Here is a 215,347-nt window from a genome sequence, read left to right as displayed (position 1 = left end):
AGAGGATCTAGGCAAGGAGATATCACAAGGAGCCGTCCACACCAAGAGCCGGATACAGACCGTGGCCACAGGGCGACAAGACAGAGCCCCCAGCACAGCAAAATTACAAAAGCCATTCACCAGCACTGAAGGCTATGAGACAGCACCACTGCAGCCACAGTCCATCACAGCCCCTAGTGCAGAGGGCTCCCCTCAGGAAACACTGGGATAGTAATCCTAAAAGATAAACTTAAAACTATAAAAACAACATAAAAAACAATCCAAAAAACAACATAAAAAAACAATCCCAAAAACTATAAAAACAACATAAAAGATTAAAAACAACAGAAAAGATAACAATTCTAAAATGAATAAACAATTAGTGAAAAGCTCATTTAAAAAGGTGGGTCTTGAGCCTGTTCTTGAAAATATGAACTTTCTCCACAGCCCCTGAATTGCTCCTGCAGACTGTTCAACAGACGGGGACGTAAAACTGGAACCTTGTATGCGTGTTCTGACTGTAGGGATTAATAAAAGGCCAGCCCCGGAGGACCTCAGGGCCCGGGGAGGCTCATATGGTAAAAGCAGTTCTGAGAGATAAGAAGGCCCAAGACCATTAAAGTTGGGGCACTTGAATTATTTTCTTAATTAAAAAGAATATTCTTATTAGCATCATATAGTATATTGTAAAAGTAATCATTTCTGAAAAAATTGTATGTCTGCGTGCTGTCTGTGCCTTATAATTAAGTGTTTTAGATAATAAAACCACAAAAGACAAAATATTGACAGTCACCCACTCCAGCTCCAATCACAGAATTTAGAGAAAGGAGGGGTGAGCAGAGCCCACGAAGGAGCCTCCTCATTGGCTGCTGTGATACATAGTGAAGTTTGTGCACAGTGCAAACTTGTTTTCAGTCTTGGACTAACTTTGGACGTGCAAGTGGCTGTTTTCCTTTTAGACAGGTGATCTAATGTTCCATTTTCTTATATTTTGTGTGCATCCTTTTGCGTGGCGACGTGTTTTACCGATTTTGTGCACTTAGAGAGGAGGAGACTGGGAGGGATGATCAGAGTGGGGGGCGGTATTTACAGTTCGAATTCAGCCATGCCCCTCTGTCATGGTTCAAGATTCAGGTAGTGTTGCTTTAAGACACTTAAAAACCAATAAGAGAACTTTAAAATCGATCCTGAAACACACGGTGGAGCCAATGCAGCGATTTTAAAATTGGTGTAATGTGTTCCCGCCTCCTGGTCTTCGCCAGGACACGTGCTGCTGAATTCTGTAAAAATTGTAAAAATGAAATTGTCTTTGGGAAGACCAGAAAGCAGGGCAATACAGTAGTCAATTTGACTAGTGATAAAAGCATGCATTAGCGTCTCAATGTTGGCCTGAGAGAGAATGAAGCAGCCTCTGGCAATGTTCTTCAAATGATAAACACCTGATTTTGTTATATTTTTAATGTGAGACATAAAAGTGAGCTCAGATTCCAAAATTACACCCAGGTTTTTAACTTGTGTAGAGGAAGTCAAAGATGCAGTTTGAAGTTTTGGTAAAAGTTTCTCTCTCTGGGCCTAAGGACCTCAGGACCTAAAACTTCAGTTTTGTCCAGATTGAGCTGGAGAAAGTTTTCTGCAATCCAGGATTTGATATCTAAAATACAGTTAAAAAGAGCATCCATTGGACTGGTGTCCTCAGGATATATACAGCTGTGTATCGTCAGCATAAGTGTGGAAGTCCGTGCCTCCTGATAACATCACCAATAGGGAGCATATACAGATGAAATAAAACAGGGCCTAAAATTGATCCCTGAGGCACACCACATGTTATTTTATGAATCTTTGAGGAGAACATATCCAAACTTACCATAAAAGTTCTGTCTGTGAGATAGGATATAAAAACATTTGTGAACAGCACCAGATAGGCCAACCAAGTGTATAAAAGTGTCTGTTTAAAAGAATGGTGTGGTCTACGGTATCAAAAGCGGCGCGAAGGTCCAGTAGTACCAACACTGTTTGTCTTTTTGTGTCCAGGTTATACCTAATGTTATTTAAACTGGTACTTTTCAAAGATAATAAAATCAGCTAAAAAAAAAAGTCATTCAGTTGAATAAAAACAAGTTTTTCTAAAATGTTGCTTCAAAATGGTAAGTCATCAAATCATTAAAATCTAAATTGCTCTTCTTCAGACTGGGCCTCACCACTGCTGCTTTAAAGGCTGCAGGGAAGGTTCCCGTCTGAAGAGAGCAATTCATGTTTAAAAGTTCATCCCTGAAAGATCCATAAAATGTTTTAAAAAATGAAGTCGGGATTGGATCTAATAGACATGTGGTGGGTTTTATGTGGTGAAAACTTTATTAAGCATCTCAGCATCAACTGTGCAGTGTTTCCTCAGGTAAAGATAGACACTGAGGACTGTTAAAAACCATGGTGTGATTAGATCAAATATTACATCTGATAGTGTCGATCTTTGCTCTGTAAACTGCTGACAAAAAGACTCAGAGGGCGTGATCTGTGAACTATTAAAATCAGGGTTAAAGATTAAGATTAAAGATTAAATCGGGGCTTTCGCCTTTAATTGGCCATGTAATGTTAGTACATTAATGGAATTTGTCCTCTGCATTTAACCCATCCCTGAGGAGCAGTGGGCAGCCATTTTGCGGCGCCTGGGGAGCAGTTCGGGGTTAAGGGACTTGCTCAACATCCCACAGTGATGGCCCAGGTGAGGCTTGAACTGGCAACCCTCCAATTACAAGCCCAGCGTCCTTAACCACTAGGCCACCACTCCCCTAAAAAATGGACTTGGACTTGATTTTTTATATAGCGCTTTATCACCACACTGAAGCAGTCTCAAAGCGCTTTACATATCAGCTCATTCACCCAATCACTCTCACATTCACACATTCACACACCAGTGGGACAGGACTGCCATGCAAGGCGCTAGTCGACCACTGGGAGCAACTTAGGGTTCAGTGTCTTGCCCAAGGACACTTCGACACATAGTCAGGTACTGGGATCGAACCCCCAACCTCGCGATCAGAAGACAACCCACTACCACCTGAGCCACGGTCGCCCATCTGATCAATGGTGGAAAATGAAACTTTGGTGTTATTGTTGTGATTTGTTGTTATTTTAGTGAAGTAAGAATTGTTTGTGTTTCTTACAGCTTTGTTATATGATTTTAACTGTTCACAGAGGATTTGTTGGTTACTATTGTTTGTGTTTTTTCACCACCTTCGTTCTGCCATCATGCATCTTCTTTTCAGCCTGTTCAGTTCATTTCTCCATTGTGCTTTATGTTTTTTATGAATCTTTTTTGTTACAGTTGGGGCTGCAGAGTCGAGACAGGACTGAAGTCTACTGTTAAAATCATCCACAATAAAATCACAGGGGGCAGATAAAGTGGATATTTGTTTAAAACCTCCTTAAAGTTTGCAGCCACTTCAGGTGTGATGTAGCGCCTCCTCACTGTTCTCGCTGAGGTCTCCCCCTGGATAACACCGGTAATATTAAAAAACAAACAGTAATGTTCAGAGACAGCCAAGTCAACAACAGAGGACACACACGTGGAGAGGCCATGGGTGATGACCAGGTCCAGAGTGTGTCCCCTGTTGTGAGTCGGCTGCATGACGTGCTGGGTAAAATCAATAAAACTAAAAATAATAATCTAAAAGGTTATATACATGAAGATTAAAATCACTTATTAAAAGAATCCTATCAAATTTGTTGTAAATAATTGATGAAAACTCAGAAAATAAATCAATAAAAACAGTGCATGGTTTTGGGGTTCTACAAACAGTGATACATAAAATTGGAGGACTGTTCAAAATAAAAGTGTAAAATTCAAAAGAAGAATTAAAAATCAAATAAAACAGGTTTGGTGGCAAGGTTGTTTGTGGTAATGGATGCCATCTCAGAAAGGTTGGTGACGTGACCCCTGCGATATATTAAGCTTGAAACCCTTCAGCAATATATAAAAAATGTAGGTAATTTGTAGCCTCCAAGAGGAACACAATATATTCATGTGCTAATTGTTTGTGAATTCCCCCTGATAAGGTCGTGCTCGACCTGTGGATTCTGCCACCCACTGAATAAAACTAGAAAATAGTCTATTTGGCGACAAAATGCTCATAAAAATGTAATTATCAGCTGCTTGAAAACTGTGGGCCACTTTAATATTTGGAAAGCATCAGGGGACAAATTGTATTTCACTGACAAAAGGTTTTGTAAAGTACCTGCAGTGGTAATGATAGCCACTAGGTGGCAGTAGAAAGGCACTCTTCCCTGCTGCAGCTCAGTGAATGACTCATCCATTGCCTTCTCTTATCAGACAGTGGAAAACAGAGCAAAGCCTACTGCATTGACTGACCCAAAACTTTAGGCAACAATCTCATCCCCTAACCTTCTAGACTGCAAAAACATTTTGTTGATGCACAACCATCCGGATTGCCTTGAAACAGGCCAACAAAGAGGATCATAAGCCAAAAATAAAGTCCAACATGAATCTAAAACAAGCCACAGCTCAAAGGTGTCAAACTATTTTTAGTTCAGGGGCCAAATATGGTCCAGTTTGATCTCAAGTGAGCCGCAGATTTTAGGTGTGTAGGTATCCCATGTTGGATATTCATGTAAAAAAAAAAAAATTGTAATCAATTAGTGTGTAATTTAGAGGAATGTTGTGGAATTGTGTGAGAGAAATTCCAAGATTTGTGGAAAAATTCAGTGTTATTTCCACAATTTGCATAAAAATGGCTCCATTCATGTGATACTGTAGAAACAAAGGACAACTGCAAGCCCCTAAAAATATTGTAGAATCTCATTAAATTGGTCAATTTGAGATGTTTACAACTGGAGTATTTGTCAATGTACACAATAGTTAATGTTTTCTCTGTCATTTTTACTCTTTCCCGTGGGCCAAATTGGATGCTCTGAAGGATTGGATTTGGCCCCCGGGCCTTGTGTTTGACACATGTGGTATCGATACTTTTAGGGTGGCTCTTTCTTCAATCCATGCTTTCAAGCAATCAATAAGCTGATCCTGACTGACTGTTAAGAGGTGCATTGGTTGAGCAAAGCCACTCTTTTGTCAATTGTGAATGCAGGAAAATCTCCGGCTCTTTCTAAACAGACTAACTTGATGTGAGGTGCTGGTGAGGGATCTTTTATGTATGATCGCTTTGACATTTTCAAAAATGAGGCAGATATTTGTCACCAAGAAAAAATTGAGCATCGTCATGTTGGTGATCCTATAAACAAAACAGATTCCTTGCAGTATTCTGTTGTTGTGTTTATGTAGTAAAGACAAATTGGACAAACACACCAGGAAGGACTATGGCATTCTTTGAAAGTCTTACAAGTCTTGTTTACAACACTTGCAAGAGCCTATTCTGGAAAAATGTTTCTACTTGCTGCTAGGGCCATTTTATATTGACATTTGTCAGCATATACCAATTACCTTTTATGTACTTGGCTCATGGTGTTTTCTGTGGATGTGCCAGCACTGGATACACACGTGTGTTGGTAGGATGTGTGGTTGTGTGGGAGGCACTCCCCGGGGGTATAGGACAGGCAGGTGAAACGAGTGTGAGCTGTCCAAACCCTACGGGAGAGAGTTAATCCTGATCCCTGATGTTAATCTGGATATTGAGTATCTGAATGGAGAAGGGGGAGGAGGGGGGGGGGGCATGCTGACACCTGATGGTGTGGAGGTCAAAGCTGTGTGTGTGTGTGTGTGTGTGTGTGAATGATGCTCCTCTTGCCCTTTCCAAAATGTCACAGAAGGGCCAACTCCTGAGGCGCGGTTCCATAATGTGTGCACACCCGCTTCATGTGTTTGCGCGTGTGCATGCGCGTCATAATAATCGCCACTATTAATCCCTTCAAAAGTTTAATTTCCTCTGATGTTGGTGCACGTCTGCAAGCAGGAAAACCATGAGTGAGTGCATGCCATATTTTTGTTTTTATGTTGCTCTTTTTCGGTTCTTAGTTCCACCCTGGCGCACCAACAACACTGGAAATACACAAAACTTTGGTTAGGAATAGATCCTTGCACTAAAATAGCAACATTAAACCTTACTCATGCTAAACTATTTAGTAATTGACAATATTTTACTACTGAAAAGTGCTTTTACCTCATTTCTTAACAACAAGCCAAAGTGATGCTGCTTTGCTAGATGTACTGTGAAATGCATTCACAACATAAAAGTCCTGCAAAGCTCAACTAATTTCATTTAATGTCTTCGCTCAGATTAATTCCTTTCCAATGTGACTGCTGGTAAGAAATAAAAAATAAGAGCTCTGTGTTGCCAGATCTAGGCGAGCATTGTCTGCCTACAGTCTGTCACCAGTCTGTCCTTGTCTGCTCCATACGACAATAACATAAATAGACAAAAACAATTAGTGCAGCCACAGCTTTTGTGTGAGCAATGTCAACCGTCATTGCCAATGAGAAAGAAAAAACATATGTGTCAAACATTGCTTGGAGCACACGTTTACTTGTAGACTTCCTTTTTTTTTTTTTTTTCAGCAGCACATCCATTTTGCCAGCTGAGAGTGTGAAAAACACACTGACAATGAACAACTGTAAACACGTGACGCTGCTCTATTCAAAACCAGCTTTTTGGGTTTTTTGTTGATGTGTAAACAGTTGTGAATTACACGTTTAATCCAAGATTGATTAACCAATTCTTGCCACTATATTTTAAAAGATTTAAGAAACACTTATTTACATATTTAATATATTTGCAGTCTTTTATCTGATTGAAGAATGTGTCTCTAACCGGGAGGATTCTATGTTATATTTCCCAAAAAATATAAATATATTATTTCAATTATATACAACTATCTCCACAAAATCTTTAAACAACATCAAATGTTATTTTCATGTCATAACAATAGACATTTACAGCTGAGCTTTGAGATGAACTGGAAGTGGTGGAATTACAAGTGGGAGGTCGAGAAAATAAAAGGAAATTGAAGATAACAGAGCTGTTTCTATGAAACACCAAGTCCAACATGTTCCCAGAGTTTAGATTTAACCTGAGTTAAAGATCTTTGAAAGCTAGCAATATATATATATATGTGCAAGCTACCATTGCCACCACAGAGTAACTGCCACATTAGTTGGATGCTGCATGTAACAGTTATTGCCTTTCAAAGACTGGTGGCATAATCAATTTAAATTAGATGACTAGTAAGTGCATATGATGACAGTCTTAAGTATATCATAATTCAAAATAATCCAAATGGTAGCTCAGCAATATACTTTAGGGTTGGTTGGAAATATGACAACGTCTAACAATAGAAGTGATTATTTATGACTATTTCTGTATAAAAATAAGAAACCGTGAAGAAGTTTGCTTTTAGTCTTCTTAAACAGTCAAGCTGAGCTCCTGCATTTCGACAGTCTTTTCCTATAAACTGGAAATTCAACGGAGCATTTGGGTCACTAACACACATTGCTGTCGTACTAGTTACCAGTAATCAAAGATTATGCAAATTCTTGGCATAATTAGCTGTTGGTAAAACACACTTTACAAATCCAGATACATCATTTACTCAAGACCATTTGGAAAATGATTGCTATTAATATTTTCTGTTATTGAATAAATTACTGCAATGTTTTTGTGGAGTGCTTTACTGTTGTAGGGCGGATATTTATGGCTTTTCTCTACCAACTGGGATCCGCTGTAAAAGTAATCGTGGGAACACTATAGGTGAAGTTTGTGCACGCCTGCCTGTGTGTGTGTGTGTGTGTGTGTGTGTGCGCGCGCGCACATTTAATATATTCAGGAATTCCCCCAACATCAGATATCACACACTACTTTCATAGCCTCTCACTTGTTGTGTGTTCCTTCAACAAAAATTGGACACCCAGTGAAAAATGTATGACTTCACATATTATCCATCTAATCATCACAGAAACCTTTAGTTAAGCATACGTGCTATAACAAGTGTCCTTTAGAACATATACATATATATATATATATATATATACATGTACCCCTGGTTGGAAACCACTGCTTGAGAAAACTGCTAATAAAGAAAAACAGGCAGACTTTGACAACATTTAGAAATGCAATTAAAATTGACACAAATTAATGAATACATATTAACGGTTCTGCTCGTAATATATTTGCACTTCAAATTTGTATTTCAAAGCACACTATGGGGAAAAAAGCATTTTTGGGATCATGTGAGATAATGGATCATGTCAGAGAATTGCCAATATTCAGAAATGAGACAGGAGCAATGACAAACATTAAATAAACAAACAAACAAACAAACCCTCAGGTTGGGGCACGAAGTAGATCTCGATTTAGTTAAGCTATAAATTGTAGCCATAGCTGCTCCTCTGGAGGAGTGTTTACAGTCTGCCTGTTTCAGACAGCCGGTTAGCATCCCGTTCCAGCCACTCCCGAGAATAATAAAAACAGGTGTGATTAGTCACAAGCAATACACCTGCATTTAATCAACACAGAGTCCCTCCCTGAATCACCTCCAGCAATCCTCTCTGCAAGCTAACAAGTGCACCCATCACAAGCTGGGTTTCCATTAAATATTTTTGTAAAATAAAAGCAATGTTTCTAAAAGTCAACAAAGTGTAATTGCCCTTTGAACGTGTTTCCATTCAACGCTGTAGCCTTCAAGCCTGGTAACTCCCGTGAAATCTCGTCCCGCGAGACTTCGCTGCAGGATAACGAACGCTCAGAACCTCCTTCTACCACTTCGTATTCCTTTGTTGTTTAACGTTTAATGTAGCAGTAATTATTAAGCATAATGCTAAGAAATGTCCCGGTCTCCTCTTCTGTTTACGCGGAACTAACGCGCCATGTTTACTTGGAGAGAAGTGGTCAAGTGACCAGTTTATCACGTTTTGTCACATGCATTTGCAGAAAAGTGTTTCCATAGAGCTTTTGCGACACATTTTAATCTTCAAACATCTGAAACTCCTCCTTGTGAAAGCGTGAAAACCTTTTTGCGATATTTGAGTATTTTTTTAAAAATGCAAGTGTTTCCATTACTAGTTTTTCTTACGCTATTTAGATCTTGTGCATTTCCAAGGGTTATTGAAACGCAGCTACAGTTTAGAAATTGTTTCCACAATTTTTAAACATCCCTCCTTCATGTTTATTTTGCCAATGTTGTAGTAGTATATCAGTATATCCTCTCAAAGAACTTGCACAACAGTTTATCTCTAAATTAAACTAGAGTCTTTCCTTGTCTTACTAAAAAGTAAAAACACAATACACCACTTCAACTATCTGTTAAAGAAAATGAAAAATGGAAGATCTGATTTGACTTTGAATGCAAAGTGGTATCTTACAATAAGCCCCACACTTTACCCATGATAGTACAATATGGAGAACGCCATCACTACAAGGTACAGAGCTGTGTTTTCCACTAGTCGAAGGGGCAAAGCTGGATCTGGATCTGGCCCTATACCTTGAAGCAATGAAAGTCTAAGCTTTCCAATGTGATATTTGCGTCCAATGACATCAAAAGAGGGATTGACATTTGTCACCATGGGTGAAACACTTTTTAGAAATGGGCAATTTCATTCACACCAATAAAGAACACAAAATAACAGTCTCAAGCGGAATCTTGAAATGGTTATGTGTTGTAAAACATTTTCTAAAGCCGATAAAATGGGTTTCCTTGATAGGCAGTAATAATTTGGTAGCAGGGACAATAGAGCGTGGGTGTGTGTGTGTGTGTGTGTGTGTGTGTGCGTGTGTGTGTGTGTGTGTGCTGTCACATAATGAAGACAGTCATCATGAGATTATGACTCTGGCCTTGAAGACAGAATGTGAACGATAAAGCTCTCTTCTATTTTGGGATAGCTTTAGCAGGCATAGTGATGAGATGGCAGCCTCGGCCCAGCCCTCCTTCCTCCTCCGACACTCCTCCTCTTCTTCACAGAAGCTGCTGCTGCACCGAAAAAAAAACATGCAGCTGCAGATTTTTCAGAAGACGCAGCAATAAATATTTATGTATTTGATAGGTCTGTGTCCAAACATGTGACATAAAATGTGACAGCTTTGTTTCGAAAAGACTTCATTACACAAATTAGACACAAACATGGTTGCAATTCTCAGCCTCAGCCACTTTAACATATATGAGAGATAACACATTTATTTTCAGTTGTAGGCAACTTCAAAACTGAAGAAAACCCAGGTCGTGGGTACACCACCAGTATGTAAAAAGTTTTTTTTTTTTTGCTTTACTATTGCTGTCATATTCCTTTTCTGAGTTTGCCAAGTCTTCTACAAGAAACTGCTATAACTCTCTCTTTCTCTCTTGTGTCTTTTCACAAATATGGAAAAAGTGAATTGACACCTTTTATTACAGAACAATTAAAGTTGCCCTTAATGCCCGTCTGTGTAGATTATTATTTGCCATGACGGTTGGACTGGTTTTGTAATGATTTTGTCATTTTACTGTCATTGTGTGGTAGTAGAGTTAAAAACATAGTTTTGCAGTGCAATATAAAAAAAAATCAATGTGTATTGCCAAACTATGCTTCTACACTTTTTTTTTTTTTTTTTGCTTTTTGCTTTTAACTACCATTGCAGTATATCAGCAGGTATTGAAGACAGATGAATCTTCAAGAGCACAATTTTATGGTGGACATTAGAGAGAGGGATAGTGATGATGACACAACAGCTTTATATTTCATTTTAGCTTACAACTTATCTTGTTCATGCACTTATTGATCTACCATTAAAAGGAAATAATTTCAGACAAGCAGAGCCAACTAACATGTCATATATTTTACAATGGGTTCTTGTCCTTTGAATGCAGCAGTCAAATCATAAATAGAGGGCAGACGCCTTGTAACAAAATAATGTGACCCAACAAGACTCAATGATTTCATCAATAAATGAACTTTGGAAAAAAAAATAAAGCACATGTAATGAAACATTATAGCAGACAGCAAACACAAACACACAGTTAAATAAATAGATTTAATCAATTACTTTTTTTTATATATACTATTCTGTAATTACTATGTTAAAAATATATTTTTTAAACTCTGTAATTATCAAAGTGACACAATTAAACTACCCTCAAGCAGCATTCAGCAGGTCTGTGTAGTTTTTTTACCCTCCAGACACAGGAAAGCAGATTATCTCTCCACAAACATATGAAAACAACATCACAAATATTAATATTTTTACATTTGATTGATTTGTATATAGACTCTAGTATTGTGATGTATACACAGTTATCAGTGTGAGGAGAATAACGATTCAACAGAAGCTGCAATTAATGAATGAATAGAATCCATTTTCCCATTGACATGATCTGAACCCAGCTTAGCTTTGTTGTGTACACGTTGAAACTTCTGCATCCAAATCATTAATCACTTTTTTTCTTTTTAACTGATGCGTTTCAATATCACTTTCACTTTTAGTATCTTTGCACATCTTTTAACGCCAACACCTCTCACTCACTCTCACACGCACGCTCTCAGTCTCATTTCCTCACAAAAGCGGCAATCTTTTCAAAATCACTTCCTTGATTCACATCTTTGCCCTCCCCATTTATGAGCACTTTATTGGGAAGCAGAGAGGTGGTAGAAAAACAGACATAATTGCCTAGGGTGGTAAGTTATTGGAAAATGGATGAATTGCTTTCTTCAGAAAAGAATGTCTGTGAATGTCTAGAATAGAAAAATTTAGAAGAAAAAAAAAACCGCTCCTTAATAACACTGAAGGTCAGGTTCAAGGGAGTCATGGCTATCGAGAATGCATGCACACACTTCCACACATACAAACACACAAACACATTTACTGGTTCTCTACCTGCATATGCAGTTTGTTCATGTGTGTTTTCAAAGCAATGCGTGTTCGTGTTTGATATTGGTTTTTAAGATTAAAACAGCCAGTGAAGTTATTCTTTGTCTTCTTCTTTCATATGAGGAGGGTCAAGATCGTTGCTACGGTTACGATTCAATTCAACTATTGACTAGAGTCCAAAACAAGTGATTTTTGAGTGAATGTAAGTCATATGTTTATGTGTATGGGATTTCACTGTTTTCTAAAGGATTTACAGGAACAAGTACAGTAGTTTGCCAAAAAAGAGCATAAATAAACCAATGCGGGACTTCTTGTATCATGATCATCAAACAACATTGAACATTAAATTCCCAGTTCTCACACTGTTCTGAAGGACTGGCATCATTAAAATAACAGGCTGACAATCTTTTAATGGAGAAGAACACCCATAACATGATCCACTTCTCAGGGCAATGGAACTGAGCAGAAAAGAGCTGGTAACAAATCTGTTGAGTTAGTGTCTGTGGAATGTAATATGTGTTGGTTGGACACATTTCCATTGTTTTATTTCCAACCAAAATCTATTTAGTTTTGCAGTTTGGGGAGACGTGCCTCTAAAGGTAAAATGTGAAGCAGCTTGACTCAAAAGTGGTCTTTTTTTGTTTTGTTTGCAAGGTTTTTATCAAACCATTTTTCATCTATGAGGTTTGGTCAAAATATATTCCAGTTTATAAAAGCTGTAATAAAGACCTTTGATAATTCATCATCATCTATTTTCACTTTCCACTGCTTCAGCGGGTTGGGTGCCAAGGGTTGGCTCCACCAGAGGCAGGAATGGGTATACGGTTTATTATTAGAGCGGAATACAATTTGTTTTTGCAGGGCTGAGTTAGGAAGTGTAGTTATATGAGCAATGTACTTAAGGTGTTGGACAAGACAGAAGTTACAGATTGGTGTAGAGTGGGTGAGATGGAGTATGTTGAGATAGCGCCAGTCCACGTTGTCTTCTTCTAACGATGGTGTTTGATCTCTTTGTCTTGGTGGTGCATTGACACGTTCAAACCCATTTCGGACAAGTTTTCTAAGAAAATTAATCTATGTGGGGTCCAGTTTCGCCAGGTTAAGATGACAGGCTTGAGTATTGTACGTAAGACGGCTGCGCACACACGCCGTGAAAACATACAAGATACAGAAAGTAGGATGTGACACAACTAATGTTGCATATACGCTAAAGCTAAATGTAATACACAACACCTACAACAGGATACAAAACATGAAACATTAAAGTCTCATGGTGAATTCACACCGGTTTAGTCCCGAACTCGGTTTGAATGGGCGGAAGACAGGTGGTCATTTTATCACAACTTCTGATCGACTCCGAACAGCCTCTGGTGCAGTTGAGGGGGCCGCTCCTGGAGTAGAGACTTTTTGCGGCAGAAACACCAAAACCAGGAGAAGAGGCTCTCAACAATGGGTCAAAGCGAGTGCTTAAGAGTGCACAGAAACTTCTGCATTCAACAAGAACAGCAACAAGTTGCCGTGCTTTTGGTGCTTTTAAAGCCCTGTTTTGAACCGGCTCTACTGACCACCCGCAATACTGTGGGCTATATAGTATTTCATCGCTGATACTTCCTATGTTTAATCCGCTCTGAGAGTGGTTGTGTTCACGCTGCTCCAGAATTTGGTGTTGATTGGTAATGCTCCGAGACCGACAGAAACAATCACCCTAGAATTTGCCTATTTGATCTAGGATCCATCGGTGTCAATGCACCCTTGGATATTAAAAACAAAACTGCCTACGTGACGGGGTGGGCCTCTGGGTGGAGGGTTGGTGCAGCGACGGAATGCGTTGGGTCCTCGGCTCCTGGGGCTTGCTTGTGTGTGTGCGGGGGGGAGGTGCTACTACTTGGCCTGGGTTCTCTGAAGTGTCTGGAGGGGTGGCCCAGTCCTGAGGGGGTGGCTTGGGCCTCCTTGGCCCCCTTTGGTTGCTGCAGACCCGGCTGGTCTTGCGGGTCCGTGGCGGCGCCTGGGATCATAATAGCGACCTTTGCACGCACATCGGTTCTGGAAACACTGGTATGCCTTAAGCTTTGGGATAAGCTTGTATTGTGGCCTTACTTTAGACACAATGATCTCAACTATCAGTTATAAGTGTAAGCACTCGACCTTTCTCTGTTCACGGACACCAAAGTTATACTTAAGCCGGGTGTTGTTTCACCCTCTTTAATCTCTCCAAATGTGTCACAACACAATATGAACAATTGTAGCATCACATTACACTTTCAGTAGAACCAAAATAGCTTAGTGTCCAACCCTTACTCCCTCTTCCTTGTTTTTTTTCCCCTCACCAGGGTGTGGGACTGCCCTCTCTTTTCAAGTTTTTCCCTCTAATTACCCTTCCTTAGGGAGGGCTGGTGATGGTCACAGATAAGCAATTAAATACAGAATATGTATTTGTTTTATTGCAAGAATAAAACATGCATTGCTGTTGCAAAAAGATTGCACTACATGTAGTGTTGACTTTTGATTGCACATGCGGACAAGGTAGAAAAAACAAACAAAAAACCCAAAACAAAACTGTTATGCTGCTTTTAATTTTCTGAAGTGGCAAAACATTATTTTTCTCATAACATTTTGAGAAAAATACTTTCATTTTTTGAGTTTTCTTGAGAGTTAGAAAAGCTGTAATCATGGGCCTGGTAATGGACATGCAGCAATTAAAGTCACGATAATCACACTGGGCCCACTCTGAGAACCGAGGTTTTGGTAAAGTGGTTTCGTACAAACTTAACTACAATTCAGACAATGGACATCTTGCTGAATGACTCATGAAATTCCAGTTTGTGTCAAAAACACTTCCTCTTCATATATATATTTTTTATAAATGGTTTTCGAGGTATAAGGCAGAGTTTATATACTGCATACATCCTTCTGTCAGTCAGTTATATTTGAAATCATTGATGTGTGTTTAATACTGTATTTCCATGGTATATGCCTAATTTCCTTGTTATTTATTTCCACTAGCATTGCCTTCGTTTTGAATAAACTGGTGACAACATATCTAACTAGTTGATGTTGCCAGATGGGTGCTTCATCATTATAAAGATATAAAAGCATTTCCTCCATATGTAAAGCCTATCTTACAGTCCAGAGAAAGTAAGTTCAATTATTCTCTGTTGTGGGTGGAAGAGTTGGGAAATCTTTGTCTGAAGGAAGAGACCACTATTAATAATCATAATCAGTCAGTATATAAACAGTGTTGTCCTAAAGCTATGGCTAACTGCCTAACATTGTGTATATTTAATTTTGCCATGAAACAGCCTGAGGCATGGTCCTATGAATCTGCTATGAAGACCTTAGCAACAGATCCTCTCAAAGCTGTCCAGTAAATTCACCTAAAAACCCACTCAGATGAAGACTAAGCTCATCCTTCTTATGCATTATTATTACATTATCTGTTTGTGTTCCTTTGTGACATGTGTGACTGTCTGCTGTCATCATTAAAACCAGCCTAATTTCTTTATCAGCAACCATAGTTTGTCTGCTGGATCTTGTGGGCCAGGCTTTGCCTATGAGAGCTACAGTATTCAAGATACTTTGACATTTTGACTTTGCAGTGCTGTCATCACGTCCTGATCCCTGGCAAACATTTACCTCCCCTTTGTTTTGTACGTTAAAGGGGAAAAAAAGTTAGCCTGCTGCCTAATTTAATCAATATGATCCCAATAAATATTTATTTTCCATGCAGCTCTTATGTCTTTGCCAACAGCCAAGCAGTAGCCTGTTTAATGATTAGCATACCCATCATCCAATTGAAGCTCTACTCAATTGTGACATTTATTTTCCCTGCACAGATTGAAATGATGACTACAACCTCTGTTTATCCTAACAGACCAAACAATAAGTAAGACAAAGTGTCATTTCCTTGACAGCCATTTGACACGAGTGTCTCTATTGGAATTATCCTCTGCAGGAATTAAAAGAGTAATTTAGCCTTTCACTGCTGTGCCTGCATTACAAAAGTGTGAAAGCGATTACTGTAGTATCCAACACTGGTTGTATGTGTTGTCATGGCATTTCTGTCCAAATGAAGAGTGAAACAGACAAGTGTTGAGAATATGACACCACAACAACAAGAGGCGCTGTGTGAATAAGATAAAGAGATGGTGTGCCAGAAGGTGGGATTTGAATAGACTGAAGCCAGACATAATTAGTCTTACAGCCAGACTGCCCGGAAATCTTGGTTGCCATGTGGTGTGTCTGTTGGGTGACTCTGAAAAGCTTCTTTGATGAAAAGGAATTAGACAGACAATGCCTTCGGAATTGTATGATTGATATTTTGTCAGCATTACTATTTTATAGCATAGCTTGATACACTTACAATTCATTTACATGTTAAAAGTGTTTTTTATCGGGTTTTTTTGGGGGATTTAATTTTTTAACAAGAATTTCAACCTGTTTCAGATGAAATTGGAAAAACAGCTATGAAACAATTGCATTTATTAAAGGTTAATTTCGGGCCTAAAAATTGTTCTGTTCATCAGCCCAAATATTATTTTTTTTTCACTTGGTTTTAATATAGTCGGCCAGAATTAGTTCGTATCTTCTTGTGGGCAAGGGTAGTTGGTTCTATCTTTGTCTTTATGAGTAGTTTACACACTTTCCCAAAGTTCCCAAGTTTTAAATTGTATTCACTAATTTTTAAAGACCCCCATAATATTTTGTACTATGTCAATCTGAGAAGATTCTGAAAGATTAGACTCTAGTTTCATCAGAAAAAAATTATTCTGTTTCTGGCTTGTTTAGTTCTTCCATAATCAGTAGTTGAATAGAGGCAAGTTTCACACAAATGGCCAGTTTGTGACAAAAAGCGTATTTTTCGGAAAAAAACCTATTTGTGACTTTGAAGCAATTTATTTTTTTTTTTGCTTTAGTGACACCTCATCATTAGTTTCCCACTATAAAACTACAAAAACACTGAAACCGGGCTTTTGATGGCGAAATTATTATTATTTTGCTATCTATGTCTGAGTTGAATGGATTCCTTACTGTATTTTGGCCGTCCTCTAAGTCTCTCCCCCCGTCATTCTCCCCCCACGCAACTTCCTCCTCATCCCGGACATGCCGAGTGTCACCGCTTGCCGTGTTTTTTGATCGTTTTATCTCACCATCGCCACACTCTCAATAGTCCACTAGTTCCACACATGCTCTGGTCGAGTGTGGGCTGCTGTGAGCTGGTGGGAACTTCAGCTCTCGTCGTGCAACTCTCGTAGCGCCATTTTCTGTCTTGCAAAACTCCTTTCCTCTTCCTTTGAGCTCTCATCCAAAGGTGCGCTGCTGCCACCTACATGGCACCAGTTGGTCACTACACCATGGTACAAGCTCGATATTCACAGGAGAGCTTCGTTACACTGTCTCCTAGCAACCACAGCCAAAAAACACAATTAAAGTCCTGCCAAAAAATGTCTTTAGACATTTTTGGCAGGCAATGAGTTAAGGTATTGCATGACTTTTGGTTCGTCTTGTTCTGTCATATATTAAAAATAAATTTTTGCAAACAAACAAACAAAAAAGTGAGCGCTGAGCAACAATCCAAGTGCTCCCCTGAGGACCAGACCAGAAAAAGGTATGTGCACCCCTCCCTCATTATAAAAGTTTAAACATATTCTAAAGGTTTGTGAGATGAAATGATAAAAAGGTGAAAGGATGAGAGTGAAACAGGAAACCAAAAATGTAAACTCAAGATTTTCGGTGTCATTCTTTTAACCCTTTGTATTGCATTCCTCAAACGCTGCTGTCATGGGAGTGAAGTTGTGAGTATCAGCAAGTGTGTGGGAGGTGTAAACTACAAGCAGGTGTGTGTGTGTGTGTATGCACACGTGCTTGTGTGTATGTACTTTGCAGTAAGTGATTTGTCCAGGAAAAAGTGTGTGATGTAAATTCAATGCATTTCGGAAATAAAAGCAGTTTTGCTTTAGGGGTGCGCCCATTGCAATTTTCTGGCTGATCACCAACCAACAGTCTTTTTTAAAAGCCTGACCTGCCGATACCAACTTTGGCCGATCCCGTTTTTTTTTCTTTTCTTTTTTTTCTGACATCATACACTTTGAATGTTCCAATCTTATTTTATTGTAAAACATTGAACAATACCTGTGAAACAATACAAACATGTTGTTTTAACTGCGCATGAAGTAGTATCTCAAATATGAATTAAAAGTTTAGAACATTGCTGGCCAAAATACTAAATTATATCAGTTCCTTTTGGTCTTTTATTTTTCACATTTTAAAAACAAAACAAACGTCTCAAAAGGGTTACACTGCAGACCTGTTTGAAGGTCTTTGCCAAAAATGAAGTGCAGAGCGGTATTTTGGTTTTTACAAATGAAGAATAATGATATAATATTAATAATCTACAGGACAAATTAACAAAACATCTTAGACTACCCATAAAGTGTCCTGAGTTTTAAGTTTCCTTGTAGAGCAAAAAAACTTACAGGATAAAAACTCCAAAAAGTCAAACATTCTACAGTAATAATAAAATGCATCATTTGTAAAAATTTCACAAATCAACGCGAATGAGGTAGTGTTTTGTTTGCAGCTCCACCAGGACTTATTTCCGCATTACAGGAATTACAAAGTGCGATCCTTTGCTCTCTCTTTTTTGTATAATACTGCCGACATGCTAAGCTAACCGTGCTCCTGGTGACTTTTGTTGTTATCTTGTGTAGCAGAGGCATGTGCAGCACGCACATGCACACATGACCTGGTGGCGGGTCTGTCAGTCATCTCACAGCAGAAGAGGACAGCGGCGGACTTTAAGACTGACTTTTAAGACCTTTGCGGAGGTAGAAAAGATTGGCCTAAGAGATCGGTTTCATATGCAAGGATCGGCCGATCCCCCAAAATAAGAGAATCGGTCGGCCGATCAATCGGTGCATCCTTATTTTGCTTCAATTCATGTGTTCAAAAACTCCCGCAGACATGCATACACAATGCATTTCAAACACATACTGTAGATACAAGTACATTTACACAAACACATGCAAAAAGGAGAATCTGAGCACATTATGTTGATTTTTGCAAATTCCAGAAGGCTCTCAGTGATGCAAATATGTCTCTGATTGTTCCTTTTGGGGGTGACGAGTTGACTTTACACGTTTATATAAACACATCTCCTCAATGCGCTACAGGACTAAATTACATAATGTTGTAACAAGCTGAGTGTTCATACATTTTGCAGGAAACATCTTTGTTTTTACAGTATGCAAATCCTATCCAAATATCACAACCAGAACAGAGGCGTGTCAACAATATCATTTTCTGTGTTCTTGTCAAAAGCAAGCCCTGCAAGACTCCCAGTACAAATATCACAGGATACAGCTTCATTTACATAAAAAGCCGCTTTCAGCCAAATATCTGCTTGTCATACATTAGGCAAACAAATATTTCATTTATTTTGAGTATTTGTAATTTACTATATTTCATTATTTTCTACTGTAATATATTGTATTGTATTACATCACATTGTAAGGGCACATGATAATCTAATGTCACTTGGTGAACGCGGTCATTATCCAGTGACTCTAAACATATAACAAATTTAATTTAAAGAACCAAAAGCAATAAACATGAATTTACTTAATGTAAATTAATGAACGACCAAATAACCTAAGCAATGCTAAAACTTTCCCTAAACTCTACAGCATATGGTCATCATTTTGTTCTGTCTTGTGGGATCATTTACGTTCACATTAAATTCAGATTTGTTCCCCCCCTCTGTCTGACAGCATATGTCATCCTCCACACATTAAGCCATCCACCTTGATCTGGTTTCTCTTGTTCTTTCTGGCACTGGTGAGGGGCCCACTGTGTCCATCTGGTGAGGCCTTCCACCGGGGACAGATGAGGGTTTTCCTCCTATGGGCTCCTGGCCTGGAGAAGTGACCACGTCATACAGGACAATTAACTCTAGACGGACTGACAATGGTATACAGGAACTATATGGACTGTGATTAAAACTATACAAATAAACACTGTGAAAGCTAATCTGATGGGTCATGGATTTAAATGTTAGTTTAAACATAATGGAATGATTGAAAGGATGCTACTGCTATACGTTCATTGGACCTAATTTTTTGAACGCAAATTACATAAAACTCTAAGACCAAGACTATTAAGAAATATGAAAACAAAAAATCGGTAGTAGGTAGCTTGAGACTTTTGTTGTCAAAGGCAAAATGTAGAAAGTGATGTTCTGTGTGTGGAAAAATTACAATTTTTTGTATAATGTAATGAATAGTTTACTGTTCTGTTTATTATCTTTAATATCTTGGGTTGGGTTAGATAAAAAAAAAACTGACTAGACCTAATAAACCAGATTTTTGGTTTGTTTTTATTTGTATCTATTTCATATATTCCGGTAAGCCTAATAGTTAAGGAAGCAGGCTTGTAATCTCAGGGTCACCGGTTCGAATCCAACCTGGGTCATCACTGTGGGATGTTGAGCAAGTCTCTTTACCCTAACTGCTCCCCGGGCGCTACACCTCAGGGATGGGTTGCAGTAAGGAACACATTTCTTGTATGTACATTAGATAAACTAATCAGCTCACAATTCCAATGACCCTTTTATCACATTGAGCACTTCTGTATAGCCCAGAATGTGATGGATAGATGGATGGAAGAGTCTAAGTATTAAGTTGTGTGTGTAACAATCAAAGTCGGCGTACATCATGAATTTTTTTTGAAACTTACTTGACTAAAAATTTTGGAGAGAAATTGAGAGAAAAAGAGGAAAACGCCATTGTCTGTGTAAGGTTCCTGTTTGACAGATGGCTGTGGGTGACAGTATCGCAGGCTATGCTGAGTATGCATGTGCTTTAGGTGCTGAGCCTTTCTTACGTGTTTTATCCTTCTTTCCCTTTCTCTGTCTCTCGCTCTGTGTCTTCCTCTCACTGTGATATAATGGTGAGAATTTATGGGTTCTGGTACAGATCACGCTCAATGGAAGGCTGATACTTTTTAAGTGCCTGGAAAGCAAAAGATAAAGCAAGAGAAATGCAAAAGGTGGGAGTCAGGAGAGAAAGCCTGGCAGGAGAGGATGGATAGACTCACAACACGATTAAAATTTAGATGTGTATGAACTCCTTTTTATAGCAGTCTTTGTTTTTGATTAAAGACTTAATGATGACATTTAAAGCATGATGAGTGTCATAAAACAGAGTTTGTATCTTGCATGATTTTAATGGGCCCAGTAAACCGTCACCAGGCTAAGTGGGACATATCTGTATTCTACTGTTTACACATAATGAAGTGTCATAGAAACAGGTCATGATGTGCTCTAATTTGTGTTCATGTTCTCATTTATTTATTGGGTTTGTGTAAACGATGCACATTTTGTGTCTTCTTGCAGAGTGACCACACCCCCTCTCCAAAATTTGTCATTTTCTGTCTTGACTGAGATTCTCATTTCCAATCAGTCGTTGCCCTGTTTTTAGTCTGACTGAGTTGTTTGTTGCTGTGGATTGTTTAGAAGGCTGCTCACTTAGAATCATTGCTGCAGCACAATACAAGGTCTGGTGATTTGGAGGCTCTTCTGTCATCACCTTTCTTTTACAACCTCTGCCTAGGAGGTCATGGTTTCACCAGCATTTATTCATTTGTTTGTCTGTGAGCAGGATTACGTCAAAAGTAGTTTATGGATTTTGACAACATTTTTAACCAACGATAACCCTAATGGCATGAATAATACATTACACTTTGGAGGGGATCTGGATCAATAGAACCGTTTCTGGATCAGCTACACCGTTCACCGTTGGTGAAATTTGATTTTTGTTCAAATCTCGGTTCATAGTTGACAGATCTTTATGAAATTTGACTCAGTTATGTCGGGTTAGTTTCTCAATGACCCCAGAGAATTTAATCTGGATCAGATCAGGACTCATTGCAATTTTTCAAATAAATTGGGTAGCTCATACATTGTATTATTATTAATGGGAATAGGCATTTCTTCCAAGCCTTTAAAGTGTGAGTGTTCATACCATAATCCGGATCTTTAATGCCGATCACTGCCAATATCTGGCAAAGAGGATATTTGGCATTTGTCGGAGGTTTGTGTTCCTGTGTGCTCTTGTTTTTGCTTGTTCTTCCTGTGCATGTATGACTTTCATCAGGGCACCTTGTATTCATATACTTTAGGTTCAATGAAATATTTTGATTGACCACTGAAGTGATTGTGTGCATACCTGTAATTTTCTGTCAGAAAGAGAAGTTGTAGTCAGTCATCTCCCACCCTTAGTGGGAACATGATAAGTTGATATGGATGGATAGGTTAATATCTTAGCTATAAAGGAAATCCTGCCCTCAGTTTGTTCTGCAAATTACATCATAATCATTTCAGTCCACTTTGACCAAGATCTCCACCTAAAATAAAGGTGGTATTTTTTTCTAGAGTGAATACATTCCACACCAATATAATGTTTATCAAACACTGTGTTAGCATCCTAGTTTGATATGGGAGATCATCCGTTGTGTTGTGTAAACTGTAAGACTTTCACTTATTCAGTCCAAAGGCTTGTTATCGCAATCAATGCTGCAATTATATTGTCAATGAACAGTGTCAGGGTCTTTAATATTTATTGTTAGAGTAATCAAACACTCTTTCATATTAATAGGTGGAATCACAAGGCTGCAAAGTGGTAGGTTGTAAATACTTTGATTGACTGGCTTTTGTGATGGGATAAAATGCATTGTGGCTTACAAAGGTGTCAAAACCACTGCTATAATAAACAGAGCAAAGACTGAGCTGAACGGTGTATGTGGTGACTTTGATTTCTGTTGTGTGTGTGTGTGTGTGTGTGTGTGTGTGTGTGTGTGTGTGTTTTCCACGTAAAATAAAAAGTTAACGCTCAGCTTTTGACTTTTTGACGGCAACATCCGGCAGGTTGCATTCAAGCTTAGTTTCCTTTTAGGATAAATGTGGTTTTCTTAAAATACACACAAGCCGGCTGGGATCTCTGCCATCCGTAGGTGGGACTCCTTCAGGCCTGAAGTGTTGTTTGGTGTATTTTACAAATTTAAGTGTGACATTAAATGACTATGTGGGCTGACAAAAGCGTCTGTTGTTGGCAATTATCGGTATTTAAAAAACATTTTTTTTTTTGGCCACCTGGAATGTTAGCCACATGATTGGCAGAAATCTAACAATGGGCTTAAGTTTTGCTTTAATTACAGTGTCATACACCTTGCTGCTATTGTTCACATATTTATCTTTGAATGTAACCACCCAAACATTAAAGGGTGAGTAATGAAAGAAGTTGGTGTCAACTGGAACTATTAAAATCATTATTTCACCCTTTGTGTTAAATGGGTTCAGTATCTTGCCCAAGGACAGATTGGGATTGAACACCTCTACCACCTGAGCCAAGGTCCCCCTTAAAAAAAAATAAAGTTTAACATAAGTATTTTGTTATACCTGTAGTATAAAGAATCCTTGTCCAAAGTCATGAAGTTTGATTTAATATAAAAGGTACATTAAGTTCCACTGAAGTGGATGCAAGGCTGAGAGATTTACAAAGATAACTCAGTGCAGGTAAGAAAAGTAACAGATTTTGAATTTACAGGTGGTGCTGTTGATCAGTTTTTTAAGATAAAAACAGACTCAGCCAGCTGGGCCAGATGGACACGGAACACTCAAAGCTCAAAGTGGCTTTAAGCTGCTGCCAAAATCTGTGTGCTTTCCAAATGGTGATTTGATTTCCACTAATTACTTTTAAAACAAGTTATATTAACGTTAAAACCATGATAAACTCTGATTAATTAATCTACAAATAACATACACTATAGCGCTTATATTCATAAGGAATTGCCATCAGTAACTAGTGTCACCTTGTTTTTATTGTATGTTGGTTTCCAATTGTGCAGGTTAGAAAACAGATGAGATTCTCTACCAAGATAGTGGCCAAAATTTAAATGCATGTTGACAGGTTCTCATTCTGCCCTAAAAGGCTGGTTATTGCTGATTTCTTTATCAATTCATTTTTAAAACCATTTTACAAAGGAAACACTTCCAGCCTGTCCATGCGTATGTTCATTTTTATTAAAAAAACACTAACATTTCTTTTCTTTTCTTTTTTCTTCTTCTCATAAAAGACCTGCTTGAATGAATACTCCAAGAAGTCTTTTTAATATTCATAGTTATTAAAGCAAATCCCTAGCTTCTTATTTTCATTTTGTGAGGTCACCTGCACTCTATAATTCCTTCGGCAGGCTTCATTTTTTAATACCATGTCCCAATCTTTTTTACTTCATGGTTTCATTTAATCTACAATAGTCACTGTACATTCCTCCCTACAGAAGCACAAGAGGTAAAAAGATAATGCAAAAAAGGGCAGGGATGGATGAATCCATGATGAGAAGATGGTAAGATTACAGAACAGAGGGAAAGGAGGATGGCATGAAAAACCACAAGAGGAGGTGTATGGTGTGAGAGGGAAGAAGATGAGAGGAACGAGCTGTAGATGGAGGCAGCTTCTCTTCATCCCCCTACCAGCAGTGAGCAGATGTTGAACCCACAGGCCTCCCTCTGCATGGACCCTCTGACGCTGGCACATATCAAAACATCCACATGCTGAGGTCTGTAGTACATGCACACTTTCCTTTAAAGTATCCACAAATACAGGTCAGAGAACTTACCCATGTTAATAGGAGGGTTCAAGAGTTTTACTCATACTTCTGACAGAGAGAGGTGACTCATCTGATATTTTCATTACGAGGGTTTTGTAGCTATAAAATCGGGTGGATGAGCGATCAGTAATTAAAAAAAAAGGGAGCCGCTAAGTACTAATTCATTTTTCATGTAGGTCCAGACAAAATCATTACTTAGAAAAAGAATTGTAAAAAGCCTGAGTTTGTGGGATGAACAGCAAAATTCTGTTACCATGGACAGATTTTTCTTTTTCTTTATTTTACCTTCATTCAACTAATAATTCCTACTGAAAGTAGAAATCTAATTTTTCAAAAGAAGAACTTCACAGATAACTACTGTCCAATAGAAAAGGTCAACTGCTGGATGAGTGAAAACTTCCTTCAACTAAATTATGACATGAGGTGATTAACTTTGGTAACAGGGAAAAGAGGACTGCTGTTAGGATTACTTTGATTCTCTTTCTCTGAAAGATAAAAACCAAGTCAAAAAACTTTGGTACGCTGATTGATTGAAATCTGACATTCAGTATTCAGATTAGATCAATCATCAAAAGAACATTCTACCACCTTATGAACAGTTCCAAAGTGAAAGTTTTCTCATCTGAGAAAGACCAAGAGAAACTGGCCTATGCTTTTATCTAAATGAGACTGGACTATTGAAATTGTCTTCTGAATTCCCCAAAAAGAGCATCAGACAGCTGGTTCAGAACGTTGCAGCGCAAGTATTAACCAGAACAAAGAGGTCAGAGCACATTACTCTAGTTTTAAAGTCTTTACACTGGCTCCCAGTCAGCCTCAGAATAGACTTTAAAGTTCTAAGAATGGGTTTGGTCCAGAATACACCAGTGAGATGTTAGTCAGGTATGAACCCAGCAGGTCTCTCAGATCTATGGACTCGTCTTGCTCGTCTTAAAGGGCCCATGTTATGCTAAATCAACTTTTCTGTGCTTTAAACATCATAAAAGTGCTATTAGGGCTTTATACACATGCCCAAAGTGTTATTTTCATTGATTCCCTCAATCATTAGTTAGAGGGTGATTTGCTCCTTTCTTACTGCAGGGTGAGCCCAAACACCTCGCTCCAATTTGGTGACGCGTTTCCACTTTGATGACAAATTTGACGCTGCACTGAGCTGGAGAAGCCGCGCCTCCAAGAAGCTCTCTGCCGGGATTGACATGTAAACAGAGACACCCACGAAGATGAGCATTTAGGCGTCCTTCGCGCAGTGCTATGTATGTATTTTCTACAGTCTATGTATGTACCGGCAAACGTCCCGCCCCCACGCTCTTTCTCGCGTTTATAAAGCAGCATGAGCTCGACTACGGAGTGGGTGGGAGGAGGGCGGGCCGTCCTCTGGCCCTACATCACCGTGCGGGGAGGAAGAAGTCAGTGTCCTGTCTATAGACACGCCCACTCATGAATATGCATAAGTAGCCCGCAAATCAGCCTGTTTGTGTAGAGTTGCTCGGAAAGTGACTTTTCAGAGGCTAAAACTCTGGAAAACAGGCGAGTTTGGGAAAATAAACCTCAAATATTATGTTTTTGGGCTTCTTAGAACAAATGGAGATGGATGAAATATAGCATGACATGGGACTATTAATGCTTTGAAATCTTGTATTGTGTGCTACAAAAATAAATGAACAATGCCTGTTAGCAAAGTTAATCAATTTACACTTCCGTACATTTCTTGTCAACACAGAATACACGTCATGTATACAGGAAATAGAAGGTGTTTACTAACTGCGGATTAGCCTACCAGTGGTTATTGGAGACACTGAACTCTGCTGGCCTCATCAGTGCATTCACCAAACACTTGGTAATTGGAAAAATTAAATATTATTCCTTCAAAACATAGGTATATATTTTATTCAGACACATGTAAACCTGGGTTTAAAATGCTTTTACTATTATTTTGTATTACTATTCAAAAATAAAATGTAACAATATTATCATAATTTATCGTTTTATAAACCAGTGTAACATTTTTACTGTGCATGTTTGTTTCTTTTGACCCCTGCCGTTGACTCAACGAACCAAGGTTTAGAACCACTGGACCAAATTGTACTGTATTGTAAGATTCTGAGGAATGAGCAGTAGAAGTAGAGAATTCAGCAGACAAGGAGAGCGTCTATCCACAAATCAGAGTCCGCACACCGAGCAGCCCACTTGGACAAAGAACATCATGTCTGTTAACAAACACACTGCCACTCATTTGTGAGGCTGAGAATCCTGAATGCAGCTTTAGGGACCAATCTCAGTATAGGTGAGAAACGCAGTGGAGAGATAAAGCAAAGGCTCCCCTAGTGCAGCTGAGGTATAGGCTTTATAGCTCTGCCCATTTACAGTGCTGTGGTAATCTGGAGGGATCAGGTGGATAGTTTATTAGATACATGTATTCAATTATTCTGCCAATAACTGACCAAAACCTGTGGGACTAAGGTCACCTCATCCTATCCACTGTACACAAAAGACAGACCAGAATGGAGATGACTGACTGCTCCTGAAAAAGTGCTGTCGAAATTATTTTCATGTAATATTTATTTAATTTTCACTTTTATTGTTTTTTTTTTTTTTTTTAATCTGTCATTTAAAATGATACAATAAATATACATATGTGTACAACTAAAAATACTACACATTTATTGTCTTTATAGTGTTGTTGTTTTTGCCATGTGGAAAACATTTTTTGGCAATTTGAACGCGTAAGGCTGTGAACCAATGAGATATTTTTACCAGCCATTAAAGCAGAAGAAGATAAGACAAGATACAGAGATCAAGTACACACACACGCACACACACACACACACGCACACGCACAGCAGGTCGATGAACATGTGGCAGTAGTTGAGAGACCACAAGGGTGAGTGATAAATATTTGAAGCTTAGCGCTGCAGATCTGTGGGCCATCAGTCAGTCTGTAAGTCCTGTGATGATGCCACGTGCTTGTGGGGTTCTGCAGGAGCTTGTGTTGTGAGTACACTCGGGTGAATGAAAGCTTGGAGAAATTAATTGTTTAGTGCTCTTGTTGTGTGCCTCTTTGTGCAGAAATGTTGGAATTAAATGTTATAAAATGGCATCCTTTTGAGGGAGGATACTCTGCTTTCACTTGAAATAGGCAGCAGCTGACCTTGTTGAGAAGCTGGTACCAAAAATGAGACAAGGTCTTTTTTTGGTGACTGTAAGATTGAGGATCCAAGAGACTGACATTTATTTTTAATGTATTCTGTGTGGAAAAGAGAAGGTAGTAGGTGGAGGATGGTGGGGGTCTGGGTGATCTCTGTCAGGACATTTTGATTATTTTACAAGATATTTGGTACAAGGACTCTAGACATCCTGTATGTGGCCATGAGAGGAACCATTTAACCATTTTTTTTTGTTTGTTATTTAGCTGTAATGGACATACTAAATAAACTCAAGAACTGCAAAATTTCATTTAAACTTATCTCATTTCTGTTTGAGAACTACAGAAAGTTAAACGCTCATAACACAAGTCTGAATAGCCATTGAGAAGTCTGTTGGTTTCATTGTAATCACTTGCAATTGCTGTATCAACAACATACAGTATCATTAGTAAGGTAAATGTTGGTTCAAGCCAGCTCATGTTTTCTATAAGTGGGTGAACAATGCAACACTTGTTGAATTCATGCTGATAGGTAGAGTTGGCATCAAATAAACTTCTCTAAAGTTGTTGTTTTTTTTGCATGCTTGCTTTGTGATGCTTTCAATAAAATTATTTTAGAAATCTACCATAAATGCTTTCACAACTTAAATCTCTCTGTAGTTAAATACATATAGACATACCAAATGTCAGTACCAATGGCAGTAAAGTTTAAATTGAAAACTAAACTCACAAAACCATGATGGTGTTCTGTTTACAACATTGAAATGTATTGTATGAATTTTCCGAGTTGTTCCTGAAACAAGCACCGTCCCCAACAAGCCTTTATCGTTCATGCTAGAATAGACGCGTAGCATTATTTTGAAGCTTGGATAGCGCGACCAAGGAAATGGGAAGCCTGGATGGCGTTACCGCAGTATTAACGCTGATGCCAAAGGGTGTGAGTTTATCGTAGGAGTCAATGTGCCAAATGTAATTTGTTCCTAGAGCACTGTAATGCCTTGTTCTGAGACTCCCAGCTCTTCTCTGTATACCCTAAAAGGGATTGCACTGCATACACAAAGTTTCTAGTGACCAGCAATCCTGCTGATCTGCATCTCTCAGTCACCATCCGGTATCCATGGAGACGCCTGGGACTTCGTAACTAGTCAGCTTTGTAGTTAATGACAACATCAATTGCACTTAGATTGCGCCGCCGATAAAGCTGAAGCCTTGCTAATCGTTCGTTTTTTTACATTACGCACACTAATGTGCACATTATATGTAATAGCAGGCATAATGCTATTTCTGTGTCAGGCCTTGATTGAAAAGATATCCTCACGTTGTGATCTTTATGCTCCTGCTTCTCTGACATTGTTACACTGAATGACGTTTCCTGCAAGTATTTATTATACTACACCATTATCCTGTTATCTCTGGGAAAACAAATTAAATTTACTCGTTATCACGGGAAAACAAAGTCTCGTTATCTCGAGAAAATCAAGTCGTTCTCATGGGAAAACGGAGGAAATAAAATGTATGAATGCCTGGCCCTTTAGCGCTTCTGTAATTCCTCATACCAGCAAAGAGACTATAATGTTTTGGTTAGCTTAGCATATAGCAACACTGGATGTGCAGTGTTGAAGGTCAATGGTGTCATTTAAGATTTTGAAGTTTACTTATGGTTTCAAATGATCGAATTGATCAGTTAAAATAATGATGTATTTATCTTGATCTTGTTTATCTTATCTCCAATAATAATATTCTAATAAAAAAATAAAAAGTCTATATCAGATAAACTTCCTGCAAACAGGGGTCCAAAGTTGAGTTTGTTTACATTGACTACATCCTGTTTAGCTCCCTTTTCTTTTAGGAAAATGTGCATATCCACCTGGCCTCTGTGGCAGCAAAAGTATTACACTTGATACAAGTACCATTACCAGTAGAGTAGGCCCTTGGATAAATGAAATATGAAGCACATTAAACAGCAGAGAGCATGAGAGCAGAGGGAGAGAAGGAAACCATTCATGCTCCTCTAGCCTAGCTAAAGGCTATTAGTTACAGAATAAGTGTAAAACTTAACAATTAGTGCAGCTTTGAACAAGTGCTTGAGAAATGCAAGATACAATGTTCACAGAATCTGACTGTTTTGAACATTTATGTATCTGATATTAAAGTAAATAGATGAATAAATAGTAAATAATTTGGAATGTGCTTGTAAGTGATATTCTAAATGTTATGTATATATCGCAATAGTTGCTTGTTGTGTTTTTTTTCAGTTAGGTATTACCATCGCATATTAGAAAATAAAGACCGTTGTCATCTTTTACCTGCTTTGATTAGGAATTTAATAGGAATATTTGGTAACCGAATATATTCAGCCAAATATTGCAAAAAAAAGCCACATTCGGCCTTTGGTGGAGTGAGTTAAAAACAAGGCCAAATAGTAGCGTGTGACACAATGATGTAATCAAACAACGTGCAGTGACGCACAGATTTCTTAAGCATTTTTTTTGGGGCTTGACATACAGGCACATCCGCTTTAATGTAATCACGGACGGAATCACGGAATTGACCAATGAAAATGGTTAAATGTGGAAATGGACAGAATCGGCATGAAAAGCTGTCACCGTGGGGCAAAGAACGTTTTTTTATGGGGAAATGTTTCCGGGGATCACTTATTAGGTGCACCGCCCTGTCCGGGCTGCATTAAACAACACAAATCATCACTGACTCATAGATACAGAGCCACCAGTGTCCGTTGAACTTTGCTGTACCTCCGTCCGTTTTTTGTGTAGCGCAGCGGCGCTCCGTGAAGACGTGATCAGCTTTAATTATCCACACCTGCTCAGTATTCGAAATGTTGTGCCTGGCTAACTAAGATGAACTCAGTCCGTGTTGTCCTTTAGTTCTTTTTATTCCAGCCTTTTGTCCATACCTCATAGTTACACATTCACTGTCAGCAAGCTACCTCAAGTACAACCGTTTCAGTGGGAACTTCCGGTTTACAAAACTAAAAGTCAATTAGAGCAAAGTTATTAGAATGTTACATACATCTTTAGATGACATATAAATAATTAAAAAGGAGCAGTCAGAATAATCCATATCACTACAATTTATATCTACTTTTTAATGGTATCTTACTTTAGTCTTGACATACATTTTTGTTTAATTGTTTTTTTTAATTTATTAGTATTTATTTTGTTTCCTCAACTAACATTTTCTTTGAAAAAAAAAAAGAAAAGTGGAAAACACGGAATTTGGGAAAAAATAAAACGGAAATTGGAAAAAAATAAAACTGATTTTATAGTGCCCTAGGTTTACATTATTAGCCTATCTACTGTGGCTAAGCAGACTTGTGCCAAAAGGACAATAATTCATTTGTTGTGGGTTTATCCACTTTAATGTAATTTAGTTTTTTTTTTTTAAATGCATGTTTTGTTTTATTTGAAGGCCTAATATAAATGAAAACTTTGCTGTGCTTGTTTTGAAAAGCAAAGGCTACTGGACTATTTAAAAAAAATGTCAGAATATTCACTTTATTTAAAAAAAAAAAAACATGTCTAAAAATGTATTCTAGGCTATTTATGTACAATTAAAAAAAATAGTGAAAAACTCAACCACCGCATTCGATATTCTGTATTTAGCCAAGCGTTTATATTATATTCTGCTTCAGCTTTGGCCACAAATTTTCATTTCGTTGCATCCCTAGAATTTAACATATGTAAATATAAAAGGCACATTCAGTGAACAATAGCAGTCAGGTAATAATAAGGAAGCTTAAAGAAAGGTAAGAAAAAAAGACAGATGAAAATCGTTTTCATGAATTATTTCAGTATTCTTCAAACAAACTCAAATTCACACTCCCGCTGTTCCTCCCTCACACAATCCTTTCGTCTGCAAGTAACAGACTGATTAAACGAGCAATGCGCTATGTGGGTCAAATCTCTGCTGGAGTGCTCTGATCGGTTAGTGCTGCCTGGCTGTGTTATCTTCCTGCTCTCTCGGTTCCCCACCTTCAAGGGAAGGCATTCAGTATGTCATACAAGGTGTCTGAAGACTTAAGATTAAATAAAAAAGAGCCAGGATATGTAGGGATACAGTTTTAAAAAATAAATGTGTTGATCTGCATTTTTCTACATGATTAATTATTGAGTAGAGAAATTCTAAATATGGGAGTGGCACAAACACATGGACCACAAACAGCTAATCAGGAAGTCAAAAGTTTCAAAATCTTTCCTGGAAAGCAATTTAAATCCCAAAATAGTACAAATACCCGTAGTTGAATAGAAGTTCATTCGTAGGAGTTTAGATATTGAAGTTTTTGGGATGGGAAAACCAGCATGTGATAGACAGAAAGTGACTGGAAGTTGTAGAGAGACATGGATCAGATCCTGATTAAAGATATTGGTATGTTGTTCAAAAATAAATAAATAAATAAAAAATAGGCAAATGGGCTATAGCAGCAGAAATCCAGTCATGTAAAAACAAGAACTGGACACTGAGGTCACATTTTGTAATTAAAGTTTGTAAAAAGTATGAAAACAACTTCCAAGTATTAATCTACAATGCCCTCTAACAAAAAAAAATCAAGCTGTTGTTGTGTTGTAAAAATGTTGTAGGGAATAACGATAATAATCTTTGGTGCAGTTTGCCCCACTACTATTAATTGAACATCATAACAGGCAGGGTGTTACTAAATAAAACCAACTCTTTACTATTTCATTTAATGATTTCATCATCTCAATAAGGATTCAATGGTTTTTATGTAGCAGAGTTCCCTGATTAATCCCTTATATAAATCTATAAACATATATACAAGCAAGTAAAGACAAGACTATTAAATTAATTATTGTTATGAATTATTTTTTGATTATTTGATTGAATTTGATACGTATAGAAATATGACTATTAAAACATTTGAAAGGAAAAATGCCATTTTAAGGTGTTAGTTCAAGTCAATAAAGACCAAAAACCCCTCAAATGATTGATTATGGGTGAATTTTTAAATATTTTTTGTCTTTGATCAAGAATATAATGTATGGTAAAGTTAAAGAAAATAAATCTAAATAATAGTACCAGTTTTGCAAAGATTAAAAAAAAAAAAAAAAGAAAGAAAGATCATTGCTCTGAGTTTGGCTTTCGATCTGGATCAAATGTTCATTTTGTCTTCAAAATAGGTTCATTATTAAAATACAACAGTGTGTATTATTGCCTATAGAAGTGTATTCCCATCAGAGTTATGGGGCAACCAGTTCCCAGCTCACTTACAGTATGTCCGAAGGATGCTTACAGTATATAATACCCTGAAGTGGTTGTCTGTCCATCACAGTGCAAACACATAACTCTAGGTCATAGGAAGACCTCACTGATGCTCAACTATATAAAAGACAAGCAGTAACCAGAAAACCAATACACACATGGAGGACTTAGTAACTTCTCTCAGAAAGTTGCATGAATGCACTAATATCTCAAGCAGATCAGGGCATATACATCATATACTGTACTCTAAGTATATTAAATGTGCTAACAGCTCAGTGTTCTCCTTTCCACCAGTGATAAAATCACTTCTGAATGAGGTAACCATGTAAGTCAGGTGTTGGCAGGGCATGGAAAAGAATGGCACAGTGACAATCGCCCTTCACCGCGTAGCGGCTCTTACATTGTTGTGTCTGTTAATTAAGGAAACCATGACATTTAAAGCTGAGACGGAATTTGATTAAATGTGGAAATTCAGCCCCTCCATATACAGTATGACATTTTGGTATTTCCAACCCATTTCTCTTCTATGCACCGTTAAGCTCTATGAAGCACAAGAGGAACAATTCCTTGTCATTCTGGAATGTGCTTTTAGGCGAGGACTGAACCGAATACATAACACATTTTTATTCTAAGTTTTCTGAGACATTATTTTAATTGTGATCCTCTGAGATTTCATCTGGCATTGTCTGGCCATTATCTAGCTTGGCCTGACCCCTGGAAACACATCCAAATACTCTGCAGTCCAGCGAGTAGCCAATGGTATTCAATGCATCAGCTTTTATTGCCAAGCCTGTCAGTAGCAGCCGGAGAGGCAGCCTACTCTTGATTATTCAACCCCGTCCTTGATTATTTATTAAACTGGGCTTACTTGGAACAAAAAACATATTGCATGTATAATGTACCACTTTCATCAACAAAAGGTGAAAAAAGCAAAATATGGCAGTGAGTGGTGGAGAACGACCATCCAGGCCACACACATATACGCATATATCATTTGCTTTGGGGTGGAACAGTATTATTGCTTCCTCTGCTGTGAGTCACACTGTCTGTGTCTTTTTTTTCCTCTTTTTTATAGAGGTTCAACATTGGAGATACTATTTTAGGAACACATTAGGAGCCTCGAACACACTGACATTAGACTATATCTGGGAAAAGAAGAAAAGCCCATGACCACCATGTGTGACACATAGATAATGGTTGCCAGTCACTGTGCTTTTGTGGAGGTTAAGGTACAGTCAGCCAGATCAATATCAGAATACTTAAACAACCATTCATTGACCTGTTTTAAAACTACAGCCTCTTTATCTTCAATTAACTGACTGAACTTTCATGCTTTCAACTGTTGTCGCTTCACAATAGGAAAGTTTTCCATTTTAAAAAGCTTCCAATTAATATTTCACCTTTGGTCAACCCAGGGGAAATGCAGTACAAATGAAAAGATGTACTATCAACTCTCACTAATAATGTAGAAATAAAAGGCGCGGTTTGCATTTTAAACATGACTTCATGCTTCCCTAACAAAAAAAAAAATCAGCCAACACTATGAAAAGAATGTGGTATAGAGTTGCTTAATAAAATGAATATTCATTCAAACATCTGTTGAAATATTTGCACAAGTTTTCTCACGAGTACTGGTTAGCAGTAAATCCCTTTAGCCTTGCTAACCAAGCAGACAACAATCATTTCTAACACACACACTGTGTTCATGATACACAAAAGACAAAAATAAACAAAAAAATGCAGTTGGAAAAGTAACTTACATACTTGTAAAAAAATACAAACAAACTATATCAATCTGGTGTTGACTACATCATGGATTCAATTTTACATTTCTATCACTTAGTCTTAGTACAAATTAGCACAGATATCCCAAGCTTTGTGAAATGCATTTGGTGATTGTTGTACTGGAGGATGGAATGGATCACTGCACCACCAAAATCCAGCTTCAAATTCGGGGTGCAGCACTGCCCATGTGCTTTGTGGGTTTTTATAGGCCTGGAGAAATGTTCTTTGCTACTTTAATGCCATTATTAAGGGTTCCACTTGAAGAATGTTTTTTTGGGACTTCACAATGCCATCAAAGTCTGGGCTTCAGAAATCGGTTTTCTCTCTGCTTCCTTCCACTGCTCTTTGTCATAATGTGGGTCTCTGAGCAGTAAATATTTAACGCCGTTTCATATTTCAATGTAGCTTTCAAGTGGCACTCTAACAAACTTGCATCTTTTTAAAACATGGAAACGAGTGCCATCAGTAGAGGACTTTTATGAACGCAGCTGCGTCACAAGTAACAATACATTTATCTGGCAAAGCCCAACATACTGTATGCCATTGGGAATAATGTCACATCTCACAAATTTTGTAAAAGTTTGAATCACATTGTTTTACATACTATACATGAATTCATAAACACTAAAATGTTTCAAATGCACTCATTTTCACATTTTTTCTTATTTCACAAGGTGAGGTTATTGCTCCTTTGACCCACACCAGCAGATAACTACAAGGACATACCTGTAACCACGGACATTTTTCAGAATGATAAGTATGTCGACAGAAAAGGCAACTGACTTCCACGACATAAACGTCTCACCCACGCATTGCTTTGTGGGTTCGTCTCAAAGGTCACAGAAACCAAAATGTGTGCAATGGCAGACTTGAGCGAAATAAAAAACTATTGGTGATTTCAAGCACTTGAAAGTGTAGCAATTAAAACAAAATCTAAAACGAGGGTGGACAGTTTCTGGAAAGCAAAAGGATGGACTTCAAGAAATGTCTTGTGCAGCCTCAGACCAAAAGTGTCTGACCGTTCGTTCAAAGCAGATGTCAGCTGCTAAACATGAATACAACAATCTTGCTGCTTAAAGAAAGCCTGAAACTGCCAGATCCCCTTTGGGATCTTCTCTGCATGCATGCTGAGGGAAAAAGACGGAGTCTGCGTGTGTTCCGTGCGTATGTAACGTCTAAGAGCATTTACCTTAAAGGAATGCACAAATACAGAAACCATGGGGAGGTTTGTTTAAAGGTCCCATATCATGCTATATTTCACCCATCTCCATTTGTTCTAAGAACCCCAAAAACATAATATTTGAAGTTTATTTTCCCAAACTCACCTGTTTCCCAGAGTTTTAGCCTCTGAAAAGTGACTTTCTGAGCAACTCTACACAAACAGGCTGATTTGCATCCCACATATTAATATTCATGAGTAGGCGTGTCTATAGATGGGACAATGACTTCCTCCTCCCACCCACTCCACTTAGCTTTTTTAGGTAAGTTGAACGTAAAATATTGCTGTGCTGGAAAACTGACATAGCAGGAGCTGACAGTTCCTGATCTGTGGTTCAAGGCTCAACTAGTCTGGGACACTCTGATCTGTTCTATCTCTCTATCCTGTTCTGTTCTCCTTTTTCTGTTCTGTTGTTTCTTCCCACTGTCGCTGATGCTTGTTCACGTGGATTTGTTGGGTTTTTTCTTTTTTCTTACAAATTTTATATTTTGATAACGCTTTGAGATGACTATTGTTGTAATTTGCGCTAAATAAATTTTAATTGAATTGAATTGAATTGAATTAAACAGTTCTCAAGAGGGAGTTATCTTTAATAACATATCCATCTGTACTAAGACTGCTGACCAGGTAAGGGTTTGAAACACAGACAAGCTGCTTTCTTGCTCTTTATTTCACAGTATTTATACATAGATCTGTTAGCTTGACTCAGGTTAGCTCACTGCTCCTCTGCCAGATCGTGGTAACTCCTCCTTTTCTGGCAGCTTTCCAGGAATATAATCAATTACGCAGAGTCTTTCCCTGAATCACTTTCCTCCGTATCCTCTCTGCTAACACATACACACACATACACACACTATCATACATTTAACTATCATTTCCGTCCACTTTTGATGTTTTTCAGGATCTGGTTTCTTGCTGTGGAACATATACTATTACATGCACAATATTCAGAGGTGAAAGTCATGGATTACAAGTACTCACATTAGTCCAACTGAATTGCTTTTATGGGCACTTGCACTTTTGAGTATATTTCTAAATCAGTCATTTTAATTGTACTGAAGTACATTTTAAAAGAAGTGAAGTAATTTGTTACATTTCTACACCCAATCGTTTCTGAGTAAGTTATTATTTTTTGCTTTAAAATGATCAACGGACATTGTGAAACTACAACAAATGAAATGACCAGACAACAATCAAGTGTATCACATCATAGCCAACCAACATCAATTTTAGAGTTTATAAATTTAGCTATACTTAGAGCCTGAGAATTTTTATTTTGAATTGAAATAATTTTATATATGAGAAAAAAAAAACATTTTGACAAACTTTAACAAAAAAAAAAAAAAAATTATACGGATTCCTTTGTGGAAAATATACTGTATTGTGTTCCAATTGTGCAAGATTTGGCCTTTTTAAGTTTATACATGATACATTTACTGTTATGCAAGGGAACCGTGGCGAGATTTATTACCAAAAATAAACGTGAAGATAAAAGTAACTAGAAACATTTACTTTGAGTACTATATATTGGGCTACTTTTTACTTGTACTCGAGTATTGTATGTATGACTTACTTGTACTTGAGTGCAACTTTAGTGAAGTAATGGTATTTCTTACTTGAGTAGGATATATCAGTACTCTTCACACCTCTGACAAATAATTGCAACAAATCCAGCAGCAAGAGGTATGTTTAATTACCGTCACCGGAAATTCTCGTGCATGTGTAGGAGAAATGTCTATTCGGTCTATTTGGAGAAACAAAGCAACCAGGCAACCGAATAGTGAAGAAAGCAAATTGTGAGCGATGTTCAAACAAAACCAACATAAGCCAAACAGATGAAAGACGGAGCAGGGTGTTATATCTCCAATGATGCTGCTGTCAAATCTGCTGTTTACCAGGAGACTTGTCACACTTTTTTTTTTATCTGATTGTTGATGAGGCTCACCTGCCATATAGTGAGCCAAGCAGGCACAGCTTTGATTGTAGCTGTCAAGTGAGCAAATTGTGGCAAAGACATAATTAATTATTAACTATAATTAAGTGCAAGAATTGGGTATTTTTGGTATTGAAGAGACACCAATCTTGATATTATAATCCACAGTAGTTTCCTCAGCTCTGCTTAAAGTGGTTTACAAGCAGCTCTGGCCTGCTTATTATGTTGCCCTGTGCAGATATTGTGTTGTTTTTTTGCTCCCATAATGCTGGGAATCAGGTTTTGCTTTCGGGATTATACTTTTAGAGCAAAAATAGAATTTAACACTGCTGGAGCATTAATCAAAGCCAATGCAATAAGCCTTTTCACACTGTCGCTCTGGTTCAGTTTTTCCGCATTAGGTCAAAGGTCAAGAGGTATAAACTCGCCATAACTGACGGTGTAGGAAGCGAGTCTGACAGAGATTTTTTATTATTTTTGCCATTGGAGCGTTGATTCCTTAAAGGTCCTATATCATGCAAATCTATTTTTTTGAGTTTTTAACCTTGTTTCAGTGTTAATTCCTTATCAAAAACTCCCCTAAAGTATTATTGGCATTCCATCTTGCATCTCTGAGAAATCCTCAATAGTCCTGCTCTCTGAGCTGCATCTCTGCCCTCTTCTGAAAAACGAGTGGTTCAAATTCTAGTGACGTCAAGAGAATTCTGAACCGTCCCCTCCAGGAGGTGCCTGCTGCTGGTGCCGCGCCTCCACAGTGAACATACACGCCCATTCTCGCTGGTGCTAGAGGCATGCGAGCTGCCGAAGAACATCTGTTTGGATGTCATTGTCCTTTTTTATCCAGTCTGCACAGGGAAAAGAAACAGACTTTGTTTTTGTACCAAAAGATAAAGTCTGGTAACCGAAAATGCGTGTTCGACTGCGAAAGTCCTCGGAATTTGTTCAAACTTCCGAAAGTCTGTTTATTTATAATGTATAATATTGAACAATATAATTTATATTCATCCATTTTATGCCCACATTCAGCTAACCATAGGTTATGCCAGGCACATTATTTTTTGCGACTCCTCGTTCATTAACAAAAATACAATACACATTCATTGATTATACCTACCAAATTTCAGCCCGATTCGTTCACAAATAACAGAGGAGTAGAGATTTTAACTAGTGTACACAACAACAACAAGAACAATGTGAGAGGTGTTTTGAGTTCGGTAGCCCGTCCTAATAGAGGCGCAAATATTCAGTGAAACGTGTTAGTTGAAAGCCAATATAAGTGAGTGACTGCAGTCTGAGTGTTGCACTTACAATATATTGGAATGTCAGATAGATTAGGCCTACCTTTATCACACAAAAAGTCCAGTGAAAATCTCAGCGCATCGCACAAACAGCGTAGTGTTTACATTTTTATACCTCTTGACCTATGAACCCTGCAGGTCGCGCATGCGCACTACCAGAGTGTGAAAAGACTTATTATAATAGTAAACTAAATTTACATGTATTCTGCATTGAAAAGTAGTGTAAAGTAATGTAATGGATATTTTCTTCTTTTTTCTGATTCTGGATTTGATACCTGATATTGTCTTTGACTCGAAACAAAGTCATTATGTCTTTTTCCTGAATTCTGTGTTTTGATTTACTGTGGTGGTGTTTATTTGCTCTACTGACAAAGCTGCCTGCCTTACTTTAGTCTGCCCTGGTGCCATGGGGAAAGTTATTTGAGCTTGCAATCATGCAGTTGGCAGGGCTGAAGTCAACAGAGCAGAACTCATGGAAGGAAACAGAAAACAATGACCAAAAGTCATGTGATTAAAAAGAAGCTAGCAGAGTGTAACTTTGTTTGTTTGTTTGTTTGTTTGTTTGTTTGTTTGTTAGTTTGTTAGTTTGTTTGTCCCCTCCCCTCATCCTCCTCCTCCTCACAGCTGCCAGCTTAACTATCTGGGGGTGGTAGTTTACTTCAGTATATTTGGATTCCCAGGCTGCTGTTGTTTGGATATGAATCATGGATCTTTTTCTCATTCCTTTCATAAGATGCTGGGCACCAGTTGCTATGGCTACAATAGATTGTGGCTCAGATAGACACTGAAAATATGGATTATTATTCATGGTTTCTTTTTTAACATACTATAATTAAATGTCTAATAGCTCTTATTTACCCGTAATAAAATATATTCAGATCAACTTTCTCAGAGCCTATTTTTTATTTTTTTATTTTTTTAAACAAATGGTTTTAGAACATCTTATTCAACTTATTCTAAATCTAACAATAACACAAGCAAGTACGTAAGGAAAGAGACAAATCAGATATAAATAACTAGGACACTCAGATTAACACTAAAAAAGGACAGTTTGAACAAAATGCACAAAATCTAAATCATTAACACATAAGAATAATTCTATTTTAAATATTAAACTTAATGCACAGTAAGCAATTCATATACATATACCTAATAAATCAAATAAACAGACATATCAGACCCCTAAATGATAAATAATAATAGTGAATAAATCAGTAATCTTGAACATAGTTTGTATTGCTTTATATCAGCAGTAAATGTCATCTTTAACTATATAATAACTGATTGTTTGATTTGCAAATGTAAAACATCTTCTAATTGAAAGAATACTGTTGGATTTAAACTGCGCTTTTACCTATTTAATTTGTGTATGTCTTTATTTTTGATGAACTCATGTTTGACCCTCACAATCACAAATATCACTTATGTATGATAACAAAAGAAAACACATGTGCAGCCATGTGCCAGATGATAATAACATGGAATAAAAATGCTGAGAAAGCTATGTTCGAGGCCCAGGAATGAGCTGACCCTGAGGCCCACAGCGGTGCATTAGATCAGTGCCTGTTCTCCTATTGACTGATATTGTTGTTGACTCATTTTCTGTTCATCTGTAATAAATTGATTGATTGATTCAGCAAAACAAAACCTCTGACCATGTCTCTCTGTATACAATCTCCGGTACTGAATACGAGAGTTTCTCAAAACTCTAACAACACCTTGTGAGTTAAATTTGACCAAGGAGAGTTTTGTATATTTCTCCATTTTTGTTTTAAAAAAAAAAAAAACCTATGCCTCTACAATATTTTTGTCATGATGCGTCAGTAAGGTCAATGAAAGATCAGATGTGCTATTATAAATAATTATTTACTGAAGGTCATCTTAAAAATGTGTATCCTAGCAATGAACACAACTGTGTCTGTCATAAGAGATTATATAAATCTTGATAATTAAATAAAAGAAGCATACCAAAAGTTGTTTTAAAAAATAAAAACAAAAAATACTTACCAGTATTTTGCCTCTGCAGCACTTTCAAAAGATTAATGCTAGCACACAAAAATGACCAGTAGAATACAAACAAGTTCCGATAAAAAAAAAGCTCATGAAAACAATGTACTTGGTTTGGTATTTTACAGGCTGATCTATAGTATATGCAAGGGTTTGTATAATGTGTGCAAACATTTTGAGGCATACCCCATCTTGAAGCCACCGACCTTGACTGCACAGAATATATTTGCATTGAGTCAATGAATGAGATGCGTTGGTAGAATAAACTGTTGACGATAATCAATAGATTTTCAGTGGGAGAATAGGGTGCGTAGATGAGAGTTTACATAAGAAATTGCAGAAGCATCATCAAACATTTGGTTTGATTACATTTTGACTAGCATGCTTATCTACTTTAATGGATGTGCAGGAGTGAATGATGGTTAATTAGTTTTCTCTAAGGCTGGGAGGAAACTTACGACACACAAAAGAGAAGCATGCAAATTTTCACACATGGGAAGCATTACACATTTTTTAATTCCTCTAAAATTGTGTTGGATTATAAAAACGCAACATTTGAGTGGTGTAAAAAAAAAAAAAAATTGAGGAAAAGGAGATACATTGCAATTGGAAGCTTGTTTTGTCTCTGCAGAGGCTGAATGCCCGTGCACTCGAGTGGCGTGCAGGACAACACATTTGTCAGATAACTGAAAGCTCATCTAAATTTAAAATGTAATTTAAGATCTATTCAGATGTATAAGCCGCAATGCACCTCACAATATTAACAATTTACCAACAAGCTCCCAGCGTGGCTGCCAGTCAGCAGGGAGTATTTGCTTGTGTGCGACTATGTGTGAGTGCAGGGAATGGGGTTTGTGTGCATCTCTACTTTTTTTATTTGTGTGTTTTAATTAACTTTTTGAACTTCTACAACATCCCCCCCCCCCCTCCACCCACCCCGGAGTACCAAATATAAGCTGTTCAACACAACAGTGTTTGTAGATCTTTAACCAGGAATAAATGGGATTAAATAGCATGTGTTTGCTGCAGCATTAAAGCCCTTGACATCATGTGTTTGCTTCCTTTTTCCTCACAAATCACTTATGCGAACACTGCACTCTCATATGACAGGAAGGGTGTGTGATGAAGGAGGGGTTGGGGAAAATAAATGTGTGTCATGTGGAGGAATGGAGGTCCTTCTGTATTCAAACAAAGGTTTCCGTGGCAACCACATGCACCATTAGTTCTCTTATCAAAACTCGGAGATGAAATGCTTCAATTACCTCTCATTTACACACACACGCATACACGCATACTTTTTGCCCTCAGATTGAGTATCTGAAACCTTGATTGAGGCTTACAAATGGCAGCGATGTATGTCAAGGGACAATAAGAAAAGCTTGATCTTTTGACTGTCTGACTGAGTGGAAAAGCCCCTTAGAGAACTGTAATTATGACTAAGATAAAAGAGATAATTTTCCATGAATAATGTGCAAAACTGTCTTATCAATTATGCCAATTGAAATTTTAATTGAATAAAAGAAGAGTTTTTATTTTATATAATGTTAAATTGAGTTATCAAGTGAAAAGGCTGATTTTTTAAGATAAATTACTGTTTCTGCTTGTTGGTAGCATGCTATTAGACCTCACTGAAACCATGTTTTGGGGATTTTTAGGGCCGATAGCAACATTGGGGATTTTAAATAGCCGATATCCAATGTGTCCTCTTTTACAGCATGGTGTGCTGTGGGTGAAGCACATCCAAGAAGGACAAACAGACTAAAGCACTCCTTTGTCCCTCAGGCCATCAAACTGTACAACTCCTCACTTGGGGGGAGGAGGGGTAACAGAAAAACGAGGGTGAAGAGGATGAGCAGTAATTGTAGTCAGTGGCCACCAACCCGCAATACACCAAGCACCTTGTTTATTTATTGCTGTATATTCTATGTATTCTCTATATTCTGTATTTAGATTTTTATCTTGGCCCTGTTTGCTGCTTTATAATGCTGCTGGAACCCTATTTTCTCTAAGGGATCCTCCCCAAGTTCTATCTATCTGTCTGCTAACTTAGATGCCAGTAATGTAGTTACTGTACTTAGTAACACGTTACTCTAATAACCACTTTTTTCAGTAATCAGTAATCTAATGCATTACAATTTCCAAACCAAACCAGATTAAATCACTGTGAGTTACCATTTTTGTTGTTTTCCTCCAGTATGTGACAATTATTAAATAATTCGTCAGGAGATCCATTGTTGACATTTCTGTTAAAAATCAAAACCAGCCTGGGAATTTCAATTAGGATTGAACAATTCGACTTTTTCTGCACAGTTACTATAAATAAATGTTCATTTGTCCAATACAATCCAACTTATAGCAGTTGGGGCAGTGGTGGCACCAGTGACAACTCTATATCCTTCATTCATATCTGTCTCTTTTCTCCACCATATTCGAGGTCCTTGCAAGTGGGAAATCTGTCCATTTCTTCATGTTGTCTTCTGAACATTTCTTTTGTCCACCTCGTCTCCTTCCACCTGGTGCAGAGCTTCCCACAATGTGAGCACATTTTGGCAATTGAAAGGATTCTGTCATGTGGTCCAACGATTGCTCTGACTCAGCTCCTTACTTCTTCATGTGTGATATAGTTTGTGTAATGGATGTTGAAGGTTTTCTGATAGCATTGCATTTCAAAGGCTTGTGTTTTCTTTTCCAGTCCAGTCATGTGTCTATGGAGAGGTATTCTCTGCTTTGTCCCTGTCTGTGTTGCAGGTGAGCTGTGACGATGTCACTCAGGCTAATGCAGCACACCTGAGGTGAAGATAAAGGTGGCGACTAATCAGAGCTAAGGCTCTTCAGCACCTGTTTGAGAACAGCCTTATTAGTTGGTTGAATGAACTACTGTCTAGTCATTACCAGAGGTGAATGTAATGGATTCAGTACTCATGTTACGGTATTTGAGTTGCTTTTATGGTTTGAGTCTATTTTTAAATCAGTAATTTTACTTGTACTTAAGTACAGTATGTTTTAAAAGAAGTAATGCGTTACATTTCTACACCAAAACGTTACTGAGTAAATTATTATTTTTTTTGTTTTAAAACGATCAACGGACATTGTGAAACTACAAAAGATGAAATAACCAGACAACAATCAAATGCACCACATCATAAGCCGACCAATCAGATTAAATGTAATGCACGGCGCCAAAACAGCATTGAATGGAGGTTATTTTCTCAGTTTTAGAGTTCATAAATGTAGTTGTACTGAGAATTTAATTATTTTGAATTGAATGCATTGGGACCTGCGATGGACTGGCACCCTGTCCAGCGTACCCCCCCCCCCACCGGCCAATGAATGCCGGAGATTGGCACCGGCAGACCCCCGCGACCCTGTAAAACAGGAGTAAGTGGGTTTGAAAATGGATGGATGGATGGATGAATTCATTGGTGTTGTTTTATTTAAAAAAATAATTGTACATTTTGACAAACTTTTTTATTTCATACAGATGCATTTGTGGAAAATAAATTAAGTTCTAATTGTGCAAGATTTGGTCTTTTCCTTTCTTTTTAAGTTTATACATGAGATGTTTACTGTATGCAAGGGAACTGTGGCAAGATTACCAATAATAAATGTGGGGGGTGAAAGTAACTAGTAACTTTTACTTTGAGTACTATTTAATTGGAGCTTCTTTTTACTTGTACTTGAGTATTTTAATTAATTTCAATCAAGTAACAGTACTTCTACTTGAGTAAAATATATCAGTACTCTTTACACCTGTGGTCGTTACACACCTCGTCTTTGTGATAGCTGCTGTTACCTGTGCTATTCTTTCTATGACTGACTCTTTCAACCCTGGTCAGTCACTGTGGCCACCTACATATTTCAATTTGTGACTGCTTCAACATTTGATAGTGTTAGTGATGCCATCATTTCTATCGGAGCTAATCTTAGTACTTATGTGCACATTAATAAACATTTTTATACTGTTGTACTGAAGATTTGCCAAAGAGCAGATAAAGACTCATTCTTGAAAATCCCTAAACATTGCACAGAAAGATCTAACATTTTGTGAGGCTATCGTTTGTTTTCCGTTTGTGAAATGGAACAGTGACTCAAGAACATGGTATGTGTCGCCACAAGGGTAAGTGAAAAAGATATCTATACATACTATACATGGTCCTTATACAAGTTCCAACAAAACAAAAAAAGAAGTGACATATTTCCATGAAGACAGAAAAAAGGCACAGCTAAAAAGCAATAAATGATAAAGCTAAATAAATAAACAGCTTAAATGCAAATGTTAAATTCTAAAAGCATTTTAATAGAGATGGGTGATATTATTGGCTGATATTTGCCATAAAATGTAATATCGGTCGACATCGGTGTCAGTTTTTCCTGATTTGAGACAAAAAGATATGTACTTTTGTTTGAGACAACATAACAAAAAAAGGCATTTTTTTCCATTACTAAACTTGAATTTCACAGATGTTTATTTATGAAATACATCCAGTGGGGCATTGCATTAAAACCTAGCCTTAATCTGAAGAATTGTCATTTCCATGGAGATATATAATGTAACTTAAAAGTAGGTGTGACGGGGAAAAGGTTTATGTATATATCGGTATTGGTTAATATTGGAAATGAGAAATTTAGTGTTGGTAATATTGGCAAAAAGCGAATATCGAACATCCAGACTTTTGACATAGCAGGAGTAACTCACAGCCCACCTGCATGTACATTGCCTGCAATTCTAAAATCAGTTATAGCCTATGAATGAACAGGTAAAATACTAAAACATCTACATCTGCCAACATCTGTATTTATAAAAGAAGGTAATATTGAAGGTGAGGTGCACTGCCATTTTGTGTTTTGTGTGGATTCTTACACATTTTTCTTTTACTTTGTTAAATTACGTTAATTATCAGTAAGATGACAAAAATGGGTTTTATATAATGCATGCATGTACGAGACACTTAATATCCTTTCAAAAAGACATCTGTTTTTTTGCTCCCACACACCGTGCTTTAAGAATGAGGTCAAGAATGAAGTGTTTAAAGAAAATAAAAAGATTTCTTCCTCCACCCAAACTGAAATGCATGTCATATATAGTAAGAATACGATGTAGTCTGAAATCTGTCCTGAAACATGAACCGACGGTGCACACATCTCAGTGCATGCGTTGACGAAACGGAAGAGACTCAAAACCACCAAACTATGTCAGTAATTTATTTGTTGGCAAACAACTTTCACTGTTACAACAAATATTAGTTATGAGATCATTCAACTTTTAACCCATACAAAAAGAATAAATAATTAGCAGTAATATTGTAATAATAATCATAATAATTTAAAAAAGAAACAAAAAAAAAAACCCAGTGCCACTTTATTTACTCCCTCTCAAAGCCAGATTTTCTTCTTCGAGGCTTGTGTTTCTGTCTTTAAACCAATAGACGGATAAATAAATAATTTCACTCTTGGGCATTTGGAGGGGGTTTGTGGGTTATATGTGCAAGCTACACTTCATACACTTATAAAATGTTGCTAAATAAGTTAACATTGGCGTTCCACACAGGACAGTGCTGTAGAGTGCAGAGTTTTCACATCATTACTACACATAAATGGTGTAATCTTGGCATTTTTTAGGTGAAACCCACCCTTTAATTTGTAGTGGACATATTTATTTTGTTTTCTATTTAGAGTATTATTATTATTCAATAATTATCAGCCTTACTTTTAGCAGATGGGGGTAATGCCAGTTAGTTCAGAGTATTTGGCAATTCAGAAAAAAATGACTCATTAACCATTTTTGTATTGACCTGCTTCTAAACAACAGTAAAGTGTAGCACCTTTATGGTTGTTTTCCTTTCTACATCATGGTAAAGTATACAGTAGCATTTGATTTTTAAAAAAAAAGTAAGAAAGTGACAATGTTGTTCCTCTAAAAGGACCAGAATGAAGTGTGTGCAGGGTAGTTGGGTAAAGGAGGAGTGCATAACTGTCACTGTAACTGAGAAAGTGACATTAGAGATTGTTCCTTGCTTGTTCTGTTGTCTACATGTGACCAGAACTTATCGTAAAATTTCAGAACAAAATCAACAGACAAAAGGTTTTGCAGATGAAAATTCAAAAATAAAAGACTTGGTCATATGCAACATTTGTATCTGTATCTGTATTCTGTACATTACATAGAAACAGTTTGTGATTTCTTCATTTAATTCTTTGAAAACTGAAAACTTTTACAGAAGAAAGAATAAACATAACTCATTTTTTAAAGTCTTTTTTTTTTTCTTTTCTCTGTGATATGATCTTTCTTCATAGTTTTCAGTGAAATACACAGCAGCCGCAGTCACTACAACTTGCAGGAATGTTACACGAGCCCAGACACAACTCCAGTTTAGCAGATATAAACAGGAAAAGGAACTCAGAATGTCTCCGTGTTATAGCCGTAGTTCATTTGCCCGGACAACATTGTTTCTGGATGATTGGCGGGTGAGGGTTTTTTTCCTCTCATACATCCTTCACTTGATTGGCAGGAGGTCCGTTTATGTTGCACACATAAAAGTTTATTCTCCCACTCTACCATTTGGCGTGGTGAAAACATCCCAGAAATTGTCTTGGTAATTAGACAGAGACAAACAGACAGGCATCTCCCTGGACAGAGAAAAAGGGCCAAACGCAGATAAAGTCCGTAGAGAGACCTAGATGCTATGATCTGCCAGAGGTCCATATTGAGGAACTTGTAGGGCTACAGTCAGACCATTATTCCAAATGAAAGAAACAGTTACAGTAAAATTACAGCGTCCCTCCCCTTTCATTTTTATTACAGGAAAATTGTTTTGTTCCTGTTTGATGTTCACAAAAAAAGATTCTTTGAGCTGCACACTCAGTCTCCATCCTTCCCGACAATACATTCAGCCCCTGCTTTTAACCGACACGTGACATATCAGCCATGTTGTCATGAACCCCAGTGAATGTCAGTGCAAGGGCGGGCCAGCTCATTCTGTCAGACAAAAACACAAAAAGGTCTTTATTGGAAGGTTAAAAGTGTGAAAGAGAGCAGGGGGGCAGGGGGGCAGAGGTCTTGATTGGCTCATAGACTCGTGACTAAATGAGCAGGGTCTACTGGCGGCTCTTCAGGCGAAGAATCTGATTCGTCCTTGTTTCCAGACACCATGTATCCATCACTGCCACCACGGCCCATGTGGTAGTAGCTCTGCAGCTCGTGAAGGTGGTTCCTGGAGCCCAAATTTGGCATGCTCTTATAATAGACGTCATCCAGCTCTGGAGCAGTAGCGCTCTTACAGGGCTGCAGCTCCCCAGAGCTGTCTTCCTCTCCATCTGTTAAACCGTTCATCTGCCCATCTGGGAGGTCCGTCAGCACTGGCATGCTGGTATAGAGTGAGTCTCTGTGGTTCGGTGAATGCGTGTGTTCATCGTTGTGCTCGTTGGTCAGCAGGGGAAAGAAGCTCTCGCTGGTCTCCTGAGGGATGCGCCGTGGCCTGGAGAAGCTGTGGGGAGGAGGTGGTGGAGGGGGGTGGCTGTCTGGAGGAGGGGGCCGTGGTGGCAGGAGGGGTGCGTTGGATTCCTCTCTGATAATCTCCAAACCCAGATTCTCCTCGTGGGGAAACGCTGCAGGGTTGTCCAGCACCATGGGACTGTTGTCCTCTTTACCGTTGCCCACACATCCGCTGACTCCACTGCTGCTGCTGCTGCTGCTGCTGCTGCTTCCCCCTGCCAGGCTCCCTGGAACCAACAGGGATTTAATAAATAATAGGAATAGGAACATTTCATTAAGTCACAGGAACCGTGTACCATTAAGCAAAAAAACATGATTTTGTGGCTCAATGCAGAAAAAAAACATGTCCTAATATCTCTCCTTTCTAGGTTTTCTAACGGGCAAAATCAGATAATCAAGAGCCAAATCTATCAACAGCTAAAAAAACCACAAAAAAAAAAAAAAACTGCCCCTGGAAATAGAAGATTTCTCATGAATACAAAATTTACCATTAAATTACATCTCACCTACTTATAACCAGGGCCCAGAGCAGTGTGCTGTTTTGTACTAGTTCTATGTACAAAATCAGGACGTACATAGAAGTCATAGGTACTTAATTAGACCATTTAATTAATAAATATGTTAGTTGAGGTTGTTTTTTCGAGGTTGACTGCTGGGTGTTAAAATATGATAATGGGGTGATTCTTTCCTGCATGTATTAGACATATTCCTGCTACTGCACACCAAAATCAGGTAAATGTGTCATATTCCAGCACCGCAGAAGTTTGGATAAGAACCCACTGTTTTAATTAGTGTGCTGGAGTTATAAAACACCTCAAACATCCACGAAATCACTTCTCCCTACTCCTCTTTCTTCTCAACGTGGGATTGGGGCTCTTGTTGGCCTGAGGTGCCGGTGTCACGGACTGAGTTTACCTCGTACTGAGATGGGTTATGAGCATGCGCACTACGGGAAAATGAGTTTTTGCTAGTTCCGCTGTGATTTTTGCTACTTCCGCCGTGCTGAGTAAGTGACTATCTCAGTAAAGTAATAGTGTCTAATGCAGCAATCTCAATATGAATAGGAATAGTTTATTCTTCAAAAAAAACTTGATTATAGTAAAACTCATTACGAAAAGGAATAATTTATTATCCAAAAAAAAAATAATACGATTATAATATACATTGCAATAAATTACAGTTAACCTAATGTAACGTTACAATAATAAGTTGTTGTATTCATATAAATTAGCAATCTGATCATGACAATCATAGTTTTTTTTATCATTGGTCGATTTTTTATCAACGGTTGACTGATGTGATTTTTAAGCATTTTTAAAATCAGTACAATAATCTCTGTATGACATTGCGCATGGCAATTCCAGCACGGGTACTTCTCAGGACGTAGCAGTCACGTTCTGATAATCTCAGTACGGAGGTAAACTCAGTCCGTGACACCGACAGGGGTGGGGGGATGTGGCCCTCCCCATTGGGGTTCCTAGTGCCGTGCTGGGTGGGTTGGCTAGAGGGTGTGACACTAAGGGAGACCTGGGTCAGGAGTGGTGAGTTGCCAGGGCTAGGGTTAGGGTTAGTGCCTGCTGCTGGGGGGTGGCTCCTGTGTTCTGCTGGGGTTGCTATGGGCCAGGATTGGGGTCAATTATAATTGTAATAATCTAATTGATATAATTACAATTATGGCGTAATTATAATTGTAATTTAAAAAAAATCTGTTGCTGCCATAATCATAATTAAATTGAAATTGAGTTCAAATAATTGACATGAAAATTCTATAAAAATTGTCAATTACAATTTAATGCAAAACTGGGGAACCATATTACAGTTCTATGTACAGTTCTACACATATGTAGTTAACAATTATTAAAATGTGTTTCATATCAAGCTTTCCCACATTTTAACATTTAAAGAAAATTTAAATCTTGGGGTATACTGACACAAAAATAGCTCAGATGCCCACACAAAAAATAATAATACATATATTTTCATTAATGAGGAAGCCTACCAAGGTAACCAATGGATACGAAACACATTTTTAGTGTATTTTACAGATAATTTAGGACCCGTTATCATAAAAGATGCTAACAGTAAGATAACACAAGAGGAAGGTTAACTTTTATTATGGTATTTATTAAAGGCTCAGTAAGTTTGATTAATATTAATTGAACTTTAGTATTTGAGAACGTAATTATAATTGACTTTCTGAGGATGAAAAATAATTGTCATTTAATTTGTAATTGGAAAAAAGCCTGGTCACTGTAATCATAATTGAATTGCATTTGAACATGGGTAATTGAAATCTAATTGTAACTGAAAAATGTAATTGACCCCAACCCTGCTGTGGGCTATTGCACTGTCCCCTTAGAGTGCTGTGCCCGGGGTACTGGGGTGGGGTTCAGACTTCCAGGTTCAGAACCCAGGAAGTTTATACCCTCAGTGACCGTCTGCCTGACGGGTCTCGTGGGTCCAGGGCCAGTGTTGGGAACGTTACTTTAAAAAAGTAATTAGTTATAATTACTCACTACTTGATCCAAAAATTAACTGCGTTAGTAATTGAATTACTCTATAATAAAAGTAACTCATTATCAAGTAAAGTTTGCATTACTGTCAAAAAAAAAAGTTGCTATATGTCAAAGAATTCAGATTTTTTAGATGCGTGTGTCGTCGTGAGGTGCTTCATTAAATTTGAGTTGCTTACAACGGATGTCGACTAAGTCTTCACTCCTGGATATAATGAACACTTCACATACACGTTCTTGTTTTTGACCACAATTCATTTAAAGTAGTGTTTGCATCTCCACCTAAAAAAAATGCCAACTTTTCATCGGACTGCTCCACGCTCGCCATCTCTGCTGCTTCATCTAATCTGTAGTGGTGGTGTGTGTGTGCTGGCACATGAGTAAAAACGCTGGCTCTGATTGGCTACCATGACACATGACGCCGCCTTAGCCAATCATAATCGCTCACCTTGTTTTTAACCCACCTCCTCACTACAGCTGCGTATGAAGCCAGGGGTGCTTTCAGATAACAGTCTATTCAATCAATACATGTAACGCACCGCATTTAACGTTCAGTAAAAAGTCATTAGATTACCCCGTTACTGAAAAAAAAAACCTCACGCCATTATTTTAAACGCCATTATTCCAAACACTGCCCAGGGCAGCATGGAAGCATTCAATAGTGGCTCTAACGTACACATCTGTGGATGCACGGGCATGTCTGGGGCTTCGGGATAGCTCTCGTTGTGACAAAATTTTGAAATGTTGGCTTCACACAAATAGCTCTGTCACACTTGGAATCACACATCTACTCCCTCTGTTCTTTCCTAGCTGCATAGTAGCTGAGCACTGGGATAATATCCCTCTCATCTTATCTCTACATATATCAATACATTGGCACAGCAGTTAGTAGCAACATATTATATGAACAGAACAACCAAAATGGCCTCGCTCTCAACCTTCTGTTTAGTGTCCACCTCAACCCTCTTCGCCCTTGTATTTCTCCCCTCACTCAGGTGTAACACTGCCCTCTCTTTTTATATCTTTCCACCTCATAAAGTCTAACCTACTCTTCCACACAGAGCGCTGCTGACGGTCACAGTTATGCAATGTAATGACATTATTATTTTATTTCATGAAAGAAAAAAAAAACAACAAAAAAAAAAAACAGCACAGATGTCACAAAAAGTTTGCAAATCTCGTAGTGTCCACCCATGTAAACAACATGGAGTTGACAACATGGTTGCTTGTATAGGCTTGCTCTATTTCAGTGTTTCTCAAATGGGGGTAAGTGTACCTCAAGGGGTACGCGATGACATTACAGGGGGTACTTGAAAAAAAGAGAGAGGATAATTAACATTTAAAATCTTTGTCGCACCCCAGGCATGAGATGACCGGAAATGATAAAAACCATAGAAATTAATCTATTCAGGAGCCACTAAACCTTGGGGTCGCTTGGAGTTTAAATAGGGTAAACTTTTCTTTTTTTTTTCCATTAAAACAAAACAATCTTAAACAACTGTATTTCTATACTTTCACTTTGAGAAATACATTATAAATCTAGTTAAACTAAAATTCAGCAAAAAAAAAATATCTGAGCTCAAACATGATCAAAAACTAATTCTAGAAAAAAAAAAAAAATGTCTTTGGAGTCGCCAGAAATTCTTGATATCAAAATAAGGGTCACGATCCAAAAAAAGTTGGGAACCACTGCACTAAATACTGTTTCTTTCCACTTATTTACATAATGAGATTCTTTAAAATGTGTGTTATCAATTGTTTATTCCATCAATCTCTATAGTTGTTTTTAAATAGTAAAGAGTTTTCTAAGCAAAACATTATAGTCAACAATGGATTCAGAAATAAGAGAATGGGGATACTTGGGCCCAAAAAGTTTGAAAAACACTGCTCTGACACAAGCTCTGCTTTAACAGAGTTTTCTAGAAGTAACTTATAAGGATTTGAAGTTAGTGACTTTGTGAGGTAGTTTCCAAACTGTAAAAAATCCAGCAGAATATAAAGTACAATTAGTGTCAATGTCACTAAACGATCCAGGAACCAGTGTTCAAACTTAAAAGTGCTAGAATGAAATCATAATTACCACCATTAGCCATGCTGCTGTTGACCAGCTTGTTCATGAGATTGTGATTGCGCTCAGTGGTGGCTCTCTCGTGGTTGTTGAGGTAAGATGGGATGTAGTTGGAAGTCAACTCTTTGAGGATTTTCTTCTCCAAAGTCGTTTCCTTGTGGTTGCTGTGGGTGCCGTAGCCACCGCTACGATCCAGAATCTGGACGCAGTCGCTCAAGTACTCACTGCTGGCCATGCTGTAGTTGTTGGCATGGTTACCATTCAAAGGGAGAGTATCCATAACGCTTGCGTCTCTTGCATTGTTCAGAATTCCCTCTGAGGAACAATCAAATTAATAAAAATGCTTATTAGGCAACACTTGGTTTATTAGAGAGAATAAAAAACATAAAATGGTTTTCCTAAAATAAATTATAAATTGAGGAGAAGCATTTAGGGTCTACTTGTTTTTAGAATTTCTAGACACTGTTTTCCATTGAAGCTCTATATTAACAGCCACAATAACAGCGATGCAAGAAACTACACAAACAAATGTTTAAGGAACTAGAACTGAAGATTCGTATTACATTTACATAAAATATTTTCTTTAAAAGGTTTACCTTATTGATAAATGATTTAATCTCAATTCAATGTTTTAGTGTTTTGTGTCAAATCAGTCATCTTAAATGGCATGTAGAGAAATATGCATGTAAGAAGCACATGAAGAAAGTACGTTGTTAAAAAGGATCATCATACTTGTGTCTCGGTATGGTGCTAATAGGCAGCAGGATGAGAGAAAGAGAAAAGAGAAATAATTTATTCATTGAATGGAAGGTATTTTTATCAACTGCATCCATAATGGCACAATAAAGAACAAAAATTGGACAAAAAGTTCATCGAAAGAAACCTTTACAAAATGTACTGTTTGTATCTCACCTGTTTGATATGTTATATGCACATACAAATCATGCACTAAACAAAAAAAAATCAACAACATTCACAGCTAGCATGCAGTAGCGTACATGCAACTCTTACAAGATAACAATGGAAATGAAAAGTGCACCAGCAAGCCACAGAAACTACATTTATAACACCAACAAGTCAATTCATGGTGCATTAATAATTTGCTGTATTTATGTGTATTATTGTGTTTCACCAGTATGTCTTACTACAACATGTACTAGTACCTAGAAGTTGTTAAATTAAAATAAACTATTTCATGGCAAAAATTATTATTAATAATAATAAAAATAATAACAATAATAATAATAATAATAATAATAATAATAATAATAATAATAAAAGGTTATTGCTGTTATTCTTGCATTTTAGTTTACACTAAAGTGTAAAGCTGCTTACATTATTGCTATTAAATTCAACTTGAAATTCCTTATTCCTGTTTTAAAAAGTCAAGAGCTCAATGGAAATTCAGGGTCTGCATTAAATCACTTAATGCTGCTGAGTGGTCTTTGAGACAAAATAGGAGAAGACATCTTGTGGTCAAGTATACGATTTTGAGTAAATAGCCAAAACTGGTTCTTAAAATAATGTGCCAAGGAAAAAGCAGGAAATGAAAGGTACGTAAATGAAGCCGATTTCAGACACTACAAAATGTACCTCAGAAAGGAAAGCCACTGCTGACATTCAGACCTAGATGAATGCATCTATTCTGAGAAAGTCTTCAGAAAGGAGCAGTCACAGATCTTTGTCACTACTAAGCTTTAAAGGGGAGGATAGATGCCATGAAACACTCCTTTGATGACAGTAAGAGGCTAATACGAACAGATGAGTCCTAGTTTGTCTCCATGTTTATGTACACACAAGAGCTGGAGAACATTTTGATGCGTAGCTCTCATGGTAAAATATAATGTAAATTATGGAGTCCAGTTTTGAGAAAAGTGTGCAAATTGGTGAATATTGACAATATTGCGAACAACATTGTCTGGGCTTTGGGTTTGGGCTCAAAGACCAAGTAAAAAGCATTTGGTGAAACATCTAAGCTTGAATTTGAAACTTAATCACCAAACGTAGGATTTAGTATTTGATATGTGGTTACAGAATCTCTCCTGGTCAGTTCTGGTCAAACTGTCCTAAGCAGGCCAGATACTATCGTACTGATAACATTTACCAAGGTCTTTTCTCAGACACTCTGTCATTGTTATGGTTAGCACTATCAGCAGCATATAAAACCCTGAGAGCACAGAACAGCTACAGATTCATGGGACACACACACTGAAACCTCTGAATCCCAGGCCGGTCTGCCCCAAAACCCAAACTGATCACAAAGACGTTTCATGTGAAACACGCCTGTGCGAACAACTAGAAACTATATGAACTGTGACTGTGAAAAAGAATAGAAATCAATGAAAGCAAAAAACAACAACTTGTCATTATAGCCAAACAAGGACATAGAAAAACATTTTATTTTTAATTTATTTAATCTTTTATTTTTTATGTATATATATTTGGAAACTGTTAAGCCAATATCTTTATCCTCCTTATTGACCGAAAAAAAAAAAAGCTCAAAGGCAACCAAGCTTTTACAGTTGCAGCTTTTTACTTTAGCATATAGTTTTTAAATTGCATTGATTTTATGTACACTGTTATTTTATATTTTGTTTATTTATATTGTTTATCTTATAGTGTATGCACTTCATCTATCTGTTGTCACTTTGTACCCCTCTTCCTGGGTGGTTTTTAAAGTGCTTTATACATATAGTTGGATTGGATTGGACCAAATGGATGCCAAAAATCTCTGATACCTTTATAATATCAATCAATCAATCAATCAATGAATCAATAACTTTATTTGTCCTAAATTGAGGCTATTCAGTGTGCAAAAATATGGTAAGCATAAAAAAAACATACAAGCCACAATAACAACAGTGCAAATTGACACACATTAAAAACACATTGTAATCCCACTGATATCTTAATCTCCTAAACTGAACTACTACTTTTTGTTTGCTTGCAAATTTTCTCAAACATTTGTTGATCATTTTATAATAATTCATACAGCATATGTATTGCAGTGTGATTGATGAACTTATTTAGGAAACATAATAGGGCCGCATCTACAAATCGCAAACATTTTTAAAAATGCAATAGCCATGCAGACTCAACATGCAGACGACCACACCGTCAGTTAATTTCAACAAAGCTGTATGGTAATAAAAAGGAACACAAGTCAAACCTTGAGTGTTGTACATGCCCACGGCTGGGTTGTTATAGACTGCTGAATCCCCCAGGAGAGTGTTATAAGGGTTGTTAGTACCATGGGGACGAAGGAGAGCATTAGTTATAAGATGATTAGCCATGGCTCCTGGTTCAGGCAAATAGAGAAAGAGGGAGGAAGGGCAACAGCCAAGAGGAAAAAGAGAGATAAAAAGCAACAGCCAAGAGTGAAAGGGAAGATGCACTCAAGAGAAAACAAAAAAAAGCAGGGTAAAGATAAAGTATATAAAAAAAAAAGCATGTAAGCATTGCAAAGTGGAAGTACACAAGTAGAGAAAAGAACAAAGGAGAGTGAGACAGAAAGAAAGGAGTGTGTGGAAGAAGGAAAGAGAGAGGACAAGTAAATCAAATGAGCAAACGTAGGTTAGGGAGAAAGTAGAGGAAAAGCTTGACAACTCATTCTTGCAGCTAGTGCATAGAGGCTGAGAGAGGGAGGGACAGACAGAAGGACAGACATGGAGGCAGAGCTTGAAGCAAACTGAGCTGCAGAGAAGCATTACTGCAGGAGCGTCAATGGTCAAATCTGTTAAATTACCTCTGAGATTTTAACTCTACCCACAATACAGAGCCTGATTTAAAAAAAACAACAGCCTTTGTTTAAACCATAAATGTTTCCATAGTAACTAGTACTGAAAGGGAAGGTATACAATGCAGTTCTTACTTGCCTTTTTGTTCCTACAGTTTGATGAATACAGAGCTTTCATTTCACTGCTGTCACATTAAATAGAGTTTCTCGTGTTATTTAATCTATTTTCATCCTTTTAACTTCTATACCTGCTAAATCCAGGCAAGGTATACAGCAAATATCAAAGGGTAGAAAGCAGGATGCATAACAGAAAGGAAATGTTTATGGTTTACTGAAGAACTCCCATGTTAACATATTAGTGTCATAGAGGTGAGATGTTGGAAAAAACAGTCCATGACTTTAAAAGAAGTCAAAGAAGTTGTACAGAGAAGCTTTCTCTGATAATTGTAATCACGTAATTGATAATCAATTACTATTATGGCATAATTATAATTGTAATTTAAAAAATCTCTTGCTGTCATAATCATAATTAAATTGTAATTATTTATTAAATGCTCAGTAATTGTGATTAATTGTAATTGAACTTTAGTAATTTAGAACGTTACTTTCTGAGGAAAACAAATAATTGTAATTCAATTGTAATTGGAAAAAATGCTGGTCACTGTAATGGTAATGAAGTTGTAATTGAACATGGATAATAAGACGTAGATGTAGCTGAAAAATGTAATAACTGACCCCAACCCTGGCTTTCTTGGATCAGAGTTTATTTGAAATATATATAATATACAATATATAAATATATATGATCATGAAGGTGGTTTAAAGGCAAGGTTCCCACACATAATGCCATGTAAAGTGCTTTGAGTGACCAAAATAAGGCACTATAATAATCCAATGCATTATCATTATCATATTTTTTCCAATGATTGCTTTGAATTAAAAAACAGCCTATGGTTGTTACCATGGTGATATACAGCTGAGTTTTATTCACATAAAGAATCTATGTGACTACAAAGTATTCCTGTTTTTTTGTCTTTTTACATTTAAATCAATTTAACAGTTCATCAAAAATAAATGTGTTTTAAGCAAAATTAAACTGAAGTCTTATGTCGGTGTTTAGCTCATACCAAGTCAACAAAATGACGATGCCAGGAAATCAGTTTATAGTGCATGTTGGTGTCTTTGGAAGGAGGAAAATCTGTCAAACTGTCGAGAATTACTGCTGTCATGGATAATGAGCTTAAAACGACAACGTAAAAGTGTCAGAGAAAACACTTTCAACTGCTTTCCCAACAGGACAGAGTGACAGTCTGCGAGAACAAACAAATGAAATTATGGATAAGTAGTGTTTGGACCACTGAATTCAATGGAGATTCAAGGAAGTTTCCAACATATAAAGTTAAGAACACAATTCAGTTCTGAATTTTGTTAAATAGAAATTTCTATAAGCAAATAAAATGAGTGTGCTCTTTCATAACATTCGTTTCAGTGTCTCACTATGGAATATATGCCTCAGTGTCATATCTCCGAAGCCCTGATTGGCTGGTGAAATGTATTCATCCGCCACAGGTAGTCCTGCCTACTATAAGTAGAAGGAGAGTAGAATACAGTGCTATTCAAAAACCTCTTCTCACTCAGCAGCTTAACTGTCCACAGGTGAACCCTTTTCTGGATTCCGTCACAGGATGCTGCTGTTGATGTTTCTTCTCTGCTCTCGACCACACCAGATCGACCAGTGTTTTCTCTGCTTCCATGCTCGGTACAACACTGCACGGCTGTTGAGGGCCAACCTCCGACACACCTGTTTTCGACTCGGCTCACCGCTTCAATCGACGGCGCACCACAGCTTACGAGCACAGGACGCAACACACCAGTTAGTGGCTCGGTTAGGACACCGACCTCGCCACTCCGCGCGGTCGCCGGTCCATGGCTAGCCAACCACTTCTTCTTGCCTGAGCACCAGCACAGAGAAGAAGATGGAGAACAATGCCCCGCACACCAGGGGGTCTGGAGGCTCGGAGGCTCATCTCTGCAGGTGCGGGAACTGGATATCGGGCCGAAACACACACCAGGTCTGCTCAGGGTGCCTCGGTGCTGCTCTGTGCCTTCCCCCCATTGGCCTTGCTGCCCCCCACCCTCTCCAGGGTGAGGGAGCATGGTCACACTCTGGCTCCGCATTGGCCTACTATGCACTGGCTGACAGAGATATAACGGCTGCTGTGTGCCCGCCCCTGGCAACTCCCGTTGAGCGGGGACCTGCTCTCACAGGCGGAGGGCTTGGTCTTCCAACCTCACCCAGAGTGCTTGGTGCTATGGGTTTGGCCCCTGAGTGGCGCAATCTGTCAGCCGTGGGAATCTCACAGCATGTGATTTCCACCAGACAGAGCGCTCGGGCTTCCTCCACTAGGTGTCTGTACGACTGTAAATGGAGGATGTTTGAGGGCTGGTGTTTGAGGGCTGGTGTCACTGGGCAGGACACGCCCCCTTTTAGTGGGAGTGATTTTGTCATTTCTGCAGAAGCTGGTTGACAAACAGAGAGCCTTCTCCACGGTGAAAGTGTATCTGGCAGCTATGGCTGCCTGTCACTTGGGCTTTGGGGATAAAACTGAGTCAGCATCGGCTGATCGTTCATTTTATAAAATGAGCACGCAGATTCCTCCCTGTGGGATTTGGCTGTGGTTCTGGAGGGACTTAAACTTCTTCCTTTAGAACCAATGAGACATGCAAAGTGTTGGTACTGGCTTTGGCGTCAGCTAAACGTGTCAGTGACATCCATGAACTCATCATGCGCTCACTTCTTCCGGCAATGTGAGGATGGTGCTGAAAGTCAACCCGGCATTTGTGCCTAAGGTGCTGGGCTCGAGTTCTCCTATTGACCTCACGGCCTTCTCTGCCTCACAGGGGGAGCAGTGGCCCTACTTGCTGTGTCTGGTGCGCACTTACGTAGATATGACGAGGAGCTTCAGGAGGAGCAATCAGCTCTTTGTCTTCTGAGCTCTGTCCCATAAAGGGAAGCCGGTTACTAAACTAAGTTTCGTCTGTCACACTGGGTGGTGGAAGCGATTGCTTTGGCTTATACGAGTCAGAGTCTGCAGCCGCCTGTTGGCTTGCTTGCGTGCATATTTGACTCGGGGTTTAGCCACATCCTGGGCCCTGTTCAGGGGAGTGTCTGTGCAGGATATTTGTGCTGCGGCGAGTTGATCCTCGCCCCACACTTTTGTCCAGTTTTACCGTCTGGATGTCTCCGCACCGGGTGGTTCTCCTGTCCTGATCAGGAACAGTGCTTGCCCTGCGGGCTGGTGTAGTGCGTGATAAGCTTGTCTGCAATACGGGAGTTACCATAACCCATAGTGAGACATCAAAATGAATGTTATGAAAGAGAAGCATAGGTTATTTACATAACCTTGGTTCTCTGAGTAATATGAGTGAGATGTCTCACCAGACAGCCCTTTTTGCTAGATGAGTGAGAAGAGGATTGCTTATTTGAAAGGCGCTGTAATCTCCACCCCCTCTACTTATAGTAGGCAGGACTACCTGCGGAGGATGAATACATTTCACCAGCCAATCAGGATTGGCGTAATGAGATAGGGCTTCTGTGATATGACACAGAGGCGTATATCCCATAGTGAAACATCTCACTTATAACACTCAAAGAACCGGAGTTATGTAAATAACCTATTGTTTCTGTTTTGTTTAAATATTATTAAACAGTTTCAATCATCCAAGATTCCACTAGACTAGACAGTATGACTTGCTCTCCTTGGTCTTGTCCTGTCATCATCACCTTCTGAAACCATTACTCGGGCGTTTCACTGGCAAAACACTCACAAAGACTGTCTCAAAGGAAACAATGTCAGTTTACATTACTGCCACCACTGTGGCTTTTTAGTGGAAGCCGTTTTTCTTTTTCTTTTTTTTTTACAACTGGTGCCGTGACAATCAGGGAAACATGTCTTTCATCACAATATAAACCCTTTTCATATTCAGTAAATACAAATAAATGTATCTAATTATTCTCTATCAAGGCCAGTAACAAGAGGCACAGAAAAAACAACGTAGTGGTGTTTGAGTGCCTTATTATAGTGCGCTTTGATCAGTTATGCCAAATATCGGTCTCACTTCATTAAGGGAACACTTTAAGCAATCAAATATCATAGGATGTCCAATTGTTAAGGCAGGTTGATTAAGTGTTATAATATTAAAGGCAATGCGCTGAACCAATGTAGCTAGTAAAAACAGCAGTGGTATAATATATTATGTGTAAAAATATGTTATATAGCTGTATGGATACAACCATGAACGTATAAGTAATGAAGATATGATTACTTGTTTTTCCACTTGTTTTTTTACATATGAAAGGCAAGCAGGAGTTCATCAGAAACTTCAGCAGTCCAAAAACATAAATGTATCCGTCAACAGTTAATCAATTGAATAAAACTGTAGTTGTCAATGCTTGTCTCTGTGTAACTGGCAACCTGTCATGGTGTCCCAGGCCTTTCACCTGATCCTCGATTGATAGGTGTTAAAGTTATTCTCTGAAAGCTAAATATTTTGATCAGACCAACGGTACAATACTCAGGGGTGGATTCACTAAGATCTGAAATAAAGGGTGAGTCCCTACATCCTTTGGTGGCGCTGTTTCCTCACCTGCTGTGGGGAATTTACTAACATTGTGGCACTAATAGCTGCGTGTATATACGTGGTTGTGACAACCCTATTTAAATGAACATTTTGCTCGTTAAACATGGAGAGGTGAGTGCACGGAAGCACAAAATTACATTTGAAGAACTACAGTTTGGAAGTGGATGGACTACATTTAATAATGTAGAAAACAAAATAAACAGAAACTGAAACTTATTTTTTTTAAACAACAACTTTAAAACCTAATGATATTTTTTCCCCCTAATTTCAGGTTCTGTAACTTTGCTCTCATCAGTCCACAGGCAGATTTGGACAGAAACCATCCTATTGATCTGCCATTGATCTGAGTTAATGCAGCAACACAGTCTGTCAATCAGTCGATCAGCACCGTTTGAAGATGATCTACTGAGCATCATCCAGCAGGTCTGAGCTCCCAAGCAGTGCTCAGCTGATTCTGGCCTGACGCTACTGACATCAATGTGACACGTGAATTTTACGATCAAAACATGGAGAGAAAGACACAGGAGCTCATTGGAGCGGTGCGTCCGGAGTGGCATCCATGCTTATCTTTACTCTGCATTGTCTTATTCAGTGGCTGTTAATATTGTCAATTATTTTATTTAAATTATTTTCTTATACTAGAAAGGTTAACTGGAGTGTTTTTTTCCATCTCCACTGTGTTTTTGTGTCAACATTTATTGCAGCTGATCTCTGCGTGTGTGTTTGCACCTGCTTGTCAGTCGTACTATTTTCTGGTGCTAAAACAATCACAGCACATAGTTCCAGGTTTAATGAATTGCTTTGTGCTTACTGCATTAATTTATTTCCTTCTCTCATTTTTTGCACCCCTTATGAGATCTGCCTACTTTACACATTCATCACAGGGAAACCTGCACAATGGATTGTGGGCGCATTGTGACGCGCAGAAGACGCACAGTCCTGATTCCCTGGGGTTCGTACCCCTTATTAGCGCGTGGAATGACGTTTGCACACGTTTTAATACCCCTAAACCTTTAGTGAATCTGCACCTCAGAGTATAATGGCTTTGAGCAGGGGTGGACTGGCCATCTGGAATACCGGGCATTGTACCGGTGGGGCGTCAACCCAAAGTGGCTACATTTTTTTGTTTTTTTGATGAGCGAGTGGAGGCAGACATGGTAACAGGTGGCCAACAATGGTCCAAAAGTGGCTAAAATGTGTCAAGAAAAGAGTGAAAAGTGAATAAAATGGGCCAAAAGCAGTAGAGAGTGGCCAAAAAATGGGCAAATAGAGAGGAACCAGGTGGTATTTAGATTGGCAAAATGTGGCAAACAATAGTAAAAAAGGGCAAAAATGTGAAACAAAAGAGGCAAAATGTAGGGAAAAGGGAAACAAGTGGTATTTATTGGGCAAAAGATAGCTTATTGGGATGAAAGGTGGCCAAAAAAATTTAAGAAAGGGCAAAAATTGGATAAAAGTGTCAAAAAAAAAACTTGTAAAAATGGACAAAAATATGAAAAAAGGATATTTATTGGTAAACGGTAGCTAAAGTCTGAATTTTTTTTTTTAAAAAAGGGTCAAAATGGGACAAAGTAAGTTGCAAAGGAAACAGGTAAAAAGGTTTTCTGGGGGAATAAAAATTTAAATTAAGCCACATGTTGAGAATCACTGATAATGTAGTTGGCTGGTCTGGCCATAAAATTGCCAATTTCTGTCCCAGTCCACCCCTGGCTTTGGGTATTTATGAGTTTACACGGGGCACTTGAGGCAACATGTCCAGTTCGTGTTTCCTGCCTAGTGCTCTCAGTAAAGCTGGGTTAGGTTACATGTCTATGCCCATGATCTGAAAAGGCTCGAATACAAAGAAGATGGATGGATGGATGGGTTTCAAAGATTATGTCTCTTGATCAAAACATACACAATGGACTAACATCAACTGTTACTGTGTGACGTTATTTCACTTTTTGTTTTTGTCTTTCCACAATGTATGCCCCATGTCTGATTGCAAAATTCCTATTATCTCCGAAGGCACCATCTGTGGTCCTTTGACTACAAAGCTATGTAGAGCACGGTTTATGCATAAAGAAGGAAAAAAGTAAGGGTGTTAACTGAAGTGCTCCGTCCACTGGGCATGTTCCAATATCCTGTAATCATGCTTGTGTGTGTGAAACAGCACAGACATTTAGGTGTCTTTGTCCTCATTAGACAGCCATACTGTTGGATATAGTTCGTGCAGGTCATTACTTTGCAGAGTCTGACTAACAGACAGTTCAGAAATACAATGAACCAAGCATGGTTCTCATTTAGTAGACTTGTAACTACAGCACATTTGACATAATAGGACAGCCAAGGCTGCATGTACGGTAGCTCATTTAGAATATTACAGCAGTGCAAAAATGTTACAAGCAGTTCCATTCCTGTTCACCCAAACTCATATTTTAATTTATAATATATAATATTTTCACCAGGGTTTATTTATTTGTTTGTTTGTCTTTTAGCAGGATTACGTCAAAAGTGCCCCACAGATTTTGACAAATTTTAACCAAAGATAGACCGTACACCATGGAAGATTGAATTAAATGTGTATGTGATCCAGATTAATACATTGATTATGGGTCAGCTTGAAAAATTAAAAAAATCCCTATCGAACATCATTGGCGGGAATTCAAAAATGTATATCTCGATTTGTATGAAATTTGACCGAGTTATGTCAGGTTGGTTCCTCTATTACCTCATTAAGTTTCATCTGGATCAGATCTGGATTGCGCATTGCACCGTAATTTTCCTCCAAAAAGTGTTAGCAATTTCGGTAACACTTTACTTGAAGTTTTATACAAGGCTGACATTACGCTGTCATTATCTGGTGTCATGAAGGCTGTCATTAAGTGTCATTCGCTAAATTAAATTATGACACCTTTGGAGCTATGTTGGCATTTTTTGGGTTAGGTGGAGGGATCTAGTGGGGTTAGGGGTTAGGGTAACAACACTTAATGTCTTTATGACACCTTATTCATGCTGACAGGTGTCGTCATAATAATGACAGCGTAATATCCGCCTTTATGTATAAAACTACAGTGTTACCAAACTTTCTTCCAAGCCTTTAAAGTGTGAATGAAGAAGGTTTGTACTCTCTGAGTGCTCTTGTTCTTATATGTTTCCCATATTGCTAAAATGACTTTTTTGGTTTTTAAAACAAAGCACATAGTGTACACCCCGCTAAGCACAGTGAGCCCTGCTCTCAGTGGGTACTGAATGTATCCACAAACTGGGTAATGTTTCAGTTTTGACAAGATACTTCCTGTGAAGGCGTTCTTTAAAGGGAACTTTAAAAAAAAAAAAAGAACTATCAAGGGATATTACATTTTACAAACCCTTTATTCTTTACCAACACAAAGCTGTGAGAAGAACCTCTAGCTAAAAGACAGCTCATCCTGCCTAAGCCTCCTGCTTATTATAAAGTGAAAGTGGTGACATTGATAAGGATGCAAATGATAGGTATCCCATAGTTACCTCTGTTTAGTGTGGCAGAGCTGTTGATGTCTCCGGTGATGAAGGAGGACTCCTGTTTTCTCACTGTGTCATTCCACATCCGCCTGATTCGACTCTGCACACGGCAGGAAAGAAGCAAAAAAGAGGGGTAGAAAAGGTATAGGTAAAGACATAAATAATAATAACAATGAAAAGGAAGAGGAATGCATTAATGCAACAGGAAGATGTCATGGGAGAAAATGGATGACAACCAAAGGAAAATTAATGAGGCGTGATGGTTAAAAAAAAGAAGCAAATTAGTGCAGGTGAGGCCATTAAGGAACATAAGTGAAGCGGGAAACAGGTTGGAAAAAATATTCACACATCAGTGTCACAAGTACTGCACAAACCTGAAATAAGGCAGCTTTATCTGTGTCAAGTCAGGGTTTGGGATATTTCACTTTTAACCATAACTTATTCATCTAGAAGATGTTATTAACAAAAGAATATGTGAGTTAAAAAGTGAATCGCTGATATCCCAAAGCCCTCTTGGCGTGATCTGGCCTCACCTGAGAGTCTGCTGTGCTGTAGCGTCCTGGTGTACAGGCCGGTAAGCTCACCTGTGAGCCTGTAGAGTAGCGGCCGGGGGTCCGAGAGGTGGTCGTTTTATTGGAGGAGGAGATGGAGGTTTCCACACTCTTGCCACTGCAGCAATGAGTACGCAGACATTTGCCGTACTCCTTACGCACCTGAGTAAGGGGAAAAGAAAGTACTGAGGCTTCGCTTTAACTTTGGTCATTGTAGCCAGAGATGATATATACTACTCAAGTACAAGTACTGTTACTTGATTGAAATTATACTCAAGTACAAGTACAAGTAAGTCATACATAAGATACTCAAGTACAAATATAAAATAGCTTAATTAAATTGTACTCAAAGTAAAAGTCACTAGTTACATTCATTCACAATCTTGCCACGGTTCCTTTGCATACAGTAAACATCTCATGTATAAACTTAAAAAGGAAGAAACCAAATCTTGCATGATTGGAACTTAATTCATTTTTTTAAATAAAATAACACCAATGCATTCAATTCAAAATAAATAAATGATCAGGCTCTAAGTATAGCTACATTTATGAACTCTACAACTGAGAAAAAAACTTCCATTCAATCCTGTTTTTGCGCTGTGCTTTATGTTTAATCTGGTTGGTCGGCTATGATGTGATCATTGCTGTCTGGTCATTTTAAACCAAAAAATTAAAATTTACCCAGTAACGGTTGAGTGTAGAAATGTAACTTTTAAAACGTACTTAAGTACAAGTAAAATTAGTGATATAGAAATATCCTCAAAAAAAAGTACAAATACCCATAAAGGCAACTAAATTACAGTAACGTTAGTACTTGTAATTAATAATACACTATTTCACTTCATTCTCAAAGCTGCTACCCATAAAACTTTTCATTAGATATAATCAGACATACAAACATCATTTACTCCAAAAAACAAAAGGAAAAAGGTTAAAATCGCTGCTTGATAGTTTGTTGTATTCTCCAACATAAACACTCCGTTTGTTGACAAATAAGTTTGGGCATTGTGGGATGTGGAGTCCTTTAAAAGAATGCATAAAACTGTTTTTAATTCATTCTTACAGTCATTTCATTCTTTTTTTTTCTTCTGCCAGACAAGGACGACAGTGATTTGCCTGACATCATTTTTTTGGTGTTGCAGTATTTCCGGTATTCCCCATGATATCAGAATAAGGTCAAAACACCCGTTTCCGTGTTTCGGGAGTAAATTATGTTTACATGTTTATTTTATCCATTAAAAGAAATGATCGTGGATAGCAGCTTTAAACAATTGAACAAGAACTATAAAGATTTAGACATTTGAAGATTAACTTAATAAACTTTCCCCTCTCATCATATTCATCAGAAAGTGAGAACACACCACGGAGAGACATGTGATGCACTTGTGCACACAGAACATCTGCATTTAGATCCCAATCAAGTTAGAACAAATAAGACTGTAATTGCCTTTTAACAAGCTTGTTGGACTGGCATCGTGTGTTGCCACATACTCTGTTTGAACAGCTGTGTGTTTGAGTTGCTCCATGCATCTTAGGAGGAAACCATTTTGGGACGCAGCCAAAGAAAACCTCGGCGCTGTTCTGAGGACAGCTCTCTGGATACCTGATCCAATGGCCTGACACATACCTAAGTACAGTGTACACACAGACACGCTAGTTTCCTGGTCATGCACTTAAAACTAAAATCTCTCCTCAGAGCTGCAGCCAGATTGAGGGTATAAGGTATTTGATACATCCATTTCCCCTCTACTCACCTACACTGTTAGGCACTGACACTGTGTGGGAGACTTTGTAAAAATAGCTCAGAATGTGTAGGCTTCTCCTGGAAGAGACACATAACTAAAGTATAAAAAGTCATATGTACGTATACAGAAAAACTAAAATAAAATAAAAAATATATGTATATAAAGATAGTCTCTAAAATTGAAGCTACTGGATGCTACTGATGTTGGCAGGGTTAATGTTTGGAATTTATTAAAACCCTCCGTGGGCGTTTCTTCGTAAGCGTTTGAACTGAGAAGGTTCTTTTTAAAAATGTTAAATTCTTATCTGGCTAATTTAGGCAAGATGCTCCTCAATGTTGAAGAAAAACTTTCCCATTGACAGAAACATTTTCCAGAAAACTCTTTAGTTTGACACCTGCTGCCATTAAGTAAAGAAAAATTGTGCTGTAATTCGAACAGCCACTGTCGGGATCAATCCTGTGACACCTCCGCAGATACACACTTTTAGTGTTTGTGTTGATGGAAAAGGGTTATGCATGTGCGTTTGTGTGTGCACGACAGTGAACAGAGAGCGATACAGGAGGGAAATAAATGAGTTAATCAGGGAGTGCGCAGTGGAGGTGAGGTAAAGTGTGTAATCTGAGCCATCTAAACGTTTCCTACCAAACGGGCTCCACAAACAACCCGCACAGACACATGAGAACAGCCCATCTATCAGTGACGGTAACTGAACCTTTTGTATTTTATCATTTCTTATTGAAGCACTCTGTTTGATCTTTATTTTTACACAAAAAAAAACCCCTCATGAATGATAAACACTTGATATATTTTTAAACCCTTTTTATGTATAACTGTTGTGAGTGCATAAAAGCTCTTGTTTATTTTTTTTCAGTATCTGTACATTTACTTTTCAGTCATTTCATTGGAAAGCTTCGTATTCGGTGAGGCTTTAAAGCTGTTTCTATTCAATGTCAGTTGAAACGAAATTAAAATGTCACGTTATCTACGCATCCCTCTGTTCTTTTACCCTTGAGAGGTGGTTACAGGAAACAAGTAAGCGCCAAGCAATGACCCGAGGTGCTCCCCTGAGAACCGGACCGACAAAGTTATGTGCGCTCTGGTGTAGGCGTTATCTCACGCACCTTTTTCTGCAATATGCAGTGAAAGATGAAGATGAACATGCCCTGTAGAGAGTTGAAGATGGTGAACAGGTAGGCCATGATCACGGTGCTTTCGTTGATGTACATCAGTCCGAAAGCCCAGGTTAGACCCAGCAAACACAGCAGGGCTATGGCCCCAATCACCCAAGACCTGAAGAAAAAGAAAAAAACAAGAAATGTTTGACAAATAGTAGCATTTCCTTACAACCCCGCCTAGCAATCTTTGTCAATGACTCAGAAAAAATATCATCCAAAGCTGATGCAAGTGAGGCCAGGAGGCAGGAGAAAAAGGTTGGATGAGGGTCAACCAAAGCTCTAACACTGTGGGAATGGGGTGGGGGGAAATAGTTGATGTTGGGCCAGAAAGACACGCTCATTTTTACTTAAGGGGGTGAGAGAAGAGAGTGAAAGTGGATTTTCTCATTTAGATAGCATCTCCAGAGAGGAAGGAGAAGTTACAAGCTCTCTTACGTCAGTGACTAAAACCCAAAACAGACAGCATGGTAAAACAGTTATCTCCCTCTTCCATCGTAACACAATTATTCACAGCACATGACCACGGAGACACTTTCAGGTTTATTTTCAAACTCGTCCAAACAAGTCCTAAAGTTTTCTAAAACACTGCAAGTGAATTAGTGGTTTTGGACAGTATTATCACAATAACTCTGATCAAATGTTTTCAAGGCTTTGGAGCTTCATTATCTCGGCTATGAAAAAGTAAGACAAATGCCAAATGTCTATAAAAAATAATTAAAAAAAACATGGTCATGGAGGAGCATTTGTATGCATTGAAAGGTCTTGGTTGAGTGTGAGTGGATTCACTGGGCAGTAAGTACTAGTAAAGGGACATTACAGCCATAATAAATGACATTTCACTATTAAGGTCACACTTTTTGGTCCGCCACAACTGAAATGATGGCTGTTAATTCGATTGGCTGATTGGGCAGCGAGCGGCTTTAACGCGAGGAATAGAGACAAAGCCAATGAGCGAGGAAAGGGGAAATATTAGTAGCGTCACGAGGAAGGGAGAGAGACAGGAGGGAAAGCGAGGGAGTCTAAGGTGATTGATTTGATGTTGCCCTCAGTGGCACCATTCAGGCGAGACAGAATCTCCACTAAAGCTCATCTGATGACCCTTTCCAATAAAATGTACACTCATCACTTCCATTCCAATGTTTCACCTCTCCCTCAGAGTCTCTCTTAACTCCCTAGAGTTATTTCTCTCAGGGCTGTTTCCTTGAAATCACATATTATTATTAGAATATCTCCATAACACATTAGGTATTTGGGTCAAAGGACCATGTTAATCAAGAAAATCAATTTGACAAGGCAGGGTAATAGTTAATTCAAGCTTGTACTTCAACTGCAGGCAGGTTCTATGTATAAGACAAAAGGCCAAGCTAACAAATTGTTTCAGGCAAAAGAGTTTCTGGTTGATCAGTAAACATGGATAAAGTGGAAAGTGTTAAAGTATTCAAACTAGGTTGAACCGAGACAAAAGAAAAACAACAAAGGTCAGATAGCTCATTATTGCTTTAGCATGCATGTGTATTGTGGTCAAGGGTAGTAAAGTGATGCTACCAATGTTAAGATAACGTTTAAATGTGCTACATGGAACAAAAAAAGCCGATTTGAAAAATGCGCATTCTTGTTTTTGAGATACTTATGAATAACAAACTTGTGAATAACTGTTTTTTTCATTGCAAAAAAAAAAATGTCACCTTCGATAAACATTGTGCCAATGAGTGCATGTGTCATTGGCACGTTGCTTGGCGATAATTGTGCTTTAAAGTGCTGGAAAGCATTTTTTTTTTACGAACCTTGGTTCAGAGCCAGGCTTGTTTCTCATCCTTCCTCTAGTCTTTATAATCAACATCCTCTGTATTTACTGTAACCAAGGAATCAGTTTTCTCTCCATGGCACAACAAATTAGGCATCAATTTGTTTTTCCTAAATGCTGAGAATTCCTTAGATACCATAATAACCACGCTTGATTTCAGATTCAGTCTGCACTACTTACTTAATGTTGTCCAAACATCCAGAGTCTGGCTTGAGAATAGCTGTGTGGTGGAACATCTTATAAAGAGCGATACCCAGAAAGATCACATTCAACTGAAACACACAGACACACACATATTACCTTGATTACACATGAGTTAATCATTCACAGAAATGAGTCTAATCAAAGACACAATGTCACTGCACCGATTCAGGGTATATCATTTCATTTGCTACTGCAGACGTAATTAGCTGGGAGAAAACAGTGTCAGCCCACAATCAACAAGCTTTTATGGGCTCAAAACACAGCAGCATGGGCTAAAGGGAAATGCAGCAGTCATGTAATCCAAATCCCACAAACGCTGTCATTTTTTAATAGCCAAAGTGCAGATATCCTGGTATAACAATGAGTGTCCGGACTGCTGCTCTGAGAGCTCGCAGGCTTTCTGTCTTGCTGAGGGGTGTAGAGGCATAACAGGGCAGCATCACCTGCAGATCTCCCCCTTGCAGAGCTAGTAAGATCGTTAATAGCCTGGCTGGCATTTCTAAAATGAGAAGCAAGCGTCATTGTACAGGGAGCCGGGAACACATCCCACTGGTTTGAAACTTTTCTGTATTAAACACAGCTTTTTTTCCCCCCAGTATGTCTGCATGGCCGTCTAACTCTATTCTATTTCCGTCTCTGTTTACTTACTAATGATAGGATGCCTGTTCATTCTCCTCAGAACGCTTTGCAGACACACATAGGTCTATACAGGAACTATGCAGTAACTTTGTGGCAGTTTACGTTGCTCCTGCTCGGCCCTAAATTTGGTTGCAGTGTTTTGAAACAAAAACAGCACTTTGACACGCTATGTTGCTTTTCAGTCCGTGCACCCTTCGTTCTTTGGTTATTCCGTTTTAAAACAAAATCAAAAAAACAAATAAACAGCATGGTTATGTTGTTTTTTTTGTTTCTGTTTTAAACTCACCACACAAATGGGACTTTTACTCTGCTGCGTTTGATAAAATGATCTTTTAGCATGTTGTCCACCTCACACGGATGGCAAAGAGGCGTAATATGAATGTCGATGACGTTTCGTTAAAGAGTTATTGATGCCGGAAGTCCGAATCTGTGAATATCGTGCCAACTTTACCGAACAGTGTTACGGTCCAAATAGTATCCAAATAAACTGGTGACTGATTATCAACTGTGAGGCTGGTGTGAGGAATAGATGTTAGAACTTCTACGATTTGAAAAGCTAAAGCAAAAACATTCACAGCTTTTTTGAGGGCAGTAAAAAATATTTTTTTTGCGCGTTATAATACCACTAGACGGAAGTTGATCACAAGAAACAAGGAGCACCAGTAGATTCATTACAACACCTCTGGCTCCTTTAATCACATATTATGTGCATGTTTTTCATAACATCCATTTTATGTATTGATGACGTTTCAATTCACCAGTTAATCAGTAACGTGACTTATGCGTTGCTTCTTTTTTTTCCGGGAGTAAAAGTCCGCCCCCGTCTATGGGTCCCCTCTGTGTCGTGAGATTAAAACATGAAGCTCTCGTCCTAGTTTCCCTTAAATATCCAAACAGAATACAAAATCACTGCTTATCTGGTTTTTGATTTTTCATTATTTTGGTTTTAAGTCAATGAAACAAAATAAACACACAGTTTATTTGTTATTTTGATTTGACTTTAAAACGAAATAACCAAAGAACGAAGGGGACACAGATTCTTTTCAGTTTCTATTTAACACTCCTAAGTGCTCACCATTATTGCACACAACGGTTTGTGCTCTATAGCTCCTTCAATGATTTTCCATCCCATAGGAATGTTTGCCCACTTGGGAGTTCAGTGGATGACACATAATGTACTGTTTTTGTACTTAAAACATTTGAGGAAAATGTGACAAAACAATGCAGGAGAATAATGAACATCTTAGAATACACCAGTTCTGAACAAAGACAGCCAGTGTTATGTTAGCGTGTGTATTATTTATGTCAATGAATGAATCAGGCTCTCACCATGATGATGAGTGTAGCAGGGCCTATGAAGCTCCAGATAAAGTACGTATCCAACCGCAGCCAGCATCTAGAGAGAAGGAGGGACAGAAAGAGTGATTGGGAGGGAGAGGCAGTGTCAGAGTTCTCATGCTCAGAAGAGAAAGACACATGGGAAGTAAAAGCATGCACCGACCATTGATGGAAGTAGAAAAGCAAGGATGATCCATCAGAGGACATCAACAGAAGGGGGGAGAGAAAGGCAACAGTGGTGGATGAAAAAGGGAAAGCAGTGAGGAAGGGTGGTGGAGAATAGACTCTAGACTGTGCGCACACCTCAAACATACATCACACACAGAAGTGGAGACAGCGAGGGATGAGAACCTGTGATAAATAAACCTTTACTTCCCCCTTAGGGCAGAGATATATGATCCAGCCACATCCTGTAGTGACATGACTGGGTTCATTTGAATGCTGAGTTGTGAACGCAGACATCATCCTAGCTATTTATGGAGTCTGGGAATGGCTATGGTGAGGTTATAGGAGTGAAGAGGGACACATATACGCAGAAGCACACATAAAGGATATGACTAAAGACCGAGCATGTGACTGGAAACCTACACTTTCAGTGACAGAAAGAAAATAAGCATTTTATATACCTACACATAAACGACCTGGCAGGAAAAAGTTGACCACGTTGTTAGCTTTGTTGGTAAAAGATTTACTGGCAGATGTTAATTTACTAGACCCTAAAACATCTTCACTGGTACTTTCCACGGATGGATGGAAAAAGAGCATCACCATGTGCCATCTACAGGGGTCAGAGCCAAATGATTGAAGATAAGGTGCAAAAGAAGAACTGCTGAAGCAAAATGCCCAAATGATTCATGACTAACTGCTTTTGAATTATTAATCTTTCAATTTTCACCACATTAGAGAGCCCTCCATTATGGGTCCCTGAGTATGTCACTGTATCTTCCATTAGGGCTCGTTTGCCAAGTCATAGCCTGCATTATTACATGAATGGGTGCCACTGGCTGAAACAAAGACTTTTAGGGCATGTTACGTGACAGGGTGACACAGCAGGGATGGCAGATGATATTTTCAAAGGTTTTGTCTCAATGTGTTCTGTCAGAACTGATGGGCAGTGTCCTTTTCAGGGTGGGACTGACAAATGCTACCCAAGTACCAGAAAACGAAAATCGTCAATTTGCTGATTAAGATCAATGGGAGCAAGAGAGTGTAACAATTCGTAAAATCGGAAAGGATCATTGCTTCAGTGCATTATTGTGAAAAATTTAAAAAGTCATTGTTAATTGATGTTACTCTTTTGACATTGAATTTTTGCAGCAGACTGAAGTCGAAAAAGTTTTTTTTTGTTAGTTTTTTTTTTTTTAACAAAACTCACGGTATGCTGTCTGATTCCTCACCCAAAACTTGACATGTTTAAATGATCATCCCACAATGAAATATTGATATATTTTTCTCTGTGTGTGTGTGTATACGTAGTGGTGTGACTGGATGTTAAAACCAGTGACGTGCAGTCAGGGTAGGCAGTGCCTACCTAAGGGTGAATTGATGTTTTGATTATTTGTTTTAATTATAATATAATTATAATTTATTTTTCAATTTCCGATAGCCTACAATACCTAAAAGTTTATGTGTCAGCATTTTGTGCTTTTCATAGGCCAAATGACTAAACATCGTTATTTCCTGGTACGACAGAGATGCTGCACAAGTCTCACCCCGCTGTAAGGCAGGAGGAGGCCACACCCTTTCCCAAAAGATCGCTACGCTGCCTTTGGATGTAGTCGTGCTATGCTAAATGCTATACCTACATTTGCAATGCATTAGTGAATTGATAAAGCGTGGCCGCTGCTACATTTTCTAGCTAGTGGGTAGGATAACACTACAGGCAGGATGACAGCGCTAGAGACAATAAAGAAACTTTCTTTTGAGGAAAAAAATGCTTTCAAAAGATGGGAGACCAACACCTGAGCTACCAGACCTTCAGCAATGGTGAGGTCAGAAAATTGTTGGTACTTTCCACAGTGAATGGTACAAAAGGAAGGATTGAGTGTGAATGCTCCTCACTGAGGCTGTTCTGAGTTGTTGTTGTTGTTGTTGTCATTTTCTCCGTGATTCTGTGTTTCCAACACAAACAACGGATGCTCTGCCACGTCATGACATACTGTATATATTGTTGGGAGAGTATGGAGGCTGCAATTGAATAAGTGTTTGGGGTTCTTTAATGGTGTTTTATGCTGTTGATTTTGCAAACGCCCCGCCAACTGAACTCTAGTGCTCACGGCACGTCACTGATTAAAACAAAGCTAAATTCAGCTTTCCTTGTGTTCCAACCTGTGACTGGTAGAAAGATGCTCTATATGAATGACAAAAGTTTGCAAAAACTGACACAAATGTGAACGTTCGAGCATATGAACAATCTAACAATCCTATAGATTATACTGGAGCAGTGCAGATTTAGCTTTGTAGAGATTTTCCAATGCAGTCCAGTTGTAGTTCACTTCACGGAAGAAGCTGTTTTCAATCACAGGCAGTGTTTGTCGCATAATCATGTTTTTATGAATCTGCGTTTTAACCAGACTGAGGGCTGGTAGCAGCAGTACGCACAACGCGATGCAATAATTCCACCTGTGGCTCAGCGGCAGATGTCGCGTCAGCCTAGAGTTTACGAGCAAAGCATCAATTATCAGCTGATGTTCACGGATTACATTTTCTTGCATCGATATCTCATGATCAAAAGTTGGAATAAGCACAATTTATATCTCTCTGCAAACTACAGTGTTTAAAAATGTTTGACAGCTATGCAGGTCATACCACAACACCTATCCTAGATATGCCGTAAATGCTTTTGGGGAATGTTAATAAATATTTATTTATAAATAACCATTACTATTGTAATTCAGTCAATTTTTTTTTTTTAATCCCTCGAGTTCCCAGAAAACCACAGTAAGTGTTTATAAAGTCTCTCTCTCACCACAACGTTATAGATATTTAGAAAAATATGTATAATTAAAGCTGCAAGCAGCAACGAACGGGCCCTTGCAACCACACGCATGTCAGGAAATGCCGCACATTGAGGTGTGTTGCATGTCGGTGGGTTTAAAGTGTTGAGACGTAGCTCACCATTTTCAAGGATTATATCACAAACTTTACTGCCATGTTCTGTGCAAAAATAATGCCTTTTACCAATAGGTGGCGCTATGGCTATAAATGACATGGGTTAAACCAACGGGGGCGCTACTGAGTCATTTTGCCATTCACATGTGCAATATCAAATTTTTCGCCAGTCCTAATAATTGAACCTGTTTAGGCCCTCAAATGCGATCATTTTGCCGTAAATAAAATAATAATAAAAATGAGGTGCATTACAATAGGGTCCTATGCACCGATGTGCTCGGGCCCTAAATATGCACATATAATAATATATAATATAATAGTAAATAATATTAACAATATAATAAAAAATGTTATAATATAAATCTGTTTACATATGTTTATATACTTTTTATTTATTATTATTATTTTAAATATTTTTAACTTATACATAAGCATTTAGCATTCTCATGGCCATTGTTGCACCTGTCATTCATTTGCACAATCATTCAGTTTACCTTACAACCTCTTGGTGTAGTCTTGCTTCTTGATTTCTGCATGTTTGTATTATTATTATTATTATTATTATTATTAATAATAATATTATTATTATCGTTTTTTTTTAATATGCCGCTCTTTGCCTTGCCTTTCTAATTACCCCTCTGGGATTAATGAACTTTTTTCTGATTCAGATATAGGCCCTGATGTCAAAATGTCAATCTTTTTTTTACCGTTAGAGCAGGAATTTTCAGATGAATATTCATGGCCTTAAAATAAATAAGAGCTAGGTGACTCATGGGCAGATCCAGATTTTGTTCATTCCCCAAAAGATCGCATACCCACCAAATGTCAACAAATCATCACATATCTGCGTAGATTACTTGAGCACTTCATTTTCACACTTGAACCTCCTCTGCCCTATTTCGCTCCATATACACCCCTTGTCTAGCTTGGCTGCTAAATCCTTCCGTATTCACACATTGTCACTGCTTTGCTTCAGCAACCTCTGTGTGGCTCATCCTTCCCCGCATGTCCCTATTCCCCTCTGTGTATTAACTCCTGTTAAGTGCCACAGCTTGTGTAGTCCAGTGTGGCAGCCAAAATGACAGCAGGCACTCCAGTCTCCCTCCGTTTCCACCACTCGCCCTGTCATGTATCCTCCATTCACACAGTGCCTTCTTTGCCACCCTCCTTACACTCGGTCGGTGCCGTAGCTCCTGTAGTCCACTGCAGCAGAAACCGCCACTATGACAGCGGGCACTCCGTATCCGGCCAGGTAAAAGTACTTAGTCCTGGAGTGTTCGCTCTCAAAGACCTCAACCAGCATGATGTAAAGCTGCACCCCTTCCAGGAACATCCATGTGAAGGCTGCCAAGAAGAAGAAATGGAGCAGGGCAGCAAACACTGCACAGACAATCTGTTGAGGAAGAGAAGAAGAAAAAGAGTGTAACTATACAGCAGAGATGGGAAACTATTTGTCATTTTCTGAATTTTTGTTGTAGATTAGTGCATTTTGGGGCCACTTTTTGTGTTTTTGTTTTCTGTATTTTCCTGTCATTTTGCAATTTTGTTAACAGTTTGTGTGTATTTGGAGCTTGTCTGTAATGTGTTGTTGTTTTTAGGGATGCACCGAAATGAAAATTTGAGGCCGAAGCCGAATAAAATATAATCAAATACCGAATATCGAATACGTTTTTCACAATTTTTTTTAATAGTGCATAAATGCCCTAGAATACATTTTTAGACGTGTTTTTTAAAGAAAGTAAATGTTTATTGAATATTATGAAATTTTTAAAATACCCCAGTAGCCTTGGTTTTTCAAAAAGGACAACAAAGTTTTTCATTTATATTTGCCCTTCAAATAAAACAAACATTCCAAAAAAACTTAAAGTGCATTAAAGGGGAAGTATGATGAAAAAAAATCACTTTATAATGGTTTTGATACAGTGATATACATCCCTTTAGCCTCATTCAGAGGGCCAAAGTTGAAAAAGTTGTTTCCTCCCTCCCTTGTAATTCCACATTTTGTAAAAAGTCTGTTGTGGAATTGGACGGTTTCCAACTTTTACGCTGTGACAGACAACGGAGAGCGGTAAGGAGAGAGTCTGGCTGTTTGTGTGCGGAAAGGAGGAGCTGCTGTGCTTCTGCAGCAACGCGCACACACTTTTCCGACTCTAAATCACTGCACGTTGCGTCATTGCGTCACATGCTACTATTCGGCCTTGCTTTTAACTCGCTAAACCGAGGGCCGAATATGGCTTTTTTTGCAATATTCGGCCGAATATATTCGGTGGCCAAATATTCGGTGGCCAAATATTCGGTGTATCCCTGGTTGTTTTGTGTGTTTTTGTAGTCATTTTGTTTGTTTAAATGGTTGTTATTTTGTTGTTTTTTATGTACTTTTTTTGCTGCCGATTTGTGTGTTTTGAGAGTTATTTTGTGTATTATTGTGGGCTTCACATTCCATCCAACTTCTTGAATTACAATTTTGGGGGATTTGCTTTGGGGGCTGCAAAAAACTAGACTGAATGAGGGCCACAAGTGGCCCCCGGGCTACTAGTTGCCCATGTCTTCTATACAGTAACAACCCATTATAACTTTTTAATCTAGTGAACTCAGCACTCGGAGGTTAAGTAGATATGCTAAAATCAAGTTAAAATACATCATATGCTTATTAGAAAGAGAACAAGATTGATTGAAAATTGTACTGTCGGCAAAAGACAGAAAAAGATGACAGAGAAGAAACTGTGAAAGTGCTGATGCCTGTTCACCTACAACATGCTTCTATTTGGAAACTAGACTCACTTCCTGCTGCCTTACATAGAAAGGAAAACTTGACAAAATCCTTGAAAAACTGACACAAACGAGACAATATGTACTCACAATGCTGACATCTATTACCCAGATGAGCCTTTCTGCCCTCAGAAACATATAGACCCAAGGAAACGCATCATTTAGCAACAGAAAGACCAAAAATCCCTCGGAGATAGCAATATTTGCTGAGCCTCTCACACACTTTACTCAGTGACTACAATCTACAATTCACCTCAGAAGATATGAAACATAAGATGGTACATTGAGCACATTTCAAAAAGGAGCTGCAAGGGATTCTTCTAAGGAGGATGAAAAAGGGAGTGAGGTTTCTTTTGTGAGAAGGGCAAATTACTTGGCAACACTTTTGAAAATACGATACAATTTTTGTCACTGCTAAGACTGAGTAAAATAAATGGGACTGCTGCAAAAAGAACTCTATAGCTACGGCATGGAGGAGACAAAGCTCACAGATTGCAGATTGGAAAGAGGACAAAGTTTAAAGGATTGAAAATAGTTTATGAAAATGATTTTTGTAACATTGTCCTGAAAAGCGTTTGTTATTAAGTTGCTGGCATCTTAAAATTGATTAGTTTGAGGGTTTTTGATTGTTATTAGATCATTTTTAAAATGAAAACACAGAATTTAAAATCAAAAGTAACAAACCCAATGGTTGTTTGAGTTACATTGTAAAAAGGGTAATAAAAATAGCAGCGTGATGGAGACCTGGAACATTTATGTGTGCAGTTTGCACGTTCTCCTGGCTTGCATGGGGTTTCTCAAGGTCATCTTGCTTCTGCATTATGAAAATACTTATTTAATATAATTTTTGAGTCTATAAAATACTTATTGGAGTAGCAGTTAGCACATCACAGCAAGATCAAGCCCTGGGGTTTTCTGTCTTACACCAGATAAGAGCTGGGATGGGTACCAGCAGTGACACATGACTATGTAGAAGATTGAATATGTATCAGTGAAGGATGAAAAAAAAAACATGTTGATTAACAGCAGTAAACCAATCAGAAATGTAGATGTGATGTTTTTAAAAAAACAAGACACTCTAAATATATAAAAGCCTTTTGGATCAGAAATGTAACATTCTCAAGCAAAACTTTAAGCAAGCCCAGTTTTCTTGACTCAGTCACAATTAAATTGTTAATGAGAAGAGTTGTGAAAGATAGCTTTAAACCTTGACTTCACACTATCAATAGAGTAAAAACAGGGAAGAAAAGAGTGCTTAGGAGATGACGGTGAACAAAAAAAAAAAACACCTAAGCAACTGGTTCAGTTTTTGGCAATGTTCTAATCAATGGAGGTTCTGCAAAGTCAATGAACCTTGGAGTTAGCAGACAGACTTTAATAATAAAGGTGTTTGCAGTAAGAGGAAAAACTTCATGTGAGAGAAACACTTAGTTCAATGGGAGGGAGTCAGTTAGTTCAGTTTCATATGATTTCAAAGTATTTCTTAGCTCCCTCAACGACACAATGTATTTTCAAATCTTCACAACATAGCACCTCATAGTGAAGTTTCATTTCCTTGGTTACCTTATAGCTAAAACCATGGAAAGCACACAGGGATGCAAGTGAGTTTCATGGAGAAAAATAGCCCAGGAAAGTAGGGCACTTGTTTACTCTTTTGTGTAAAATAACTAAAATAACTAAATAAATAATAAATAACTCTAGAGGGTTTTTACGACGCGTCATCAACCCGGAAGTCGCCATTTTGGAGTTAAGCAGCCGGTTTACAGACAGCACACAAATGGGCAAATCCCAAATTTTGAGAGGAAATGGTCAACTATTGCAGTGTGTTTTTTGGCTGTCCTACTAGTTCAGCCCGTGAAAAACATGTGGAGTTTTATAGACTGCCAAATGTTCTAACAGATCAGGGAAGAACAGTGTCTGTATTTTATAGTCAGTAGTTCTACATCAGGAGAGCAGTGACATGAGACTAGCTCACCGTTTATGCAAACACCGCCGCCCTCATCTCCCATCTTGCATTTAAATCCAGCTTCAGGTCGTCCAGTTTGTTCTCCAGGGAGCGGACATTAGAACGCAGGATGGAAGGAAGCGGCGTTCGCTAAAGTTTAGCTTTTAGCTTGGTTGCTAGCCCCTCTCGGCATCCCCGCTCCTGCTCCCAGTCACACCGTTCACGTCTCCTCCGCTGGGGAACACCGCTGGTACGAGGCTCCGCTACATCGTAGGCCGCTGCAGTAGCGGAGCCTTGTTCCGGCCGGTAGTTTTAATATTGCAACAACACATCATCGGTAGGGTTTGCATAAACATCGATAACAACTGGTGCAACAATGGTGAGCTAGTCTCATGTCACTGCTCTCCAGATGTAGAATTACTGACTATAAAATACAGATATTGTTCTTCCCTGATCTGTTGTAACTTTTGGCAGTCTATAAAACTCCACGTGTTTTTCACAGTCTGATTGATTAGTACAGCCAAAAACCCGGCAATATTTGACCATTTCCTCTCAAAATTTGGGATTTGCTCATTTGTGTTCCGTTTGTAAACCGGCTGCTTGACTTCAAAATGGCGACTTCCGGGTTGACAACGTGCTGTGAAAACCCTCTATAGAGCATAATGATGGAATGAATGAGTGATAACACATTTTAAAGAATCTCATTTTGCAAAAAAAAAAAAAAAGTTAATAGATTTATTTCTATCGTTTTTATCATTTACGGTCACTGACTCTTGTATTTTCAGTTCATGTTCTAATCAAGATCATTTCTATTATCATTTTGTGTGTTTTTTTGTGTCAATTTGTGTATTTTGTTGCTGTTTCTCTGTTCTTTTTATTATTCAGTATATTTTTCTCTTATTTTGTGTTTTTTGTTGTTGTCGTTTTTGTGTGTTGTTGGTCTTATTTAAATAATTTTTTACTACGTGCTCACGTAAAAGTTACACGTGAGCATGTGATACTAGTATTACGTAAGCGAGCACATAAAGGTAATTGTTAACCCTAACCCGAAGGCTGAAATAAAGCTTCACTAGATCCTCTAACATGAATAACTCCTTACGAGCAGAGCATGCAGCCTGATGACTGACGTTTATAAGCGTGCACGTAAAACATTTTACGTGCGCGCTTAAAACTATTACGTGCTCCCTTAGAACGCTCACGTAAGGTTTACGTGAGCGCGCAATAAAAAAACCAATAATATCCGGGTCCCTTTAAGGGGTTAGTAGTTTTTGGTGTAATTTTGTTTTATTTTGTTGTTGCTCCTCTGTTCTTTTTATTATTCAGTACATTTTTTGTGTGTTATTGTTGTCATTTTGTTAGTTGTTGGTAATATTCAGTGTGACTATCATTTTTACCTGAAAATAAACAATATGAAACTCCATATTTTTCACGCTTTCATTTGTTCATTTTCCTCTCTCTCAAGTACCCCCTGTAGTGCCATTGCGTATCCCCATTTGAGAAACACTGGTTTAGATTGTATAAAAAATTATTTTATGATGCATTATGCAATTTAAACAAAAGTGATGATGATGATGATGATGCACACCACATACATAACTACACTTGTGGCTTTACAGGTGGCTGACTCATTGCCATATTGATGTGCAATACGTAACATTTCAAACAACTGGTACAAATATAGAGAAAAGAAGAAGACCGCTTATGTAAAGTTAGTTGATCTCCCTGCTGGAACTGCTAACCCAAATTAAGTGAAAGCTAAGTGATTCTAAGGATGGTAATGGAGGTCAAAAAGCGTTGCAAGTAATTAATGGCTGAACAATATACTCAAGCAAAACAGCATGCTTGTGTAAAAAAAAACCCAAATATACCTGCACCCACACACAAACAGACAGTGACAAACACAAGACACATCAACAGAGAACACGTTCTAGCAAATTAGTTTTGTCTCTTCATTAACAATGTGAGCATTTCTCACTGAATGCTCAGTGGGAATAGTATGGAGGAGATGAAGGATGCAGCTTTAAAAGGCCCATGTTGAGCTGTATGGACTTTTCTGTGCTTTAAATATCATAAAAGTGCTATTAGGGCTTCATACACATGCACAAAGTGTTTATTTCATTAATTCCCTCAATCGTTAGTTTCTTTCTTACTGCAGGGCGAGCCCAAACACCTCGCTCTAGTTTGATGACATGTTCCGACTTTGATGATGAATTTGACGCGGCACTGAGCTGGAATAGCCACGCCTCCAGGACGCTCTCTGCCGTGATTGACATGTAAACAGACACGCCCACAAAGGTGAGCGTTTCAGCATCCTTCACGCAGTGCTATGTATGTATTTTCTACAGTCCATGTATGTAACGCCCCGCCCCCACGCTTTGTCTCATGTTTATAAAGCAGCATGAGCTCAGCTACGGAGTGGGTGAGAGGAGGGCGGGCCTTCCTCTGGCTCGACTTCATCGTGCGGGGAGGAGGAAGTCAGTGCCCCGTCTATAGACACGCCCACTCATGAATATGCATAAGTAGACTGCAAATCAGCCTGTTTGTGTAGAGTTGGTCAGAAAGTGACTTTTCAGAAGCTAAAACTCTGGAAAACAGGCGAGTTTGGGAAAAAAAACCTCAAATACTATGTTTTTGGGGTTCTTCGAACAAATGGAGATGGGTGAAAAATAGCATGACATGGGACTTTTAAGCACCTCCCCACACACATCCTGTATACATACACCCAAATATACACCCACATTCAAACTCTTTGGAGAGTTCACAAGGGTTCTAAGCAATAGGATCCAATAAAGGTCTGACATTATACTGTGTCTATACATCCTGAGGTACAAAACCATTTTATGCATATGATTTCATGAATCCAAACCTGTATAAAGATATTACAACAAATATTACATCTTAAAAGGATGAAACCTTTGAAATGTTCTCCTGAGTAAATTACTGTGCATTTAGAAACCAACAGCAATGCTTTGAACAAAAGGAGTCAAACAATGGTTAAAATTAAAACAACTGTGCTCACATGGATAGTTTTAACTTGTTGTTTGCCTGACCGTTGCCTGTACTTTGTAACTAATATATGAAAACTGCTTGTCGTTTACTCTTGTAATGTCATTGCATTTTCCACCTTTTCTTTCTTATTATTTCTATTAATTGTATCACTTTAAAAACCTCCTTTACAAGTTACAAATGAGTAAATCTGCTAAAACACTCCAACAATATACCAGGGTTGTCTAATGTAATTGTTACATCCACATCAAATAAACAAATACTGAACTTCTCATTTATGGTCCATTGATTTTTTTTTTAATTTGTTTACTGTCCTGTAATGTCTTTTCATTTTGTTTTTTACCTGCCTAGGGACTGCAGATGCAAATTAGCCTTTTTTTCTATAATCCAGCATATTTAAATGTATTGTTGCTAAAATAGATGTTCATTCATGTGGACTGTTCCTATCAAATAAATAAATAAATAATAAAAATGATTGGTGCAGTGAATGCAGAGAGATCAGGGAAGCACAAAACATGCAACATAATTCACCTGTTAAAAACCATCTATACCCTATGCAAACCACTTTTAATTTAAAAGTTCACATCTCGCTCCTAAAACAATTGTGTGCACATGAGAGACAAATTTAAAAGCAATTGACTTAATGGAAAAATGTACCAGTTAGAACTGTGAGTACCTAATCCAGAAAGTAGGACAAGTCTGCTGCTTGCAGAGCGCAGTAACGAAGTGGAAAGAACTTGTGCATCACTAATACATCACTGAAAAAACCGCCTCACATAAACAGTGAGGCAAGATATTCATAGCAGTCCTAACATTAATGCACAGTTGACTCAGTACCAAAACAGTCACTGTTAAATTTAAATGACTGGTGGAAGCCCGACCTCCATTATCTGACATAGCTTGGCCTAATTTTAACATGGAGGGAGCTAAAAGTTATTAAAAAAAAATGTTTCACTTCACTGTGTTGAACACTTTTTAGTTTGCTGCAGTTGTTGCTTCTCTTATCTTGCTTTTTCTACCAAAACACAGACATACTTGGCAACGACTGACAGTGCAACGTAACAATGAGGCAGGAAATATATCAACCACTTAAACTGCCTTTTTGAAATCATTACACTTTGCAAAAACCCTAATTAGGTTTCCCATTCTGTAAAGCACAAATTTAGCATTTTACCTTGTGTTTACACAAGGTAAATCCACGGTTTAATGTGCAGACTGAAACTGTGTGCAATTAAAGTCCGACAGGTTTATGATTTGAATAGTCAAAAACGGATTGTGCTCATCCACTGAATGTTTATGAAGTATTCTCCTCACAGCTAATGGGATTATCTCACATAGAAGAAAGGCTGCAGCTGCTACTGTCTACGGAGGGGAAATGAAAACTGCAACAAATGACAGAATCCTACAGTCATAACCTGAAAGTTTATACTAAACTATTGCATGTGTAAAATCCATATTATGTGCAGGTGTGAATGCAATTTGCATTGTACACATTTAAGCGCAACTTATTAAGAAGTCCATAAAAGAACATTTTGTTGTGTTTTCAAAACAAAAATGAATACATGAGAATAACAGTGTTTTTACTGCTTGGTGGTTCGGTAAAGCACAACTGCTGAATTTTGATTTGGACATTGAGCCATTACGACATGAAAAAAAACTTGCTTTTATAATAATTGTGGTCTAATGATGTGTCGTTAATCCAGAAACACTACTGTTTCCCTGACGTGGTAGATTTCTTCAACTACAAATGGTTCTAATTGCCCTGTGAGTTTGCTTCATTCATTCAGCAGGAGGATGAGTTTTTTTTTTAATGTAAATGTGTTCATGCCCATTACCTGGCCTGGTTAAATGTGAAAAAAAGAAAGGAAGGTAATTTGAGGCTGTTTACAAAAGCGTGTAATCTACACTTTCATAATTTATAAAAAAAAAAAGTCCAAAATGACCTTGGATGAAGCTTTAATCTGCCTTTGTTTTGCTCTGCTTCATAGATTGCAGCCTAATGTAGGACTAAATTAAACAGAGCGGACTTAGACATAGACAAAACTAAATATACACAGGGTTGCAGTGACCATTTCTTCAGTGGTAAGTACTGCAGTATAATGGTCAAAAAAATTGACCTTTGCAAAATACTAAGCCTTTGTTCTGATTATCATTTGCTAGGGACACCTGCTACATTGTATGGTGAATGCTCGCCAGACTGGGCTCCAACTGAAAACCTTGGCCATGACAGAGTAAAGGAAAACTCAAAGTCGCTTGATCGAAGTTATGGGCATGTCGAGAGAGAGAATAAAAGACATGCATGTGTAAAAAACCCAGTATGACAAAAAGAAACAGTATAACCAGTAAAACCATTTAGTAGGCCAGTATACACAGTAGTGTTTTGACTGTGGTAATGATTCATAGCATTGGTGTTAAGCAAATGCAAGTAAAATTCACAATAAGAAACAGTTGCATAATGCAGCTTTGTTTCAGTAAAAAGATTGTTTGCTTAAAGGCATTCAGAACAAAATTGTTAATGAAACTTATTCAACTCTACTTGAGCCATAATATATTTTCTTTTCTTTATGTGTGTATCCTTAATGAGCTTAGCCACCAACGAAATGAGTGTAAACATTTACAACCACAACCAATGCACAGTGATCAGAGGAAATGTTCAATTCTATTCTGCTGTACAACATAAGGAGCAACCTACCGGCTGGTCGGCCTTGTTGATCCCGACCAAGAACAAGGACTCGGCAATGAAGAGACTGATGCAGAGATTTTTATGAATGGTGTTGCGATCACTCTGTAGCCCACGGAAGAAGCAGAAGGTAAAGATGCAGATGAGCAGGCAAACTAGGGACAGAAGGATCCCGACCCATGTGATGACGTCCAGGAGCACATCGTGCATGCTGTCTGCTTTCTGCAAGAACAGCATATGAAGATAATTAAACTAAATAGATAATGGAAAAAGTTATAAACATCAACTGATGTTATATCTCTTCCTAGTGGGCTAAAAAATACACGTGTCATGTTGTGTTGAGATAAGGAAAAAACGATAGAAAAGAAGTATAGCAAAGCCACGCCACCCTGACTGATGTGAGCCAGGCCGTGTGTCGCTGAACGTTCAGGGCCACGGCGTTATGCTGTGTTGCACAGGTGTGCTGGCTCTATCCATCAGTGTCCTACAACCTAGCAACCAGAGCAATGTTCAACAAAGCACTGCTGTGATGGATCTACCGCTCAAACCCTCACACTGTGTTAACACAGGGCTGCCAAGATAGCTCTGACCATGACCTCTTCTGAAGAAACATACACCCTCCAGCCCAGTGGGACAAAACGTGTGTCACACAGCATCGGGACGTGCAAAAACCAATTAGGTGAAAAAATCAAGGATTTTAATGCAACAAAGCAGGGAAGACAATGATTATTTATCCTACGCATTTCCACCTCTCACCGTGGTTCGTTAAGAGCTGCTGTTGCTTTGTGATGCATCAAATATCACACAATTTAAAAACAACCAAACCCCAGAGCATACGCAGTTTTCATTACAGTTTTCTGAAATTCAGACAAAAATATTCGTCATATAATGTACATAATACACAAATATTTTAAGTGCCATAAAACACAGTGACTTTACAAAATATATATAAATTCATCTGTTGTTCTTTTCAAAATACTAGTATAAGTTTTCAGTGTAATGGTCCCAAACACCAAGCACCATGCGCGAACACCGTAGGACCGCTGGAGAATTGACAAGCCGTACTGCCCACGTCTGTCCAGACAGTTCCTGGTCCATTACATCGCCGCCTTTTCTTTTTTAAATTAATTTTGCTGAGATTCGCCAGTGTTCTCTACTTCCGGGTTCTTCTTCTTCTTCTTCAATTTTCATGGCGACGCTTCAGAGTTCTTTTTCTTTTTTTTCCTGATTTGTACATTGCATTTCCGGAAACAAGACCCCAACATGTCGCGTATGAACGTACAGTGTGAGCAGTCTGGTCACGTCAAAGTCTCGGTCCGTATAGTGTGAGAACATGAATTGTGAGCTGCACATTGAGTCGCACAATTTGAGCTGGAGCTGAGTACAATTGAAAAAATATGTGTCTGTCCGCCTTTAGGTTGGTTCTTCTTCTGTTTCGCGATCCTTCTTCACAATGTAAATGGTGAAGTGACACTGCCCCCAGCAGTTCATGTATGGTACTGCAGCAACCGGCCTGATTTTATCACAAATTTACAACATTAAACAACACGTCGGCACAAATTTTTGGAGTCAACATTATTAATTATTTTACTAATAATTTTTGGATTATTGTATATGTTACACACATTGTGGTTGGCGCAAATCTTGAGACGGTCTATATATTTTTTCTCCCCCCCCCCCCGGCAAGAATCTCAAACTCCCCCTATGCCCCAGAGATGCCAGGGTTACGAATGCCTGAAGTTCATATTTTTCGTCCGTTTATGAAATAAAGCTTTCAAAATGCCAAGTACAGATGTTTTTTTTTCCAGTTGTTGTGGTCCCCCTCTCGTACTTTCTTTGTTTTTACAACCAAGGCCTAAATATTCTTATCAAATCAAGAAATGCATCAAAATCGAGAACATACTTTGAAAATGTAAGAAAACAAAGATTAAAAAAGAGTCTACCTTGACCTCCATGTGTGCCATCAGCACTGCAAAGCTGGTTAGGTGGGTGCAGGAGCAGCTGGTGTGCGTACGATTGGTAGCCAGCAGCCGACAGTCCTGCGTGGACCAGAATCCTGTCATGGTGCGCTTGGAGTAGCTCCAAAATGAACAATTCGGATTGAAATTCTTCTCTGAATGCTGGAGAAAGACAAAGAGAGATGCTGACATGATGTTGCTTGTGAGAAACAAAGACAGACAAACATGGCAGGGGAAAAAAAACACTGTAAGACCCCCCAAAAAAATCATGAAGAGGCAGCACAGATGAAGTAGAAACTGTCATGGAGGAGGTAGGAGGTAGAATCATGGAGAGCCGGAAAATGTGAGAAAATGGTGGGAGGAACTGGTGTGACGGGATGGGAGAGAAAAAAACAACACACACACACACACAACAATGACACAACAAACAGAAGGGACGGCATGCAAGAAAGTAGCAACAAATAAACATAGAGCCATTGAAACAAAACCGTTTGATTCTTGTGATGAAATCTCATGTGTTGAGTAAACTGGTGAAATTCTGTGTTTTACTTAACTGTAGTTAAACTGAAATAAATCCTAACTTTTTCCAAACAATCTGTAAGTACAGTATAATGGTACCAACACCCAATGTACCTCCAACATGATTCTGCTGCCTTTAACTCAACAGGGAAATCTGAAGACGAAACTGACAAATAATAATGTATTTATTATAAATTTCCTTTCTGTATTGACTCATCACCACAGATGATAAAGCTTAGCAACTATCTCACAATACATCATGGTTGTAACCAGACTTGTTACACCTATATCTGCCCTTTTACATGTGAAATCATACTAGACATACTGTATGCCTGGCACTGCTGTTCCATCAGCCACATTCTACTGGCTTGCTTGACGGTACAGTATGTTGTTCTATTTGAACAACATTCCGTTGTTTACTTACTAACATGTTGCTAATAACAATTTATTGTAATGCTAGGTAATACTCCCAGACCAGCCTTATTGTCAGGGTAATTGAAAGCTTTTAAATTAGATCAGATTGCATTAGATTATACTTTAATTATCTCACAATGGGGAAATTCACTTGTTACAGCAACAAAAAAATAGAGTAAAATATACCCTATATACCCTATGCAGAAAGGAAAACCATTTAACAATATACAATAAACCTATGATAATAATATTACACATGATAACAGTCCAGATGTATATAAATACATATGTGATGAGTGAAGGTTTTGAAGGAAATATTGGATAATATTGCAAATTTTATATCGTGCACCTTCACAGCAATGTTTGGTGGTTTGTATTCCTGCTTCATAGAAAGATACCTAAGGTAGTGCTGAGGGACCTTTTTGTATGACTATTTCTATGTTACTCTGGTACGTCACTGATAATCCCGTTTTTTTTTGTACAATGACAATAATTTGTGTTTTGCATTTTTTTTTTCAATGATTTATTTTGTTTTTTAATCAATAGCCTTGAATGTATGATTTTTAGGAAAGCTATGTTACAGAAGGTCATCCTAATTTTAAGTCTTACAATGTTGTGATGGCTCAACATACTCTATGCTCTATCCAAGTCATTGTTGTTGTGCCCTTGGGCAAGGCACTTTACCCCCGTTGCCTCGTATGAATGGGTATAAATTGTGCATGAATGTTGGTGGTAGGCGCACAATGGCAGCCACGCTTCTGTCAAAACTACTTTCCACCTATTCATTTGATAACAGGAATACAATGATCTAATTTTCCTTACAAGCAAATGTATCTGTTCTCAGTTTACCAACCTGCAGGTGTTTGACAGTGAAGACCACAGGCTCAGACAGGTACACCTTGTTGCTTTCCTTGTTAATGGACGCGGTGATGACCGGAGAGTTGACGATAACGGAGTAATTAGGATAGACAGTCTCGCTGTTCAGTCTAACGCTGGCATTCTCTGTGGACAGGTAGGAGCCCAGGTTCCTGTATAGGACAAACGCCATTCTGATCTCACCTGTGGTCAGACACAGAGGGACAGAGACAGGCCTAAATCAGAGTGACCACAAAAACAAATAAAAAAAACACTTCTGCTGTGAGGAGAGAAAGTACACGAGAGAGAAGGAGGTGAGAATAATGGAATTCAACAGGACAGAGAGAGAGAGTGTGAGAAAGAGAGAGAGAGAGGGAGTACTAATACCATTTCTTCCGTGCTGTTTGAGAGTGCTGGCTGACAGCTGGATGGAGTTTCCATGTTGCTCCATTTGAGGAAATGTCAGGTCTGCAAGGTTCCCATCCGTGCTCAGCCTGGCTACTTCCAGCTCTTAAAAACACACCAGTGCACACACACACGCACACGTTAATTCAACACACAACACGTTACTCGGTTTGGTTGGTGTACCCTCGTAATGTTTTCTCACTAAATGCTTTGCAAGTGAAACGCAACAATGAATCAAGTGTAAAGAGAAGCAAATTCTGATTCTAAAAAAAGGTAACTATGTCTCCAGGCAACTGCTCTATCAGAAATGGAGGGATATTTTCCACCGCTCTCATGTTATGGGATTCTGATTTCACCTTGAAGCTTCATTAACACATTACTGATCAGGGGCTGTGAGTGTAATGTAGTAGATATAGTTTCTCATTAAGGACAAATCATTCTTTTGATATGTTGCTATCTTCTGCTTCTGAGTGATTTAAACTACTTAACTCGTAACTCGTAACTCGCAAAAGCACAAGAACAATTGAGTCTGAATGAGAGCTGGGGAAAGTAGGGCCAGGGGTCAAAGAGCAAAAAGTTAAAGAGGTCAAAGACGCATTCGGGAAGGTTTTTAGGGAGCAAAATCTCACACCGATTAAAAGATCAGGTGGGGAAAATGAATGGGATTAATGGGAAAAAAGTGATGTTCCTCCATGAAAAAGCACAGATAAGACAAGGAAATGCTAAGGTGATAAAAAAGGAGACAGAGTGAGGCGGGTTAACATAAACAGACACACTCATCTGAAAATAAAAGCCAAATGAAATACAGATGCTGCTTCGGTGCTTTTTACACACATATAAGCCAAACTACACACAGAGGCTGTGCAAACACAGGCATCAACAACTACACGTGTCCACATGCACTCAACACAGCAGGGTAAAAAAACACGCTGCGTCTAATCTAATTAAAGCATCCTTGTCATGACAACCCTATTCCTAAGAAACACAATTGTTCATTAGCTTTATCACAAACACACACAGGCTACAACTACCGCTGTGTAATCCCGTCAAAATCACTGGGTTCTAATAATACTATTTATTCAAGTACCTTAACCCTTGCATTACTGTCGCACATAATGTAACACAGTAATCTCACTTTACAGTCGGAGGAAGGCATCGACTAATATATGCTTGTCTCTCACTCTCATCTGAAAGAGGTAGAAGAAAAAAAAAGACTAGAGAGATAGATGTGAGGATGGCAGAACAGGGAGCCTATGAATAAAAGACAGAGATAATCACAGTAGATCTGCCCACTGGATTAGCTGGAAGGAAAGATTACCAGTACAAAAACAAATTCCTTCGTTTTGAGTTATTCAGAGACGTGATTGCCTACATTTTCACCACTGTTTATGGAACCACAATTAGAGGAGATGCATGAATGAAATGCTAATATACATGGAATAGTGTATAGGATGCCAGCTGATGAAAATTAAAGTAGGAGCTTGAGATTCATCCAAGTGATGGCAGTCATGTAAAGCAGGACTTAAACAAAGCTCTCGGTCCTGGATTTCAAAAGACGCTGTATGGTATCGCATAGGCCTGTGTGACTTCCATAGCTCTAATTTGATTGCTCACTGGCGTGAGAGAAAGAGCAAAAATGCCCTTTAGAGCATCATGTGACATTCCCCCACCATTTCCAGCTCCACTCTTCTCATCTTCCTCTTTACTTATCATCTTTCCTTTCCTCTCCAGCTCCTCCTCCACAGCTTTTCATCTATGATTGAGTAACACAGCAGCCCAAGTGAAGCCCAGTTAAGGGGGTTGATGTTAAGGATGATTTAAAATATCAAATCAAAGGAAGAAAACAGGAGCATAACTGAGGGAAACAAACCTGAGTGCCACTCACTGCTCATGGGCACAGATGAAATAAATGACTATTCCTGAATATGTCATCATGTAATGGCATGAAAGCTTTTGCTCTTCAGTAAAATGCCCTCATTCCATGGCTCAGTGATGAGAAAAAGCAGAAAGATGAGAAGGATGATTTAAACCGATAAAAGAGAAAGGAGGAAGATATAGCTATGGAATGTGGACTGAATCTAATGGGAAATGGTCAAAGTGAAATACAGAAACAATTGACCCACCTGTTCAAACTGGCTTTTCCATAAACCCATTTTTCTTTTGTTTTTTTTGGTTTTGTAAAGTGTCTGTGTCCAAAAAAGCGCTACGCAAATTCGATGTATTATTATTATTATTATTATTATTATTATTATTATTATTATTATTATTTCTGTAATCTAAAGCACAGCTTTGCGCTGCGCTTTGATTTCAGCGCATGTTATTTCTAATTAGCATTTTGCTCCGTGCACTTTTACAGGCGTTACACTAAAACCAGGCATAAGGGATGAGGAAACTTTTTTTTTAATTTTGTTGTTGATATCCAACTGTTTAAGGTTTTTATGAATATAGAGCATTGTACGGTACATGCAATGTCACAATCAGCCAAACCAAAGGCTAGTTTTTATTTGTAATCTCAAAAATGGAAAAACTAAAATATGCGGTCAAAATCAGATGTTGTTAGTTTTCATCATATCCTACAGATGCGTCACTGGAATAAGACCTTTTTTTTCTCCCGTTTCTGCTGCCTCAGCAGAACCATTACCTACAGCCTGTCACAGCCAATGCTGAATTGCCTTTAAGGCCTTCATCATGTGCCATTATACTCCATGTGTCAAGTTATGAAGATGTCGTTTATTCCATGTTTTTAAAGCTGCTGGGGACGATTACTAACTTTTTTATAACACAGATAAAGACAAAGTGAAGGCCTCATAGATAAATATATCCAATGTTTTTCTTGCAAAAAAAGGGAGAATTTACTAAAAAACAATTGTCAAAGGTTGAAATTGCCGCTCGCAAGATTTCAAGATTCACAAACAATGGGTTTGTTGACAAATGGTCAAGTGAGTTGAATTTATAGCATTGTGGGATTGGGAATCCTGAAGTGAAAAAATGTCATTAAGAAGTGCTTTTTTCTTTATTCTTAACATGATTTCCTGTGTTTCGAAGACAGGAATTGGTTTGGTTGTCTGGTTTGTTTATGGTGTGCCCTAAATTTCACTCGTATTCGGGTGTTTCTGTGGAAAAGCAACAATTTCAACATTCGCTGTTGTATTTGCCACATTTTTCAATTCATGAAAATACCAGAAATGTGACTTTGGCAGTGCCTGCCTTTGGACGTCAGTAGTGGATGAGAACAACGTTGGGGTGAAATATGAGAACAACGTTGGGATGAAATAAAGCTAGAGGTTAAAAAATGCTAGATGCATCATGAGCAGCTTTATGTACTTTCTCCTGCAGCTTTGATGCTCTTATATTAAGTGCTGGCATTTCATAGGATTGGACACAGATAGAAGTAAAAGAACCAGTATTAAATAAGTCATCTATTGGATCAGACCACAAAGAAAGACTCTGCTCCTTGCTTGCATGAGTAAGCCTTGGTTGCCCGTGACCCTGTCGTCAGTTCATTGTTTATCCTTTATTGAAAAAGTAGATAGTGGTCACTGTAGAGCCTGAAAACTCCATAAGTGCTGCAGTGTAGGAGACACTCTCAAACATATGTCTAGCCATCATAATTGGACCTTGTCCGACTTATCTATAAACCACTTTTATGGTTTCTAACTCATCAACTTTGAGGACAACAAGTGACATGAAAAAGAAATCAACACTATTGAGCTCACAATGTTGTTGTTAATCCACAATGAAAATAATTTAATAGAAATTTGGTGTGAGAGGGTTTTATTGGTTTTAAAATCTTAATTAATTAGATGTAATGTCTTTCCTAATTTATAAAATAGCTATATGTTTTGGTTCTAAATGTCCTCCCTTCCCCAAATAAAACATATGTTCCATGCATTATGGGTTCTTGATGGTTAGGTTTTTTTTTTTTTCCTTCATATTACGAGTAATCAGAGATTATCATTTTTCTTTATTGCATCAAAAAACATTCTGAATTCCTATCTGAATACAAATTATAGGACCAGAGATATTGCTAAAATTGCATTTCCTTTTTCAATTGCATTTTGCTTTGTTGTATGTAAGAAGTGTAGCAGTTACATCCACACAAGTTTCTGTTCATTTTGGACACTGAAAATAGAATGTATCTTGTTTGAGAACAATTGTGTGTTTTACAATATATATTTGAGACAGTGGATTCAATAATGTCTGCTGTCAGTGTGGCCTCCTTCTGTGATATTGCATCATACTCTTAGATCCTCAGCAGCCTGAGTTGATTTAAAGTGATGACATCTGTAAGTGTCAAGAAAAGAAGAAAACTCACATCATTTCTACCAAAAAAAAGCGGAGCACTCAAGAAATTTGTCTCCCAAGTAGACAAAAGAAATGTTATAGATGCGTTTAAACACTTTCCAATAGCAACTAAAGCCTTTAACTCAGGCCTTGCTCCAGGCGTTATTTTTGTATTTAGGACAACGTTGAAACTCAACGGCAACAGACAAATATACTCACGGATGTACTCCGTGGTCTCCTGCACGGTGTCCGTCTTAAGGAGGTTGTCAGCTAACATGAAAGCCCCCGTTTCCACCGTGTCGAGGAGCAGAGTAGCCGAATGTAGCTGCTCGCTGGTGGGCAGCTCTCTCCATGCAGTCTGGGCTCGAGGATGCAGCAAATTATTCACCGTTTCCACCATCGCCTGAGGCAGCAGCACACACGAAGAGGTCACATCCAAGGAGTTCATGTTACACTTTCATTACTTTTAGCCTCTGATGCTAATGGGAAGAATGATACAATTTCATTTGCGATAAAAAAAAATAAAAAAATAAAGCCGTTTCCAAAGTTCTAACGACAACAGTCGGTAAGATGCTATAGTGAGAGAAATGTAGTCGTCATGTTGATGAGCAATGACAATCTAGACAAAAATGTTAGCAAGGCAACATATCATTCCCATGCAGAAATGAAAAATACAGTAGTACAAACACCAAGTTTAAAAAGAATATTTCACACGCTCCGCGATTAGCATTAAAAGAAGAATGTTTATCACCATTTTTGAATAAAATCTCTTCATACAACAATGTAGTGATTGAAAATCAATAACGGGCTAAGCTAATTAGCTGATTGCAATCACTTTTCGACGACAGCTCTAAAACCTGTATGACTTTTTTTCCCTCTTACAGGCAAAGTCATATATTTGATTTGTAAAAAAAAAAAGTGCTTAAAGGTCTGAGAGGAAATTATAGTTTTACTGTATCAGATAATGTCTGCTGGGTCATATCCAGTCATGCAGCACAGTTGTGAAAAAGAAGAAATGCCAAATTAGAAGAAAAGACTTGGCTTGAAGAGATGAAATGTAAAAACAATACTTATTTTGTCTCCGGCTCACATTCTTTTATGCTTGTCTAAAACTTAAGTATTCACCTCCTCGTTTTTTAGATGTGGAAACCCACGCTGGGTGAGAAAGGTAAAGTGTATGGAGGAGAGAGAGTGAGAGAGAGAGAGCTTGTGCAGAGGACAGGAAGAACCATGGAGAACAATAAAACAGCCAAGTGAGTCCATGGTGACAGGCGTCCACTGGGAAACAGGGGAGGCGGAAAAGGGAATAGAGGTGCTATCAAACACACATCTCACACTCCCTTCTGCCTCTTTATTTTTCTTTCTTTTGCACTATAAACCCACCCTTTGTAAAAACCCACTCCCATCTCTCAATCACCTCTCACCGTCTCAATGCTTCCGAACCTCTTGAGGAGAGATGGGAGACAAGTGGAGAAATACAAGTGCCATTATACAAGCACGGGGGTTTCCTGTTCGGATTAGTGAGGGCAGAGAGAGACAGTTAGCTTATTGGCGTTCACACATTCACTATTTCACTGTACTTTGTGCCTTTCATAGAGGGCTGTGTTCACACTAGAAATGGAGAAGGTGTGAAGATATACTGAAGACAAAAAAAATATTTTCATACAAAACATGCTCGAGATGTCCTTGGAATAAAACTATTTCAAGGGTTTAGATACAATTTAAGTAACATGTGAAACTGGTGCTTAGCCAACGAGGTAATGTGATATTATTATGTCCTCTTTAAGCTGGAGCAGCTAATTACCTAGGATGCATATTCAATGAGTTTGGAGAGCTACATGTAAACAAAAACTAATTAATCCACTGATTCAGTAAACAAGCTGAAATGCGCACGCACACACACACGCACGCACGCACGCACACACACACACACACACACACACCATCCAACTGTAAGGTTGTCTCTAGATTGCCCGTTAGGAGTGAATGGGTGTGTGAGTGGTTGTTTGTCTGTGTGTATGTTGCTGTCCAGGGTGTACCCCTGCTGATCACTCGATAAAAGCCCCTGCAACCCAAAAACTTGGAAAATGGATCGATGATGTATTGGTTGTAAAATATTGATGGGCATGAATTTGTATGCATTTTTAGTGTAAGCTATATGAATAAACAGTGACACATCAAGGATGGATAAACACAACTTAATGTGAAGGTAATAAGAATTTCTAGATTCTCAATAATTATCATTTTTACCAGTTGGCATGACATCCTCACTGTCATGGTGTCAGCCCTCAGCAATGTGGTGTAGTCTTATTTCCTCTGCCTTCTGCTGCAGAGTGTGCGTTTGAAGGCAGTTGTGCAAATGTGGATGGATGTAGGATAGATGGATGCTATGTTGGTTTAGGGTAGGGGTTACCAACACGGTGCTCACGGGCACCAGGGGACCCACATGGACTATGTGAGGAGCCCTCAGGAGCTCTAGTCACCAATGAGCTCCATCTAAAATCTGATTTACTCTCCATGTTTCAAACTCACAAATATAAATACAGATAAGACATGTGGTTAGTACTTACAAAAGTTAAATACTATTGAAGTGTTGGTATTTAATTAAATCTTTAAATGTTTATTGTCCCTGAAACAATGTGACAAATGTTTTTAAGTGGTGCAAACCTGTAGTATGGTCAGTGGTTATACTGCATATAATATGATAAACAATTGCATAAATTTGGAGAAATAAAGTTTTTCACGTTGAGACCTCCACATTTCCTACCTTGTTATGCTACTGCTAGCTTTCCTTATTATTTTAGTGTCTAATTAAGGTTGGTGACTTTTGGTTTAGGGTGATATGATGTACAGTGTGACAGAGTTGAGGGTTCGATCACTGAAGTATGAGAGTTGGTCATCCAAGGTTTCATAATGATAGCTATAATAATATATGTTGAATAATTACATAAGTATACTACATATGCATACTAATGCTTCAAGAAAACAGTTCAGTTGCGTTTTGCTGGGTATCTATAATGCAAGGAACGTCTGTGTGAATGTGGAGCGCATATCTGATTGATCGAAACCTTTGTCAACGGCTTACGCGTACTCTGAGTGTGTCTATCCGTACTTTTGGAGTAATTTGGTCATTCCAAAACCAATTTAAAACCAATTTAAAACCAATTTGAAATTACCAAACTCCTGTCAAACATTGTCGGAGGTATGTATTCATATTGACATTAACAGGAGTTCCACAGTGTGGATGGGAAAATGAATGGGTTTTATATATATATATATATATATATATATATAAAAATATATTATTTTGGGAGCCATAATTTAATCAGCTGTTCCTTGACCCATTATCAGCATTTCCTGAAAATTTCATCAAAATCTGATCAAGACTTTTCAAGGTATCGTGTACAGACAGACAGCACTGCGTTCGCTTAGCATTAGCATTAGCATAGAATAGAACACTGTTGATGACATCATCAGTTTGAACATTCTTAGAACACTGATGAAATCACTGTTGATGACATCAGTGTTCTAAAACAATGTTTGACAGATTGGATTTAAAACCAATTTAAAACCAATTTGAAATGACCAAATTACTCCAAAACTACGGATGCACACACTCGGGGTATGTGCAATCCGTTTTTATGCGCTCCACAACCCACACACACAGACGTTCCTTGCTTTTATAGATAGATACCTCCGACGGGCACTGTACAAGTTGTTAAAAATAAAGCAAAGATTATATTGTCGACTATGCAGTTCTCTCACCAAACATTCACTCTGATTATTTCCATTTTTGTCTGGAAGCTATTCGTGGCAACTGGAGGTATTGAGTGTGGGAAATTAGCTTTTACGCAATAACACACCTGCTATACATACATAGCGTGGGCGCGTGTGAAAATGTGTATGTGATACAAGGGAAATTCCATTTGTGTATCTGTATAAGTGTGTATATGTGTGCATTTTTGTGTGTGTGTGTGTGTGTGGCTCTGTGTATGCAGTGGGGGGGCATACACAAGGGGCTGGAGGAAGCATTGTAGTGCATCATTCTGCTCCACTTGCTGTACAGTAGCAGCCCAGGCAGTTCAGAGGGACAGAGGAAAGGCTGTTCTGTAGGGAAGGCAGATATGAGCTGCTTTGGAGCTGCTCTCACTGTTCACTTTGATGTCTTACTGATAAGCACCCGTTTTCTGCTCTTATTAAACTTTTTTTTTTTAAACTTTTGATTATCTTGCATTTTCAATTTCATGATTTCTTTTTCATTAGAATTGATTCTGTCGGCAATACGATTGCATCTGTGTGGAGGAGAGAGATAGGTGCGGAGAAGAACTGGTGTGATTTCCTTGAGGTCCAGACATCTCCATATCAGAAAGACAGGAGTATATGTTTGTGCAGGTCCCTGTGGGTGTGAGAGTGTGGGTGTGTCTGCAAGCTCTGGTGCCGCTGGTGACATTTCTATCAACACAAGTATGAGGACTTGAGGGCTATATAAGCAGGGTAGTTTTCAGGCGCTTCAAAGCAAGGAGAGACTCTGCAGAGACAGATAAGGGTGTGTAGTTTGGTGTGTGTCTGGGGGAGTTTGTGCGCGTGTGTTTTAGTGAGACTAAGTATTGGACAGACATGGACAGTTGGTGTGCTACCCAGCTCACACGTGCATAAACACGCACACACGCACACGCACAGTGGTAAATGGGGCAGAAGTGAAATGATTTGAAGCGCTGGGGTAATCCAGCGTAAAGAGCAGCAGCAAGACAGACTAGAGCCTGGTCGGTCTGCTACTCCCTGTTACACAATGGGAGCACGTGCACACACACAAGTGTTTCTTTGCGTAGTATGTGCGCGTATGCACACAGGAAAATGTAAAGAGAAAAAGAGCTGGGATGTTAGGAATATGACACAGGGTGGGAATGGATAGAAAGATTGGATTTTCTTTCTCTACTTGCTTGGCTGAGCGCTGAGAAAGTGGCTTTTTCTTTTTTTTTTTTTTTTCAAAATGTTTTCATCAGAGAAGCAGGCTTATCTGCCAGTTGTTGTTGGGAGTTTGTCTTCGCTGACAGGACGAGTTTGCAGCCAAATCAGGCTTTAAATTCACAGCATGCCATGTTCTGACCCACCATCCATAAATAGAGGGCAAATTAGACACTGCCGTTGAACATCATTGTCTCCTCACTGCCCACTTTATTATTCTTTTCTCTTTTTTTTTTTCTTATTTCATTTCAAGTGTAGTGCATTTTTTCTGTTCCTGCAAATTTTGGTCCCTCCTACTTTGTCCTTTCCTCCCCACCCTGTCTACCTTGTAGACTCTACCTCCCTCCATCAATTCACCATGTAGCATCAAAGCCTCTTCACAACACCGACTTCATCATGAATAAATTGCCAATTTACTATACATGAAACGAGTCCCCAGTTCCCCAAACGAAGCGAGAGAGGCGGAGAGATGAAGTGTGAGAGAGAAGTAGTGAGAAGATGTAGAAGAGAGAAAGAGAGCGAGAATTCAATTATTTTTTTGTCCCTATTAGGAACCCAAACCTCCTGCCCACTCTCCTCACTTGGCAATTAGTGCAGGAGATAATTAACGAGAAGGGGGCAGCACCGCACCGCATCTCTAATCACGCACATTTCTATCAGCCAGAGAGAGAGAAAGAGAGTGTTGCTATAATTTTGCTTCACATTACAAAGGCTAATTATATCATCGATCACCCTCCGCAGTATTCAAGGTGTGCGGCGGAATGAGTTGATGTTAACCTGCGACTAGCTGTCTGAACGCTGCCACTCTCATGAAAACGTCGCATTTACCGGATTAGGCAGACACGTCCAAACTCTTCGCCGTTCTGATGTGACAGCACAAGATCACCGCTGAAAATATATTTATATATTTGTAGCGAGTGTGTGTGTGTGTGTCTGCGTATTAGTGTGGGTGCGTCAACTTGCATATAGTCGTAAGCCATGTTCTATGATGTGACATTGCTGACTGGTGCTGACGTTAAGACTTTTCAGAGGAGAGAGCGAGAAAAGCCTGCATCAGGAGAAAAAAAAAAGAGCCACCCCACCCCCCCCCACCCCATCAACCGTGCGCGTGCATCTGTGTGTGTGTTGGAGAAAATGAATCTCACTCTTCAATATATGAACGATAAAAGGTGGGATCTTTTGTTATGCAGCGCAACAGCAATTTTAGCTGACCCCCGAAAAATGCCTAAATGATGTTAGGTTTTGTGTTAACGGCACAAAAACATGGCATCAACCAGTGTTGGGGTCAATTATAATTGTAATTGCATAATTGATCATTACAATTATGCCATAATTCTGATTGTAATTTTAAAAATATGTTGCTATTGTAATCGTAAATAAATTGAAAGTGAGTTTAGCTGATTGCATTTGTAATTGTAATTGCCATGAACATTTTATAAAAAAATTTAATTTGAATTATAATTTTACGCAAAACTGGGGAACCATGTTACAGTTTTATGTACAGCTACACATTTGTCGTAAACAATTATTAAAATATGTTTAATGTCAAGCTTTCCTCATTTTACCATTAAAAATACTGACACAAAAAAAGGTCAGATGTCTACACCAAAATATTAATACTCATATTTTCATTGATTAGGAAGCCTTAACATGGTAACCAAAAGATAGGAAAGAAATTAGATTATAGATATTTGTTTTTAGTGTATTACAGATTATTTAGGACTCGTTATCATAAGAGATGCTAACAGAGCTAACACAAGAGGAATGTTAACTTTTATGAAGTTACTTATTTCAGGCTCAGTGATTGTGATGAATTGTAATTGAACTTTAGTAATTAAGAACGTAATTGTATTGACTTTCTGAAGATAAAACAAAAAATTATTTAATTGTAATTAGAAAAAATTACAATTGAATAATTGTAATTATTTAATTACCATGTTCAATTACTGAATTGTAATTAGAAAAAAACACAATTGAATAATTGTAATTATTTAATCACCATGTTCAATTACTGAATTGTAATTGAACATGAATAACTGAGGATGTAACTGTAACTGAAAAACGTAACTGACCTCAACCCTGGCATCAACACACATTATTTTCAACAAGCAGACCAACAAAAAGGACAAATGAAATAATAATTCATCACAAACACAAACTGGCACATTTTAGAAAACGCAGAGGCCGTGATCAAGCAAAAAAAAAAAAAAAAAAGCCAAAAAAACAGAATATCCATCATTCCCTCTGATACAGCAGCAGAGAGAGGCTTTCATCGAATAGAGATGGATAGAAAGCTATTTGTTTCCCAGCAGCCCTGTTTACAACAAGGCTGTGAAATAGATGAGCTATTATAGGGATTGATCACGACCCCTTATTATTAAAATTGATTTAAAATAATAAAAAAAAAGTGAAAAAACAAGAAAGCGAGCAAAGCCTTTGAGGAGACTAAAACTTTTTTGTCAGAAGACAAAGTACAGGTTGTTTGGAGTGCTGCTGATGCGCTCACTGCAGATTGGGATCAAAACAGATGACTTAAACAGCCGCCCTCCTCAAAGGCTTGGGTTGCAAATCATGAGGCAACTGCAGCAGAATTCAAATCGCACACAGAGCTTTGCAGGGTGGGATCAAACAAATACACACGCTTGTTTGGCAGACTGCATGCTGAGTGTAAAAAAATAAATAAATACATATAACAAATAAATAGTCCAGACTATGGCATGGTAAAGTTAAAATCAACCATATCTGTAAGTGAAAATACCTGGGTGAAAAACCTGCAGGACCGCTCTCTCTTCTGAAGCTGCAAATTCAAACAGTTCAGATGTTAGCGATGTAACACCTCATACTGACAAACACACAAATGCAGTAACACTTGCTTCATTAGCATTGTGCAAAAAGACCTTGCTAGCCAGAATGTATTGTGATTCTCGTCACTTACTTTCCCTCACAAGTCCTGAGAGTTTTACTTGTTCAACCCTTCTTACTTTTATTCTCCTGAAAAGTTTTATTGTGTTCTTCTGTTACACTTTTTAAACTCATATTCTGCATCATCAAGTCAAATGAGGAGATGAATTGCAATGCCACTTGTACATGATTGGTCATTTTTGATTTTCTAAAATAATTTACATAGAAGAATAACACATTACTCAACTAGATATATAAAATTAGTGTCATTATTCAAATGAAAAGAAGCCTTTTTTTTTGATCCTGTGTATGATTTATTTCTAATAATATTCGATTTTACCAAGCGGTCAACGGCAAAATGCAGATTAATTTAATTGAATCACACACATGCTCTAATGTTTTCACACTTGAATTGCTAATAGAGAATAAATTGGACGTCAAGCATGTGGTAAGGTAAAATTAAAAAGTAGATTGGATCAGTGAAAATAAAGCACTGCGGGGATAATTTGACTATCACACCTTCACTGGTAACAGAAGAAGAGACCATCAAGCAACAAACAAGCTGGAGAGCCAAACCACCCAATCAAAAGTAACTAACCCTTTGAATTTGACAAGTCATTAAGGGCAGAACCACAGTAGCCCTCTTTAGCTCGCCTTACCCATGCATGGGTTGTTTGGCCAGGTGTGAACAAGCACTCTGACATGGCTATAAGAAGTAGCCTCTGAATTCTCCAAATACAGAGTGGAGTCTTGGCGCTTGTTACAAATTAACTCTCGTTCCATTCCTACCTGATGATGTAGTGCTTTAGCTGCAGCCATTTTTAGTAAAAACCAAATGTATGTTAAAAAATTACCTTAAAAAGCTATAAAACAACTTATATGTAGACGTGGAGTAGTGAGGAGTGGCACACATTTGTAGAAGCTTGTAGAAAATCAAGGTTTTTAATATGTTTAGTTGGGGAATGAAAGTGCAAAAACAAAAAAACTGAGAAAAGAACATAAAGATCTATGACTCACTGATAAACTCTTGTTTACTGTTCTTGCTGAGAACAAATTATTAACAATGTACGAACATTATGAACTTTTCTCTGACCGGGCTCTCCTGGTCTGACAGCAGCTTTAAGTACAGCATAGTACAGCTTTAAGGGGTTTAGGAACACAGACAAAGACTAAATGAAGATATCTATTCCCCATAATGTTAGGGTAAACACAAAAGAGAATAGATTTATGTAACAAAAGGCAACTCTTTATCATCTGGAAATCTGCAGTGGTGATAAAAAGTCCTTCATCAAACTCTGCAAACAGGAATACTAATCACCAACACTATTCATCTTAGTCCTAATATGAGTCCTTTCATCTGCACTCTAACTTCTCTTTTCATCTTTCCTAATATTGCATTCTAGCTTTCACAATCTCCATTCATCAATTGGTTAGTTTAAAACAAAAACATTTTGTGAGGCGGTACCTTAGTGAGGCTACGCGCGGCACTGTCCTTGCCACCGGGAGTGAGGTTCCTGAGCTGAACATCCAGCAGCTCGACTAGCTGTGCCATAGCTCGCACTGTGGATGGGACATCACCTGGACGAAGTAGTCCTTTGGTCTGCTCAGCTAGTTCCCTCGCCACAATGGCTGCCGTCTCACCTGACCGAAGCTGTGGTCGGTTTCAAGGATGAAGCAAAGACCACATCAATGTTTGTTAGACCAAATGTATTCAGAATTAAAAATTATAATATCTGTGGCCATGTTTACATAAGAGCTGTATTTCCCTTTTAAGGTGCAGTCTGCAACTCTTATAAAAGTGACTTTTTTGTCACTGTCACTATGTAAGGACAGCTTTACATCAAACTAGTAGTTTGTGTGAAAAAAAACAGATTCATTGAGTCCCCCCTGCTGCGGCCCTGCAGCCTTTGGCAGATTGCCAGAATGCACCGCGACCGAGCAAAAAGAACCGATCAGAGCCCAGGGGCTGGAGCGCCGTCTTTATTACAGTGTATGGTCTGGAGGAGTAGAAGATGGAATTAGCAACTTTTCTGCTTGAAAGCTAATCACTGCTGCTTGAGTTACATTATGTTTGATTTGTAATTGTTATACTAGAACTCTGTGGTGCATGTGTTGTTCATGTGCATGCAGCAGCCTCCGTGTGTGCTGCTGTAAGTGACAGTGTGTTGTTGCTGCTGCTGCTAAGTAGTGTACACTTCTGAATTACTATTTCCATGTAAACATGAAGCAGAACATTTAAATTCCAAATAATTTAATTTGTAATAACTAATTCTGAATTAAAAAACATGTAACCATGGCCATTGTCATGGGGAAAATATGTTTTTTTTCATTGTTGTACTAAAATACTAAGGTATGGCGCGCCTTTGACCTGTAAGGAATATCTCATGTTCAGTTCTGTATTGCCAGCAACTTGATATAATCATATTCAGAATACCTTGATTGAACCAGTTTGAGACATTTACATGGTACAACTTCAATTCGATCTTCATTGAAACTGGTTGGTTACCATTGGTCTGTATAACCACAGCTGTTGATGTAAATGTACAACATTTTGTCATTGCTTTCTAACATAAAACCTTAGTTTTAAACAACAAAGTTGAAACAAATGTTTCACTAAATTACTTTGAACCGTATTTTTTGTTAAGCTATTATAACAAAACAACACTCTTTCCAATTGCCTAAAGCGCAGTAATGTCTTACAAGATCACCGACTGGAAGAAAGGATAACAAATGACAATGGATACATGGCCTACATCTTTCCCCATGGCCAGTGCTCTTTCATGCATGAGAAAAATTGCTGGAGGACTGTATCCATAACACAAACCCGTAAACTAGGGCTCAGCGGGAACCAAGGGGCAAATAGCTGCGTTCAGACTTACTTTCTGCATGATGTGGTTCACCCAGGGCGACGTGCAGTTGCTGAGGTCGGGGCCTTGGGGATCCCAGTAGCCCAAATGCGCCATACACACATATGTAGCAACGCCTGCAAGACATGGAGCGCAAACAAAGTAAGACAGTGCTGACATTCACCAGGAGACAGCAAGACTGGAGATCCTAAGGGGTCACAAAGCACTTTACTATTTGCCTGCATGGATGTGGATGATAGCTTGAATATTGAAGTATCATCTTTGTCATGGGAGCTCGATTATTACCATGGTGGGGTTGTCCTGACGGGGTGTTTGTAACTGTTGTTTGTATGAGTCTCAATGCAATTATATTTATTCTAAAATACACTTATACAGCTTTTTCTCCTCATCTCAATTAGGTAGAAATGAATTCTGTTTTAATAGTTCTACTTAGGTCAAACAGATTTGAATAATGATAAGAAAGAAAGGAACTTTGCAGCTCATGAAATAAACTGTATTGCTTTGTCAACAATAAGACACATTGTGGTCCAACTTTAGTTTCACATCGTCTGTCTGTGATGGACTGGCGCCCTGTCCAGGGTGTACCTCCGCCTAGCGCCTGAAGAAAGCTGGAGATAGGTACCAGCAGACCCCTGCTACCCTGTACAGGATAAGCAGGTATAAACTACAAGACAAGACAATATATTTACACAGCTTTTACAGCGTTTTCAATTGTGGAAATATTCGGTATATGCAAAAGTAACTTAAGGAAATAAAAAAGGGGTTTTACCATTCAATACTTAAGGGCTCTTGAAAACAGTGAAAACGACTGTAATATTAGTACTGGTATTGCTTTTTGGATGGGCTTTCATGACACAGAAATTCATATCTACTCGTTGACATGGTAAACTAGTGCAGCAACGGCGAAAACCTTGCGTGCCTTATAATATTTGAACTTAGTGCTTTTAAAGAGTCAACAATTTATTTTATGCATTGAAGATTAGCATGAGTGCACTGAAGATTAGTATGTTAACATGAGTCATCACCATGTCAATTGGTGGCAGTTGGTAGCACATTATTGCTGTAATTTATTGTGAACTATTTGAAGAGATTAAGAGAGATGCAAAAGTTAAAGATGCCACAAATGCACTTTATCGAGTCACTAAATGTGACACTATGAATCAGAAAAAGATGATTACACAAATGCTAATTATCTCTAAGAACTATCCACAGGACGGCTTCCTCACCGAGTGTCCCTACAGGACATGGTTGCTTGGCGGTCTGTCCTTGTTGGGTCCGTGGCCACGATATGTCAGCAGTTACCCTCGGAATGCAGAAGTCTTGGGGAGGGCGGGCAGGGGGCTGTGGGGGTGGAGGAGGAACCTGGACTGGTGGGGATCGCCCCCTAACTTTCTGATTGGTGTCGGGTATCTGATTGGTGTTGGATGATGAACCTCCAGCAGGGGCCGGGATTGGCTGACGGACAGTGCTGGTGGTCCTGAACCGCTGGCCAGGTGAGGTGGTGAGGAGGGGCCTTTGGGTGGTGTAGTAGGGAGGAGAACGCGTCGTGGTCACTCGGCTGGTAGATGAAGAAGAGGAACCCCCGCCACCAATGGGAGCCCCTCCTCCTCCTCCTCCTCCTCGGTTTGGGGGCATCATGGGAGGTGGACGGTAGTCTAAGTCAACAAAAGGAAAAAAAAGAGGTTATTTCAGTGCGAAACCACTACCATAGCTTCTTAAAGAGTAACTAAACCTCTGCTTTCTCCTGACCTGCCACTAGGAGGGAAATTCAAAAAATTCCTTGATTATGGGCGGGGCTCCTGGAACAGTTAAGACACACCCAGTCTATGCTATAAAATCTCCAATGAGCAATCTATGCTATGCTAACTAGCTACTCATTACTCAATATACCGCTCTATTCAGTGTTCTCTCAATCCAGTCTATTCACCACAGATTGTAAAGCCCACAGGTGCTAGTTTTTATAAAAGGGGTGGGGCTAATAGTGCTTGTTTGTGACACAAGATGGTCCCAAAACGTCACATGATCTTGTTCTCAGCCAATAGCAAAAATCTATTGTAATAGCCTGGTTTCAACCCATAGAGGGCAGTCACTCTGACATTTTACAACTAAATATGCCAAATTGAAATAGTTTGAATAAAATGTTGAGAGTTGAATGAGAATCAGTTAACAGCACTACTTCATACACAAATACATTTGTAACCAGCAGCAAAAACGTTATTTTGGGGTTTAGTTACTCTTTAAATAAGAAGCTTAAATTAAATGACAATGTAATTATGAGCCCTGGATGTCAGGACAAGTGCTGACATTTATTTCAAGTATTATTAGGAAAAAAAGACTTGAACTTGAAGTGATGTGACCACAACACAACGAGCATCAATAACATTGCACCACAACGCAAACACGTTTGCTGAAATTCATTTACACACCGCTAAATAGCTCTGACAAGTAGTGGCTCATGTTTCTGATGACTTTCCAGTGTTGGTGATTCATCTCCACTCAGTGTATTCCTATGACCTTTTATTTGTTGCTTTAATTGTAGTCACTCAATAATCTCATTTTCAGAATATCTCTGAACAATGAGGTCAGTTATAAATGTACATGATTCACAAGTGTTTTTAACCTCCTTAAAATTTCATGTTTACTATAAACACAAGTGAGTGAAAGCCTTGAGGAAGTCCAATAGCTTCCATTGGGTATCTCTTCAATCCTCATAGGTTGTTCCTATGGGAGCTGCAAACTGCATTGGTTCAATCTGTCTAACCTGGCAGAAAAAAACATTATTTCAGCATCATGCATTAATCATAGTAGCATTACATCACAGGGGGGAAAGAAGACCACTTAAATGCATATGGCGCATTATTCCATTGTCAATATTTCATTGTAAAAATGCTCAATTATTCACTTTGAACCTGTGTAAGAGGACTGAAATGAAGACTGAGTAGACTGAGGAGATGAATGATGGAGAGGAATGGAGAACATGTTTAATATGATGCTCTCCTCTCATTATACTGTAGTATCCCTATGGTTTTGGAAATACATGATTAAACCTAGGGATGTAACGGTTTACTCAACTCCCGATACGATTCGATTCACGATACTGGGTTCACGATACAATTCTCTCACGATTTATTTTACAAAATGGGACTGTACACAAATGACTGAAAAATATTTCTTTATTTTTTTTGGGAAAATACTGTACTATTTTCCTTTCATTTTTCATTGTCAAAAGAATGCAATTTAACTAAAAATAAATCTTGAATGAAATAAATAAAGGAATAATACAAAGGATGAAGAAGCCTATTAATTTAAATTCTGGTTCTATAGTAAACAATGCAAAACGGCATAATAGTTCTTTTTCTTTTTAAAAGTGCAACTGAAAATGTATTTTGTGCCTGAACAATTTGACTTAAAAAACAAAACAAAAAAAAACAGTAATTTCACTGTATTTACATCAGATATTTGTTTGGACCAGCAGAGGGCGCTGGTAACCCAGTGGTCGGTTGGAATGCAGAAATTCTTGCAGTGAAGAAGAGATGCTATGCTAGCAGGCTAATAGAAAAACGTGACTCTTACAGATATTCACGTAATATCAGATATTCTTTCGGCGCTAAAGGGGTAAGGAATCATTTATGAACATGTTTAAGAGTAAAAGACGGCCAAAAAGAAAGTAGTAGCAGATTCCGCCCGCCGCCAACACTTCAGGACAAGAGAAGGAATAATATATGCTGTTTAAAAAAAGTACTGCGATTCAATTTTCACAATATCGATGTAAACCGTGATACCTATGAATCGATTTTTAACTGTCTTACGATTAATCGTTACATCCCTAATTAAAGCAGGAGGGAAATTTAGGTAAAAGGGAAGCAGATGTATTTTTTTTGGAGCCATTATGCTATAGATGCAGGTGGGAGCTTGGGGTTTACTCTTTATCTTCAATACTTCAGCAGGGAGGAAGCTGTTAGTGTCACATTAAAATCATAGAACAGAGTGTATTTGAATAAATGTAACATCAAACATCTTTAGATAACTGCGACTGCAAACATCTGTCCTTTTAATTCAAACCAAGAGTGAACACGTACATTAAGCCAACAAGTGCAGCTCCGTTCCCTAATATCTCTTTTAGGATTAATCTATCATCTACTGTAGCTGCACAACACATTTTAACTACATCTAGCAGACTTGTATAATTGGCAGCAGAGTGTTGAGTGTTTTGTTTGTTTTGCTATATTGGTCGATTGACCTGAAAATTGAGGTCTGATTGACGCTAACATTAACTTTAAAGTTTATGCAATGATTGTTTTTAAAGCACTTTTCCCCTCTTGCTTCTTAAGCCAACCCAATGAACAGCTCAGAGATGATTGAACTAAGCAGCACTAAAAATGATTTTCTCCACCACTTTCAGCCTCACCCACTACGATGACCTTTGAGTGGTTGGATTTATTGGACTAATATTAGACTCAATTTGATTCTGTTTTTGTTGAACTCTTAAAAACTTGGTCATCATTTGATGCAATTTGGTATGATTCAAAATGGTCTCTGTTGTATGTTTGCTCCTCTTGTTTCATTAAAAATGATAACATTAATAAGCATCAGGTAATATATTCTATGTGGGGGTTACTAACAGTTAGGGTTTACACTAATGCTACTGTTCTTTATCCTTTAGAGCAGTGGTTCTCACACTTTTTTGGCCAAGGTACCCCCTTTCTCTGATTTCTGAATCCAAGTACCCCCTTTGTCGAACTACATTTTGCTCAGAATTCTATGAAAAAACTACTATAGCGCATAATAATGGAATAAACGAGTGATGACACGTTTTAAAGAATATCATTGTAAATAAGTGGAATGAAATAGGGTTGTCCCGATCCGATATCGATATCGGTCTAATATTAGCCTAAAAACGAATATCGGATATCTGATTCCAATTTTCCAATTTTTTTTTATTTATTTATTTTTTTCCAAATAAATTTTTTATTTACTTCATTTAATTGCAGAATACTGTAGATATTATGTTGGATGTTAATAATAATGTAACCAATTGGATAATAATAAATCTGTCAGTTTTTCTCATACCTACTGTTGCTGACTATCTGTTTGAGTAGCATCACTTGATCAAGCGTTCCACACTACAAAATAATTAATTATAATTTTTTTATTAAAGAAAGGAAAAAAAAAAGAGTATGTATGATTCATGCTGAATTTCGATATCGGCCGATACGCAAGGCTGCAATATCGGTGTTATATCAAAAATGAAAAAGTTGTATCGGGACATCCCTAGAATGAAAGAGTATTTAGTGCCTCCTGAATAGAATTATTTATTCAGTTATGATCATTTCTGGTCATCTCCTACATTGTGTGGGACCAAGACTGACTCATCTTCTAATTAAAATAATCCCCATCATAATTATTATGATCAGCATTTTAACTAAAAAAATAAACATTAGCAAACCCCATATTTGTAATGCTTTTTTTCACTTGCTCTCTTTCAAGTACCCCCTGTGGTGCCATCATGTACCCCTAGGGGTACACGTACCCTCATTTGAGAAAGACTACATTAGAGGAGTGATAGCATGGATTCAGTCAGTCGTTTTATGTTTCTTCTTTTATGTTTAGCTATAATTAATTCATACAGTCCACATGGATTGTATTTTGCTTTGTTGGGATAAAAATCAAAACTGCAAAGAGGGTTTTATGATTTTGGATTTGGAATGTTCGTAAAATCAGACATCTCTCTAGACTGCTTGGCTACTTGTGTGTTGTCACTTTCTATGTGTGTTTTCCTGTGATCGAGTTGAAGTGCGTTAGGAAAGCAGGGAATGAAATGTGAGAATATGCTGGCTAGAAATAATCATAGAATTGTTTATATTATTTACAGTGAACTGGAGTTGTAACTTCCCGAGGAATTAAACTTGCATAGTTTTCTCCATCATGGCTTCAGTCGGCCTTTCTGTCTGTTTGTCTGTCTGTTTGACTGACAGCCACGCAACAACCCGCTCCTCCTGTACGTTCTGTTCTCCTCTCCCTCTATTCAATAAAATGTTTCCTACCTAAACCGCTCTGCTCCTCCTTCCTGAATTACCGCGGCCATGCCTCATGCATTCTCCACGGAACATTGCCATCAATCATGCATGGCAGCAGTGGCCTAGGGACGAGCTGTCAATCTGCTTGTGTTTGTATGAGAGAGTGTGTGTGTGTGTGTGTGTGGGGGGGAGTTCTTATGAAGCAGAGTGAGTATGTGTGTGAGCCTGTCTGGACCCCGTTTGGGGTTCTGCCATAACAATAGAAGAGTAATGGTGTGTGTATGTGTGTGTTTGATCTTGATATCCCATGTCATCTGAGAAAACATCATGGCTGGCAGCTTCTGAATGCATTTACATTAAGGTTTGCAAGTAAACCACGGCAAATGATTTTCCTCCTTCTCTTGTCCTAAACGCTTTAGCTCATTTTACAGTTCAGTGGATTTCTAGATTGTCCCACAAAATGTGTGTCTCATTATTTGTGTAAATTGTTTTTCATGTATGTCCCCTAAAGTCTTTAGTCTGCAGCTGCTTGTTCTTGTGACTAAGATATAATTCAAAGACTCCTGCGATGTGATAAATTCCCCACTCTTGTCACCCATAATGCTGTGCAAAAGGCTGTAAGGAACTGCAGGAACATGACATAACAGGTTCATGAAACATTAATAGAGAAAAAAAAAAAAAGGTTAGAGGTTGTACTTGTGGGGAACAACATATTTTACTGCCTTTACGCTACGAAATCTTGACTAAATGTGTTATGACAACTTCATGCTGTCTGGTAGCCTTCCCATAGTGCTTTGTGCCTCAATTTCTGCAAACCAGAATAAGCAAAAACATCATGAGGAATTCAAGTACAAGCTCCTCACAAAAGGGTTACGCACATTATCCCTGCAGCAGATGCTCGTGGGTGGCATATTTCAACTGGTGACTTTAAAGGGAGTCATCTCTGATTGTATTGGTTCCATATGCTGCTCAAACAACTTTTTTTTTTTACAAAAATATTTTTCAAATCTGCAACATTAAAATACTGCTTGTAAGATAAATAGAGACATACCGGTAATCAGGGTTGGGGTCATTTATAATTGAAATTGATAATTAATTACAATTATGGCAAAATCATAATTGTAATTTAAAAAATATTTTGCAGTTGTAATCATAATTAAATTGTAATTGAGTTCAGATAATTGACTTTATAATTGTAAATAGGGGTGTCCCGATCCGATATTGATATCTGACCGATATCAGCCAGAAAACGAATATTGGATTTTATTGGACTGCATCTAAAATCTAAGATATTATGTTTATTTAATTGTAGAATACTGTAGATATTATGTTGAAGGTTAACATTCATGTAAACAATTGGTTAATAACAAATGGGTCAGTTTTTCTCATACCTACTGTTGCTGATTATTGTTCTCTGTTTGATCACTTGATCAAGCCTTTTCTAACATTACACACTACAAATTAAGTAATAAAAGTATGTATGATTCGTGCTGACATCGTATCGGATCGATATCGGTATTGAGAAATACTCAAGGCCACAATATCGGTGTCATATCATAAGTGAAAAAGTTGCATCTGGACATCCCTAATTGGAATTGCCATGAAAATTCTATAAAAATTGTCAATTATAGTTTAACACTAAACTGAACAACCATGTCACAGTTCTACACATATGTAGTTAGCAATTATTCAAATATGTTTCATATCAAGCATTCAAAAAAATATATAAATCTAGGGGTATACTGACAAAAAAAGGCTCAGATGTCCACACCAAAAATATTAAAACCTATATTTTTATTGATTAGGAAGCTTAACAATGGAACGAATAAATAGGAAAGAAATTAGATATAGAGATAATTAGATAATGATAGATATTTGTTTATCGATTAATCATAAGGCAGTTAAAAATCGATTCATAGGGGTCACGGTTGATATCGATTTTCTGACAATTGAATCGCAGTACTTTTTTTACTATCCGGAAGTGTTGGCGGCGGGCGGAGTCTGCTAATACTTTCTTTCTGGCCGCCTTCTACTCTTAAATATGTTAATAAATGATTCATTACCCCTTTAGCACCGAAAGAAAATCTGTAATATTACTTGAATATCTGTAAAAGTCACGTTTTTCTATTAGCTCTGTCTGCTAGCATAGCTTCTCTTCTTCACTGCAAGATATCTGCATGCCAACCGACCACTGGGTTACCAGCGCCCTCTGCTGGTCCAAACAAATATGACGTAAATCAGTGTTAATCACGTTTTTTTTTTTTTTTTTTTTTAAAGTCCAATTGTTAAGGCACAAAATACATTTTCAGTTGCACTTTTAAAAGAAAAAGAACTATTATGCAGTTTTGCATAGTTTATTATAGAACCAGAATTTAAATTAATAGGCTTCATTTTCATTTGTATTATTCCTTTATTTATTTAATTCAAGATTTATTTTTAGTTAAATTGCATTGTTTTGAATAGTTTATCAAGGAATTCTTTTGACAATGAAAAATAAAAGGAAAATAATACAGTATTTTCTAGTTTTTTTCCCAAAAAAAAAAATTGTCTACAGTCCCATTTTGTAAATGAAAAAATCGTGAGAGAATCGTATCGTGAACCCAGTATCGTGAATCGAATCGTATCGGGAGTTGAGTGAATTGTTACATCCCTAGTTTATAGTGTATTTCACAGTGGATTTAGGACCTGTAATCATAAGAGAAGCTAACAAAAAGCTAACACAAGAGGAAGGTTAACTTTTATGAGGTTATTTATTTCAGGCTCAGTAATTGTGAATAATTCATTTAACTGAACTTTAGTAATTGAGAACATAACTGTAATTGAAAAAAAACCCAATGTAAATGGAAAAAAATACTGGTCATTGTAATTGTAATTGAATTGTAATTGAACATTGGGGAATTGAAAACGTAATTGTAACTGAAAAATTTAATTTTTTTTTTAATATGCGTTCAATATTATGAAGAAATATTTGAGAATGTGAAAATGTGTGTTACATCACATATACATGTATGATTTCTAATAATCTATTCCTTTTATGCTGCTTATAAAACATGCAGCAAAGAAAAATTATTCAGCCCCAATTTAATTTTATTCCACTGAGAAATATTATCTCCTTTTTAATTTAAGCATTAATGATATGATTGAAAGGAAGAAATGTAATTGTAATGGACCCTGTGGTTAGACAGTTTAGCTAGTGGGAGTTTTCAAGGTCGAACTGAAATTATACCATCTTTTAAAGAGGAAAAAAAAGTTTAAAATTATGATTTTTTTTCATGCTGAAGGGGTTTAAAAAACTGGCTGTAATGTGCAAATAGATTATCTGATGGAGAATATTTTATATGACTTTTCTATTCTATTCTAGTCCCACAGAATAGAAACAAATTTGATTTATTTTCCCTATTTTATTCTCCTGCCCTGCAGCAAACCCTGGGGGAAGCAAAACAATGGTAGGCATGGCACTAAACTTGTTGCTGAAGTTGTCATCTGTCACCACACTGGAGGGGCCACAGAGTTCCTGTCACTCAGCCAAGGAAGCTAGCTCATGATCATCTGACACGCACGCACAGACATTGTGAGTGTACTCGTGTGTGGCAATATTTTTCTCTGTGGGTAAAGACAGCCTGTGTCTGCCTGTGCTCAGCTGCTGAGATTGCTCATATTGACTCTCACAGGGTAAACAGTGGGATCAGAAATCTACAAACACAAAAGGTAGAAGGCATGGAGGAGAAGGAACATGAACTTCCTCTGGTGTGTTTTCTAGCGCATTAGAAAGAGGAAAACAAGTGAGACAGTTTGCTACAAAAAAAATTATAGAAGCGCGCTTTGAGACGAGACAGAAGTTTTACAAAAATGGCAAAAATGACCATAATTATGCACAAAACTTCTCAAGGATCTTTTTGAAAATGTACACACTCGTACTGTCTTGAAGTCATAAACTGATGTCTTCAACGCTGTAAAAGCTGATATAACTCATGAAACATACACTGTGATGGCTAGATATTTATTTTGATAAGCACATTGAGATTACGTTGTGGTAAATTGGACTATACAAATAAAATTGAATTGAATTGAATTGAATTGAATAGATAAGGCAGAGGTAGGCAACTGCTATCACAGCAGGGGCCACAAAAAATTGATTTTTTGATCTAAGGGTCACATTATGAACATTCATGCCAGCATTTAGAATAATGACAAATCTGAGCTTTAACACAGGAAAGAACAAATAGTTTTTATAGTAATTGTGTGTGTTTTTCTCTCATTTTGTCTGTCTATTGTTGTCTTGCTCATTATGAGGCATTTTATGCATTTCTGTTGTCCTTTTGTGTATTTTTCCTGTAAAATCTATGTTTTTGGAGTCATATTATCTATTTCTATTTTCTTTTTGCATTATTTTGGAGTAATTCTTATGCATTTCTGTTGTCGTTTTGCTTGTTTGTGAGTTCTGTGGGTTTGCAGAGTCATTTTTTGTGTTTCTCTTGGCTTTTTGTGTACTTTTTTTAGTCATTTTGTGTTTTTTTGTAGTTGTTTTGTGTGATTTGGCGTAATTTTGTGTATTACTGTTGTTTTGTTCCTTTTTTGTAGTATACTTTTGTGTGTTTGTGTGGAGTATTTTCTATGTTTTTCTTGTCTTTTACTTTATTTTCTTGTAATGTTGACTTGCAATTCTTTTTTTAATGTATTCTTGCTTTTATTTTGTGTTTTTTTTTCTGTCATTCCGGGCTGCCAGTTTCCCATGTCTGGGATAAGGGATACTCCAAAGCAGCAGCTTTTCTGGGGTTTTAATATTACGGACACTTCAAAATTGTACTAAGGAAAAAAAGAAGAGAGGGGGTGAACTGCTGACAGGATCACGGTCATCCAAAACTCATTAATCTTATCTTTAGATCTAATAGATGAACGGAAATGGCTGAAAAGGTGTTAAGGCAGGAACAGTAAGATCATTAACATTGTACATTAATGTATTCTTTGAGTTGCTGTTCCCTTGTTATACTGCACAGTGCCCTTTATATTTTATTTATAACAAGGAATTGAGGGAGCATTGATAATTTTACTAATATTCTCAAAATTTCGTCTTATTCTTTTTAGACTGAACAATTACGATAATTGTTCAGGTTTAAAAAAAGAACTGCTTCCCAATTTCTCCGATTTCGAGCCAATGTCATGGAGAAAAAATTGCTGGTTTTGCCATTATGTCAGATACCACAGCACTCTATCTGAAGTCTCGCAGAGTGGATTAAACCATGACAGGTCGAAGCTGATTTGGAAGCAAAATCACCACATTTTTCAGACTTTTTGCTGAGAAATGTAAAGTCACATGATGCAGTCTCTCGAGTTGCTGATAAGACAAAAGCACTTGAAAGAATCTGCCTCAAAATGGCTGCCAGGCTACACTCAGCTAACTATAGACATACAAAAACATTGCAGCTGAGCTCTGTTTGCTTTCCAGTTGCACATTTCTCTGCTGCACTGTTTATAGGGGAGAGGCACCACATTTACATGCTACTTATTAAATCTGACAAAGATCCCTTACTTAAAGGGCCCATGTTAAGCTAAATAGACTTTTCTGTGCTTTAAACATTATAAAAGTGCTATATGGGCTTCATACATGTGTTTTTTTATTGATTCCCTCAAGCGTTAGTTCGAGGGTGATTTGCTCCTTTCTTCCTGCAGGGTGAGCCCAAACACCTCGCTCCAACTTAATGACGCGTTCCCACTTTGATGTGGTACTGAGCTGGAGAAGCCGCGCCTCCAGGAAGCTCTCTGCGGTGACAAGTAAACAGACACACCCACAAAGGTGAGCATTTCAGCGTCCTTCACGCAGTGCTATGTATGTATTTTCTACAGTCTATGTATGTACCGAAGAACGCCCCGCCCCCACGCTCTGTCGCGTGTTTATAAAGCTACGGCTACGGAGTGGGTGGGAGGAGGGCGGGCCATCCTCTGGCCCTACGTCACCGTGCGGGGAGGAGGAAGTCAGTGTCCCGTCTATAGACACGCCCACTCATGAATATGTATAAGTAGGACCCAAATCAGATTGTTTGTGTAGAGTTGGTCAGAAAGTGACTTTTCAGAGGCTAAAACTCTGGAAAACAGGCGAGTTTGGGAAAATAAACCTCAAATACTATGTTTTGATGGTCCCATGATATGGGACCTTTAAAGCAAAAAGCTAATAAAGATGGAGATTAATTTAATCTCATAACTGGTTTGATTTTTTTTTTCCCAGTTCAAGCATGTAAGCAACTATCAGCGTTATTTTTTTAAGGGATGGACTGTATTTGAAATTATCTCAGGTATGCAACAAATCTCCATCCCTACTTTTAGATGTGTCCAACAAAATCCTTGTAATGTCTTACATTGACGTCACAAGAACTGCTTAAGACTCTAAATGGGAGCCTTTAGCAATGCATCCTGTGGTGGTTGCTTTCCAGTTCAGAGCCAACCATGCAGAATTTAAAAAGTGTCCCTTCTTCTTTTGCCTTCATTTTAAAAGAGGAAACCAAAACCTAAAAGCAATATTGTGTTTAGGCTTTTAGTAAATGAACCACTCAAATATAAGAAGCAGCAGCATCAAGAACCACTATTCTAAACTAATCTAGACTAAATATTGAATAAGAATACAGGGTAAATATTCAAATAAAAATATCACAAATCTGCAGAAAAGGTCCAAAATGTGTTTCTTTACTTGTTTTGCTGAATATGATACAAACAACAGCCCTATCCTCTGTCAAAATTGCGTTTTATGTTAAACGTGTATTGTGAACAAATTACTCATTAATAACACTAATTAGGGGTGTAATGACTGCAATCAGTGAAGTGGTCTTTCCAGGTATTTTAAATTATGCAGTTCGAGCCGTGGGCATTTCCACATTGGCTCTAACATCATAGCCAGAAGTTGGATAAAAGCTGATATTTAGTCTGAACCACCTGAAAAACAAGTCCCAGTTTGTTATGTAATATATTGAAAGTTTTTCAGTTGAATGACATTTGGCTCTTGATGGTTTAACGTTGATTTTTTTCATGGACTTTTGCAATTACAGGGCTGCCCTCGCTATTTTTTTAGTAGCTGCTTCCATTTGCTTTTTTTTTTTTTTTTTTTTTTTTTTACTTCTTCTTAGGCTGAAAGCCCACCCCAACCCAAATGTCCAAGCTAGGCTTTCCTAATTTGGCATCTGCTGTTTGGACAGATAGAATTGGTACCCAGGCCAAATGCACACAGAGTGCCTGTTCGGGACAATCCAATCGATAAGGAAGCAGTGCATGCAAGGAACAGGTGCAGCAGACTCTCTGAAGCTGAGTTCAATCACTGCCTAGACGGCTGTTTTGTAATCTGTTTGGGAATGAGGGAGATGGGAAGTGAGGCAGAAGAGAGAAAAGCAGGTGATGGATGCAAGTGGAGAGGGAAAAGATGACAGCAGGCGATAAAGGGAGTGTGACCGCTGACAAAATTGTCTTGGTGGGGTTGTTTGTTAGTTTTTGTTGAAGTTTTAGTTGTTCTCTTTGTCTGTGGGCTTGGTTTTGGTGCTTTTATGATTGTTTGAACGTGATGTCCTTTTGTTTCCATCCTCTAATGGATTTGCACAGGTGGCCCTGTTCACTGGGAGTGCTGGTTTCTCTGTGTTTTCCCCTTATTCAGTATGCCTTATTTTACCAAACTTGGTTACTCAATTATTCTTATTGGTAGCTTTTATACAAGTTTTTATTTGTGATTGGTTTATACTAGAGTTGTCACAATACCAAAATGAGTAATCACGATACTATACCAGACAAAGTATCACGGTTCCGGATAATATCGCGATACTGAAGCCTTTTTTTTTTTTTTGAGGTGTCCTGATACGATATTGATATTGGTCCGATATCAGCCAGAAAACAAACATTGGATTTTATCAGACTGCATCTAAAATCCCCGATATATGTGGGGCTCCAAGGCTCCAATATCGGTATCATATCGGAAGTGAAAAGTTGTATCGGGACATCCCGACTTTTTTGTTATTATTATTTTTATGAACAACAATGTATTTGTACAAGTTAGAAATCCTTATTAATTACTTATAGTGTTGTTTGGTGCATGATAAGAGTACATGAACAAAAGCATATAAGCAATGAAAAACAATTAAATGAAATTAGAATTTATATGGTTGAAAAAAAAAAAAAAATCATTCAGTTTCCTTTGCACATTAATTTATGTTGAACAGATATAAATAATCAACTTAATATGACAAATCCACTGTAATGCTTCTTCTTCAACATAATAAACCATAGAGGACAAAATACAATAAACAGGAACTGATTCCCTATGAAAACTATATTTGTATGCTTTTTCTGGGTGACATCACTGGTGTTTTGTGAGGTTTGATGTGTTCCAGATGTGTTGCAGATACTTTCTCGTCATCTGTCTGCCTTGTAACCGCAATCTTACGCAAATTATTAAAGTTTGATACTGTGACTGACTTATGCCACAGCAGGTAAATGGAATATTTTACTAACTTTTTATTTGAGTACTTAATATTTGACTTTAATTTAGTAAAAAATTAAAATAAAAAAAGGATGTGCAAATACATCTTATCATTGTAAATGCATTCAGTTGTTGTCATCGCTCCTACATGACCAAACTATGCCAGAATTGCATTCCCCAGCCATGCATCTCTCATTTTAGCATTCAATTTTCCAACGTGATCTATCTGTCTGATTTACTCCTTCCTAATCCGGTTCATTCTGCTCACTCCCAGTGAAAATATCAGCAGTGGTCCAACATGCTGGCAGAATGGAGCAGAGGACAATTTTCAAGGTATACGCCATTGAAACCTCCCTTTTTTCTGCACAATAACATAGATTATTCTTATCTTTTGATACATGGATTATGTAAATATATCCGATGGGTCTATTGCGTACACTTTGCCCCTGTTTGTGTTTCACTTTCGCTTGTTACCCATGCGCTGATCTGATGTTGACATTAACAGTTGTTTGTTAATAAAATCGGTGCTTACCACTAAAACAAACATGTAAATATGTAATTTCTTTGAGAAAAAAAAATTAGGTTTTCACTAATGGGTGAGATGAGAAAATGTGGCCCGATTCGCACTCTAACTGTGACACGGTTATTCATTTACTCGCCTTTCATGTGACTGTTTACTGCAAGACCTGTGCACATGCCTCTGCATACATCTGTGGAACCAAACAATAGTTTAGTCCACCGTGCTTGTCTCCTTTCAGTCTCCAAACCATCTTCTTCTCATTCTTCTTTATTTCTGGGGTATTGGGACCCCTCTTCAAGCCATCGAGAACTCGCACCAGCCACACCATTAGCGTCATTTTGACTTCACGTTTGCAGAAATGAGTGGGAAATTTGCACCCAGAACAGCAGTACAAAATGTGTCAAACAATCTGTTCAAGGCAATAGGGAGAAATGTGTGTGTGTGTGGGCTCCTTATCTTTGGTTTTGAGCGCTTCATCATCCATTAGCATTAAAAAGACTTCAAATTAATGTTTATTTTTTCACAAATCCTGCCCTATGCTCCTTTAACTAGATTTTCTATTTGACAAAGTAAAAATATAGAATACAGATGTTTAAGATTGTGGGTTGTTTTAATTTGAAAAAGAATAATAATGAGAAGAAAAAACTCCAGGTGTCCCCAACTGGGGTCCTGACCCCAAGGTTGAAAAACACTGCTCTAAAGCATACAGTGTAGCTAGTCTCTCCTCTGTTCTGGTCTTTTCTGTCATTGAATCCAACGACACTCTTCATTTAAACGGTGCCTGTGCTGTACCTTATTCCTCGAATAAAGTGTCAAATATGCGTAATCCTAATTTAATTCATATTTTAGCGAAATATTAACATTACTATATTGCAACTCAAAGCTGCTGCACAAACCGTACTGTTTTGGTTCTGTACATTATGAGGTAAAACAAAAACAAATACGAATGTTTTGTCCATTTCTGACTAGGAAACAGATAAATAACAAACAGCCTCCTGGGATGAAGCTTGTTATTAAGTAACAAATTATCTGCATGATTAAATCTGATCATTCACAGCACTTAATTGGCTGTTTTGATCTTATAAACAATCACTTGACATAATGCCTTTCATATTTTTAGAAACGTTTGCCATTTGTCAACATTGATGAACCACGATGACTGAAACCTGATGTGATTTAGACGGAGCTGAAATATCTCAAGTGTTGTCACCAAGTGAAGGAAGCATGCTTGGTAACACACCAGCAAACAAAGGGCTGGGCTTGACGAGCCATGAATGTGTTGGGGATTAGTCTAATCAGTGATCTGCAGAGAGAGGGTCCCCTCTTCCACCTTTCAGCCTCGTTATTCTCACCACTCCAGCCTGTGCCCAACATTTCCTTCTCCACTTAGACTTCTACCGCTTGATTGCAATCCAGCGTTAAGGAGAGGAAATGAGTAGAAAAAGGGGAGAGGGGAGTGGGGGGACGATGGAGTAAGGGGGTGGAGTAGGGTTAAAGACAATAGTTACTGCATGCTTGACTTCCCAAGGAAATGGAACTCTGTGATTCCAACCATTAAGAGATCAAAGGTGAACCTTTAAATTCCTTTAAACTGACAGAGTGGCAAACAAAGGTCACCCCAGTATATCAGCGTATTGGCAGATTATAATTGAATTCCTGTGAATTAAAAGTGACAGAGAAATAAATTCTAGCTTAACCTTCCTTAGGGAGGGCTGGTGCCTGTCCCAACAAATCAAGCAATATTTTAGATGTGTTTGTGCTTTTTTCAAGAATAAAACAGGCATAGATGTCACAAAAAAGATTGCACTACACGTAGTTGTAACATTTGACGACGTATGCAGACATGGAGGGAAAAAAGTGACTGTGAAAGCTTGTGATGGTCTATAAATTAGTTATTTTCCTAAATGTTTATCACGCTGGAAACGATAATTGACTTTTGCAGACGTGAAATCTTTAAAGCTGATATCCGGAGTTTCTGAGAGGACGTCTCGATGTCCTGCCCTCAACAGCTCCAGTTCCTCCCCCTGCCTCTGCGATCTACCAGAAGCCACGCCTCTACTTTTCAGGAAACAGGAAGTCGAAGCCTTTTGGCTGGGCGCACTCGGCAAGAGTTTCCATTTGTATAGGGGTCTATAGGACGAAGGAGGGACTTATATACATTAATGTATATGAATGACCACCGGCAGTAATAATAATAATAATAATGCATCAATTTTATATAGCGCTTTATCATAGACACTCAAAGACGCTTTACAGAATGAAGGCATTATTCTTTCACTCCACACTTAGTGGTGGCAAACTACTGTTGTAGCCACAGCTGCCCTGGGGCAGACTGACGGAAGCGAGGATGCCATAGTGCGCCATCGGACCCTCCGACCACCACCAACACTCACTCACTCACACACTACGTTCATACTTGGCAATGTAGGTGAAGTGCCTTGCCCAAGGACACAATGACAGATACCACTGCAGCGACTGCCACCCCACTGTGACACCTGGAATTCTCAGTGGTCTCCCATCCAACTACTAACCAGGCCCAGACCTGCTTAGCTTCCAAGATCTAACGGGATCGGGCAATGACAGGCTGGTATGGCCATAGTAAATGATACATAAACATAGATTTCTCAGAAACTCCAGATATCAGCTTTAACATTAAAATGTCTGAACTTATGAACTCAATGATTACCACTTGTTGGATAACCAGAACTAAAGCAGCACAATAACACAAAATGACTCCAAATCTGAAGGTTGTGGGTTACATTCCAGACGTTATCTTAACTGCATGTAAATATTTTCTATGAGCTTGCATATACATGTTCTCGGGGCAATCTAGTTCCCTCCCCACAAAGTGGTGACCAGTCCAGTGACGATCTTCATCAAATTGATTGGTTCCAGTTAAGGCTGTGCAATTAATCGAAATTCAATTACAATTTTGAATATTACGCTCAACGATTACAAAAACAACATAATTGAGAAAAAAACGATTACTTTAAAAAGCCCGTTCTTTTTCTTCTTTTTTTTATTATACATATGTTTTATTTGCTAAATAAAGCAAACTTCCACAATTTATGATATCTACAAAGAACAGAGCTTAGCACACATTATTTAATGCAAGCTCCTTGTCCTGTCTTGAAACATGGTGGAAGAAACTAGTGTCATTCCGATGCTTTTTCTTTTTTTGTTCCAATGCCGATACCAAGTTTCATAGTAACGAGTGATCCTGATACATGCCGATACCACGGTGATTAAAAGACATATGACCTGTTTTTCTTCCTATCCTTAGCTGGGCCGAGCTACGCGGTAACGCAAACACTTTCGGTGGATTCTTCTTCATTGGTGTTCGGCGGCTTCTTCTTCCGTTGAGCGAACTAGGTATCGCAAGTAGTTTATAGAAGTGTTTGGTGCTGTAAATGATATCGACGTGTTAATAGCTAGTACTTGCCAATACTGATGCCAGCCTTTTAGTGCCGTATCAGGATTCCTCCCGATACTAGTTATCGGTATCGATACATTAGGAGAAACACAGCAAAAACGCTTGGTAAACAAGCAAGGCAAGAATGGATTTTACATTGTTTTGTACAAAACATATCACTTTTTGGTTGGGAAATAATCCTTTTGAAAATGGTGCTTTCAATTATGGCTAAAATAATCAGGATTATTATGTTTTCTATACTCGAGCAGCTGTAGTTCTAGTGCTCGGTGAGCCTTTGAGCAATTTTAGCAGGTAGAAGATGAATGGAGCAAATGCCTGATAAACTTCATTAGATTTTTTCCACAAAAAATGTCATTTATTTTATTGTTTTGCCAAATTTACCAACCTAGTAGTAACTAGGGGTGTTGAAAAAAAATCAATTCGGCGATATACAGGTATCAATTCAAAATGCATCATATCGATTTTTTTTTTCCTGTTTACGAGCTTGTGTTTTTTTTTAAATAAAAAAAAAAAAAAAAAGTACTAACTTTCTGCATTTATTTGTTGTTCTAGGGCCGGCATACTGTATATCTCAGTTAAGTTGCACTAAAGTCAAAGTTGGTTTAAAAGCCACAGGCAGATTCTATGTTATTTTTTTCAATTTAAGTTGTTGGCACATGGCATGTTAAAGCCAATGTTTTGAGTGTAAAATATGCCAATAAATATGAGTGCAAAATATGCCAATAAAAGATATTTCATACATGATGTTCTCATGAAGGTGTACACATTTACAGATTAGTCGTTTCTTAAGTCATATATTAAATTAAAAAAATTGCAATAATCGCTTTATACTTTAATATTGGGATATATTGTATCATATTGTGACCTATGTATCAAGATACGAATCGTATCGCCAGATGCCAGGCACACCACTGGTAGTAACCATACTTGAGGTTTCTTTTTAACTTTTTAGTGTCAATATTAAGGATTTTTAAGAAGCATTTTAACATAAATCTTTCTTTTCGACTATTCTCATCTGTGCTGATCCCATACTCTACAGTAAAATTCTAATTCCAATCTCACCGAAACTTAAATTACGACTAAGAGGAATCCAAGAGAATATATTTAGTAAATCATGAGGTACAAAAAACGAAAACATATAAGCAAAGTGTTGTGATCAGAAGCAGAAAAGAGTGAAACAAGGATCTGCCCCTCCCATCCTACAGATGCAGATTGCATGAATATTTTTTTTAACTCTGTTGAGAAAACTTTCGAAAGTGTGGCAAGGCAAACTCAAGGTGATAAATTATTCAAATGTTTCATTGGAGCCACGCTCCTTGCAGAGGGCTAGCATTTATAATATGCACGTGTGAAGACATGATGAAACAACTTCATAAACAGTAAAGAATGAGCGAGCGTTGGGAGAATTGGGACTGAGAGTGCAGGGTGATGCAGAAACAAGTGACTTTGACTGACTTTATACAGACATCTACACACTAGGCCCGGATGATAAATTCATCTAAGGACACTAGATGAAATAGGCCTGTGTGATGTGGGAAAGGGTTGGAAACAGAAAAAGGAGGGCAGATTCGGCAGCCGATAAGAAAAGAACCCAACAAGAAAAACGGGAAAACACGGTTTAAGAGAAAGAGGCATGAGAAGGAAAAGGGAAATATTGAAATTCCTGCCATTGTGTTTGTATGTGTGTGATGCTGGGAGAGAAAGGACGAGGGTTTAACAGCCAAAGAAGAAACACAAACAGACATAAAGACAAAGACACAGACTTGGTTCGGTCTCTTGTTCAGTATCAAGGGAGAAACGACATGCAATTCAAAAAGACAATTTCCACTGCTCACTAGATCAACAGTGCTATTGAACACACTGGAGTGAGTCTTTACACTTCCTATTAGTCAAAGTTCAATTCAAGAGCTTTTCATTTATTCATCTCTGTGATGACTAAATTTATTGCGTAAAGCTAAAACTGATGCAATATCAAGAGCTAAGCTTTTCCCTGGGTCAACCACGTCTACATCTTTTGTGGTATTTTCTTTAAGAATAAATCTCTCTTTGGTTCAGTTTTACTACATAATATACAGTAAATGGATACATGTGATTTTCGATTAGATTAAGGCCAGACGAATCAAGATAAGCCTCAGGTTTTGTTTTAAATATCAAGCCCAGGTACATTTGCTTTTCTTTTGAAACACAAACAACGTAAACGCACACAAAGGTCAAAACGATAACTTGATAAGAGATTAGAAGAGTCTGTTTTTGGGGTTAAATTATAGAATAATGTTGATATACAAATAAAAATGAGTGACACTTTATTTTCAAAAAGGAAATGTCACAATATATTTTATAAAGTTATACAAAGCTGTAAAAATATGTTTTTAAGGATATATAAAGCAGTGGTTCACAACCTTTTTTGGGCCGTGACCCCATTTTGACATCACAAATATCCGGCGACCCCAAAGACAGTTTTTGAACTTGTTTATTAAAGTGTGTTACAAATATAGAGTAGCCAGGATTAGTGCAAGATATTTTTATACTGCATTTTATTTGAATTAGAATCATATTTGAGAAAGTTTAAGTACTGGTAATACAGTTATTTGATATTTATTGTGTGTGATGTGTAGTTGAAAAATAATAATAATTAAAAACACTTTAAAGTAGAATTTTAATTATTTTTTTTTTTTTTTTTTAAACAATTACTAGACATTTCAGGTGACCCCATTTTAATTCCAGGCGACCCCACATAAGGGTCCCGACCCCAACGTTAAAAAACACTGATATAAAGTATAATTTTTTTATTGCTTGAAAATATTACATTTTTTGTAGGTAACTTGAATTAAACGATTTATGTTGGGCATATAAGTATTATTGCTTGAGCCTGTTTCGGTCTTGTGTCGTGTCTTTTGATATTGCGATTTATGATTTTTGTTAGACTGAAACAAATAAACTGAAACGAGAAACTCCGACAAAAACGCTCAGCTGACAGAGGTCAGTTTACCAGTAACACTCTCTGTCACTGAAGGTTAATCTTTTCAGTCTCAGCTGGACTATAGGGCTGAGTGATGTGCTGCAGAAATGCAAAACAGTAAAACTGAAGACGGTGTGTCATAAAAGAGGCAAAAGCTACAACTCACTTAACCTTAGAATTATGTCCTGCCTGTAGCGTGGGCACAGTAACACAAATCAAACAGTCATTCCCTTGTGAAGCCCACAGGTGGATACTATACAGTATATAACTCTCTAGGCTTTATCAGCACTTTGACGCTTTTAATAAATGTCAGCTTTTTCAATAGACAGCTTCATTAGAGTCGTTTTAAAACTTGCTTTTGGATATCTAGATATAAATGTTGGGACTTGTCAATTCGAATACCAGGGTTGGGGTCAATTACAATTGTAACGGTGTAATTGACAATTAATTACAATTATGATGTAATTGTAATTTGTAATTGTAAATGAAATAACAGATTGCTGTTGTAACCATGACTGAATTGTAATTGAGTTCAGATCATTTACTTTGTAATTCATTGTAATTGTCTTTCACAATGTAATTATGTTCAAAACGGGGGAACTATGTTACGGTTCTTAAGTTTACACATAGGCATACGTAGTTTACAATTATTAAAATATGTTTTATATTAAGTTCATTTACTTTAGAGCTGGGCAAAAAAATTGATTTATTGAATTTGTAGATTTGTAGAAAACAATTTTTATTTTGCAAATTCGAGTTAAAAAATAAATAATTATAATTTTTTTGGCACTTTTGACAATATATATGATGTCTGCAGTCATTTTTAAGTGCATTGAAAAAAAAAAATCTTATCGAAAGTCGAATTTTTTATTTTTTTTTTTAAATCAGAGATTCTTTTTATAGGCAAAATTGCCCAGCCCTAGTTTACTTGTCAGTTCTCTTGAGGATCATTTTACTGATTACTTAAAACATGAGTCAAACTGACCCATTATCATTAGAGATGCTAACAGAATGCTAACACAAGAGGAAGGTTACATTTCATTGGGTTATTTATTTCAGCCTCAGTATTGTGATGATTTGTAATTGGAATTTAGTAATTGAGAATGTAATTGTAATTGACTTTCAGGTGAAAAATAACAATTGTAATTTTAATTGAAAGAGGAAAAATCATCCATCCATTTAACATGGATAATTGAAGACAGTAACATAACCACATTTTCTGCTTTTTTTTTATTGGTTTCCGGTCTTTGTTTATCCATCCATAATACCAGACTCTGGTAAACTCAATAAAAAGCAAAAAGTATAATTTGTACAATTCCGAACAAATGTTTGCATCTATTTACTGCTTTTATCGATTGTGTCTGTTTTTAGGCTTCAGACAGGCAGTACTACACATTGTATTGAGCAAATGCGACTGCATTTACATTCAGATATTTGTTCTGAAGCCACACTGAGGAACAGTTTCATAGTGCACTCTCTTAAGCCGAGTGCCTTTGTTATCCAGATGGTTAGACACAACAAAGTAATTGGTGCTCTCCCTGTTGTCCCCCAATTATCCTCTGTCCTCTGCTTCCTAGTTCATCCTTCTCTTAGTCTGTTGCCTATTTCTTTTCTCATTTTATATCTTAAGAAGTCTGCAATGAACTGAAACAAAAACAGTCTGCACATTAAGCTCCATCAGTAATGAATAGAAACCCTTACAGTGACCTATTTTCGTGCTCTGTTTCCTGAATTGATGGAGAGAGGAAAAAAAAAAAAAAACTCATGAGTGGAACAAGCCAATCGGCATCTTACAATTTTTTTTAAGGAAATCAGAAGAGGGGAGCTATGTTCTGTGCTAAACTAATAAAATTGTGAAGATCTATCAAAGCAAAACTTAAAAGAAACCGATTCTTCACACTATTTTTTCAAAGAGGGAGAAATTCATGGAGTTGGGGAAGTTAATGTAGTCCTTGTCTTCATTAAAGCGCTCGTGAGCAAAGAGGAGAGTAAAAGAAGGAACGTGCATTGATTGTATGTATTTATCTCCTTCTGGTCAGCAGTCTGGCATGTAGCTGTGAACTGGAGGTCATTCTCACCACTGAATCCTCATTGATCTCCTATTTAAAGCCTCCTGAGACACTCAGAGCTCCATTATGAGCGTGATCGGCCATATACATACAGCAATAAACACACATGTACACTCGTGAATAGGAGAATTCATAGTGAAGTACGTTAGCACTATCGTGGACATCATTATGAACGCGTAAACACATTTTCCAGCTCCTATCACACAGTCCTGCACACACATACGCATGCACGCACACACACACACACAAATACACTAATCGGTCGAAACAAAGTTTCACGCTGCTTCTCTCTATAATTTCTTGTAGTGCGCCTTCTAACTGGATGTAAGAGCATGCGTTAATTCAGACATCATTTAATAAGACACGTTGCCAGACTGCCTTGACCACTCCATAGAAAGGTGCTGAAAGGCAATTACACTGAGCAAATAGCCCTTCAGGCTCCAGGGGCCTAAGCCCTTCCTTCCAGTGAAATAAAGAAGGAGAGTGTCTACGCTAAGATCGCACCAGGGTTGAAAGACTCTGTCTGGGTCAGTCAAGGCAATCCTATACTGAAAACATGTAGAGATTGTTGATAAAGCAGCTAACGGGTATTTGTAACCCTTATTCCCTTTTAACAAGCCTTTTGATTCTGGACCACATGATACGGTGACCCTCTTTGGAGTTTCAAACGCAAGATATCACATGAACAAGGTATTTCATTTAAATGATACCGTCGCAATAAGATTTTTCAGTTTTGTTTAAAACGGGTCACCATACATAGGTCACGATACAATATATCCCAATACTAAAGTATAAGGCAATTATTGAGATTTTTTTGTATGTATGACTTAAGAAACAACTAATCTATAAATTTAGTACATCTCCATGAGAACATTATGTTTGAAATATATTTTATTGGCATATTTTACAATCAAAACACTGACTTTAACATGCCATGTGCCAACAACTTCAAATAAAAAAATAACATACAATGTGCCTGTGGCTTTTAAACCAACTTTGACTTTAGTGCAACTTACAGTATTTGTTGGACTATAAGGCACACTTAAAATCCTTTAATTTTCTCAAAAATCGACAGTGTGCCTTATAATCAGGTGCGTCTTATGTATGAAATTAATATGTCAAAATGTTTTAGTACAACTTTGGTAAACTATGAAGCTGCACTGCTTGATGGATTTTTGGCACTTTAGGGCTACCATAGTCAGGCGCCTCGTGGAGTGATACAGTATGTACCTGTACTGTGCTTCAACATACTGAACTGAAAAAGTGAGTGTATTGTTCTGTATTTTATGTGTTATTGCTATAGCCTTCCTTATGATCGTAGCTACTAATAAAAGTGAAACTGTGAAAATTTTGTATTTAAGAAGTGCTTTTCAATACAGTACATGTGAAGTAGCTCACAGTATCTCAAATTAAAAAATGATGGGAAAACTCATCTTTTGTGTTCGAAAATCCGTGGGATAAAATGCTTCTGTTTAAAAAAAAAACATGTATTGACCTTTCAATGACCTTTAAATTCTACTTGTTTTAACAGAATAGTTAATTTGTTGTAGAGAAATATGAACTAAAAGTCATATCTTACCAGGAAGATTATTCTTTGTCCAAGTCACTGTTGCAAATCTGAAACTAATGGACACACATTTGCCGTTTGTGTGTGTGTGTGTGTGTGTGTGTGTCGCTATGTTTTCTCTTCAAATCATGTAAGGGTGAGTATAACGGCTAAGATTTTTTCCCTCAAAGAAATAAACCTGTAATCTACTTTTTGTTTGTAAACTATTGTTTATGACAGTGCAACCACATTTCCACAGTCCTGACATGGAAAACATTTTTCTTGAAACACAATCCCTCACTGAGTCTGCGGTCTCTCACCAACACTATTACAATGACGTCCAAACGACTGCAACATGGCCTTTAAAACGAAAAAGAATGTATCATTTAAACATAAATGCTATCATATTATTCATGTATAGCCCAAAAATCCTTAATCTTAATTTAGATCACTACAAGCATTATAGACATTAGCGACACTTTATCTATCTACAGTTTTTTTTTTTTTTTTTTTTGCAAAAAGGTTAAATATAGATAAATAAATAATGCAATAAAGAAAAAAAATCTTTCCACTTTACTTTTATATCTATAGAAAATAGATACCAAAAATAAATCATCTTTAAACAGAAAAGACATTTTTACATGATTATTATATTAAGATTAACAACATGGAAGCAGTAAAACTCCCTTCTGTCCTCCAACACAACTGGCTTTGCTCTCAAAAAATGCATAATGACTTGTTAAGCAGTGAGGTAAAACTGAAGATAAAGCAGGCTTGGAGTACAGTAAAAAAAAAAAAGCAAGAGGCATTTACAATGTCTAAGGCTCAGCATATTATCATAGATATTCTTTTAAAAGGTTGGGATCGGGGTAGTCTTTATAATGTCTTTCTCATTACCACAACTCTGCTGACTTCTACAATTTCAATGACACTGGTAGATCCAGGACCAGCTGTAAAAGTCATCTGGAGTACTTTTTTTATTTTTACAAGCAGGGCGGAGGAGGAACACTCATAACTGAATCCATGACAGCGCAGATGGTGCTTTTTTTCCCCCTCCTTCCTTTTCTAAGTTATTGAGCAGAGTTATTTATTGGAGGAAAATTGGTGCTTGTAAGGATTCCTTATGTCACAAACAAATAAACACTTCACCGCTAAAATGATGAACAGCAGTCTAACAAATATACCAAGGTATGTCAAAATCAAAGCACAGTATGTTTACATTAATGGGTAAAGGGTTTTAAATCAAATTTTGTCCTGGTTTTGTCGTACTATAAAGTGCAGCTTTGTTGGGTCGTGGTTTGGGTTTATTTTACCACAGTCGAAAATGTGTACGTTAAAGGTATTTTTCATCTGATAAAGAATGACAGAAAAACACTTCATCACATTTGTTTATAGGACTCCACATCCCACAATGCGTTTACAATGAGGAAAACAAACTTTAGAGCAGTAATTTGGACTATTTTTGAGCATATGATCTTTGATTTATTGATCTATGAGGCATACCCTGTCTTTATCTGATTTAAAAAAAAAAGTATAGTCCCCAGCAGCTTTAAGTTATTGGAAGTCTCCAAATTATCTAAAGTGGTAAGCATTTGTACAAAACTGTTTTTTGGGTTTTTTTGTCTCTATGTGTTGATCCAGTGACTGGCATACAGGGTGACCTGTATCCAAAGTGAGTTGGGATCAGTGACGTGCAGTCAGGGTAGGCAAGGTAGGCAGTACCTACCGAAGGGTGAATTGATATCGATTATTTGTTTTAATTATAACATAATTATACTTTATTTATTCATTTCCAATAGCCGACAGTACCTCTACATTTGAAAGTGTCAGCATTTTGTGCTTTTCATAGCCTAAATGACTAAACATCGCTATTTCCTGGTACGGCACAGTCTCACTCTGCTGTAAGGCAGGAGGAAGCCACACCCTCTAAGCACATTGCTGCTCTGCCTCTGTTCCCATAGTGTGTTTTTATGTGTTTGCGCATGTGCAGTCAGTTCCCCAAGATGAAAACCATTTACGTCCAAAGGCAGCTCTCTACGCTGCCTTTGGACGTAAACGTGCTATGCTAAATGCTATACATAAGTTCACAGTACATTAGTGAATTGATAGAGCGTGGCTGCTGCTACGTTCTCTAAGTGGGCGGTAAAACACTACAAGCAGGATGACAGAGCTAGAGACAATAGAGAAACTTTCTTTTGAGCTTTTAAAAGATGGGAGACCAACACCTGAGCTACCAGACCTTCAGCAAAGAAAAGGTCAGAAAATTGTTCATATTTTCCACAGTGAAAGGAAGGATTGGCTTTCACTGAGGCTGTTCCAAGTTGTTGTTGTTGTCATTTTCTCCGTGTTTCTGTGTTTCCAACACAATCAACGGATGCACTGTTGTGTCATGAGATATATCGTGTTGGGAGAGTATGGAGGCTGTTATTGAATAATTGTTCAATAGCCCCCCCATGACCCTATTTAGGATGTGGCAAGAAAAAAACTGAACAACTGGATAAATGAGATACGACAAAAACAAAATATTGATTGAAGGAGGCAGTACTACTGCGGCAGCTAGCATTGCCGCCTCACAGCTAAAAGGTGTAATGTGGATTGCAGATCAGTGCCTGCACTGTTTGGAGTTGAATGGCTTCAAATCTTTGAGGAAAGCTAATAAAGAGAAGAAGAGCAAAAGACGGAAATGTTCATAAATGAAATGGACCTACCATTGTTGCCAAAGTCCAGAGAATACTTGACCACGTGGTAATTATTCCATACATACAGCAGGTTGTCTCTAGGGTTGTAATCCACTGCAGCAATGTACTGGTAGGAATTGGGGAACGGTATGGTTACTGTCATTTCCTTGCTCTTATCAGTGTTGTACATGTAATCGATCTTGTTTCCTGTGCCTTCGTTGTCATCATCTTCATAGACAGTTTTGACAACGTACAGAACTCCGCAAACCATGAAAGCGTTGGAAGCAGAGCGTTTGTCGTAGCTGGTGTCCCACGAGCCTTCGATGCGTAGTGTGTATGGGTTGAGCTGGCTCACCACGATGCGCCCATTGTTCTGCTCTGTTGCATAGATTACCCACAGTCCATTTTCATCCACTGCAAGGTCAATGTCTGACTTGCCACCCCAGCGATACGGTGAGGTGTCGTGGTAGTTGGCGTTGGCAATGATTGCCTCCCCGCTCTTGATGCGTGTTCGCAGATCAAACTTCACAATGTTTCGAGTGCGCTCCTTGTTAAAAAACAGTGCACCGTCATACACGACAAAGCCTGTCCCATCCACACGATGTGGCAGTTTATATGTGGTGGTGGGACGGCCTGCGATAAAGTCTTCTTTTGATGAATACTCTGTCAGTGTGTCAGTACGGTAAGGGGTCCATGGCATGTAGTAAATCTTGTCAGAGGCCTGCAGAGGGTCTTTGCACCATGCACCAGACTGATGGTCTGACTCAAACAGATGCTCACTTTGGTATACTCCGCGCAGAATGCCTGGACACAGGAAAACTGGGGAACAGGAAGGAACATTTACCAAATTTAAAAAATCACGTTAAGTTAATTTGTTGATTATCCTTCCAAGCATTTTAGTTAGTAGTACCTGTGATATGTTGGCTTCTTTAAAGACACAATGGGCAATTACTATTTAAGACTAACCAGAATTAATATTAAATGGCAATTCAGTGTGCTTGTGCCATGTCCTGTTACCAATACATCCCTGTTATTATTAAGCACAGCAACAGTTAGACTCATGCTCAACAGATAATACCCCATGCTCAGAAAGATGAAGAGAAAATGGCACATTTTGTTCTACTTCCACTCTTTCCCACTATTCCCATCTCTCCCTCCCTCTTCAGCTTCTCATTAGTCTCACAGCTCTTTCTTCTTTCTCTCCAAGTCTATTTCTGTCAGGACCAAGCAATTGTAGAACTGAACACATCATTTATAGTCACCTGTTTTTGCAGTTGTTACAATAATTCTTTTCCCACTCCAAGCTCAGTACTCCCCACTTGGAATACCAGGGTCATGTTTTATGAGGGATGTGGGATGTGTAATAAATTCTGGGAAGCCAGTGCGACCAAAGTCTTGAGGAACCTTTGTAATTTCACTGGAATGTTGTCACGTACAACATACACATCTACACAGCAGATCCACACAGATATGCCAGATGTGTCCCTTGATTTTCCCATTCTTTTCAAATAATATGATCTAGTGTTAAAGGTCTGGGAATATTGATTAAATTTTCATTGGCTATTAAAAGCACTGGCGTCACTTTTATCATTCATTGGCCCTTCATAAAAATGTGCTTGATCCATCAAAAGTTTAAGTGACATTCTACACATTACCATGAATTAATATGTGTCAGCAGTGTGCCTAATGAGAACCTCAATTGCCTCTATACGCTGAGATCAAGCTGTCCTAATATAGCATTGACTTTGACATAGATGTCATGCTGCCACAAGCTACAAGACGCTTCTAGTGTTGCTATCAAAAGGCTTTGCCCAATCCCTAGATTTTGAACATGTGTGTGTGTGTTTGCTTTACAGACTCACCTTTTTGTTCCACTTCTGCAGGAGGCGCAGGCAAACGATTTAAAGGCAAAAGGGAAACAAAAGAGAGAGAAAAAAATGAGAGATATGTTACAAAAATAGATTAATGATGCAATAAAAAGGAAATCATGGTAATACAATCATGGATCTTCATAATCGTCCTCATATTTCATTCTAATCTTGTGAGGGTGGCACAACGCTCTACATATGATTAGTGATAACATTACATGTGTGTCTGAGGAGACATTACAATTGAGAAGCTGACTGAATGCACTGCTTCCCACATGTGTTGCATTTGTACATGGAGGGCCAGTGCAAATGTTTTAGTCATTGGAAACAAAAAGTTAGAGGTTGTTTCATTTTCATTTTAAAATGTAAAGAAAATGAAGATTGAAATTCAAGGCATTTCTCTTTTGTCAAGATCGAGAAGGGATAACATTTAAAAACTGTTTGATTTTCATTTTGTTTCAAATACAAAATGTCAGAAGCCTGTTTTTCCAGGTGTGACCGGAAATTGCAGATTTCAAAGTAAGATATACATAAGAGTGTCAAATTATGACTTCTACCTGTGGTTTCCCTAGCCCAGGCTAAAATGTCTTTGGAACATTACTCTGACGTGATTTTTGACATGGCAAAACAAGATGGTCAGCAATTGACTGGCGCCCCCCCGCCTAGTGCCCCACAAACGCTGGAGCGAGGTACCAACAGACCCCCGTGACCCTGAATGGGTCGAAAAATAGATGAATGGAAAACAAGAAGGCTCGTCATCTGCAGAACTCTCTACACGCATATCACACCAAAGTGATGAAATCATGTCGACTGAGACACACTCTTGTTGTTTTAAAAAACAACATCTCGATCCATGTCCATCAATTTCTGTTACACAGCAGGGCCCAAATTTTTTCTCCTCAAACGCGTTCCGACTTTGAAAACCTCAACTTCCGCTCACACAATATGAAAAACATACACTGACCAACGACGCAGGAACAAAAATACATATGTGATGCAGATGCTCCATGAAAGAGAAGGATATCTACAAATGTTTACTGCGTCTATGATTGTCTTATTTACAGCAGGATAAAAACTGTGAAATACAATAACGTGAGAGAATAACAACAACACACAAAACTGTGGAGTGAAAACCAGGATTGATTACTTGGATAACATTTCAACAACCTTGCCAAAACTGTCACATTAAAAGGCTTATTGACGCCCAGTGGTGAGCCAATGCTGTGTGTGTGGTTGGCTGCGTATGATCGGAGAAACATTTGTGTGTTAATGCAGTAGCAAGCTAAATATATTGATTTACTCCAACCCTGACACCAATTCCTTGTCTATTACACTTAAAGTACTATCCATACGGCTTCAGCAGAGGATTGTTCATGTCGCCTTGCAATGAAATGTGCACACTTGCTCGCAAACCTCTTAAACATATGAGTTTCATTCCACTCTGTTCCCCCGTGGGACCGAGTGGAATGTGAACACGGCAGAAACTTAATCCTCCAGGCTGTGCCCTTGTGTCTTTCAAGACAGTTAGAGACCTGCTGAAGGGAACTAGTCCCTGGAGAGCAGGAGAGAGAAAAGGACAAGAGTGGAGAGAAAACCCAACTTGTGAAAAAAGCAAAGCAAGAGTCCTCAAAGGAAAACTTTGAAATTGTGAACACCACATATTTATTTACGACACAAGTGCACTCCATACTGTACACACTAAAGCTAAAACTCATCAACAACTACGACGCACAAGCATACAGAAATGGACGACCACATTGGTGCACACACCAACACAATCAAGCCACCATTAAATCTGAGCCTCATGAAAAATGCATGCTAACTGGTGAGGCCGAGCACAACTCCCGATAAATAAGCAATCTCTGTAAGAAGAGCGTGTTAAACGTGGAACAACTGTGTAGATGCTTGTGTACGCACGCAACAGTGTGAGCGAGCGATTTGGAGTCGGGATATAAAATGGTTCACCGCAAGGAATCTGGTCCCTTGTGACAAAAGTGAGGATAGAAAGCTGATAGTTCGTCGATGCAGGGGAGTGTGTACGATTGAAAGGAAGATATCAATGTACTAAAACAGGGAAACACAGACATGCACTCAGACTTTTAAACAATACAAAGAGTCACATTGTGGTCGGGAGAACTGGGATTAATGACATTAAACAACAAAGCTGTCACAGTGTCTGGGGCTCTCACACTGCCTCCCAGACACAGCGGAAAGCACAGAGTTCAAGGGTAGCAACTAATAATACAGTGAAATAAAAAAAAGTCTAATGGAAACAAGTAAGCTGAATGGCAGTGAAAAAGTCAAACAAATGTCATGCAATTCAACGTTTCGCCAGATTAATGGATGTCTCTGTCAATAAACATTCCTGTTTTAATCTCCGGGAACTTTTCGTTGAATATTGTCTGCATTGCAGGACAGCGTTACTATAGATTCTAGCATGTGTTAAAACAAAGAAGAAACCTTGAAAGCAGCTTCCAATGGTTGAGCATACACAAAATTAAAACATTATCATGCTCACAAAGAACATATCTTCATTCCAAAGTATGCTGTAAAATAACTGATTTTGATCAACAGGAAACCAAATGTAGCCCTTAAAAGTTTAAACTAAATGATTATGACACCCTTGGTGTTAGAGTACAGAGTTAGAGAGTGAGATAGAAGGGCGAGAACCAGGAAAACATTTGGGACTTGGTATTTAGAACTGTTTGTAGTGTAAAAATAAAAGTTTTGCTTTTTTCTCTTTTTGTTTTTAAGAAAACTCTCGATGCCTGTCTAAACAGTGGTTAAACAAATAAAATGTAGTGTAAGGAAAAAACAGCTTTTTAAAATTAACTATCAACATTTGTTGCACACATTTTGGAAAAAATGCAGTTCCTTCAGAATAAACATGAACAAGCTTTTTTTTTCACTGAAACGTAATATTAATATGATTAAATGAATAAAAATCTTGCAACTGAAAATGACTAAGCCTTACTGTGTACATGGTCCATTAAAAAGAAAGACATTCCTTGAATTACAAAAGATTTTTCAATGGTATTTCAAGTCTATAGGTGTTTGCTTCTGCTAAATAGGCTGCTAGAAATGATGAGAAAAAGCAAATTATGGACTGTGAAACCTTTTTTTACCAAAAAATGTATGTACTAAAGGAAAAAAAAAAAACACATTTATACAAAAGCGTAAAGGAAAAAAAATATTAATATTAAAGCATAAAGGACAAAAATACTAATTCATACTAGCATAAAAGAAAACAAAAACGAATGTATAAAAAGGCATAAAAGAAAAAAACAATTATTTATAGCAAAGCATAAAGGAAAACAAAAACAAATTCATACCAAAGCATAAAGGAAAACCAAAAAATATTTATACTAAAGCATAAAGGAAAACCAAAAAATATTTATACTAAAGCATAAAGGAAAACCAAAAGTGAATTATACTAAAAGATAATGGAAAAGAAAAAAATAATGTATACTAAAGCATAAAGGAAAAAACATATTTATAGTGACGCAAAACGGAAAATACATTCCAGACTCCACCTGTACACTTCCTAAGAGTCACCAAAATACTCATTACGTAAACACTTCTCCATTTAAAAAAGTGAGTTCATCAGCACTCGCATTACCAACTCAGACGTTGAATACTGTCTGGTATTTCCTCGAGAGGCAGAGGTGACCTGACTGTTGGTGTGAAAATAATTAGCATTTTTATTGAAAAATGTATGGTTTATTAAGGAAGCATTGGTTTAGGTGAAACTACAGTGTGTACTCACAAGTGTGTGTAAGCTGTGTGTGTGTATGCAACGGGGCGCAGCAGGCACATTTGCATGCAGCATTTCTGCAGACGAGGAGCAGCGACAGCAGCCTAACCAGTATTATCTCTGATCTCCAATCAGCTCAGCGGGCTGATGCCCAAGGTCATTTATGGACACAGACATTTCCTTCTTTCTTTCTACACTGACGTATTATTTCTCATCTCCACCTGCGATTCTCTTTCATTATTACATTCCATCCTTTCCCCTCCTCCTTCATTCTCTCCGTTAGCTTGTCTGTATCTGTACCACTTTCCTCCCTAAATCCAAACTGGGGTCCACACCACAGTGTGTTTTATCAGTTAATTTGTTCTTTCTGTTCTTCGTCTGCTGGCCTCATCTAACCTATATTCTCTCTATCTCTGATTGAGCTGTCGCTTGGATATCTCTCCTTCTGCTTCTTTGGTCGCTTTCCCATCCTGACTTGCTTTCTCTGGGTGACACAGACCGGTCCTGCATATGCGCACACAGATACACAGTATACATGCGCATGCAGGGAAACGTCAAATGGCGACAGATTTTCACACATATGCATGAAAACACGTTTATAAATACATGTGCGCACACAACTCTTCTCTTGTTATTTTGATCAAGTTATTCTAATGGTCCGTTTTGACAGAGGGCTTTAATTGGACAGACAAGAAAGTGATTTTTATCTTTTAATTAGCTTTCCCACTGAGCAAACTCCTATTGTCTAAAAAAGACTGTACGGGTATTGCATAACATATCAGTGGCTTTTCTGATTAATACATGTGGTAGTAGACTAATTGGTTCATAACAGCGGTTGGAGGACAGTCAGGGTTTATTTCATAAAGGGAGGAAAAAAATGGGAAGACATAACTAAGCAGAGTGTTCATGCCATGTTTTTTTTTTCCTAAATGAACATAAATATAATAATGTGCATCATCTGTGCTTTTCTGCAGCAGATAGTGTTGTGTATGGAGATTAGATCTTTATGTTTTTTAGGTTTCCTCAGAGAAGCACTTTGTACAGCAGCGGGCTAATGTATGGATATTTATAGCACGTCCGCTGGGTTATGAGCGAGTATACACAGGTGGCTAATTACTGCCGAAGTTCACTGGCTACTTTGGCACATGACAGCCACACACTCGTACCACCGAGGGCTGGAGTTATGAAGAAGATGTCCGCACTTGATTGATGCTTTGGAAAACAGCCAAAATCCTGTAGTGCAGTGAATAGAGATAAAGAGCCGTGAGGGTAACACATGCCAAAAAATCTTAAAGGTAGATGTAGGGAGGGCTAAAGTGTTCCTGTTAACTGCACTTAATCAATATTTACAAATAGTAAAAAGGGCTTTGAGAATTGCTTAAAGCAGGAGTTCTCAAACAGGCCCTTGAGTTTTTGTGGTAGCATTAAAAAGTGCAAAAATGAACTACTGTACTATGTCCCCTGAGTTAGTAATAATAAAACCAATATAGTGCATGATCTGGGTGCAATCTGTTATGTAGTTAGATTACTTTATCTTCAAAAACCTCTAAATGAGCAATTTCTTTAAATAATGCTAGTTGCAATTACCAAAGGCATCTTTTAAGACTCTTCCATTTGTAAAAAGGAAGGTTATTTTCTACCAAGTAAGACAGAGGTTATTATTATTATTATACATGAATTTTATATAGCGCTTTTCTGGGTACTCAAAGTCGCTTTACAATGAAGGGAGAAGTGTTGGGGGTCGGTGCGTTGCTCAAGGGCACCTCGGCAGTGCTTGAGAAGTGCCCTGGCACCTCTCCAGCTACCAGAACAGCTTCTGTTTTTTTGGTCCATACTGGGACTTGAACCAGCGACCCTCCAGTTCCCAACCCATGTCCCTACGGACTGAGTCACTGCCGCCCAAGGTGTCAAACTCTTTTAAAAAATAAAAAACTCAGGTGCCAGATATGGAACAGTTTTTGCAGATTTTAGGCGGGAAAACAAGCAATTTTAACATGAATGTCCCTTAGTTTCAAGATCTCAAGTTTTCACTCACTTGTATAAATAATGTATGTAAGGCATCAACAATATCCAAGCAAAAAGCGACAGATGTCAGTCTCAGTAGGATCTCCACTTTTAAGGGTGCTTGATTTTGAGAACAATTTTTATTTAATTTGGAGGAAATTTTGTGGAAAATTGCAAGATTTTTGGATAAAATAAGACTTCCTTCAACAATTTAAGAATAAAAATAACTGCCATCATGTGATATAAGCACGGGAAATCTTTTAGCCCACAAATATTGTGGAGTTACATTAAATCCATGTATTTGGAGAGGCTAATATATCTACAACTGAATTATTTAGCAATTTAAACAATGATTCACAGTTTCTCTGTCATTTTTACTTTACTTATTGGTTCCTCTAAAGCAGTGTTTCTCAAATGGCGATGGCACTACAGGGGGGAACCAATAGGGAGAGTGGAAAAATGACAGTCACACTGAATATTACCAGCAACTCACAAAACAACAATAAAAACTAAACTAAAAATATACCGACAATAAAAGAACAGACAAAGAACAAGAAAAAACACAAAATGACACCCAAAACACATACACTTAGAAAGAAAAATACAAAAGATCACTACAAAATAGACAAAAATAACAGAGAAACATACAAAACGACACAAGAACCAACTAAATGACACTAAAAACACACACTGAGAGAAAATAATTTAAATAATACCAACAACACAAAAAAATGACACCAAAAACACACAAAATAAGAGAAAAATATACTGAATAATAAAAAGTAGCAGACAAACAACAACAAAATACAAAAAATTACACCAAAAACACACAAAATGATGATAGAAATGATCTTGATTAGAACATGAACTGAAAATACAAAGATCAGTCTTGGTCCTACACCAGGACGGAGATGACCGGAAATGATAAAAACTTTATAAATAAATCCATTCAGGAGAGACTAAATACTGTTTCATTTCACTTATTTACAAAATGAGATTTGTTAAAATGTGTGTTATCACCAGTGTTTGGAATAACGGCGTGAGGTAACGCCGTTACAACGCCGTTAACGTTACTGAACGTTAACGTTACTGAACGTTAAATGCGGTGCGTTACATGCATTGATTGAATAAACTGTTATCTGAAAGCACCCCTGGCTTCATACGCAGCTGTTGTGAGGAGGTGGGTTAAAAACAAGGTGAGCGATTATGATTGGCAAAGGCGGTGTCATGTTTCATGGTAGCCAATCAGAGCCAGTGTTTTTACACATGTGCCAGTACATGCGCCACACACACAACCACTACAGATTAGAGGAAGCAGGAGAGACGGCGAGCGTGGAGCAGTCCGATGAAAAGTTGACATTTTTAAGGTGGCGATACAAACACTACTTTAAATTCATTGTGGTCAAAGGCCAGAACGTGCATGTGAAGTGTTCATTATATCCAGGAGTGAAGATTTTGTTGAGTTTGACACATGCGCTATTGGACGTCTTAGCAGAGGAGGAAAATAAGAGCGCAGCTACTTTACAGCATTACTGCAGCAGGAAACAGACACACTGGAAAAGTACGTTTTCAGTGTGATGTTTAGTCTCGTCTATCATCTCATTTTCGTTTCATCCTGTCTCTTTGTGATGAACAACACATGGTATTAGAGGTGATCAGTCAGGGTCAAGTGTTTACACACTGTGTGCTTGAAGTAGAGTCAAACACTTGAGTTATGGGTGTCTCATTCTGTTGCACTCATTTGAACACGCCAAAGCCAACCCTGCCATGCAAACATAAAGATTTATTTAAGTTGCTCGTTTTGATGCAGTGACATTTAGAGCATACTGCCATATTTATTTAATAAACAAGACGCCTTCATTGATCCGTCTTGATTAACGGCAACTGTTTAGAAATATTTCCTTGCATAATGTCTTCCAGCTTGTATCCTTCACAACAATGCCACGGACGGCATTGATTTGCTGTTAGGCGCAGCCTTTTGATTGTTGAAGGCTGAATCTGACTCTAAACATCGATGAGTGCCTTCTTCTGCATTCCATTGCTAAGCCTTCAAAAGAAAATTGATTTCATACATACGCAGTATAAGGAATGGACATTCCAAAGCTTGATACATTATAGTGCAAAACACTAATGTTTATGCACGTCCAAGGTCTTCTTACCCATTGTGTTACATCTTAACACAGAAGTAGAAGTTATGCATCAGCGCACTATCTGATCCCGTCTAAACACTTACGGTCGGCGAAAAGCAAATGCTAATATGCTGTCAAAAATACACCCACTTGGTTTTTCATCAATACTCCTCCTTCGCTGTCTTTTTCTAATTTCTCATCCACTTCACTTCGTTTGTTCCTTCCTCTGCTCGACAAACCTTCTGATGACTTTGGTTTCAGATGTTGTCTATTTTTTGCCAGGAGAAACGCGACCCTGACTGACCCTTAGTTTATAAGATCAGCACGAAACGCAGCTTCCTTTGCCCAACCTTTTTGTTTCCCTCGCTTAAAAAAAAAAAAAGCCTTTCTTTGGAGAAACCAACAATTATACAGCACAAAAAGAAATGAAAGGCCAAAAAAAAACATGGCATGCAGACAAGTCTTGAATGAGGGGAGAAGGCTTTCTGATACCTGGTTGAATGAATACTGTGTGTACGTGCATGTGCGTGTGTGTGTGTGTGCGTGCGTGTGTGCGTGTGTGTGTGTGTGTGTGGTAAAGCATTAGGCAGGTATCAGGTTGTGTTTCCATCTGCTCCAGAGAGGGCTTTGATAGTCCTATTATTTAATCTGTTGGTCATTCTAGACGCCAGGCAAGAGCCGTTTAGCCTGACATAATTGAATGCTTCAGGGAGGGAGATCACCTTGGCCGTCTGTGTCGAGCTGAGTGCCAAGGCTGTGGACGACGTCAGGCAAAAGTTTAAGATGCACCTCTGACCTCTGAAAAACTATAGGCCAGGAGAGGAAATGTGCTTCATAACTTCATAACTTTTGTTTTTAAACAGCTTATGTGTTAAACATAGCACTACAATCTCTTAAATAATGATATATATATATATATATATATATATATATATATATAAAGCTCAATGTATAATGTATCTATTTGGACACCTTGAATAAAACATACAATAATGCAAATGCTTATTTTTTTTTTATCTCTTGTAATTTAAAAACTGAATTCTACCAAAATCAATGAAACTCACATTTGAATTCATTTTAATTGTAAATTAGTATTTTAAATTGAATTTAAAATGCCCTGTTTAGATATGATATGATCATTGCTTAACTAATACCAGTAAGAATTTAATTCACAGATCTTCTGAATATTTTGAATTATAAATAGATTTTATTGCACCTAAGCACCTCAGTTGCCATTTATACATGTAAATTATTTACAAAAAAAACCTCCGCACCCATGTGAATTAGTTCAGTTTTGTACTTAAGAATTTTATATTTTGATAAGCGCTACGAGATGACGACTGTTGTAATTTGTGTTATATAAATAAAGTTGAATTAAATTGAATTGAATTTACCAACAACCTTTTTTTTCACCTGAGCAATAAGAAACACTCAATTCCAAGTAAAATTCAAGATGATGAAATTACAAGTATAGACAAATAATGAGATAAAAGTTCGTGAAATTAATTATTTAAAATGTGTTTTAATAGTAGTGCACTAGCATGATGTAAAAACCTTAATAAATAGCCTGAAACACAACAATAAATTCTAAATTTCTATTCTAAGTGTTTTCTATAATGATCAGTTAGTTTATTTATTTATTGTATTTAAAGTTTACCCTTCTGGTAGGTCTTGGTGTTAGCATTTGTAAAAATAAAAAAAAAAATAATAATAATAATAAAAATCTTATGTCTAGTGAAACTGTGAAATTGAATGCCCTTTAGTAGTAACATAGTAAGTAGAGGATGGCAGCAGTGAGGGAAACACATGAGGGTTAGCTTTCCATCTAACAGCATCTGAAACTACATTTTGTTTCACCTTTGCTTTTGGACAAAGCCTCTGAGCAGGAATAGAGAGTAAAATAAACATCAAGGACAAAAGAATGTCCTTAAGCCTCTCAATCTTCATCCTGACTGAGGACATATTTTATGCAGTGAGCTATAACCCAGATTTGGGGAAAGTATAGAATTTTAAAAAGGTTGAGTGAAAGAGTAGTTGTGTCTCCTCCAGTGAATACGACCTCTCATTCTGTCACCAGGGGATCAAAGGTCACATCTCCATCTGTCAACTTTCAAACTGTTTGTTTGTCTTCTTACTTCCTTAGTGCGACTTTTCCTTACAACAGATTACTCATTTTCAATTAGATTAGATGATTATCGACTTGACACTAATTAAACACAAAAGTCACAACAGCTGAGATACACGCAAAAAACACAAATTGTACTTACTGTAAGGGACGCACTCGTACTGAACTTCAAGGTATTTGTATGTGCCAGGGCAGGGATCAGGAAAGACGTCAGGGCCGGCCACCACTGCACACTGGGTGCGGTTGTTGCATCTACACGGACAGAGAAGAAAAAGTGAGGGGTTAGCCATTATAATTTAACTCAACACAATGCTATACTACTCAAGACCAGAGCACCAAATCCAGCCCTTTAGAGAATCCAATTCGGCCCGCGCGAGAAAGCAAAAATGACAGAAAAACATGTATCATTGTGTAAATTACAAAATAATTGAGTTGTACATATCTCAGCCCCTCCAGATACACATGGATACAAATTTACAAATGTCCCATGTTATATTACGGAGCCCCTAAATGGACACATGTAATTTCCTTTTTTTTTTATTGCGTGCTCACGTGATACCAGTATTGCGTAAGCGAGCACATAAAGCTAATTGTTAACCCTAACCCTAACCCTAAGGCTGAATAAAACCTTTATGAGCGCATGGAACCTTTACGTGAGCATGTAATAAATACATAAATATTTGTGTCCCTTTAGGGGCTCAGTACTATATCACATAATGGCAGTCGTCTTTTAATATCAAATTGATGAAAAAAATAAATACAAATTTTCGAAATCCTGCAAATTTCCTTAAATTATTCGACTAAATTAAATAACAATTGTACCTAATATCAAGGAAATGTAAGTGAATTTAAGTTTAAGGTCACTTAATGCTTGGATACTGTAGGCTTCTTATCTATCTATCCATCTATCTAGCAAGGAACCTCTCTCTTTCTGTGTGTCTGTGGCTCAAATATCTCTGCGGTTCAGGGACAGACAGAGCTGAGACTTTCAACATGGCTGCTGCTTGGTTCAATGGTGTGCAACATCAGATTTGTTGGGATGCTCCACCTCAACGCCCCACAGAGATGATCATTTTAAGAACTGCTGTTGACAGGTAGTCATGGTAACTCAGGATAAGTTGGAACAGCTCAATGCTGACTTTCTGTGAAGTGTCTTGCGATAACATGTTATGAATTAGCGCTATACAAATAAAGATCGATTGATTAGTGAAGAAAAAAAATAAACACACTCTCTCTCTCAGCAGGCTGCAGATGTATGCTAGCCTATATTACAGCGCTAAATATATACATTGTTCCTACGGGCACTACACTAGTACTTTAAATGTAATGTATACTTGGAAGTGCAAATTTATCTTTTTCCTGCCTAAAATGTGTGGCCCACTTGAGATCAAACTGGTCTCTATGTGGCCCCTGAACTAAAATGCGTTTGACACCAAAGCTATACTACCTGTATTTGTGTACACTCAAAATGAAATTGTGTTCATATTTGAGTAGGGATGTAACGATTAATCGTAAGGCAGTTAAAAATCGATTCATAAGTATCACGGTTGATATCAATTTTCCTGAAAATTGAATCGCAGTATTTTTTTTAACCAGCAGAAGGCGCTATCCGGAAGTGTTGGCGGCGGGCGGAGTCTGCTAATACTTTCTTTCTTTCCGCCTTCTACTCTTAAACATGTTCATAAATGATTCCTTAACCCTTTAGCACCGAAAGAATATCTGTAATATTACGTGAATATCTGTAAAAGTCACGTTTTTCTATTAGCTCTGTCTGCTAGCATAGCATCTCTTCTTCACTGCAAGATATCTGCATGCCAACCGACCACTGGGTTACCAGCGCCCTCTGCTGGTCCAAACAAATATCTGACATAAATCAGTGCAATGACGGTTTTTTTTCTTTTAAGTCCAATCAGAACCAGAATTTAAATTAATAAGCTTCTTCTTCATTTGTATCATTCCTTTATTTATTTAATTCAAGATTTATTTTTAGTTAAATTGCATTGTTTTGAATAGTTTATCAAGGAATTCTTTTGACAATGAAAAATAAAAGGAAAATAATACAGTATTTTCTATTATAAAAAAATAAAGGAATATTTTTCAATCATCATTTGTCTACAGTCCCATTTTGTAAAATAAATCGTGAGAGAATCGTATCGTGAACCCAGTATCGTGAATCGAATCGTATCGGGAGTTGAGTGAATCGTTACATCCCTATATTTGAGTATTTTTATGTCTTAAATTATGTCACATTTGTTTGTGTAATTGTGCCGTAAAGCTGATACCCACAATATTTTTGTTATCAGATGAAGACATATAGGCCTCAATAATCAATATATCAAAGATCATTTGCTTGAAAAAAAGATGTTAAAAGGTTGAAAGTTTGTTTTTATCACCACCGTACACACTGTCATTTTCACGCGTTGCATTGTGAGATGTGGAGTTGCGGAGACGGGTTCATCGAAGTGTTTTTACGGGGGGAACAAACTAGAACAAAAATGGTGTCAAAGGAACTACTGTCCTCCTTGTTTGGCGAAAAACAAAAAAAATCACTGTAAGAATGAAGTCAAAACACTTCTATGCATCTGTTTACAGGACTTCACATCCCACAATGCAATGCATGAAAATGTCAACAAATGGTGTGTTTATGCTAGAGATGAAAACTAATTTTTAAGCTGTAATCCCAACCTTTTTCCTTTCTTTTTGGAGTAAATGATGTTAGATTAATTCATCCATGAAGCATAAACTATGATTTAATCTAATAAATAATTATCAGGGTAGCAGCTTGTTTTCAACTTTAATGTATTCTACATTATAGCCTTCAAACTGCTCAGATTTCAGATTGTGCCAAACAACGTTACACCCTTACAGATGAACCATAACACGTAGTGAAGCTATATGCGGTGAGCGTACACATTTCTATCCATCCAGACTGATTGAGTATATTGTATTCATGCAGATGTTAAAGAGCCATCTGTGCATAAGAACACTTCATGTTGACAGTAAAGACAGACAAAAGGCCTTTAGAGTTACACCTGGAGTGAACATCCCAGTAATGGAACCATTGAGTTCACTTGAACATAAGATGGCCCACAATGAATGCTGAAGAGCAACGGGACAAGGAGACTTCTGATGATCATGACGATTGTGTGTGTGTGTGTGTGTGTGTGTGTGTGCACAGGAAATCATGCATGCATGTGGACAATAACCTGCCTTTAAGAGTTTTCACTGCAGACTCTGGATAATTAACTCAAATTACCAGGGGCCCTCTTCTTTGACATGTAAAAAGTAAGTAGTGCTCGCTCCTATTAGCAGAGGTTATGTAAGGTGGCATATTTATATACTGCATGTGTGTGTGTGCGTGTCGGTTTCATTCTCACACACAGTGCATGACGGTGTGTGCCTATAAAACTGCTTACATGACATTTATGTGTAAGCGTAGTCAAACAAAGGCCAAGGCCGCTCTTCACAATCAAAGATTTGTCAAGACACGACTAGAGTCCATAAATTATCATGATGTATGGATGTAATAGAATAAAAGCTTTCTTTCTCTGTACTGCCACATTATCTCAATGGCCCTTTTTTTTTTTTTTTTTTTTTTATTAAAGTAATGTTGAAAAATTAAGAAAATTGAAATGAGACGATCATACCTCCTCTCCTGTGAAACTTTCCTTTCAATTAGTGAATCTATCCTGTCTTTCTCTCCCTGCATACCTGTCAGACAGGCAAGTTTTAACCTAAAAACATTCAGATGTTCCCACTGAGGTATTTTTAATGAGAAAACTGAACCCCTCAAGTCTCTTTTCCAACAGTATTGTGGGGAGATTTACATTAATGAAATATGCATGAGAGCTAATTTAATTTCCAGCTCAATATTAACATATAACGTAGAAACGTACTATAGGTTGCAAAAGGACTACTTACTGTGACATTTATTGGTGTCTATTACGGGCCACTTTATCCGTGGTCAAGTGGAGGGTTATTGGATTTCAAAAGGTCTGAAACTTTATTCATTTGAATGTCTGTCATCTCATAACAAAAGCCACTTATCTCCTCTCCTCTCATCCTCTCTGCTTTTTTTTTTTTTTTTTTTTCTTTGCCTCTGTGCTTTTTAATTTCTTGCCCGGGTGCTTCTTTCATCACCTGTCATCAGTACATGTTGTGGACGGGAAGGAAAGGAACAGAAAATGGACACAGTGGCACAAATCTGCTCATTGCACTTAGCAAACGGCAAAATGAGAAAATACAGCACTGTAATAACTTTTTAGAAACAATCCTATGTTTTGTCGAACGCAAAGGATTTTTTATGATTATGATGTCATTACTCGAGCACAAAAGCGATTGCAGCTTTTGGCCAAAGCAAAAGATCAATTAATTATTTCAACCTACAGTGCATGTCTAAACTTGAAACCTGAAATTCAGTAGCACCACAGGGGTAAAGTAAAAAATGTATATCTATAAGGAAAGTCATAAAACAACGAGAGTTAAAACCATACAAGTATGTTGCCATAAAAATATGTGTTTAAAATGAATAAATAAACTGCCTTATACCTGACTGTGTTGAAAATGAAATACACATGTAAAATGGCTGTGAGAAAATGATGGCCGGAGGGGTAAAATTTTAGTGGGAAGAAAAAGTTCAAATAAATGTGGTTTGGTCCGTTTGCCTTTAGAAAGTAGAACCAACTACCAGAATCACATCACACACTCACAATAACTTCTTGTTTTTCCTGGCGTTTCCCCCAAAAATAAGTGACCAGGAAGATATCGACTATGTTTAAAATCACATACTAACGTCGTACGACTCATGCTAATGCTACGTTCACACCAAATGCGTCTTCTGCGGCAGCGGACGCATCTGGCATACAAAACGCACCGCAGGGTCAAAAAATGTCCCTACTCGCTTCATACGCATACCAGCGACACATCCAACTTGGTGAGTTTCACTGCCTGCTGAAGCGAGGAGCTGCGCTCCTTTTTCTCTTCTCATAATCATAAACCACCAGTGAAAAAAGCCGGTGTGATTAGCAGCTATCCTAGCTCGGTGTCAACTTCCAAAGATCAAAACTACAGAGAGAACTTTTACCTGCTACTACCACCTCCTCACTGATTCTCCTCCAGCACAATGGCGGGTCTTTGAAAATCTCTGAAATGTTGAATGAAATTCTGTGAGTTTTATTAATCAATTGACCAGATGTTGACATTCTACTTGTATTGCTTAAAATGTTTTCAGAACTTTCATAGGTGGAGAATCAACAGAGATATTTAGCCTCGGTGTGCTTCAGGTTTTTGTCGCTGTAGGTTTGAAATGCATCTTGGGAAATTTGGAAGTATACTTCAGTGGAAACGGTCATCATTGTAAATCGTCCTAATCATACTTATGTATATATACGTATATACTAATTTACATACTGTGTTGGCGTATGCCATTTCAAACATAACCACTGTATTATTTCCATTTCTATCAAATTTTCTTTCATCTTGAGGTTCACTTTTAAATGTTTTTATTTGTAACACAATGCTGCTCACAATAAATCTTGAGATAAAGCGTATAAAGAAGAGGTTTAGTGGTTCCTTTTATGCTGCAGCACTTTATGAAATGTTGTATAACCTACATCAATGCAGATGCACAAAAAAAGGTGGAGAGCAAAATATCTGAGTGCTACCAAGGTTCACTTCCAAGCTAACCAAGAAATCTGTTAGCTCACGGAAGTTCACGTCCAACGTCCACCTCAAGTGTTTTAGTGTGAATTTAAAAGCTTCACTGTTCTTTTAAGTCTGACCATGCCACTCTGCTGTGAAACCTTGGCTGCGGAGTTTTTATGTTTGTTACCATCTCATAATGCTGCCAAAAAAGGGACTGAAGTTTATCCACTGGCAATTTAAAACTAGAGCAAATTTGGAGATAATCTCTTGTGTGTTTTTCCTGTCTCCTTGTTATCACTCCTTTCTACACTTTGTCAGTATCTCTCTTCCTTCTCCCCACGCTCACGAGCATGAGTTGATAAACCAATTTCTGTTTTCAGCCTTTGTCTTCCAAGCTACCCACAAAGGAATGATTCCTCTCGGCTCTTCCTTCCTCGTCTCAGTTCAAATATTTTTTTTTTGTTTTGTTTCTGTTTATCTGTCTTAAACCCACTTAGCTGCATTTTCCCAAGTTACACCCAAAAATAGGTGGTGGGCGAGTTTTCGGTGTTGTTGCTATTTCTCTGTCTGCCCTCTCTTCTTAATACCAATTTCATCTCTGCCTCCCTCAGGGTGTCATCTCTAGCCTCTCTCCGTCTCTCCCTGGATCCCACCATCCTTGTTAAAGCCAGCAGTGACGTCATTCTTCTGTCTGAGCCAGTAGTCTGAATTAGATCCAGAAAAGACTGCCTTATGTTCCCTTTCGTCTCATGTTCTTTCGACATTGCCTCTCTGCCAACATGTTCATCCAGCATGCTAACAAAACAACAACAAATCAGCAAAACTCCCAATTTATATCATGTGTCCACTGTGTATTCATTCTACCCCCCAAAAAACAATAGAAGGATCTATATTTTGTTCAAGTGTTGGTCTTGGTGTTGGCAGAACAAAAATGTGTTTTTTTAATTAGCATGACCACATCAGAACGAGGCAGTGGCCTGGCTACCGCCTTGCCTGCTGCCTTTCATCCTTCTACTGTATCACATACATGCACAAAACACACATACGTGCGCGCGCATCTGGGCACGCACAAACAAAATATTCACAAACAGATTTGAGCTGGAGCAGAAAAGGTGCGAGCAGTGATGCAGCAGCAGTAGATGTTGTTTGTTCTCGTCTCAGATGTTTTTCACTTTGGTTGGCAGACATTTCTCCATCTTTGTCTTTAACCAACCTATAAACAGTCCTGATTGAATAATAATTTGATGAGGCTGATATGCAGGCTGGAGGAGTGTGAGTATGGGTACGTTTGTGCACTGTGTGAGATGTGAAACTGAAAAAAATAAAATAAAAAATTGAGAGTACAGTATATGTGCGTGTGCGTGCACAACTGTGTGTGCCTCGATGTGCTTGAATGCAGATTTGTTGAAGAACGATATAATTACAGAACAAGTGAAAGCTGGGAGCTAATCCTCCTGAGTTAAAAGAGGTGTTTGAGAGGGAATGACGCACGGAGCTTCAACAAAGTCCTTTTGGAATCAACATTTGAATACAGTCAAACCACTCCAGAGCACTCTGCGTGATCTGCAACAGAGTCTGAACATGATTAACACAGACAAACTTTTTTAGAACAACAAGGAGCAATAATGAACAAACACAAAGAGGACTGCGTCCACCAAACACGAACACTGTGGAGCAGAATTTAAACAAGGCCATGCCAACATTTGGGTAAAGCAAAGTGACTTTAAAGTGCTACATATTTCTTTTGGTGTTTAAATTGGAGATTCACATTTCATTTCGTGTTCGTTTAATGACCCACTTTGGATTGACAAATGTAAAGTGAATGGCACTCAAACGTTTCAGTCACAGTTTCTTGATCTAATGAGTAAATTAATACGACTGCGTATTAGGGCCACATTCAAATAAAATAAAAATCTGGGCATTACAAGATTAAAGTCGTAATAATTCAAGAATAAAGTTGTAATTTTATGAGAATAAAGTTGTATCTTAATGAAATTGTAATTTTATAACATTAAAGTTATAGTATTCCAAGATTAAATTAGTAATATTTCAAGATTAAAGATGCAATAGTTTGAGAATAAAGTTGTAATTTTATGAGAATAAAAATGTAATACAAACAGGTCACTCGTGGAGCATTTAGTGAGATTATATTTCTCTCTAGGTTTCATAGCGAAATACTGAGCTTTTTGGCCCATCAGCACCACATTGTTACCAGATTACCTTAATCTGGTAACAATGGTAACTTTAAAGCCACTTTACAGATGTTTGTGTTTGTTCCGACAAAAGAAAAACCAGATAGCATACGGATGTGGGCCACATCTTGCAATGATTCAGCACTTTTGGTCGGTTTGTGGTTGACATCTGGTATTGCTATGGCTATATTGTGGCGCAGTTCTAGCAAACAAGTGTGGGCCCCTACAGTGCCATCATTACACGTAGTATATGGGCCAGACCAGAAAACTGAGTGGATCCCAAATGTGGGTCAGAATAACAGTGCACAGTGGCCCACATTTGGGCCAGTGCTGATTTATTTGGCATGTTGTTGGCTGACATCGGGCATTGTGATGGCTTGGCTGGGGCCGAGTTCTGGCAAACGGGCCAGGATAAAAATGCATTGTGGCCCTCATTTGGGTGAGTGCTGGTATATTTGGTCTGCTTTTGGTTGACATCTGATATTGCTAAGACTCGATTATGGCCCAGATCTAGCAAACAGATGTGGGCCACTATAGTGCCATCATTACACGCAGTATATGGGCCAGACCAGAACACTGAGTGTATGCCAGATATGGGCCAGTATAATAGTGTACAGTGGCCCACATTTGGCCAATGCTGTTTAATTTGTTTTGTTTGTGGCTGACACCTGGCATTGTGATGGCTTGGTTGTGGCCAAGTTCTGGCAAATGGGCGTTGAGCGCCTGTGTGCTGTCATTCCATGCAGTATGTGGACCGTATAAATGTATCAGATGTGGGCCAGATGTGGCTAAGAAATATTTTGCTATCTGGGCAGACTGATTTGGAACAAACAGCCTCTTTTGTGGAGGAGGAACTGGCAAGAAGTGGTCAATTTCAGAGCTATCGGTGTTACGTTGCATTCACTTCAACAGGGATTTCTGAGCGCTATTATTCTTATAAAATTACGACTGTACTCTCAAAATAGTACGACTTTAATGTAATAAAATTACAACTCTGTTCTCAAAATATTACAACTTTAATCTTGAAATATTAAAACTTTAATCTAATAAAAATAGAACTATTCTCATAAAATTACAATTCTATTCTTAAAATCTTACGACTTTAATATTGAAATATTACAACTTTAATATCGTAGTGCTCAGATTTCTTTTTATTTTAATGTAAAACGTCATCATAAATTGTCAACAAAAAACAATATTTTTAAGCAATCGAAGTACAAATTATAAATCAGTGCCTGATATACTAATTCATTAGTGTCACAACTTGGTTTGGATATTCTAGAAATACTGTATATAATGACCGCATTTCCAGACTGTTAGGAAAGAAGTGAAAAACAGACAATTTGCTGAGGATAACAAAAGAAAGCAGGCATGATTTCACAGCCTCATCTTGTTCTGTGGAGGATCAGGAAACCCATTTGACAGCAGGCAGAGCCTAGTTACTGTATCTCACTCCACTATAGAAAGTTGTTGGGCTGACCATCTATTTTCTCTTATACACACACACACACACACACACACGCGCACACACGCACACGCACACACACACACACAACCCACGCATAAACCAAGCAAACACACAAAATGAGATTCCTATGGTACTGGCCCCATTTCTGCTTTATTAGCTCCCTGATGTGGTTATACACACATATACAGCAAGCCTGTTTGGATAAGGACAAACAGAGTGATGGGAATGGATGGCCAAACAATGGAACAATATGAGCAGAAATAGTCTGGGGTTTACAACTGTATATCTGGAATATACTAAGTTATAGAAAAGCAATGAAGTCATTGGAAATGACAGAAGTGAGATGAAGTGAGCAAAAAAGAAAGAAAATACAAATCAAAGGTGTACGTGTGTGTTTGGGAAGCCTGTGAAGCAGATGCGTTACATCCTGTGACAACAGCACAACAACACAAAATCAGACACACACACACGTGCACACACACACTCAAACTGACCAGCATGTCAGAAAAATCACACCTAAAACATCTGGGCTTTCACCATTGGAAGAACAAGTTTGAAATGTGTAGCGTTTTTAATACTTGTCTGGTAGATGTCACTCGCCTGTGTTTTCCAACTTCCATGTAAACGTATCAAATGTCATATTTTTAAAATACGATAATATTTGCAATATTTACTGTAATGTGAAAACCAGAGCAATCCTACTAGAATTGTTCTGCATGAGCAGAACAGAATACATTGCAAAATCTATCAAGATAGTTCCTGAAACAATCTCATTAGGAACAATTAAATACATAATACTTAAATTTTGACTAATTATACCAACAACTGTTACATCTAAATATTTAAATGAAGCACTAAGTGTTGCAAATATTAAAAGTTTAACATTTTAGACCTTCTCTGTTGCCCAATTGAATGCAAATGCATAGCTGCCAGCTTTTTACTGGCCTCCATAACACCTGATATATTGCTCAGCTGATATGGGCAACAGGATAAAAATATCAGTGAGACACAACAGATATTTCTAATGAATATTAAAATGATACTGGTTAAAACAAAATGTGACAGGAAACCAAAAATGTAAAGCATGTTAATGTGGGTTTTTGAAATTGACCTACTTCGTGGTTATATCACTCTGATTCAAGGTTGCTCACAAAATGTTTTCTTTGCAATGATCATTTGGCCAGAAAACTGCAGCAAAAGTACGTCCAATCAGATGGATGCAAATAACACTCTTTTTTTTTTAACCTATATATTTTTACTAGGCTGGCAGCCAAGTGCGGTTTTTGAGTGCCACCATCTTTCACTTCACTCCTCGGCTCTTTTCATTTTTGCACTGGTAACCATGGCAACTCGCACGTCGCCCGATTCCAGGACACATTCAGGGAGTCTTACTTCCTATTTTCCCCTTGTAACATTCAAATGTTTCTCCCTGTTTTACATCAATATGTGGATTATGAAGGAAAAAAATATATACTATTATTAAAGTAAATTATTTTGTATAAGTGTAGTGTCTCTAAATGTCTCTAGTGTCAACCTGAGCAGTGATTACTTCATCGACTTCTTTACTGATAAAATTCTAATTATTAGAAACAAAGCTAATGTCCCCCTGGCAGAAGTGCTCAATAATTCCTAAACAAAGCAGCTCCTGAAATTACCCCAACATGGAGCTTTTACTTGCACAGTTTCACTCCAATTGGTCTATCTGAACTGACCTCAATAGTTAGTGTTTCTACACCAACAACCTGTCTTTTAGATCCAATTCCAACTCCACTATTTAAATATGCTTTTCCACTAATTACCACTAAAATGGTGAACTGGTTTAACACATCTTTATTAGCAAGTTATGTGCCACAGGCCTTTAAAACCTCTCCCTAAAAAACCTACCCTTGATCCAAGTGACTTGTCCAATTATAGGCCAATATCCATTCTCCCTTTTGTTTCCAAAATTCTTGAAAAAACATTGCAGGTCAACTATGTGATCACCTACATAGGAACAATTTATACGAGAGCTTTCAGTCTGGCGTTAGAGCCCATCACAGCACTGAAAGTGCCTTAGTAAAAGTGACCAATGATCTCCTCTTAGCCTCAGACAGAGGGTTGGTCTCGGTTCTGGTGCTCTTAGATCTCAGTGCAGCCTTTGATGCAGTGGATCATCATTTATTACTGCAGAGACTGGAAAGTGTTTTTGGGATTAAAGAAACGACACTAGGTTGGTTTAAATCCTTATCTGACAGAACCCACTTTGTTCATGTTAATAATCTCTCCTCTGCGCACGCCAGAGTTAATCATGGTGTTCCACAAGGTTCAGTTTTGGGACCGATACTCTTTACATTATATATGCGTCCACTAGGTAACAGTATCAGCAAACATAATATAAATTTCCATTGCTATGCAGATGATACACAGCTCTATTTGTCAATGAAATCAGATGAAACTTATTAGTTATTAAAACTCCAGCCCTATCTTAAAGAGATCACATCCTGGATGAGCCGTAACTTTCTCCTACTTAACCAGGAGAAAACCAAAGTGAGTTTATTTGGTTCAAAACATCTCAGAGAGAAATTATCAGAGCAAATAGTGCAGGGGTGGCCAATCCTGGTCCTCAAGACCCACTATCCAGCATGTTTTAGATGTTTCCCTCTTCCTACACACCTGATTGGCCACCCCTGAAATAGTGTCTCTGGATGCATTACTCTGTCACCCAGCACCTCAGTAAAAAACCTAGGCGTTATCTTTGATACTGACTTATCCTGTAATTCTCATATTAAACAAATCTCAAGGACAGCCTTCTTCCACCTCTGTAATATCTCTAAAATCAGGAATATCTTAGCCCAGAGTGATGCTGAAAAACTAATCTATGCATTTGGTACATCTAGACTAGATTATTGTAACTCTACTCTCAGGATGTCTCAATAACTCACTAAAAAGCCTCCAGTTAATTCAGAATGCTGCAGTTAGATAATTAATAATAATAATAATAATAATAATAATAATAATAATTACTAAGTGCAAACAGGAGAGAGCATATTTCTCCAGTATTGGCTTCCCTTCATTGGCTTCCTGAAAAATCTAGAATAGAGTTAAAATTATCCTGTGAGCATACAAAGCTCTACATGATCAAGCTCCTGTATACCTTAAAAACCTGTTAGTGCCCTATTTTCCGGGCAGAACACTTCGTTCTCAGTTTGCTGGCCTTCTGGAAGTTCCTAAAGTGTCTAGAAGTAGAACAGGAGGCAGAGCATTCAGCTACCAGGCTCCTCGCCTTTGGAACCAGCTGCCAGTCTTAGTACAGGAGGGTGCTACTCTCTCCACCTTTAAAACTAAACTCAAAACCTACTTATTTTCTAAAGTGTATGTCACATAATCGCCATTTCCTAAAGCGGACATGGTCTCGTTTGTAATGGTCACAATCACAGACCATTACATGTAATGGACAACAGCTCAGATCATTACGTGCAACCATTAAACTCAAAACCTACTTATTTGATAAGGCATATACCATATAATTGCGTTAACTTAAAGTGGACAGGGTCTCGTCTGTAATGGTCGCAATCACAGACCATTACGTGCGCCCAGTGCAAGACGAAGTCTCGTCTGTAGTGGTAGCACCTCATTCTGCTGGAGATTTCTTCCCTCTGTTAATGTTACTAAATGCTTGTTCATGTGGATCTTGTTGGGTTCTTTTTTTCTTACTATGGACTTTATCATTTGTTAAGCGCACTGAGATGACTTTGTTGTTATTTGTTTTATATAACTAAAGTTGACTGGAATTGAATTAAATAAAAACATTTAATCTGTATTTAGTAACTTTTAAAACACATTTTTGTAATCATGTCATGTTCCTGGCTATGATTAATTCTGTAAAAAAAAAAACTGTAATTTGAGTTATTGTTTGTACTGATCAAGCAAAGGCCTAATTTTAAGGTACATTTAATATAATATAGATTTAATTTGAACACAAATTATTTTCTGTCCATCCCACTGTTTCACAGAAGTAATGTCCAAATCACTCTATAGTATAACAGTCATTCATTACAAATGATTAATGAATTTTCCTAAGTCAACACACTTTAAATCAATAAAAATCTTACGCATTGTGGAAACCTATTATTAAATGCTAATTTTAAGAATTACAACTACAGTAAGTTCCCAATGGGATATTATCTATTTCACATCACAATGTCCCAGCACTGGCAGTTTCGAGGTTGACCCTAAAGATGCATGTTTTTGTGATTTATTTTAATTATTTTTTTAAATACATTTGACTTAGTGGTCTGTCCTCTCCTCCACTTAATCAATTTGTACATATTAGAAATGTCACTCAGCGTAACACAAGGGGTACAGTTAGAGGAGACTGCACAATCCCAATGAGAAAGAGTACATTTGGTCAGTCGTCCTTTACATTTCAAGCTGCCCATTACTGCAATGTATTAGCTGTAAACATTAGGAACACTCCCACGTACAATTCATTTAAAACCCAGCTAAAAAAAAAAAAAAAGCTTTTAAGTAATTGAATTTGCCATCATCAGGCCTGATAGTCATAAGTTCTCTTGCATTTTATATTATATTTACATTTAAAGTATGTATTGAACTACTTATTTAAACTGAATCATACATTTTTATTAAGGTGAATTATAAAGTTTTATGAATGTTTGTATGTATTTTAGAATGTGACATTTTTTTATGGTACTAATGTGGATAGATTTTGTTTTTAGGGAGACTTTTAACAGCTGTCCAAGGACGGCAGATGAAAAAAAGCCATTAGTCGAACTCTGGTACATTTACTGTAATGTTTATGAATGTACGTATGTCTCTGTCAAACCAAGAAATAAGTACAAATAAAATTTGTAATTTATGATGGTCTATATAATATACAACTGGCATAGTAATTAGTTTTGTTACAATTACTTTATGCGACACCTCTGTCTTCAGAGTTTAATCCGAATAACCATTTGAGGAAAACTCTAATCCTCCGGAAAGTTAAAAGAAAAGAAGCTTTCCGTGCAGCTTCCTCGATTGACGCGATGCACAAATGCATGCAAGACCGCATCGACGACAAAAGTCCCCCCTCCCCCCCGATCACTTGTAGGATTTAGTCAGCCACATATACATAGCAAATCATAAAAGGGAGAGTGTGTGCGACTATATTTTCTCGATGTGTGCTTCACTGTCAGTGTCAGAAAGCCAGGGAGTCAGACCCTCTACACACCAGCCTGTCTGAGACGCTGTTTGCTACACATTGCATGTGTCAGACTCTTTGTGCCTATGCAGGTAGAGAAAAAAAGGAAAGAGAGAGCAAGTGGCTTCGAGGCCACTCTCAAACCGTTCACAGACAGCCATAGCTTTAGTGCTTGGTGGAGCATGATAACTAAGGTTAGCAGAGGCGCGGTGGCAGGAGGGATAGGGTCAGCCTGAGGAGAATCTGACACGTACAGTATAGGTGAGGAGAAACTTTGAAGAACAGCCGAGTAGTCAGGCTTTGTGTGTCGAGTATGTATGTTTAAATTATTGATTCCAGCTAATAACATACTGTAGCTGAAAGTTTTCTGCATTAATGTAGAAATTGAACTATTACTAAAAATATCTTCACCTGTGTGTGTCTGTGCATGTACTTGTGTGTGAGTGTGCAGGCCTTAATTACAACACTGTGCAAGAGTGACAGCCCCTGCGGTGCCACTGGACATCTCTTATATCAATGGTAACTATAGGAGAGTAGCAGCACATTCAGCCATTGGTCTTAAAGTTTGAGACACGCTAAGTAGGGCATTTATACGTATGACCTCGTTTTTCAGAAAGCTTAATAGTTCATATGAGTTATTGGAGGCGCTTGAAAATATGACTGATTATGAAGAGGGACACAGTTAGACATTGATATAATAATGAAAAATAATTGTTAATATGCGGGATGACATAAAACAACTATATACTGTATATATATATATATTTTAATTAAAAAAAAATTTTAACAAAGAAACATGGCACACCCTCCTGTAGCCAAATCTTAAATTTGGTTTATAAATATTTTTCAATACTTCCACACACTGAACAGGCAAAAATAAGCCAAAGTTACAAGGTTGTAAGATTCATACAGTATGTACCTGTCCCTGTGTCACTCAACATTTAGTTACACATATAATGGATTACTATAAAAAAAATTAAAAAAAATAAAAAATTAAAAAAGCAGTAAAACATTACAATAATCTGCAAGGGTTTCCAACAAATGCCTCAACCTGCTGCACAGAGTTAAAGAGAAATTATAGTCAGATGCAAAACCATAAACTTCCCTGTACTAAAGAATACACCCTGAGCCTTTCAATATAATGTTTTTCTAATTGATGAGACCAGTGGTACCCCCTTTCTCTTATTAGAAAACTATTTAAAAACAACTATAGAGCATAATGATGGAATGAACGACTGATAACACACATTTTAAAGAATCGTATTTTGTAAATAAGTGGAAAGAAATAGTATTTAGTGCAGTGGTTCCCAACCTTTTTTGAATCGTGACCTCATTTTGATATCAAGAATCTCTGGCGAGACCTTTTTTTTTCTAGAATTAGTTTTTGATCATGTTTGAGCTCATATGAATTTGTTTCAATGCATTTTTAGTTTAAGTACATTTATACTGTATTTCACAAAGTGAAAATATAGAAAAACTGTTGTTTAAGATTGTGTGTTTTAATTAAAAAAAAAATAAATAAATAAAATTTCAAAAATCTATTTTAATTTTTCAGAAATTTCAGGCGACCCCACATAGGCTCCCGAACCCAAGGTTGAAAAACCCTGATTAAGTAGCTCCTGAATAGATTTATTTTAAGATTTTATCATTTCTGGTTATGTCACGCCTGATGTGGGACCAAGACTCACACTTTATTTGTTAATTTTCCACTCTCTCTCCATCTCTCTTTCTCAAGTACGCCCTGTAGTGCCACCGCGTACCCCTCGGGGTACACGTACGCCCATTTGAGAAACACTGGAATGTGTGTCAAATTACTGACAAAAACTGAAAGAAAACTTAACAGGCTGCTTTTAGTGTTTAGGACAAGAACAATTATCTGTACATAATTAATGGTTGCTTTTCTATCCTTTGGCAAGACACTGAACCTAAATTGTACCAAATGGAGGATTAGCACCTTCTGTGTCATCTGTCGCCACTGAGGTGTGAATGTGAGTGTGAATTAGGGAATATGGCTGATAATATTAATTCAATGTTCGAATTATTGTGTGTGTGTGTGTGTGTGTGTGTGTGTGTGTGTGTGTGTGTGTGTGTGTGTGTGCGTGTGTGTGCGTGTGTGTGAGAGAGCGAGAGCAAAACGGTTCCCTGTTAATAATAATTTAAAAAGTACTCTTTCTGCTACAATCTAACCCTTCCCCTGAAGGAAACGAGGGCAGCTGCATTGCCCTTTGCCTGATCTCACTTCATGGGATTTGAACCCTAACTCGACTTCAGCAAGGCCACAATTGCCATTGAAAATGTATTATTTTTTTCCCCATTGTATGGTGACAGTGAGCAGTCTATTCTTTTAACACAGGCTAGTTTTATTTATGAATCATACAAAACCGTTCACCTCTACTCAGATAGCAGCAGCTCAAAAACGTTCATCATGTCTTCTTATTACTGTAGACATTTGTTGGGTCTTTTTTTCAGACATTAAGTTTATATTAACTTTTTTCTTTCTTTCTTGACAGTTTTGGCGATGTATCTCTTATTCCACTGGATATAAAGTATTATGGTAGCTATAGTACTACTGTATATGATACTGTAGCTGATGCAAGTTCATGTGGATTTGTTGGGTTTTTGTTTTTTTTTTTAAAGGGATCCTCCACTGTTTTTACAAATGTGGCCTAAAACCTTGAAATGTCCTTATTAGAAGATCTATTACGAACTAAACTAATTATTTTTGCACCATAATCGTTTTATTAAAGGTAGGGTAGGCGATTTTCAAAAGCTAGCATAATTTTGAATGTAGCCTCCCAGATGGCTCCGCCTTTACCCCCCTCGCCCCTCCCCTCTGTGCTCCGTCTCACTCACATGTATGCGCACAGCTCAGTTCATCGCTTTTATTGTGTGGAAACTACATTGTCTCATGTCTCGTTCAGCAGTAAATAAATAATAAACTTTATCATTATATATGTTAAAAAAAAACTCTGTTTTAACTCTGTCAGTGCTTTCAGTGTGAGCTCGTGCATGCGAGGGGTGGAGAACGAGCAGGGAGACGTGATTGGTTAAAAAAAACGGTTCATTTTTTTCCATTGGTCAAAGTTATTACAGATTTACAGCTGCTACAGTTGATGAATTTTCTTCGTTCCTTTTTCAGAACACCTAAGATATTAATTTCTGTCAGGACAATTTCAACCAAAAACTTAAAAAGTGTAGGTGGAGAAAATCGCCTACCCTAGCTTTAACTTTTAAAAAAGGAACTACTTTTCCGTTTTACCACCTGTGCGCCGCCATCTTGAAATGACGTCATTGGTGACGTGGTTAGCCCCTGTTAGCCCATTGTGTTCTATTGGAGTGAAGCACACAGGATCATTTAGCAGCTTTTTCAGTCAAAATGACAACTTGTGCTGCTTTGGGTTGCTCTAAAAATCAGTAAAAGCTAAAAAAAAAATGTGATGTTTACTGAGAGATGATGAATCAAAACCGTGACCTGAAAAAAATCTGTGTCCACAGGGGGCGACAGTTCCCACTCTGCTGTTTCGTAGACGCCATTAAGGAGAGAAGAAGAGCTTCATGCGCATTAAATAAATAAATCCACTGGTGCTCAATGCAGTTTTAAAAGTTAATCAAATGAATATGGTGCAAAATAATGCATTTTGTAAGGCATAGATCTTCCAATAAGGACATTTCAAAGGTTTTAGGCCACATTTGTAAAAACAGAGGAGGATCCCTTTAACAATTTTATATTTTGTTAGTGCTTTGAAATGACTATTGTTGTAATTTGTGCTATATAAACAAAGTTGAATTTAATTGATTTGAACTTTAGTAACCGTCTACCATCAGCAAATAAAACAACAAAAATGGGAAATCGGATTGTACCGTTCTGCATCTAAAATCTCTGATATAAGTATTGTTCTTATTGGATTTATTGATGTTATTTTTCAAGGTTTTCTGAGTTATTTCATTCAGTTGTAGAAAATTCTTATGTTCAAGGTTAAAATGTACCTTATTATTAATAACCTCTAAACTTGCTTCTGCAATCCATGTCTTCTGCTTTCATCACGAGATAATACAGTACCTTTAAAACATATAAACCTTAATCAATACTCGCTAATTACAGCTTCTTCTTTTAAATAAATGTTTGCTTCTGTGTGCTTACTATTGGCACCGCCCTGATGCGCTAGTTCCAGTAGCAGGAAAGAGAATAAAATGGGTAGAAACTACAGCGATCATTCCCACTCTCAGTCATTAGCTCATACATTTCAGTCTCAAACCAGCGTTTCTACAGAGCAGGGAAAGGGGAATAAGCAAATGAAAAAGCAGGAAAGGCAAAGAGCTAAAACAGATGGCTGAGGCAGAAAGAAAAAAAAAGTGACAGTGTGGGTGAGAAATAGGGAGTGAAAACTAATTTGAGCAATGAGAAAGAAAGGGGAAGGAAAAAAAATAAATGGGAGATGGAGTGACAAAAATGGAGCTGTGTGGCTGACAGCTGAAAAACATTAAAGGCATCATGATGTTATTTAACACTTTTAAAAGCAAAGACAGGAAGGGGGTGCACAGGATGAGGGGGAACAATTCCCCACCCGAATCGTTCTTGTCAAAGTGGCTTTCCATTGTGTGGAGTGACTTCATCATGAAGAACGAAAAGCAGAAAACAAGAGGAAAAAGGAGGGGATAAAACAAAAGCCGGGAAGGGCAAACAAGGTGACAAGGTTGAAGAAATGGTATCGAGGCATCGGGGGAAAATCCATTTGAAGTCGAGAAGTCATTTTCTAACAAGGGGGACTGTAACAGAAAGAGGAAAACAGACTTGGTGCGCCTGTGTGCGGTGTCCAAACATTCTTCAGACTGTCCACACTTGGAGCCTCGAGTGCCCAAATGCATGTGTGTGAGATTAAGGGAGGGGGCGAATGAGCTGAAAATGTGCTGAAAGGTACTTGGGCTAGGAGGCACTCAGGCATCAGCAATGAAAACCAAGTGCATTGTGAAGCATCAATGTAGAGGACGTCAAGTCATTTTCATGTGAATTGATAGCTGTAGGATTTCCACCTCATTGATTTGCAGCTTTCTTGTTGCGGAAAATGGAATAAACCTTTAAATGTTGGCGCGGTGTGTATTCCTCTAATAGAAACTCACTTTCTGTTTGTAACATTTCATCTCGTATTAAATCCTGAAAACAAAAACCCCAATGGAAGCATTGATTATATGTTGGATCACTATATTGTACAAACAATATAATCATATTGTAAACCATAGTTAATAATTATAAGAACGGACAACATTGTTATATTGTTTGTGCAATATAGGTTTAATGCCCGTACAATATATTATCACGCTTGTACAATATGATTATATTGTGATGTAAAATGTATTTTTTCTCTGTGGCAGGTCAGTACAGATAAAATTATTTATTCTAAAATCTCAGACATATTCATGTAGACATAATCCTGAGTTAATATTACAAGTGTAAATAGAACACAGCAAACAACAAAAGACCATAAAGCAAATAAACCTCTATAGCAAGGTTTTTCAATCTTGAAGTCGTTCAATTACTTGAGTAAATTATTAAAAAAAAAAAAAAAAAAATTCTGACTGAAATTATATTTTTGTAATATTTAAATAGTTAATTAAATAATAATATTTTTGTCATTTTTTAAATTGTTATTCTTTTTCAAATCAAAACACCACATGCAATCTCAAACAACTGTATACTATAACTTCAACTTCCTCCAATATAAATCTAGTGAAAGAAAATACAGCATAAAAATTAAATAATTCAATAGTTAATTAAATAATATATTTTTTAATTTGTTTAATTATTATTCTTTTTCAAATTAAAAACACCACACACAATCTCAAGCAACTGTATTCTATACTTTCACTTACTCAAATATAAATCTAGTTAAGCAAAATACAGCATAACAATGTAATAATTAAACAGTTAATTAAATAATAATGATTTTGTAATTTTTTAATTATTATTATTATTATTAAATTAAAAACACCACACGCAATTTAAAACATCTGTATTCTATACTTCCACTTCCTCAAATATAAATCTAGTGAAAAAAAAAACACAGTATACAAATATAATAATTACATAGTTAATTAAATAATAGAAACAAAAATGTTTTTGTAATTTTTAAAATAATTATATATTATTCAAATTAAAAACACCACACACAGTCTGAAGCAATGCATTCAATACTTTCACTTCCTCAAATATGAATCTGGTTAAAGAAAATACAGTATAAAAATTAAATAATAGTTAAATAATAATAATATTGTTGTATTTTTTAAATTATTTATCCATGTCAAATTAAAACACCACACACAATTTCAAGCAACATATTCTATACTTTCACTTACTCAAATATAAATCTAGTAAAGGAAAATGCAGCATAAAAATGTAATGATTAAAAAGTTAGTTAAATAATAATATTTTTGTAATTTTTTTAATTATAATTAATATTTTTAAATTAAAAAAAACACACGCAATTTCAAGCAATGTATTCTATACTTCCACTTCCTCAAATATAAATTTAGTGGGGAAAAAATACAGTATACAAATATAATAGGTAAATAGTTAATTAAATGATAATAAAAATAAAAATTAAGATTTTGTAATTTTTAAAATAATTATAAATCATTCAAATTAAAAACACCACACACAATCTGAAGCAATGTATTCTGTACTTTCACTTCCTCAAATATAAATCTAATATAAACCAAGTTAAAGAAAATCCAGTATAAAAAAGAAATAAATCGGTAAATAATAATGATATTTTTGTCATTTAAAAAAATCTTAAGTAAGCAGTTTATTTATAAAGTGCTTTTTGCAGATAAAATCACAAAGTGCTGTACAGAGTTGTGGTAAAAATACAAGTGCAACATAATAGAATAATTAAACATGAGTGCATAAACAACTTAAGAGCAGCAACATTAAAGGATAATAAAGCAAATAAAATAATAAAACTTCCTCAAATATAAAAATAGTTCAAAAATATATATAAATAAATACAGAATAAAAAACATCTCTATCTCGTCACTATAGTGCTACTCGTAATATTACAAACATGATCAAAAAGTAATTAAAAAAACAAGTCTCCGTGGTCGCCAGAAATGTGTAATATGAAAAAGGTTGTGAATCACTGCTCTACGTTTAAGTTAAAAACATGATAAGACTGAGTAAGCCATTGGATGAGGCCAGTGTATCATGCAAACAGATTAGGCCTAACTTTCATGGCCATGGCTTTGTTTTCTCTACAACCTAGCCTAGCCCAGTGGCGAGATAATCTGAGTAAAGCAGAGATATCAGTCCCTTTCTAAGTTGCCTGAGAACGCCTTGTGATACCCTCTGGAGATCTGAGGCTTTGATATCAACAGCAATTATGTGGTATGAGCCCACAAAAGACACCAATGTAGGAATATGTGTGTGCACACGTTCACTGTCGCACACGCTCGCGCATACATACGCACACTCACTCAACACATACACACTCCTCGGCTTTGGTGGAGGGAAACAAAGAGAGAATTTGATACTCAGGAAACACTGGGCAGGCGGAACATGCTCTGATTTTATCAGCTGCTTGAGCTGAGCTTAAAAGCCAGCGACGATTCACAGGCAAAAGGGAACAAGGGAAGGGGAAAGGAAAGAGAGAAAAAAAAAAAGAGTCATCTGTGAGTTTGGGAAAGCTGCTCGTTTCCTGCGACGTGTGGAAAGTCCCAAGCCGAGCATCTTTCAATGGATCCAACATGTGCACGAGTACATGTGGATGAATACGTGCTCAAAAGATTCGCCTCTGTGTGCATTTGTTTTCAACACTAGTGCTTTTCCTACATACTCACTGCATAAATTAGCATATTTGCGTCATGTGCACAGACTCCTGCAACACACACATATATTGTACTGTATGTACATACACTCAGTGAAAATATACTGTATGTGATAAACACTCGCTTCCGGTCTGAGTCACCCCCACAAGAGGATTAAGTTTGGCCTCTGGCTTTGCTAATTGGAGCTTAAAGCCTGGTGTAGCCCCTGGGCAGTGTATGCTAAGTGTGTGGTGCACACGCTGTTGGTGTGAAGGTTCCTGCATTAAATGCGTGTGTTCCCGCGTATAAATTATAGATGGAAGGGGGCTGTAGTAGAGTGGCCACACAAGCTGCAGCTGCCAGAGCGAGAAGAGAAACCCAGTCAGGCCGAGGCAATCACAATCAGAGCACAGACACATGACGAGACAGGTGGTTTGATCGAGAAACAGAGGAGGCAGTGGGTCAGGGAAAGATGACGGTCATATGGGAACAGATAAAAGAAAATATGAAAGCTAAACAGAGCATCCAAAGGCAGAGAAACTTGTCATGTAACAAAATAAATGAATCTCATACTAAATTATGGATTTCTGGACTTTTTTTTTTCTCTTGTGGCGATCATTGCTTATTGCTTTTTCTTCTGTTCTATTTTTGGCATATGGTACAGCAAATATAAGGGTAATCATTCATGCACACCACACCAAACTTTTAGTGTGAAACAAAATTGATATCTACAAAACTAAATGAAATTATATCAGTTTGCTTCTCTCACTGTTAGGAGAGTACAGGTACTATTTTACTAATAAAATAAAAATAAGGGTATTTTTTAAATTCTTCTCATTGTCTGATATATGCAGAGGTGAAAGTAAGAGATTACAAGTAATGACGTTACTGTAATTGAGTTGCTTTTATGGATACTTGTTAGGACTGGGCAATTTTACCTAAAAAAAAAAAAATCTCCGATTCTTTAAAGAAAAAATTGAGTTTCGATTCGATTTTCAAAATTTTTTTTGCTGCACTTAAAAATGACTGCAGACATCAGATATATTGTCAAAAGTGCAACTTAAAATGCATAGAACAATCCCAAAATAAAAAGTAAATGAGGCTCTGTCATTCAACAACTTCAAGCTTTAACCCAGGTTTAAGCAAAAGTGCAACAGCAACTTCACAGTAGCTTAAATTTTCTGATGAAGAAATCAGATAACCACATATTTTATGACATGTAACATTACAATTAAAAAAATAATAAACTCTAAAAAATTGAACATGCCTGTGGCGCACATATAGCCTACTCAAAGGAAAAAATAAATGTAAACAAAGAGGGGTCTGACTCACGTCGGGACGCAAAAAAGTCCGAAAAAACTGTGGTGGAAAAAAAATTAATAAATAAAAATTAAAAAAAAAAAAGAAAGAAAAGAAGAAGAAAAATAATAATAATAATAAAAAAATGTACATATTTTATACAGATGCCTTTGTTGAAAAATAAATGCAGTTCCAATTGTGCAAGATTTGGTCTCTTCCTTTTTAAGTTTATACATGAGATATTTACTGTATGCAAGGGAACCATGGCAAGATTTATTACCAATAATAAATTTGGAAGGTGAAAATAACTAGTAACTTTTACTTTGAGTACTATTTAATTGAGCAACTTTTTATTTGTACTTGAGTATTTTATGTATGACTTACGTGTATGTTTACTTGAGTACACTTTCAATCAAGTAACAGTACTTCCACTTGACTAAGATACATACTGTAAGTACTCTTTACACCTCTGGATATATGAGACTAATAATAATATTAATAATGCACTGGGTTTTATATACAGTAGCACTTTATCATAAACACTCAAAGAGCTTAACAAAATTAAGGCATTATTCTTTCACTTCACACTTGTGAAGGTGGTGGTAAGCTACTGTTGTAACCACAGCTGCCACAGTGCGCCATCGGCCCCTCCGAACGCCACCTACACTCACTCACACACTACATTCATACTAGGCAATGTGGGTGAAGTGCCTTGCCCAAGGACACAATGGTAGATACCACTAGAGCGACTGTCCCCCACTGTGGCACCTGGAAATCGAGCTACTAACTAGACCCAGACCTGATTAGTGTCTAACGACATCGGGCAATTATACAAGTTATACAAGTTTAATCAACTCATATAGCTCAAGTGTCGCTAAGGTTTCTTCACAGGTTTTTAATTAACTTTGAATAGATGAAACAAAATCAGGCAGGTGGATTGAACAGTGTCGTTTTGGTAGATTTGTTTTCCAGGATGCTATACCTCTATTTAAAACATTTATTTGGACAGGATTAAATGTGTTGCTGTGCACCTGTCGTAGCATGGATCACAGGAAGCAAATAAACCAATTCTAAGTGTTGATGCCTTGGCTCCTCTTTTATCTATTCTACCGTGAGCCATTCTCACACATTGTTCTGCAACATAAATGGGATGAATACATTTAAAGCAACGCCAAGAATTCAACATAATGACTTTGGATTTCGTTTATCTGACCTGAACATGTACTCGTCACACATTTACACCCATTACACACACACACACTGACCTGAGAGACATGATCTTGTATGCATCAGGCAGGTAGCATCGTGTGTTCTCCATCTGGGCAGGGTCCGAGTCGCAGATCTTGTCGTCGGTGCGACCGTAGTTGGCACTCTCAATCATGATGACGTCTGTCCCCGGGCAGCGCAGTTCAATGGGGTAGGACTCACAGGACAGCTCCCTGCGGACCACTGCCATCGGGATGGGGGCACGGCCATAGACTGGACACACACAAAGGCACGGTACACTCGTGAATTTACAGGACAATTGATTTGAACAATAAAAAATACTCGTATCCTTTTAATTACAGACTCCATATAAAAACCAAATCACAACCAAAGGACATATCCACTGTTGCATTCAAGCTCACTTAGTAATTGGTGTTTTGCTGTTGCAGTTTTTGACATTATTTGCTATAGAACATTAATGTCAAGCAGTCTCACCGGTTACAGCTACAAGAAACATTTGAAAATGTCAAGGCCTAATTATTGTTAGAAGTTGCAAATTTGATGAATACATCATTTACACTATGAAAGGGAAATGTGTTTTAAATGTTAATGAGATTCAAACAAGTAAAATATCTCATATCTTTTACTTTTTGCTTTAAAAGCATCTGTATGCATAAAATATAACATTTAATTGAAATCTTTAAGTGGAAAGATGCATCGAGAATTCATTTGCTACTTTCTTTAAAATCTTACATATTTGGCTTTTCTTAAGGATTTTATGAAAACACACCATGCATCTGTATTTGTAATTAGAGTTGTGCTATAAAGTGAAATCACAGCTGGGATGTTAAAGGTGTGAGGATGGAAGTTCCCAGGGATTTTGGTTGTTGTGATGTAGAGTGGATGTTGTTTTTCTCAGCTACTGAGAGTAGTTATCCCGTTGAGTATCAATGATCATCCCTTGATAGGTTGGTTATCAACTGAGGAGTTCAATTGTTTGTGTGTGTGTTTTTCAAATTCCAACTCCTGCAGAATAAAATTAGAACGTTATTACATTTATAAAGGAGATTAAATCAAATAAACCAATAAAAAAAAATAAAAAAAACCTCTGTTACTACTGATTTAACATGCATATCCTTGGTTCAATGTGACAATTTTGTTTCCAAATCATTTACAGTGCACACGTTTGCGCAATTAACAATCAACGAATCCAGACCTACAGTCGAGACACAGCACCACCCTTCTTGCTTTTCCTGTCACTGTAACCATAGCAACTCCATCCTCCCTCCGCTGGCTCCTTTATTGGTTGGAGGAGCTTCATGGTTACACAAATGCAGCAAAGAATGTGAATGAGCTCAATGTCACTCCTTCTGCACTCAGCTTAATACCGCCCTTCACCACATCACACATGCAGATGCACATATGTGAAAACGCACACACCCACGCACGCACACACACACACACACACACACAAACACATGTGCAAATGCTCAGAGTAACGGAATGTGGATGAAAAATGTACAGACCGTGTAGCCAATTCCAGAGTGGCACTGACACCCCAGGGCACAGCGTAGATAAAGAGGCACTGACTTAGAGATACGACCGATGTATAAGTGACATTTACTGTAAATGCCCTGTCTAATGAAAAGACACATGCACACACATGTACCTAAATCACCTCAGGCTGTCATTAGTCTTTAAGCTCATTTCCAAACAGGATGCTGCTGGTCTCCGTGACAGCTGAGGATTTGTGTGTTTAATTGAGGTTGTTTAGGGCAGTAATTCATTAATGCCTCAGAAAATGTGCAATTTTATCCATTTATTTTTTCAATGATTTCATCATGATTGCCCTCGAAGACATGAATTTAAAAGTTGAAGAGAGTTAATTGAAGCATGCGGGGATCAATATTGTGCATTGTAAGTCAGCTGTCTAGACTCGGCTTTAGATCAGATGTCTTACAGAGTTGCCTTGCAGGGAGCCCACTGGGCAAAAAAAAAAGAAAAAGGAAGCGTTATAGCACGAACACACATGCTCACTCACACTATTCAATAAATAAATAAATAAATAAATAAAGCGGGCCTGTCTGGGCTCCAATTAAAAGCCACTCTGCCTTCGTGAGCAGCAGTAAATACTCTGACTCGCACGCACCATCCTGTCTCATCTGTTCACCTTTAATTTATCTTTTTATACGGGCTAACTCACCCATTGAACTGCTGCGTTCTGCCTGCCTCTGAGGGACTCGCCCAACACATATTTCCGTCACTTTATACAAACAAAGCCAATACAGACACACAGCGTCTCTTTCTGCGACCGTGGCTCAGGTGGTAGAGGGTCGTCTTCTGATCGAGAGGTTGGGGGTTCGATCCCAGTACCTGACTATGTGTCGTAGTGTCCTTGGGCAAGACACTGAACCCTAATTTGCTCCCAGTGGTCGACTAGCGCCTTGCATGGCAGTCCTGTCCCACTGGTGTGTGAATGTGAGAGTGATTGGGTGAATGAGCTGATATGTAAAGCGCTTTGAGACTGCTTCAGTGTGGTGATAAAGCGCTATATAAAATCAAGTCCATTTTCCATTTACCATTTTGTGCAGACACATAATGCCCATTTTTTACTCTCACCAATACAAACAACATGCCCATAGTTACCTCTTAAATTTTGCTCTATGTAATATAATGTGAGCTGGCTAGCAACAATATTAAAGTGCATGTCATTAGTCGTGTAAGTGGTGACAGGAACTTGGCAGTCAGTGACGATACAGACAATGTTGCTCAGACCTTCTGTGTGTCTCCGGGGGCTGAAACAAAAGGTTATTGATTTTTACATTTGGGCCAAGAACAAGAAAGTGGTGAAAGAGCTACGAAGACATGGAAAAAGAAGAAGGGGAGGCTAAGAGAGATTTTAAAGGGTGATCTCTTACTTGATCTGCTTCAGTATTTGGCTATTACTGGTGTCTGAAAGGAGGCTACTCTGAGTTGACATTGAACAAAGGCTTGTTTGACCAAGACGTTGTCCTAAGGCAGAGGTTTTCAACCCGTGGGTCATGTATTTTTTTTTTACTATAAATGGGTTATAAGCATTGGCTTTAGCAACGAAAAGAAATAACGTGCTTTTTATTCTAAAGGAGAATGATTTGATGTTTCATTTTTTTCAACCACAACCTTTATTTAGTATTTACCAAACTCAATGTCTATATTGTTTCCAAGTTTTAGCTTTTTGTTTTAAAAATACCTGGATACAAGAAAAAAAGAAGTGTTTTTACCACATTTATTTTGCTGTATAGAATTCAAAGCTGCTGGAGACTGACATTTTTTTTCAATCAAATAAAGACATGGGACCCTATTTCCAGTGTGCCAATGAAAATAGGGCACACCAAGAGGCCGAGTTGTGTCAATTATTCAAGGTGTGGTCAGAAGTTGTGTTCTCAGAAGAGAGAGTCATTGTACCTTTGCGCTCAGGATTGCGTCCACTTTATCCCACCGGATCAAACTTCCTCATTATTCAGGATAAACATGCCGTACTAGAGAAGAGTGGGAAAGGGACCCGGTGGTGTTCCACACACGGGTAAAGTTCATTCTGCCATCTCATAAAGACAATCATGGCCGCAGGCTGTGCACATAATGCCACCGTGTGTGCATCAGCTTTGTGTACTGTACGTGCTGTGGAGTTGTTAGGGATGCAACAGTGTGTAGCAGTGAGTGCAGCGTGGGGTGTCGGTGTGAGTGGGTCTGCGGGCGTCTTTCTGACGTGACGTAGCTTTTAGCCGCACAGCCCAGGGACTTGTACCGGCTCGGGACACAGTGGTGCCTGTAATGTTGACTCTTAAACGTCGGTCACTCCTTTACGCTGTCTTTTTGCAATGTGAGCTCTTACATGCAGCCTGCTGTATATGTTGTAAGTAAAGCTGAAACTTAACAAAATCGTTTAAGAAATATTCTTTTTAAATCTGTGAATCAGCTGAGAGGGGAAGTTTTGCTTGACCGAGCTGATCCACTCACGCATACTGCTGCATGCAGTTACGAGCCCTCTGTGAGGTAAAAACACAGATGTTTTAAAGCATGTTTATGCAGGTGAACACTAGCATTGTTGTTGCTATCTGCACTGGACCCTGCCTGCAATCTAAAACACCTTCTTCCATGAGGTAAAGTCAGTTTTTGAATCCCTTATCATAGCGCACGGTGCACAATGCTCTCCTCCAACTGGACTGCACTGCTAAATCTCGACACCACGCCTCATTTTTAGGGACACGCCTACAACAGCTCAGGGAGCAAAGTGCTAGTCTGAGGAATCAGCCACTTTGATCAAAATGCAGCTCAAAACTGCATTTTAGGTCGCCAAATTAGGGGCCATAGTGTAGGCCTCATTGATCAATACATCAAAGATCATTCACCATAAGAATTAAGTAAAAACACTTGTATGTAACATCTACAGGACTCCACATCCCACAATGCAAAGTGCAAAACGTTCGTCTTTACAGAAGAGATTAAAACAAACTTTCAAGCGGCAATTGAAACTTTTTCCATGTTTATTTTTTTTTTCAAGCAAATGATCTTCTATTTATTGATCTATGAGTCCTATACTATGACTTTACCCATAAATCTCCTGAAGTTTTCTCAAACACTAAGAAATTGCTGCAAAATATTTAAATAGTTTTTTGGTAAACATCATATTTACATAATCTCTTTTTGTGTGGAAGCCATTTTAGTTTATTGGTATTAAAACATTTTTTTTTTTAAATTTTATTATTGTTAAAATAAACACAGCCACAGCCTGTGTCCCTGTTTTTGTTGCATTGTGGGATTTGTTCCCCATGACAAGCAGCAACAACATTTCTAAAACTGCCCTATGAGGTGTTTATGCCAGAAATACATGATAAATCCGGTTTGAAAAAAATATTATATATATTTTTTTCCTTGTTGTTCATTCCTATTCCTAAGATATCAAGCACTTCAATCCTCTCCACTAAGAAGACCGAGTGCTATCTGTTGTGTGTCCTCAAGCTAGACTGTCTTTGTTTCAACTAATCCCTGCTAAGAATAAACAGCACCATTTGCATATGTCGACTTATCTTTAGACACTGAGGCGAATACCTTTGATGTAAACTCATCTTTTGGTGTTGAAGGGGAGCCCTCTATGTTTGTGTGACTCTGAGCTTGTTACCTGTCTGCCTGAGCGTATTCATCCATAGGTTTTAAAAAAAATGGAGCTGTCTCTCTGTGGGCGTACATTATTCTAATGTTTAAAGTATATCATCTGTGTGAGTGCATGGCAGCTAGCGTATGAATCAGTACACGGTTGACTGGGCATGTGTGTGTGCCATGCAGTGTGATTGACAGGGGCCATTAATAGGATTAGGTCCAAGTGGGCCAGAGCTCCCTCTTTTGAGCCTTCAAAGTGCACCGGCACAAGGGAAAAAGGGGGAAACATCCATGTTTCAACTCCCTTTCAACTGAGACTCCCCGAGTGTATGCAGGCGTGTGTGTGTGTGTGTGTGTGTGTGAGATTGCTCGGTAAAACAGAAAAAAAGTGTAAGCAGTTTTGCAGTCTAAAGTGTGGGCAGGGAATGAAAGCTGACAATGATAAAATAGGCAAATGCTAACAACAAAAACCACCTCTGAGCATTTTGTGAAAGGAAACATGATACGGCGCCTGCAACAAATATTAATACTTATAAACAAACTGCAGCACAACCTGAACATGACCGGCATCCAACTAGTTTAAATAATATCATTAAACACGTCAGCCTTCTCTTTAGACAGCATAGTGCAATATTACGACTACAAAAAAAAAAAAACGATAATAGTCCTTGAAAAAAATTACAAACACTAACTTTATTGGCCTTGGAAACTCTAAAATGAATTTTGGATATCTTCTCTGTGCAGACCAGTTAGTATCATGACACAAAGCTCTCTGTTATCATGACTCTGTGGGAAAACACTGTTGTGTTTTTTTTGTAGCCACATGCCCCCTGTCTGAACATATCATTTTATTTCATAACAGGCTTAATGGTCTAGACTTTAACGGAAAAAGCACCAGCTTCTAAACCTGGGGATTAATGGTGTTAGACCCATCTGGGTCAATAGGCATTAAGCCTCTTAAATTGTTAAAACGTCACAATTGCTATGTAATAAACACTTTTACATCATTATAAGTACAATGGAGGGGAAAAGGATTGAAAAAGCCGGTCAGTACAACATCTGGCCATCAGCCATAAATTAGTGTAACAATGCTGGATCAAAACCAGTGTTAGACGTGTGGGTTCATGTGATCCCAGTATCCTCCTCATACACAGAGGCACTATTGTAGATATCAGGCACAACTTATTCTAATAGTAGTTAGCAAGTGATGGATCAATTACTTAAATGTGTGTGTTTTTTTTAATTTTGTTGGGGTTTTTTTGTAAAAATGCAGTTTTTTAGGATTTTGGTTTACCCTTATCTTTATACATGATTCTATAGGAAATTTATACTGCATATGTTATCAATAATGGTAGATATGTATACATGTAATTGGATGTATCTTAAAAACTAACTACAATATTGCCTATTTCTAACATTTTATTATTTTCCTATATTTTCTGGTTTACCCACTTGGTGCTTGCCTTGTTGTTGTTTTGTTTGACATTTTCCTATACTATGTTGCTTCTTTGTCAATTGTTTTACCTGAAGTTTACAAATTCAAAAATGGTTATGTAGTAGGGAAACTCGAGATCTTTTTACTGGACTGTGTTGGCCGAAATGAATAAAAACTAAGTGCGTTTGTTTTTAGTAAGACGAATAGATTAAGCAGATATGGAAGACTACAGTGTTTAAAAGTGTGTTGCAGTTAGTCGCATCATGTGATTCATGCCTTTAAAACACACAAACATGATCATTAAACACTCCCAGATAGCACAAATATGCTGTTATGAGGTGTTAATTGTTTGATGGTCCTTAATGATACTTCCAGAGTATCCAGAGTTTGTGAAAAACCTTTTGGACACAATATTAGATTATATTTTATTTTATTTTATTTATTTTTTAAAGCAGGCTCACAACCCACATTTTTAATATGGCTTTTAAACAACTTGGCTTTTAATTTCTTATTCATATATTATCCATCCATCCTAACTATCTCCTATAGTTAGGAGACTGTTTATACTAAATATTTACTATATATTTCGACAGTCTTATTGTGTTTTGCGTTGCTTTTATATACTTTCATTCTTGCTTTTTTGAGTCATTTCACATTTCAAAAAATAACAATCTACCTGTGGCTTTTAAACCAACATGGCTTTAGTGTAACTTAAGTGAGGTACAGTATATGCCTAGAACAACAAATACATGTAGAAAGTTAGTACTTTCTTTTTAGATTTTAATGAAAAAACACAAGTTGGTCAACATGCCCAGGTTTCAGCACACTTCTTTGTACAGTTACAATGTCTCCTGCAGCGGAAAATACTATCCTGGTTAAATAAAGGTAACAAAAAAATAAATTAATTAATAAAAAATAAAAAAAAACCGATATGAATGCATTTTGAATTGATCCGAGAATAGCGCACCGTAATGTCGCAATAAATTGCCTAATCGATTTTTTTTAACACCTCTAATTATTACTGTATTTTAAAAGTGCAAAGGTTGCAGTTTTCAGATGTGTGGGATAGGTTTGTGTGTAAATCAACCAATATGGCTTCTAAAGCAATGCATGGTAAAACTTGGTGTCTTACCAATAGCAATGGGGGCAATCAAGGTGGTGATGAAGAGTAGGCATCTGGTCCACATGACGTCTGCAGTTGACCTGGACGAAGACGTGGAAGTACTTCCCGCTGTGCACGGATGGTCTTGTGGAGAGCTGTTTCTCTCACAGCTCAGTTTTTCTGACACCATATAGTCTGTGAATTGACACATAGAGGGAGAGAGTTTTCTCAATTTCCTGCCACTTTAAGAAATAAAAAAAAAAACCATTAGGTTACATTATCTAGATCTGTATTCTAAAAGATACATCACATATCGTCAAGAATCCGGCTCTGCTGACTATGTCTACAATATTTACTGAGCTCCAAATAAAAAATCCAAACATTGTCTGATGACATTTTTTATTTTATTTGATAGGTCACATTTGGCATTTAACTCGCACTTCTGTTTACACATGTTAGAGTCACCATTAGTAAATATCCAGACATTGAAGTAAAACATTATTAATACACACATAGCTTGAATTGAGTACATTTTCTGGGTATGGTAATTCAAAGTGTTTCATTTTACTCCTACTTAAATATTATCAATACCATGTAATCTACTTGGCTACTTTTGAAATTATAAGTTGCTACTGACTGTCCCCAACATTGGAAATATTATCTTGATAAACCTATGACCTAAGACGCAAGGAAACACACACGACTTCATATCTACATTTGTTTTCTGAACAAATTGCATGAAAAATGTAACCAAAAAATATTTTAGAAAGGGTAATTCAGTCGAATGCCTGTTATTGACTATATATAATAATAATAAAATAAAAAAAAACACATCAGTTAGAAGCTTAATAATACTACTCAGTAATTTGTTAGAAGAGTACTGGTACTTTGTACTTTTACTTATGTACAGTACATTTTTACATATTAAGGGTGACAGTACGAGAAGACTATACCACCTTCCAAATGGTTACAACTGCAATCTGGCATAATGTAATAGATGTGTGATAACGTATATCTGATTCTACAATACTAAGGTGGTGTCTCATGGCTTTGTTAATGAAAATCTACATAATTAAACATCATAATTAATATAAATAAAACATTACAGCAGCAAATTTGAAATATGCATGAAAACAAACTGTCAATTAATTGTATGTTGTGAATTTTAAAGAATTAATGAGCACTTTAAAAACTATATACATTGATTTCATGTAAATGACGAGTTTGGTGTGTGTGCCATATAAATAGGAAAATAATGAAAACATTGAAATAAAAACAATATATGTATAAGTTTAAGTCTGTTGACATTTTTATATTTTGTAAAGAATGATCCTTAAGACTGCACCAAACCACAAACCACATTGTTTCTAATGTTGATAGATTATGTAATTTCTGACCTCATAAAAATATTGTGACAATGTGATTAGCTCTTGATAGATGAGTCGTATAACTTCTGAAAACATTATTGATCTCTTCCAAACAAATCACAGGATAGTGTGAAAAGTGGAACTTACCTGAAAACTAAAATATTCTAGTATCACATTCAAAAGCATATTTGATTTTAACAAGAAATTTATTTAACAAAAAGTTGAAAATGCAAAGAAAAATGATCTCAGTCAAACATTAAAAAAAACAGTGGTATTTTTGTTTTTTGCACATATGCTGGTATACGAAGAACAGTCTATTCTTCCCCACCTTTTCTATTTCCGGCCTTGAGTCTCTCCTCCCTGCTCCCTTCCCCCTTCCCCCTCCCCCTCCACTTAGGTGAAACACTGCTCTCCCTTTTTATATCCTCCCTATAATAAAAGATTTCTTACCCTTCCTTAGGGAGGGCTGGTGATGGTCACAATTAAGCAATAAAATAAATCAATGTATTTTATTGCAATAACAAAATATGCATTGCTGTCTCATAATGATTGCACTTCCTGTGGTGTTGACCTTTGACAGCATGTGCAGACAAGATAAAAAAAAAAAAAAAAAAACAATGGTCAAAGGGTGACAACAGCAATTTTAAGCATCTATCTGTTCACTTGTTGTTGCACATCAGCGTCACAGTGTGAAATGTGGTGATGTCCATATCTAATTGTTCATTTCATGGTCCATCAACAATTAATAAAAGGAAAGTTTCTGAGATAAGGTTTAGCTGTGGCAAGCTGGTAATCATTGTTTCTCCTTGTTAGTGAGGATGCAGGAGGCATACACTATCGTTATCTGTTTCTCCTTCCGTCATTGCTAACTCCTCCTACATTTGTCCGATTTTGACAAATAAGCTATCCAAAAATTCAGAAAGTTCCAGATATTTATGCTATCACTTTTATAATTTGTAACTTTCAAACTTTTTGACTTATTACATTTTTTTTTATTTCCGATTCATTTTTATTGGAAATTCCAAACCCTTCATCCCCAGCCATTCTTTAACCGACCTTAAACAGCTACTACCTTCAACACATTTGAACCTTTTTCAACACATTTCAACCATTTTAATCCATTTCAACTTTTTTTTCAACCTTTTTAATCCATTTGAACCTTGTTAAACAATTTCAACAATTTCAAACCATTAAAACTTTTTTCAACTATTTCTACTTTTTCCAGATTTTTTTCAACCTTTTTAACCCATTTCAACTTCTTTTTAACTTTTTCAATGCATTTCAAGCTTTTTCAACCTTATTGCTAATTTTCAGCTAATGCTAGGTTAGTGCTAATGCTAGGTTAATGCCAATGCTAGGCTAATGCTAACATTAGGCTAATGCTAATGTAAAGCTAATGCTAACATTAACCTAATGCTAATGCTAAGTTAATGTTAACTAACCTGTTAATGTTAATTAACATTAACCTAGCATTAACTTAATGTTAGTGCTAGGCTAATGCTAATGCTAGGTTGGTGCTAATGCAAGGTTAATGCTATTGCTAGGTTAATGCAAACGCTAGGCTAAAGCTAATGCTAGGTAAGTGCTAATGCTAGGTTAATGTTATTGCTAGGCTATTCTAATGCTAACCAATGCTAACGTTAACGCTAATGCTAATTAATGCTAATACAAATTTATACTAATGCTAACTTATACTAATTTTAGGCTAATGCAGTGCCACGCAGGCCAGCACCTGCATCCTCATTTGTGTTATTGTCTTCAGGAAAGGCAAATATTCTGGTTTTTTGTTGTTTTTTTCTGATTTGAATTAACCGACTGCATAATTTAATCACTTGTTCACTTGCGCCCTCGCTCGATAATCAAAAGTTTGCTTATTTTCAAAGACTTTCTTGCTGAAGAACAGAATGAATGATATGTGTTGTGCTAGTTGGTTTCAGTGTCATTGTGACAAAGGTTCAACACGTCACACAGCATCTGTAGTTGGAGTCAAACAAACATCAGTCATAATGAGAACAGTTCAAAGGTATCAGAATCTGTTTTGTGCCTAAATGATCTCTAACAGACACAGCCGTGAACGAACAGACAACTCAGTGTGTGTTGCTGGGTGTGGAAAGAGGCGGCTGAAACTCACAAAGCAGGGAGCAAAGCAGGCAGCCAGAGCCATTGGGGGAAAGGCATCAAGTGTAACAGAGACTATTGATCAGTGTGACTGTATCATTTAAGCCCAGCAGGAGCTAAGATGATAGCCAGCTATATGAATATGCCATGCTGGGATGGCAAATATCCACTGTAGCACAGTACACATTTGTGATGGCTTCAGAAATGTTCTTTAGATATGAGGAAAATGTCAAGATGACATGGAACATATTGCACATGTACATAAATCATCTTGTCAAAATTTACAATTACAAAAAGCTTCAAACTGCCAGCATGACATGCTGAGAGGTGGAATATTGTTACATTTGATGCTCACAGGAATATTAAGAACTTTGAAGTCATCTGGATATTCAGTATTGACCAGATTAATTTTTTGGCAGAAACTCCAAATTAATTTCATTTTGTGATAAGAAAAAACACTTACTAAACTTAATTTCTGAAAAGTCCAGATTTGAATTTCAATTTGCATTTTAGGATAAAGCCATGACAAAAAAAAAAAAAAAAAAAAAATAGGAAAAATTCACTCTTTGATCACATTTTTGTCAGCTTTGAAGAAACTTACATTTTGTCTTGATGGATCAGTTCAAACTTACAATATGGTCCTCCACTAGTGAAACATGAATAAACAAGTGAAATTACTGTGCTGGTAATTCTGATAGCGATGTTTTCTTTCTTGTTTTGCTTTTTGTAATTAAGGTTTAAAGTTGAAAGTGCTCAAATTAACACACCAATCGGGGTTAGAGGGGTCTAAGTCTAAATTACATTTTTAGAAAATCATGGTAAAAAAAAAGAAAAAAAAAGTGACACTTAGACAGTGATTTTACTTAACAGTCTCTGACAAATCCCAAATGGCACTTCAGTAACAGACACAATAGACTCGTGTGTAGTCTTTTTTCCTTTAAACTACTGAAGACTACCACTGCTTTGATTGATTGGCCCCTAACTCGGTTGAACACGAGCAATCCGACCAGCTGTCCCTCGCTCAATGGAGGGAGCGTACAGTGACATATGGCCAAACGCCACCAGCCACAGCATTCCACTGTTTCATAATTCAAAAGCTATTCTATCACCCCGTATGCTCTCCTGCCATCTCACCCATCAGTTAATTAACTCTCTCACTTCCTTGCTGCTTACGGTGCTTTCATGGACAGTCATCCGAACTCAAATCATTCAAATTTATCCATATTTCAGCTGGGTTGCATCTTTCCATATGTTCAGCAAATCATGTAAAAAGGATGCTTCATTCACTCAATCCGGTGATCGCCCCCAGCTTTCCCTTCTTTCTCTAACCCGTTTCCTTTCATTATCCTAATGTGTTGATTGGTTTATATATTATGGATAAACAGGCATTAACAATCCTAATCATCAAAACATATGTGATGTGTTTATATTACATATGCATTAGTTGATCATGCGAATAAGAGGCAACAAACATCAAATGCCATTATCAGGAACAGTGTAGTTCTTTCACTGTATGTGTTTCAGCTGCGACGCTTGCCAGGAAACAAGCAGCAGCTGCATAAAAACTGTACAGATATCAGCCAATAAATGTACAATATATTATATATCTTTGAAATTTACAGTAGGAGTCCTGCATTGTAAAACAAATACTCCAGGGATTGACCTTCCCTGCTCCATAACACCGTCCTGAATCTTATACCAAGTTGTCATTATGATGCATTTCTGCAGAATACATGGAAACAATGCAACTAGGTGTGTTGCAAACAGGTTGTCCATATGTTGGATAAAACAATGTCTTTTTTTTTAAGATTTTAAAGTGTAACAAAACACAAAAATCCTTTTTTTCTGCTGAAATCAAATATATCTGTGTTGTTGATTGAATGTTGTCCAACTCTAGACATTTTACTCAATGGTTTTCAATTTGGCATAGTTTGTTGTAAAAATGTAACAGTGACTGCCCCCTATGGGTTGACACCCAGCATCTACAATTGAATTTTGCTATTGGCTGAAAATGGTGGTTTGCAACAATTTGGGGGCTTCTTACATCATAAAGCCCCACTGTTGGCTCCGCCCCTCTCAGAAAAAATGGCACCTGTGGACTCTGCAATCTGTGGTGAGTATGTTGGATTGAGAGAACTGTGAATAGAGACGTATAGTGAGTATTGAGTAGGTCAGAGGTTCCCAACCTTTTTCGGGTCGTGACCCCATTTTAATATCACAAATGTCTGGCGAGACCCCAGAATTATTATTATTTTTTCTAGACATTAGTGCACAAAGTGACAAGTGTGCCAACTCAGATATTTTTATTATATTTATTTTATTTTAACTAGATTTATATTTGAGAAAGTTGAAGTATAGGACACAGTTATTTGATATTTATTGTGTGAGATGTATATTCAGAAAATAGTAATAATTAAAAAAAAAAATGGAATTTTAATCCTTTTATAGTTTAAGTTTTTAATTTATTTTTTATCAATTACTAGACATTTCAGGTGACCTCATTGTAATTGGAGGCGACCCCACCGTGAACAAACACTGGAGTAGGTAGTTAGCATAGCATAGAATGCTCTTTGGAGATAAATGGGTGTGTTTTACTTGCTCCAGAAGCCCCGCCCATGCATAATCAAGGTTGGGTTTTTTTTCTTACTTTGTCTGCACATGCTGTCAAAGGTCAACACTACATGTAGTGCAATCTTTTCATGACAGCAATGTATGTTTTGTTATTGTAATTAAATACAATAATTTATTTAATTGCATAACTGTGACCATCCCCAGCCCTCCCTAAGGAAGAGAAAGAAACACTTTATTAAAGGGAGCATAATAGCATAATATAAAAAAAGAGAGTGACGTTACACCTAGGTGAGTTGGAAGGGAACGGGGAAGAGGGAGTCAGGGTAGGACGGGTAGGGGTGAGGAAGACTCGACAGTTTTAAGGTGAGAGTGAGATGTGGTGTTACAGCTGTGCATATTGTGTTGTGTAATCAGTTCAGCCAGTCTGGTGACGAGTGTGAAGAAATCGAGGTCTTTTTTCTTTTACATTTCCAGTCAAAACCTGAGGGTTTAGTTGCTCTTTAATGTTGCTCGGGTTCACAGCCCGAACAGCCCTGGATTACTGAGCGAGCTGAGAGAGGAATCTGCTCCCCTGCAGACTTGCATAAGTGACACTTTCTTTGTGCCCTATATTTTTCTGCCCTGAATCTTTATTTCCTAAAGGGTCTCTGCTAACCGAACTGTTTCCCTGTGCAACTACACACACAGACTACACTGCACGTATCCATGCACTAATTGATGCTGGGCTGACTCTGTGTACCAAGGCAGTGTGACCCTGTGTGTGTGTGTGTGTGTCTGTAGATTGTGTTTGTGTGTGTGTGTGTGAGAGAGAGAAAGAGAGTCCCCTAACGAGGATCCAGCATGTCACAGCACACCTCATTCGGGGATTTTATCTTTCACTAATGAGTGCTGACCGGACTGGGCTACCTTGTCAACAGGCGTCACGCACAGACACCCGCACACACACACACACATACACACACGTACACCACACACACATGCTTATCACTAGGAGACCAGATGCCCAACTCCCTCTGCCTCCAGGCACGGTCTCAAATGTATAGCCTAGCCTTTTTAAAACGGGTAAAAAGATATTACAGTGTGTGTATGTGCATGCTTACACACATGCTGCCATTCCACACAGAGTGTTAGACAGCTATTAATAGAAAGCAAGGGTTCTATAATGCAGAAATACAAACTTTTTAATCTCTAAACAGTTAAATTGCTACTTGTGAAGATTAACTTCAGAGGAAATATTAAAATAATTAATCAATTCATTCAGATTCTGTACCAACTTTATCCTGAACACGATCGCAGGTACAGTCATGGTAGGGCCAACACAGAGAGACAGACACAGTCACATTAGAGCTGGGCAATATGGACCAAAACTGATATTGATATATTTCTCAAAATGGTGATATACGATATAAATCTTGATCATTTTAATTCAAATAAAGTCTGACCAGAAAGACAATTCAGGGTTAAATTTGCTGATGCAAAATGGCACACAGGAACAAATGGTTGCACAAAATATGCCACTTATGGCTTTTTCTCCTATATAGGACAGCATGTGTGAGTGAAACTGTGCTTTTTAATGTTGTTCTGAGAAGTAGTGAAAGCATCAACTCCTAAAACAAGTGTTTTAAATCAAAATAAGCTATAAAATATATATATATATATATATATATATATACAGTAGTCACTCGCTATAACGCGGTTCACCTTTCGTGGCCTTGGTGTTTCGCTAACGCAGCGTTCACCCACCAGCGACACATCCAACACGGTGAGTTTCACTGCTTGCTGAAGCGAGGAGCTGCGCTCCTTTTTCTCCTCTCACAAACATAAACCACCAGTGAAAAAAGCCGGTGTGATTAGCGGCTAATGCTATCCTAGCTCAGTGCTACAGAGAGCATTTTTACCTGCTACTACCACCTCCTGGCTGATTCTCCTCCACGCCAAATCCTTCCTAGTCCGGTCCTACTCCATGGTCGAATGGGTGAACAGACCGGTGTCCGTGTTGACGGCCTGACGTCATCGTCTACAAAGACTCTGAATGCGTTCAGCATCAATGTCTGATCATTAGCAGTGTGACTCTAAAGTGCTATATGTTTGAAAACAAGTTTATGTTTTAAAGTCTACAAATGTTTTAACTTTGAGCGGATTTCGCCTATTGCGGGTTATTTTTGGAACGTCACCACTGAAGAACATGCCAACTCCATTATCATTAAGTGATACAATTATCTAGCAAATATCTATTTAAAGTACAGATGTGAAACATGTACTATTTGTGACATTTAACCACACATTGTTAAGCAGTATGTGTGATGAATTGCTCTCTGAGAAAAGTGTGCTTAGAGCCCTTCAGTGTGTGCATACATAATATCGCCAAAACAATAATGGAAAGAAATTTAATACAATTTCAAAAAGCAAGACAAAATCAATACATTGTGCCAGTCTGACGCAGCCACACATTTGGAACTCCACAGATTATCCAGTAAATCACTCAGGAAAGAGTGAGAAAACTTTTTTCCCACAAGTTTAATTGAAGTTGAGGAAGCTTCCAGGCTTCCACACATTTTTTCTTGTCTCCTCTGGCATTTCTAGATTTCCTCACTTCACCTGCTCCTTTCCTTCTTTCCCTCCTCTCTTTAGTCTCCCAACTTGTTCATTCTTTGCTCTACTGGATAGAAGTCTGAGTGGAACAAAGCTCAGGGGGCTATGCACCATGTTCAGTAAAATGGCATGTGTCCGCCAAGCTACGGTAAATTACCTCCAGTTGGCTTGCTAGGGTAGGTTTAACCACAATGGACTATTTTTCACTCACTCTCTCTCCGTGTGTGTGTGTGTGTGTGTGTGTGTGTGTGTGTGTGTGTGTTGGGGATAGGATTGGAATGAGGTTATGTGGGTGAGAGAGTGAGGGGGAGATAGGCCATGTTGCAAATTATCATCAGCACAAGTAGAAAAGGTGGAGGAACTTTGATTATAGCGAACACGCACACACACACACACACACACACACACACACACACACACACACACACACACACACACACACACACACACACACACACACACACACACACACACACACACACACACACACACACACACACACACACACCACACACACACACACACACACACACACACACACACACGGTGTGGAGCTGCCGAAATGACTAATCAGGATAGAACCTGGTGGGAGTCTGGCCTGTGGCCTATAATGAGGAATAACATGACACAAGCACACACATACATGCGCTAACAAGCACCCATATAGATATATATATAGATATATATATATATACACACACACACACAACACACACACTCGTTTCACATAATCCCCAACGCTAACAATGACATATGTAAAAACACTAAGAAGCAGAAGTGAAAGGAAGATATTACAAATACTCAAGTAACTGTAATTGACTTGTTTTTATGGGTACTTGTACTTTTGAATGTATTTCTGAATCATTAATTTTACCTGCACTTAAGTACATTTTAAAAAGATGTGAAGTAATTGGTTACATTTGCACACCCAGCCGTTATTGAGTAAATTATACATGTTTTTGTATAAAAATGATCAAACAATGAAATGACCAGACAACAATCAAACATCACATCATACCCAGATTAACCGGATTAAACGTAACGCACCGTGCCAAAACATCATTGAATGGTGGTTATTTTCTAGAGTTCATAAATGTAGCTATAATTAGAGCCTGATAATGTTTTCTTTATTTTGAATTGAACTCATTGGTGTCATTTTATTCTGAAAATAATTGTACATTTTGACAAACTTTTTATTTTATACAGATGCCTTTGTGAAAAAATAAATGAAGTTCCAATTGTGCAAGATTTGGTCTCTTTCTTTATAAGTTTATACATGAGATGTTTACTGTATGCAAGGGAACAGTGGCAAGATTTATTACCAAAAATAAACATGGGGGTTGAAAATAACTGGTAACTTTTGCTTTGAGTACCATTTAACTGAGATACTTTTTACTTGTACTTGAGTATTTTATGTATGAATTACTTGTACTTGTGTACACTTTCAATCAAGTACTTCTACTTGAGTAGAATATATCAGTACTCTTTACGTCTCTGCTAAGGAGATACACGTTTATGCACACTTACACCACCACAAGGCTTTTTTTTGAAATGTCCTGCCCTCATCACTGCCCTGCACTGATGATGAGATACTGATTAGTAGCGAGCGGCCCTCAGTAAAACCAGAGGCTCAGATGAAAACATACTGTTGACTCTCAACAACATGAATGTCTTGACATTTGGACCACATGTGTCTGTACTGTTGCATGTCTCTGTGGGGTTTGGTCGGCGTGTAAAGGGGGGTGGGGGTGGGGCTGGCGGGGGGGGGTCGCACACATTCAGGCCGCCTCGGACCAAATTAAATTCACAATTAATCACAGTAAAACATCACGCGTTTGTGCTGACCAAATCCTAACTCGACACTACAAACGGTCACGTCAGCTTGTGTCTCTCATTTTGAATAAAGACATTTGGCTGGTTTAGCCAGATGCAGTATGGACTTTGCAATATCTACAGGGTCTAAACACGCAAGTATGTGTGCGTGTGTGCGTGTGTGTGGTTTGTCCACTGCAGGAATGTGCACAATTGTCATCAGTGCCCTGAAGACAAGTGGCCTGTAGCCAGCAATTTATTTTGTACAGCGCTGGTTGTAAATCCTTCGTGTGGCTGAACAGCAGTGTAGCCTTTAAGGTATAGGTCACCTCCACTTCTGGATAACATGTTTTGGTCATTGTGCTCCCAATTTCTCCTATAAAAGTGAATGGCAGCTGTTTGCTTTTCTATTACGCCATGCAAAACAAAGGCTGCCCCTTCACTTTATTTGTATTAATGTGTTTTATCGTTAAGAAATACGTGGTTTATGAAACTTTTAGTGCCATTAACACTTTAGCAGTCAATGATGATCCCTTGTAACTCTGTTAAGCTTTACAAATTTTTGTATTTTCATTTGTTTTAGCATACTTTATATTCAGACAAAGCAGCTTTAAGGGAAATGTCTAATCTCCCTTTTTCTTTCTCGCATTCTAGACATGCTAGGCTCATCAGATAATGGTGTCTAGGGAGGGAAACTGTGGCTTTGACCAGACCCCTGCAGTTTCCACATCACTGCCTTTGGCTGATTCGAGGACGCTCCCAGAAATCTGATGCACAAAAACTACCCTGAAAATCCACCTTCGACGACCTCATCTGTAAGGCGCAGCCGTTTGGTTCCCTCTTCGCCTAACGGTGAGACTCTGTGCTCTTTTCTGCACTGCTGCATGAACCTCCTAATGCTCTAGTCTAATCAACTCTATGTGCTCTCCTACGCCCTTATGAGACGAGACAGGCAAAGGTGGAAAGGTGCAATGCAGAATGGTCGGAGAAGAAAAGAGAGAGATGAGGATGAAGAAAAAAAGAAAAGGGAAAACAGATTCAAAAATCTTCTGTTAAATAAAGCAGGAATGAAATAGAAATGGACACATGAGACACTGACTGAGACGAGGTCAATAGAGCAAAATAATAAAACAATTCTTTCATGTTTGATCTCTAAAAAAAAAAAAAAAACAAGTTGCCACAAGCACAATACTATTTATTAGAAGTAAGCTTCTTTACGAGGCAGAAATGATAGAACTTCCTTTTTAGTCAAAACTACAAAATTAGTGGAGAAACGAAATGAAAATTGATTTTGCTAAATCCATTTAGAGAGTTGTTTATAAATACAGGAAGGAATCGTGAAATCCCCGTTGGGCAACTTGACTGATTCGAGTCAGAAAATGATTTGGGCAGATCCGACATGTCGAACAAGTGTTAGCCACGCCGCTGGGAAATTAAACTTATGTAAGTTTACATTTAAACCTTAACCTTAAATTAACTTCCTTTGCTTACAGCTTTGGCTCCTGCAAAAAACAACATTATTTTCAGAATCAGAATTCCTTTATTAATCCCAGGGGGAAATAGACATTAAACAAAGACAAAAGAAAGAATAAACATTAAATAAGTGTATAATTAAGTAAAAGACTGTTAAAAATAAGGATTAGATGCACACATCACACTAGTAAAAACAAATAGTATAAAATATAATATAAATATAATATAATATAAAATAGCGCTGGGCAAAAATCGATGTAATCAATTTATCCAATTTGTAGATAATTTTTTTTTTTTATTTTACAAATTTGAGTTTATTTATTTTTTCCCTTTTTCCCCAACTGCAGTTTTTTCAGACTTTTGTGTTCCGTCCTTGTGGGTTACTGTAGCGCAAAGTGAGCCAGCCCCCTATTTGTTTACCCTTATATAAAATATGTAGTTATCTGATTTTTTTAATTGAAGCTACTGCTAAGTTGCTGCTGCACTTTTGCTTAAACCTGGATTAAAGCGTGACATTATTGAATGACAGAGCCTCATTTACTTTTTATTTTTGAATTGTTCTATACATTTTAAGTGTTGAGGACAATCACAGCAATAAAGTTGCACTTTTATAAATATATCTCATGTCTGCAGTCATTTTTAAGTGCATTGGAAAAACACAACTCAAATCGAAACGAAACTAAACGAAACTCAAATTTTTCTTTAAAAAGAAATTGGAGATTTTTTTTTTTAAAGCAAAATCGCCCAGCCCTAATATAAAAACAATAGTATGAAAAACCAAATTGATTCTGTTCCATTTAAGTTCACATAAAGATCAGAATACTAACAGCTCTACCTGCATTTATCCCCACACACTAACAACATAGGAAACTAACGTCACATTTTTTTATGTGTTATACTTGCATACAATACACACAGTATATTTCATTCCAAATTCAGTAAGTTAAAGATTACAGTAAATGTTTGTGTGAGGTCCTTTTTCCACTGTTGATTGAACCTGGAATGTTTTTTTCCCCAAGCCAAAGTCTTTGGGGGCTTTGAGAGTAACTATCACAAACAAGGATCATAACATTAACAACGTTACTGAATCATTCTTTCCCCTCAAGGGCTCGATGTCTCCGTCTCCACTCACAGATGAGACCATTCATTACTTGTGCTGCAGTAGTAGTTCATTAGAATACGCACGCTCATATTTGTATTTTTAAACAAACAACTATATATATTTTAGTAGTAATGATCAGGTTAAGGTACCTCAGATTTTAAAGAATTGAAAATACTAATAATTTAGTATTAAAATAACAAATAGGTTTTTTGTGTAGTGTTGTGTTTATTTTTAGCAGTACTTAAAGTTCCCATGTCATGCTATTTTTCATCCATCTTGATTTGTTCTAAGAACCCCAAAAACATAATATTTGAGGTTTATTTCCCCAAACTCACCTGTTTTCCAGAGTTTTAGCCTCTGAAAAGTCACTTTCTGAGCAACTCTACACAAACAGGCTGATTTGCGGCCTACTTATGCATATTCATGAGTGGGCGTGTCTATAGGCAGGACACTGACTTCCTCCTCCCCGCACGGTGACGTAGTACCAGAAGACAGTCCGCCCTCCTCCCACCCACTCCGTAGAAAAGCTCACGCTGCTTTATAAACACGGGACGGAGCTTGGGGGCGGGGCGTTTGCCGGTACATACATAGACTGTAGAAAATATATACAGTACATAGCACTGCGCGAAGGACGCTGAAATGCTCACCTTCGTGGGCGTGTCCGTTTACATGTCAATCACGGCAGAGAGCTTCCTGGAGGCGCGGCTTCTCCAGCTCAGTGCCGCGTCAAATTTGTCATCAAAGTGGGAATGCGTCATCAAATTGGAGTGAGGTGTTTGGGCTCACCCTGCAGTAAGAAAGGAGCAAATTACCCTCTAACTAATGATTGAGGGAATCAATGAAAAAAACACTTTAGCATGTGTATGAAGCCCAAATAGTACTTTTATCATGTTTAAAGCACAGAAAAGTTGATTTGGCTTAACATGGGCCCTTTAAAAATTGAAGCGGAAACAGCACAGATATTAATATGTTACCAATGCATTTTTAATGGATGGTGTTTTTAGTTTAGTTTAACTAAGACGTAGCCTATAACACCATTTTTCAACAATATAAGTCTTTCCTTTTAGTCCAGGTTACATTGATGCTTGTACACATGAGACTGGGAAAAAACATAGCAAATATGATGACACATCATACATGTGTACTTACACACACATATATATATAGTGCACATAAATACTACATGCCAGTGGGGCTGAACAATCCATAAGGGGAAAGTTAAAGTTAACAAACTGACTGTGATACGAACAATTATGTCATCTCGAGATGATGTTGATTCTGCTGCCACTGCTGATGTTTCTCTGCCTTTGATTCATCTGTCTTCTCCTTCATACCACCTTTTCTCTCCCCCCATCGCTACGTCCCGCTCTTCCTCTCTGTCACTGTGCTCTAAACCCAGTACTGTCACAATGGATCCATCAGAGCCGTGCCTTAAAGCCAGAAGCAGTTTGAGCATGCGTATGATTGTGATTGCAAGAGAAGAAGGAAAGGAAGAGAGTGTGAGAAAGAGAGAGGGGGGGAAAAAAGAGAAAGTTGTCCTCTACAGTAGAGAAAACAGCTACCTCAGCAGTGAGTGATGCTGCATTACAGACACTCGTGGCCTAGTTTCAAACCCTGTGAAAGGCCTCGGTTGGCAGAAGAATACACTTGAAATATTCAATGCTGCTATTCTGTCAGAGCTGTATTGTTTGTTTAACAATATTTATAGGCTCTGCTTTACTCAGCCATTCCTCTTCTTCTTCTTCTTCTTCCCTCACTCGAGTTAATGCATTTTCATAGTTGTTTTTCTTCCTCTTTCCTATAATGTGCCTCCTTCACTCTGGATACTTCTACACTGATGTATACTCATGAAGCACTTTGTAACCTTGCAGTTGGAAAATCAGCTCCTTTTAAATAAAAAATAAAAAACACTTGCTTACTGTTTTCAGTCTAAAAAGTTGCTTCCACGCAAAATCCATTAAAAATAAAGTTTAGTGCTTTGTTAGGTCTCAATGCACACGTACAAACTTGGAAACATTTGTACAACATCAGCAAACTTTAGGGAGTGTTCAGTTTTCAGCTGTGAAGTAAGAGATTTTTTTTTTTGTTTGCATAAGACATTAAGATCAAACCTTTGCTCGGGCACAACAGAGCAGTTATGAACTGTGCATATCAGAGCTGTGAAATATTTATTCAAAACTGCTTTTCTGGGGTGCTTACTGGGCTGTTCATAATTTAATAATGGATAAGCACCAACACTGGTATATAAATATAAAAGAGGGCACTTAACACTGGATTGTCTAACTGCACCGGGAAGGCCGGGAGATGTACCTGAGTGCATTCATTTGTGTTGCCGTCACCTTGTCTTAGACGTAAGGAAGTGCAATAAGAGAAAGAAAGAAATGTATTTCTTTACATATACCATTGAGCGCTTTAAACTTCATAATTTTTTTTTTCTTTTTACGCATCACTTGGATTTCAGAGCCGTTCAGTGCACTGATGCGTGTGAAATATCTTATGACAGATGTCCACTGTGATATGGATGTGTTTGTCAGCAAACACTTCAGTAGGATATTACATTTTCACTTTTCTTGAGAATGAGAAAAAAAAAAGATAAATGTAAACTGAAAAGGTTGCTCTGATTGTGCTCGGTGATGCAGTAGTTAGTGCTGCATCACAAAACTGGGAGCTTAGGTTCATTTCCCGCCAGTGGCCCTTAGGCAATCTGTCTCTGTATTTTCACCGTGTATGTAAAAGGTGTGCTAAACTGTGTGGAGCATGTGTTGTGCCCTGGGTCCACTGGGCAAGGCTTTAGTAACCCTTTGCAGCAGAGTTGGGGTCAATTACATTTTTCAATTACAATCACATCTTCAGATTACCAATTACAACTAAAATTACAATTAATATTTTCAGCTGAGAGTCAATTACAGTTACATTCTCAATTACTCAAGTCCAAGTACAATTAATCAGAATTAATCACTGAGCCTGAAATAAAAAACCCCATAGAACTTAACCTTCCTCTGGTGTTAGCATCTCTTATGATAAAGGGCAAGGGTTGGGTCAATTATATTTTTCAGTTACAATTACGTTTTCAATTACCAATGTTCAATTACAATTCAATTATGATTAAAGTGACCAGCATTTTCTCCAATTAAAATTGAATTAGAATTATTTTTCATCCTCAGAAAGTCACTTACAATTACATTCTCAATTACAATTAATCACGATTAAATCACCTAATAAAAGTGAACCTTCCTCTTGCGTTAGCTTTCTGTTAGCATCTCTAATGAACGCAATTACGACAGCAAAATGTTTTAAAAATTGCAATTACAGTTCTATTTAAGCCATAATTGTAATTAATTATCAATTATGCAATTACAATTACAATTCACCCCAACCCTAATACCGGGTCGGTTTTGACCCATGTCTTAAATCAGCTGTAAATTTGTTTTTAATCTATTGGTTACGTTGTTAGCCTTCCATAGCCATGAAAATATTGGTATTAATATTTTTGGTGTGGGAATCTGAGCCTTTTTTGTGTAATTATACCCCTCGAGTTAAAGAAAAATTGAAATGGTAAAATGATCCACAGGTAGTGGGAAACGTTGATCTTAAACATATTTATATAATTGTGAACTATGTATGTGTAAGCTATAGAACTGTAACGTGGTTCCACAGGTATACATTCAATTAAATTGTAATTGACACATTTTATACAATTCCCATGCCAATTACAATTACAAAGTAAATTATCTGAACTCAATTCAATTATGACTGCAACAGCAACCGCTGTTTTCAATAACAATTACAGTTATAATTGTGTCATAATTGTAATTAATTATCAATTACACAATTACAATTGTAATTGAGCCCAACCCTGCTTTGCAGCCCTGTACACCAAGTTGTCGACTGTAACAGCCCGAGTCAGAAATTGAGATCATTTCAGAATCGTAGATATGACACTATAAATCTTTCAACCAGTTGTTCATTATAAAAAAGCAGTGCTTCCCAAACTGGAACTAGAATTGTATATATTCATATATATGCAGACATTGATGAAACAATGCTGCATATTCTCAGTACTAGGAATGAACAAAAGTCAACACTACACAGTCGAGGCAGAGCTTGGGTTTTTGGCTGCGATAAATAAATGTTTTACCGTCCCATTGGAAGTGAGGTAAAATGTTATCATTGTAACTGAGAAAGCTATAAATATCTTAATGTTGTTATCAAACATATGCCAAAGGTCTCTTTTGCAGACATATTTATGATGAAACTCAATCGTTATTAGAATGCGAGCTTGTAAAGAGCCTCTGTAGCATGATTGCAGGGCCACACGGTTATTTTCCACCCAGACCACAACTGCTGCATTTTTGATAAGCTGTATCTATCAATTTTTGCAGAAGTGATAACACAATGGGCTCCGGCAGGATGGGTGAGCACTGATTTTTGAAGCAATCAATGAAGACAGCTAAAGTAAACACAGTGCTAAATGTCAACCATGGTGATTGCGCTGCCATAATATCACCTCAAGCGGGCGGCCCAAATAACCGAAATCAATAATCTAATCATTTCATATTCAAATCACGAAGAATGGAAGCCTGGATCTTATTTCTATTTCATAGCCCAGATGTGCTGATGTATTCCAATCACCAAAACAAGGAAGGAAGATGCATTGGGAAAGCAGTAACTCAAGCAGGGAGAAGGGGTTGGAAATCAATGGTTGGCAATCCTAAATGTGACACTTAGATAGAGTACATGCAATTTATAGTTACATTTAGATTATTGCTTGGTTCTAGTTTGGGCTTTTTTTTAAAGATGAAATAATCTGTAAATTACATAGAATTTTATGTGACTATTAGTGAAGACCTGTCTAAAAAATTAATACTGAAGTATTTGTCGATACCCTTTTAAATCAGGGGTGTCCAAGCTCGGTCCTGCAAGTTTCAGGGTGTTAAAATATTTTCTCTTGCGACCAGTGAGTCCAGCATAGATGGAGATGGAGCTGAAGATCGATGCCCGGGGTGGGTTCAGTCTTATTTTCTAACATTTTACACGGGTAAACAAGCAGTCAGGGCTGGGGCGTATACCGGTTCATACAATACCGGTATATATTTCCTTATGATATTCATTTTTAATATACCGCCGTACAGCTGTCTTTGATTACACAACAATCGGAACGCTACGCTGCGCCACGTTTCAGTCAGGACCCTATTCATGGTTGCACTTCTAAAATAGGAACATAAACATTAGCGCTCTGGTGTCAGTTACGGTGTAAATGGATAAGAAATGCATTGAAAGCTCTGAAGCTGCATGTGTGTATGTGCCTGCGTGCATGTGCCTCTGCTACAGGATGACAACACTCGTGTATAATGCCTATGCTCATGGAGGCATGGTTAGCTTAGCATGTCGGCAGTAATACACAAAAAAGAGAGCAAAAAAACGCAATTTATAATTCCTATAACACGGAAACAAGTCCTGGTGAAGCTGCAAACAAAACGCCACCATAAGAAACCACCACTACACTGAGTATGTAGCATTTGAAGCTAGAAATTAAGCTAATGCTAAAGCTAAGCTAGCAAGGCAAAGAGCCAGTGGGTGACTGGGTGTTACATGTGTGGATGCTATGGCTACATTGAGACATAGCCCGACTCCATCTGTGGAATTATTCTACAATATTCACTCATCATGACAGTAAAATAGACCGTTCTAAATCAATCTACTGCAGTAATTCATCTCTCAACCAGTAGAAAATGCTGTGAACACCTGATTATGCATGAAAAAAAAAATACAGTCATACCGTGAAAATAGCGTGACATACATTTTTGGTCATACTGTCAGGTGATGCGTTTTGATGCGCGCAGGAAAGATGCACAAAAGGATGCTGGTTTTGTTTGGATGGATGAATGGTTAATCGCTGGCTGGCCTCTGGAAAATGTATACATTTGTTTAAAAATGTATAAACGTTTCGTTGAGCTGTGTGAGTGCACAGATTTAAATAGTGTTGAGTTGTAACGGGGTCAAGCTTGGGAAAAAAAAAAAACGATTTCGGTTCGGACGGGTTTGGGTCGCACTCAGGTCCAACTTTTGGGTCCCGATTACAGCTCAAATAGAATAAAAAAACGAATAGAATAGAAGAAAGTTTATTGTCATATACACATGCCAAAAAAGAACAGGTACAACACATTTTTTGTGTGTGTCCCAGAATCAGATTAAATTAATAATACTCAACACATTCTAATGATTTTGGAGGTGCCAAAATTATGTCGACTTTGTCACACTTAATTTAGATGCTTCACACACAAATTCAATGTGAACTGTATGAACCAAGACCAAAACTAGTTTACTCCATTGATAAAAGGCTAAAATGTGCAACTTTTATAACAGTGGGGGGCACAGAAATGTGAGCGTCAGATCCGAGGGCCACATTATTTAGAATAATGACCAATCTGAGCATCTTTTTTTATGGTCATTTTGTACATCTTTCTCTCATTTCTGTGTAATTTTGTCATAGTTTTGTGTACTTTTTAATGATATTTTTGGTTATATTTTTAGTCATCGTGTGTTTTTTTTTGATGTGGTTTTTAATGTGTGGTTTTTTATGTATTCTTTTATAATTTTGCCTGTTTTGAGGTCATTTTGTGTATATTTACTGTTTTGTGTATTTTTGTTAACTTTGGGGGTTGACTCATGTCTGGTCTACAGCCTTTTTCTACGGCAAGAAAGTTGGAATGGAATAAATTCCGTTTGTGTAAGACTTAGTTAACTTTTTTTTTTTTTCATCAATGCCTAATTGAGCCAGTGAGATTTATTTGATGAAAAATTCATTTCATGCTGCTCAGATCTCATATTCAGGTTGTAGAACCAAGTCTTGAACATTGACTCTTTTTCAAAAAGCAGTGCTTTTGGGTGGATTCCAGGTCCTCAAGGGTGAAGAGAGCATAAGCATATGGATATTTGTGCAGGAGGTAGGGATGTAACGATTCACTCAACTCCCGATACGATTCGATTCACGATACTGGGTTCACGATACGATTCTCTCACGATTTTTTCATTTACAAAATGGGACTGTAGACAAAACTAGAAAATACTGTATTATTTTCCTTTTATTTTTCATTGTCAAAAGAATTCCTTGATAAACTATTCAAAACAATGCAATTTAACTAAAAATAAATCTTGAATTAAATAAATAAAGGAATAATACAAATGAAAATGAAGCCTATTAATTTAAATTCTGGTTCTATAATAAACAATGCAAAACTGCATAATAGTTCTTTTTCTTTTAAAAGTGCAACTGAAAATGTATTTTGTGCCTTAACAATTGGACTTTAAAAAAAAAAAAAACCCGTCATTGCACTGATTTACGTCATATTTGTTTTGACCAGCAGAGGGCGCTGGTAACCCAGTGGTTGGTTGGCATGCAGATGCAGATCTTGCAGTGAAGAAGAGAAACTATGCTAGCAGACAGAGCTAATAGAAAAACGTGACTTTTACAGATATTCAAGTAATATTACAGATATTCTTTCGGTGCTAAAGGGGCAATGAATCATTTATTAACATATTTAAGAGTAGAAGGCAGCCAGGAAGAAAGTATTAGCAGACTCCGCCCGCCGCCAACACTTCCGGATGTAAATTTTGCATGTAAGTGGGGGGGGGGGTCTTTCGGGATAATAGATTGAAGGACTGGGTTATTATTTTTTAAAGCAAATTTCAAAGTGTGAAGCTTTTAAATGTTACTTATGCAACAAAGCCAAATCATCTGAATTTAGGTTGGTTTTTTTTTTGTTTTTTTAAATTTATGTATTTTCTGTGTTTTGTATTTTGCTTTTAAATATTTGTTGGGGGCAATCAACACTGAACTTTGTAATTGGAAGAAAAACGATGCTTTACAGTATCCGATGGTGATAATAGAACTCATAAACCGACACAAAAAGGGGAAACATCTGTGAGTGCATCTGCTCATCATTAGACCAAGACCACAATATTCTCCACTTTACACAATTAGCAGTTTACAGTTTACTTTTTTCTTCTTCTTTTTAAAAGAAAAAACCAAAAAAATCTACAGAATCTTGCAAATTGAAGGAGGACTAATAGTAATTTGTTTTTGTTACACACAATGAAAGAGGTTTATCCTTGCTGAGATACGGCCTTCTTAAATAGCTGTTTTTTTCCAAGTTGTTGACATAAAGCATCTCTTTAGTTTATTCCCTTTAGTCAAGTGTGTGTGTACGTGTGTGTGTGCGCGTATGCATGTGCATGTGCCACACAGTGTGTGTTTGGTGTTATGCCGCTGCACGTAGGTGACATGGCACTCGTGCTCCAAAGCGCAAGTGTCATGTCACCTAAGTCTCACCTACGTGTCACCTTAATCCGTGTGGATTTTGTTTATGTTCGTCAGACTGTATCTGTTCCGTTCGTTTGGAAGTGTGTGTGTGTGTGTGTGTGTGTGTGTGTGTGTAATGCTCAATCGGTTCGCCGCACTCGCGGGGGAATGAAGTAGCACACAAGGGAAAGGCCGATACTGTATCTATAGCAACGTCAACAGGATTTTGCTGGCAGTAGACTGCACACTAAGAACCGCTGCAGAACTATTTTGGCGATTTGCCCACTAATTTAACACGTAAATCATGACCACACACCTGAGATGATGAGGAAAATACCCCACCTACCTACTCCTTAGGTAAAGGTTATAAGCTTAATTTAGCATAGCTCATTGAGTAAGAAAGAACACATTGATGTTTAGATGGAACATCTAAAGGAGGGAAGCTCGGCTGCATTCACATGTTAACACAGTCACACCTGGGAGCTGTACTCTACGGCCACAGTCGTGCACTATTGGACGGCGAACTGCTCCACTGGAACAGTAAAAGGTTACGTGGCCAGAGGTCGCAGCACTGATGGTAGTTGTTGAGGGATTTAAACTGCCAAGATCTTCACAACTAGATTTTAAACCATGACCTTTTAGTCACAAGCTTATTTCCTCTGAGCATGACTGTTACTGCGGGTCAATAGATAACAAGTGAGGCTAAATGTGCAGCTTCAAACAAAGAAATATTCTTTTTTAAATCAATTGTAAAACTATAATTGTACACACATTTTTCTACAATTTCAGCCCATGAATCCCATTGCAAAACCCATTTTTCTATCATAGCAGAACATGGAGAACATGCTTATGTTACTAACCATGGTTGGGGTCATATAACTGTAATCATGTAATTCATAATAATTACAAGTATGGCGTAATTATAATTTAATATAATTTTAAAAAATCTGTTGCCGTCATAATTGTAATTACATTGTAAGTGAGTTTAGATAATTGACTGTAATTGCCATGAAAATTCTATAATAATTGTCAACTATAATTTAACACAAAACTGGGGAACTACGTACTGTTCTACAAATATGTAGTAACCAATAATTAAAAGAGGTTTCATATTAAGCTTTTACACATTTTATCATTTAAAAAAATAATAATAATAATAAATGAAATCTAAGGGTATACCGACACAAAAAAGGCCCAGACACCCACACCAAAAATATTAAAACCTATATTTTCAATGATTAGGAAGCCTAACAAGGCAACCAATAGATAGGAAATACATTAGATGATAGATATTAGTTTTTAGTGTATTTTACAGCTGATTTACAACCTGTCGTTATAAGAAATGCTAACAGAAAGCTAACACAAGAGGAAGGTTCACTTTTATTAGGTTATTTATTTCAAGCTCAGTAATTGTGATTAATTGTAAATGAACTTTAGTAATTGAGAACATAATTGTAATTAACTTTCTGTGGATAAAAAATTATTGTAATTTATTTGTAATTGGAAAAAATGCTGGTTACTGTAATCATAATTGAACATTGGTAAATTAAAACGTAATTGTAAGTGAAAAATGTAACCCTGTTACTAACAAACCATATAAGACAACATACACACACAAAGACTAGACCATTGGCAACAAGTTGTTCCCCTCAAAGGCTCCAGTTTGTACCCTGAACAATATGCACCCATTCAATGGCAGCTGTGTGGACGTCATTGACAGGCAGAATTACAAATACGGACTCCTTTGTCCGAGAACAAAGTTCTCTACACTCAAGGCGAAGGTCACATTATAAGACAATAAGCTTGTAGTTAAAAGGGTTATAACAAAGGGGAAGTGCCAGTGTGTGTGCGTGCGTGCATGTGCGGGGAAATAATTTAGGCATATGTTTCTTATTGTAATCACAGGAAACTGTGCATGTGTGTTTCAGATACAAGTGTAACTTTGGCTTGGAATCATTTTCTACTTTTTCATTAATGCTCTTATCTCTTCCCGTAATTACTTTTTATCTCTATTATTGAAACGACTTACTTTAATTATAATTAACACAAAGATCAGAACTGTATCACTGGCTGGGAGGCCATAGTGGATAGAGTTTGTTTGGTCTTCATTTCTCAACTGGATAAAGACAATAATAACTTTTGTCCAAGAATTATTCAAATCTGCATCCATTCATGTATGTTTGATGGACAAATGATCTCCAGGGATGAGCAACAGAATAACAACAACAGAACTAACAGAATAAGGTCGCTATAGAAGATGGGTGGATGGCTGCATAGTACATACAGTCTTATCTTTTTGTATTTCCTCTGTGCGCTGAACGTGTCATGATCACTTTACTTAAAGCCATTGTGAATCGACTTCAAGCCCACAGTTTGGATGTCAGTATTTGTCCTATTTAGCAATGTTTTTAAATGGAGACTTTTGTGTCTATAGAGAAGGAAGCACCTGCTTAAATAAAAAAACACATTCCCCAAATGAAGAATGATATGCTTCATTTTTGGTTCCTCGTTGTTCCACTCATTGTCTCAGTGAAATACAGACAAAATGTGACCTTGGGTATCACAGCATTAGATTTCAAAGCAAGCATTCAGCGTCATATGAGAAACAAGGAAGGAAAGCACATTTGGTGAGACTGCACAGTGGGCAGGAAGTGCACCAATATGGACATGCAAACACTTGTACATGGGAAAACATTAGGGAGATACTGATACGCACACGCACAAACCCAACTTCAGGAAGAATTCATGTGAATAAAATAAAAGATCATTAAAATAAATAAATAAATTCTTATCTTGATCTTTCCAAAACAACAAAGAAAGGGTCCTTCTGCTTTGAACATTTCATAAATCTACATCCCTCACCCACGCATGCCCTTGTGTGTTTCTTCAGTTTTCAGATGTGGTTAAGAAAAATAATGACCTTGTTTTTAATAGCTCAAACTAAACTAACTACACAAGCAACTGCCAAAACCCACAGAAGGACGGACGGAGGAAGGGAAAGAGTGAAGTTATACTCAGCCAATACAGTCAATAAAGGATAGGATCCCACATGAAAACATGACCTCAGGGGTTTTACACAGCAAAGACGTAATATATTTCCCCTCTTGGTGCAAAATTATTTCAATTGGGATCCTCTGACAAGCTGTCAATATGCAGGAACTGCACCCTTATGTCGCCAATAAACTGAATTGCAATTCATCAGCCCAACTCTAGGAGACAGTATTTCTAATTAAATGGGAGCTCGTAAATTTGACATTTTACAGGTCCAGCTCAGCTTGTAAATACACTGTAAATAAGATGATTTGAGTGGCTCGCGGGCAGATGTAGGTCTGCATTTGCATTTAAACTCGTGCCGATGCCTTCATTGAACAGCATCATATCTCCATTATTTTCAGCAGCGTTTTAAATCTACAAGTACGCAGTGTTTTCACACTTCCACTCCCTGATTTATCCGATTTATCCTCGATACATTCATCTCAATTTTCATAGTAGTTTCTGTCCGTATGCTTTTAATACTTGTTCCATCTGATTGGATTAGCAGTTTCACAGGACGTATTTGTTGGGGCTAATTAGTATACTTCCTTCCACAGATGGAGCCATGAGAGCTCCAGGGAAAACACTTGGTTAGATTTGGGATTTTAAAGAGCTAAATACACACTGTCGATGTGCAAAAAAAAACCCCACCGGGTGTCTGTGTGCGTGAGAATATACGTATATACTATCTCTTCAGCTTAAGCCATCCTGCTGTGAATAAAAGTGCATGCTGAGTCGAGTTTTTCGTACTATGCTGAGAATTATTAGTGAATGAGATAGCATTTATTCAAACTTGAATGCACAAATACAGTTACACTCAATCTTACCTGTTATAGTGTACTTTTCTCTTTTTAACTGAAATGGATACTCGGTGAATCACATCTCACTGGCAGCTGGATGTCCTCCTCCTGGAGTGAAGACAGATAAAGAGGTAAAGGGATGGAGGGAGAAACAGACAGAAATCAAGAGGGTGGGGTTATTTCGAGCTCAGTGAACTGAAGTCCCTGTCATTTTGTCCCAATAGAGACAGATATCCATAATATGCAGTGAATGTGGGGCACTATGTGAATAATGGCCTCTCTCTAGAATGTGTGAATAGACTTAACCCACTCAAACACAAAAACTCAGACAGTCCACAAGCCACTTTTGACTGTGATGGCTTTACGCACAGTGTGGTGCGCGTGTGTGTGGGGACCTTTCCTTGTAATGACCTCCTCAGTGTCAGAGTATCATCAAAGGTAATAATAGTCTCTCTCAGCTTGCTGGCAGTTTAGCTAAAAAGCTCTCATGCCACGATAACTGCTTTGTATGGATGTGTTTTGCTGCCAAATGCCACATGACACTTCTCAGAAAGGAAAATTGTTGGCGATGTTTTTTTTTTTTTTTTTTTCGAGAAAGCAAAGAGACAGGTACTCACACTCAAAGATCGTCTCTTATTTTTCCTCTATTCGTGTCACGCCATCTTTTCCCATCTCCCTTTGTGTGTATCTTCATTTTCAATCCCCATGCACTTTTGTTTTGCTTCACTTATTTTCACTCCCTCTCCGATTGGTTTCTTTTTGAGTTTGCTTTTTAAAAAGATCCTCTCTGTGTTTCTCATTACCTACCATCAGCCACCCAAACTACTTTGATGATAAACTTTACAGTGTCCTGTGTTTGTGTGTGCAAATGTGTGTGTGTATACAGCCACCTTTTGAGGGAGGGGGGTGTGTGTGTGTTAAGCAGGCGAAGTCTGATTCTGTTTGTCCTTGATTTGTCATAAAGTGTTGCCATAAAGGATTTTCAGTGGCGCACACACACACACGCACACACACACACACACACGTAGTGTCAAAGCCTAGACCTCAGTAGAGTTCCCAGGCAGGGCTCAGCAATAATTGGTTCTATTAACCAGTACAGGAAGCCATGAGCAATAACTTTATGGCTGGGTGGGCAGAGACTTCAACAAAAGATTAATTCTGTGCATTCTGTTTGTGCTCTTTGTTGTGTTGGCATCCATATAAGTGTATTCACGTAAAATGGCTGTACATCCCGCCCAGTGCTATGTATTCACATGCTCTGAAATGCACGTTAAAAAGCCAGAGGTGATAAACGAGGTGATAAGATTGCCCGCCAACATAGCATCGTCATCCATGTCCCATTTGGTTCTTTCAAGTTACAATATACATTATTCACACAGAGCACTTAATTAGTTATTTACGCTTTTTCATGGCACATCTTTGCTGTAATTCAGCAAACTTGCTCGTCTTAACTTGTCTTCACATGGGCATGCCACTTTTGTCTCTTCATGTTGTCTCTGTAGACTTGAAGTATGCAAACTCATTCCATTGTAAAGCAAACGCTGCAAGATAGCATTATATACCCAAGTTGCCTATAATCTTACTTTATTTTAATCACTCCACTGACAGAAAGAAACATGAAAAAACACACATTGAGTACATAGAAATCACTAAACAATCACTACATTATCCAAGACCAGTGAGAGGCAAGACCAAGACAAGACTAGACCATAAAAAACAATTTTTACAAATGGCCACTGACAAGTCCAGAATTGCTTTAAATATCTGAATGTAAGATGTTTATTGGTCATGTGAATGAGGCCTAAAGTAAGAGTTCAGAGGTATTTCTGACTAGAAATAAGATGGTGTGATGTCTAAGTCTTGCGGTTCTTGCAGTGGTCTCACACATAAGACTCAGGAAAAGATTTCCACTCAGTGAGCTCGGGGTAACCCTTTTTAGTCAAATTACAACAATAGTAATGTAATCGGAATAGTTCCAAGTGGTTCTTCATATTATCACATTAATGAAGTTTAAGGATAGCAGATCAGTGCTGGTCTCTACTGGTCTTCATGGAAAATTTTTCATCCGGCCATTCTGAGACCAAGACAAAACCCAGTAAAAACGCTCTCGAGTCCAGACCAAGACCTTCATGTGGTCTCAAGTCAGGCCATAATACCAATCCCAGTCTACAGTACTACAACAACAAAAATCACAAGCATAACAATAAGATCCTAACAGGTGAGGCTTTGGGCTGGAGGTGCCCAAGTCTGACTGAACAATGGAAACATTTCTTATCTAAGTCTTTAAAACCTATGTCAACCTATAATAAAGGCTAGATTTCACGTGATAGATGTTGCCAGTTTTTCTGCAGTAAAACAACAGAGTTTTCTATTATAAGAGGCAGTGGTCATATTGATGTCCTATGTCACCTCATTATTCATCAGTCCCCTGTATATAATTATAAAGACTCTACAGTACTTATGATGGATTTTCAAGTAATTACAGCCGAACAGACAGCAAAAACCATACTTGTCTTTGCATTGCAGTTTAGTCAGGGCTTTTGGCCTAAGGAGTGGAGTCCTTTATATGTCCATTAAAAAACTGTTAACCCAGGCTTTTACACATTTAGGAATACCAAGATATTCCACATATGCTTTACCCAGGTGTTAAATTAAAGACTCTTTTCTTGATGTCCTACATGAATCTTTGAAAGACAGCAAGAGGGATAGTGGGTACATGATGAAACAAAAAAACTGATTTGTCTGGGTATTGTGAACCGGTGAAGTGTTATCAGCTGCACTCAACCCTGGACAATGGGATATTTTAATACACGGATGGACAAACACTTCAGTAGCATAGATAGTGATGAAACAGCCAATACACACCGTTGTCAACCTGACAATAGTTCACATTAATAGGCTGTTTTTACTCAAAGATTGGTTTAAAAAACATTTTTTTTTTAAAAATCTCATCTATCAATGACTTACTGCCCTACTTCACAATAGCGGCCCAAGACCAATAACCTCTCAGTCCTATCTTGATCCATGTGATGGATGCCATCTCATCTATCACAGAGATAGTGACCCAACGAGAGCCTATCAGAGGGTTCCAAATGTGTGTAAGCACACTGAATGAGATTGCTCATACGGTTTCTCACATGGTTAGAAATGAGACATGTGCTCTGTGTAAGTTATTGCTGAAAGCCCACAGGCTAAAATGGTAGTCATCTGTCTTTGTGTGACACTATCAAGCTCCTGTGCAAAACACAGGGGTGGTAAAATGATTTTATTACAAAATGTGAAAGATACGTGGGGGACAAATTGACAGGAGCTGACTCACGCTGAAGGGGTGCAGGCTTTTATCTCAAATATGTTTGAATGTGCAGAAAGTGAAGCACAAAGACCATTTTCCTGTCACACACACACAGTCAATGTGCCAAAGGACGGCAGAAAATTTGAGCACAGCTCTCATACAGTATTTATCATTTGTGAGGAGATTTCACGTCCACACAGGGAAGGTAGCATATCTACACACCAGACAAGATTGCTTGACTCATTGTGAAGAGAAAAAACAAGCATAAAACAGGACAAACAATAATTATGGAGTCATTGATTACCGCTACATCTTTGTTCGGCTACGCACAACCACCTAGCCTTATTTGTCCTTTGTCAGCCTATCATAATACACAAACAGCAAAGCCTCATATAACAACTCACACCAAGAGACTTGGAATGAGAATGCCATCCCATATCAATCAAAATCCTAGCTGTGCTATTGGACAGACCCAATAAATGACAGTATTGTGTCTTTAAATTTACAATTACCAGTCCTATGAAAGCACTTTCCTTCTTTTTTATGCTGAAAGGAACCAGATAAGCTGAGAGGGGAAATGTATGTAATGCAGTTAAAGTAAAAGCCAGTAATTTAGGGGTTGCCAGGGAATGCTTTTTGAGACAATATGCTCAAAACGGAATAGACAGTAGATATGAGAGTTCAGCGACTTGAAAAAGTGGTAAAGAGGGAAGAATTTCAACCTAGAACTCAAAACCATTTGGACTCCAATTCTATTGTTTTTAAAATTCCTAAAATGAATCAGTTCTTTACTGGCACCGTTTTAACAGTCTTGCATTTTCAAACCTCTATGCAGTTTCCTCCATTGATAAGAAATGTTGTTTTACACCAAGGCACCAAGGAGATGTATGCCCCCAGCCCTATGATGACCTCATTGTTCATTGCCCCATAATTCAAATCTGATCTGCTATGCTGCATCACATTGTGTATGACTCATTTCCATGCACCCTGTTCTCTAAACAAGTGTGGCCTCCACAGCAGGCTATAGTTAACCACACAAACAACATGGCAAAGAATTTCCCTTCAATACCACGGTGACTGACTTAACACACATGCTGCCACACACTGCATAAATGAACTGAACTGGGAAGAGTGGAGGAGAAGGGGGGGAGTGAGTGCCATTGTAAATGATTTCCTGCAGCGACCAAAATAATCGGCAGACCTTTGAGTGAGCTTCTTACAATCACTCTGGCCTTGTACACTGATTCTCCATTCAACTTCCTAATGGCACTACGAGTGTCACTAAATATACAGCTGCAGGCAACGTCTATGTCCTGCTCTGTGTACAAGCTCACACATGTGTATTAGCATACAAGTGTGAAATGTGTGTATCTAAGGGCTGATGTGACCCTGCTTAATGCGTTTAGAGTATCTGGAGTCGGTGCGTGTGTGAACGTTGAAGTCTATAAACAAGTGACAGTTTGGAATGCAAGGATGTGAAGGGCACATGAAAGGTTAGAGGAACAGTGGAGGGCAATGACAAATATTATTTGGTTTGGGCGTGTTGTGAAACCAAACATACAACTAGTGAGTAGGGATGTCACGATTTCAGATGTTCTTGGTACGATTATTGTCAGAGAAATAATTACGATTTTACAGTTATCACAGTTATATTTGCATTAATTGATTTCACACTACCATTAATAATTAAAATGACAAGAACACTCATGTCTGTAAAGTAACCAAAAAGGACAATAAAAAAAAAAAAAATCATATTAATCCAATTGAGACACAATTAAATTAAAACATCCAGTTATATAAATATAAGTGATTAAATGCACATATTTTAAATATTTTTTCGGACAAAATATTCATCCTCAGGAGGAATGTCATAAAGTATACTCATACTAAATGTATATTTATAAACTCTCTTTTGTCTCAATACAGATGGGATAAAGGAAAGGCAGTGGCTATCTGTACAGTTGCCATATCAATATACTGACATGCTATCCATACGCAGCGCCCCTCATTAGCCAGTTTAGGTCACGTGATAGGTCAGTCATTGGCCAGTTTAGGTCACGTGATTAAGACTAAACCTAACCATAAACCTAACTAACCCTAAAAATTGTTGCAATATTGGGTTATAACCTAACCCTAGACCTAATCCTAACACTAAGACACTACGTACGTGTACGTTAAAAGTACCAATAGCCGGGGGTTGTCCGTACGGCAACCGTACGAATAGACACTTTCTAAAGCAAAAGGAGGTCATGATAAATGTTGAGAAGATGCAGTTCTGGAAATTGACGGTATTTAGAAAAGCGCTAGATTAACTAATAATCGTAAAGATTTATACTGTCATTATTTGTGAAAATGGGTAATCGTGACATCCCTACTACTGAGTGGGCTAGAGGATGTTAGTGAATACTGTAAAGAAGCACACATTCAAAGTGTGTTGATGCCTCCAATACTACCATTCACACTAATGGTAGATATATATTTTGACTTTTTTTTTTTAAAAAAAGAAGAACAAAAAATATCCAAAGACTAAATAACCTTTGACAAATATATTTTGACCTTACCGAGATAAAACGATAATAAATAGATATCCAAAAAGACTGGGGGCTTTTTTTAATAGAGGCCTGCCTCACAGTGTTTTGATCATTTCCTGGTGAATGTACTTAGGTGCTTTGTTCAAACAAATATTTTATCAAAATGTCTGGCTCCTGTTCGGCTTCAACTTCTTAAAGTAAATCCCCTTGCATATTCAATAACCTCAAAATAATGAGATTCAGAAATCATAACTGAATCTGGGGCTCCAAGCTGCCGGGTTTTTTGAGGCGGATTCAAACTATGATATTTTCACCACAGAGCTTCACAGCTGGATTGAGATTCCTCTGCTTTAGAGTTTTCCAGATTTACCACTAGTGCTCTGGACAGTTTATTATAGGCATTTGTTTGGCACATCACATATGTTTACAGTCTATTTTTTAATTTGTGGAATAGGGTTCACATTTTGATCATGAGAAAAACATCAGACCCTGAATGTCATGTTTCACTCTGAGGAGTCCAATTTTATAACCGAAATGTGTCAAGAAACTTAGGGGTGATATCTGATTTATATTTTTTTTCACAAAGAAAAGATTTACATTTACTGTAGCTTGTGTGAATTTTATATAAAATATATCCTTTTCCCCCTAAACATTGTCCAGGTTGACCAAAAATGAAAAATTATCACATGCAGAGGCAGCACATCTAAAGTTGTTCTAAACCATTAGTTTAATGTAAAACTATTTAAAAACAGAAATCAGTTTAAATCCCTCTCAGATTGTCATTAATCTCATTCATATTGCAAAAGATTAATCCATGTCACCTTCTTCTCTTTATTTCCTTTCAGAATAAATACATTACTACCAGTATTTTACATTGTACCTTCATTTAAACATTACTATGTGAAACCAATAAAGTAAAAATGCATCAAATTCAACAATGACGAGCATAGATTAGTTAGATCAATACGATACGTTTAAACAAACGTCTTTATTTTGACCAGCCTTATGCTGTCATTAATCATCAAAATTGAAAATAGATGGTTAAGCTATTAGTGTTGGATGGGAAATGATGTTTTCCTTCATGTTCAGTCTGCAAACATGGTTAAGGAGAAGAGGAGGGGAAAAAAAACACATTACATCAGGCAAATTTACTGCCATAAAACAATAGAGAATGATAGGGAATCAATTTCAGAATGGATTTTCACTGACTGATCTCACATTTTGCTCCACCGTAGTCAACAGTTCTTGAGCCGTGTGAATTGACAATACGAACTATAAAAAAAAAAAAAAACACTACATAAACAATTATTAATATACATCAATTTTGTATAATGCTTTTCTGGGAACTCAAAGTACCTTTACAATAAAAGGAGCAGTGTTGGGGTTTGGTGCCTTGCTCAAGGCCACCTCGGCAGTGCTCAAGAAGTGCCCAGGCACCTCTCCAGCTACCAGAACAACTGCTGTTTTTTTTGATCCGCACCAGGACTTAAACCGGCAACCCTCCGGTTCCCAACTCACGTCCCTACAAAAATGAGATGATTTATTTTGTTTTTGTCATCAGTGGGTTTGATATCCTCGCTAACATTTTGGATTGATTTGTGACTTTAGTTAGTATGAAAATAGATTACAGTATGTTCACAGTCATTCGCAGCTTCACACAACAAATTAATGTGTTTACATCAAACTTTTTTTTTAGCAGTTGATGTGAACACAACTGGGGGAAATTAGTAGATCAGTTGCGATCATTAGTTTAAAAACCTGAAAAAAATAATTCAATACATTTTTACCCAAAAAAAATGTGGGCATTTTTCTCAAGTATTACTCTTTAAAGATTCATAGATGTTGGGATAAGTCATTGTTTAGTCTGAATGGCAATAAAATTAAAATTTTCCTTTGTCAGTTTTTTTTTTTTTTTAAATAATAGAATGCCTTTCTTTTTGTTGTTGCCGACTTTAATTTTAAGCTGTTGAATGTTTTCTGTTGCACTTTTTGATCATGTAAAGCACATTGAGTTGCCTGGTGTATGAAATGCGCTATACAAATAAATTTGCTTTGCCTTGCCTGTTGTCACTGTACGATAAGATTAAAAAAGCCAACTCCAGTAACAGTGCAAAAACAGTGTAAGGAATAAACAACATAAACATAGGACATAATATCTACAGCGCGATATACAGTGTATAACACATTATCTAAATATACAGTTTTTAAATTAAATACACATTGTGAAAACCTGTCAGGTAATTAATCATTTCTATGGGATCTGAAGATGTCATTGGGTGTTAGCGCTGTTTAAGTTTTGCTCTCTTTCTTTCTTTTTCTTGCCTGTCTAAAGGGATTAAATAAGGTTACGTTGAACTTCCTTTTTCAACTAATGTTACAGGTTGCATGATTGGCCGCACAATTGGCTGTTAAACAACACAAATCCATGTCATAAATGATGAATTAACCATATTCCCTCCATTCAACCCCAAACTACCTCCAGGGGATTCATATTCGAGCAAGAAATCTATCTCTGGGGCTATTCTGGTCAAGGCCTTTGGTGCAATCATTTAATGACAGCTCTGAGGTGTGGGCACGAGTTACCGTCATCAACTGATTTTTTTTTTTTTTTTTACTAAACATATATCTAATAAGGTAGCTGTAAGTGACATTGTAGTCTCATTATGACCCTCTAATAAGGCTATTTGAGATCACATTAACATAGCTGGACAGAGGTGATATTCAAACAGTCAGTGAAAAAGGCAGGGAGGCGAGGTTAGTCTTTGAGGAAAGGAAAGAAAAAGAATGTATGAACACAAGACTGAGTTCTTGGGTGGAAAAGGAAAACGGGCAATGATCTGAGTTCATTATTTTGACATGAGAGTGGGATGTCATCTCGTAAAGAAGGGGGCTTTTTTTAATTGAGGCTGAAGTCTGTGCACAAAGTGAAGATAAGACCTGAAATGTAAATCATCATCACATTATGTAGTAGTCCACTGAAACGAAAAAGCACAGTTTTTAATGATGAACTGCAAAGTACAAAGAATTTTAAACAGCTAAAGTAACAGGGGTATGTTAAGGCAGAAGGATCGGTTGTCTTGGTGCAAAAAAACAATAAGATATTTTCGTTAGACACAAATCATGGCATGAGTGAATAAACTAAACTGAAAAATTAATGTACGGAAATAAAAACGTTAGATAACCGTTGGGATCGATTGAGTCCAACGTTTACCCTAAACCGAATTAATCACAGAAGTGCTCAAGTTAAATTTTAAAAACCCATGACAATGTAAATAGAGACTTCACTAACAAGCAAGGATATGCTTGTTCCAAAACTGATTACATGCTTGCTTGTCTTAACAATAACTGTGTATAAGTGTCCGTGGTTGCCTGTCCACAATAACTGTACTGACTGCCAAGGTTGATCTTTACTTTATTATGTTGAGGTTTCTAAAATGTTTAACATATGAGAAACACTAAAGTCTGTTTCCATTACAGACATTGTTTTGAGGATTCCACATGTAAACCACACATTGCATTGCATTAAACAACCCTAAACAAAAAGTTAAGCCTTGGTCAATCGAGCTGAGCAATCGCAATCAGCACAGCTATTCAAATACATTGTCTATTTCCTCCAGTGTAAGGCTTTGTCTGTCTGTCTGTCTGTCTGTCTGTCTTGTGCATCACAACATAAAAGACTTGGTGACCTAATTAAAGTAAGGCATATAGACCTGTAGTCAGCTGTTTGATAGCTGCATCTGCTGCACATTACATGGCTCCGGGTGCTTCGGCGCATCAGTGCCGTGTGTCATCAATAAACGTGACCTAGGATGCTCTCGGGCACTTGTATTCTTACTGTGATATTATTATAATCCATATGAGATATCCATTTAAAAAGAAAATAACTATCAAATGTAGACCCTATGTACAAGGTTTAGGAAAATAAACCACACATTTAGACAAAAGCATTTTATTTTATTTTTTTACATTATCTGAACTGTGTGATTAGATGATAACTGCTTTCTTGTCGTCGTTTTTCTTTAGATTCATCAAATCTGCACACATATGACCCTTTAAAAACAGGTCTTTTTGGAACAGATGCGACCAAAATGGCAGCCTAGCAAATCTATGGCATATACTTTTCCCAGTGTAGACATTTAAGATAACTGCCTACTTAAAACATCCTTCTTTTCCACCTGCTCCATAAGGTCTTTGGAGACACATCTCAGAACTGCAAGACTGAGTCAAAACATTCCCAATAACCCCCAACTTGCATCCAATCCTCATCAATCTGAATATCATTCACGCAGGGTTTTTTCCCCCACAAAGTTGATTATTTACATTGATTTAAGCAAAACCATGCTGTTACCCAAGCTGACACAGACATCAAATATCCGTAGGCTCAGTGAACCTTCTAACCCAGATAGATGGAAATGCCACATCCCACCAAACACAGCGTCATTTAGACATTCTTTTCTGGGCTAAATCTGGTCGGTCCGTCTTAGCCTCGATTTAGCCCATATTTAGTTGTTGAAATTTAGTTCATCCACCTTGGTCCAATTTTAGTCCAAATGTAGTCGTAGAAATTGAGTTGCTTTTGGCCATTCATTCCAACTACGTCCAAATGTTTCCACAGTATAGTTGTTGAAATTGTGTCGTTATTGGACTGTCAAACTTGGTCCAAATTTAGCACATTTGGTGGAAGTGTGGCCCAAAAATAGTCAATGGAAATAGGACTTCATATTTGGCGTGGGTAGGTCAACAATTTTAACCCTTTTATTTGGGCTAATTTGGACCAAATCAGCAAAAAATAAAAAAGAAGAAGAAAAGGTATTGTAATGACTTCAAACATAACAATCCCACAAATATAAATCAAAAATACAAATCTGATCCTGGTACAAGTTGACTACAAAGGTTCCCACGATTATGTGTATTACATTTTGGGAAGGTAAGACGTAATACTTTGAACTAATGACTTAAACTAATAGAGCTGGGCGATATATCGAGATTCAAGATATATCGAGTTTACTATTTTGGCAATACAGATAATTACAATATCGCCTATATCAATATTCTTATAGCTTATGTCGTTTTAAAACACTTGTTTTAGGAGTGACGACTGTGTCCTGACCCAGACCTTCCCCCAAACAATCCACACCACAGAACACACTCGCACATGCTGTCCCATATGAGAAAAAGCAAAAAGTGGCAAATTTTGTGCAACTGTTTGTTAATAAATGTGTCTGTGTGGCATTTTACATTAGCAAAATTAACCCTGAATTCTGTCTTTCTGATCAGATTTCATTTCAATGAAAATTATCGAGATTTATATCGGGGGAAAAAAAGAAAATTTGAGATTTGGTCCATATCGCGCCCATGAATGAACTAAATTCATACCGAGCGCATACTGTCTTTTCACCTTTAACTTTTCTACCAAATTTGGAAATTGTTCAGACTAGTGGCGAAAACGTCTTTTCAACATCTATTTTGCTGGGTGGGATAGGCTACTATGTTAAATCAAATTGGTATGGATTGCTCTGTTTGTTCTTATGACAAAGAAATAAAATAAAATGTAGAAACCTTAAGTTCCTTTCTCCATTTAGCTCCAATCGAAGGACCGAGCCTCAGCCTCAGTAGTTTTCAGTTTCACACCAAGGTCATCAGCGACCACCTTCTCAGTCAATAAAAAGCCTTGACTTTCACTCTTGAATCCGCATGATTGGCATATCCCCGGGTGGAATGACCTGATGGATGCTCCTTTTCCTCCAGAGCTTCTGGATTTACCTCACATTTGGACTGCGGCTGACATACACCAGCAGCACGGCCTGAACCTATACCTGCATTCCCATATAGATATATATATTTATATATAGCTGCTACTCAAATGACAGCCACATCAAATAGAGAAGGTGAACACTAAAGTATATCTGCTATCCATCATGCAGCAGCATGTGATGTGTCAGTGCGCCCTGCGGTGTATAGCAGACACACGCGGCCACGGAATAATAATTGTGTGTAGAGCAGCCGTCACAGGGTATAATGTGATTGCATTGATGATTTTTTTTTTTTTTTTTTTCCGTTCTTCTTCTTCTTCTACAGAGGTAATAGATATCATTGCTTATCACTTCTCCCCTCGCACCATGAGCGACGCCCATGCGTGCAGCCCCTGGAGCTGGCTGATGCATCCTCGGTATACAGATGCGGGGAAACTACATCACATTACATTTCACCTCCCCTTCGTCCATCCATTAGGGCGAGTTTCCGCGCCCCGTAAGTACAATAATTGCAGGCCACATTCCCATGGGCATCCGTGAGAACCAGAGTCAGCTCTGGCGCACGGATCCATAACAGCATCTGTGCGCACGTCATTCTTAACGCATGTCTAAAAATATAAGATTAAAAAAAAAAAAAAAACAGATCATTGATGACAACAGAAAGCTGTTTCTTACCGTGTGGTCAAACGCATCAGCAGCGGTGCATAAACACACATCCAGCGCAGGGAGGACTGGGTCTTCTACGGTCACCAGAGCAACAATCTTGGAATAAATCTTCCCAGCGGTTAATTTCAATCCGGTTCCAGGCTCTGTAGGTGACTCGAGTTGCTGCAAAATGACGTGGGGGGAGTAAAGATCTTCCCCCCAAAAAAGAGCTGGTGGGACCTAAAGCTGAGGGTGTGATAAAAAAAAGCAAAAAAGCTGCGTGCTCAGGATCCCGATCAGCGCTCACTCAGGAGGAGGATGCACTGGATCCAGGAGCCTCTCTCTCTCTCTCTCTCTCTCTGACTTCTTCTGCAGAAGTCCACGAATGCAAAGACCGACGGATGATCAGAGGGACCGCGGTCCACGCACAGAGAGACACGGGGGGGTCAGAAATGACAAACCAATTTGGAGGCGCGGAGGCTGCTGGGGCTGATCAGAGCTCTATAGCCGCGCTGCGATGCAGGCAGGCGGGGTGCAGAGGGTGTGGGTGGAGGGGTGAAAGAGAGGGGGATGATTCCAGCTTGGAGGATGCGAGAGAGAGAAAAAGAGAGAGATGGAAGTGCGGGGTGTTTGTTGGAAAACACGGAACTGGATCAGGCTCCTAAGATCGCTAGACCGAGGGCTCCACCTGCTGTGCGTAACTGACACGGCGAGGAGGGTTTTCAGCCTCCAAGCATGAGTTTGTACCATTTTGTGTCCTTGCTTGATAACTTTCACAACTGAATTTGCAATTATTATTTTTTTCTTTCGAGCGTAAA

At 37.8% G+C, this 215,347-nt stretch overlaps 1 protein-coding gene and 1 pseudogene across 8 annotated transcripts; both read right to left on the bottom strand.

Annotated features, from left to right (window-relative positions):
- Nucleotides 1-46,261: 46,261 nt before the first annotated feature.
- On the bottom strand, nt 46,262-215,116 carry LOC114464738 (adhesion G protein-coupled receptor L3-like). 8 transcript variants are annotated; one of them, XM_028449281.1, is made up of 26 exons: nt 214,560-215,116; nt 202,336-202,416; nt 177,169-177,333; nt 169,525-169,738; nt 144,824-144,933; nt 134,664-134,678; nt 132,832-133,620; nt 106,354-106,782; nt 105,140-105,243; nt 103,726-103,911; nt 102,118-102,156; nt 94,614-94,797; nt 90,093-90,215; nt 89,704-89,909; nt 87,903-88,079; nt 85,972-86,181; nt 76,732-76,952; nt 72,440-72,506; nt 70,448-70,539; nt 68,410-68,578; nt 65,526-65,705; nt 64,999-65,092; nt 56,302-56,430; nt 53,865-53,882; nt 53,145-53,447; nt 46,262-48,778 (listed from the first exon to the last, which is right to left on the bottom strand). In XM_028449281.1, the coding sequence occupies exons 3-26, from the start codon at nt 177,326-177,328 to the stop codon at nt 48,126-48,128; spliced, it is 4,872 nt and encodes a 1,623-aa protein (XP_028305082.1). In that variant the 5' UTR covers nt 177,329-177,333; nt 202,336-202,416; nt 214,560-215,116; the 3' UTR covers nt 46,262-48,125. The 8 variants fall into 8 exon arrangements, with proteins under 8 accessions (XP_028305082.1, XP_028305252.1, XP_028305338.1 ...); XM_028449451.1 differs by having other exon boundaries at nt 56,302-56,343; XM_028449537.1 differs by having other exon boundaries at nt 56,302-56,340.
- LOC114472367 (uncharacterized) lies at nt 122,600-122,717 on the bottom strand (annotated as a pseudogene).
- Nucleotides 215,117-215,347: the final 231 nt, after the last annotated feature.

Source organism: Gouania willdenowi, chromosome 1 (genome assembly GCF_900634775.1).
Source record: "Gouania willdenowi chromosome 1, fGouWil2.1, whole genome shotgun sequence".
Taxonomy (NCBI): Eukaryota; Metazoa; Chordata; class Actinopteri; order Blenniiformes; family Gobiesocidae; genus Gouania; species Gouania willdenowi.
The sequence above is the reverse complement of the archived record's forward strand: the minus strand, read 5'-3'. Positions and strand labels throughout refer to the sequence as shown.

What these genes read in the sequence shown, in the direction of transcription:
- LOC114464738 (XM_028449281.1), bottom strand. Translation starts at nt 177,328, where the DNA reads ATGGTGTCAGAAAAACTGAGCTGTGAGAGAAACAGCTCTCCACAAGAC. An exon ending in GGAGACCACGGAGTACATCC is followed by an intron (nt 90,216 to 94,613) that starts GTGAGTATATTT and finishes TGTGTTTTTAAG; the next exon opens with AGCTGGAAGTAGCCAGGCTG. An exon ending in TCACTGTCAAACACCTGCAG is followed by an intron (nt 88,080 to 89,703) that starts GTTGGTAAACTG and finishes GTCTTTCTCCAG; the next exon opens with CATTCAGAGAAGAATTTCAA.